The sequence below is a fragment of the Ranitomeya variabilis genome, chromosome 2 (assembly GCF_051348905.1).
Source record: "Ranitomeya variabilis isolate aRanVar5 chromosome 2, aRanVar5.hap1, whole genome shotgun sequence".
Lineage (NCBI taxonomy): Eukaryota > Metazoa > Chordata > Amphibia > Anura > Dendrobatidae > Ranitomeya > Ranitomeya variabilis.
In genome coordinates, this window is record NC_135233.1 from 135,112,921 (window position 1) to 135,401,278 (window position 288,358).

The following is a 288,358-nucleotide window of genomic DNA, read 5'->3' on the forward strand; positions in this document are numbered from 1 at the left end:
GCGGCCCCATAGTGAATGATGTGGCTCATAAAGTATAATGAGGCCCCATGGAGTATAATGCTGACCCATAGAGTATATTGCAGCTCCCATATAGTATAATGCAGCCCCTGAAAGTATAATGCAGCTCCAAATAGTATAATGCAGTCACCTATAGTATATTTCAGCCCCATAGAATATAATGCAGCCCAATAAGGTGTAATGCAACCCCCATAGAGTATAATGCAGCCCCATAGAGTATAATCCAGCCCCCATAGAGTATAATGCAGCCCCATAGTCCTCCAGTATTATTGCCACCACAATAAACACAATACTCACCTCTTCCCATTCCCCTGCTGCTCTGGTGTCTACAGAGTGTCTCCTCAACAGCTTGGAGCATGATGAAGTGCCGTCATCACCCGCTGCATCAGAAGTAGAGGGGAAATGATGGGAGAGGGAACAGCAGCTGACGCTCTCTCCTCCATCATTTCATTCAACTATATTGTCATCTATGATGCACGATGGAAGGGTCGGCACTGGCATCGAGCACCCCTGACTCACAGGCCCCATAGAATCCACTGGCTTGGGGCCCCTGGAGGAGTGGGGGCCCTAGACAAATGCCTTGTTTGCCTGCCCCTAATGCCAGCCCTGTCTGCAGCTGCTTCCTTCCAGCCATCCGAGGCAGTGCAGGAGGATGTTAGTCATTGATCACTACACAGTGATTGTGCTGTAATTACTCCCCAGTGCATTGATTGTGCAGCATGTGTGCAGAGTATAATGTCAATCAACACAATGATATTAGGGTTGAACAATTAATATAAATGTTCAATTCTCTAGTTGCCTACTCCTGGCCTAATGTATATTGATCATGTGCACTAAAGAAATACACCAGACACAGTCAGCTGTAACTCTCCTTGATCAATGTGTGGCTCAGCTCCAAGAAGAAATTTATTAGTCAAACACAATGTTATATATCTCCTGTAAGGGGGCTCGGTTAGCTCTAAAATGGGAGTGATCGGATGTATTCCATTGGTTAGTGGGTTGGGCATGAGCAAGTCCATGGGCGGATCCATGAGGTCATCAGGGTGGGTTGGTCCGTGAGGTCATCAGGGTGGGCGTCACTGTGGGTGGATCCATGAGGTCATCAGGGTGGGCGTCATCTTGGATACCAGACCACACGGCATGCTGAAACAGGAAATGGCGGCCATCTTCAGTGTCTTCATTGTTCATCTTGGATACCAGAGCACACGGCTCTGGAAGAGGAGATGGCAGCCATCTTAAGTGTCTTACTTTGTCTGAGGAAAACTTATGTAAGGTTAAACAATACATGTTATGGGTTGCTTCCCTCAATTACCTTATGTGTTGAGGTTAATTAAGTATTTGATCTTGTGGCTCTCCTCAACAGTCCCCCCTAAATACTTTATTAACCTTTTCTTTTATCTTGATCCCACCGTGGTTCCCTAACCCACCGATGTTAAGTGTTATTATGACATCAGAGGCTTCATGACAATATGGATGCTATAGACACCAGAGAATGTGTGACCAATTATGTGTATACTGCGGAGGTATATCGGAGTGTTACCAGTGTCCTCGGGACTTCCCAACCTGCTGGATCTATTACTCTCCAATCTCCCATCTCCATGGTTACTTAGAGTAAAATACACATGTGCGACTAACCCTGTTGTACACATCCTAGATCTGACCGTCTTGCCCGGGAGGGGGAATTGGAGTTTTCACCAGTTTGAGACAAGTTTTCCCTTGTGGAAAACCTCCCTTTGTAGCTGGACTTTGACAAGCAGGTCAGATCCTACTCTGTCCCTACCTGTCTAAGAAGTTTACAATGTGTGTGATGGATCCAGGAGGCGCTCAGCAACCCTGACCGAAGTAGGCACAAACTTGCATACAGCTGCTCTGACTGCCTAGTTGTGGACTGTAAAAGACTGTAGAGGGCCTAGCTGTTCTATGTCTGCAGAATAACTCACCTCCTGAGCTAGGAAAATGGGCACTGATGTTTTTACTCCTCTCTCGATCATTTTCCTTACACAGGGAAGAACACAACAACAATAATAGCTGCAACGATTAGGACGACGAGGATAACTACGCCTATCTGAGCTAGCCATTTCTGCCACCCTTTCATCCATGAAAAGTATTGGTCCCAGGGATCTTCTACACCTGAATTTTTCTTTAATTCTTTTTGTAGGGAGTTCAGCTTTTTTATGGCTACTGTAACCTTCCCTGTGGGACCTGTATTATCTGGAATATAGGTACAGCATGCAGATTTCACCATTTTGCAAACACCTCCTTTTTCTGCCAATATCATGTCAAGGGCCATTCTGTTTTGAAAAGCCATTATTGATGTGGGGCCTAGTTGGTCTGCCAAACCTTGAAGAGCTTCTCTAGTGTAATTGACAAATCTCTGTTGATTATAATAGATGTAATTGATCCAGTCTACATTTTTATTTATAGTCACTAGTAGTGTTGAGCGATACTTTCCGATATCGGAAAGTATCGGTATCGGAAAGTATCGGCCGATACCGTCACAGTATCGGAATCCAATCCGATACCGATACCCGATCCCAATGCAAGTCAATGGGACGAAAATATCGGAATTAAAATAAACCCTTTATACACTTGTAGGTTCATTCTACATGAAGGAAAACAACTAAAAATATTGTAGGATGTATTGGGGGACGTGGCGGAGATATTAAAGGGACAGAGGTTTAGCCCAATGTAATAGAATAGCAGGATTTTTTTTTTTTTTATGAAGTTCGGCGTTAGAAAGAATTTGACTATGTTTTTTTTTTTTTTTTTATGTCAGATATTGATGTTTCACTACTTCCACGCCCTTCACCTTCTTTTTTACTTCTCCCACGCTTTCTTCTTAATTATCCTCATCATCAGCTTCTTTGACATCAACTTCTTCACCTTATTCATCTTCTTCTTCATCTTCTACCTATTATTTTTTGGGTTACATTGTTCATATTCTTTTTATTTTACTATTATCTTCATCATATTCAACTTCTTCATCATATTCTTATTTGTGACAGGCATTCCCGTAGTTGTTATCTATAAAAGTTTGAAGATTACACCTTCCGTTCTGCCTGTCACAAAACAGTTACATTTGTCCGCGTTCAGTTTGGCCTGCAGCATCAGGCTTTATCCAGGGGCACCACGAGGAGGAACGGACTCACCCCCATACACTGCTTAGTCTTCTTCTGCTTATAATTTACATAATATTTTTTGCTCTGATATTTTGTGTTATGCTTAATGTCCTTCTGCTCTTTGTTCTGCAGCCTCTTGTTCTTCTGCTTCTCGGTCTTCCAGGTCGTCTTCGTCTCCAGGGTCGTCGTCTCCGGGGTCGTCGTCATCGGGGTGGTCTTCAGGGTCGTCGTCTCCGGGGTCGTCGTCATCGGGGTGGTCTTCGGGGTCATCGTCTCCAGGGTCGTCGTCATCACGGTGGTTGTCGTCTCTGGTGTCGTCGTCATCTTAGGGGTGGTCTTCTGGGTCATTGTGTTTAGTCTCTTGAACTTGGAAATGTAGCAGAAGGTACAAGAAGGCTGAGAAAATGCCGAGAACCAGCTGATGGAACTGGAACTCGGATGGCTACCCGAAGGTCCAAGAGCCAATGGAACTACCGAGGACCAGCTGACTTTACTGGAACCCGGTTACTAAGCAGGAGGTACCTGTGCTGAAAGCACTACCAAGGACCACCTGACGTTGGTGGAACTCGGATACCCAGAGGGAGGCACCTAAGCCAAAGGCTCTGCCCGGAACCAGCTGACGGTACTGGAACCAGGATGGGGAGCAGAAGGTACAAGAGCAAAAGACACTGCCGAGAACCAGCTGACGGTGCTGGAACCCGGATGGGTAGCCGAAGGTCCAAGAGCCAATGGAACTACCGAGGACCAGCTGACGTTACTGGAACCCGGTTACTAAGCAGGAGGTACCCGTGCCTGAAAGCACTACCAAGGACCACCTGACGTTGGTGGAACTCGGATACCAAAGGGAGGCACCTAAGCCAAAGGCTCTGCCCGGAACCAGCTGACGGTACTGGAACCAGGATGGGGAGCAGAAGGTACAAGAGCAAGTGTCTGCGTGGCTTTTGCAGGACACGATGCCGGCTGCACAGCAGGGGAACAGCTGGCGGTGCTGGACCCCACTGACACATTGGCGAGGTGTTTTTCTCTGTGCAGCTAGCACATCTGGGCCCCAACTGGCGGTGTGTTAGAGCCCAGGGTCAGCAGGAGGAGGAGCAGGAGGAGGAGGAGCAGGGGGAGGGGAGTGTAGGCCGAAGCCTGCACTGGCGGCAGCTTTGGGTCTGTTGTGTCTGCGTGGCTTTTGCAGGACACGTTGCCGGCTACACAGCAGGGGAACAGCTGGCGGTGCTGGACCCCACTGACACATTGGCGAGGTGTTTGGCTCTGTGCAGCCAGCACTTCCGGACAGCAACTAGCGTTGTTGGAGCCCGGGCTCTGCAGGTGGAGCAGAGTGTAGGCCGAAGCCTAATTGAACCGATTTCAAAAGTCACCTTTAACCCCCCCTCAGGGGTTACAAAGTAGAAGAGCCACAGCTTATGCAGCAGCAGTGCTGCGCAAGTCAAAGGTTGCTCTTGTAATTTTTCTCCTTGCACACGCTGAATGGAACACGTATAACATTCAGCCCTTTATACAGTCAAACTGTGTAATGGAGGCGCGAGTTCCCTTTGTAATGAGACGCAGCACAGGTGTCAAGAATCCCACCTTGGTGCTGGGTGCAGCCTCCCGAGCGTTGTTATTTGCTGTACAGGAGTCTGCGCTGTCATGTTATCCCCTGGCCTAGCGCCGTTAGCGCTGCCCATCTTCTGGCATCATGTAATGTCGGCCGGTGCGGTTCGCGATGACCATGAATCCCAGCCCCGCAGTGTCTTAACATTGTTAAAACACTGCGGGGCTGGGATTCAGGGCCTGGCGCAGCACATATGTTGGCCTCTCACACTCGGGTCCTTACACCCGCTTCAGACTGTGCGGCGTCATCTGATCCCTTATCGCATGCCACGGCCATGAAGCCGCACAGTCCGAAGAAGGCGGAAGGAGAGGAGGGACAGGCGAACTGATGCACTGATCCTGCCCATGAATCACACCCTCGCAGTCCCAATAAATAAGACACCGAGGGGCGTTGTGTGGGTCAGGGCGGCCGCAGAGGCGCAGCCAGCCAAACAATGATGCCAGAAGACGGGCAGCGCTACCAAGGGGGTTGCAGCGTGTCATTACAAAGGAAAGTCACACCACCGGGACGGTTAACTGGTCACACAGAGGACACATTTCAGACGTGTTTTCAGTTCCACATGTGCGAGGAGAATACGTTTCTGAGCCACCTTGCACACATGCAGCATTACCGCTGTACAAGGTGGCTGGATAACGTAAAAACGCCTGGGGGAGGGGGGACAGGTTCCCTTCAATTTCAGTTCTTGTGTCTGCGTGGCTTTTGCAGGACACGATGCCGGCTGCACAGCAGGGGAACAGCTGGCGGTGCTGGACCCCACTGACACATTGGCGAGGTGTTTTTCTCTGTGCAGCTAGCACATCTGGGCCCCAACTGGCGGTGTGTTAGAGCCCAGGGTCAGCAGGAGGAGGAGCAGGAGGAGGAGGAGCAGGGGGAGGGGAGTGTAGGCCGAAGCCTGCACTGGCGGCAGCTTTGGGTCTGTTGTGTCTGCGTGGCTTTTGCAGGACACGTTGCCGGCTACACAGCAGGGGAACAGCTGGCGGTGCTGGACCCCACTGACACATTGGCGAGGTGTTTGGCTCTGTGCAGCCAGCACTTCCGGACAGCAACTAGCGTTGTTGGAGCCCGGGCTCTGCAGGTGGAGCAGAGTGTAGGCCGAAGCCTAATTGAACCGATTTCAAAAGTCACCTTTAACCCCCCCTCAGGGGTTACAAAGTAGAAGAGCCACAGCTTATGCAGCAGCAGTGCTGCGCAAGTCAAAGGTTGCTCTTGTAATTTTTCTCCTTGCACACGCTGAATGGAACACGTATAACATTCAGCCCTTTATACAGTCAAACTGTGTAATGGAGGCGCGAGTTCCCTTTGTAATGAGACGCAGCACAGGTGTCAAGAATCCCACCTTGGTGCTGGGTGCAGCCTCCCGAGCGTTGTTATTTGCTGTACAGGAGTCTGCGCTGTCGTGTTATCCCCTGGCCTAGCGCCGTTAGCGCTGCCCATCTTCTGGCATCATGTAATGTCGGCCGGTGCGGTTCGCGATGACCATGAATCCCAGCCCCGCAGTGTCTTAACATTGTTAAAACACTGCGGGGCTGGGATTCAGGGCCTGGCGCAGCACATATGTTGGCCTCTCACACTCGGGTCCTTACACCCGCTTCAGACTGTGCGGCGTCATCTGATCCCTTATCGCATGCCACGGCCATGAAGCCGCACAGTCCGAAGAAGGCGGAAGGAGAGGAGGGACAGGCGAACTGATGCACTGATCCTGCCCATGAATCACACCCTCGCAGTCCCAATAAATAAGACACCGAGGGGCGTTGTGTGGGTCAGGGCGGCCGCAGAGGCGCAGCCAGCCAAACAATGATGCCAGAAGACGGGCAGCGCTACCAAGGGGGTTGCAGCGTGTCATTACAAAGGAAAGTCACACCACCGGGACGGTTAACTGGTCACACAGAGGACACATTTCAGACGTGTTTTCAGTTCCACATGTGCGAGGAGAATACGTTTCTGAGCCACCTTGCACACATGCAGCATTACCGCTGTACAAGGTGGCTGGATAACGTAAAAACGCCTGGGGGAGGGGGGACAGGTTCCCTTCAATTTCAGTTCTTGTGTCTGCGTGGCTTTTGCAGGACACGATGCCGGCTGCACAGCAGGGGAACAGCTGGCGGTGCTGGACCCCACTGACACATTGGCGAGGTGTTTTTCTCTGTGCAGCTAGCACATCTGGGCCCCAACTGGCGGTGTGTTAGAGCCCAGGGTCAGCAGGAGGAGGAGCAGGAGGAGGAGGAGCAGGGGGAGGGGAGTGTAGGCCGAAGCCTGCACTGGCGGCAGCTTTGGGTCTGTTGTGTCTGCGTGGCTTTTGCAGGACACGTTGCCGGCTACACAGCAGGGGAACAGCTGGCGGTGCTGGACCCCACTGACACATTGGCGAGGTGTTTGGCTCTGTGCAGCCAGCACTTCCGGACAGCAACTAGCGTTGTTGGAGCCCGGGCTCTGCAGGTGGAGCAGAGTGTAGGCCGAAGCCTAATTGAACCGATTTCAAAAGTCACCTTTAACCCCCCCTCAGGGGTTACAAAGTAGAAGAGCCACAGCTTATGCAGCAGCAGTGCTGCGCAAGTCAAAGGTTGCTCTTGTAATTTTTCTCCTTGCACACGCTGAATGGAACACGTATAACATTCAGCCCTTTATACAGTCAAACTGTGTAATGGAGGCGCGAGTTCCCTTTGTAATGAGACGCAGCACAGGTGTCAAGAATCCCACCTTGGTGCTGGGTGCAGCCTCCCGAGCGTTGTTATTTGCTGTACAGGAGTCTGCGCTGTCGTGTTATCCCCTGGCCTAGCGCCGTTAGCGCTGCCCATCTTCTGGCATCATGTAATGTCGGCCGGTGCGGTTCGCGATGACCATGAATCCCAGCCCCGCAGTGTCTTAACATTGTTAAAACACTGCGGGGCTGGGATTCAGGGCCTGGCGCAGCACATATGTTGGCCTCTCACACTCGGGTCCTTACACCCGCTTCAGACTGTGCGGCGTCATCTGATCCCTTATCGCATGCCACGGCCATGAAGCCGCACAGTCCGAAGAAGGCGGAAGGAGAGGAGGGACAGGCGAACTGATGCACTGATCCTGCCCATGAATCACACCCTCGCAGTCCCAATAAATAAGACACCGAGGGGCGTTGTGTGGGTCAGGGCGGCCGCAGAGGCGCAGCCAGCCAAACAATGATGCCAGAAGACGGGCAGCGCTACCTGTTGTGAATTTGGATTCTGGGCTCCCCCGGTGGCCGCTTGTGGAATTGGACTTGTCATCCTCTTTCCTGTTTCACCTGATTCCATCAGTAGTGGGTGTCGCTATTTAAGCTCATTTCTCTGGTGGTTTCTTGCCGGTCAACAATGTTATCTGATGCCTCTCAGTGCTTGTTCCTGCTTCTAGACTACTACTGGATAAGTTGGACTTTTGTCCATGTTTTGTTTTGCCTATTTGTTCCAGTTCACAGCTGAAGTTTTGTTACTGTGTCTGGAAAGCTCTCGTTGATCAGGGATTGCTACTCTGGCGTTATGAGTTAATGCCAGAGTTTAAGGTAATCTCTGGATGGTGTTTTGTTAGTGTTTTTCTGCTGACCATGAAAGTATACTATCTGTCTTCTGCTATCTAGTAAGCGGACCTCAAATTTGCTAAGACTATTTTCCTGCTGCGTTTGTTGTTTCATCTGAACTCACCGTCATTATATGTGGGGGGCTACTGTCTTCTTTGGAATATTTCTCTAGAGGTGAGCCAGGTCTTATATTTCCCTCTGCTAGCTATTTAGGTCTTAGGCCAGAGCTGGGCATCTAGCGATAAATAGGAAATGCTACCTGGCTATTTCTAGTTGCGCGGCAGGCTTAGTTCATGGTCAGTATAGTTCCATCTTCCGAGAGCTTGTCCCTCTATAGGCTTGCTATGATCTCTGCCTGCAGAGATCATGACAGTTTGACCGGCCATTAAAGTGTTAAAGACCCAGGTTGAGAAAGGAGAGTTATAAGAAGTCTGCTGAAATTTTTTTTTTTTTTTTTTTTCCTCCAGTCTGCCTTGCTGCAGTCTTTTCTCTCTCTCTCCTCCTAATCTCTGTATGCTCTGTGTGCACCTGACAATAATGGATCTCCAGAGTGTAACTGCGGGTTTGAATAATCTCATCACGAAAGTACAAAATTTACAAGATTTTGTGGTACATGCTCCGGTATCTGAGCCGAGAATTCCTTTGCCGGAGTTCTTCACAGGGAATAGAGCTAGCTTCCAGAATTTCCGAAATAATTGTAAGCTTTATTTGTCCCTGAAGTCTAGTTCAGCTGGAGACCCTGCTCAGCAGGTTAGGATTGTGATTTCCTTGCTCAGGGGTGACCCTCAAGATTGGGCCTTCTCATTGCCAGCAGGGGATCCTGCGTTACGCGATGTGGATGCGTTTTTTCTGGCCTTGGGCTTGCTTTATGAGGAACCTCATTTGGAACTTCAGGCAGAAAAAACTTTGATGGCACTATCTCAGGGGCAAGACGAAGCTGAAGTTTTCTGCCAAAAATTCCGTAAATGGTCTGTGCTTACTCAGTGGAATGAGTGCGCCTTGGCGGCAACTTTCAGAGAAGGTCTCTCTGATGCCGTTAAGGATGTTATGGTGGGGTTCCCTTTGCCTGCAGGTCTGAATGAGTCCATGACAATGGCTATTCAGATTGATAGGCGTCTGCGGGAGCGCAAACCGGTGCACCATCTGGCGGTGTCTATGGAAAAGACGCCAGAAAGTATGCAGTGTGATAGAATTCTGTCCAGGAGCGAGCGACAGAATTTTAGACGGAAGAATGGATTGTGTTTCTATTGTGGGGATTCTACTCATGTTATATCAGCATGCTCTAGGCGTACAAAGAAGCTTGATAAGTCTGTTTCCATTAGCACCATTCAGTCTAAGTTTATTTTGTCTGTAACCCTGATTTGCTCTTTGTCATCCATTGCCACGGACGCCTATGTTGACTCTGGCGCCGCTCTGAGTCTTATGGATTGGTCCTTTGCCAATCGTTGTGGTTTTGATTTAGAGCCTTTGGAGACTCTTATTCCTCTGAAGGGGATTGACTCCACCCCATTGGCTAATAATAAACCACAATACTGGACACAAGTAACCATGCGTATCAATCCGGATCACCAGGAGATTATTCGTTTCCTGGTGCTGTATAATTTACATGACGATTTGGTACTGGGATTGCCATGGTTGCAGTCTCACAACCCAGTCTTGGACTGGAGAGCAATGTCTGTGTTGAGCTGGGGATGTAAGGGTATTCATGGGGACGTACCTTTGGTTTCTATTTCGTCGTCCATTCCCTCTGAAGTCCCTGAGTTCCTCTCTGATTATCAAGACGTCTTTGACGAACCCAAGCTTGGGTCGTTACCTCCGCACCGTGAGTGCGATTGTGCCATAGATTTGATACCGGGTTGTAAATATCCAAAGGGTCGTTTGTTTAATTTGTCTGTGCCGGAACATGCTGCTATGCGGGAATATATAAAGGAGTCTTTGGAAAAGGGACATATTCGTCCATCCTCTTCTCCCTTGGGAGCTGGGTTTTTCTTTGTCTCAAAAAAAGACGGCTCTTTGAGACCATGTATTGATTATCGGCTTCTGAATAAGATCACTGTTAAGTATCAATACCCATTGCCATTGCTTACTGATTTGTTTGCTCGTATAGAGGGTGCTAAGTGGTTCTCTAAAATTGATCTTCGTGGGGCGTATAATTTGGTGCGGATCAGGCAGGGGGATGAGTGGAAGACCGCATTTAATACGCCCGAGGGCCACTTTGAGTATTTGGTCATGCCTTTTGGTCTTTCTAATGCCCCTTCAGTTTTCCAGTCTTTTATGCATGATATTTTCCGCGATTTTCTGGATAAATTTATGATAATATATCTGGATGATATTCTGATTTTTTCTGATGACTGGGACTCTCATGTCCAGCAGGTCAGGAGAGTTTTTCAGGTTCTGCGGTCTAATTCTTTATGTGTGAAGGGGTCTAAGTGCGTTTTTGGGGTCCAGAAAATTTCCTTTTTGGGGTATATTTTTTCTCCCTCTTCCATTGAGATGGATCCCGTCAAGGTGCAAGCTATTTGTGACTGGACTCAGCCCTCCTCTCTTAAGGGTCTTCAGAGATTTTTGGGCTTTGCCAACTTTTACCGCCGATTTATTGCTGGTTTTTCGGATGTCGTTAAACCACTGACTGATTTGACCAGACAAGGCGCTGATGTTGCTAATTGGTCCCCTCATGCTGTAGAGGCCTTTCAGGAGCTTAAGCGCCGTTTTGCCTCTGCCCCTGTGTTGCGTCAGCCTGATGTGAATCTGCCTTTTCAGGTTGAGGTTGACGCTTCGGAGATCGGAGCTGGGGCAGTGTTGTCGCAGAAAGGTTCCGACTGCTCCGTCATTAGGCCTTGTGCCTTCTTTTCTCGCAAATTTTCGCCCGCAGAGCGGAATTATGATGTTGGGAATCGGGAGCTTTTGGCCATGAAGTGGGCGTTTGAGGAGTGGCGCCATTGGCTCGAGGGGGCTAGACATCAGGTGGTGGTATTGACTGACCACAAAAATTTGATTTATCTTGAGACTGCCAGACGCCTGAATCCTAGACAGGCGCGCTGGTCTTTATTTTTTTCTCGCTTTAATTTTGTGGTGTCATACCTACCGGGTTCTAAGAATGTTAAGGCAGATGCCCTTTCTAGGAGTTTTGACCCGGACTCTCCTGGTAATTCTGAACCCACAGGTATCCTTAGGGAGGGAGTAATTTTGTCGGCCGTTTCTCCTGATCTGCGGCGGTCCTTGCAAGAGTTTCAGGCGGATAGACCGGATCGTTGTCCGCCTGATAGACTGTTTGTTCCGGATGATTGGACCAGCAGAGTCATCTCTGAGGTACATTCTTCTGCATTGGCAGGTCATCCCGGAATTTTTGGTACCAGGGATTTGGTGGCAAGATCCTTCTGGTGGCCTTCTCTGTCACGAGATGTGCGAGTCTTTGTGCAGTCATGTGACGTTTGTGCTCGGGCCAAGTCTTGTAGTTCTCGGGCTAGCGGACTGCTGTTGCCCTTGCCTATTCCTAAGAGGCCTTGGACACACATCTCGATGGATTTTATTTCAGATCTGCCTGTTTCCCAGAAGATGTCTGTCATCTGGGTGGTCTGTGACCGTTTCTCTAAAATGGTCCATTTGGTTCCTCTGCCCAAGTTGCCTTCTTCTTCTGAGTTGGTTCCTCTGTTTTTTCAGAATGTTGTCCGATTGCACGGTATTCCTGAGAATATTGTTTCTGACAGAGGTACCCAATTTGTGTCTAGATTTTGGCGGGCATTCTGTGCTAGGATGGGCATAGATTTGTCTTTTTCGTCTGCTTTTCACCCTCAGACTAATGGCCAGACCGAGCGGACTAATCAGACCCTTGAGACATATCTGAGGTGTTTTGTCTCTGCTGACCAGGATGATTGGGTTGCTTTTTTGCCATTGGCAGAGTTCGCCCTCAATAATCGGGCCAGTTCTTCCACCTTGGTGTCCCCGTTTTTCTGTAATTCGGGGTTTCACCCTCGATTTTCCTCCGGTCAGGTGGAATCCTCGGATTGTCCTGGAGTGGATGCGGTGGTAGAGAGATTGCATCACATTTGGGGGCAGGTTATGGAAAATTTGAAGTTGTCCCAGGAGAAGACTCAGCGTTTTGCCAACCGTCATCGTCGTGTTGGTTCTCGGCTTTGTGTTGGAGATTTGGTGTGGTTGTCTTCTCGTTTTGTCCCTATGAGGGTCTCTTCTCCTAAGTTTAAACCTCGGTTCATCGGCCCTTATAGAATATTGGAGATTCTTAATCCTGTTTCTTTCCGTTTGGACCTCCCTGCGTCCTTTTCCATTCATAACGTTTTTCATCGGTCGTTATTGCGCAGGTATGAGGTACCTGTTGTACCTTCAGTTGAGCCTCCTGCTCCGGTGTTGGTTGAGGGTGAGTTGGAGTACGTTGTGGAGAAGATTTTGGACTCTCGTGTTTCCAGACGGAAACTCCAGTATCTGGTCAACTGGAAGGGTTACGGCCAGGAGGATAATTCTTGGGTCAATGCATCTGATGTTCATGCTTCTGATCTTGTTCGTGCCTTCCATAGGGCTCATCCTGGTCGCCCTGGTGGATCTGGTGAGGGTTCGGTGCCCCCTCCTTGAGGGGGGGGTACTGTTGTGAATTTGGATTCTGGGCTCCCCCGGTGGCCGCTTGTGGAATTGGACTTGTCATCCTCTTTCCTGTTTCACCTGATTCCATCAGTAGTGGGTGTCGCTATTTAAGCTCATTTCTCTGGTGGTTTCTTGCCGGTCAACAATGTTATCTGATGCCTCTCAGTGCTTGTTCCTGCTTCTAGACTACTACTGGATAAGTTGGACTTTTGTCCATGTTTTGTTTTGCCTATTTGTTCCAGTTCACAGCTGAAGTTTTGTTACTGTGTCTGGAAAGCTCTCGTTGATCAGGGATTGCTACTCTGGCGTTATGAGTTAATGCCAGAGTTTAAGGTAATCTCTGGATGGTGTTTTGTTAGTGTTTTTCTGCTGACCATGAAAGTATACTATCTGTCTTCTGCTATCTAGTAAGCGGACCTCAAATTTGCTAAGACTATTTTCCTGCTGCGTTTGTTGTTTCATCTGAACTCACCGTCATTATATGTGGGGGGCTACTGTCTTCTTTGGAATATTTCTCTAGAGGTGAGCCAGGTCTTATATTTCCCTCTGCTAGCTATTTAGGTCTTAGGCCAGAGCTGGGCATCTAGCGATAAATAGGAAATGCTACCTGGCTATTTCTAGTTGCGCGGCAGGCTTAGTTCATGGTCAGTATAGTTCCATCTTCCGAGAGCTTGTCCCTCTATAGGCTTGCTATGATCTCTGCCTGCAGAGATCATGACAGCTACCAAGGGGGTTGCAGCGTGTCATTACAAAGGAAAGTCACACCACCGGGACGGTTAACTGGTCACACAGAGGACACATTTCAGACGTGTTTTCAGTTCCACATGTGCGAGGAGAATACGTTTCTGAGCCACCTTGCACACATGCAGCATTACCGCTGTACAAGGTGGCTGGATAACGTAAAAACGCCTGGGGGAGGGGGGACAGGTTCCCTTCAATTTCAGTTCTTGTGTCTGCGTGGCTTTTGCAGGACACGATGCCGGCTGCACAGCAGGGGAACAGCTGGCGGTGCTGGACCCCACTGACACATTGGCGAGGTGTTTTTCTCTGTGCAGCTAGCACATCTGGGCCCCAACTGGCGGTGTGTTAGAGCCCAGGGTCAGCAGGAGGAGGAGCAGGAGGAGGAGGAGCAGGGGGAGGGGAGTGTAGGCCGAAGCCTGCACTGGCGGCAGCTTTGGGTCTGTTGTGTCTGCGTGGCTTTTGCAGGACACGTTGCCGGCTACACAGCAGGGGAACAGCTGGCGGTGCTGGACCCCACTGACACATTGGCGAGGTGTTTGGCTCTGTGCAGCCAGCACTTCCGGACAGCAACTAGCGTTGTTGGAGCCCGGGCTCTGCAGGTGGAGCAGAGTGTAGGCCGAAGCCTAATTGAACCGATTTCAAAAGTCACCTTTAACCCCCCCTCAGGGGTTACAAAGTAGAAGAGCCACAGCTTATGCAGCAGCAGTGCTGCGCAAGTCAAAGGTTGCTCTTGTAATTTTTCTCCTTGCACACGCTGAATGGAACACGTATAACATTCAGCCCTTTATACAGTCAAACTGTGTAATGGAGGCGCGAGTTCCCTTTGTAATGAGATGCAGCACAGGTGTCAAGAATCCCACCTTGGTGCTGGGTGCAGCCTCCCGAGCGTTGTTATTTGCTGTACAGGAGTCTGCGCTGTCGTGTTATCCCCTGGCCTAGCGCCGTTAGCGCTGCCCATCTTCTGGCATCATGTAATGTCGGCCGGTGCGGTTCGCGATGACCATGAATCCCAGCCCCGCAGTGTCTTAACATTGTTAAAACACTGCGGGGCTGGGATTCAGGGCCTGGCGCAGCACATATGTTGGCCTCTCACACTCGGGTCCTTACACCCGCTTCAGACTGTGCGGCGTCATCTGATCCCTTATCGCATGCCACGGCCATGAAGCCGCACAGTCCGAAGAAGGCGGAAGGAGAGGAGGGACAGGCGAACTGATGCACTGATCCTGCCCATGAATCACACCCTCGCAGTCCCAATAAATAAGACACCGAGGGGCGTTGTGTGGGTCAGGGCGGCCGCAGAGGCGCAGCCAGCCAAACAATGATGCCAGAAGACGGGCAGCGCTACCAAGGGGGTTGCAGCGTGTCATTACAAAGGAAAGTCACACCACCGGGACGGTTAACTGGTCACACAGAGGACACATTTCAGACGTGTTTTCAGTTCCACATGTGCGAGGAGAATACGTTTCTGAGCCACCTTGCACACATGCAGCATTACCGCTGTACAAGGTGGCTGGATAACGTAAAAACGCCTGGGGGAGGGGGGACAGGTTCCCTTCAATTTCAGTTCTTGTGTCTGCGTGGCTTTTGCAGGACACGATGCCGGCTGCACAGCAGGGGAACAGCTGGCGGTGCTGGACCCCACTGACACATTGGCGAGGTGTTTTTCTCTGTGCAGCTAGCACATCTGGGCCCCAACTGGCGGTGTGTTAGAGCCCAGGGACAGCAGGAGGAGGAGCAGGAGGAGGAGGAGCAGGGGGAGGGGAGTGTAGGCCGAAGCCTGCACTGGCGGCAGCTTTGGGTCTGTTGTGTCTGCGTGGCTTTTGCAGGACACGTTGCCGGCTACACAGCAGGGGAACAGCTGGCGGTGCTGGACCCCACTGACACATTGGCGAGGTGTTTTTCTCTGTGCAGCTAGCACATCTGGGCCCCAACTGGCGGTGTGTTAGAGCCCAGGGACAGCAGGAGGAGCAGGGGGAGCGGAGTGTAGGCCGAAGCCTGCACTGGAGCAAGTTGAAAGGAAACCTTTAACCCCCCCCCCCAGGCGTTTGTAGCTGGAAGAGCCATCGTGTACAGCACTAATGCTGGAAAAGGTAAACTTAGCTCTTTTAATTATGGTCCTTGCAGATGCTGAACCTAACACTTATGAAATGTGTCCCCTCACAGCGTTCAACCGTCCGGTCGGTGGAACTTTCCTTTGTCATGTGACGCAGCACAGCCGTCATTTTTACCCCCTTGTCGCCGTGCGCCGCCTCCTCAGCGTTGTTTGAATCTGTCCCGGAGCCTGCGCTGTTAGGTTACCCCTTGGCCATGCACACATTTTGCGCTGCCCGTCTTCTGACATCATTTGCTGTCAGGCTGGCTGCGCCTGTGCGGGTGCGCTGTCCGAGATTCAGCCTCGCGGTGTCGTCTAATGTAATCCCACCGCGGGCCTGGGATCCGTGTCCATGCGCAGTGCATATCCTCGCCTCTCACTCCCCTCCCTACGGCTTCTAAAGACTGTGCGGTGTCACGGCCGTGGCATGCTATTAGGGACCAGCTGACACCGAACAGTCATTAGAAGCCGTAGGGAGGGGAGTGAGAGGCGAGGATATGCACTGCGCATGGACACGGATCCCAGGCCCGCGGTGGGATTACATTAGACGACACCGCGAGGCTGAATCTCGGACAGCGCACCCGCACAGGCGCAGCCAGCCTGACAGCAAATGATGTCAGAAGACGGGCAGCGCAAAATGTGTGCATGGCCAAGGGGTAACCTAACAGCGCAGGCTCCGGGACAGATTCAAACAACGCTGAGGAGGCGGCGCACGGCGACAAGGGGGTAAAAATGACGGCTGTGCTGCGTCACATGACAAAGGAAAGTTCCACCTACCGGACGGTTGAACGCTGTGAGGGGACACATTTCATAAGTGTTAGGTTCAGCATATGCAAGGAGCACCACGAAAAGAGGCACTTTTTCCCTTTGCATCATTACTGCTGCACAAGGTGGCTCCTTCAGTAACAAACGCATGGGGGGGGGGGGACAGGTTCCCTTAAATTTAACTTGTTGTGCCTGCGTGGTGGTCGCAGTACACGTTGCCGTATACACAGCAGGGGAACAGCTGGCGGTGCTGAACCCCACTAACACATAGGCGAGGTGTTTGGCTCTGTGCGTACAGCACTTCTGGACGGCAACTGGCGGTGTTGGAGCCCAGGGACAGGTGGAGGAGGAGGAGGTTGGAGGAGGTTGGAGGAGGTAGGAGGGATTGCCACACACACAGCAGGGGAACAGCTGACGTTACTGAACCCCAATAACAGAGGAGGGACTGTTGACTGTGCGTACAGCACTTCTGGACGGCAACTGGCGGTGTTGGAGCCCAGGGACAGGTGGAGGAGGAGGAGGTTGGAGGAGGTTGGAGGGATTGCCACACACACAGCAGGGGAACAGCTGACGTTACTGAACCCCAATAACAGAGGAGGGACTGTTGACTGTGCGTACAGCACTTCTGGACGGCAACTGGCGGTGTTGGAGCCCAGGGACAGGTGGAGGAGGAGGAGGTTGGAGGAGGTTGGAGGAGGTAGGAGGGATTGCCACACACACAGCAGGGGAACAGCTGACGTTACTGAACCCCAATAACAGAGGAGGGACTGTTGACTGTGCGTACAGCACTTCTGGACGGCAACTGGCGGTGTTGGAGCCCAGGGACAGGTGGAGGAGGAGGAGGTTGGAGGAGGTTGGAGGAGGTAGGAGGGATTGCCACACACACAGCAGGGGAACAGCTGACGTTACTGAACCCCAATAACAGAGGAGGGACTGTTGACTGTGCGTACAGCACTTCTGGACGGCAACTGGCGGTGTTGGAGCCCAGGGACAGGTGGAGGAGGAGGAGGTTGGAGGAGGTTGGAGGAGGTAGGAGGGATTGCCACACACACAGCAGGGGAACAGCTGACGTTACTGAACCCCAATAACAGAGGAGGGACTGTTGACTGTGCGTACAGCACTTCTGGACGGCAACTGGCGGTGTTGGAGCCCAGGGACAGGTGGAGGAGGAGGAGGTTGGAGGAGGTAGGAGGGATTGCCACACACACAGCAGGGGAACAGCTGACGTTACTGAACCCCAATAACAGAGGAGGGACTGTTGACTGTGCGTACAGCACTTCTGGACGGCAACTGGCGGTGTTGGAGCCCAGGGACAGGTGGAGGAGGAGGAGGTTGGAGGAGGTTGGAGGGATTGCCACACACACAGCAGGGGAACAGCTGACGTTACTGAACCCCAATAACAGAGGAGGGACTGTTGACTGTGCGTACAGCACTTCTGGACGGCAACTGGCGGTGTTGGAGCCCAGGGACAGGTGGAGGAGGAGGAGGTTGGAGGAGGTTGGAGGAGGTAGGAGGGATTGCCACACACACAGCAGGGGAACAGCTGACGTTACTGAACCCCAATAACAGAGGAGGGACTGTTGACTGTGCGTACAGCACTTCTGGACGGCAACTGGCGGTGTTGGAGCCCAGGGACAGGTGGAGGAGGAGGAGGTTGGAGGAGGTTGGAGGAGGTAGGAGGGATTGCCACACACACAGCAGGGGAACAGCTGACGTTACTGAACCCCAATAACAGAGGAGGGACTGTTGACTGTGCGTACAGCACTTCTGGACGGCAACTGGCGGTGTTGGAGCCCAGGGACAGGTGGAGGAGGAGGAGGTTGGAGGAGGTTGGAGGAGGTAGGAGGGATTGCCACACACACAGCAGGGGAACAGCTGACGTTACTGAACCCCAATAACAGAGGAGGGACTGTTGACTGTGCGTACAGCACTTCTGGACGGCAACTGGCGGTGTTGGAGCCCAGGGACAGGTGGAGGAGGAGGAGGTTGGAGGAGGTAGGAGGGATTGCCACACACACAGCAGGGGAACAGCTGACGTTACTGAACCCCAATAACAGAGGAGGGACTGTTGACTGTGCGTACAGCACTTCTGGACGGCAACTGGCGGTGTTGGAGCCCAGGGACAGGTGGAGGAGGAGGAGGTTGGAGGAGGTTGGAGGGATTGCCACACACACAGCAGGGGAACAGCTGACGTTACTGAACCCCAATAACAGAGGAGGGACTGTTGACTGTGCGTACAGCACTTCTGGACGGCAACTGGCGGTGTTGGAGCCCAGGGACAGGTGGAGGAGGAGGAGGTTGGAGGAGGTTGGAGGAGGTAGGAGGGATTGCCACACACACAGCAGGGGAACAGCTGACGTTACTGAACCCCAATAACAGAGGAGGGACTGTTGACTGTGCGTACAGCACTTCTGGACGGCAACTGGCGGTGTTGGAGCCCAGGGACAGGTGGAGGAGGAGGAGGTTGGAGGAGGTTGGAGGGATTGCCACACACACAGCAGGGGAACAGCTGACGTTACTGAACCCCAATAACAGAGGAGGGACTGTTGACTGTGCGTACAGCACTTCTGGACGGCAACTGGCGGTGTTGGAGCCCAGGGACAGGTGGAGGAGGAGGAGGTTGGAGGAGGTTGGAGGAGGTAGGAGGGATTGCCACACACACAGCAGGGGAACAGCTGACGTTACTGAACCCCAATAACAGAGGAGGGACTGTTGACTGTGCGTACAGCACTTCTGGACGGCAACTGGCGGTGTTGGAGCCCAGGGACAGGTGGAGGAGGAGGAGGTTGGAGGAGGTTGGAGGGATTGCCACACACACAGCAGGGGAACAGCTGACGTTACTGAACCCCAATAACAGAGGAGGGACTGTTGACTGTGCGTACAGCACTTCTGGACGGCAACTGGCGGTGTTGGAGCCCAGGGACAGGTGGAGGAGGAGGAGGTTGGAGGAGGTTGGAGGAGGTAGGAGGGATTGCCACACACACAGCAGGGGAACAGCTGACGTTACTGAACCCCAATAACAGAGGAGGGACTGTTGACTGTGCGTACAGCACTTCTGGATGGCAACTGGCGGTGTTGGAGCCCAGGGACAGGTGGAGGAGGAGGAGGTTGGAGGAGGTTGGAGGAGGTAGGAGGGATTGCCACACACACAGCAGGGGAACAGCTGACGTTACTGAACCCCAATAACAGAGGAGCGACTGTTGACTGTGCGTACAGCACTTCTGGACGGCAACTAGCGGTGTTGGAGCCCAGGGGCAGGTGGAAAAGCAGAGGAACACAATGTAGGCCGAAGCCTGAGAAAGTCGAAAGGGAACCTTTAACCCCCCCCCCAAGGCGTTTGTAGCTGAAAGAGCCAGCTTGTGCAGCACAAAAGATGCAAAAGGAAAAGGTGGCTCTTTTCATCATGCTCCTTGCAAACACAGAACTAAACACTTATAAAATGTGTCCCCTGAAGCCGTGAAACCGTCCCGGAGGTGGGACTTTCCTTCGTAATATGACGCAGCACAGCCATCATTACTACCCCCACGCCGCCGTGCCCCGGCTCCTCAGCGTTGTTTGATTCCGTCCCGGAGCCTGCGCTGTTATGTTATCCCGTGGCCAGGCACACTTAGCGCTGCCCATCTTCTGACATCATTTGGTGTCAGGCTGGCTGCGCCTGTGCGGCCGCGCTGGCCGAGAGCCCGCCTCGCAGTGTCTTCTGATGTAATCCCACTGGGGGCCTGGGATCCATGGCCATGCGCAGTGCATATCCTCGCCTCTCACTCCCCTCCCTACGGCTTCTTTTTCAGACTGTGCGGTGTCACGGCCGTGGCATGCTATTAGGGACCAGCTGACACCGAACAGTCTGAAGAAGCCATAGGGAGATGAGTGAGAGGTGGAGGTTCAGATATGCACTGCGCATGTCCATAGATCCCAGGCCCCCAGTGGGATTAAATCAGAAGACACTGCGAGGCGGGCTCTCGGCCAGCGTGGCCGCACAGGCGCAGCCAGCCTGACACCAAATGATGCTAGAAGACGGGCAGCGCTAAGTGTGCCTGGCCACGGGATAACATAACAGCGCAGGCTCCGGGACGGAATCAAACAACGCTGAGGAGCCGGGGCGCGGCGCCGGGGGGGTAGGAATGACGGCTGTGCTGCGTCCTATTACGAAGGAAAGTCCCACCTCCGGGACGGTTTTACGGTATCAGTGGACACATTTTATAAGTGTTAAGTTTTGCGTGTGCAAGGAGCAAAACCAAAATAGCTACCTTTTTCCTTGTGCAGCATTACTGCTGCACAAGGTGGCTCTTTCAGTAACAAACGCCTTGGGGGGGGGGGGGACAGATTCCCTTACATTTCAGTTGTTGTGTCAGCGTGGCGGTCGCATGACACATTGCCGGCTACACAGCTGGGGATCAGCTGACGTTACTGAAACCCAATAACACTGGGTCGTATGTTTTGACTGTGCAGACGGCACGTCTGAGCCTCAACTGGCGGTGTTGGAGCCCAGGAATTTAAGTTCAGGTGGTAGAAAGATGAACACAACAGGAGACCTGGATAACGTATACAGTGACCTAATTATTTAATCAGGAGGAGGAGTGGCAAATTCCTGCGAGATCCAGGCCTTGTTCATTTTCAGAAAAGTAAGCCGGTCAACGTTATCGGAGGATAGTCGCATGCGACGGTCAGTTAGTACACCACCTGCAGCACTAAAGACACGTTCCGATAATACACTGGCCGCAGGGCAAGACAGCACCTCCAATGCATACTGGCTTAGCTCTGGCCATGTATCCAGCTTTGAGACCCAAAACTTGAAAGGGGAAGAGCCGTCTGGGAGTACAGCAAGAGGGCAAGACATGTAGTCTGTCACCATCTGACGGAACCGTTGCCTCCTGCTGACTGGAGCCGTCTGTGATGGTGTAGACTTTTGTGGGGGGCACACAAAACTGTGCCACAGTTGGGCCATACTGGTCTTGCCTTGGGCAGAGGCACTGCTTCTGCTCCCTCTTTGTGCAGAGCCTCCACCACTGCCTGGACGCACTGAGCTGCTTTGGAATGCAGTAGCAGCACTTCTCTCAGTTGGAATGGAGAAGATGATGGAACTGACCAGTGTGTCTTGGTACTCCCGCATTTTTCGCTCCCGGTTCAACGGTGTGATGAGGCTTTCTACGTTGTCCCGGTAGCGAGGATCGAGGAGGGTGAACACCCAATAATCAGACATGTTGAGAATGTGGGCGATGCGGCGGTCGTTTCTCAGGCACTGCAGCATGTAATCCACCATGTGCTGCAGACTGCCAACTGCCCAAGAAACGCTGTCCCCAGCTGGAGGCGTGATCTCTGCCCGCTCGTCATCACCCCACCCTCGCTGTACACACTGAGTACTGGACAATTGTGTAACTCCCTCCTCTGGACGGATGTCTTCCTCCTCCATTGACTCCTCCTCATCCTCCTCACAAACTGTCCCCTGCCTACGCGTTTGTGAGGAACCACGTGGCGCTGACTGTCCAGAAGATGATGGAAGTGGTGAATCCTCATCCTCCACCTCTTCCACAACATCATCCCTTAGCGCTTGCAGTGATTTTTCAAGCAGGCAGATAAGGGGGACAGTCATGCTGACTAGTGCATCATCTGCACTCGCCATCCGCGTGGAATAATCGAAGGGACGCAAAACCTGGCAGACATCCTTCATAGTGGCCCACTCTGTGGTTGTGAAGTCTGTACGGCGCTGACTGCGACTTTTTTGCGCCTGATACAGCTGGTACTCCATTACAGCTTGCTGCTGCTCACACAACCGCTCCAACATATGTAACGTGGAATTCCACCTGGTAGGTAGGTCACATATGATGCGATGTTCCGGCAGGCGGTGTCGGCGCTGCAGAGCCGCAATGCGCGCTTTTGCCGTGCTGGAACGCCGCAAGTGAGCACACTCTAGGCGGACCTTGTGCAGCAGTGCATCAAGATCCGGATAGTCCCTCAAAAAACTCTGCACGACCAAATTGAGCACATGTGCCAGACATGGGATGTGAGTGAGGTTGCCGAGGCCCAGGGCTGCCACCAGATTTCGGCCATTATCACACACTACCATGCCTGGCTGGAGATTCGCTGGCTCAAACCACACATCGCTCTCCTGCTTGATGGCATTCCAGAGCTCCTGCGCTGTGTGGCTACGATTCCCCAAAAAAATTAATTTCAAGACGGCCTGTTGACGTTTGGCCACGGCTGTGCTCATGTCGGTCGTAACAGGTACACGTTCATCACGGGTCCATGTGGAGGTGGACTGTGACGGCTCCTGCAGCGATGATTCTGAGGAACTGGTGTAAGAGGAGGAGTCAATGCGTACAGAATGGATTCCTGCAATCCTTGGAGTGGGCAGGACACGTCCTGCGCCACTCGCACGGTCTGTACCCGGCTCAACTACATTAACCCAATGGGCAGTGAGGGAAAGGTATCGCCCCTGTCCATGTTGACTGGTCCACGCATCGGTGGTGAGGTGGACCTTGCTACTGACGGCGTTCAGTAGCACGTGTTTTATGTGTCCCTCCACATGCTTGTGCAGGGCAGGGACGGCTTGCCTGCTGAAGTAAAAGCGGCTGGGCACATTGTACTGTGGGACTGCCAATGACATCAAGTCACGGAAGCTGTCAGTCTCCACCAGCCTGAATGACAGCATTTCCAGTGACAGAAGTTTGGCAATGCCTGCAGTCAGAGCCTGTGCTCGTGGGTGGTTTGACGAGAAAGGCCGCCTTTTCTCCCATGCCTGTACTACCGATGGCTGTAGACTGGGCTGGGAGTGTGTGGATGACTGGGAAAGTGGTGCTGCGGGTGGAATGACAGCGGGTCTCTGGACAACAGGGCCAGAGGTTCTTCCACGGCGATCCTGGGAGGAAGCCGAACCAGCTGCGTGTGAGCTAGAGGAAGAGGCAACACGAGCTGAAGAGGTGGTAGCTGCCGCTGTTGGTTGGCCTAGCTCTTCAGTGTGTTTGTCTAACTCCGCCGGGTGCCTGTTGCGCACATGTTTCCACATGTTGGAGGTATTGAGGTTGGCGACTTTTTGACCTCTTTTGATTTTTTGATGACACACCTTGCATCTGACATAGCAAATGTCATCTGCAACTGGGTCAAAAAAGGACCAGGCACTGCAAGTCTTGGGAGCCCCCCTTTTGACTTTTGGAAGAGACATGCTCCTTACGGGTGCCAAAGCGGAGGCTGCAGGATCCGCAGTCTTCCCCCTCCCTCTTTGGGCCGTACGGGGAATCTCTTCCTCAGAGCTGCTCCCACCACCTTCCTGTCCCTGACGCCAAGATGGGTCAAGGACCTCATCATCTACACTACCCTCTGCCCCCAACTGCTCCTCCTGGGTAGTCTCAGCAGCAGAGCACGCACCAGTAAGTGGCACCTGAGTGTCATCATCAGCTGATGCGGCCTGCGAGGTGGTGACCGGAGCCACTGGCCCACCCGCCTCTTCAGAGGAAGACAGAAAAAGCGGTTGGGCATCACTGCACCCTGCCTCTTCTTCCATTTCTCCAATGCTGCTTGGCTGGCCCCCTGTTTCCAAGCCAAGAGATGATTCAGAGAACAGAAGTAGAGACTGCTCCTGTCCTGGGATCTCTGTCTGCCTGGGCAATTTTGCAGGTGGTGAAGAGACAGATGGCTGCTCTCCAGTGCTCTGTGTCTGAGAGGATGTGGCACTAATGGAAGTTGATGCATTAGCTGCCATCCATCCCACAACGGCTTCAATTTGGTCTTGACGCAGCAGCGGTGTACGGCGCTCGGCGACAAAGCTGCGCATGAACGACTGTTCCCTTGTGAAAGTGGGTGCTGATGACTCACCGGTGCCCGCAGCAGGCACAGAATCCCCACGTCCCCTCCCTGCTCCGCGCCCACGCCCACGCCCACGTGCCTTACTCACTGCCTTCTTCATCTTGGTTGACTGATAAAGATAAGCAGAAAAGTACTAACGGCTTTGTGTGCTTATTCCTGAGCAACTCCTCCTAACAGGTATAAGACACACTAATTTTCTAAAGTGTGGACTAGACTTGAATATGAGCTAATGTGGCCTACACAAATGTAAAGTGGTGTAACTGGTGTGTTTGGTGAACTTTATTATTTATTTTTTTGGGGCTGAACTGACAACGGATAGAGCTGCAGTCACACGGAGACCGTGCAGACAGACGTAAACGGCGCTGCAAGGCCCAAAAACCCTCCTCTACTTTATCCTATGTAGTGTTTTTCCACAAATTAGCTGGAGACGGGTGGAAAGACACTAATAGGATTTTTTTAAATTAATTAGCAGCAGACTACACTACTTGAAAACAAAATGAAAATTGATTTGGCGGTATGACGCAGTGAACAACCCTGAGCTGGAGACAACCAAGCTACGGCTGCTCACAGACTACAGGGCGAGCTGCAGTCACACGGAGACCGTGCAGACAGCCGTAAACGGCGCTGCAAGGCCCAAAAACCCTCCTCTACTTTATCCTATGTAGTGTTTTTCCACAAATTAGCTGGAGACGGGTGGAAAGACACTAATAGGATTTTTTTAAATTAATTAGCAGCAGACTACACTACTTGAAAACAAAATGAAAATTGATTTGGCGGTATGACGCAGTGAACAACCCTGAGCTGGAGACAACCAAGCTACGGCTGCTCACAGACTACAGGGCGAGCTGCAGTCACACGGAGACCGTGCAGACAGCCGTAAACGGCGCTGCAAGGCCCAAAAATCCTCCTCTACTTTATCCTATGTAGTGTTTTTCCACAAATTAGCTGGAGACGGGTGGAAAGACACTAATAGGATTTTTTTGAATAAATTAGCAGCAGACTACACTACTTGGAAAAAAAAAAAAAAAAAAAAGAGAACAGTACTGTATGAGGCAATGAACCACCCTCCCTGAACTGAATACAACCAGCTATGGATGGCCTATGTGGCTGCACTCAGACTAGAGAGTGGGCTGCACTCACACACACACACACACAGAGAGACCTTGCAGATCGCTGTGAAAACAGCGCTACAAGGCAAAAGGAAGGTGAATAGTAGGTGAACACAGCGGTTGCTAAATTAGCCTTTGGAAAGCACAAAGAAGCAAATCGCTATCTCTAAACTGTCCCTCAGTCAGCAAACAGCGTCCTGTCACTAACTGAATTCACAGCAGAGTGATCGCAAAATGGCGCCAGCGACTTTTAAACTGCATCATGACATCATTTCAGCAGCCAATCACAGCCATGCCAGTAGTTTCATGCCCTCCATGCTGAACAGGATGTGCCCACACTTGAAATCATTCTCATTGGCTGAATTTCTGCATTTTGAATCTGGGATCTTCCGATTCCGGTATCCGATACGCGGCAAGTATCGGAATCCCGGTATCGGAATTCCGATACCGCTAGTATCGGCCGATACCCGATACTTGCGGTATCGGAATGCTCAACACTAGTCACTAGGGGTAAGATAAACGATTCAAAACCTGCTTTGACTTGATCCCTGGCTTTAAATTCATCTGCTACCCCCCTTGGGACTCCTATAGCATCGACATAAATGTGGGGGTCAAAACTGCCTCTTGGTTCCAAATTTGTTTCCCGTTTTGTTCTGTGGAGATTTTCTGAAGTTAGGGCTTCCTCACCTTCTGCTGCTATGTAGAAGGGCATTATGGCTTTGGCTAGTGTACATTCTCCTATCCACTCTCCTTCTAAATGAGTTCTGATCTTCATGTCTCCACATATCCAGAAAACATCAGAAATAGACTGGGTTTGGTTAACCAGGTCCCCCCTGCTTGCATTACTGTATCTGCTGCAATATCCCTTTGTGAAATTACCCAAAAATATGCTCCCTTCAGTATTAGTGTAACAGGTGTACTTTCCTGGGTATATGGTGATGCCTTCACCTGGATTAGGTGTTTTTGTGACTATGGGATACTTCTTTTTCCAATTTTCGCAATTTGTTTCATCAAGGGATTTGTTAGTAAACAGACTCAGGAAACATTTTTCCACATCTGGGGGTAAGTCTAGAGGGACAGATCCCAAGTGGGGTCTCGCTCCTGCACAGACAAAGCAATTAGATTTATTATACTGATTGGCTGTATATTTCATCCACTTCAACCATAAGTTGGTCTCAGTGTATCCTGTTTCAATGGCAAGAATATCTTCAAATGTGGGGTTTGCAATGGCTGTCACCTTGTTAAGAGGGTTTGAATGCTTATTTTTATCTTTTGGGGACATTTCTTTTATATCTGCTAATATGAATTGACCTAGATGGGCACAACTGGCACACACACCATTTACATATGTACCCAGCAGATAGGTGCCATTATCGCCAGGTTGAGGGTTCTCCAGGTTGAGGACTAAAGGGTTGCATTGGCCAATGGTATCACAGGGTTTGAGGACTTTTGTACGGGAGAGTGTCATCCTAGTGAGTAGGGATTTGCCCTGTGAGTCCTGTTTTCTTGAGGCTGTGTTTGGTCTATACCCCCAATCTTCACCAGTGTTCCACCCGACCGCCCTCCATGAACTACATGTTCGTCCCCATCCATCACCTGTAACACATATATACTGTTGTCCTGATCTCAGCTGTGCCGGTTGACTCATTGTGGAAGGTGAGGAAACCCACTTAGTGTCGCACTGTACTACATCACAATAATCAAATTTAAAAGAAGCAACGTGTGCAGTAGTATTGTACCAGAATGTGATCACCCCCCCAGTTTGGGTGATTGCGACCTGTTGTGCTCCTACAAAGGAGTATAGAATGGCACAACACACAAAGTAAAGGATATGCAACATTATGTAGAGGGTTCTGATGGAGGCACGAACTTCTTGCAGTGAGAGGCGTGTATCCACGTCGGTCTTCCTTCAAGTTTGACCGAAGTAGGAGTAGTCAGGAGCACTTGGTAGGGACCCTCAAATCTCAACTCCAGGGAAGTCTTTCTGACGAACTTCTTAACCAGCACGTAGTCACCAGGTTGGAAAGTATGGGTACCTTCAATGGAATCTGGATCTGGAATGGATGATAAAACTCGTGCATGTGTTACTGACAGTTCTTTAGTAAGGGCAATGACATATTTTACAAGAGTATCACTTCCTAAGGCTAGCTGTTGTGGAAAATATTGACCCAACCTTGGAGGCCCCCCAAAAAGAATCTCGTATGGTGTGAGTTTAGTGGGACCCCTTGGAGTGTTTCTGACTGAGTATAAGGCAATGGGCAAAATGTCTGTCCAAGGAAGTCTGACCTCCTGACTGGCTTTCAGTATTTTATTTTTCAAGGTGCCATTCAATCTTTCTACTTTCCCACTGCTCTGAGGGTGATATGGAGTATGTAAACCCAAATCCGCTCCCACCAGTGTCCATAGTTCCTTAGTCAGTGCTGCAGTGAACGCAGGCCCTTGGTCACTCTCAATTACCTCTGGGACCCCATATCTGCAGACTACTTCAGTCATCAGTCTCTTAACAGTCACTCTGGCAGTCATGTTTGTTACTGGATAGGCTTCGGGCCATCCTGAGAACATGTCAGTCACTACCAGTACATACTCGTACTTCCCTACTTTTGGCATTTGAATGTGATCAATCTGAATCCTCTGAAAGGGATAAAGTGGTTTAGCCAAATGTTTCTGAGTAACTTTCTGAGGCGGTGCTGGATTGCATGTTGCACACACAAGGCAGGACTTGCAATATTTTTGGGTAACAGTAGAGATTCCAGGTGCCATATAAGTCTTCCAAATTAGGTCATTCATCTGATTCTTGCCTCTGTGGGTGATACCGTGTGCCCATTCTGTCACTGAAGGGTACAGATTACGGGGTAGACAGACCTTTTTGTTCATCCTCCAGACTCCATCGTCATCCTTTTTAGCTCCTCCTTCTTGCCATGACTTCTTTTCATCATCTGATGTCTTGTCTTGATGTAGATGGATGATCCTCATAAGAGAGCCTTTAGTCCCTTCTTCAGTGTCTTGTGACACGTACACCGCTGCTTTTTCTTTCCCAAATGGATCCACAGCATAGGTTTTTGCTGTTTTGTCAGCAAAGAAGTTCCCCCTTGCTTCTGGAGAATCCAATCTCCCGTGAGCTTTGATCTTGATCACTGCAACCTCCAAAGGTAGATCTAGAGCGGCCACAAGTTCTTGTATGATAGCAGCATGTTTTACAGGAGTTCCACTGGACGTTAGGTATCCTCTGGCTGCCCAGATACTGCCGAAGTCATGAGCCACTCCAAAAGCGTATCTTGAATCCGTGTAGATGTTGACCACCTTCTCCGTCGCTTCCTGACAAGCCAACGTCAAAGCTTTAAGTTCCGCTTCTTGTGCAGACATGTGCGGTGGTAGCGATCCAGCTGAGATGACCTGGTCATGTGTAACCACGGCATATCCCGTATGGAATCTTCCTGTTTCATCTGCAAATCTGGAACCATCAGTGAAGAACGTCAGGTCAGCATGTGGGAGTGGGTCTTCAGACACGTTTTTCTTGAAGGCTGCTTCTTCCTGCATTTGTTCGAGACAGTCATGGTCCTCTGAGTGTGTAGAGGCATCTTCTCCAAGACCATCAGTATCATCATCCACATCCCCCCTGGAAAGAGGAAGCAGCGTGGATGGGTTGAGGATGGTGCAGCGGACAAGAGTGACATTATCCGGAATCAAGAGGGAACATTGGAGTCTCATATGACGCTGTAGCGACAGGTGTTTAGGTTGAGTCTGGCCTAGAATAGCTTTTATGTCGTGTGGAGCCATTAAGAGAACCGGATGTCCTAAGATGATATCAGAAGTTTTGTCCAGAAGCATATGTGCAGCATGAACAGCTCTGAGGCAAGTCGGGGGAAGCTTGAGACACAGAGTCCAGGCGGGCAGAGTAGTAGCCGATTGGTCTTGTTCTTCCCCCATGTTTTTGTGCTAGGACTCCGGAAGCATGTCCTGCTACTTCACTGACAAACAAGTAAAAAGGTAGTTGATAATTTGGGATTCCAAGAGCTGGTGCAGACTGTATGGCCTGTTTAAGAGCATAGAAGGCTTCAACAGATTTGGGACATAGTGGAAATGCTGACGTCTTAAGGTCATCGTACAACGGTTGCATCAGCTTGGAGGCGTCTGGAATCCATTGGCGACAATATGTGATAAGTCCCAAAAAAGCTTGTAACTGCTTAGGTCCTTTTGGTAGAGGAACGGTCTTAATAGCAAGCTTCCTTTCATCCGTTAGGTGTTTCAATTTCGGAGAGAGACAGTGGCCTAAAAACACGACTTTAGGCTGACACCACTGGACTTTGTTGAGGGACACCTTACAGTTTTGTTGTGCAAGATGAAGAAGAAGACTGAGACTTGACTCTTCAGCGGTCGCCTGATTAGGACAGCATAGTAGGAGATCATCCACATATTGAAGGAGGACAACTTGATGGTTAAGCTCTCTCCATGGCTGTAGACAAGTGGCAAGGGCCTGAGAGAAATGACTTGGTGAGTTCTGTGCTCCTTGTGGTAAGACCGTCCAGGTATATTGTGATCCTCTGTAAGTGAAAGCAAACAGGTACCAATCTTCTGAATGCAGTGGTATGCTGAAGAAAGCATTGGCCAGGTCTATGACAGTGAAACGTTCTGCATCTGATGGTATTTCCGACAGCAATGTATGTGGATTGGGCACAATTGGACTTTCTAGTACAGTTGCTGCGTTAACAGCCCGGAGATCTTGAACCATACGATACTTTGGAGCTTCTCCTTTTAATGTCCTCTTCTTTACTGGAAACAAAGGTGTGTTACAGGGAGAGTTACATTTGACTAGTGCCCCGTTCTCCAAGAGAGTCTTGATTTGAGTGGCCAAAGACTCTTCTTGGACAGATTTGAGTGGATATTGGGGAACCCTTGGAAGCTGAGCTCCAGGTTTAAGAATGACCCGCACCGGGGGCACAGCAAGACGTCCAATATCTTCAGGGCCAGTAGACCATAGAGTAGATGGAACTTGTGACATCACTTCTGGCGGAACACTCGAGACTGTTTTAGCAGCTTCATCCATCATCATAAGCAGAGGTGCAGCTTGAAGTTGACACTCTTCGCTCGGATCGAGCGGGTCAGTGATGGTAATGGTGAGACCATCTGATGAATAAGCTATAGTTGCTCTCAGCTTTTGGAGAAGGTCTGCTCCCAGAAGGTTGGTAGGACAAGTGGGGGACACTACTAGACGCATAAACATATCTTCGTATGGTCCAACCTGTATCTTACGGGTGAGCTTGTTAGAAGTAGGCTTGCCATCCACTCCCACGCATGTCACAGCTTCAGAGGATATCAGATCGGGAAAAGGCAGGTCCTGTAATCTGATAACACTTCTGGCTGCACCTGTATCCACAAGAAACGGTAAGGGTTTGCCTTGAACGTTGATAGTTACTTTGGCTATAGGACCAGACATGGAAGCCAAAGTAGTGGACACGGGCTTGCCCTTGTCCTATCGGGTGCTTAGATCCATCAGAGCTGTGGTGTGATTGACATCGGGATGCATCTGAGCTTGTAGTGGTCGTTCGTAGTATTGGTCATTGTAACGAGGATAGTTGAATCTGCGATTATCCTCGTTGTAATTCCTGAATCTGCGTCTTGGAAAAGGGACCCTACAATCTCGTTTTTGGTGACCTGGGTTGCCACAATTGAAGCAGACGTTTTTGCTACGAGGTGATAGAAGTTGCTGGTTTTGATATTGCACATCAGTCCATAGAATATGGGTCTTTTTGTTTGAGGGTATCGATTTCTCAGGGAGTGTTTTTTCGAATCCCTTAGCTATTGTTAAAACATCCTTAGGATCCAATGTAGCATATTCAGGTCTGATTGCTTGAAATTGCTTCCTCAGGGCTTCTCGTAGGCCTTCAACAAAAGAGGAGACGAGCAGTGTCCGTTGAACTTTTATTTGGTTACTAAAGCCAAGGTCATTAAACATTTGGGCTAAACGAGCATGATATCTCTCCACTGATTCCCCTGGTTCCTGCGTGACATCCTTGAAAGATGTTGACTGATCCGCCAACTTATCCGAGGCCCATGTCTTAAGTTGTTGGCAAAACAAAATACCAGAGTCCCATGTGGTGTCACTGGCAAGTGAGGCATCATTGAATGCGGCCTCCATAACAGGCCAATATGCATCGCCCGCTTTAAGATTTGCCAGGGAAATGATATCTTGCCACGTGGCTGAGTAATTCCTTTGTATTTGAAGCATGCTCCTGTAGAAAGGCATCGGCTGTTTTTCTGGATCTGGAAGCTGGTTCAACAGAGTAGCAGCTTGCTGGGGTGTAAACTTGACATAGAGGGTGGGCTCTTCAGACATGAGCATCGGCACTGTTGGTGGTGGCACCTGAGGCGGGAGTAGAGATGGCACCGCAAGTACAGATGTAATGCCTTGTTTATGAGGAGCAGGAGGAGGTAACAGTCCTGGAATGAGGGGCTCTATTTGGGCAGCTCCAGTATCATGGTGTGGGGTCCAGGTGATGCAGGCAGTCTTAAAAGCTTTAACAGTCCTGTCCTCATTACTAATTAACCTGATTTCAGAAAGGCAGCAAATGCTTGGGGGGGCTACACTTGTTTATTATAATTTCAACGATTTCCCTTGTACATGCATGAACAGGGAAACCGAAAATGCCAACACCAATGGCGGGAATTGTCAAGGTCTCAATGTGCTCACTAATATTTGCATACTCTAAAATGCGAGTTATTGCTGCACGAAGTTTTTGAGCACTAACGTCTGGATGAATAGGGTCATAAGTAGGGGTCACAGTATGTATGATCATTCTACATGGAAGATTGCCAGCTTTAGTCACCGCTATGTCCCCAACAGCTATCTGACCACGTGACTCAACAATGATTCGACTGTCAGCTTGAATAGTCGCCCCTCCTGCTTCCACTATAGCTCTAGCTACACCTCCATTGTGCTCTAACCGAGAATTGGCAGCATTAACAATAGCGTCTGTCTCCATTGTTGTTATGTCACCCTTTCCCACCACTAACAAGGGTCCCTCAGGAAGTTCTTTTTCAAAAATAGGTTGCCAACATTCCCTCCCCTTTGTGCTTCCTGTGCTATTGGTATCCCCCTCCCACATTGAGCCCCCCCTTGATACAGTCGCCACCGTCCCATACAGGTGTGCGCTTGGCTGCGAGACAGCCTGTGTGGTACTGGGCATAGGGTTATGTAGGCTGCGTGAGAGTGCTGTTGTGGAAGCATTGGGAGGAGAGGCCGCTGCTTGGAGCATCTCATGTGGGTGTGCGGCTAAATTGGCAGTGGAAGTGACAGTAGAAAGGGTAGATGCTGGGGACGATCCAGGTGGGAGGACTGCTGGATTCACAACAGGAGTGATAGGGGAAAGGGTTGGTGCCCCATTGGAAACAACTGAGATAGGAAACATGGGTAAAGCCTGTTCACTTCCCGAAGGAATATAGTATTGGCCGTTAGTGGTCATTACTGGGTAACAAGGATTTGGTGATGTGGTGTGTAGCCTTAATCTGATATGTTCACCACCAGGAGCAGCACATTCGCCATCCACAACATGGCTGCCGTCAGAATTACATTTACCATCCATGAAATGGCCGCCGTCAGCATTAACACCTTTGCCATCAACAAAATGGCCGCCGTCAGAATTATATTTACCACCAACAAAATGGCCGCCATTAGAATTATATTTACCACCAACAAAATGGCCGCCATTAGAATTATATTTAGCACCTGGCTCTGGGCCACCATTTTGGCTGCTATTACATTTAACACATTCGCCATCAACAAAATGGCCACCATTACATTTAGCACATGGCTCTGGGCCACCATTTTGGCTGCTATTACATTTAACACATTCGCCATCAACAAAATGGCCACCATTACATTTAGCACATAGCTCTGGGCCACCATTATAAGGTGGTGGCCGCTCACAGGATATATTTTTGTAATACACATAAGTCAAAACTCTACCTCTTTTTTTCCTTTCCTCCTCTACCCAATTTTCTTTATACAGACTTTCAGAGACTCTTTCCCATGCCCTAGCAGTAGACAACAATCCATTATCTTCTAGGATACCTTTTCTTTCTTTCAAGACAAGCTTCCAGTCCAGGGGCTGCAACCTTCCCCCTTCTGGCATTCCACACAACTTCATAAGCTTTTTACATTGCTTAATATGACTCTTCCCTTCACGAGTTGCTACTAATGTGCATGAGTCTAACTTGCCATCTGAATTTGGCTTAGTGCCTATACGGCAGAACTACATTAATTTCTCCATCTTTCTATAGATATACAGTATATATATCTATCTATCAAGATAACAAACACCAAACAAACAATAAGACGGGGGAGATGACTCAAACCTGAGATTCTAAAGGGAACTGAGTCTGCAGTACTCAGTTCCTATTGCTTCTTGTCACGTGGTCCCTGTCTGACTTCCGTGCTCCGTACTTTACAAACCAATTATTCCCTACTTTGTCAAATTGCTCCCTAACTTACCGGTCCCCGTGCAGAGTCAATTACTCGATGTCACGGGGCAAAAAAAAAAAAAAAGAAAAACTATAAATTTAATTGGCTCAAACTGAGCCAATTTGCTCCAAGTTTCAATGAGCCGCTACACAATTTATTATGCCTGAACTGAGCCAATTGCTCCAAGATTTACCGGGCCCCCCTCGGCCGAGTCAATTACTCCAGGTCCTAGTCTCTCTTGTACAGAACGGAAAATCTTATCACAGGCGACAACCGTATACCACAGACAAAAATTATTTTATTTTTTCTACACTTGCTTGCTTATCCTTCTCTAAAAAAACCTGCTTTTCCTGTTTTAACACACAATGCTTAACTTGCTCATCCTGTTCCAAACACAATGCTTCTCCTTCTGTAAACACTTGCTTCTTTTTCTTTCCTAGAAACCTGCTTTGACTGTCCTCACACAATGCTTCTCTTAACTACCAGTCATCTCCCCTTTTCACAACATGTAACAGGCAGTAGGCAACTAAAACATGTGACGGTTCTTGCAATTAAATGACCAGCAGCGGAGAGACCCTTCTGCCGTCTTACAGATACCAAGGAAACCGGACACGGTCAGGCAATCTGCACAGGATACCCCGAAGGACACAGGTAAAGACTACAGATTATAAAAATCAGCAGACTTACCGTGTTCTGTTAAGGAGTTGATCAGTCTCCATGTTCGGGGTACTCAGTGCATCCAGCCGTTCCACTCGCCGGTTTTCAGGGTTCAGGGCTCTCCTCTGCTGGCCCCAGGTTGGGCGGCCAAATATTAGGGTTGAACAATTAATATAAATGTTCAATTCTCTAGTTGCCTACTCCTGGCCTAATGTATATTGATCATGTGCACTAAAGAAATACACCAGACACAGTCAGCTGTAACTCTCCTTGATCAATGTGTGGCTCAGCTCCAAGAAGAAATTTATTAGTCAAACACAATGTTATATATCTCCTGTAAGGGGGCTCGGTTAGCTCTAAAATGGGAGTGATCGGATGTATTCCATTGGTTAGTGGGTTGGGCATGAGCAAGTCCATGGGCGGATCCATGAGGTCATCAGGGTGGGTTGGTCCGTGAGGTCATCAGGGTGGGCGTCACTGTGGGTGGATCCATGAGGTCATCAGGGTGGGCGTCATCTTGGATACCAGACCACACGGCATGCTGAAACAGGAAATGGCGGCCATCTTCAGTGTCTTCATTGTTCATCTTGGATACCAGAGCACACAGCTCTGGAAGAGGAGATGGCAGCCATCTTAAGTGTCTTACTTTGTCTGAGGAAAACTTATGTAAGGTTAAACAATACATGTTATGGGTTGCTTCCCTCAATTACCTTATGTGTTGAGGTTAATTAAGTATTTGATCTTGTGGCTCTCCTCAACAATGAAAAGTGATCACATCGTGCTCACTGTTTAGTTGGTGGTCCCTGTAACTGCTCAATGCTGCGCCACGATAACTGGAAATGAGCAGTTCCGTGGAAAATATAACTCCATTTTTTCTCTGCAGACACTCTTCCAGTAAACCTGCCAGACATGATTCATTATATACCGTACACTGATATTCAATCATGTAGATCTCTGTAGAAATTAATTGTATATATTAGTTTAGTTGAGGAACAAACTGGTGTATTTTTAGGGCCTGTTGTTGGTTTCCCTGCACCCCTAAATATTTAGTGTGGCATCTGTGGATCTCTGTCCAATCTCAAACTGCAATGCACAAGTGAGCCACCGGTCTCCGACCCGAGCGTGACAGCCTCATAGAAATATATGACTATATCATGCTCTGGTCGGTAGATCCACGGCCAGTCCATGCATTGCGGTCTGAGATACATGAACACTAAAAGTTTGTGAAGCTTTTAAACATTGATGTTCACAGGGGAAACAGTTCATTATTCCATTAGCAGTGAATGCATCATCAAAAATTACTTGCTATTAAAGGGCACCTGTCACCCCGTTTTTTCCGTATGAGATAAAAATACTGTTAAATAGGGCCTGAGCTGTGCATTACAACAGTGTATTTTGTGGACCCCGATTCCCCACCTATGCTGCCGAAATACGTTACCAAAGTAGTCATTTTCGCCTGTCAATCAGGCTGGTCTGGTCAAAAGGGCGTGGTGTCTTCCCCCAGATCTTGATTAGTTTTCCGTTGGTGGCATAGTGGTTTGCGCATGCCCAAGGTCCCGAATCCACTGCACAGGGGAGTGAAAACAGCGCGATGTGCGTTATTTCCCTGTTGATCGGTTGGGGCGGCCATATTCCTTTGGCCGTGCGTGCGCAGATGGAGTGCTCTGCTGCCCGCGGCTTCAGGAAAATGGCCGCGGGATGCCGCGCGTGCGCAGATGGAGATCGCGGCGGCCATTTTCCTGAAGCAGAGTTCGCATCTTGGCTTCAGGAAAATGGCCGCCGCGATCTCCATCTACGCACGCGCGGCATCCCGCGGCCATTTTCCTGAAGCCGCGGGCAGCAGAGCGCTCCATCTGCGCACGCACGGCCAAAGGAATATGGCCGCCCCCACCGATCAACAGGGAAATAACGCACATTGCGCTGTTTTCACTCCCCTGTGCAGTGGATTCGGGACCTTGGGCATGCGCAAACCACTACGCCACCAACGGAAAACTAAGCAAGATCTGGGGGAAAACACCACGCCCTTTTGACCAGACCAGCCTGATTGACAGGCGAAAACGACTACTTTGGTAACGTATTTCGGCAGCATAGGTGGGGAATCGGGGTCCACAAAATACACTGTTGTAATGCACAGCTCAGGCCCTATTTAACAGTATTTTAATCTCATACGGAAAAAACGGGGTGACAGGTGCCCTTTAAAATCAGGTTATGCTAAATGTATTTTAACAATACGTTTGTGATTTGTTTTTTTTATTACAAACTATATGAAAAAAAAGCTAAAAGTTTGAATTTTTCATTCTCGCTCTTGGGGCTATTCTAGACTTAGTGTTTATAATTACTGCCCTTTCAAGAAATTCACAGGCACATTAGCAGCAGAAGACTAATTCTACCCTATCATTTGTATTGAAGCATCTACAGGTCCTTCTCAAAAAATTAGCATATAGTGTTAAATTTCATTATTTACCATAATGTAATGATTACAATTAAACTTTCATATATTATAGATTCATTATCCACCAACTGAAATTTGTCAGGTCTTTTATTGTTTTATTACTGATGATTTTGGCATACAACTCCTGATAACCCAAAAAACCTGTCTCAATAAATTAGCATATTTCACCCGTCCAATCAAATAAAAGTGTTTTTTAATAACAAACAAAAAAACAATCAAATAATAATGTTCAGTTATGCACTCAATACTTGGTCGGGAATCCTTTGGCAGAAATGACTGCTTCAATGCGGCGTGGCATGGAGGCAATCAGCCTGTGACACTGCTGAGATGTTATGGAGGCCCAGGATGCTTCAATAGCGGCCTTAAGCTCATCCAGAGTGTTGGGTCTTGCGTCTCTCAACTTTCTCTTCACAATATCCCACAGATTCTCTATGGGGTTCAGGTCAGGAGAGTTGGCAGGCCAATTGAGCACAGTAATACCATGGTCAGTAAACCATTTACCAGTGGTTTTGGCACTGTGAGCAGGTGCCAGGTCGTGCTGAAAAATGAAATCTTCATCTCCATAAAGCATTTCAGCCGATGGAAGCATGAAGTGCTCCAAAATCTCCTGATAGCTAGCTGCATTGACCCTGCCCTTGATGAAACACAGTGGACCAACACCAGCAGATGACATGGCACCCCACACCATCACTGACTGTGGGTACTTGACACTGGACTTCAGGCATTTTGGCATTTCCTTCTCCCCAGTCTTCCTCCAGACTCTGGCACCTTGATTTCCGAATGACATGCAAAATTTGCTTTCATCAGAAAAAAGTACTTGGGACCACTTAGCAACAGTCCAGTGCTGCTTCTCTGTAGCCCAGGTCAGGCGCTTCTGCCGCTGTTTATGGTTCAAAAGTGGCTTTACCTGGGGAATGCGGCACCTGTAGCCCATTTCCTGCACACGCCTGTGCACGGTGGCTCTGGATGTTTCCACACCAGACTCAGTCCACTGCTTCCTCAGGTTCCCCAAGGTCTGGAATCGGTCCTTCTCCACAATCTTCCTCAGGGTCCGGTCACCTCTTCTCGTTGTACAGCGTTTTCTGCCACATTGTTTCCTTCCAACAGACTTACCATTGAGGTGCCTTGATACAGCACTCTGGGAACAGCCTATTTGTTGAGAAATTTCTTTCTGGGTCTTATCCTCTTGCTTGAGGGTGTCAATGATGGCCTTCTTGACATCTGTCAGGTCGCTAGTCTTACCCATGATGGGGGTTTTGAGTAATGAACCAGGCAGGGAGTTTTTAAAAGCCTCAGGTATCTTTTGCATGTGTTTAGAGTTAATTAGTTGATTCATAAGATTAGGGTAATAGGTCGTTTAGAGAACCTTTTCTTGATATGCTAATTTATTGAGACAGGTTTTTTGGGTTATCAGGAGTTGTATGCCAAAATCATCAGTATTAAAACAATAAAAGACCTGACAAATTTCAGTTGGTGGATAATGAATCTATAATATATGAAAGTTTAATTGTAATCATTACATTATGGTAAATAATGACATTTAACACTATATGCTAATTTTTTGAGAAGGACCTGTATAGAGACTAAGCAAAAGTCATTGTGAATGGAAGTGGAGCAGAGGGACATCAGATATTGTGAACGGTCATTGTAATCCTGGCTGCGATGATAGTGAGTCATGGAAAGTTTTCAGGAAGTGTGAGTCTAAAATAGCCCCAGTGGCTACTGTGAAAATTGCAAGATTAAAAAAAAAAAAAAAAAAAAAAAAAAAAAAGATAATATAGCTTGTGATATGAAAAAACAATGTATATAAAAAAAAATACATTTAACTCCAAGACTATACAAACAGTGGGGGAAAAACGTATTTAGTCAGCCACCAATTGTGCAAGTTCTCCCACTTAAAATGATGAGAGAGGCCTGTAATTGATATCATAGGTTGACCACAACAATGAGAGTCAAAATGAGAAAACAAACCTAGAAAATCACCTTGTCTGATTTGGCAAGATTTATTTGTCAAATTATGGTGGAAAATACGTATTTAGTCATTAACAAAAGTTCATCTCAATATTTTGTTATATATCCTTTGTTGGCAATGACAGTGGTCAAACATTTTCTGTTCACAAGGTTGGCACACACTATTGGTGGTATGTTGGCCCATTCTTCCATGCAGATCTCCTCTAGAGCAGTTATGTTTTGAGCCTGTCATTGGGCAACACAGACTTTCAACTCCCTCCAAAGGTTTTCTATGGGGTTGAGATCTGGAGACTAGCTAGGCCACTCCAGGACCTTCATATGCTTCTTACGAAGCCACGCTTTTGTTGCCCTGTTGGTTTGCTTGGGATCATTATCATGCCTTAAGACCCATCAACGTTTTATGTTCAATGCCCTTGCTGATGGAGGGAGGTTTGCATGCAAAATCTCACGATACATGGCCCCTTTCATTCTTTCATGTACACGGATCAGTCATCCTGGTCCCTTTGCAGAGAAACAGCCCCAAAGCATGATGTTGCCACCCCCATGCTTCACAGTAGGTATGGTGTTCTTTGGATGCAACTCAGCATTCTGTCTTCTCCAAACATGACAAGTTTTGTTTCTACCAAACAGTTCTACTTTGGTTTCATCAGACCATATGACATTCTCCCAATACTCTTCTGTATAATCCAAATGCTCTCTAGTAAACTTCAGACAGCCCTGGACATGTACTGGCTTTAGCAGGGGGACACATCTAGCACTGCAGGATCTGAGTGATCTCTGGTAACGTAGTGTGTTACTGATGGTAGCCTGTGCTACAGTATGCTACAGTTTGCTACCAGCTCCGTGCAGGTCATTCACTAGGTCCCCCTGTGTGGTTCTGGGATTTTTGATGACCGTTCTTGTGATCATTTTGACCATACGGAGTGAGATCTTGTGTGGAGCCCCAGATCGAGGGAGATTATCAGTGGTTTTGTATGTGCAGCGCCCCAGAGTCCTGGTCGTTGCACTACTGTGGCTCTGCCACTAAGGGGAGCTATGGTACGTCTGATGGCACTGAAGGAGTTCACCTGACCAGGTATCACAGACACCAATACATTTCACAGCCAGGCCTCCAGGGGGAGCTAAGGGTTCTATTCATTAGGCCACTCCTCACATACTGGTAAAACTGGGGGTCAGGCAGGAAGTTGGAACAGAAAGCTGACTGGGTTGGAACCAGACAACACCTTGTGGCAGAGGGTGTTGTGGGAGAAGATTCGGTAGGGTCCCTGTCAGGGGTGGGATCCTGACAGAGGCATGGCAACTTGAGAGAACGTAATGGAACCGTGCCTGCTCAGCATAGCGGCGGTGCCCAAGGAGGGATTGGAAGCGAGATAGATTGTGCTGAGTGAGAAACGAGATCAAAGCAAGAAGGAGAATACCAGTAGGAGTCGTGCTGTGAGACCGAGGCAACATCCTACTGAGGCGCACAACCGGCGGCCGGAACGCCGAGGGAGTATTACAATATTCAGCTTCAGGCAATACTCTAAACCAACGGCAGGACAGTCAGTCTAAGGCGGGCTGTCTCACCTAAATCACCTATGCAGTCTTGGGGGGCAACTTGTGGAGAGGGGCGACTCTAGGGTCCCGGAAGAGCTCCAAGCCTACCCGTCATACGGGTGCCGTCCTAACCGTAACATCAGGGAGGGACAGAGGATTAGCAGAACATCATCTAATCGAGTTGTGAGGGAACTTAAGAAACAGACACAACAGTTGTGGGGACTTTCCGTAAGCACAGCAGGGAAGGACCGCAACACCTAGCGCTAGAAGGAAGGCACAGATTTCCACCTGCTAAGAGAACTCTGGAGGTGCCATTGGACCGGCCGGACTTGCGCAGCCTGGTTATCCGGATTCCGGACTGAGGACCCAGAGATCTTCAGTAAAGAGGTGAAGAGACTGCAACCTGGTGTCCTCGTTATTTACTACAACCTACACTGCACCGCAACATCACCATCTACATCTATCATTGTGCGCCCCTCGGCAGGGTCACGGACCGGGTCTAGCCACCGTAACCACCCCAGAGCAGAGACTCAGAGGCCCGGTACCGGGTACCCCTCGGCCCTGCGGCAGTGGGGGCGCTGCATATGTCTTCCATTTTCTTATTATTGCTCCCACAGTTGATTTCATCACATCAAGCTGCTTGCATATTGCAGATTCAGTCTTCCCAGCCTGGTGCAGGACTACAGTTTTGTTTCTGGTGTCCTTCGACGGCTCTTTGGTCTTCACCATATTGTAGTTTGGAGTGTAACCGAGGTTGTGGACAGTTGTCTTTTATACTGATAATAAGTTCAAACAGGTGCCATTACTACAGGTAATGAGTGGAGGACAGAGGAGCCTCTTAAAGAAGAAGTTACAGGTCTGTGAGAGCCAGAAGTCTTGCATGTTTTTAGGTGACCAAATACTTATTTTCCACCATAATTTGCAAACTAAATCTTGCCAAAGCAGACAAGGAGATTTTCTGGATTTGTTTTCTCATTTTGACTCTCATAGTTGTGGTCTAACTATGATGTCAATTACAGACCTTTCTCATCTTTTTAAGTGGGAGAACTTGCACAATTGGTAGCTGACTAAATACTTTTTTCCCCACTGTAATAGGTGATTTTCTGATGATGTAGGAATGTCACATCATAAGTTGCAAACATAAATGCTGCTTATTGTGCACATTGATTATGGGTTTCTAGAAGCTTTCACAATGCAGTAAAGTATGTAATTGTGTACATATTACCAATAGATAATGCGATTACAGTTTTGAGGTTATTATTTTTTTTTATCTTGCTCAGCTCTTTGCAGCACATTTGTTTTTGTGCTGCCAGGCCAGTGCTTGCTATTTATGAGATTATCCATGTGAAGAAGTGCAGTTTCTATGAGTCATCTTTTATTGTGAGGCAGTGACCGGTGTGACAGGTAGGGGTGTTAAATATGCTTATTTTCGCACATTTATTTAATCAGGACTTAACCAGATGCATTACTCTTAAAGAAAAATGTCATGATATTCTCATAAAATATGTAGTGGTTTATTGAATTGTCCACAGAAAAACCACATTGCAACAAAACATAAAAATAGATGAAATAGTTACAGATTGTCCATGTGCAAATATCAGCGCTTGTTACTCATCTTTCCCAAAGTTCTGAATGGTAATAGCCATCTGTTTGTGTGAAGTCTGAAATCATTATGGCTACCAGCTGTTCCTTCCTTCCTTGTGTGACTTGTCTGATGTCCATCGAGAATGATGGTGAAGGCAGGAGGTGACAGCCCCCACGTGACAAAAAGCCCCCACACCCTCCTAAGAGACGTTTATAAATGTGTCCCACAGATCACGTGTTCCCCTTTATATGGTGTTGACTTATACTCTGAGCTACATACACAGAAATAGCTTTTTGTATTGTCAGCGAGAGGCAATGTGCTCAGTACAGAATTGAGAATAAGAAAAATTCAATTAATAATTAATATTTAACAATTCCTTCTTTTGAGGGTGACAGACATTGATTGGAACCCTCAAATAAAATATATTAATAAGATCTTCTTTCTTCTTTTCTTCTTCTTTGGCAAAATAATTTAGTAAATAATAATATAAATAATAATAATAATATTGTTATACGTACTCAATAATATAATGATATGTAAATTCATGTTATGGTAAGCCGTGACTAATATTCATATAAAATATATAATTAATTATACTTCCCTATATCTACTTGAAGCATCTCAGGTCTGATCATCATCTGATGTCATCTGGTCTTCATTTTGATGTCTTCTTCTTGGTTCTTTTAAAACAATCTTTATTATAATTCTTGAAATAGATGATAGCATGTAGATATTGTAGAAACCGTGTGTCATGTGTCAATCAAAGTCCATAAATTCAAATGTTGATAAGAAAACAAAGTTCATAGATGAAATGTAGCTTTAATATCTGTGCAGTGTCACCTTTAGAGACCTGGACTTACATTGGCTCGCCTTGGATCTGGAATCCTTCCATATTATCCGCATTGGTCTTGGAACAGGTGTGACGTCTTTGGTCAGCACAGCAAATCATAATACCATAACCAGTCTTTAGTGCACAGGACACATGTCAGGGTTGTAGCATCCTGACAATTACCTGATTGTTCACCAGCTTTCATGGAAGTCTTATAGGTGATAGGAAACCACTGGAACATGATAAAAACGTAATAACACAGTTCATCTTAGCATCATAGGATCATCGTCCTCTCCGTGATTGGCAGTTTAGATACTGTACTCATAGTTGTCAGTGATGGATGCTGTAGTTGTGAGTGGTGACATGAATTGTATTTGACACAGTCTATTATTATTCAGAAATCATAGCATTGTTACCCTGTGGAACTTCTGGATAACGGCTTTTCTTCTTGCAACTTTTAAGAATGAATTGAATTTAGAAATATGAAAAGTCTTTATTAACGTAACTTCAGTATCTTGATTGAAGTCTTCATTCCCTATTCTATACCAAATCTGGTAATTTTCCTAACTTATAATATCACAGCGTACCATAGCAATCACTAATATCCATATAATTATTATCAAAATATTAATATGGAATTCATATTTGGAAAAATAAAATAATAATAATAATAATAAATGACAATACATGATTAACCATATTCTTCACGTGATAGGACAATTTTATGTCATAGGTGTAATTTCTTTTTTAACCCATAGATGTCAGTGTGTCTTATTTTGTAACAAATATTTTATTACTAAAACTTTATTAATAAACTATATTTATTAGACCAATAATATGTAAGAGTGTGTAGCCATGTACCAAAATAAGAATATATATATGAATAAATGAATGAATGAAAGAATCGTTGTATTCAACCCGGAATTGAAACATTTCTTATATAATGAAACCATATGATTATTATATTCAATAAAGCAATATTTTGTATTAGACATTACTTTATTAAATATTGATTTTTTTTTTCCTTTTAAGATAAAAAATAAAAATTAAGAATAAAAATGAAGAAAAAAATAAAAATGAAAAATAAAAATGAGAATAAAAATAAAAATAAGGCCTTATATGTTGATGATAAATGCAGAGGTTATGTCTCAATAACACATGTCCTTAGTATTTTCATCATTTAAATGTTTTCATACTTGTCATAACCTTGGATTACCAAAATATTAAAATTATGCAGCTTTGCATATAATATCCTTCATTAGAGAAAAAAAATTACTTTTATAATACTTAGTTATTATACCCAATAGTACCTTATTAATATATTTTCTTTATTAAAATGTGTGAAGAAGAGATATTGATGAAATGTGATGATGTAATCAGGATCAAAAACACATTTTTCCCCCTTAATATCAAAAAATATTATTTTATGAAAAAAATATTTTGTAAAAACCAAAATTAAAAATAACTAATTTTCTAACTGTTATATCAGCTTGTGCCATATATTTGTTTGAAGATATGTACCCATCAATGTAACTAAAAAAAAAACACTAGATATCATAAAATTATAATTTGGAAAAATTATTCTAAATGTAGATTTTCTTGATTAAACCATATTGATGTGTGATTGCACTTATTCACTATTAACTAAATCAAGTAATAATAATTACTAAAGAAATATAGAAATATATGTTGAGTAGATAATATTTAAATATATCTTAATATTCTAATAATTTAACTGAATCTTATTTCCCATAAACACAAGTTTTGTTGTTTTTTTTCCAACATACCATAAGTCATGAGGCCTCTTTCATACTGTACATTCCACGCTATAGTCACTCTTACATTAACTTCACTCTTAGCAGCTGCTCATATGCTCATCTGTCATCTGTCACTCAGACTGTGACACACATAGAAGTTGAAACTACATATTTCACATACAAAGAATAAGAATACATGTATATTAACCCAAATTACTGTATCCTAATTATCAATGCGCATTGTAAACTATTAAATGTAATATTGTAATATTTCTTTGAATATTACCCAAATATTATCTAGCACTTTGTAGAACATTCTATATATATATATATATATATATATATATATATATATATATATATATATATATATATATATATATATATATATATATATTCATCCATTAGAAACTTGAGCATTAGTTCTACAGCTTTATTTGGCACAAGCCTGCAACTGAATCCATTGACTTGCAAAGGCTGAGGAGCTTTCTAAATTCTTCCTACACTAAAACAAGGGTATATATCCTTTTTTCTTTTAACTCACAGTTGTCACATGTCATGCACCATGCAGTGGAGAAAAAAAACAAGTTTTAGATTTTGTTACAGAAAAAATTACAGTACACAAATTTTAGATTATTAGTTATATATTATTTTCTCTTAAGTGTTAAATATATAAAAATCATGCAGTTATTATAACTTCCTGTGTAAATAAAGACATAAATTCATGTAAGAGGTTTTTTTTTTTTTTCAATTCCTGCTTTGAAATGAAAACACTAAGAAAAAAATAAAAGATAAAGATTAATTTCATATTTATTCAGAAACAAAATAATTTAAATATGTTATACATATGTATATATTTAATAAATGTATTTAATGTAATTCTAATTATTATTACTGGAGTAAATTTTAATTATTTCACTATACATATAAAAATACAATTAATATAATCTCTACTTATATAAATATGTTACAGTATTTACTGTATACTATATTAATATATAACTGCAGAATTATATTGTATAAAATAATTACATATTAATAAATAATACATTGTATAACTCATTTGCACATCATATAATATTATTACGTTTTTAGCCAATTCCTAAGCCAAATCTCAACTCCCTGTCAATAATTTGTTGAAAAGCGCTATTTAATAAAGTCATTTTTAGTCCTATGGGCTCTTTGAAGAGCTGTGATAATGGAGTGTTCAGTTCACCCCCTATACTCATCTGTTTCCGTCTGTCAATTTCCGCCATCTTTACAGACAGATCTGGCCCGTCAGCTTTTAACCCTTTCAGTGCAGCTTCAGTGGAAGACTCTTGAAACATTTCTTTATAGGGCTTATAACAAATATGTAATTTTCTTCGTACTTCATAGATTTGATTTTGGGTCAGTTTTGGAGATTTTGATTTTGGTTTCTCATAAGATATAATTCTGCCTGTTTTAAAAAACTTAGTATGATTTGTTTTCCTTTCAAGATTCTCATGTTTTCTAGAAAAATCAAGGGATTGCGCACATTCAAATAAAGAATCTTTTGTGATGCAATAACACGAGATGCAGAATTTAGGAATCCAAATTTGTTTACAAAACAATTTATCATTGATTGTTTATTGAAATTTGTACTGACCATTTTGTACAACCTTTCAAATATGGACATGAATGTAAAAGTACATTCTTTCCGGCCAATCTTCAATTTTAGAAGAATATCAATATCTGGATAATTTTCTTTTAATCCACAGAATATCAAAATTTTTAATCTTTCTACATCAGTCATTTCATCATGGAACTCATCACTCTGCATTTTTAATGAGAACCTTCTGGAAAAAATTACTGGAAGCCACTTTAAACAACTGATTTTTCTCCTCATTAGTCAAATCAAACTTATCAGCAAAACTCTCAAATATCTCTGAATTTCTGCACACATGGATTTTGTCATCATATGCAGGAATGATTTTGCTTAATTTTAACAAGATTTTTCTAGATTTAGTTTGGGGTTGGGCCTCTGAGTCGTCTTCTATTTTTAGAGGCAATGGTACATCTGTCCCTTGTACATCATCTTTGTCAGTTGTCATGTCTCCTACGTTTCCTCCATCTTGTTTTTCATCATGAGACACAAGGTCACCTTGGGTGGCCATTACAGACACGGGTGTCACATCTTGTTTATTCTCCACATTACAGTCAATCTTGGGAACATCATTAATTTCCATTTCCTTAGAAATTCTTTCTACACAGTCTTTTTTGGACTTTTCTGTAACAAACTTGTTAAATACATAAACCATATGTAATATATTTTTCAGTTGCTCTCTTTCTTTTTTGTAAATAAACTTAGAATCTATCTTTAGATTTGCTATCTTGCATTCTGCAAATAAAGAAAGCCAAAATATTTCTAAGCTAGATTTGTACAAACTTACAAATTCCATCTGACTTGATTTAGCATACGTATTAATTAAATCCATTTTTCTTACCTTGAAATATCTCAGCTCGTAGTTCCTTTACTATACAACACTGGGCTCCGATAGTCTATTTTCAGCACTTTCAATGCTAGTGCTTTTCAATCCGTCTGACACCTGTTACGTCTCCTTACTCATAGGTTCTTGTGAGATCTTTGTGACTTGAAGTTTTGAAGTGGAATTCCTGAAAACTTGCACAACATCTAGTGCAACTCTTCTCTCTTCCCCCGTGTGCAAGATGAAGGAAATTCACGCAAAAATAGCACAAAAAATCAAAACTGGCTGGCTTGGCCAATGTTAAATATGCTTATTTTCGCACATTTATTTAATCAGGACTTAACCAGGTGCATTACTCTTAAAGAAAAATGTCATGATATTCTCAAAAAATATGTAGTGGTTTATTGAATTGTCCACAGAAAAACCACATTGCAACGAAACATAAAAATAGATGAAATAGTTACGAACAGATTGTCCATGTGTAAATATCAGCGCTTGTTACTCATCTTTCCCAAAGTTCTGAATGGTAAAAGCCATCTGTTTGTGTGAAGTCTGAAATTATTATGGCTACCAGCTGTTCCTTCCTTGTGTGACTTGTCTGATGTCCATCGAGAATGATGGTGAAGGCAGGAGGTGACAGCCCCCACGTGACAAAAAGCCCCCACACCCTCCTAAGAGACGTTTATAAATGTGTCCCACAGATCACGTGTTCCCCTTCATATGGTGATGACTTATACTCTGAGCTACATACACAGAAATAGCTTTTTGTAATGTCAGCAAGAGGCAATGTGCTCAGTACAGAATTGAGAGCAAGAAAAATTCAATTAGTAATTAATATTTAACAAGGGGTCGCTGTATGTTCTCCCCAGGATGCGTACGGAGGCGTATTGAGGCCATGGGGGTACATTGCAGTAACAGGCATAGCTGTGATTGCAATTGTGAGGTAGTGACTGATGTCACAGGTTGGGGTCGCTGTATGTTCTCCTCAGGATGTGCACGTAGGCGTGTGGAGGCCATGAGAGTGCATTGCAGTCACAGGCATAGATGTGATTGCAATGCAGACTAAAAATAAGTATTAGTCAAGCAAATACTTTTCAAATGTATTAAAAATAAGTATTAGTCTTGGGCATGTTAGTGTTAGTTTTTGTATTTTGTGTATTTTGAAACAGACTGCAGGATGGTAGTCGTATTATACCATGGAGAACAAAGAGTCAATGCTAATAAATAGAAATATGAAAAAGCTTTATTAGAATCAATAAATCACACATATAAAATCTTTAAGAAAGAGCACAATTTACAAAGCAGCTCATGTACAAGTGTATTTATGCGAGGTTAGTAAGAAAAGATCCAAACTAAGTGCCAATCCGAAATACCAGGGTAACGGGGTACTAAAAAGCACATGCTATAATATATATAATGTCTCATGCCAACCAAAGCTGTCAGGCTCAAGTAACAGTAACTCTGTTGTGGTCCTAAACATAGTACATGCCCTGGTGCACACAGAACGTCATCAGTAGGGAATAGCCACACTAAATATACAGATAACACTAGAAAGGGCCTTAACAATTTAGCTCTGTAACAAGCATGGTAACGTGAACAATAACAACAGCACTTCTATATAGATGTTAATTACCCGTCATGTCGCCTGGTAGCCGTCTCAGCAATCACTCCCCAACGCACGTTTTGGTAAAAAACTTCCTTCCTCGGGGCGTGACTTAAAAGGTAAAGTGTCCCACCCTATATACCTGGCGTCCGAGACCATCTGATCAGGGAAAACCAATAACAGTGAGACCGTCACACAGTTGCAGTACCACCCAGCCGTGACCTGCTGCACAGGTGAGTCCACCCACTAACGCAAGATCATGTGGGATGGCCGGTGCCTAGCCGTCACCACGCAACCAAAGCATGTGAGAGGACAAACAGCCACACTAGCGGGAGACGGAGATGGAGAAATAATGCGCATGCGCAAACGGACTACACCATTCAGTTATATATAACGGAACTATCCTGATATTTACCTAACGATCTCGCAGACCATATAATCATTCCAAGCATACAAAGTATATATATATTACTAGCTGTTTCCAGCCAGCTAACGCTCGGCACGCTCATTGCTATCTAATTAACGCTGCTGGTGATTATGCAATTAAATGTACGTTTACCTTGGCTGAAGTGGTTGAATTACATAGAAAGGAAGTGCTGCGTGTGGTAATGTGGGGGGAGGAGCCTCGTGTGGTAATGTGTGGGGATGGAGCCTCGTGTGGTAATGTGTGGGGATGGAGCCTCGTGTGGTAATATGGGGGGACAAAGCCTCGTGTGGTAATGTGTGGGGACGGAGCCTCGTGTGGTAATGTGTGGGGACGGAGCCTCGTGTGGTAATGTGTGGGGACAGAGCCTCGTGTGGTAATGTAGGGGGACGGAGCCTCGTGTGGTAATGTGTGGTGATGGCGCCTCATGTGGTAATGTGGGGGCGGAGCCCCATGTGGTAATGTTTGGGGACGCAGCCTCGTGTGGTAATGTGTGGGGACTGAGCCTCGTGTGGTAATGTGTGGGGACGGAGCCTCGTGTGGTAATGTGTGTGGACGGAGCATCGTGTGGTAATGTGGGGAGACAGAGCCTCGTGTGGTAATGTGTGGGGACGGAGCCTCGCGTGGTAATGTGGGGGGGTGGGATTATGTGTGGTAATGTGGCGGGGGGCGGGATTATGTGTGGTAATGTGGTGGGGGGCGGGATTATCTGTGGTAATGTGGTGGGGGGTGGGATTATCTGTGGTGATGTGGTGGAGGGGCGGGATTATCTGTGGTGATGTGGTGGAGGCACGGGATTATGTGTGGTAATGTGGTGGGGGGTGGGATTATGTGTGGTAATGTGGTGGGGGGCGGGATTATGTGTGGTAATGTGGTGGGGGGCGGGATTATCTGTGGTAATGTGGTGGGGGGTGGGATTATCTGTGGTGATGTGGTGGAGGGGCGGGATTATCTGTGGTGATGTGGTGGAGGCACGGGATTATGTGTGGTAATGTGGTGGGGGGTGGGATTATGTGTGGTAATGTGGTGGGGGGCGGGATTATGTGTGGTAATGTGTGGGGCGGGATTATGTGTGGTGATGTGGTGGAGGGGCGGGATTATGTGTGGTGATGTGGTGGAGGGGCAGGATTATGTGTGGTAATGTGGTGGGGGGCGGGATTATGTGTGATAATGTGGGGGCGGGATTATGTGTGGTAATGTGATGTGGGGGCGGGATTATGTGTGGTAATGTGGTGAGGGGGTGGGATTATGTGTGGTAATGTGGTGGGGGGCGGGATTATGTGTGGTGATTAGGTGGGGGGCGGGATTATGTGTAGTGATGTAGTGGGGGTGGGATTATGTGTGATGATGTGGTGGGGGGGCGGGATTATGTGTGGTGATGTGGTGGGGGGCTGGATTATGTGTGATGATGTGGTGGGGGCGGGATTATGTGTGGTGATGTGGTGGGGAGCGGAATTATGTGTGGTAATGTGGTGGGGGGCGAGATTATGAGTGTTGATGTGGTGGGGGTTCGGGATTATGTGTGGTGATGTGGTGGGGGTGGGATTATGTGTGGTAATGTGGTGTGGTGGCGGGATTATGTGTGGTAATGTGGGGGGCAGGATTATGTGTGGTGATGTGGTGGGGGGCGGGATTATGTTTGGTGATGTGGTAGGGGTGATATTATGTGTTGTGGTGTGGGGTGGGATTATGTGTGGTGATGTGGGGGGTGGGATTATGTGTGGTGATGTGGTGGGGGGCGGGATTATCTGTGGTAATGTCGTGGGGGGGTGGGATTATGTGTGGTAATGTGATGTGGGGGCGGGATTATGTGTGGTAATGTGGTGAGGGGGCGGGATTATGTGTGGTAATGTGGTGGGGGGCGGGATTATGGGTGGTGATTAGGTGGGGGGTGGGATTATGTGTAGTGATGTAGTGGGGGTGGGATTATGTGTGATTATGTGGTGGGGGGGCGGGATTATGTGTGGTGATGTGGTGGGGGGCTGGATTATGTGTGATGATGTGGTGGGGGCGGGATTATGTGTGGTGATGTGGTGGGGAGCGGAATTATGTGTGGTAATGTGGTGGGGGGCGAGATTATGTGTGTTGATGTGGTGGGGGGGCGGGATTATGTGTGGTGATGTGGTGGGGGTGGGATTATGTGTGGTAATGTGGTGTGGTGGCGGGATTATGTGTGGTAATGTGGGGGGCAGGATTATGTGTGGTGATGTGGTGGGGGGCGGGATTATGTTTGGTGATGTGGTAGGGGTGATATTATGTGTTGTGGTGTGGGGTGGGATTATGTGTGGTGATGTGGGGGGTGGGATTATGTGTGGTGATGTGGTGGGGGGCGGGATTATCTGTGGTAATGTCGTGGGGGGGTGGGATTAAGGGTGGTAATGTGGTGGGGGGGCGAGTTTATGTGTGGTGATGTGGTGGGGGGCGGGATTATGTGTGGTAATGTGGTGGGGGGACGGGATTATCTGTAGTGATGTGGGGGGCGGGATTATGTGTGGTGATGGGTGGGATTATGCATGGTGATGTGTTTGGTGGCGGGATTATGTGTGGTGATGTGGTGGGGGGCGGGATTATGCGTGGTGATGTGTTTGGTGGCGGGATTATGTGTGGTGATGTGGTGGGGGTGGGATTATGTGTGGTGATGTGTTGGGGGGCGGGATTATGTGTGGTGATGTGGTGGGCGGACGGGATTATGTGTGGTGATGTGGTGGGGGGGATTATGCGTGGTGATGTGTTTGGTGGCGGGATTATGTGTGGTGATATGGTGGGCGGGCAGGATTATGTGTGGTGATGTGTTGGGGGGCAGGATTATGCGTGGTGATGTGTTTGGTGGCAGGATTATGTGTGGTGATGTGGGGGGGCGGGATTATGTGTGGTGATGTGGTGGGGGGCAGGATTATGTGTGGTTATGTGGTGGGCCGGCGGGATTATGTGTGGTGATGTAGTGGGGGGGCAGGATTGTGTGTGGTGATGTGATGCGGATTGTGTGTGGTAATGTGGTGGGGGGGCGGGATTGTGTGTGGTAATGTGGTGGGGCCTGATTGTGTGTAGTGATGTGATGGGGTGGAGCTACTGTGCAGGGGGCGGTATTAGCAAGTGTGATGTGGTGGGGGGCGGGATTATGTGTGGTGATGTGGGGGGGCGGGATTATGTGTGGTAATGGGGTGGGGGGCGGGATTATGTGTGGTGATGTGGTGGGGGCGGGATTATGTGTGGTAATATGGTGGGGGGCGGGATTGTGTGTGGTAATGTGGTGGGGGATTGTGTGTGGTAATGTGGTTGGGGCGGGATTGTGTGGTAATGGGTGGGGGGCAGGATTCTGTGTGATGATGGGGTGGGGGTAGAGCTACTGTGCAGGGGGCGGGATTAGCGAGTAATCACGATGCCTCATATATATAGATTATAATTAGAAATATGTCAATCATATGGTCCACATAATGGAATAATAATACTTTGCAAACATCAAACAGGAAGACTCAGAGTCCATAAAGAGATTATGTAACAACACGAACTTCTTGTCAGCGATCATCCACACTGGATCCATAATCCATTTATTGTTATGTTGAAAAATAAGCATAGATGGAGAAGTCCTCGTGCTGTTTACAGAATAGTTCACACACATAAAGGGCACATCACGAAGAACTCTCATAGATGTTAATGTAGATGCAGTTAGTCACTATGAGAGCAAAGGAAAAGAGAAAACATGATGAATAATAAAAACATTTAAAAGCCAAACTAAGACATCAGATAACAGGAAGGCTTGCAGAAGACATGGGGCAAATAGAGTAAGGTAGAGGTTGTCTAATGAGTCAGAGGAATGAAGCAAATCCCTGGGACTCATTTAGTCCATGGGGAGACATTGTACCCAAGATAGTTATCCATCTACATTATTTTTGGGTCAATAAAAGTTTAATGTCGCCACCCCGGATTCCACTCTGGACATGCTGAATACCCCTGACCATAAAAGACTTCGGGTTACTTTGGTGGAAAAGTTTGTAATGCCTAGGTATTGTTTTCAACAAAGTCAAATCAGTAATTTTGGCTGATGCAAGGATGTCGCGTACATGCTCACGAGTCCGTACTCTTAGTTGACGTGACATCAGACCTATATAAATTTTATTACAGCCACATATAGCACAATAGATCACCTGTGTGGCAACACAAGTGATATATTGATTAATAGAGAACTCACGCATACCATCAGCCGAAGTGAAGGTAGGTGTTCGTAGAATATTTTTACAGGCCATAAAGCCTCCACAAGGAAAACAACCTTGCGGTGTTCCGCTAGTATTGAAAAAGATTTTCTTGACAGGAACATAGTGGCTCAGAACTAGGATATCTCCCAAATTTTGACCTCTCCTTGCTGTCATTAGGGGATCTTTTGGCAAAAAAATAAGAAGAACAGGATCAGTTTGTAGTACATTCCAATGTATTTTGAGACATTCTCTCATTTGTGCCCACTGACCATTAAACGTAGATATAAATCTTATTGGTTCTTGATCTTTCTTGATCTTTGTCTGACAATGTAGCAAGGCAGCACGACTGCTTCTTTTCGCCCTCATATACCCTTGCTTGATGCATCTGTTGCTGTACCCATGCATTCGAAACCTGTCCCTCAAGTCACTGGCCTGATTTTACAAAGGTCTCCTTAGATGAACAAATGCGCCTCATCCTTAAAAATTGGCCCACTGGGATGGCCCTAATGGTGGCGTCCGGATGGCCTGAGCTAGCGTGCAGCAAAGAATTGACCGAGGTGGGTTTCCAATAGACATCTATCTGTAGTTGTAGATGTTTATCCACCAATATTTTGATGTCAAGAAAGTCCACCTCGGTCCTACTATACTTATATATCAATCTGATGTTAAGTGCATTGGAGTTCAAATTCTCCATAAAGCACTGTAATTGCTGCTCGCTGCCCTGCCAAATGATAATTAAATCGTCAATATAGCGCAGCCAGCACTGCACATGGTCCGCGGCCTGGGCGCCCTCCCCCCAAAAAAACCCCCTCTCCCAAACCCCAAGGAAGAGGTTTACAAAAGAGGGCACACAGGCTGCCCCCATTGCAGTGCCACACTGCTGTAAACAAAAAACATCTCGAAAAACAAAAAAATTATGTGTTAGAATATATTGAAGCAATTCCAAAATGAACTCACATAAAGGACCATCCCAGTTGCTATTGGCGAGGAAGAAGCGACAGGCCTCAAGCCCATCTTGGTGTCGAATGCATGTATACAGCGATTCGATGTCAGCCATAACGAGTATCATTTCTCTCTCAAGAACCATACCATCAATTCTAGCCAAGACATCCATCGTGTCCCACGCATAGGAGGGCAGAGCTTCAACAAGGATGGTAGTCGTGCAGTCCGTTTCATTCCAGGCCCGGGTTTTTCATGTGACTGAAGGCCACAGATCCCAGTTGAAATCCCTGCAGTGGAGGGTTTGGGTGTGTCAGAGTCAGAGTCAGTATCCGTCTGGTGTATACTAAAGCGCAAAGCTGTCGGCTCTGCAGAGCTCCTGTGTGAGGCAACAAAGGCAAGTGGAGCTGTAGCGCCCCCACTGCCGCAGGGCCGAGGGGTACCCGGTACCGGGCCTCTGAGTCTCTGCTCTGGGGTTGTCACGGTGGCTAGGCCTGATCCGTGACCCTGCCGAGGGGCGCACAGTGAATGATGTGACGGATGTAGGTGGTGCAGTGCAGTAAATAACGAGGACACCAAGTTGCAGTCTCTTTACCTCTTTACTGAAGATCTCTGGGTCCTCAGTCCGGAATCCGGATAACCAGGCTGCGCAAGTCCGGCCGGTCCAATGGCACCTCCAGAGTTCTCTTAGCAGGTGGAAATCTGTGCCTTCCTTCTAGCGCTATGTGTTGCGGTCCTTCCCTGCTGTGCTTACGGAAAGTCCCCACAACTGTTGTGTCTGTTTCTTAAGTTCCCTCACAACTCGATTAGATGATGTTCTGCTAATCCTCCGTCCCTCCCTGATGTTACGGTTGGGACGGCACCCGTTTGACGGGTAGGCTCGGAGCTCTTCCGGGACCCTAGAGTCGCCCCTCTCCACAAGTTGCCCCCCAAGACTGCATAGGTGATTTAAGTGAGACAGCCCGCCTTAGACTGACTGTCCTGCCGCTGTTTAGAGTATTGCTTGAAGCTGAATGTTATGATACTCCCTCGGCATTCCGGCCACCGGTTGTGCGCCTCAGTAGGATGTTGCCTCGGTCTTACAGCACGACTCCTACTGGTGTTCTCCTTATTGCTTTGATCTCGTTTCTCACTCAGCACAATCTATCTCGCTTCTGATCCTTCCTTGGGCACCGCCGCTATCCTGAGCAGGCACGGTCCCATTACGTTCTTTCACGTTGCCAAGCCTCTGCCAGGATCCCACCCCTGGCAGAGACCCTACTGTATCTTCCCCCACAACACCCTCTGCCACAAGGTGTTGCCTGGTTCCAACCCAGTCAGCTTTCTTCCTAACTTCCTGCCTGACCCCCAGTTTTACCAGTGTGTGAGGAGTGGCCTAATGAATAGAACCCTTAGCTCCCCCTGGAGGCCCGGCTGTGAAATGTATTGGTGTCTGTGATACCTGATCAGATGAACTCCTTCAGTGCCATCAGACGTACCATAGCTCCCCTTAGTGGCGGAGCCACAGTACTGCAACGACCAGGACTCTGGGGCGCTGCAGAGCCAAGCAGCCAGGGGAGCTCAGACGCCTGGCACCCACAGCGTGCACAGCGGTGCAGGTGCAGTCACCCACGATAACTGGTCAGAGGAGGACTGGCGTGTTTAGTGACTGTAAACCGAAAGATATCTTTTGCTGTGTAAAGCTGTGAGTAGAACATTAACACGGTGGTGCAGTTGCCCACAGCAACCAGTCAGAGGTGGACTGGCATGTCTAGCGACTGTAATCCGGAGGATATGGTTCCCGGCAGCGATCCGGAGGATACTGGATACTATGTAGTGCTGTGAATTGGTTATTAATGCTACATACTTGTGTGATTTGGACATTAATGCTGTGAAGTAACCGCATTAAAGAGACTTTGTGTTGGAACTTTGTTGGGTCACTGCCTCCTCACTTCATAAGTGTGCTACTGCGGCACTACACTTTCCTAAAAACACAATGCATCAGTTTACTGTTGCCTACATGCCCCTCTATTAGGCGGTTGGATGGTTTGGGCCGATAATATTAAAAAATAACAAATCAATCTGAACTCATTGCTTAAATTACCTGTCGTTTCATTGTAGTTTGCTTTGGTGACATTTCCCTCCCACCATTTGGTGACATTTTTCTGACATTTCCCTCTCCGTGGGTGGCACCATAATAACGCCTAGGCAGCAGGCACGCTGTCTGGGTATCATGTTTGACTCCGATCTCTCCTTCACCTCCCACATACAATCTCTGGCCCGCTCGTGCCGCTTACACCTAAAGAACATCTCTAGAATCCGCCCTTTTCTCACCATGGAGACAACAAAAACTCTCACTGTCGCCCTAATCCACTCCCGTCTGGACTACTGTAACGCTCTATTAATTGGCCTCCCCCTCACTCGACTTTCCCCTCTCCAGTCTATCCTTAATGCAGCAGCCAGGGTCGTCCATCTGGCTAATCGTTACTCGGACGTGTCAGCTCTTCGCCAGTCATTACACTGGCTGCCCATCCATTACAGGATACAATTCAAAGTACTTGTTCTCACCCACAAAGCTCTTCACAGTGCAGCACCCCCTTACATCTCCTCCCTCATTTCTGTCTATCGGCCTAACCTACTGCTGCGCTCTGCAAACGACTTTCGACTAACCTCTGCACTAATCCGTACCTCCCACTCCCGACTCCAAGACTTCTCCCGTGCTGCGCCAATCCTCTGGGATGCTCTACCCCAAGATATTAGAACCATCCACAATTTGCATAGTTTTAGGCGCTCCCTCAAAACACATTTGTTCAGAGCGGCCTATCACGTTCCCTAATCAGTCATTTTATGTTTGTGTGTGTCTGTAGCCCATTCACTATCTCCATCTACCCCCCACTCCCTGAAGATGGCTGGACCATCATTGTAAATACATCATTGTAAATACACAACTGTACTTTGTATCTCCCCCACCTCATTGTAGATTGTAAGCTCTCACGAGCAGGGTCGTCTTATTTTGCTTTATTACTGTATTGTTAACATTGTTACCTATGACTGTTGTGTTTGAAACTGTTAAACTGTAAAGCGCTGCGGAATATGTTGGCGCTATATAAATAAAGATTATTATTATTATTATTGGTGGTCTTTGTTATGACTTGAAGTGATTATCTATTCTGCAGTCATCTGACTGTAGTAGCCATAGATTAGCTGCAGCAGTCTGGTGATTGGAGCAAGACATCATCCAGTATTAATGTTAATGTATATATGCAATTTATACATAATTTTTGAACATGTATCAGAGGCACTTTAAATATCCTCATGCTGTATATACTGTATATAGAATCTACTTATATTTTAATACTAAACATATTAAAAAGCCTCCAAATATTAAGTTTGGGAGTGATATAATAGGAACATCCAGTGTGTTACCCCTTAGTTTATAGATACCCTTACTTATAAAAACTTCAGCACTGTAATATGTCAGAGTGAACATGTCTTAATGATTAATGACACTTACAGACCCCGCAGCAGGACTTCTTCCATTCTGCCTGTAGAATGGAGGGAGGGGTGTAAAAATGAATTCCAAAGCAGGGAAGCTGATAAAAAATACAGGAAGCTATTTCTATAACAGGAAATTTGGAACTATATTGGGAGCAATCTTCTTATTATATTGCCAATCGTCTTAATATATAGTAAAGGACCCTTGTCCTGAGAACTTCTCACGCTGAAAATCACACTGTTAACAATATTGAGAAACTTACCCAGGATGACGTCACTCTCAACAGGTGGAACTCTTGGAATTTTACTAATTTTGCATATCCCTTTTGTGCTTTTTTCATGTGGATAGGCTTTAACTTTGAACTCCAAGGTCAATCATTCAATAAACAATATGAAGCCTGTACATTGTCTAATAGCTGGCAGGAAGCAAATCTGCATTTCAAAAAATGCCTTCTGGGAAAATGTATCTAGAAAAATCATAGTTTTGCAAAATAGAAAGATACAATATATTGGTTTCTTCACTGGCAGACACTGACAGAAAAGGACCCCTGTGCAAGAACAATACATGGGCCATTTGCAGCCCAAGATCTCCTAAGAATGCAAAATTGTGTTTGTTTGATGAGTTTGAACTATAGGTGTTTACTCATATTGTTACATGTTTGTCTTCAATATTTCTATATTTTGTTGTATACTATTTGGTATGATCTTTACCTTTGTACACCATTAGCACTACTTGCACCTTATCAATGTTTAGGTACAATAGGTCCACATATGTTGTTTTGCTTAGGTATTTTGTGGCAATTGCAATAGTATACACCTTATGCTTTATTCATCAGTTTCATTTCAGTTCAGTTCAGTTCATTCATTTAGTTCAGTTCTTACAGATGCGCCATTTCTGGGGCGGCTGTGGACTGGTATTTGTAGCCGGAAGGGGGGGGGGCAATATCCATGGCCCCTCTGTAGGCTATGAATATCAGCCCGCAGCTGTCTGCGTAGCCTTTCTGGCTATAAAATATAGGGGGACCCCACGTAATTTTTTTTTTTTTGGGGTCCCCCTATTTTAATAGCCAGTAAAGGCTACGCAGACAGCTGCGGGCTGATATTCATAGCAGGCTACAGATATTGGCCCCCGGCCGTCGGCTTTCCCCCTCTGGCGCTGAAAATTGCACGGGTGCCCACGCCGTTTTTTTTCTTTTTTTAATCTTTTTTTTAATTCAACGCTCATAAAGGCCTCTTTCACACTTGCATCGGTACGGGTCCGTCGCTATGCGTCGGGCCGACCTACCGACGCACGTTGTGAAATTTGTGCCCGACGTGGGCAGCGGATGCAGTTTTTCAACACATCCGCTGCCCATTCTGAAGTCTGGAAGGAGGGGGCGGAGTTTTGGCAGCGCATGCGCGGTAGAAAATGGCGGATGCGATGGACAAAAAAGTTCACTTGAACGTTTTTTCGTGCCGACGGTCCGCCAAAACACGACGGATCCGTTGCATGACGGACGCGACGTGTGGCCATCTGTCACGATCCATCGCTAATACAAGTCTATGGATAAAAAACGCATCCTGCGAGCACATTTGCAGGATGGTTTTTTATCCGCCAGATCCGTTTTTTTCTGCCAGATCCGTTTTTTTCTGCCGGATCCATTTTTTCCCGCCAGATCCGTTTTTTTTCAGCCAGATCCGTTTTTTCCGCCGGATCCATTTTTTTCCGCCGGATCCGTTTTTTTTCGCCAGATCCGTTTCCACCGGATCCGTTTTTCCACCGGATCCGTTTTTTTCCCACCGGATCCGTTTTTTTCCACCGGATCTTTTTTTTCCCACCGGATCTTTTTTTTCCGCCAGATCCGTTTTTTTCCACCGGATCCGTTTTTTTCCGCCGGATCCGGGTTTTTTTCACCGGATGCGTTTTTTCCCGCCGGATCTGTTTTTTTTCTGCCGGATCCATTTTTTCCACCGGATCCATTTTTCCACCGGATCCGTTTTTCCCCGCCGGATCCGTTTTTTTCCCACCGGATCCGTTTTTTTCCACCGGATCCGTTTTTTCCGCCGGATCCGTTTTTTTCCGCCAGATCTGTTTTTCCACCGGATCTGTTTTTTTCCTGCCGGATCTGTTTTTTTCCCGCCGGATCCATTTTTTTCCTGCCGGATCCGTTTTTTTCCGCCAGATCCGTTTTTTTTTCGTCGGATCCGTTTTTTTCCGCCAGATCTGGTTTTTTCCCGCCGGATCCATTTTTTCCTGCCGGATCCGTTTTTTTTTTCCGCCAGATCCGTTTTTTTTCGTCGGATCCGTTTTTTTCCGCCAGATCTGTTTTTCCACCGGATCTGTTTTTTTTCCTGCCAGATCCATTTTTTTTCCTCCGAATCCATTTTTTCCTGCCGGATCCAGTTTTTTCCGCCAGATCCGTTTTTTTTTCGTCGGATCCGTTTTTTTCCGCCGGATCCGGTTTTTTATCTGATGCTGCTGCTCTCCACAGGAGATATATATACTAGATATATACTATGTGGGCTGTGCAATATACTACGTGACTGGGCAATATACTACGTGGCTGGGCATTATACTACATGGCTGGGCAATATACTACGTGGCTGGGCAATATACTACGTGGCTGGGCAATATACTACGTGGCTGTGCTATATACTACGTGGGCTATACTACGTGGGCTGTGCTATATACTACGTGGGCTGTGCTATATACTACGTGGGCTGTGCAATATACTACGTGACTGGCCAATATACTACGTCACTGGGCAATATACTATGTGGCTGGGCAATATACTACGTGGCTGGGCAATATACTACGTGGGTTGTGCAATATACTACGTGGGCTGTGCTATATCCTACGTGGGCTGTGCAATATACTACGTGGCTGGGCAATATACTACGTGGCTGGGCAATATACTACATGGCTGTGCAATATACTACGTGGCTGGGCAATATACTATGTGGCTGGGCAATATACTATGTGGCTGGGCAATATACTACGTGGGCTGTGCTATATACTACGTGGGCTGTGCTATATACTACGTGGGCTGTGCAATATACTACGTGGCTGGGCAATATACTACGTGGCTGGGCAATATACTACGTGGCTGGGCAATATACTACGTGGCTGGGCAATATACTACGTCACTGGGCAATATACTACGTCACTGGGCAATATACTACGTGGGCTGTGCAATATACTACGTGACTGAGCAATATACTACGTGGACATGCATATTCTAGAATACCTGATGCGTTAGAATCGGGCCACCATCTAGTACCATATATGTATATATGCCATGGATGAGGCCACAGTAAAGTGTATCTTTATTTGGGACAAACGGTAACTCACAGGTCATTGCAGATGATGATGATGATGAACATACAATTTGTCATTCCTCCTACACAGTCACATACCAGGGAGGAAGCCACTCAAGCCAGTGTAATATTGCCCCTTTATTTGGGTCACATGGTAACTCACATGCATTTATTTACAGTCCACAGACTCCACTCTCCCTCTCTGCTGTCTGCTCCTCCCACATGAGTCACAGTCGCACTTCACTGGCTGAATCCGAGAAGCTGCCAGGCCCAGACAAGAAAGAAAAAAAAAAAAGACTCGGCTCACTCACGCTGCAGAGCCGACTCCTTTAATTCACAGCAGGGAGCCGGCTCTTTGTATCGGCTCGTTCACGAACGACACATCACTAACACACACACCACTTCACTCTTCCTCCAGTCCACCATGCTGCTGAGCCCACTCTCTTCTGCTCTTCTGTAAACTCTATAGCTGTGTTTCTGATGCATTAACTGCTGGTGATAGCAGGTCACAGGGCAGTCACACACAAAATGGCGCTGCCCTGAGATGCTGCTCTTCATTCTGCCCCAGGGATATTAGACCACCCAAAAGGGGAGGGAAATGCTGATGTCAGCAGTTACTGCCCCAATTTTCCAGCTATCAGTAAAGCTGGTAAGTCTCACTATAGCTGCTTGAGGTCTAAAACGGAAAATGCTCCCCCTAGTGATAAATATATATATGTAAGAAAATATATAATATTTTTCATATAGAAATGTTTGCAAACAGTGCAAACATTGCATTAATACATTTTATTTACTATTTTAAGCTTAATTTCACACAAAAAAAAATACAAGAAAACTGGTGGCACCTTCCCTTTAAGGATTTTTCTTTATTTATATTTAGTTTTTTAGTGTGCTGAGTCGCTGATAGTATACACAGGTTTTTTACAGATTGCCTATGTTTGCATGTAGACAAATTTTGTATTTGATATCATTTATACAGTATATTGTGTGTAAACTATGCCGGGTTCAGCTCTATTGTAGGGTGGGTTGGTCATATATGATAACATTTTGGCTTTTTAAGTGTTTTAATTGTTTGGCTTTTTTCAGTTTCAACAAATCAATTCATTTCAATTTTATCAGTTTCTTTTCGTTATGTCTTTATACAACCAAAGATAAACAACAACACATGACCCTTTAAACCACTTATGTCAAACTCTGTCCCGCGAGCCAAATCTTGGTGAGTATATTTGGCCTGTGATGCTGGGAGGATCCCTGAAGTATATATGGCCCGCAACAATGGGCAGGTCCCTTGCCCATCGTCGCACTTTCACCCGGCATAGCACTTTAAACTATATTAGCCTCCTGGAGATCAATACATTTGAAAGCAATGATTGGAGAAGGGAGCATCAGACGCTCCCACTCCCATCATTCCCCCTGTGTGTATGATGTCTCATTGCAGCAGCGCAATGATGTCATTACAATGCACCCGATGTATCAAGTTGTGCAGAGGATTTAAATACACCATTTTTTAGAGCACTAAGGAGGGTCATTATACTGTATGAAGCACTATGTGAGGCCATTATACTGTATGGAGCAATATGTGAGGCAAGTATACTGTATGGAACACTATGCGAGGCCATTACACTGTATGGAGCACTATGTGAGGCTAAGCAACCTTATTCACCCAACAATCCCACATAAGATTTTAAATGCAAGCAATGCCTGGTCTCCTTTTCCAGATGAGACTGGTTTGGCACATGGAGATGTAGGACATTTAGTGGCTAGGGACTAGTGATGAATGAATTTGTTTGGAAAACGATCATCAAACATAAATTCGGCATGAATATGGCACATTTGGATTCGTGATCAGAAACACAAGCAAAATTTTATGAAATCGGAAAAAATCGGTAACATTTGGTAAAAAGTGTGGGAAAATATTTGCGTTGCCACAAAAGTATTTTCAGCAATTTAGCAACGATAATGGCGATGTATCATGAGCGTTTGGCATGTGTTTGATGAGGGGAGAGGGTTTTTAGGGCTCAGAGGCATGTCGTTCTTGTAAACAGTATTTTTTTTCCTAACTTTATGTGTGCACATTGTGGCTAGCCAATCAGTGCGCAGGAAACATCCACAATGTTCTCACACAATGGCTTGTGTCATTGGCTTCTGAAATCACATGTTCCTCACCATATAAAGAGCGGACATCTTGTTTTAGTGCCATTTTGATACTGTAGTAGTGCAGAGAGGCTGTTCTTGATGCTGGCACTGTTAGCAGCAAGATTTTAGTTAGTTAGCTAGGCCGTTGCATATCAGTAAGATAGTGTAGCTAGGTAGTGTGCAGTATGGCTGTTAAATTTACCTTCCAGCCTTTTTTTGTCATTACTGAGGTTCACAGACAAAGCCAGCAGGGGACACATGTCATACAAGTGTGTTGTGCACTGCTTCTGTTGTGCTCCATACACATCATACAGCCCGTCATATTCCACTTAGGCATTTTGTGGTGGTGATATGAAGCTGTCTGCAGACCTAACTCACAATAAAAAAATTATAATTTTTTCTGTTGCTAAATGTGATACAGCCCGCCATATCCCATGTTGTCATTTTGTGGCAATGATATGAAGCTGTCTGCAAGCATAATGCACATTATAAAATATATTATTTTTTCTGCTGCTAAGTGTGATGTAGCCCGCCGTATCCTACGTTGTCATTTTGTGTTGGTGATATGATGCTGTTAAGAGACTAACGCACTTTAAAAAAACATAATTATAATTTTTTTCTGTTGCAAAACAGGATAAAGCCCACCGTATCCCACGTTGTCATTTTGTGGCAGTGATATGAAGCTGTCTGCAGACCAAATGCACCTTAAATAAACAAAAATTCTATTTTTTCTGTTGCTGAATGTGATACTTTCCGCTGTAGCCCACGTTGTAATTCTGTGACAGTGATATGATACTGTCTACAGATCTCATGCACATTAAAATATTTTTTCTGTTGATAAACGTGATATAGCCCACTATATCCAATCTTTTCATGTAGTGACGTTGACATTGTTCGGTGTGCAGAGCTGTTGTACATTATAATTTTTTTATTTTTTTTTACAAACGTGATACAGCAGCCGAGATCTGAGTTTGAAATTGTTTTGAGCCAATCATCTAGATTATCTGCATCTTTGGCATCCAACTTCTCATGGGCATCTTTTATGCCTAGCTTTGAGATGTGCATCTGTTACACCGATCTTCTGATGAGCATCAAACGCTCTCTGGCAATTGGCGTGGGGTAAACAAGTAATCATTGTAGTCTGGTTCCTGGATCTCGTACCTCCTATAGCTGCCCTGTTATTAATCCTGTTGTACGATCCCATTCCTGCCATTGTCATGCTTCTTTTTATGATCAGTTCATGTAAAGACACGTCGCCCGTATTTTTCTGGCAAAACTGCACCTTACCAGCAGCAACTGTAGGAAAGAGGGCATTCCAAGGCCACGGACAATCTTCTAGATTATACAGGCCTCATCCACCCTAAAAATTAATTTTTTTAAAGTTACTAACATGATACAGAAGAGGAGATATCAGTTTGAACTTGTTTTGAGCATCTAGTCTATTTTTTACAGACCTCATCGACAGGCCCTCAAAAATTCTTCAGTTACTGATGTAATACAGTTGGGAACATCTCACGTAGAAATTGTTTAAACATTTAGTCAATGTTATACAAGCCTCATCCACACATAAAAAAACAAAAAAAATCTGTTGCTATCGTCATACAGTAGGGGACATCTCACTTTGAAATTTTTTGGAGTAGATCTTCTTTGTCATACAGGCCTCATCGACACTCAAACAATTCTTTCTCCTATGAGTAACGTAATTCATCACACCATATTTCACCTTTTAATTTTGTGCCTCTGAAATTCAGCTGTGTGCAGAGGTTGTGCAGAGTAAAAAATCTAATTTTCAGTTGCTAATAGTGTGCTTCTAGCACACTATCTAAGCAACATGACTGAGAAAAAGTGAGGTCGCGGTGGGAGGGGGATTAGACTTAGTGTTTGTGGTGTATGTGGGCTAGGTGATAAGGTTTCTGAAAGCACTAGTGAACCAACATCCTATCCAAAGACAACTGAAAACTTCTGTTACTGGATGTTGTAGTTTTCAGTATGCTGTATTGTTTTTGCATAATTGCAGAATCTGATATCTTTAATGGGGTATATGTGCCTGCTTTTGGTGCTGCTGGAGATGTTAACAGTAATTTGTGGAAATGTGAACAGTCCTGCTTGGGTGTCCATCTGCTGGGTTGGTATAGTGGAAGACCTGTGGGTCACTATTATACTATTTCTACTGTGGTAAAATTGATGCCACTTTGTTGGTGTCTGCCACTAATTTTTTTAAATGTGAATACTCCTGGTTGGGTGTCCATCTGCTGGATTGGGTGCAGTGGAAGACCTCTCGGTCCCTATTGGACTATTTCTACTATGGTGAAATTGATGCCACTTTGTTGGTGTGTGCAAATAAATTTTTGTAAATGTGTAGATTCCGCGTTGGGTCTCCTCCATGTCTGTTGCCTGTAGCAGTAGGCCTCCAATGTCGGCAGTCCTCCACTTTTTTTGAGTCAACTACCTGTGTAATATTTGTAGATTGTGAGACCTCGCGGGCAGGGTCCTCTCTCCTCCTGTACCAGTTGTGACTTGTATTGTTCAAGATTATTGTACCTGTTTTTATTATGTATACCCCTCCTCACATGTAAAGCGCCATGGAATAAATGGCGCTATAATAATAAATAATAATAATAACTATCCTTATATTTTTCTGACAACAGTAATCTACGAAACTGATATGTGTGTCACCTGAGTGTGGCTGAGCATCACTTTCAATAATTGTTTGATTTTATCACATACATAGCGCCAATATTTCAACATTCCCTTTACAGACATTTACAGACATCACTGTCACCATTGGGACTCACAATCTAAATTTACTATCTGTACGTCTTTGAAAAATACATAAAGACCACAGAGAGTCTTCATAGATCCATATCAGTAAATGTAATACCAAGTAAATCTGATTTCTAAATTAGTTATCACTGACAATTTTTGTAAACTTACAAAATGTCTTTATTAGTACCAAACTCATTACTACATCACATCACAATTGTCAAATACAATACATATCACAAATCCATTTTACATTAAAAGAGAACAAGCGGGCAGCAGTATGAAACCGTGAAAGGCAAAGGAGGGCACATAATGCGAACAAATGGGGGCATCCCAGACACACACATAACCAAGCCGCTCTTTAATAACGTGCATAGTGCAAAACATGTAAGGCGGCCCTAAATGAATGTGCTGAGGCTCCCCCATAGATCACAGTGAAGCAGGGCAAAAAATCATAGAAAATCACTACAAAAATGTTAGGCTAAGTCAATTTATCACGTTAGTAAAATCTCAAAATGGCAATTGCCAATTTAGTAATAAGATCTATAAACCGCCATAGCTGTATTATGAGCGATTCCTCCCAATCTGCTTACCCATACTGATGTCCAACCAATGCACTAGTGCCCCGATGTGCATTTTCCTGTAGCTTCTTCGGTGAAGAAGCTACAGCGAAACGCGCGTCGGGGCACGAGTATTTCATTGGTTCCGATATGCTTCTATATCTGTACTTCTTTGTAGCGTGGGTAGAAAAATAATTACTGGGAGTAAACCCTTGCAAACATGGGTAGAACATACAAACTCTTCGCAGATGCTGTCCTTAGTGGGGTTGGCACACAGGACTTCAGCGCTGCAAGGCTGGTAATGTTTTTGCGTTGACAACTGAACATTTCTGTGGTTGGAAGGCTATCACTGCGATGCAAACTGTGCACCTCACTGCTGTCTTGGGGAAAACCACTGTCAAGATTGTCTTCCAGCATGTTTTGATATTGCAGCATGGGCACATCCCATTCCAGGGTGGAAAGCAACTGTCAAAATTTACTTTAGAACACACTGCCACCCAGTAGTCAGCACTATTTGGAATCATAATTATACGGGCAACAATCATGTTGCAGACAGTGCTGCAACAAGGCAATCATGGGTCGATCTCTTTCATGAGGTCCAACTCCACAGTGTGTTGGTGGTGGGATAACACTCAAGCTTTCTTCCTCCTTCCCCTCCTGACAACCACGGACAACATAGAGGGAATCATTATTTTCTTCATCTCCTCCTAACTGTTGCGCATCCATCACTTCTTCCTTCTCGTCCTTTTCACTGCCTGTGACACAACAGACCTGAACTTATAGATATTGTTAACTCTAAAGGTATCCTCGTATGCTTCCTCCTCTTCCCCCGGGACCACCACCACCAACGCCTCACCCACACTATTTAAAGTGTGCTCCATCACGTTTATGATGGTAATAGGGATGCTGATGATGTCATCATCACCACTAACCATCTTAGTAGCCATTAAGAAAACGTGCGGACATCCTTCATCTGTGTCCACTCTGCAAACGTGATTTGCACCACATCCGTACTGCATTGTGCCAGGCTATGAAAAATGTCATACTGCACCAGGTTTTTGCGCTGCTGTCAGAGTCACTGCAACATATGCAGAGTTTAATTCCATGGTGTAGTCATATCGTATGTCAACCGGTTAACCAGTAGTCCGAAAGATCTCTATACCAATTGAAGTGGAATGGTGGAAGTCAGCACACAATGACAGTGGTTTCTGCAGCAGTGCATCCAGACTGGGACAGTGGTGGAGAAATTGCTGTACCATCAGGTTGAGGATGCGAGCCATGCAAGGCATGTATGTAAGGTTGGCCCGGCATAGGGCCGCCACCAGGTTTTCACCGTTATTGCACATGGCCTTCCCATCAAACTCAACATACCCAAAAGGATCATGCAGCCTTTATCTACCCCATTTCTTCAAGATGGTTGACCCATCGTTGTAAATAAGCAGAATCTTTTACGTGAAAGAATCTTTTATGTGAGCACAACTGCACAAATGAGGGTTTGCTGCTGTGCTGACAAAAGGTGGAGTAGGGTAAATACGACAAGCTGCTGGACTGAGAAAAGTAGAGGAGGAGGTATTATGGTGGATTGAGAAAGATAGGGTGTGCTTGGTATGTAAGATCAGTCAAAAACAGCAGGAATGTCCAATTCCATATCAGCTGACAGGCTCTCAGTCACCCCAACTGTAGGGGTAAACAAGTGGAGGTTGTTAGGCCGGAGACCCATGTGACAACACTTGCCACTGTAAGGGAGGAGGAATAATCAGAAGATGCAGTTGATGGGGTGGATGGTAGTTGGCAAGGCATCCTTTTCTGCATTTTAGCACAGTGACATTCCCAGATTAACGCATGTTGATCTCGCATGTGCCAGTTCAAGTATGTAGTACTGAAATTATTTCATTTTTTTACGCTACTAGGTCATTTTTTCAAAATGTTGACAGATAATGTGATTTTTTAGATTTTTGCCGATCTGAAAACCCATCTGCAGAACCGCGAATGCTGCTGTCCACTGCCAGAATTGATGCTCAGGATGCATTGGTTGTCATGGTTGCATAACTCTGTGTCTACGTACCTCCTCGTCTTCCTCCTCTGCTGAGCTACTCAGCTGCATGCCTCTGGGTTTACACCAAGTGTGATCTACTACCTCATCGTCATCCTCTCTGTTTTCCCACTCCTCGCCCTGAAAGTCACCCCTCCTCCACTTCTTGGCTTGACAGTACAGTACAGTCCACAGGCGCCACAAGTAACTGAGTCTCGTCATGAATGGATCACATTCACCCAACAGGGTTAACATCTGTTGACAAGGGTTTGGATTATGCTAGGACCCAACTTCGTTCCACCATGGGTCAAACTGAGAAAAAAATTGGCCATCGGTGCAGATGATTTCCTCCTCTTGACTCTGTGAACCTTTAGAGTACACTTCCTATACTCATGGCATACAATGTGTAAAGAGATCTGCAGACTCAGCCATCTGTGGTTCCCAACAGTCAGTTGGGCGGTTGGAGAATTGTGATATGGGGGAAAACAAGGGTAATTGGGGTGCCACTGAGGACTGTACTGTGCGTGATGTTATGGTGGAGGAAGAGAAGCAGAGGTCACTTGATGCAGAGCTTGCCATCTACTAGAGCACATGTTCTTTCTGGCACTCCTCTACAAAGGGTACCGCTGTACGGCTGCCAAAGAAAGGGAGTGGAGTAGCACGTCCAGTAACAGAAGTTGTAAAAATGCTGCACAATTACTCACTGCAGCAAAACAATCCTACTTCTCATCCCTCATATCATACCTGTCTCACAACTCTAAACAGATATTCAGTACTTTCAATTCTTTCCTGTGTCCACCAGCTGCCCCTCCCTCTCCTCTCATCTCAGCTTAATATTTTGCCTCACCACCTGTGAACTTAACACAATAATGTCCCATCTTATTTCAAACTTTACCAGTCTTCATCACAAGTTTAAGCCACCTCTTCAATCTGTCACTAACAAATGGTGTCTTGCCTCCTGATTGAAACATACCTCTATCACACCCATCCTCAAAAAACCCACCCTTGACCCAACCTCTGTGTCTAGCTATAGCCCCATATCATTTTCTCCCCTATGCCTTCAAACAACTGGAACAACACATCCATTTTGAGCTGTCCTCCCACCTCTCCTATTGATCCCTCTTTGACCGCTTAGAATCTGGCTTCAGACCGCACCATTCCACTGAAACTGCCCTGACTAAAGTCACGAACGATCTACTAACCGCCAAATGAAAGCGATGCCAGTTTGTCCTCCTGCTTCTCCTGGATCTGGCATCTGCCTTTTACACAGTGGACCATTCCTTGTTACTACAGACTTTCTGATCTGTTGATATTACAGACTTGGTCCTTTGTTTGATCGCCTCATACCTAACAGACAGGACATACAGTGTCTCCCACTCACAAACCACCTTTCATCTCACCACCTATGTGTCGGTGTCCACCAAGGTTTAGTTGTAAGACTGGCCACAATGCTGAAGGCGCACGCACACTCTCTCCCTCTTAAAGGGACTGCCCGCATCAACCTGAGGTCTTCCCAGCCAATAGCTTGACTACACCTATTTAAGGCTTCTCCTCCAATATGGAGGTGTCTGAGCTACGTTGTTAGTTTGCCTTGCATGCTTGCTAGTTGTCAGGTTCTCCAGGTCCACCCGTCTGCTTGTCTATCCTGTACCCATCTGCTCTTACCTGTCTGTGCTCATCTGCTCCCACCTGTCTGTTCTCTTCTGTCCATCAGCCGGTCCAGATCACACCTGCCAGCGCTCATCTGTTTAACACCCGGTCCAGCCTGCACCTGCTATTGCATTTCTGTTCCTTAGCCGGTCCCATCTGCACCCATGGTTCCAGAGTCCTTACAGTGCCTGCTTGCATTCTTCATCCCTCCTTTGGGTTGTAGCAACTTACCCACAGTAGGGGTCAGCTGCCACCTTCTGTAGGTGAGTCATGGAGTAGCACTTAGTGCCATCTCTTTGTCCCTCCTTGGGTTGCAGTTTTCGCCTGCTGCCACTTGTCCGATTAGGAATTTGGTAGGCCACCTAGTTACGCCCCTCCAGGTTTTCAAAGCGATACAGCACAATGGTTCCACCATGATATGGTATTTGTGCCACCTGAGTGTGGCTGAGCATGAAAACAGGTTGAGCTGTTGCATGTTTTATCAGGGCTCCCAGCACAGGAGCCCTACACCGATCCCTCACCCACCTCGTCTTAATGTGACGTTCAATTGAAAACTGTAAATGCTGGCTCAGACGCCGATACCTCATGCATGGCTGATTGCTGCAGTGCCATGCTACAATTTGTACTGTGGGTAAATTGAGTACACTTTTCTGTTGTTTGTCCCTCATTTGATGTGTTTTAACAGCATTTGGGGTCATTATAAGGTGCTGTTTATGCCTTTATTTTTGCCTCCCATTGACATGAATGGCGTTCGGTTATGTTCGGCGAATATTCGACAAATTAATCGGCGAATATTGCAAAGTCGGCGATCGTAATCCGAACATTGAAATATTCTCACATCTCTACTAGGGACCATCCATATGAAAATGTCACCCTGATGTAGTTGGATGGTATTGCGCTCTTTGATCAAAAAACTTTAATTAAGTACCTTTTTCTACATCATGTCATTATTTAATTAGGAAAAACTAGGCTAAAATGCTGAAGCAGAAAAATTAAGTACACTTTTCCTGATGCCATAGTAATGAAGACGGTAAGTAGAAGCCAGGTGCTGCTAGCCAAAAGAGATTTGTTAGTTGACCATTGGCAAATATGTCCACCTCTATAAAAGCTCTATAAAAGTGGAAGTTTGCTGGTCTAAAGCAATCAAGCATGTGTCATATGGCATCAATACTGATGTGGATTATTCCATGATTGATACAACTCATTAAATGAAATGTATAATCTTAAAATAACATACTGTAAATTTAGTTGTTTCAAATCCGCAGCATGTCAATTTCTCTTGCAGGTACACTGAGTTTTCTGTGCAGATTTTCCCCATAGACTTACATTAGATGTGGAAAATCCGCACATTGTTTATAAAATTGCCACCAACATCACTTTATTAATCCCATTTGCTAAATCTCCAAGAATTTTCAAATCTGCAATGTGAATTTACATGCATGAAATATCCACAACATCACAGCATGTAGATCAGATTCTGTAAGTCTACCTGCATTGTTGTTACACAGAAAATCTGTGTGGCAAACTTGTAATGTGCAAGTTACTCCTAAGGCTGAGATCCCACAAATGAGCATTTGGCGAGTTTTTAAAGGGAATCTGTCACCCCATTTTAGGCCTATAAGCTAAGGCCACCGCCATCAGGGGCTTATCTATAGCATTCTGTATTGCTGTAGATAAGCCCCGGATGTAACCTGAAAGAGAAAAACAAGTGATATTATACTCACCAAGGGGCGATCCGGGTGTGGTCCGGTCCGATGGGTGTCGCAGTCTGGGTCCAGCGCCTCCCATCTTCATACAATGACGTCCTTTTCCCTGCGTCCTGTCGCAGCTCCGGTGCAGGCGTACTTTGTCTTCCCTGTTGAGGGCAGAGCAAAGTACTGCAGTGCGCAGGCACCGGGAAAGGTCAGAGAGGCCCAGCGCCTGCGCACTGCAGTACTTTGCTCTGCCCTCAACAGGGAAGACAAAGTACGCCTGTCCTGGAGCTGCGGCAGGAGGCAAAGAAGAGGATGACATCATATGAAGATGGGGGGCGCCGGACCAGACCGCAGCGGGATCACCCCTGGGTGAGTATAATATAACTTGTTTTTCTTCTCTTTCAGGTTACATCCGGGGCTTATCTACAGCAATACAGAATGCTGTAGTTAAGCCCCTGATGGCGGTGGCCTTAGCTTATAGGCCTAAAATGGGGTGACAGATTCCCTTTAATGTTGCAGATTTTTTACATCATTTTTGCACTGATTGGCTGAACTAAGCTAATTGCTTTTATTTATTGCATCTTTGTGTTTTTTAAATGCATTTTTGTGGCTTTATGATCAGTCTAACTTTAAATAAAGCTGCTTTATTTTGAATACTTCCTGTTACAAAACTTTGAAAAAACTTTATTGATAAAGTCATGCGCATATTACATTAGCTTTAAAAAAAACACACATCTATGTTGTTTATATGCAGATTTTCTGCATCTCATTCAAGTCTATGGCAAAAATCCACAAATAAAACGCATAATTAAAGCAAGAGAAATTGACATGCTACAAATTTCAAAATCGGATCACAGATCAGTTTACACAGCACAAAAAAGCCCTGTGGGCATGAGATCTATGTAAACCTTATCCACTTTGCTAAAATTGTAATATGTAGCATTTTTGTGCATAAAAATGGACAGCAGGAAAAATGCACCAAATACTCATCATGGGAAATTAACCTTAAAGGAGTTGTTCACTACAAGGACAACACCTTCTTGATCTAAATGTTTGGCACAGATAAAATTAAAAAAGGTATACATTTCCAATCCGGCGCCATTCCAGCAGTGTCAGCACTCGCATTCCTGAGTCACTCCTGGGTCCTCTAAGCCTTAGGTCCGTATAGGAAAATGAACCCTGGGAGTTGATGCAGCAAGCAGAAAGGCACATGAACAGCAAGGACAGTAATAGCTCCCAAGAAATTTCAGGAGCAGCAGGGCAGATGAAGTGGAATCCAGCAAGGATTAATGCAAGCAAAAACACAAAAAACACAGATGGTAGAGCACAACAAACATAGGACTAAGAGTCTTTATCCCAAAATACATGTGTGTGTCTAAATGGGCTTATATAGATCTGGGACAGTATTTCCCAAACTCCAGTCCTCACGACTCCCAACAGGTCATGTTTTCAGAATTTCCATAGTGCTGCACAAGTGGGAGAACTCCTGATACTTCCATCATCTGTGCAATACTAAGGAAATCCTGAAAACATGACCTGTTGGGGTCCGGGAGGACTGGAGTTTGGGAAACACTGGTCTAGGGAGATGATGTCATTGATCCACTGCAGAAAACCTGCAAAACCCAACATGGAGCTCAGCAGACAGCAGTGGACCCAAGAAAAGGAAATGAGGCCTAGGATACCTGGAACGGGTGTGCAACGCCATGTGTATTTTGTTACAGCGTATGACGACGGAGATGTGTTTTGTTAAGGAAGCTGTCCATTTTTTTTACTTTACGACTATTCTGCAAGAGTGAATGAGAACGTTTCACTCTATCTTTTGGGTAGTCCAGGATTTTTGCTTTATAATGATCCCATTAGCCTTCAGCTAATTCCAATCCAACATCTTGCTTGAAGAGCACGTGACTCTAGCCTACAGGAACCATCAAGCTTTCTGGTATGAACAGAAAGTGTGTATTATGGTGCTAGGCCGTAGACCTTACACCAGTACAGCTGAGTATCTGAAAAGTTTAGTTAGTGGCCCGATGAGCAGAATACCCAGCTTGAAAATTCTCCAATAAAAGTATCTCATGTATCATTGCCATTTTTGAACACCATCCCAAAGAAAACCTTGATGGCCCATAGCAACCAAGCATCACAGTGCAACTTTCATTTTATAAAAGCAAGTTAAGAAACGAGCTATGATTGGTTGCTTTGGGCAACAGGTCTTCCTTTTCTATGGTTTTTCAAATCTTACTTAAATAATTTGTTCCACAAACATATATAATCTACAATAGGCAATGATCACTGAAGAGCCAGCAGCTGGGACCCTCGCCAATCAAGGGAATGCATGTCCCAAAGTCCAATGTATAAATGGAGTGATAGTGAGAATATGCGACCACTACCCCACTTACTGTGTATATAGTAGTGGCTTCACATGCTCATTTTCACTGCATCAATGCAGTGGGCTTGGGGAATCCTATTTCTTTGATTGGTGGGAGTCACAGCTGGAACCCCACCTACTCCCCAATCATATATTGTGAAACACAGGGAGAGGAAGTGCAGCCATCGTAAGGGCAGGAACATAGTAACATAGTTAGCAAGGTGGAAAAAAGACATTTGTCCGTCCAGTTCAGCCTATATTCCGTCAGAATAAATCCCCAGATCTACGTCCTTCTAAAGAACCTAATAACTGTAAGATACAATATTGTTACACTCCAGGAAGACATCCAGGCCTCTCTTGAACCCCTCGACTGAGTTCGCCTTCACCACCTCCTCAGGCAAGGAATTCCAGATTCTCAATGCCCTAACAGTAAGGAATCCTCCTCTATGCTGGTGGAAAAACCTTCTCTCCTCCAGAAGCAGAGAATGCCCCCTTGTGACCATCACATTCCTTGGTATAAACAGATCATTGGAGAGATATTTGTATTGTCCCCTTATATTCTTCCCCTTATACATGGTTATTAGATCGCCCCTCAGTTGTCTTTTCATTAGACTAAATAATCTTAATTTTGCTAATCTCTCTGGGTATTGTAGTTCCCCCATCCCCTTTATTAATTTTTGTTGCCCTCCTTTGTACTCCCTCTAGTTCCATTATATCCTTCCTGAGCACCGATGCCCAAAACTTTACACAGTACTCCATGTGCGGTCTAACCAGGGATTTGTACAGAGGCAGTATAATGCTCTCATCATGTGTATTCAGACCTCTTTTAATGCACCCTATGATCCTGTTTGCCTTGGCAGCCGCTGCCTGGCACTGGCTGCTCCAGGTAAGTTTATCATTAACTAGGATCCTCAAGTCCTTCTCCATGTCAGATTTACCCAGTGGTTTTCTGTTCAGTGTATAATGGTAATATTGATTCCTTCTTCCTATGTGTATAACCTTACATTTATCATTGTTAAACCGCATCTGCCACCTCTCGGTCCAAGTTTCCAACTTATTCAGATCCATCTGTAGTAGAATACTATCTTCTTTTGTATTGACTCTTTACATAGTTTTGTATCATCTGCAAATATTGATATTTTAATGTGTAAACCTACTACCAGATCGCTAATAAATATTTTGAAGAGAATAGGTCCCAACACCAACCCCTGCGGTACCCCACTGGTCACAGCAACCCAGTTAGAGAATATACCATTTATAACCACCCTGTGCTTTCTATTACTAAGCCAGTTACTTCCCCATTTGCACACATTTTCCCCCAGACCCAGCATTCTCATTTTGTGTTCCAACCTCTTGTGTGGCACGATATCAAACACTTTGGAAAAATCAAGATGTACCACATCCAATGACTCACCATGGTCCAGTCTATAGCTTACCTCTTCATAAAAACTAATTAGATTGGTTTGACGGGAGCGATTCCTCGTAAACCCATGCTGATATGGAGTTAAACAGATATTCTCATTGAGATAATCCAGAATAACATCCCTCAGAAACCCTTCAAATATTTTACCAACAATAGAGGTTAGACTTACTGGCCTATAATTTCCAGGTTCACTTTTAGAGCCCTTTTTGAATATTGGTACCATATTTGCTATGCGCCAGTCCTGTGGAACAGACCCTGTCGCTATAGAGTCCCTAAATATAAGAAATAATGGCTTGTCTATTACATTACTAAACTCTCTTAGTACTCGTGGGTGTATGCCATCCAGACCCAGAGATTTATCTATTTTAATCTTATTTAGCCGGTTTCACACCTCTTCGTTGGTTAAAGTGTTGACTCTTAAAGGGAACCTATCACCCCGTTTTTTTCGGTATGAGATAAAAATACTGTTAAATATGGCCTGAGCTGTGCATTACAATAGTGTAGTTTGTGGACCCCGATTCCCCACCTATGCTGCCGAAATACGTTACCAAAGTAGTCATTTTCGCCTGTCAATCAGGCTGGTCAGGTCGGATGGGCGTGGCTTCTTCCCCCAGATATTGCGTAGTTTTCCGTTGGTGGCGTAGTGGTGTGCGCATGTCCAACGTCCCCAATCCTGCACGGGGGGGTGAAAATAGCAGCGATGTCCGTTATTCCATTGGTGGTCGGTGGGCGCGGCCATCTTCCTTTGGCCGCGCGTGCGCAGAAGCGGCGCTCTGCTGGCCGCGGCTTCAGGAAAATGGCCGCGGGATGCCGCGCGTGCGCAGATGGAGATCGCGGCGGCCATTTTCCTGAAGCCGCGGCCAGCAGAGCGCCGCTTCTGCGCACGCGCGGCCAAAGGAAGATGGCCGCGCCCACCGACCACCAATGGAATAACGGACATCGCTGCTATTTTCACCCCCCCGTGCAGGATTGGGGACGTTGGACATGCGCACACCACTACGCCACCAACGGAAAACTACGCAATATCTGGGGGAAGAAGCCACGCCCATCCGACCTGACCAGCCTGATTGACAGGCGAAAATGACTACTTTGGTAACATATTTCGGCAGCATAGGTGGGGAATCGGGGTCCACAAACTACACTATTGTAATGCACAGCTCAGGCCCTATTTAACAGTATTTTTATCTCATACCGAAAAAAACGGGGTGATAGGTTCCCTTTAATATAGGGTTTTCTTTCAGTCTGCAGTTATTGAGAACAGGTAGAGGACATGCCAGAGGGGAATACCATGACATCCTCTCATCGAAGCATCCCACCGAGACCAGAGCAGAAGCAGAGTAGAGTTGATCATGTCCGTAACTAGAACCTGTCCAGATGTGAGGAGGAGATTTCTGCCAGGAATGCAGCTGAGAGACAGAAAAGGCTGGCTTGTTGGTGTTGGATGCTGATGAGGAGTTAAGTCACAGTCATCAATGGTATCATTGACCTGCTCAAGGGAACCCTCATCCATCCATATACCCTTGTTGGTAAGAAAACTAAAGCCCACTGCACCGTTGCAGTGTGTAAACGTGCACTTACCTCACTACATTCTGGTGCCAAAGTACTCAAGACTGAGATAGAGTCTATAGTTAGTTAGCTAGACATATTGACTGTTTCAGACCATGTTTTTTGTCAAAATCAGAGTCCGGAACTTCCGGATTTGCTGCCACGTTTTGTTTTTGCACCGTAATTAAGAATCCTAATCCTTCTTTTTGTTACAGGAGATAGTTTCTGAGAAACATTATACACTACTCAAAAAAATGAAAGGAACAGTTAAACATTACAATGTAACTCCAAGTCAATCACACATCTGTCAACCTCTCCAGGTATGAAGCAACACCAATTGTGAATCAATTTCTCCTGCTGTTGTGAAAATGGAACAGACAACAGCTAGAAATGATAAGCAATTATCAGGACAACTCCTATAAAGTAGTGGTTCAGCAGGGGGTGACCACAGACCATTTATCTGTTCTCATTCTTTTTGGCTGCTGTTTTGGTAACTTTTGCATTTTGTCATTGCTCTCACCCCTAGAGGTACTGTACACTAGCATGAGGCGGTGTCTACAAACCATAGAAGTTGCTCAGGTAGTGCTGCTCATCCAGGATCATAAGAGGGCAACAACCCAGCAGCAGGACTGCTACCTCCTCCTTTGTGCAAGGAAGAACAGGAGGAGCAGTGCCAAGTCCTGCAAAATGACCTCCAGCTGGCCACTGACATCCATGTGTCTGCTCAAACTGTCAGATACAGATTCTATGAGAGTGGTATGAGGGCCCGACGTCCACAAGTGGGTGTTGGGCGATTGGCATTTGCCAAAGAACACCAATATTGACAGATTCAACATTGGCGCCCTGTGCTCTTCACAGATGAGAGCAGGTTCACACTGAGCACATGTGACAGACACGTGACAGAGTCTGGAGCTGCAATGGAGAATGTTCTGCTGCCTGCAACATCCTCCAGCATGACCATTTGGCAGTGGGTCAGTAATGGTGTGGAGAGGCATTTCTTTGGAGGGCCACACAGTCCTCCATGTGCTAGCCGGAGGTACCCTGACTGCCATTACGTACCGGGATGAGATCCTCAGACCCATTGTGAGACCATATGCAGGTGCAGTGGGCCCTGGGTTCCTTCTGATGCATTACAATGCTAGGCCTCATGTGGCTGAAGTGTGTCAGCAGTTCCTGAATGATGAGGGCACGATGCAATGGACTGGCCTGCCCGTTCCCCAGACCTGAACCCAATCAAGCATATCTGGGACATCATGTCTCGTTCCATCCTCCAAAGCGATGTTGCAACACAGACTATCCAGGAGTTGACTGATGCTTTAATCTGGGTTTGGGATTAGAGATCCCTCAGGAGAACATCCGTTGCCTCATCAGGAGCAAGAGCAGGCATTGTAGGGAGGTCATACAGGCACAAGGAAGCCTCACACACTACTGAGCATCATTTCCTTGCCTTGAGGCATTTCTACTGATGTTGGATCAGCCTGCAATTTGATTTTCCACTTTGATTTTGAGTATCATTCCAAATCCAGACCTTCATGGGATATTAATTTTCATTTATATTGATCATTTTTTATGTTTTATTGTTCTCAACATATTCCACTATGTAATGAATAAAGATTTGCAACTGGAATTTTTCATTCATTGATATCTAGGATGTGGAATTTTAGTTTTCCCTTTATTTTTTGAGCAGTGTAGGAGAGGATAATTGTCTTCGATAGACTTGATTTACGGCTAAATAGCTGTCGCAGTTGGTTAACTGTTGGGCATTTTCAGTATAGTTGACGATGAACTATTCCTCTGCTTTCACTGAAGTCACATCGGGTCGGGATAGGGATATTTGGTTGGGAGATAGAGGTAATTGATTGTAAGATTATAAACTGTTGTGCTGTACCACAGGCAAGCCTGTACATTACACTCATATAATGTTCCAGTTCACAGGGTGTTAACAGGTAACAGGTGGCCAGTTTACACAGGAACGCCAGTAGGTGGAATTATAGAAAGTATAGTAGGTACTGATTGTATAGGTGCCCCACGGTACAGCACAAGGGTCTCAGCCTCCCAGTTGAATGTCTGTCTGTTTTGGATGTTTTCTATTTTCTGGTTGAGTCATCCACATAACTAAGTAAAATAACTATGGAGAGTGAACTGTGTAGGAGTCGTTTTTCTCGCCTGTGACTTCGCTGTATCCTGAGGAACTCACCCCGGTACACGACTTACACATATGCTCTGTAGACAATACCACCTGAATCCTCACTGATATTAACTTTCAATGCACACAAAGCATTTTTACACAGTTTTAATTAAACCATAAAGCTTTAAAAAGAAAATGGTTTGTCCTCTGCGAATACAAGTTTTTTTTAAATAACATTGCAGAACAGTAAACACAGTTTAACATCAGTATCCAGTGATTTAAGAAAACTTTGAAATAAATACAAGTAGTGTGAGCATTGTTGATCAATTTACATATGATGTAACTGTTTTAAGTTTAGTTTGTACTATTTCTGTACAGTATACTGTAGTTCATATATTCAGGATTTTTGTATTCTGACGCAAATAGGAGTGCGTTTCAAAAGATAAGTTAAATCAGTTTCTGCAGCATCCCTATGAGTAGGTTGATTCTTTAAGTCTCATCGAGCTATTTGCTGTATAAATGTCCTGTATAGGAAAAAATGAAGGGACTGTTTTGGGCAAAATTAACAAAAAAATCTCTACAAACTACATTATTAACAGTTTGTCTTGCCCCAAAAAACATTCCAACTAGTTATTAGGTGTGTCTCTTCTGTATAAGTTGCTGCGTATTGCCTGTTGTAAAGTGTAATCCATCCATTGCAGCAGAGACACTGAACACTGAAACAATTACATTTAGTGAGAGCAGTGAAAAGAAAAAGAGAAAAGGCACTCCAAATGTGTTACTCCCAATATACAACATAGCAGGCAAGGGATTGTATATGCTTACCTGCCTGAGTTGTGACCCGGCACAACTCCGTAATTGTAAGAATGAAGATATGCTGCTCCGCATTCAAACCAAACAAGTAAAAAAGAGCAGTGATTCTAGGGCACTTCCACAAAATGAAGACAAAGGTGTGTGTTCTCCAGATCTTTATTCATACAATGTGTTTCGAAGACAAATTGACTCCTTCATCAGGTAAAGCCTATAAGTGATAAAGGAGTCAACTTTACTTTGGAACGCATTGTATAAATAAAGATCTAGAGGACATACACCCTTGTCTTCACTCTGTGACAGGGCCTGAGAATCACCGCTTATTTTCTGTTCCGTTTGAACAGGAAATGTGAGCAGGTCTTTGTCTTTCTGATCACGCTCTCCTGACAGTTACATAAAGGCACAATACAGTGTTGGACTTTTAGTTCAGGTCATGCAAGCCATTGGACAAAAACAATAGCAATGAATGCTGAAAAGTAAGGGAAAAAACTTCAAGTACCTATAGTGCTTGTAAAAGACTCAAGAAGAGAAACTACCCACTCAAAAAGGGTGGATGGCAGGTAAATATGTTCATCTGTTTCAGAAGAAGATCGTAATGTTGCTGGGAACTGGAGAATACTGCCATCGATATTTAAACACATCCACACTACACTACAGATATACTGATAGGGGATTGTGGAATAGCATTTTTCCTAGGAATTCTTCTTTATACATTGTGAGTGTCTACTAATCATCATTCAACTTGACAGTGGGTGATCTCATAACACAATAAATTCCACCATGCTTCAGGTTTTGAAATGACTTCTCAAAGAAACTAGACATGTTCTAGATATTCGCTACACATCACAATTTTGATTTTCGGTTGAGTAGTCTCTGTTTTAGATTTACGTTTCTCTAACTGCACATTTATCGACGTCACAATTATAGGAATATTTTCATCTCTATGTGAGAATAATATGATGTCTGAATATCACCAGCAGGAATCACATAAAAAAATCAGCTACCAGTAGTGTGACACTGCGGACTAAATCCTTGGGTGTGATAATTATTAAATAATATTGCTTGACTCGTCATTTGCTCGATTAAAATAAATACCAATCAAGTAGTAATACACAGTCTCTACAAACCTAAAGCTGTTATGTACAAAAAATGCTGGATTTTAGTGGAGTCAAACACTCAACGTGACCAACTGTAGAAGTGACCAAGGTCAACTGTAAAAGTCAAGTTGTTTGTGCCTTCCTTCCAACTGTTGCCATACTTCATTTTTCAGTGACAAAAGTTAATTTGTAACTCATGGAGTCCAATAGTGCATTTCACCAAACATCTGTTCTAGGACTTTCTTCTCATTGCCAGGTAGTCCAGGCCACTTTCTCGCCCCATTAAAGAAATTTCAGTTCTCTGCCAGTTTCTTTCATCTTTAGAAGAAACCAAAGATTCAACGGTCCTGTCAACATATAGAATGTAATCATGATAAAACATAGTATGGCATATAATATGAAAAAGAGATACTGTAGGACTCTGATTCCAATGAATCAAAACAGAGAAATCTTTTATCGATCACTAGCTAAATCATTTAGTGTATCGGGACGTGAACTGTTGAGAATTTTAATGTATAGAGCTACTCTTAGATGTGGTTTTGCACAATGGTGCTTGAAAGTTGCTGAAACTTTTCAGAGTTTTTTATATTTCTGCATAAATTTACTGTATTTTTCAGATTATAAAATGCACTTTTTTTCCTCAAAATTTTAATGGAAAATGGGAGTGCATCTTATAATCCAAATGTAGCTTACTGCATTCTCAAGTCTTAACAGTTGATTTTCACGAGTCTCAATAATAGATAAAGAGAATTAAACCAAACAAATGAGAAAAAATGATCCAATTCAGTGACTGTGAGTGGCAAAAGTATTTGAACCTTTAGGATTAGAAGATAACTTGCAGTTGAAATTACAGAAGCTATTATTTTCAATCAGTTGGATAACTACCAGGTTTGAGAGGGTGAACTGTTATTTCAAGAACAGGGATGTATCAAGTCTGATTTTCACATGTTTGTGGAAGTGTATCATGGCATGAGCAAAGAAGATTTCTGAGGACCTAACAAGAACAGTTGTTGATTCTTATCAGAAGTAAAAAGGTTACAAAACTATCTCTAACAGTTTTGACTCTAATAATCCACATTCAGGGAGATTGTGTACAAATTAAGGAAATTCAAGATCAATAATACCCTTCTCAGGAATGGTCAACTATCAAATATCACTCCAAGAGCAAAGCATATAATAGTCTGTGAGCTAACAAAGGAACCCAATGTAACCTCTAAGCAACAAAAGGCCTCTATCACATGATTCCATCATCAACCTTGAACAACAAGGCTGTTCATGGCCGGATTGTAATCAGAAACCCACTGCCCTCCAAAAAGAACATTGCTGCCTGCCTGTAGTTTGTTAACGATCACCTGGACAAGCCAAAAGGCACAGTATTTTGTGGATGGATGTGCCAACATAGAGATTTTTGGTTTATGCTTTGAGAAAGAAAAATACTTCATTACAGCATAAAAACTTCATAACATCTTTGAAACATGGTGGTGGTATATCATTGTTTGGGCCTGTTTTTCTGCATGTAGGCCAGAGTAGCTTGCCATTATTAAAGGGGTTCTCGCAGAACTTGAATAAAATAAATAAAATACATTTAAATATTACAAATTTTACTAAATATCTTTATTTAGCAAAACATTTGCAAAAAAAGGTTATCTTTATTTAGTGGACTGTCTTCGCATTTTCACTCAGGATACTCACAATAACTTGAGGATTCTGTCACGTACTGAACGGAAATGCTTGGGCCGACCCAAGAGAGTTTGTATTATTTTTCCTGCAGCTCCGTCCTCCTGTCCTCCAATAAGCCTGTCAGAATGACTGAGATAAATGTTCTCAGTCAGGCAAAAAAAGATTATCTTTTTCTGACTTAGTTGCACTGCTGCTGCTCAGCTGGTCCTGTCCTGTCAGGTTCAGTGAACAGAGAAATATGAGTTCATCATACCTGAAGGACACTGCTCTCATCCAACATCTGTCTCAAACGGATGTCTTTATCTTTACGCAACCCATCCTACTATGTCACATGTGGGACGGCTTGGAAACTGCTATGGCAGCTGGCATATTTAAAATCTTGACAGTTCACTAAATAAAGATCACCTTTTTGCTAAATAAAGGTATTTAAGGGTATTTAGTAAAATTAGCAACAATTAAATGTATTATATTTATTTTTTTTATTCAATTTCTTGGAGAACCCTTATAATGGAACAAAGAATACTGAATAATACCAGCAAAGAAGAATGTCAGGACATCTGTCCATGAGAGCATGTGGGTCATGCAACAAGACAACAACCCAAAGCACATGTGTTGTTATGCCAAAAATATAGTTAAAGAAGAAGGAAGTTAAAGTCTTGGACTGACCACGTCAAATCCCTGACCTTAATCCTATAGAAATGTTGTGGAAGGACCAGAAGGGAGCAGTTCATGGGAGAAAACCCACCAGTATAACAGAGTTGTAGAAGTTTTGTAGGAAGGAATGGAGTAAAATTTCTCAAAGCAACTGTGCAGGACTAATCAACAATTACGTATAGGTGGAGTTACAGTGGGAAAAAAAGTATTTAGTCAGTCACCAATTGTGCAAGTTCTCCCACTTAAAAAGATGAGAGAAGCTTGTAATTAGCATCATAGGTAGACCACAACTATGAGAGTCAAAATGAGAAAACAAATCCAGAAAATCACCTCGCCTGATTTGGCAAGATTTATTTAGCAAATTATGGTGGAAAATAAGTATGTGGTCACCTAAAAACATGCAAGATTTCTGTGTCTCTCACAGACCTGTAATTTATTCTTTTAGAGACTCCTCTGTCCTCCAAAACTTACCTGTAGTAATGGCACCTGTTTGAACTTGTTATCATTATAAAAGACACCTGTCCACATCATCAAACATTCACACTCCAAACTCCACTATGGTGAAGACCAAAAAGCCGTCGAAGGACACCAGAAACAAAACTGTAGCCCTGCTCCAGGCTGGGAAGATTTAATCTGCAATAGGCAAGCAGCTTGGTGAAATCAACTGTGGGAGCAATAATAAGAAAATGGAAGACATACAAGATCACTGATAATCTCCCTCGATCTGGGGCTCCGCGCAAGCTCTCACCCCGTGGGTGTCACGGGGAGACTAGGTAGGCTAAGGCTGGTTACCCGGGCCCCTGCGATATCCCTCAGACTAGGGAAAACCCTGTCTGTCCCTCTCCCAGAATTTACACTAATGGTGTGCTTGTCTGGGCCACCAGGCCTGGCCCTGACTCCTGTTCCAGCCCTATGCTGAAATCACCACCCGCCACCCAGTGAATAGACCACACACCAACCCCCCACAGAAAGCACAGACAGGGAAAACTAAAAAACGCACCACGCCGCAGACACACAGGAAAACACAATAATGTGCCCAGGGCAAAACAAATACAAATATAGGAAGGAGAAATATAACAAAGGATAATACACCACCAGATACGATATTTCTTCTCCAAGACCACCACTACAGACTGGAATCACTAGGCACAAGCTATAATCGGCGACGCCCAAAGTCCAGCAATACTATTTAAAGGCCGTGGGCGTGACCCAGCCTCCAACCCGAGTACCAGCTAGATTAACCCTGGGCAACCTGGATAAAAATCTAGCTGGCGCCACTGAGCGTATAGTGGATGAATGTGGAATTACCGCTGTCTGTCGGACGCCCTAGTGTGAATAGCGTCCGACATGACAGTGGGGTCAATATGATCACTAGAACGATGATCAAAAATCCCAGAACCACACAGGGGGACATAGTGAATGACCTGCATAGAGCTGGGACCACCATAACAAAGGCTACCATCAGTAACACACTATGCCCCCAGGGACTCAGATCCTGGAGTGCCAGATGTGTCCCCATGCTTAAGCCAGTACACATCTGGACCCATCTGAGGTTTGCTAGAGAGTATTTGGATTATCCGGAAGAGTATTGGGAGAATGTCATATAGTCTGATGAAACCAAAGTAGAACTGTTTGGTAGAAACAGAACTCGTCGTGTTTGGAGGAGACAGAATGCTGAGTTGCATCCAAAGAACACCATACTTACTGTGAAGCATGGGGGTGGCAATATCATGCTTTTGGGCTGTTTCTCTTCAAAGGAACCAGGATGACTGATCCGTGTACATGAAAGAATGAATGGGGCCATGTATTGTTAGATTTTGCGTGCAAACCTCCTACCATCAGCAAGGGCATTGAAGATGAAACGTGGATGGGTCTATCAGCATGATAATGATCTCAAACACACCACAAGGGCAACGAAGGAGTGGCTTCGTAAGAAGCATATGAAGGTCCTGGAGTGGCCTAGCCCGTCTCCAGATCTCAACTCCATAGAAAACCTTTGGGGGGAGTTGAAAGGCCATGTTGCCCAGCGACAAGCCCAAAACATCACTGCTCTAGACGAGATCTGCATGGAGGAATGGGCCAACATAACACCAACAGTGTGGGCCAAGCTTGTGAAGACTTACAGAAAACGTTTGATCTCTGTCATTGCAAACAAAGGATATATAACAAAATATTGAGATGAACTTTTGTTAATGACCAAATACTTATTTTCCACCATAATTTGCAAAATATATCTTGTCAAATCAGATAAGGTGATTTTCTGGATTTATTTTCTCATTTTGACTCTCATAGTTGTGGTCTACCTATGATATCAATTACAGGCCTCTCTCATCTTTTTAAGTGGGAGAACTTGCACAATTGGTGGCTGACTAAATACTTTTTTTCCCCACTGTATTCCTGCACAAACGGGTCACAACCAATACTGAAAGAAAAGGTTCACATACTTTTATCACTCACAGACATGTGATATTGAATTATTTTCCTCATTTATAAACTACAAAGACTGATATTTGTAACTCATTTGTTTGATTTGTTTCTATTTATCTTTTAGGTCTTGTGTGAAAATTTATTGTAATTTTAGGTAAAATTTATTCAGAAATATGGAAAGCACTGAAGGGTTCACAAACTTTCAAGCACTACTGTAACTGCTCAATGTGACATCAAACAGAATATTTGTATTTATTAATGAAAATTATTAATAGGTGACTTTTTCTACTTTCTACAGCTTCCAACAGCTCATTCAATATGTATGCCATCTCGAAATAATCCTTGTATTAACCCCTTTCTGACCTCGGACGGGATAGTACGTCCGAGGTCAGAAGCCCCTCTTTGATGCGGGCTCCGGCGGTGAGCCCGCATCAAAGCCAGGACATGTCAACTGTTTTGAACAGCTGACATGTGCCCGCAATAGGCGCGGGCAGATCGCGATTAAATAGTTAAATGCCGCTGTCAAACGCAGACAGCGGCATTTAACTACGGCATCCGGCCGGGCGGCCGGAAATGACGGCATCGCCGACCCCTGTCACATGATCGGAGGTCGGCGATGCTTCAGAATGGTAACCATAGAGGTCCTTGAGACCTCTGTGATTACAGATCCCCGGCAGCTGTGAGCGCCACCCTGTGGTCGGCGCTCACAGCACACCTGATTTTCTGCTGCATAGCAGCGAACAGCAGATCGCTGCTATGTAGCAGAGGCGATCGTGCTGTGCCTTCTTCTAGCCTCCCATGGAGGCTATTGAAGCATGGCAAAAGTAAAAAAAAAAAGTTAAAAAAAATGTGAAAAAAAATAAAAAAAATATAAAAGTTTAAATCACCCCCCTTTCGCCCCAATCAAAATAAATCAATAAAAAAAAAATCAAACTTACACATATTTGGTATCACCGCGTTCAGGATCGCCCGATCTATCAATAAAAAAAAAGCATTAACCTGATCGCTAAACAGCGTAGCGAGAAAAAAATTCGAAACGCCAGAATTATGTTTTTTTGGTCGCCGCGACATTGAATTAAAATGCAATAACGGGCGATCAAAAGAACATATCTGCACCAAAATGCTATCATTAAAAACGCCAGCTCGGCACGCAAAAAATAAGCCCTCAACCAACCCCAGATCATGAAAAATGGAGACGCTACGAGTATCGGAAAATGGTGCAATTTTTTTTTTTTTTTTTTTTTTTTTAGCAGATTTATATATTGTTATACCTCAGTACTGCTCAATTCTTCCTTGGTTTCTATGCCATTGTGGTCTTGAAGCTGCTCCATTATCTGTACTTCCATGATATCCATATTTGGATGCATGTTAGTCTTTTCATTCTCCCATTTAGCGAAACCTTTGTTCTTTGTTGACTTACTATAAAATTTGCATTTCATCTTAGGAAAGGTATGAGAACCTGTGTCACTCCAGCCAGAATCGGGCCACACTGGATCTGTTTGTGTCGCCTGGCTGGTTGTTGCCCTCTGTAATCGTACTGAAATTTTCCTAGAAGATCCAGTCACCAAAGTGATTGCTCGTCCGTCTAGATCTTGATTGTCTCTTCCAAAGGGAGGGAATTCAAATACTTCATCTTGTGCTGCAGAAATTAAAAGTGTTATATTTAGAATCCAAAAGACTTCAAACTTAAGGTGTAAATGTCATTATTTTTACTTTTATACTCACAAAGGAGGATTGTTGGAATAGGGACAAGAGAAAACCTATCCTGTTGATTTACTTTATACACAGCTTAAAGAAGCATTTCTCCTCCCATAAAAGTATTTATCCTCTTAATATATTGAAATCACCAAATTATATAGCACTGTGTACTTACAACTGCTCATTTTGCATTCTACCCAGTTAATTCTCCTCTTTTCCATTAGGTCTGTGATATCACGTGAAAAACAAACTAGCTGAATCCTTCTAATCTCCTTCTAATTATCGCAGTCAGCCAGCACAAACAGTAAGGGTACCGTCACACAGTGCCATTTTCATCGCTACGACGGCACGATCCGTGACGTCGCAGCGTCGTATGATTATCGCTCCAGTGTCGTAGACTGCGGTCACACTTTGCAATCACGGCGCTGGAGCGATGCCGAAGTCCCCGGGTAACCAGGGTAAACATCGGGTTACTAAGCGCAGGGCCGCGCTTAGTAACCCGATGTTTACCCTGGTTACCAGCGTAAACGTAAAAAAAAAAACAAACAGTACATACTCACATTCCGGTGTCTGTCCCCGGCGTCTCAGCTTCTCTGCACTGTGTAAGCACCATAGCCGGAAAGCAGAGCGGTGACGTCACCGCGTCACCGCTGTGCTCGCTTTCCGGCCGGCAGGCGCTCACAGTGCAGAGAAGCTGAGATGCCGGAGGACAGACACCTGAATGTAAGTATGTACTGTTTGTTTTTTTTACGTTTACGCTGGTAACCAGGGTAAACATCGGGTTACTAAGCGCGGCCCTGCGCTTAGTTACCCGATGTTTACCCTGGTTACAAGCGAACACATTGCTGGATCGCTGTCACACACAACGATCCAGCGATGTCAGCGGGTGATCAAGCGACGAAAGAAAGTTCCAAACTATCTGCTACGACGTACGATTCTCAGCGTGATGTCTGATCGCAGTAGCGTGTCAGACACAGCGATATCGTAACGATATCGCTAGAACATCACGAATCGTGCCGTCGTAGCGATGAAAATTTCACTGTGTGACGGTACCCTAAATTCTTTGAACACAGTGTGCCAGCACAAAGCATGAACACAGTCCTCAGGCAAAAAGAGTGAATGCAGTCAGCCAGCACATTTGTATGGTTTAATCTTTGAATTAGAGCAGACACAGCTAGTACTTAGCATGGGGAGCAGTCCATCTTGGACTCTAAGGTCTGGCACAGCTCCCTTAGCCCTACTACCCAGGGACAGCTCTGACAGTTTTACCCAAATATACAAATAATCCTAGTATGTCCAACAAGCTAAAAATTGATTCAGAAGGAAGGCAATTTAATGAAGAATGGGAAAGTGAATAGATGTTTGGGCTTCAAGGAGAAAAACCTGTATGTCTTTTGTATTATGAAGCTGTGTCAGTGGTAAAGGAGTACAACATATGTCGACATTTTGACACCAAACACGGAACTAAGTATGCTAAATTTAGCCTTCAAGTAAAACAATAAATTGTCCAAGAATTAAAAGTCAGAATGCAATTGAAGCAGAATATGTTCATAAAAGCTACAGCCAAAAATGAGGCATCGGTGAGGTGAAAGCTAGCTTCATTGTGCTGAAGAAATAGCTCAAACTTCAAAGTGTTTTTCCGAGGGTTCATTTTTGAAGCAGTGAATGTTAAAAGTGTATGAGCAGGGCTGCCCCGATCCGATTTAGGCTTTTAAAAATGTCAATCAAGCAAAGCGGTCTTCGGCACCATGCCACTTTTTAGTGAATAAATTATTCACCCTGCTGTGAACATCAACGGTCTAAAAACTAGGAATACGGTGGTGCTCAGCTAATGAATGATATGCAAATCATATCTGAGAAAAAGAAATGCGGCACTTACTGTTTCCTAAAATAAGTCCTGTCTGAGACATGAGAGCGGTGTGCAGGGGATGCGGGGAGATTCAGAGAACGACAGCCATTTCGAGTTTAGCACAATACTTTTAAGGGACCTGAATCTGTAGATACGTTGTGTTAAACGCGAAACGGCCATCATTGGAATAAAGGACTTATTTTGGGAAACAGTGAGTGCTGCTTAGCTTTTTCTCATATATGATTTTTAAAAATATAAATTTGTCAAGAAACACCAAACAAATAATCACGCAGATACCTGACATGATCACAGATTTCCAGCGTAGAATTCACCTATGGAAGTCCCAACTGGACCAGAACAACCCTTGCCCACTTTCCAGTTTGTCAGAGCATCTCAGTCTCAGTTCCCAGTGCTTTTTCATGCATTTGCTTGATTACCAAAGTGAGCCTGTTAATTAATGAGTTTGATCAGCATTTCTCAGATATTAGAACATGACACTCAAGCTTTGCAATCTTTGCCATTCATTTTAACGATGATGTTCACAGTGCACCGCATCACCTTCAGATGGAGTTAGCAGATATTCAGAGCAATAATGTCCGAGAACAAAGTTCAGGGATGCTAAAATCGAGGACTTTTACCATCTACTGCCCCCTGACTTGATGGCACAGCTCCAACTTCACGCCGCCCGTATTCTGTCCATGTTTGGGAGTACCTATCTGTGAGTACAGATGTTTTCAGTAATGAATCTAAACAATACTAAGCACAGTTCACACATCACTGATGACAACTTCCATTCTGTTTTAAGGATTGCTACAGCACAAGACCTAAAACCACACATAGACACACTGACCACGGGAAAACGGTGTCAGCAATCTGGCCAGAAAACAAAACAGGTAAGCATTTTTTAAAAACCTGAGTTAAAAATATAATAAAATTTATTTCTGCCAAGAAATCTAGTTGGTGTTTGTTTGATGTTTGGTTTGTTGATATTTTCAGAACATGATCAACAGATGTGGATGGTGTGTGATGTGGTGTCTCCGGTTATTTAACTATATGGTAAAGAGTAGTTACATTTATACATTCTTATCGCTCTTGAAGATATTCATGCAACATGGCTTGAGGATGGACCGCAATGCACTGACTGTGGGTCTCCTGACCGTGACAGCTTTATAGAAATATATGACACTATCATACTGAGGTCAGAAGACCAGTGACCAATCCGTGTACTGCAGTTCTTGCTCAGACTGTTTTTCACAAACGTCTGAATGAGCCCTTACAATTTCAAGCGTCCCTTTGAAGGCAGCCATAATGCTGATGTGGCCTTGGTGAAAATGAGTTTTACACTGCCCAGTACTTAAATGTTGAAGGTATCAAAACTTTAAAAATTATTTTTCATATTTCATACCATTTAAAAATATATACATATTTTCTAATTAATACCTTAATACTGTACATACATTTTTTTAGAACACATTCTCTTTCAATATACAGTATTACATCTCTTTCATGTGCAGACAGTTGTGATGTTAGATGACTGAGGGCCGTTCCATGGCATTCACTCATTTAGCAAATGTTACCATGAAGATTTAAGTGAAAATTATTGTATCATAATGACAACCTCGGGACGGGGCTGATGCACAGAAGATGCATGGCTGACAGTTCCTCCACCTCAACTGTTTGCTAGAGGTGCACGGAGAAGGTCTCAGGGCAAGCTGTTCTACTTAGTGGCTATAATTTAAAAGTGGTTGTCTCTGATGAGGAAAACCCTTTAACCTTCAACTGTATAGTTACTTTACTTCAGTTTTGACTTCTAAAACTGTTGAAGATCCTCATTATGATATTTATAATGCCTTTAGGTACATATGGTCATTAAGTTGAAGTTGGAGATGGAATCATAAGGGTGGAATGTCTATGAGGTGATATCGCAGCCTATGGCTGAAGCACTGCGAACATATTTATATCCTCCAAAAAAAAAACAGGAAGGACCTCCATCAGTAACCTGAGAACTGAAACGAGAAACATTATGCACTGTTTCATTGAGTGAAGGGCAAAGAAGGAGGAAAGGGCGTTGAACAAACTGACCAGCGCTCCATTTTACATAAAAGTAATTCTGCGCTCCTCTTTTTATTGTCTTTCACATATTTTACCATATCTTCTGTAAGACTAGATGTCAGCATTAGGCCTTGTTTGCTTTAATAAGGCTGGGTTCACACTGTGTTAGGGCTGTCCCACACGTCCAGATAATTCCGGTACCGGAAACAATCGGTACCGGAATTATCCGTGTCCGTGTGCCCCTGCGTTTCTGGTGAACATCAGTGTGGCACACGTGTGCCGCCCGTGTGCCCACTGGGTACCACACGCACCGTGCTGGGTACCACACGTACTACCAGCATCTGGTGCTGAATCCGCAATTCATATGTTCCCTGCAGCAGCGTTTTCTGCAGAGAAAATATGAATAATAGTGTTTAAAATAAAGATCTATGTGTCCGCCGCCCCCCCACCCCCTGTGCGCCCCCCCGCTGTTCTGAAAATACTCACCCGCTCCCTCGTTGGCTGTCGCTGCTTCCTGGTCTGGCCCCATCTTCTCCTGTATGCGGTCACGTGGGGCCGCTCATTTACAGTCATGAATAGGCGGCTCCACCCCTATGGGAGGTGGAGCCACATATTCATGACTCTAATCGTCGGCCCCACATGACCGCATACAGTAGAAGGGGCGGCCAGCACAGAACACTGCGAGGGAGGCGGGTGAGTATTTTCAGAACAGCGGGGGGGCGCACAGGGGGTGGGAGGGCGTCGGACACATAGATCTTTATTTTAAACAATATTATTCATATTTTCTCTGCAGCAAACGCTGCTGCAGGGAACATATGAATCGCGGATTCAGCACCAGTGGGGGGGACAGCGCTTACTGTAGCGCTGTCTCCTGCACACCACACGGACTGCAAACGGAGAAGGTCCGTGTGTGGTCCGTGTTTTACACGGACCCATTGACTTTAATGGGTCCGTGTAATACGTGCGCTCCCACGAACACTGACATGTCTCCGTGTTTGGCACACGGAGACACGGTCCGCAAAAAATCAATGACATCTGCACAGATGCATTGATTTTTATGGGTCTACGTGTGTCAGTGTCTCCGGTACGTGAGGAAACTGTCACCTCACGTACCGGAGCCACTGACGTGTGAAACCGGCCTTAGTGTGACCCGTTTAACGGACTACGTTACACCGCGGCATAACGCGGTGTAACGTAGTCCATTAACGCTGCCATTGAATGCAATGGTGGACGCATCGCTAGCGCACGCCCACAATGGGCGTGCGCTAGCGATGTGCCGTCATTGAGTGATGGACCCTGAGACGTGGGCTGCAGCGTTTCCGGGTCCGTCACTGCTAGTGGAGCGCCCCCACACCGCCGCAGGGCCGAGGGGTACCCGGAGCCGGGCCTCTGGGATCTCAGTCCTGGGGTTGTCACGGTGGCTAGACCCGGTCCGTGGCCCTGTCTGTCAGTGGGGGACGTCCGTTGCAAATAGGTGCTGTTAACGGTGGTATAGCGGTGCAGTTGTGGGGTGCAGGTCGCGGTAAATAACGAGGACACCAGGTTGCAGTCTCTTTACCTCTTTACTGGAGATCTCTCGGTCCTCAGTCCAGAATCCGGTCCACCAGGCTGCGCAAGTCCGGCCGGTTCAATGGCACCTCCAGAGTTCTCCTCACAGGTGGAAATCAGTGCCTTCCTTCTTAGCGCTTTGTGTTGTAGTCCTTCCCTGCTGTGCTTACGGAAAGTACCCCACAACTGTTGTGTCTGTTTCTTAAGTTCCCTCACAACTCGATTAACTGATCTTCTGCTAATCTTCCGTCCCTTCCTGATGTTACAGTAAGAACGGCACCCGTTTGTCAGGTAGGCCTGGAGTTCTTCCGGGACCCTAGAGACGCCCCTCTCCCGCAATTGCCCCCCAAGACTTCATAGGTGATATGTGGTAGACAGCCCGCCTGAGACTGACTGTCCTGCCGCTGTTTGGAGTATGGCTTAAAGCTGTATATTATTCCACTCCCTCGGCGTTCCGGCCACCGGTAATGCGCCTCAGCAAGGTGCTGCCTCTTTCAACAAAACCCCTGCTGGTATTCTCCTTCTGCTCGATTTCGTTTCTCACTCAGCACAATCTATCTCGCTTCTAATCCTTTCTTAGGGCACTGCCGCTATTCTGAGCAGGCACGGTCCCGTTACGTTCTTTCAATGCCAAGCCTCTGCCAGGATCCCACCCCTGGCAGAGACCCTACTGTCTCTTCCTCCACAACACCCTCTCTCACTAGGTGTTGCTTCGTTCGATCCAGTCAGCTTTCTCCTCTAACTTCCTGCCTGACCCCCAGTTTACCCACTATGGTGGGGAGTGGCCTAATGAATAGCACCCTTAGCTCCCCCCGGAGGCCCAGCTGTGAAACATATTGGTGTCTGTGATACCTGATTGGAGGAACTCCTTCAGTGCCATCGAACGCACCATGGCTCCCCTTAGTGGCGGAGCCACAGTACTGCAACGACCAGGACTCTGGGGCGCTGCACTAGCGCAGATAGAGCTAGCAGAGCTCTATCTGCGCTAGTGGGATGCAAACGCCGGCACTTGCGCTAGCAGCAGCCCATTAGCGTATGTGCTGAACGGGCTGCTGCTAACGCAGTGTGAACTTAGCCTAACGGATATCACCAAAACCACTATGTTGGCAGAAAAAGGATGCATTGCAGGCATTTTTTTTGCTGCTTTTCATTACTTTTCCCAGAAAATTGAACTGAAGCCTACAACTGTTTTCTACAAAATATTCATGTGCCTTACTGATCATGAAATTTAAGGTATACTGCTGTCTGAAAAAGTGCAATGCTGGGATGTGAACCTCTCGTTAAGGAATTTTCAGAATGCCACCGCTGTCCCATATAGCAGTAGACTTACCTGTAGCTATAGATGGGCTGTTGGGAAGGGAACCATGGCTGCTGCTGATAGATGCTGCCCTGGAATGTTTTCTGCATGCTAACACAAGGAGATCTTTACACTGCTTATGGCAATTGGCTCCACAGTCTGAAAAGAAATGCATTAATATTTTAAGAATGTATCTAGTTATTAACCACAACTCTGTGTGTATTTCTAGACTAAGCACAATAAGTTTTGGGTGAGTTTTTGATGCTGCGTATTTTTGTCGAACAGAAAACGCAACATCTTACAATTCCAGCAAAGTGGATGGGATTTATAGAAATCTCCTGCCCACAGTGCTTAGTCAGTGGAAACTGACCGGCGGTGCATGTTTCAAATCCGCAACATGTCAATTTTTCTTCTGGATGCTCTGAGTCTTTTGTGCCGAATTTCTCCATAGAATTGAATTAGATTTGGAAAATCCTCAGGCAAAAAACGTATTTGTGTTTTTAATGCATTTCTGCTGTGGAAACTCCCTAAAAACATGTCATCCACTCATGTATCAATAAAGTTTTAACAAAGCCAAATACCACAAAGTATCAAAAACAAACAGCTACATTTAAAATATGCCATACCAAAAAGAGACAAAAAAGTAAAATCAATGACGCAATAGGAAAGCATGTAAAATGCGCATCTAATTTAGCTGGTACCTACAGGAATGCTGCAGAAAATCTGCGACATCAAAAACCTACAGATCGTGGGAATGCTGCCTAATTCATTCCTAGAAATCATGTTATCTGCAGCTTGTCCTGTCATTTGCAATTAAGCTGAACTTTCTATACATGGTGCCCATTGTACCATTGACCTGCTATCTGGATATGTCTAGCTTGCTCGCTCTTCATATTAGAATACATTTCCTATATTTTGGATGTCATATTGTTTACTTTAGCCATAATAGGCATGATTGTACGTACATGGTAAATCTTAGGTGTTTTCTTCCACCTTAGCTATAAATATCAACTTTTTTTTAGTTTTTCCAGGTAGGTGTTCTACATTATGGTGATTACTTGCTAGGGCAGTCCACCTAAATTGTTACAATATCCGACAGTATATATAGAAATGTATGAAGCTGTCACACTTGCGTCATGGTCAATCTGTGATTTAGCGAAGCAATCATGTACACTCTTCAGGCAGGGACTCCCCTTGATGAAGGGACGCCGCCGAAACGCGTGTAGGGGAAGTGGCACCACCATCTGAGTTTAGGTAAGGCAACTTTTCACTATCATTTAAGGTTCTTTCAATCCTTTTTCTGGCAGCATTGGCGTCTTTTTGCACTATCTAATCCTGAAACCTTCATCCTCATGTCATATGACTGTAATTATGTATTGCCATTGATATGGATTACCAATTGTTTCAGGAATCAGGATGCATTTATTTGTCTATGTCACAGACACTTAGTATAACATCGCCATTCCTTGCCATTTAGTTGTACTTGTACCTGCCTTGCTTGTTTTCCCAAGGTGATGCCACTGAGATCTATATTGGCTCCTTTCAGGCACTCATGGCTACTTTTTAAATAATTTTTGTTTTGCTTTGTTGCGATTATTAATAAATTTTCTACTTTGTTCAATATACGTTTTTTGTCTATGTGTTCCTACTTTACAATAAAAGTCAATGGAAAGCTAGAAAAAAGTCAGGAAGATGCCTGGGCTTTTCGCTTCAAATCACAAGTGTTTTATTCATTGCATAATTGTTGACAAAAACATTCAAAAATAACCCCAAAAAAAGCTTACAAAAAAAGAGTAAAAGAAACTACCACGGAAAAACATTAGCAAACTGCATCAGAAAACATTAACAAAATATTAACAATAATGCTAAACGAGTAACCATCATTTTAATTTTTATTTCATAAATCAATACTACACAAAATGAGCAACCTTATAACATCTTATCAGAAAAAATTGCTTCTTTTTCTGCCAAAATTCTGAGATAAAATCTGTATTCACTGAATACAGACTTTCCATTACTTATATAGGAGATGTTGTAACAAGGCTCAGGGTGGTAACCGTGGGCAAAGTACTTATTTCTGGCACCCCGGCACATTCCATGGAAATAGGAGTCCTGGCTGGGTGTGTGAACTTGTGGTGTAGGGGCGTTATACCCTTGTAGGCCGCTTGTAACCAATTTTATTGGTTGGTCAGGACCACATGTTGGATAGCTCAATAAAGGAGACCAACAGGTCACAATAAACTTTTTACTAAACATTAACATTAACTTGGGGAGGTTTAAATACAGGAGATAGCAGATACACATCTTCTTAGTTATGTCCTTTACAAAGCGCAACATTTTCCTCACACAAATTCAGTCATTTTCTCTTGTCTTTCTATCTCTACTGGTTCTCTGTCTTTACTATTTCACTCTACTTCACCACAACTACAGCTCAGTTAGCAAGAGTCCTTTATGCAACCCGCGGTTCCGTGTGTTTTTTTACCCTCTAGGGAACTACGGTGCTAGTATGGCCGGTACTTATCTTCACTGATTCTGGCGCCTCTGAAACTCCCTCCCGGGGCAGTCTCCTCGTATTGCATACTCTGTCCTGTCTAGGCTGGTTACCTTCATGAGTTGTAAACTCTGGGCCGTACTGCTAGGCATCCTCTCCCAGGACCTGCCTCTAGTAAATCACTCTGTCTCTTGGTCATTTTTCCTCAATTCCTCTCCATATCACGCTATGTCCCCTCAGTCTCCATTCACAACTAAGGACACCTACAAACTGCAGCACTGCTCAAACAGGACCTTAGATCCCCTCACTACAGACAATGGCCCCCCTCTGCCTTTCTGACAGAAAACTGTCTTCCTTCTGTCACTCAAGGCCTCGCCCTCTCTGGGCTAGCCCCAGCTATTAATGCTAACTGTACCTTTTGTCGGGCAACACACATTATTAACAATAATAACGCAGGTCACAGTTCACATTACATAACACATTGTATGTAGACAGGAAGAGGGAGGAGCTAGAGGTAAATCTCCTCCTTCCTCCCCTTCCTATCTAGATACCCCTCCTTCCCCTGTTTAATACCACCTTTTTCCTTTCTGTTCCGCGCCCAGGCTCACTAAGTTTGTACCCCATATATAAAACGAATGTTGATATACTTAATGTACACACTTGATTTTTCTCTTTTTGTGTACGACTATGCTGTTTGTTATTGATTCCAACACTCTTAAATAAAGAATTTACAAAAAAATTTTTTGATAATGACTGATCAATTCTGGCATAGAAAGAAGCAAATTTCTCTGATAAAATATATTACAAAGTTATTTTCATGGGTACTATTGATTTACAAAATAAAAATTACGGTTCCCTTTAAGGATTGAAAAAAAAAGGTTGAGAAAATGCCAGAGACAAGGAGCAATTGCTATTGTGTCAGCCACTTGCTAATCTAATGTTTTTGACTGTCGGAAAAAAGAAACACAGTGTGAATATGCCTTTAGAATATTTTATAGGGCTCAAAGTTCCCTTTTATTCATTTTAATTATTGTTCTTGTAGCAGTGCGTGTCATGTGGTCAATATGATATTGTTTTTCTACTTTGTGGTATATATGCCAACAATGTGGACCTATGAAAGTTACCTTTGCACTTGTATCCTTGTTTGATGATACCCCATAGCTGAAATGGAAGATATAGAAGGTTAATGGAGGCAGTAAGGAAAGCCGGGTCATAAAGAAGGAAGCAGTAATTGCTATGCTAACAAAACAGGATAAACCAACACCCTTCCTGACATCAACAGCTCTGGCCGCTGTGACTTCTTACTTAAGTCTTTCCAGATTTCTCACTAAGAAAGGCTTAATGCGTATATAGAACAAGTGTATGCTTATAAATCACATGTACAAGTGTTCAGTCTGACTGATGCGGTCATTATATTATAACTATTTTGTGTAGCATAATAATTTTATTAGCTACTAGTTATAACAGTCAGATAATGATTACAAATCAGTGGTGGATCCACAGTGACCATATTAAAATCTGTAGCATCAGTACCATTGGTAATCTCAGAGGGTATGGGCTTGGAAGAGTGGGTGGGGTGGTTCATACGGCATGAAAAGAGGCAAGAGAATTTGCTGGTTTGTTGGAGAGCAGAGGAGTATGTAGGGTTCAGCTTTCAGCTTAGGGGTATGTGAAACATTTGAGTGGGCTCATCCTACTGACACCCCAATATTGAGCTGCTGCTGCCATAAGTGTCCCTATTATGGCACCTGCTGTTTGGCACAATAAAAGCACTCCTTTGCTCCACAAAGTAATGCCCACCACTGTGCCCATTACCTAGTAATAATGCCTCGATTGTAAATGGTAAAATTGCCCCCTAGAAAATATTAATTCCCTGTGCGAATGCCCTTGAAAAAAGTGTCCACATTTTGTCCCTTTGAGGGATACAATACTCTGAGTACAAAATATATACAATACACACCAAAAGTTTGGACACACCTTCTCATTTAAAGATTTTTCTGTATTTTCATGACTATGAAAATTGTACATTCACACTGAAGGCATCAAAACTATGAATTAACACATGTGGAATTATATACTTAACAAAAAAGTGTGAAACAACTGAAATTATGTCTTATATTCTAGGTTCTTCAAAGTAGCCACCTTTTGCTTTGATGACTGCTTAGCACACTCTTGGCATTCTCTTGATGAGCTTCAAGAGGCAGTCCCCGGGAATGGTTTTCAATTCACAGGTGTGCCCTGTCAGGTTTAATAAGTGGGATTTCTTTCCTTATAAATGGGGTTGGGACCATCAGTTGTGTTGTGCAGAGTCTCGTGGATACACAGCTGATAGCCCTACTGAATAGACTGTTAGAATTTGTATTATGGCTAGTGTTGAGCATTCCGATACTGCAAGTATCGGGTATCGGCCGATACTTGCTGTATCGGAATTCCGATACCGAGATCCGATATTTTTGTGATATCGGGTATCGGTATCGAAACAACATTAATGTAAAAATGTGTAAAAGAGAGAATTAAAATAAAAAATATTGCTATACTCACCTCTCCGACGCAGCCTGCACCTTACCGAGGGAAGCGGCAGCGTTCTTTGTTTAAAATTCGCGCTTTTCTTTCCTTTACGTGAGTCCCGGCTTGTGATTGGTTGCGTGCCGCCCATGTGACCGGCACGCAACCAATCACAGCAAGCCGTGACGTAATTTCAGGTCCTTCAGGATTTTAAAATTACGTTCCGGCGTTGTGATTGGTTGCGTCGCAGTCACATGGGAGATGCAACCAATCACAGCAAGCCGTGACGTAATTTCAGGTCCTTAAGGATTTTAAAATTACGTCCCGGCTTTGTGATTGGTTGCGTCGCAGTCACATGGGAGACGCAACCAATCACAAGCCGTGACGTCACGGGAGGCTGGACACGCGCGCATTTTAAAATGGGCGCGTGTCCAGCCTCCTGTGACGTCCCGGCTTGTGATTGGTTGCGCCGCGGTCAACCAATCACAAGCCGGGAGGCTGGACACGCGCCCATTTTAAAATTTTAAAATGCGCGCGTGTCCAGCCTCCCGGCTTGTGATTGGTTGACCGCGGCGCAACCAATCACAAGCCGGGACGTCACGGGAGGCTGGACACGCGCCCATTTTAAAAAGCGCGCGTGTCCAGCCTCCCGTGACGTCACGGCTTGTGATTGGTTAATGGCGGCCATGTTGCCGGGACGCGGACCAATCACAGCAAGCCGTGACGTAATTTCGTCACGGCTTGCTGTGATTGGTCCGCGTCCCGGCAACATGGCCGCCATTAACCAATCACAAGCCGTGACGTCACGGGAGGCTGGACACGCGCGCATTTTAAAATGGGCGCGTGTCCAGCCTCCCGTGACGTCCCGGCTTGTGATTGGTTGCGCCGCGGTCAACCAATCACAAGCCGGGAGGCTGGACATGCGCGCATTTTAAAATTTTAAAATGCGCGCGTGTCCAGCCTCCCGGCTTGTGATTGGTTGACCGCGGCGCAACCAATCACAAGCCGGGACGTCACGGGAGGCTGGACACGCGCCCATTTTAAAAAGCGCGCGTGTCCAGCCTCCCGTGACGTCACGGCTTGTGATTGGTTAATGGCGGCCATGTTGCCGGGACGCGGACCAATCACAGCAAGCCGTGACGTAATTTCGTCACGGCTTGCTGTGATTGGTCCACGTCCCGGCAACATGGCGCCGTGACCAATCATAAGCCGGGACGTCACTGGAGGCTGGACACGCGCGCTTTTTAAAATGGGCGCGTGTCCAGCCTCCCGTGACGTCCCGGCTTGTGATTGGTTAATGGCGGCCATGTTGCCGGGACGCGGACCAATCACAGCAAGCCGTGACGTAATTTCGTCACGGCTTGCTGTGATTGGTCCGCGTCCCGGCAACATGGCCGCCCTGACCAATCACAAGCCGGGACTTCACGTAACCAAGTAAAAGCGCGAATTTTAAACAAACAACGCTGCCGGTTCCCTCGCTGAGGTCCAGGCTGCGTCGGAGGGTGAGTATAGCGATATTTTTTATTTTAATTCTTTCTTTTACACATTTATATGGATCCCAGGGCCTGAAGGAGAGTTTCCTCTCCTTCAGACCCTGGGAACCATCAGGAATACCGTCCGATACTTGAGTCCCATTGACTTGTATTGGTATCGGGTATCGGTATCGGATTGGATCCGATACTTTGCCGGTATCGGCCGATACTTTCCGATACCGATACTTTCAAGTATCGGACGGTATCGCTCAACACTAATTATGGCAAGAAAAAAGCAGCTAAGTAAAGAAAAACGAGTGGCCATCATTACTTTAAGAAATGAAGGTCAGTCAGTCCGAAAAATTGGGAAAACTTTGAAAGTGTCCCCAAGTGCAGTGGTAAAAACCATCAAACGCTACAAAGAAACTGGCTCAAATGAGGACTGCCCAAGGAAAGGAAGACCTAGAGTCACCTCTGCTTCTGAGGATAAGTTTATCTGAGTCACCAGCCTCAGAAATTGCAGGTTAACAGCAGCTCAGATTAGAGACCAGGTCAATGCCACACACAGAGTTCTAGCAGCAGACACATCTCTACAACAACTGTTAAGAGGAGACTTTGTACAGCAGGCATTCATGGTAAAATAACTGCTAGGAAACCACTGCCAAGGACAGGCAACAAGCAGAAGAGACTTGTTTGGGCTAAAGAACACAAGGAATGGACATTAGACCAGTGGAAGTCTATGCTTTGGTCTGATGAGTCCAAATTTGAGATCTTTGGTTCCAACACCTGTGTCTTTGTGCGAAGCAGAAAAGGTGAATGGATGGACTCTACATGCCTGGTTCCCACCGTGAAGCATGGAGGAGGAAGTGTGATGGTGTGGGGGTGCTTTGCTGGTGACACTGTTGGGGATATATTCAAAATTGAAGGTATACTGAACCAGCATGGCTACCACAGCATCTTGCAGCGGCATGCTATTCCATCCGGTTTGCGTTTAGTTGGACCATCATTTATTTTTCAACAGGACAATGACTCCACACAACCTCCAGGCTGTGTAAGGGTAATTTGACCAAGAAGGAGAGTGATGGGGTGCTACGCCAGATGACCTGGCCTCCACAGTCACCAGACCTGAACCCAATTGAGATGGTTTGGGGTGAGCTGGACCGCAGAGTGAAAGCAAAAGGGCCAACAAGTGCTAAGCATCTCTGGGAACGCCTTCAAGATTGTTGGAAGACCATTCCCGGTGACTACCTCTTGAAGCTCATGAAGAGAATGCCAAGAGTGTGCAAAGCAGTCATCAAAGCAAGCAAAAGGTGGCTACTTTGAAGAACCTAGATTATAAGACATAATTTCAGTTGTTTCACACTTTTTTGTTAAGTGTATAATTCCACATGTGTTAATTCATAGTTTTGATGCCTTCAGTGTGAATGTACAATTTTCATAGCCATGAAAATACAGAAAAATCTTTAAATGAGAAGGTGTGTCCAAACTTTTGGTCTGTACTGTACATATGCACTGGCACTTAATATTCAGATCTATCCCCAGCCGTAAGTTTGGATAGCAACCTCCACACTTTGGTGTGAATTAAAAACCTTTAGATAAAAATTATATACCAAAGACTGGGGAGACTACACAAGGGAGGATTTCTTTATATCAATACTTATGAATATTATCCATGACGTATTCCACTATAATAGAATTTGCATATACTGATGCATGTTCACGGACTGAACAATTAGCGCAATAACTGTGTTAGCCATATACCAACTGTTGGAAAATGCTGGATTGCACTAACTCAATTTGAATCCTCATAGATAGATTAATCTACTATATTGATAAAACACACAAGGGGGATTTTTACACAAGCTTGAGTCAATGTATAAATTTCATATTTCCAGGTATATAGAAGTTCACTATGAAAACCTCTGATTCCTGTGTCAGTAACCACAGAGAGTGATCGCCTATTAGATATTGTGAAGTCAGAAAGATGTCTGACTATCCACCAACGACAAGTATCCAAAGGGCTGTAGGTAAAAATAGCAGTCAGAGAGTGGCACAACAGTTTGGATCTGACCATGTTAGCCATAATCATCCTGTTATGGGAAACCTGGGTGTCCTGATGTTGACTAATACTTGATCCAGCCTGCAGTATGTGGTAGAAGTCTTCTGAGATCAATAATTCAAAATACAGGCTGTGACCTAGCCGGTGGTTTATGTCTGAGAAGTTCAGTGCTCGGCGACATCCACGTCCGGCTGTGCTGAAGACTGCGTAGAACTGATTGCCTTGGTGAACTTCAGTGACCTAATACAGATGCTCCGTGATGTCACAAAGTTTGCAGCTGAAAGGACCAAAGCCAACGCGTTTCAATAGCAACCGGCTTTATTCCTCAGGGATGGTCCACAATGTCAATTATACCGGTATACCTTCAATCAAACTTATTGAAGTATATATCACTCTCATTAAGGAAATGCCAACACTTCTATTTCACTATTGAAGTCATTTGGTCTCAAAGCGTTTAATACAAAAATCCATTGACTTTCTATACGTAAATTACAATTCTAATGTTCGCGCTAAGATACTCCCACTCAGATTGATAAAATAGGTGAAAAGATTATTAGAAGGACTGTTCTGTCATAAAATAGTCACCAGAGGAATAGTTCTGACACATAGGTAGGAACTTAAATGTTTACCTCATTGCAGTACTTTTGCTGATGTTGTGAGGTATATTTATATGCTTGAGTCTTCTAGTGCGTTGAATTCCAGATAGCAATGATGAATTCTCTGTGAGATTCTTCTGGAGTGCTGTCCCGGCCGGTGACAGCTACTCCACAGCTCCCCCGTCACGGCGGTGCGCTAGCGTGGGGTCACGCTGATTTAACTTCGGAGAGCGTGACGCGTACTGCAATGAGGTAAAGTTCCTACGTATGTGTCAGAACTATTCCTCTGGTGACTATTTTATGACAGAACAGTCCTTTTAATAATCTTTTCACCTATTTTATCAATCTGAGTGGGAGTATCTTAGCGTGAACATTAGAATTGTAATTTAACCACTGACTGTCCTTAGTGGTGTGCGGTTTTTGTTTGCAGCAGATACCCTTCTCTTCTTTCTTTATACTAGCACCCCCTTTTATTAATTTAATCTTATTGACTTTCTATACGTGACATCTATTTTACAAATCCCCCCACCAATCTTTTTTAACTGTTTGGATTCCCCATATCTGTGTGCCTAACAGGGAACCGCCATGCTTATCCACATAGTGTTTGGATAAGGGGTGTCCATCAAATTTATTTATAATGTTATATGCATGTTCACCCATTCTTTTTGTATGTGTTCTCTTAGTGCGACCAATATACTTTTTTTTGGCAAGGACACTTAATGTAATCTTGAATCGTAAATTGCTCATTCCCATTATTAAATTCTTTATGTTTTTTAGTGGAAAGGATACCACATACCTTACATTTTTTCCAAGGAAAAAAACCTTAAGTATTCACAAATGAGGTGATCAGTGAATTATTGTGATCTGGCTGCTGAATAGTAGGAGCAACCAGATTCCCAATATTGCGAGCATTTCGGCGTGACCTGGTAGTAGTTCTCCAATTACCTTGTCCTCCATCAAAATGTTCCAATATTTGTTCACAATATTGCCTAGAAAGTTGTTTTGAGAGTTATAGTAGTTATTGGTATATCAAATTCAATGCACATATCCTTAGTGTTAGGTCTTGCACTAAGATTCAAGATTTTAAAAGTGGAGTAAAAATTTTAACAGCTAAATTTGAATGAAAAGGCTATAATAGGGATTTTGTACAAAAAATCTAGACTACACTAAGAGACATTCCAGGACAAAAAATAATTACTGATGCTAAACCTGAAAGTTAAAGGTGTTTTTCTTGCATAAAATGTAAGGTATGTTGTATGCTATCCATTAAAAAACGTAAAGAATTTAATAATAGGAATGAGCAATTTACGATTCAATATTACGTCAAATGCCAAACAAAGGAGGATATCTACTGTATTGAGTGTCCTTGCCAAAAAAGTATATTGGTCATACTAAGAGAACACATACTTTGCAAAAAGAATGGGTGAACATGCACATAACATCATAAATACATTTGACAGACACCCCTTATCCAGACCCTATGTGGATAAGCATGTACGTTCTCTGTTAGGCACACAGATATGGGGAATCCAAACAGTTAAAAAAGATTGGCGGGGGAATTTCTAAAAAAGATGTCACATACAGAAAGTTAATGGATTTTTGAGTTAAACACTTTAAGGACAAGCGGCCTCAATAGTGAAATAGAAATGTTGGCATTTCAATAATGTAAGTGATACATACGTCAATAAGATTGATTGCCGGTATAATTAACAATGTGACCTTCCAGCTCTATAAAGATTACTTTGTCTTATGTGGACCATCCCTGAGGAATAAAGGTGGTAGCTTCTAAACACGTTGGTTTTTGTCCTTTCAGCTGCAATCTTTGTGACGTCACGGAGTATCAGGTCACTGGAGTTCACCAAGGCATTTCGTTCTACGCAGTCTTCACCACAGCCGGATCTGGATCTCACCGAGCAGTGAACTTCTCAGACGCGCACCACCGGCCGAGGCATCGACTGTGTTTTATATTTACGTTTTATATCGGAACACTTCTAATACATAATGTGGGCTGGAGCAAGTATCAGTTGCAGTCAGGGCACTCAGGTTTCCCAGGTACCAGGACTAATACGGCTAACATAGTCAGATCTAAACTGTTGTGCCACTCTCTGACTGCTATTTTTACCTACCGCTCCTGTAGGAAACTTGTCAGCGGTGGATAGTCTGACATCCCTCTGACTTCACATTATCTAATAGGCTATCATTCTCTATGGTTCCTGACACAGGAATCAGAAGTTTTCATAATGAACTTCTATATACATGGCAATAAGGAATTTATACATTGACTCAAGTTTGTGTAAAAAAAGGCCCTTGTGTGTTTTATGCCAGTAAACCTTTTATTAATATAGTAGATTAATCTAGCTACGAGGATTAACATTGTGTTTAGTGCAATCCAGCCTTTTCCAACAGTTAGTACATGGTTAACACAATTATTGCGCTAATTGTTCAGTCCATGAACATACAGTGGGTGCGGAAAGTATTCAGACCCCTTTAAATTGTTCACTCTTTGTTGCATTGCAGCCATTTGGAAAATTCAAAAAAGTTCTTTTTTTCATATTGATGTACATCTCTGCACCCCATCTTGACTGAAAAAACAGAAATGTGGAAATGTTTGCCAATTTAATAAAAAAGAAAAACTGAAATATCACATGGTCATAAGTATTCAGACCCTTTGCTCAGACACTCATATTTAAGTCACATGCTGTCCATTTCCTTGTGATCCTCCTTGAGATGGTTCTACTCCTTCATTGTAGTTCAGCTGTGTTTAATTAAACTGATAGGACTTGATTTGGAAAGGCACACACCTGTGTATATAAGACCTCACAGCTCACAGTGCATGTCAGACCAAAGGAGAATTATGAGGTCAAAGGAACTGGCCAAGGAGCTCAGCTCAGACAGAATTGTGGCAAGACACAGATCTGTCCAAGATTACAACAGAATTTCTGCAGTACTCGAGGTTCCTAAGAGCACAGTGACCTCCATAATCCTTAAATGCAAGAAATTTGGGACCACCAGAAGTTTTCCTAGACCTGGCTGTCCAGCCAAACTGAGCAATCGTGGGAGAAGAGCCTTGGTGGGAGAGGTACAGAAGAACCCCAAGATCACTGTGGCTGAGCTCCAGAGATGCAGTAGGGAGATGGGAGAAAGTTCCCCAAAGTCAACTATCACTGCAGCCCGACACCAGTCCGGCCTTTATGGCAGAGTGGCCCGTCGAAAGACTCTCTTCAGTGCAAGACATATGAAAGCCCGCATAAATTTTGTTAAAAAACACATGAAAGAGTCCCAGACTAAGAGAAATAAGATTCTCTGGTCTGATGAGACGAAGATAGACCTTTTTGGTGATAATTCTAAGCGGTTTGTGTGGAGAAAGCCAGGCACTGCTCCTCACCTGTCCAATACAGTCCCAACAGTGAAACATGGTGGTGGCAGCATCATGCTATGGGGGTGTTTTTCAGCTGCAGGGACAGGACGACTGGTTATCATTGACGGAAACATGAATGTAGCCAAGTATAGAGATATCCTGGATGAAAACCTATTCCAGAGTGCTCTGGACCTCAGACTTGGCCGAAGGTTCACCTTCCAACAAGACAATGACCCTAAGCACACAGCTAAAATAACAAAGGAGTGGCTTCATAGCAACTCTGTTACCATTCTTGACTGGCCAAGCCAGAGCCCTGACCTAAACCCAATTGAGCATCTCTGGAGAGACCTGAAAATGGCTGTCCATCAATGTTCACCATCCAACTTGACGGAACTGGGAGGCTCTGCAAGGAAGAATGGCAGAGGATCCCCAAATCCAGGTGTGATACATCATTCCCAAGAAGACTCAGGGCTGTACTTGCTCAAAAGGGTGCTTCTACTCAATACTGAGCAAAGGGTCTGAATACTTATGACCATGTGATATTTCAGTTTTTCCTTTTTAATACATTTGCAAAAGTTACTACATTTCTCCTTTTTTCAGTCTAGATGGGGTGCAGAGTGTACATTAACGAGAAAAAAAATGAACTTTTTTGAATTTACCAAATGGCTGCAATGAAACAAAGAGTAAAAAGTTTAAAGGGGTCTGAATACTTTCTGTACCCACTGTATAATAGAGGTTCCCCCAACAGTATATGCATTGCATGTGTCTATGCAAATTCTATTATAGGGGAATATGATGTGGAAAATATTCATAAGTATACAGTATTTGATTCACTGCCAAACTTGCCAACTACAAAGAATAGTGAGGTCTGTAATTTTTATCGTAGGGGCACTTCAACTGCGAAAGACAGTATCTAAAAAAAAATCCAGAAAATAACATTATATGATTTTTCATGATGTAAGTATTTGATTCAATAGCAAAACAGAACTTAATATTTGGTACAGAAACCTTTGTTTGCAATTACAGAGGTCAAGCGTTTCCTGTAGTTCTTGACCAAGTTTGCACACATTGCAGCAGGGATTTTGACCCACTCCTCCATACAGTTCTTCTCCATATCTTTGAGGTTTTGAAGTCTCTGAGCTGTTGCTGGGCAACATTGAGTTTCAGCTCCCTCCAAAGATTGGGTACAGGTCTGGAGACTGCCTAGGCCACTCCAGGACCTTGAAATGCTTCTTACAGAGCCACTCCTTAGTTGCCCTGGTTGTGTGTTTCAGGTCATTGTCATGCTGGAAGACTCAACCACGACTAGTGTTGAGCGATACCTTCCGATACTTGAAAGTATCGGTATCGGATAGTATCGGCCGATATCCGAAAAATATCGGATATCGCCGATACCGATACCCGATACCAATACAAGTCAATGGGACACAAGTATCGGAAGCTATCCTGGATGGTTCCCAGGGTCTGAAGGAGAGGAAACTCTCCTTCAGGCCCTGGGATCCATATTCATGTAAAAAATAAAGAATAAAAATGAAAAATATGGATATACTCACCCCTCCGGCGGACCCTGGACCTAGCGGTGTTAACCGGCAGCCTCCTTTCCTAAGAATGAGCGAGTGAAGGACCTTCGATGACGTGGCGGCTTGTGATTGGTCACGTGACCGCTCATGTGACCGCTCACGCGACCAATCACAAAACCGCGACGTCATCGCAGGTCCTTCACTCGCTCATTCTTAGGAACGGAGGCTGCCGGTTGCAGCGTTTACAACCAGGGCGCGTCAGAGGGTGAGTATATCCCTATTTTTTATTTTTATTCTTTATTCTACACATGAATATGCATTCCGATCCCGATTCCCGATATCGCAAAAATATCAGAACTCGGTATCGGAATTCCAATACCGCAAATATCGGCCGATACCCGATACTTGCGGTATCGGAATGCTCAACACTAGCCACGACCTATCTTGAATGCTCCTACTGAGGGAAGGAGGTTGTTTGCCAAAATCTTGCGATACATGACCCTATCTATCCTCCTATCAATACGGTGCTGTCGTTCTGTCCCCTTTTCAGAAAAGTATCTCCAAAGTATGATATTTTCCTCACCATGGTTGGGACGAAGTTCTTAGCATTGTACTCATCCTTCTTCTTCCTCCTTCTTCCTCCAGATATGGTGAGTGGAGTTGATACCACAAAGTTCTATTCAGAATTGAGCCAACAGTTGTTTCCTTCTCAACAAGCTGCTTGCCTATTGTCCTGAAGCATGTCCCAGCCTTGTGCAGGTTAACAATTTTGGCCCTCGTGTCCTTAGACAGCTCTTTAGTCTTGGCCATGGTGGAGAAGTTGGCATGTGATTGAGTGTATGGACAAGTGTCTTTTATACAGGTAGCTAATTCAAACAGGTGCAATTAATACAGGTAATGAGTGCAGAGTAGGAGGGCTTCTTGAAGAAAAACTAGCAAGTCTGTGAGAGCCAGAATTCTTGCTGGTTGGTAGGTGATCAAATACTTATTTCATGCACTAAAATACAAATTATGGAAAAATCATACAATGTGGTTTTCTGGAGTTTTTTATGATTCTCTGTCTCTCACAGTTGAAGTGTACCTACGATAAAAATTACAGAACTCTCCATTCTTTGTAGGTGGCAAAACTTGCAAAATCGCCCGTGTATCAAATGCTTATTTTCCCCACTGTATACAGCATATAAAAAATCCTCCCTTGTGTATTCTTCCCATAGCGCTATTTGGTATATAATTTTTATCTAAAAGTTTTAATGCTCTGATTGCCCCTATAACAGTAATGCTTCTTAAATGCCATGTGATGCAGTGACCCATGTTGCAACCAGGGAGTGCTGTGTGTGCGCTTCAGGATGTGCTTGGAGGCATAATTATGATGGTGACTTAGGGACTGACATTGTTGTAAATGGCTGGTATGTGTCGCAGAGGTGCTCTGCGCTGTAAGCCCAAAATTATATGGCTATGCTGGGACTTAAAGTTCCACAAGTGTTTGTTGTGTTTACTTATAAGGGAGGGCTTATAGGGCTAGTTTGAAGAGCTGTGCGGGTCGAACTAGCCACACACACCTCCCACCTATAGGAGTGGTTACAGCTACATAATGTGACCAGTGTTTGGTCACATGGTGAAGAGTGTATGGACCTGGAAGGTTCAGAGTGTGAGTCCTGGTATAGCCTGTGTGTTGGAATGTCCTGGGATGGACTGGATTCCTGAAAGCACCTGCTGAGGCTATGGACTGAATGGTCAGTGTGTTGGAATGTCTTGGGATTGACTGGATTCCTGAAAGCACCTGCTGAGAGTGTGAGTCCTGGAATGGTCAGTGTGTTAGATTATCCTGGAGTGGACTGGAGTCCTGGAAGCACCTGGTGAGACCATGGACTGATGGCCTGTGTGTTGGAAGTGCCTGGAACTGGACCACCTGAAAAGCGCACGGAGGGGCTGCATCTACAGAGCCTGTGACGGCTATTGTGTTGGGGAAGCTACAGTTCCTACTGCGGGTCTGGACTATGGGAGGTGCCCTGGTCACAAGGGCAGTGACCCCAGTGAGACAGCTTTTCCCCCCTGGGAACCAGCACTGACAGGAGTCAGTGTGTGGAGCCGGAGCTCCTGTAAGGTAACTCCAGATATCAGGGGGTTACGGGCAGAGATGTATCTTCCATTGGAACAGACTGTTGGTGGTTAATGTGTTCAGTTGATGTATATAATGAAGTGTTTATGATGCGGTTTATGACGTCTAAATTAACCGGTATAGACTGTTTATATGGAGAAACCGTGCCTGAGTGCTTTAATCCCGTGCCAAGCGAGTGTCCCCAACACACTCAGGTAGCGCTATCACCACAGCCCACAAACAATAATGTCCATCGAGTCCCCCATTGTACAGCTCCTCTATACACAGTATGATATCTCCACATCTCCTCTATACATAGTATGGTGTCCCAACTGCTCCCACAAAATACAGTGTAATGTCCTCCACAGAAACTCTAACACTGTATAATGCCCCCATATTATAATGGCCCCAACACCCACACTGTATAATGGCCTCCACAGTAGCCTTCTAACTAGCCCCCAAACTGCATAATGGCCCCCCGCACTAGCTACCACACTGTACAAGGGGCCCCACAATAGCTCATATACTGTATAATGAGCCCCCCATTAGCTCCTACACTGTTTCAGGGTCCCACGTTGTTTATGATGCCCCCACAAGTTTTTATTAAAATTAAAAAAATAAATAAATTCACATAAAACAGGATCCTAATGACTATGCTCGGGCGACCGCTTCCTCTGCTCCCCTCTTCCCCAATAAATAGTGTTTGTATGGAGGAGATAGGTCCCACACGAGGTTGGTGAATGATTTTGTCATGACTCGGTTTTCACACTTCAATGTATGCACCGCCTGTACTTTAGCAATTATAACAGGTTTGTATGTATTATAATAAGTTTATTATTCTGAACATTATGCATCACAGTAGTTTTTGATACGTTCAGACATATTAATAATTTAATATAATAATAATAGTTTTTATGCAATATTCAAAGTAAACTGACCATATCTCCATCTGCAATGTCTAAAGATATGCATCATGTGGTGACCCTGAACAATTGTAGGTTCAAAGGGAAGGGAGGGAAAAAATGAAGTATAGAATGTATATAAAATATAACCTTTGTATGAATTATATGTGTTGAAATTTTAAGAGATTGCAAGATTTTATTTAATTATTTCTGAAAAAATTGACACCAGCAACTTGTCAATCTGAGCATAAAAGTTGTGATATTAGCTGCTAATATCACTTGTGAAGATGATAATGTGTTGCAGATCATAATGTCGGTCACTGATCACATATGTTCAGTGGGTGACATAAAGATTTATTAGTGAGCTGCGTATATTGCAGGACAGTGCTATCAATCAAAGGCTCTGATACCAGCACTAAGCTCAGCTTACCACGCAGTAATGAAATTGTGCATGGAACTATTATCCCTCCATAGACTATCCCTGTCTTGAGTCTGGTCAGTTTTATCAAGCAATTAGGAAAACACCGCACTTCTGGAATTCTGGTGGTGCACAAGTAGGATAATCAAATCCGTCAGCTGTGATGTAAAAAAAGCGTGGCACTCGTATAGGTGTGTTGAAGAACTTATTTATTGAGTGAAGAATTTCCAGAAATAAATAAGACATTTCGGTCAATACCTGACATTCATCAGTCTATAACAAAAAACACTTCCTGTACACCAGCACTTCCTGTCTTAGCAGTGAACACTGCAGACTCCCACACAGTGCGCTGACACACAGATCTCCTCTATCCAGATGGTATGTGTTCTGGGGACTGCTTATGTTGCAGGACACTGCTCCTCTACTTTGCCTCCCACCTTTCATTCGTTTTCCTAACTTTTCTCAGTATTTTCATTTTTCCTTCTCCTTTTTAGCTTGTCCTAGGAATAGCATTATAGCTATACTAATTCGGAGTTTGCATCCTTTCCTTCACCATGATGTACTGATGCCATTGATGTAATTCTGTGAAGTTATAATTTGGCTTTTTTTATTGTTTTTTTCTTCTGTTTATTTAATGACATGATTTGAATTATGGTGTTTTTCCACAATTTCTTTTTGTTTATGGCTTTCTGCATTTTTTGTTATTCAAACTGATGAAGGTCAGGTATTGACCGAAACGTCTCATTTATTTCTGTAAATTCTTCACTCAATAAAGAAGTTCTTCAACACACCTATACGAGTGCCAAGTTTTTCTACATCACACTGTTATCATGCAAGGCGTAGGATGGGCTGACCCTCAATGGAACTGTCCCTATAATATCAGGAGACATGAACATAATGGGTAAACCTTTACCTGGGAATGTTTCCTGTCTGTTTTAGAGCTTGTGCACATGACTGTATTTTCGGTTCCGAGTGTAATACGTCAAAACATCGGATCACAATGAGACCTTTGTTACTATATGGGGCCGTGCACACGTCACATTTTTTCCTCGGATCAGCTTGTGGCGTGGCCAAGTTTGATGCGATACTTGACCACGCAAATAAATGAGTCCGTGAAAACCATTGGACTTTACTCGGATGACGTCTGATTTCCACGGACTGACAGAATGGAGAAGATGGAGAAATGTTTTTCTCCACCTTCTCCTTATCTTAGAGAACCTTATCATATTCTGATCACACTATGATCACTGACAAGGGTGTGATTAGCATAATTGGCCCGATTCTCTTGAGTGATGTGAACCCAGCCTAAGAAAAATACATTTTATCGTGATTCCATGGGTTATACCAATAGGAATGATCACAGTGTAATTTTCATAATTGACCCAATACTCTCAGATGAGAGAATACATGGTCCTCTGCACCTTGCCTTAATATCACATATCTGCCCCATAGCTGCCGTATAGGTCCAGATAGTCTGACATTTGCCGATGCTTACTCTTAACGCAGTGGCCAAATGTGATATGAATGTAGCTTTATCTCTTACTAAAATACGTTTGTATCATTGCTTTTGCTTCTTCTTAGAATCTAACACAATGTAATGCCTGATATAAGACATATGTACAGTACAAGAAAATGAACGTACAAATCCCGCACAGTGCTCGCAGAAGGTGGGTTTCAGGTAGTTCATCTCTTGGAAGTTGTGAATAAATCCTGGTCCCATTTTACAATGAAACTGAGATTTTGCTCTCAAAAAATAGGCCATCATTTCTTCTTTACTGATTAAACCATCTCTAAAGGAACAAGATAGAAAGATGAGAATAACAATAACTATATTAACAAACAGGGAATTGTATGATATTTCCATAACATTAAGTCTTATTTATATGTATGCTTTGAACATAAACCTTTTTTTCTAACTTTTCTAAAATTTTAGGCAAAATACTTTTAGATAAATAAACAGATCCAATTCTGCATAGATTTCTCCCTTTATAATCTTTTATTAACAATCGCAAAATCATTCCAGACTTCTCATCCAACTACCATGGGTGAAGCTGCTAACTAAAAGGAGTTCTTGGGGATAATGATATAGGGATAGGATAGTGAAAACTACAAACTACACCTTACAAAAATATTTTCTGTTGAGATCCAGCTAACGAAAGTTGTTTTTTGAGACCTTTGCTACAGAGAGACATATTATGTTTCCATGCGCTTCACTCAAGACATGTGGAACAGACAATGTTTCTCCAGAAGTCATGTTCGCTAGAGGATTTACATTATTTGATTGGTTTTCAAATTAAAATTTCTAAGGCGGTATTCGTAAGTTACACTTGAGCAGCTAAGAGCTATGCAGTCTCCGTAGGGTATGTTCAGGAATTGCTGCGGTTTTGACGCTGTGTATTTATGGAGCATCAAAACCCCAACGGACAGATATTACAGCATAGTAGATGATATTTTTAGAAATCCCATGTCCACTATGCGTGTAAGTTCGCCTGCGGATCACCAGCGGAAACTCACACGTGTTTACAAGCCACAACATGTCAATTTCTCTTGTGGAGACGCTAGTCTCTGCAACAGAAATTTCAACAATAGCACCAAAAGAAATATGCAAAAACAGAGGGATCACCATACACAAAAGCCTGAACAAATTTAAAAACATTTAAAAATATCAAAAAAGTAAAATACCCTGCTACCACCAACACATGCTAAATATACAATATACTAATACACAACAATGCAACAAAATTCAATGTATTAGTGAGCAATGATACAGCAAGCTATCAAAATGAAACACCACAGTAGTTAGCATTCAGTATAGAGACTAGCTGACAAGATATTCCTTGTAGCTGTGATATCAGGGTGAAAATCTCATATGTTAACGCTATTATGCGGGTTGAAATATACTGCAATGTAGATTATAAATCTCCATAGTCCCTATAACATACATAGAGATTTCATCCAGATGGAAATGCAAACAAACTATTAAACGCTATATGTATATAGCGTCAACTCAGTAAGTACCCAAACAGATTATAACCAAAGCTCCGCATGCAGCAGACCCTAACTGGCCAAACTCACTATGACGAATCAATACAAGTGCTGATAAGTAGCTCAGATGGCCTTTGAATAACGACTAAGGGTACCGTCTCACATAACGATTTACCAACGATCACAACCAGCGATACGGCCTGGCCGTGATCGTTGGTAAGTGGTTGTGTGGTCGCTGGGGAGTGGTCACACAGACAGCTCTCCAGCGACCAACGATGCCGAAGGCCCCGGGTAACCAGGGTAAACATCGGGTTACTAAGCGCAGGGCCGCGTTTAGTAACCCGATGTTTACCGTGGTTACCAGCGTAAAAGTAAAAAAAAAAAAACGTACATTCTCACATTCCGGTGTCTGTCCCCCGGCGTTCTGCTTCTCTCCACTGTGTCTGTGCCAGCCGGAAAGCACAGCGGTGACGTCACCGCTGTGCTCGCTTTCCGGCCGGCCGGCGCTCACAGTGCAGAGAAGCAGAACGCCGGGGGACAGACACCGGAATGTGAGTATGTACTGTTTATTTTTTTTTACTTTTACGCTGGTAACCACGGTAAACATCGGGTTACTAAGCGCGGCCCTGTTTACCCTGGTTACAAGCGAACACATCGCTGGATCGCTGTCACACACAACGATCCAGCGATGACAGCGGGAGATCCAGCGACGAAAGAAAGTTCCAAACGATCTGCTACGACGTACGATTCTCAGCAGGGTCCCTGATCGCTGCTGCGTGTCAGACACAGCGATATCGTATGGATATCGCTGGAACGTCACGGATCGTACCGTCGTAGCGACAAAAGTGCCACTGTGAGACGGTACCCTAAGGCTCACAAAGTGTAAGGATATGGCTGGACACAAGAATGCCCCTGTTGGCAAATTTCAACAATTTGTACTTGGATGCGGTAAAGCCGCATGATTCAGTGAACACATACAGATTTACCTGCTTGATTAGAACACAGCATTTTAGACCCAGTGAAAATACGCTCCGTCCAAAGTACTGCTACTTTGTGATTGTTGCATCATAGCCTTATAGTCTCCTTACTTCCTGGTTGTTGGAAATGTGGGCTTTGTTCCTTGAGTGACAGTTCTAGTAACTACCAGAGCTGTAGTATTAGTAGAACTATAAAGCTCAGCATAAGTTTTTGTGTGACACATTCAGCTATCAGTGCTTTGTATTGGAGTCTTGTTATCACTGTTTTACATGTAGGGATAACAGTGCATTTTAAAGAACCCGCAGCTAAGGACGATGAGAACCAAGAGTTGCGATTAGGAGTACTGCTGTAGGAGAAGCCAAATCTGCCAGCGGGTGATTTTGCAACATTTATAGCAGCAGCATGTCAGGAGCTGAGAGGGAGTGGGAGGGAGGTGAGCAACTAAGCGCCATGTCATAAATAGTACAAAGAGAAAGCTTTCTCTTTGTACTATTTATGATGTTTTTGTACTGACCTCAGGTGCATCCCCATACATATTGTGTGGTGCCCTCCAAAAAACTTTCTAGGTTCATAGGTTCACTAAGTGCCATATCGAAATCAATGAGCAGGAGAGAGGTGTTTGGGAGGTTACGAGTTAACTTCTCTCCTGGAATGTCACTACTACATTTTGCAGTTTTTGGGAAGCCACTAGTGGCCGAGCTACATGAAAACCAGATGCACACTATGAAAGTTAAAAGCTGTGACTGCAGGAGAATAACTGCAGATAGAACAAGCAAATCAATTGCAAACGTGCTCATTTTTATGATGTCTTATTAGCTGAAACAATTTAATAACTTGACAATACCCCTTTAAGATTGTTTTCTTTGGTGTTCCAAAAATGTAAGCTGATTATTGTCTTAAGGTGCATTGACAATGCACTATTATTGGAAATGAGTGTTCCTAGGGAATGCTGATAACTGTGCAGTCTAAACAAGCTGCCAATCGCCCGACGAATAAACAAAACCCTTGTTCAATAGATAAAATTCTGTTTTGGTTTGCCTAAAAGATCATCAGCAATGCATTATGTTTTTTAAACGGGAATTAGGCTACTGACAACAATGGCAGGCAATGGGCACAAAACAATATATGCATCTATTATACAATTTATATTATAAAATATATAAATGATAAATTTTATAATGTTGTCAGGATCTGAAGAGCTCTCTCCATGTCTGAATAGGTTATTTTATTTAATGACCAATGATGGTTTAATGGCTGGTGTAAATGCTTCTTTAATAAATATACTACTTATCACCTATCCAGCAAACAGATGATAAAAGTCTGATCTCAGAGGGCGCACCTGCTGGGACCCCAATGATCTGAAGAACAGGGCACTGGAGTCCCCTTTATGAATGTAGCAATGGTTACACATGCACGCTGTTACTCTGTTACAGTATATATGGAACTGTTGGAAATAGCTGAGCACTGTACTCATCTATCTCCTTCAGATTACGAATAGAGCGGTGGCCGCATGCAGAATCAGCGCTACATACAAACAGGGGCCACTAGAGTTCTGGAGTCAGGATTGGTCAGGGTCCTATGAGTCGGACCCCCCAGTGATCCACACCTACAAAATGGTGATCTACCAGGAAAATAAGCAGACTTTTTTCCTAATCTAATACAAACCATCTAAGTCTTTGGATTATTGGAGAATCGAAAAATTGATTCACAATTTATTTGCTGTGCTGTGTCCCATAGAACACAGTTGGGGTCCGTAAGGGTCAACCAATGTGCAGAGACTCAACTAATATACAGTATATACATTGGAAAATATAATTTACTGAATTACTGTTTGCTTCAGTTACATGATCTTTTATTTTTTTGTAACCAATCAATCCTGATGGACCTATCGATCTGCACAAGATCGATTTTCCTATAGATGTTCATCCATAAAGTCGCCATGGCTCAAGATCAAGCCGAAGTCCATTAACAAAAAAACAATCAACAGAACCATTGCTTTGATCAGTGTGCTACTATACTAAAAGTATCCTTTGGTAATGTGTTTTTATACTTTGGCTTAATTTTATTTGCACCATTATTCAAATTATTACAAATGATTTTTAGTAAATTTGTAATAACGCTCCGTCTATTGTTTTTCTACCTCTTGCCAAATACAATCATATAATGTTCCTTTGCCAAAAATGACATCAGAACAGAAATAAACATATCATGAGCCAACTTACTGATCTTTGTCTAAAACACAGAAGGAGTCCAGAAACGGGAAGTTAGCAGCGATGCTTTCAAAGTCCTCTTGAGAAATATAGCCATCGTGATCATGGTCATAATTTCTAAAAACAGACTTTAAAGAAAACAGATTACATTTTAAATGAATGTTTAACAACACCACCTTAAAGGGAATCTGTCACCACGTTTTGGCTACTTCATCTGAGAGCAGTAAGATGTAGGAGCAGGGAACCTGATTCTAGTGATATATCACTTACTGGGCTGTTTCCTTTAGTTTTTATAAAATCACTGTTAATCTACTGCAGATCTAGCAGTTCTCTGAATACTGAGCTCTTTATAACCCCGCCCACACCCCTGTTTAACAGCTGTGTACACTGTGCATAGGCAGAAAGCTGCCAATCAGTGGTGTGGGCGGGGTTATAAAGCACATGGATATGCAAGACTACATGCCAGCAGGTTTACTAGTCCTCTGGTGATGATTTCCTGTGGCTAAAACAGTGATTTTATAAAAACTGCAGCAAGTGGGCCAGTAAGCGACACATCGCTGGCATCAGGGACTCGGTCTCTACATTCTGCTGCTCTCAGGTTAGGTGGCAAAAACCTGGTGACATATTCCCTTTAAGATATTCATCATGGTCATATATAGTATGTATGCAGCTCCAATGCAGACCTATGTGTATCCATGATGACACACATCTCATAGCTATGTATTACTCCTTTTTGTTAGCAAGAGCAGGATGAAACTTTACATGCTTTGCTTATAGTTCATATCCATGGAGACACATAAGCTTGTATAAGAGCTGTAAGCACAAGATGGCAGCATATTATATAAGTAGAAATATTTGCAAAAGTTTCACATGTTAGTCTTATTAGCATACTTGTTATACAGCACACTATACAATATCTAGGGGACAAGGCAAGAGGGAAGGCCTGGCACCATTCTGCTCGTACCATGATGACCTTTTTGTGGAATCAACATTTTACCCAGACTCTGCCTCTTGTTTCTGTAATGTCAGTAATACTACAGTCTGGATAATGCACTGGCATTCAGCAATGCCAGAAAGAGAGATGCCGGGAGACTTACGGGACAGCCAGGTAAGAATAACTGCTGGGGAAGAAGAGTCGTTGACTGTTCGTAAAGAAGGGTGAGTAGATTTTGCTAGGTGGCCTTCATTTCCCTTTACGCTCCTGTAAAGCCTAATACCTTACTAATATAGTAAACAGAGGTTATCCAATATATCTGAGTTGGCAGGAGCTTATATGAGTAATAATAAATTATTATTTCTTCATCTTATAATATTTCTTGTTGTTGGGAAGAATTTGAGGTGGCACTTCATCCCTGAACAGCTGCTGGTGCTGTAATCGCACCAAAAGAGATGTGACTGCCATGCCAGTAACTGCCCATCTTCCCCTCAGCACTGAAAATCTTGCTCATCTTGTGCTTGAAGGAGGGGACCATGGAGTTTCTGAAACATCATTCACGATTTTTTGATTATGATTAGAGCAGGTTTGGCAAAACTGTTCTGGTTGAGACCCTTCCTCATGAAGTGTGTGCCACCGGAAAGCAATGATTTAGGCTTGATTGCAAGGAAAGTCTACTATTAGAACATGCTAAGAAGGCTTACCAGATGGCTGACACTGCTTAGGTCGTGGAAAAATGGGGTAAACCCTGCAGGCAGGTTTCTTCAAAGGGAGCCTGCTAATGTAAGGAGACGGACTTTCTGCTCACGGTTCCCTCTTGAAGAAGCAAGTTTATTGTTGTAATGTTGTCTTATGCAATGTAAATAATGATGTGCATTAAAGGTGTTAGCAGTATTAATAAGATGTGTAGTTTGACCATAGGGACAGTTGGAGTCAATGTTTGCAACTAGCCCAGAGTGTGAGGAGCTGAGTTGCAGGGAAAGTGACAATTTCCTGTCAGACAGTCTGACGGGCCTGGAGTGCACAGCAAGTGGACCTAAGGGTCCAAAGTGAGCAGTGCCACATTCTGGGGTGTCCCTAAGTAATAGGAGTTCAAGGTAAAGGGATAGTGAGATCCAAAGCAGAAATGACTAAGAGACAGAGTGACCTTCCGTACACAGGTCCTGGGAGAGGATGCCAAGCCACATGGTCCGGGTCTATTACTCTTGAAAGTAACAGGCCTAGACAGGACTGAGTACTTGAGACGAGTAAGGCTACTTTCACACTAGCGTCGGGCTCGGCCCGTCGCAGTGCGTCGGGCCGAGGTTACTGACGCTAGCAGTGAATGCGCCGCACAACGGGGGCAGCGGATGCATTTTTCCAGCGCATCCGCTGCCCCATTGTGAGGTGCGGGGAAGTGCGGGGAGGTGGGGGTGGAGTTCCGGCCGCGCATGCGCGGTTGGAAAAAGCGGACCGTCGGCGGCAAAAAACTTTACATGCAGCGTTTTTTTGTGCCAACGGTCCGATACAACACGGAGCAACCGTCGCACGACGGTTGCGACGTGTGTCAATCCGTCGCAATACGTCGCTTAATGTTAGTCTATGGGGAAAAAACGCATCCTACAAGCACTTTTGCAGGATGCGTTTTTTCGGCCAAATGACGCATTGCGACGGATTGCAAAAAACGCTAGTGTGAAAGTAGCCTAAAGTGTCCCAGGTGGGAGTTCCATAGCATCTGTCGTACCGGTCATACTGGCACCCTAAAGGGAAAAGGAGACATGGAACCACAGGACTGACTAAGCTGGACTGTAGGGTAAAAGCTTGGTTGTGGTGAAGTAGTGAGAAACAGGAGATTCAGAGGACCAGTGGAAAGAGTTGTAGAAGAAAGGAAACTGTGTGGAAAATGCTTTGCGTTGTAAATGACTGTGTATCTGCTATCTTCCCTAAGAAGTTCCGGTTCAGTAAAAAGTTTATTTTTGATTGGAAGTCTCCTTCATTGAACTATAAAACATCTGGTACTGGCAAACCAGTAGCGTATTTTAGATACGGCCTACACAGGCGTAACGCCCCAACAGCACAAGTCCACACAGCCATCCAGGACCCCCACCTTCATGTAACGTGCTGGGGAGCAACAGATGAGTCCTCACCCTCCTAGCGCCCAATTACATTAGTACAAAATTACTGTTCAAATCAAGCATCCATGTTCAAAGCACCCTAGGTGTGGTCAAACATTTACGTGCACCTTCCCACCTACTTGTTTTAATTCTATCCCCACACCTTCCTCCCTTAACTGACAGCTCTGTCTCTCCATAAGCCGAGAGCAGAGCTAGATGGAAAACAGGTAGGTGGGAGGGTGCACTGAACTGGTTGCATGAAGGGTGCCATGGGCGCCTGTGCTTGATTTGAGCAGTCATATTGTGCTGACAAACCTCCTTTAATATCTGTATTGGTTAATACAATACTTTCATTTTCTAGTAAGTTTTTAATGAACCATGAGACCAATTCTTACAAACGTTTAAGTTGTGTTGTGCAACAATTGTGCGACTTTGGACGTCAGTCAGTTTGAATCACGTTGGTACTGGGGTGGTGCCAGATCGGGACTGGGTCCTGGCCACACCTGCCCATCAAATTCATCACAAATGTCAGTGTTTTGTATGCTAGAAGTGTTACTTCAATCTCCGGAGTACTATTTCTGGTATGGTGTATGGATGTGCATGTCACAGAGGGCAAATTAATTAAGTGGCATGCAACTCTTAAAGGAAACCTGTCACTAGTTTTCTAGCTTATAAACCCTGCCCATCACTTTTAAAATCGTGTAAATCTGGTTCCTACAACCCCTTTATATACTCATCCCTACATTCCTCTGAAAAATGCCACCTTGTCTATGTAAGTGGAAGTGGATGACGTGTCCATGTGAAGTCTGCGCCTGCCCATTACATGACATTGTGCTGCCAGCCTCTGATTCCACGACGCAAGACTTTGAGCACTGTGTGAATGGTGTAAAGATGTCATCTGTTTCCATCCAGATAGAAGAAGTGGCATGTGAAGGGACCCAGGAGGCGCTGATCGCAATTTTGATTCACCCATCAGACCGTACCACACATTTTAAATGCTTTGCCATGCATTTTTAAAGTAATTTTTCAGCTGTATATACAGTAGCTTCTGAAAGTATTCATCACTCCCTTTTATCTATTTTGTTACATTACAACCTGTTTTTAAATATTTTTGTAATCTGATTTGTGTGTGATACATCAGCACTAAATAGTCTAAGTTGGTGAAGTGAAGTGAGGAAAATATAAGCATAAATTAAATTTATGAGATAAAATAACTAACAATTGACATGTGTATATGTTTTCACTCCTTTTGCAATGAAGCCCCTATAAATTTCTGGAGCAAGCATAAGTCACATGCTTAGCGAAAGGAAGTTCACCTGTGTGCAATCTAAGTGTTACATGGTCTGTCAGTATATACATACCTTTTCTGAAAGGCTACTGCAACACCATTAAGCAAGAGGCACCAGTAACCAAACAACACCATGAAGACCAAGGAAATCTCCAAACAAGTCAGGGAAAGTTGTTGAGAAGTACAAGTCAGGGTTGGGTTATAAAAAAAATCCCAATCTCTGATGATCCCTCAGAGCTCCATCAAATACATTATCATCAAATGGAAAGAACATGGTACCACAACAAACCTGCCAAGAGAGGGCTGTTCACCAAATCTGTCAGCCCGGGCATGGAGGGCATTATTCAGAGAGGAAGCACAGAGACTAAAGGTAACCCTAAAGGAGCTGCAGAGTTCCCAAGCATAGACTGGAGTATCTGTCCATGCGATGACAATAAGCCGTATACTCCATAGAGGTGGCCTTTATGGAAAAATGAGCAGAAAAAAGACTTTACTTACATAAAAAAAATTGTAAGACTTGTTTTGAGTTTCCAAAATACATCTCGGACACTCCCCAAATGTATGGAGGAAGCTGCTGTGGTCATATGAGATCAAAATTGAACTTTTTTGGCCACCAATGTAAAATCTATGTCTGGCACCAAACCAACACAACTCATTCCTCCAAGAACAGCATCCCCACAGTGATATACAGTGGTGGCATCATCATGCTGTGGGGATGTTTTATGGCAGAAGGGACAGGGAAAATGGTCCTAGTCAAGGGGGAAGATGGATGGTAATACAGTGATATTCTTGAGCAAAACCTGTTTCAGTCTGTCAGTGATTTGAGACTCGGTCAGAGGTTCACTTTCCACCAAGACAATGACCTAAAGCATAGTGCTAAAACAACACTCGAGTGGTTTAAGGGGAAACGTGTAACTGTTCTGAAGTGGCCTAGTCAAAGCCCAGACCTTAATCCAATTGAGAATCTGTGGTCAGACTTGAAGATTTCTGTTCACCAGAGAAAACCAATCATTTGACTTGAAGGAGCTGGAGCAGTTTTGTCTTGAGGAATGGGCAAAAATCCCCGTGGCAAAATTTGGAAAGCTCATAAAGACTTATCCAAAGCAGCTTGCAGCTGTAATTGTTGCAAAAGGAGGCTCTACAAAGCACTGACTTTAGGGGGATAATTGTTATGCACTCTGAAGTTTTCAGTTATTTTCTCCTATTTGAAAGAAAAACAAATGTTCACAGTTGTAGGTATGTACTTTACATTAACTGATTCAAACCCTCAAAAAAAATAAATTTGAAATTCCAGGTTGTGAGGTAGCAAAGCAAAACAAATGCCAAGGGGGTAAATACATTCGCAAACCACTGTATGAGGATATAAAGGGGTTGCAGGAACCCCATTCACATGATCTTAAAGATGATGAGCATGGTTTATAAGCCATAGAACTAGTGACAGGTTAAATTCATTTGTTGTCATGTACTGCAGCAAGACTGGCATAGTGTGATGAATATGCCCCTTTTAGTTTTGCCATTCCTTTTATTCTTCTGGGAATGCACAGTCGGTGCCGACAGTGTCAGGATTTGCAGGGATGCACCTTATTGACTTGGAAATGGATAGCACTCACTTGCCAATTTTATCTTACACTTATAAGAGATATAACAGAGGAACAGAACAATTCAGTCTCCAAGAAAATCTACTCCGAGGTTACACTAAATCCGACGTGTCAGGAGAGCTGACCTGTCCTCTTAGCATAGAAGGAATTGTGTTAAAGGTACAGAAGAAGTTTAGTTGTTGAATAAATATTTGTTTCCTCTGCCAAATGTAATGCATTTAGTGCGCTTCAAATATTCATGTAATAGAATTAAACATGGAAATTATAATAATATACTGTCAACCCTTAATTGTGAACATTTTCCGTCAGCTACGGGAAAATAAATGATTAGAATATTTTCATAGATTTATTTTAAGCATTAAAACATAATGTTCTCCGCCATGCTTTAAAGCAGTGTGACTTTCAGGAACTCCTAGGTTGGTAACATTAAGGCATTATTTTATAGACTAGAAAGCACTATGGTTAATTGCTAATTAATTAGTAGATGCTGGAGCTGAGAAATGGAACATTTATAATGCTTAAAAATATTCTTTTATAGTGAGTACTAGAACAAAGAACCAATGTATGTGGAGGTATTATTATTGCTAAGACTGACTGAACAATAGTAAGCTTTATATCTTGGTGTGAGGAGTTGACCATAAAACATTACAGACCATCCTGAACCTTGAACATATTGTACATTGCATTTTTATCTTTTTATTGGGTGATGTTCTTTTATAACTGATTGCAAAAGAAAACATTTAAAAAGTTTTATTTCTACAAATAAGTATTAGTTAAGTTATTTGTGTAAGGCCTCCTTCACAAGTCAGTGTCTCCAGTACGTGTGGCGACAGTTTTCACACGTACCGGAGACACTTAAACACGTAGACCCATTCACATCTATGGGTCTTCGCTCATGTCAGTGTGTTTCCACAGACACGTTGACATGTCCATTTTTTGCCAGCAGCACGGTCCGTATTATGTCCCACACAAATGCACACTGATGACACACAGATGACGTCCATGTATCATCAGTGTGACATGTACCGGTGTCTGAGAAAAGCAGTACAGTTAGTGCTGTTCCCAGGCGCCGGGTGCTGAATCCAGCTCCTATGATAGTCGCCTTGCCTCCCTGTGATCAGCAAGACCAGACGACTCTGATGATAGTTGTAGTCAGCACACACTGCCTGAGAATAGCGCTAACTACAAGACCAGACGACTCTGATGATAGTTGTAGTCAGCACACACTGCCTGAGAATAGCGCTAACTACAAGACCAGACGACTCTGATGATAGTTGTAGTCAGCACACACTGCCTGAGAATAGCGCTAACTACAAGTCTCATCATTGTTGCCTGGTCTCCCTGCAATGTGCGGCAAAGGCGACGCTGATGAGACTTGCAGTCTGTTTATCCAATGTATTAAATAAATAAGAAATTTCTCATGCTGTGAGGGGTGACATTAGTAAGGTCACCACAGTTCGTAGGTCATTTCACACAGAGCTTAACGGAAACCGCTGCCTGTGACCCACGCTAACTTTATTTATGTCACCGCTCATCACTGCAGCTGCGTTCTAATGCTAAGCTCATGTGTTCCGGCTGGCGTGCTGAGCGGTCACATTACTGATGTTACTGCTCACCAAACCATCCTGATGTAGCAGAGTTGGGGATCGTCTTGGGACCTCATCATTATGGATTAACGGCAGATAGGTGAGGATTACTTTGATTTTTTTTTTATTTAGGTTAATAAATGAGTAAAAAAAGGCAATTGTTGGTGAGTGTTTATTTCAATTAAAAGACTTTTCTCTGTGTGTATATTATTGATTTTAACTATGGGGTTAGTAATGTAGGTGTCTGATAGACATCCCTCTATTACTAAACTCTGGACTTGATGTCAGCGGACATAAAATAGCTGTCAACAACCACAAAACTATTACCCCACTTGCCAATGCACCAGGGCAAGTGGGAAGAGCTGAGGCAGAGACCAGGTTTGGCCCATCTAATGTATGTGCCATTTCTGGGGCGGCTGAGGGCTGATGTTCTTAGTCTGGGAGGGGCCAATATACATGGCTCCTTCCCAGCCTATTAATATCAGCTCGCAGCAGTCTGTTAGGCCTTTGCTGGTTAGTAAAATTAGGGGGGCCTCACATCATTTTTCTCGGACCCTCCTTTTGACTAACCAGTAAAGGTTAAGCAGACAGTTATGAGCTGTTATTAATAAGCTGGGAACCCTTATGGCTTTTAGCTCCTTTCCAGAGTAATAACAACAGCCCTCAGCTGTCGGCTTTCCTTTGCTGGTTAGGAAAATTAAGGGGGACCCATGACTTTTTTTATTTTATTTATTTATTTAATACAAGTGATACACAGACAGCGGTTGCTGACTACAAGTCTGGTTGTGCTGATCACAGGGAGACCAGGCAACGATGATGTGCGCTATTCCCAGGTGGCATGTGCTGACTACAAGTGTGATCAGCGTTGCCTCATCTCATCGTTCGAAGGGAGAACAAGCTGCAATGATGAGAGTATGACCCAGCACCTGAGAACAGAACTAACTGTACTGCTTTTTCCCAGACACCGGTACGTGTCACAGAGGCCTATGGGGAGTGCATTATACTATATAGAGACTGCCTATGGGGAATGCATTATACTATATAGAGGCCTATGGGGAGTGCATTATACTATATAGAGTCTGTCTATGGGAATTGCATTATACTATAGAGGTCTATAGAGGCCTATGAGGAGTGTGTTATACTATATGGAAGCCTATGGGGAGTATATTATACTATATAGAGGTCTATATAGTATAATGTATATAGGCCTATGGGAAGTGCATTATACTTTATTGAGGACTATGGGGAGTGCATTATACTATATGGAGGCTATTTAGGGGGCCATCATACAGTGTGGGGATTACAGTGAGGGAGCCATTATACAGTGTGGGAGATAATGGGGGTCTTTGTACAGTGTGGGGGCCATCATACAGTGTTGGAGCCATTAAACAGTTTGTGGCTACTAATGGGTTAGTATACTGTGGGGGGTACAATACTGTGAGGGGGCATTATACTATGTATAAGAGAGCATTATACTGTGTAGAGGGGAGCTATGCAGGGGGAGACTCAGGACATTATTAAATGTAAAGTGGGCACTTATTGCTATAGGGGAACTCAGGTTATTATGACTGTCAAAGGGGCACAGAGAGGGCATTATTACTTTCTAGGAGGCAAAATGAGGGCACTGTTCTGCGACACTTGCACATGGCATTGCTATATTCTAGAGGTTTGTTTTGCCATTTAGAGGGCAAACAGTTCCACACGGCAGCGCAGTAATAGAGACACGAAGGCAGCGGCTCAGTATTGGGGTATTAGCAGGATGAGAAGTTTGTGCAGGTTGGGAATAGATGAAGATGGTACTGGAAATGTGAAGGAATGTGTCTTTATTGTAATCTCTACTGGCTGAAGAAGTTGTCATGTCAGTCTGGCCAAGAAGGAAAAGACGGGAAAAGTGAACAATTCCATCAGAAAGAACGTCAGGTGTAAGTCACCATCTATAACTGTGCTGTAATCTCTTACATGGTCTGTAGGACTGGTATCTACCACTGACTACATGGTGGTAATAACAATGTTGGTCTTTGTATAGAGATTATATTCAGCAACAGTGCCGTCATCTGATGAGATTCTCCTACATCCACTATTAGGATGCGTCACCCAGTTGTAATCAAGGTTACCTGGTTAGGGGCCCACTCAGAAGCTTTGCTCCCCCTGAACCAAAACCCTAGCTACGCCTCTGCGTTTGAACCTATGTTTAGTGGCTCTATCGGGGCAAATGCAAAATGGGATTCAGGCGTTTATGCTGGTAGGCCTACTGACTATAATGATACAGACAGAGTCACAGTGTGCTTTGAGCAACATCATTTTCAGCCGTACACACCTGTTGAGGTGACCTATGTCTTCCCGTCCTCCATATACGGCCAAAAATGGTGTTCAACAGAGCACACTGTGACTCTGTCTGCATTATTATAGTCAATGGCTGAGTCAGCACATGCTCCCAAAACCCATTTTGTGGGAGGTTTGGACATAAGATCCGAAAAAGCCAATGAACATAGAGTCAAACGTGATGTAAACCCTGCCTTACTGTTTTTCTATAATTATGTACTTCCCCTTTGGCTAAAACACACCTGAATACAGAAAGATTCTGAGGTAGAAATTTATTTTAGGGGAATAGAGATACAAACCAATTATTTTCTTCTATCCCCCATCCTCTGGAATTCTTTGTCCCAACACATCTGACGATCAACCACATTCGAATCCTTCAGACGGAACCTGAGAACCCACCTCTTCAGGAAAGTCTACAGCCTGCACTGACCCTGCTGCCTCCTCACCACTACCGGAGCTACCGCCTCATCAACACCGGAGCTCCTGCAACCCTCAACCTACAGTGTCCTTCCCCACCATCCTGTAGAATGTAAGCCCGCAAGGGCAGGGTCCTCGCCCCTCTGTATCAGTCTGTTATTGCTAATTTGTTTATTGTAAGTGACATCTGTAAATTGTATGTAACCCTTCTCATGTACAGCACCATGAAATCAATGGTGCTATATAAATAAATTAATAATAATAATAATAATAATAATAATAATAATAATTTTCTAATTTCCATTCCATGAAAGAAAAATAATGTATTCCTTTTTTCCACGTTAAAATATTGGACTGACATGTCCCAAAGGGGATAATTACACTATGTTTTTGACCAACAGTTGTGGTATTACAGTTTTTATAAAAGTTATGTTTATTACAGATGCAATCCAGATACAGTCCTTGATCTGTCCGTTATTAACACTGCAATGCATTGGAAAAGCTTTTTTTTTTGTATATGAGAAAATCACTTATGAATCACTGATAGCAAAAACTGAAACACTGACCAAATAATCTGCCTGAAAATCTAATCCTGAACACTGATGAAAATTGGTTGTAAGAAAAATCACTAATGTCTGAATGATGCCTAAGACCTCATGTGCACATGAAAATTGCCGACAGCTCCATAAAATGGAATCGAAGGGAGCCTGATTGCTAACACAAGGCCTTGTCATGTCAAGTTGGTATAAAGCAATGTGGTCTGGGTCTCTGTCTCCCCTACAAAATAACCTACATTTGCCATGTGACTGAGTTGTGAATGAAGGTGTAAAGGATGGATTCCGAGAAGGACTGTTGGGACTAAAGGGGATACTAGTACTCTCAGCAAGAGCAAGTATTGAAACCTTAATCACAATAGTTATGGGAAGACATATTATTTTGGCAATAGACTGAATTTATATAATAGAGGAGCTTGAGTAACACTATATTATGGGCATTGCACTAACAAAATAGTATGGGTACTGTTGTATCAGCTATGTGTGATGAATAAATTGGTTCATTTTGCGTGACTCCTGCTGCCAAGTTTGGACTTGTAGAAAAAAGACCACTCTAAAAAACCTTTAGCTTTCAGTGGTATCTTCTAGAAGTAAAGTGGTCCTGCTAACTCTCAACACTGCAGAATATTCTGATCCCCATTATAATATCTTGGGAAGCTTGGGACTCTCAATTTATAAATGTGAAATAAACAGTTTTCAAAATGAGACTTGTAAGGAAAAGAACTGTGCAATGACAAGTGATCTTACCTCCACTAATTTCCTTATATGTTTGTTGATAATTGTAGGGTCAGGTTTTGACGTCACACCAGAAGCCCAGTCAAGTGGTACATCAGGTTTATTAGGAGTTGTAGGTGAAGTTGGCTGTGATGATATAAATAGCCACAGATATTATTAGTGTTTGAAAGCAGAAATTGCAGATGAATTAAGGGTTAAATAAATCCTTTAAAGCGAACCTGTCATCAGAATTTTGCAAAGTAAACTACAGTATCAGGTTGGCGCCGTTATACTGATTAAAATGATACCTGGGTTGAAGAAATCTGTCTTGTGGTTCTTGTTTAATTTGTGTTTGCAGTTTTGAGTTAATGAAATGCTTGTGCTCCGGGTTGGGTCTTTTTTTCATCAACATTCTGAGCTTAAGTAACAGGTCACTGAACTTTCAGTGACCTGCCTCCTATTTTAAATACCACTCCTACGCATTTAATATGGTGGTGTTAAAACAATAATGTTTTGCTTAAAAAAATTGCGCCGGCGCATGCACAGTAGCATTTATCAGCAAGCGGGTCTATAAGCAAGCGATGCTCTCAATCTGCGCATGCGCAGCCCATTGTGTCCCAAAAACCAGTGTGGAAGCACACAAAAGAAGAGGAAATCGTTGCCACTGAACATAGCACTGGTCCTCAGAACACAGTGGGCAGCGCATGCGCAGATTGAGAGCATGGCTTGCCAATAGATGCTACTGCACATCTGCCAGCGCCATTATGTTGAAGCAAATGTTTTTTTGAAGACCATAATATTTAAGGCGTAAGCGTAGTATTTATATAGTATAGTAAAGATCAGTGACCTGTCATTAACACCCAGAATAATGATGATGAGGCCAGAACATCAAACAAGACCTCGCTCACAGGCCGCACCGGAGCATGAGCATCTCATTAACTCAAAACTGCAATCACAGATTAAACAAGAACCACAAGACGGATTTCTTCACCCCAGGTATCATTTTAATCAGTATAACAGCACCAAACTGACAATGCCTTTAGTTTACTTAGCAAAATCCTGGTGACAGGTTCACTTTAAGGGTATGAAGGACTAGTATAATGAAAACATTTTAATCTATCCACCACATATGTCATTATCAGTATATCCCAGCAGTCAGACTGGTACAAAAGTACAGGAGACCAAATGTCCCCTATGTTCGACTTTTATTGGCAAACCCCATAGACAGTGAATGGAGGAGATCTGTGGGGGGGCCAAAGGGTCGAAGTCATCACAAACATACCAGGCACCATCTATCCTGTGGTCTTATTTTCAAGATATTTTGTTTTTGTCAGCATAGGTAGCACTTCAATTTAAATTCATATGCAGAAAATCTAAAGGCAATGAACACATATGATATATGTATGTTGATGAAATATAAGCACTCTGAAATTGCATGCCACTCACCTATAGACTTGTAAAGCATCAGACTGCAGTCGGATGAGATCTGTGTGCAGTCTGATTTCCGTGGACTCACAGTATGGAGAAGATGGAGAAATTTTGTTCTCCATCTTCTCCTCACAGTCATATCCGAGATAATCGAATCACACTATGCTGACACTCGGATCCAAACTCTGTTTAGTGTTTGATCAGAGTGTCATTTGCATAATTGGCCCAATTATCTCAGATGAGAAAATCTACGGCAGTTTGACTATAGCCTGAAAAGAAGTTTCTTACCGATTTTGGATTCCGAGGCTCAAGCACCAATGAAAGTTTATAAATATCATCTTCTGTATGATATAAATCAAGGGATAACTGAAAAAAAAGAAAAAAGATGTCAAACATTGTGTTGGACCCTCACTGATCCAATATTATTGCTTCAGAGAACCTTTTTGAAACTAAAAAAACAAATTCTGAAAGTGATGATATTCATTACACAAAGCAAAATATTCAGAGCAAAAGCCAGAAGTTTACGAAGGGTAAGAATGAGGGCCAGTATTTGTTCAGACATCGGGTTTAAAGATGGAGTATATTTTACAAGATTCAAGGTAGAAATCTCATGCTTGGAATTCTTCCCTGGATGTGTCAAGGATAAACTCCATTCTATCCTTGTGCTGGTTCCATTGTTGATCTGTGTGACCTTTTCATAACATGCAAATAGAAAAAGCACGATAGGGTTTTTTAAGAATATTTTTCACAGCGCACATATTTTTTGGAAGCATGTGAATGGGGCAAGAAAAAATCCAATTAATTTGCATTGGGTGAAAAAGTTTCCAGATACAGATTATGAATCCATAACCTAAAATCTCATGCACATTGCAATATTATGGCTATGTTTTGTATAAAGCCTTTGTAGTAATCCTTTAAAGAGGTTTAAGGTGGTGTGTGCACTGAAGTCGTAAACTTAGCCAAACCTACACGCTAAGAAAAGCTCCAAGCGTTCAATTTAAAGTTGCCATAAACTCACATTCAACAGGCAGAAGTCAATATTGTATCCTTTTGGCATCCATCTGGCATGTATACACCCATACACCATTTATGTATAGTCATGGCTGAATGGAAGTAGACAAACCTTACATCACCAAGCACAATACCAAAGCATTTAAAGTATTTTGTTACTAGAATCTAAGGAGTCTGTTCTATGAGTCTTGTTTTGTCGAATGATAGGAGAGTGTCACCTTGTGCTAATTGCAAAGTTTGGCAGAGGAGGGGTAATTCTATTGGGTTTCAGAAGTTGTCCTAAGCCCCATGGTTCTAGTGAGGGTAAATCTTATTGCTTTAGTACAGACCTGGGCAAAGTGCGGCCCGTGGGCCACATCCGGCTCTCTGGGTGTCTCAGTCCAGCCCGCGGACCGACGCAGCCAAGGGGCTGGAAACCAGAGACCCACGGTCCGCACTATGCCCGCCCTCTCGCTCGTTGTCTCCGGCATCTGCGCTGACTTCTTTGGTGGAGGAGGAAAGCAGAGCGCCGGGGAACGGGACCGAGGTGAGTATGTGGTGTTCTCTTTTTTCATGTGTATGGGTTGTTTGGGTGAGCATGGGGATGTCATGCTGCACATGGCGAGGCTATTGGGGTGACATGCTGCTCATGAGGAGGCTATGTGGGTGTTGTGCTGCACATGGGGAGGCTATGGGGGCCTCATGCAACATATGAGAAGATTATGGGGCATCATGCTGCACATGGGGAGGTTATGGCGGTGTTATGCTGCGCATGAGGAGGCTATGGGGGTGCCATGCAGCACATGAGGATGCTATGGGGGTGTCATGCAGCATATGAAGAGGTTATGGGGTGTCACACTGTACATGGGGAGACTATTGGGGTGTCATGCAGCATATGAGGAGGTTATGGGGGGTCATACTGCACATGGGGAGGCTATGGGGGCATCCTGCTGCACATGTGGAGGCTATGGGGGCATCCTGCTGCACATGGGGAGGCTATGGGGGTGTCATGCAGCACATGGGGACGCTCTGTGGGAGTCATACTGCACATGGGGAGGCTATGGGGTTGTCATGCTGCGCATGAGAAGGCTATGGGGGCATCGTGCTGCACATGGGGAGGCTATGGGAGTGTCATGTTGCACATGAGGAGGCTATGGGGGTGTCATACAGCACATGAGGAGGCTATCGAGGCATCATACTGCATATGGGGAGGCTATGGGGGTGTCATGCAGTGCACGAGGAGGCTATGAGGGCATAGTGCTGCAGATGGGGAGGCTATGGGGGTGTCGTGCAGCATATGAGAATGCTATGGGGGTGTCATGCAGCACATGAGGAGGCTATGAGGGTGTCATGCTGTGCATGAGGAGGCTATGGAGATGACATGCTGCTCATAGGGAGTCTATGGGGGCATCATGCTGCACATGGGGAGGCTATGGGGTGACATGCAGCACATGAGGAAGCTATGGGGTGATCATACTGCACATGGGGAGGCTATGAGGGTGTCATGCTGCACATGGGGATGCTATGGGGGTGACATGCAATATATAGGGAGGCTGTGTCAGGCTCATGCAGTATATAGCAGGCTGTGTGGGGCTCATGCCGCATATGGGGGAGGCTGTGTGGGGGCTCCTACAGTATATAGGGGGCTTTGGGAGGGCTCATGTCATACTCGGGTTCAAACGATATATAGGGGATGTCAGCATACTTAATTCTGCTCAATATTCAGTGATACAATTAATATTAATATAATTATCATTAATATAATTATTATAATATATTGATATTAATATTTAGTATAATTAATTTCGGCCTTTTTGTTTGGCCCTCCACAACAGTAACGGTATCTCATGTGGCCCCTAGGGAAAATTAATTGCCCACCCCTGCCTTAGTATATACTAAGACATTTTGAACATTTGTAAGCTGTCAACCTTCTGGGAGCAGTTCCAATATGACTCTGCCCCAGTGCATAAAGGCATGGTCGGGTGAGTTTGATGTAGAAGAACTTGGCTGAGCCACACTGAGCACTGACCTCAACCCCATCCATCAGGTTTTTAATTAAATAAAATGGAAATTGCATGCCAGGCAATCTCATTTAACATCAGGGGGGGTTTTTTACCTCAAAAATGCTCTTCTTGGTAAATGTGCAAAAATGCTTATGGACACATCTGAAAATCTTGTAGAAAGCTTCCCATGAAAAGTTGGAGCAGTTATAGCGGCAAAGTGGGGACCAACCCCATAACTCCATGCCTATAGGTTTCGAATGGGATTTCATAAAAAGTAATGTGTAGTTGACCCCAATCCTTTTGTTCATATAGTATATCCCCAGGTCACAGCAGTGGAACTTCCTACTGCACCTGCTCTCAGGCTTTAGTCATATTAACATTCTAGGTCAGGTTTCTCTTAACGTAGCAAGGCAGCCATTTTAATGTAATACCTGTGATTACTTTCCTAGACAGAATATGATTTGGCAATTAGAAATGTGTGAATTGATAAGTAATTAATCAAATTTGTCACAAATTTCTTGAACTTTTGGATTCACAAAAATCCCAATTTTTCAGGATTCTATTCTTTTAAATACAGCAAAAGACCGGGTAACTCTTTTGAGAGCCGGGTAGGGGTTAAAAGATTATAAAGGTATCAACCACTAAGGACTCTCAAATTGTAATATTTTTTCTATCTAATGGTTGACACAGTACAAAGATATATTTTTCCAGTATTAAAAGATTATGCTCACCTGCCGTTGTCCAGCTCATAGGATGTCCTGCCACTCACTCCCTCTGGTCTTTGGATTTTTTGGTGCTGAGTAGGACTCATGTAGGGGTGCAATGCACTTAATTGACTTAATCCAATTTACTCTGCCAGGGTTTTTTTTTTTTTTTTAGAAAAAACTCTCGAAAAGAGCTTTTTTTACACTTATTTACAGTACCAGTCAATAGTTTATACACACCTGTTTATGTAATGGTTTTCCTTGTTCTTATTGGATTACCATAAGTGTGACATCATGGTTTTGCTGCCTTCAGTCTGAATTTTCAATGTGCACATTAAAATAAGAATAAGGAAACTCATTGCACAGATAGGTGTCTTTAAACTTTTAAGCAGGACTGTACTATGACATTTTTCTTTATTTTTTCTATTCCCAGAGAACCCTTTAAGATTTAGATTGATTGGATTCTCATACTAACTATTAAAAAGACGTGTTTTCTACAACTACTAAATAATGATTCTTCAAGCCCAAATAATAATAACCTCTCTCAATGTCAGGCAGCAGAGTCTCAGCGCTGGGATCGTAAGAGTGAGTAAAGCCCAGTTTGATTTTTTTTAAACAAACTTCAGACATGGGAGAAAGGTTTTTCCGAAAATGGAAAACACCTTTAAAAGGAAATCTCTCAATAAGATCACCCCTCCCTAAACAGCATATACTGTATAGGTATGCTGATTTTTGAAATGTAAATCCATTAACACCTTTATATCTTCTATCTGTTGCTGCATTCCCAGGTAATTAGCATTTTAATTGGTTGTGGCACAGCATTTAGGCTACTTTTACACTTCCGTCGGTACGGGGCCACCGCAAACCGTCGGCCCGACGTACTGACGGATGTTGTGCTAAATTTAGCACAACGTGGGCAGCGGATGCTGTTTTACAACGCATCCGCTGCCCATTGTGATGAGCGGGGAGGAGGGGGCGGAGTTCCGGCCGCACATGCGTGGTCGGAAATGGCGGTTCTGACGGACAAAAAAACGTTACATTGACCGTTTTTTTGTCACGACGGACTGCGAAAACATGACGCATCCATCGCACGACGGATGCGACGTGTGGCCAATCCATCGCAATCCGTCGTCCATTAAAGTGTATGGCAAAAAAACAGATCCTGCGGGCACATTTGCAGGATCCGTTTTTTTTCCCATAACAACGGATTGCGACGGAGGCAAAAAGACGGAAGTGTGAAAGTAGCCTTATGGAGCAACTGCCTCCCAAGGTTATTTACCTGACCAGCACAAGCCTCTTTAGCTTGATTTATAGCTCACAGGGAGTGATCAGTCTAGCTAAAGAGGCTGGTGCTATGTTGGGAAACAACCTCAGGTGGCAAAGACTTGTTAAGTGCTCTGTCATGTACATAGCACTTAACATGCATTATGTGCATGTACATGAAAGCGTTAATTATTACAAGATATAAAGATGAAATTTCAAATATCTACATGCCTATATAGGTGGCTTGGGAGGTTGATCTCACTGAAAGATTCCCTTTAAAGAAAACTTATCAGCTGATTTCTGGTCACCAAACCACACTAGCACGAATCAGTGCCTGACTGACTGATTGGACGACTGCATGCTGGAGCAGTCCAGAGAAAACACAGTTAGGGTATGTGTCCACGTTCAGGATTGCATCAGGATTTGGTCAGGATTTTTCATCAGTACTTGTAAGCCAAAACCAGGAGTGGAACAATTAGAGGAAAAGTATAATAGAAACATATGCTCTACTTCTGCATTTATCACTCACTCCTGGTTTTGGCTTACAAATACTGATGTAAAATCCTGACCAAATCCTGATGCAATCCTGAACGTGGACACATACCCTTAGACGATCTGGCTAAGGAATCATACTCACTTGCGCGAGACTCGGACGAGTCTCGCACGGCAATACCCGGCCCTGCACCTGGCACAGAGGAGCGGAGCGTGCGGCTGCATGTATTCCTTTGCGGCCGCACGCTCCGATCTGAGTGCCGGCAGCAGCTCCGGGTATTGCAGTGCGAGACTCATCCGAGTCTCGCGCAAGTGAGTATGAGCCCTAAGGAACATAGACGGAGACAAGACTAGACCTGTGCCAGCGCTGCTAGAGGTGATTGATAGGTTTTCCTTTATAGCAGAAACCTGCTAATCACTTGTGTGGTTCTGCAGAGAGGCCGGCCTGAGGTGGTACTGGACTTGTCTTGTCTCTGGATATTGTCCATGACCAGATCTTTTAACCATATTAACGCCGGAGCATTTCAAAGAAAAATATACTTGGCTGCCTCAGGCTGTGATTTATGCTGCTAGTGGTTTGGGTAGTATGATTCAGCTGACAGGTTCACTTTAAAGGGAACCTATCAACATGAAAATGCAGTTCAATCTGCAGGCACCAACTTATAAAGCAGGGAGAGGTGAGTAATTTGATATAAACCTTAGTAAGAAAAGATTCAGTATAACCTGTGTTTTAATCATTTACTCATCTGCGCTTTGTGGGATTTTGGGCCCAGTGGGCGTCCTATCAGTGATGGACAGCTTTCCTTGTATAAGTGTGCATACAGAGATAGCTGTCAGTCACTGATAAGACCGCCCACTGCACCCAAAACCCCACAAAGAGCAGATGATTAAATGATGCAAACACAGATTATACTGAATCTTTTCTCTTAAAGCAATATATCATTCTCCTCGGCTCCCTCCGCTCTAGCTCTATAACATGGTGCCTACAGACTGAACTACATTTTCATGGTGACAGATTCCCTTTAAAGCGAACCTGTCATCAGAATTTTGGTAGAGGCATTGTCAAGTTGGCGCCATTACACTGAGATTCTCGTGCTCCAGGGCAGCCTGCGGGCGGGTCTTTATTTGGTGCTCTGTTCTTATATTCATACTTATGGGCTTTAATGACCGGTGACTGAACCTTCAGTGACCCGCCTCCTATTTTAAGTACTGCACTTACGCAGTTCATGGTGTGGTCTTTGTAAAAAAAAATGCAACTACAGCAAAATAACACTGGCGCTGGCGTATGCGCAGTAGCATTTATGGCTTGCCGATAGATGATACTGCACAAGCGCCGCCACCGGCACCATGTTATTGGAGGGAAAAAAAATTTGGATGCAGGAAAAAGGAGCTTGAGTGACCTGTTATTTAAGCCCATAAGGATGAGTTTGAGAACAGAGTCCCCAGAAAAGACCCCCCACACAGGCCGTTCCGAAGCACGAGCATATCATTAACTGAAAGCTGAAAATAAAGATTAAATCATTTTAATCAGTATAACGAGGCCGACCTGACACTGTCTGTAGTTTACCGAGCACAATCCTGCTGACAGGTTCCCTTTAAGTCTAATCCTTTTGGCAGGGGTTACTACTACTATATTTAGCTTGCTAAATGGACATAATGTAACAATGCTGAATAAAATACATACTGTTAGGAGGTTAATTAAATCCATACTGGTTTCTAGATGATGTGAGGCACTCTGCAGTGAAACCAGTTCATTGAGGGTGACATATAACTGCTGCATTTTCACTGTATTTACTTTGTTGTCATCAATCCAGTCAGGGAAAATAACATGCACGGCTATTAAGTCTTTTAAATGAACACCTAGGATGGGAATCTTGAATCCTTCACACTCTGCAAAGGCTTTACGATAATTACAGTAGTTTCCATTTGATGAGACCAGCTCAGTCATTTCATTCCACACCTGCAAGACAAGTGAGAAAATACTTTATTGATAAACCAGACTGGGTTTTTCACTTATTCTGTTGAACGTGAAATGTGTCTTATCATTTGATTTCACAAACTATAAGAAAAAGTATACAGCATTTCCACAAGCCTTGTTGAGCATCCCGCTTCTAAGAAAACTTACATGGGTGTAATCAAAGTAGCCCAATTGCAGGTGCATTTTTATTAACGTTCTTCATTTTAGAATGCTTATTAGGAATTACTTTAATTTTCTTCATTCTCCTATGCACAGTTGAATGACAGCTTGTGGAGTTCCTACAGGTCCATATAATTTGCCTAGGCACCCAATATCTCATCATTTGGTGTTGCCAAAATACATTTTTTAGTGCCAAATCCATGATACAGCCTGCCATATTACACATAATAGTTTTTCTCCAGTAGAAAGTCAATGCGTGACCCTTTATTATAATTTTTAACAGCCTGAGTTTCAAGATTATGCTCTTGACCCAAGTGCACTTAAAAAAGTGAATGGTGCCATAAAAAGTGCACAAGGATGTGGTCTATCGCTGTCTGCACCAAAAGGAGAGGAGCCCGACCAATAGACCTTTCCAAATTCCTCGGTTCCAGAAAGGTACATTGTCAGGGATTGATGGACACCCTTCATTGCCAAAGTTTAGGCAGAGCCAGTTGTGGTCAAAAGAACCACCTGGGCTGACTGCCACCCCAACAGAACTGAGAGCCCAGTGTACATTGTCCTCCCTTATTGGAGAAGAGCCAGGATCAAGCAGAAGGGCTGCAAACTCCTGTCCTCGACCAATTAGGTGGCAACCCATAAAGGAACCACACCCCAAAAAGTATTTGTGATGACGACAGACAGTGAAAACAATTAAAATAAATAGTGAAAATGTTCTAAATGTAATAGTGGCAGGAACCTTCAGCCAGGAAATGTACACATTCCCCATCCTAGCCAAAAGGCTTGGAATAAGGGTATGTGCTTAGAAGTACGAAAGAGAAGTGTCTGATCCTTTAAGTTGATCTGCAAATTATCCCTCCTTTAGATGAAAGCCATTTCTTACAGCCACCAGATTCTCCATAAAACAGCTAATGATGAAGCATTCCTCAAAGATAGGTGTGTAAATTTGGAGCCACACAGAGGTACTGTATATGTTCAAAGAAGTCTATAAGTGAAATATCACAGATCTGTACAATCAAATTAATAATTCAGCACTATACAATCTCTTCTTGGGCTAGTCATTATTTTGACCCAAAAAAACAGTTATAGTTTCAGTCATTATTCAATGTTAAAATATTTTCTATGTCATTGCAGATTTCAGAATATATATCTATGTATATACCTTTGTTACATCAGAACTGAGGTGTGCATGAGTATCCTTAAGGCGAGATATAGAGCTATGGCTTAATCCACCAACCACAGACATCAGCGTGTTGAAGTTCTGGAGATCCAGTAATTTCTGCAATAAAGTAAAAGGAATGACAAATAAACTAGTACCTGGGATTACATGCAGTATAAAATCCCTTGGTAGTTTTTTGCTACTATAGCACTCTATTTTCATTGATACATTGCCATTATAATTTAAACTTTAAAAACTTTAAATATCATGGTTTAGTATTACAATAAAAACAGGAAACCCACTCAGCAAAAATCACCCTCTAGATGTACATATTGCCAAAACAACATTGAAGGAAGGATAAAAGCAGACCCATTTAATTAAATTTCAAAATATACAGAGGGTGAAATAAGTTTTGAACACGTCACCAATTTTCTAAGTAAATATATTTCTAAAAGTGCTATCGACATGAAATTCTCACCATATGTTAATGACAACCCATCCAATCCACACAGGCAAATAAATCAAACTATAGATGTCCATAACTTAAAGGGAACCTGTCCTGTGGTCGGCGCTCATAGCAATGCTGTAATTCTGCTACATAGGAGCGATCTGAGCATCGCCACTATGTAGCAGAGCCAATCAAGTTGTGCCAGCTTCTAGCCTCCCATGGAGGCTATTGAAGCATGGCAAAAGTAAAAAAAATGTTTTTAAATATATGAAAAATATAAAAAATATAAAAGTTCAAATTACCCCCCTTTCGCCACATTCAAAATAAACCAATAAAAAAACCATACACATATTTGGTATCACCGCGTTCTGAATCGACCGACCTATCAATAAAAAAAGGATTAACCTGATCGCTAAACGGCGTAGCTAGAAAAAAATTAAAAACGCCAGAATTAAGTTTTTTTGGTCGCCATGACATTGCATTAAAATGCAATAACGGCCGATCAAAAGGACATATCTGCACCAAAATGGTATCAATAAATACATCAGCTCGGCACGCAAAAAATAAGCCCTGCCCCAATCCCAGATCACAAAAATGGAGACGCTACGGGTATCGGAAAATTTCACATTTTTTTAACAAAGTTTGGATATTTTGTTCACCATATAAATAAAAAATAACATATTTGATGTCTATGAACTCCTAATGACCTGGAGAATCATAATAGCAGGTCAGTTTTAGCATTTAGCGAACCTAGCAAAAGAGCCAAACTAAAAACAAGTGTAGGATTGCACATTTTTTGCAATTTCACCGCACTTGGAATTTTTTTCCTGTTTTCTAGTACACGACATGGTAAAACCAATGATATCGTTCAAAAGGACAACTCGTTCCGCAAAAAATAAGCCCTCACATGGCCATATTGACGGAAAAATAAAAAGTTATGGCTCTGAGAAGGAGGGGAGCGAAAAACGAAAATGCAAAACCGAAAAAAAGTCCGGGGTTTAAGGGATTAATTCACATCAATTTTGGGTACATAAAACATTTTGATTGCTTTTTCCTGATATTTCAGAAAGGTGTTCTGACAAAAAAAAATTCTGGCATTACACTCTTGTACTGATTAATTGATTTTGTATTTTCATAGATTGTATTTTTACAGACATAGTGTTACCAAATATGTAATATATATTTTATTTACTTTTAATTTATTTATTTCTATCTATATTTAAAAGGAAGGTGATTTGAATTTTATATTTGTTATTTTTTATACTTTGAAAAACTTTCTTTTCTTTTTTTTTGCTATATAATTATGTCCTCTTAGGTGACTTGAACCTTCAATTGTTTGTTCTATATACTTCAGTATATAACAGTATTGCAGTATATACATTCATTGCCAAAAGTTTTGTGACTGACTCAAATTTTGGTTCTCACAAAGTTTGCTGCTTCATTGTTTTTAGATGCTTTAGCCAGAAGTTTATTTTAGTGATAACTAAGTGGACGGTTAACAAAACATTGAAATTTTAAGTTCATGGATGAGGAACCCTCCAGATCATAATCTCATTGGGCAGCTGTGGTAAATCCGCAAAAAGCAGGTGGACAAGCAAAAACACAGAAATTGTGATAATCTCCAAGAACTGGTTAGGCAAGAATGTGTTGCCATCAGTCAGGATTTTGCCCAAAGGCCGATATCCAGCCAGGGCAAATTGCAGAAGTCTTAAATAATATGGTTCAACTCTTTAAATATTAAGTCTCTGCATAAACTTGATGTCTTTGTCAATAAAAGTGTAACTACCTATATAGTGCTTATAATTGTACTTCAGTAACCATAGAAACCTCAGACTAAAAGATCTAAAAACAATGAAGATGGAGGTCTCCAATGAAGACCAGCCAGTGGCTGGGCTTCATAGGAGTCTCAAGATGGCAGACATGGGGCACTTCAGCCGGACTCGGCTGCCAACTCAACTGCTTGATAATTCATTGCTTCATGGGCGACTTCCCTGTGTCACATGGTGAGTATGTCTAGTATCAAGATACCCTCATAGCAGAATATATATAAATGTAAGAAAATAAATTTTACCTCAGCCACATTGATGTACTTTGTAATGACTTCTGCTCTTTGCTGTGGGCTTGGCTTACTTAGAACCATAAGCTGAACCCACTTTGAGATTCCATTAAATAGAGCTATAGATCTCTCCAAAGTTGGGTTATCCACTAAACTTCCATGGATTACATAGCTTTGGTAGTCTGTAAACTGGTGAACAACAAAAGTATACAGATACAATTTAGTCTGTGCAATATATGAAATGAAACTCCTTGGGGGCAATTCATCAAATTTTTTGTGCCTGATTTCTGGCGAAAAAAGCGTAAAAAAGACGCATTTTTCTACACAAACACGAGGTTCTAAAAAATGTGAAGTTGTCAAAGCTGGGGTAGGATGGGGTGTGACAGGGTATGGCGACCACCGATACGCTACAAATCTTACGCCAGCATTGCACACCTCACCTTATTCATTAAAAGGCGAATTAGGAGCACCTGCACCAACACACCCCATCATCAAGACCGGCAAGAGAAATTGCCTTGTTGACCACACTTGCGTTCAGGAATTTCTTTGTCTGATCCGTACTAGGGACAAGCAAACAGAATTCTTGCCCAAAATGGATTAATTTCATAATTGATGGAAATTGAAGTAGAAAATGCTCCAAAAGCTATTATTAGGTCCATCTGGATTTCTTTTTGACAAATTAGAGCGGGTATTGTAACGGAAAAGGGGACATCATGCAGAATATTTTTTTCTGGTGTTAAAGCTGACACAAAAACCCAGATGGACCAGATAATAATCAATAGGGTCCCTCTGCTTTTGTCAGTTATATCATATATTTCAACATGAATTCCATTTAATTGCCCCTAAAACATAATCTCATGGAACACAAGTGTAAACGGAACCTACATTTTTTTGGAAAAACAAAAAAATAATGCACAACCAAGGCATTGGCAAATCTGTAAGCTGAAATTAATATGTTGACTTGTCACCCATTAATACTACTGTGTAGGCCCTGTACCATGCCATCCTGCTATAGATGATGAGCTGTTACTGGCTGGGCTATTATTTTTATTGGACTTGTACTCCCAGGATTAACATATTGGGCATTGTATTTTGCATTTGATGAGTGCTTTTTCATGTATTTATCATGTATGTATTTATTGAGACTTTTTTTAAATTGACAAGAGAAAGTGCAGCCATATTGGTTGTTACTTTTTAAGAGACTTCCCAAAATGTAATGGTAAAAGTGTCACGTTTTTATTGAGAGAATAATATGACAAAATGAGAGTTAATTGGCAGCTCCTGAAAACTGAATTCAAGAATATCAATCAATATTTTTATATTTTCTAATTGAAATCTTCTCTAATAATTGTCCTATTTATTATGAGTGCATAAGCCGCAAATCAATCATATAGATTATGTTTAATATTCAGGCTTGGACTGACCCACAGGAGAACAGGTAAATTCCCAGGTGGGCCCTGTACAGGTCCCATTACATGAGCAGTAGTTGGCAAAATACACTTAATTCGCTATGTACAAAGATAGCATCTCATCCTTCATGTAACAAACCGTTATGTTTATTACTATATAGAAGCATAGGTAAATTTGTTAATGAGTGATGTAATTTTGCAAGTAAATTAACAGTGGGCCCACCAGTGCCAATGATATTGGTGGACACTGGGCAGCCCAGTCTGACACTCTGTATACAGTATTATAGTAAGAATTATGGATGACTAGGCTTATCAGGCTTTAGTATTTAGGTTATTATGCTACCTCTCAAACATATGAAATGAAAAGCAATTTCCCATAGTAAATTCGGTAACATTATCAAATACAAAACTCATGGAGCAGAATAAAGTCTGTGTTAACAGATGGGTCCCATATTGTAAAGAGTGCCGGCAGTCATGGTAGTTGTGCTTGTTTGGCCCTTTATAGGGAGTATTACAATTATTAGGGGATTAGTATCTATTATTTGGAAAGAAAATCTAGTTTGATGATTTCTGCTATTTTTTAAAGCAAATAAAACAACATCTATCCTTACAGATATTCTTCTGAACGCTTTATATTCAAGAAATGTTAGGTGCTCCGCCAGTTCCACAGGCTCCAGATGGTCGAACAGAAGGCAAACCTTTCCCTTCTTTGATGTTTTTTTCCTCTGTGTGACTCTTCGCATCCAGTCATAAGATGGGCTGAAAACAATAGTGACAACACAGACTGTCACCACAAAATGCTGGAATCAATAAACAATTAACAATGATCTTACTGTGGTGCCTCCATTTCAATGTGTCCCTCTGAGCACATCACCTTACTTACCATACTACAAAAATACATGAGACATACATTTTTGTTGATATAGGCTTTTAGATAATGACTGTCTTAATATTTAATAGAGAAAGTTAAAATCACAATAGCAAGCTGATATCACATACACATCATAATAGCTATTTTACCGAGTCTACTAACCCCAAATATACCGTACATCGTAGCCCAATCCAAAAGGGCAATTGCAAATGAATATTAATAATAAAAATTAGAAGGATAATGTAGCGGCGCTAATGAAAAAGAAGCATGAAAAAGCAGCTGGTATAGCCCCTAAACCACACAGGGCAAAGAGAAAACTCCGATAAATACAATTTAAATAAATACCTGCGCTAAAAAATGCACATGCGTTAAATAGTATCTATTTATCTATCAAAGAAGGAGGACAATGCAGTAAACGAGAGGATTACCCACAAGGACCTTCAAAGTCTAAGAACAAGGATAAAAATTTAACGTGGATATATGCAAATACTACTAGATTCCACAATTTAATAATAAAGATAATATGACAGCTATGCTTTTAAAACAATATGTCGAGGATTGCGGAGCTGTGTTCCTACAGTTGGACACGTGATAGTGATCCAAAAAGAAGGTTATACATACTATTCGGCGTGCAGACACCTGAATCTGAAGAGAGCCAGCGGAGGAGACGTAAGTACTCTTGTAAAGTTGCAGTATGATTGTTAGTTTCCTTCTGATGATCAGCGACGTGCGGAGATGATAATCCCTCGGCGTACTGTCCCGGCCGGTGACAGCCGCCCGTGCAGCAGGGAGTAAGTACGAGATGAGCGCTCCGTAGCGTTGCAGCTGACAGGACCTGCGGAGAATTCGGGTCACGTGTCCAATACGTCACGTGGTGCCCCAGTTGAAAGTACGAAGCACTGTAGGAGCCAAGATTAACCAACGCGTTTCGGAATAAACACGGATTCCTTCTTCAGGGTTGGCTCCCGTTGTGCTTTGTTGGCTATATATAGCCTTGGCTCCCATGTTACATGTCAATCAAATGCGAAGAGTTCGACTCCAGTATTTAGTCCCTTCGGTTTTAGTGTATCTAATTCAAAGATAAATCTAGTCTCCTCCCTAGACATTTGTTTAATGTAGTCACCGTTACGCCAATCTTTATGGATCACCTTAATCCCCGACACTTTTATCCCTTGTAGGGAACCCCCGTGATGGATTGAAAAATGTTTTGAGAGTGGGTGGTCACTATATTTTTTCTTTATATTACGGAGATGTTCACAGATTCTCCTACACAGGGGGCGTTTCGTTCGTCCTATATAGAGCTTTTTACAGGGACATTCAATCGCATAGATCACTCCACTGGTGGTGCATGTAATAAAGTAAAAAATTTCTAGACATTTCGGGACAGTACGCCGAGGGATTATCACCTCCGCACGTCGCTGATCATCAGAAGGAAACTAACAATCATACTGCAACTTTACAAGAGTACTTACGTCTCCTCCGCTGGCTCTCTTCAGATTCAGGTGTCTGCACGCCGAATAGTATGAATAACCTTCTTTTTGGATCACTATCACGTGTCCAACTGTAGGAATACAGCTCCGCAATCCTCGACATATTGTTTTAAAAGCATAGCTGTCATATTATCTTTATTATTAAATTGTGGAATCTAGTAGTATTTGCATATATCCACGTTAAATTTTTATCCTTGTTCTTAGACTTTGAAGGTCCTTGTGGGTAATCCTCTCGTTTACAGCATTGTCCTCCTTCTTTGATAGATAAATAGATACTATTTAACGCATGTGCATTTTTTAGCGCAGGTATTTATTTAAATTGTAAAGAATATTAATAATAATAATAATAATAATAATAATAATTTAAACAACATTTCCCAGCATTGTGTAAGCCATCTATCCCAGATAGAACAAATTTTATTTTATTATGGATCGATATATTAGTATTGAAAGTTTTTGAAAGACGAGCCATAGATGAAGTGTTGTTTCATCATATGAAGTCCATACCTAAAATATTGTCTTCCTAGCAGCACATAAAAATCTACTGATATTGACCTTGTTATTTACTGTGCATTCACTGACAGTGAGTGACCCATAAGGACCCATAAGGACCCATAAGAACCCTTGACCTACTGTCTCCTTCCCCATAATCCTGTAGATTGTAAGCCCGCAAGGGCAGGGTCCTCTTCCCGCTGTACCAGTCTGTCATTGTTAGTTTTGTTTACTGTAAGTGATATTTGTATTTTGATGTAACCCCTTCTCATGTACAGCACCATGAAATTAATGATGCTATATAAATAAACAATAATAATAATAATAATAATAAGGACCTATATAAACAAGCCAACCACAGACTTTAAACGCTATTCGGCTATATACAAGCTGATTGGCAGGCATTAATGGCCTTTTTAGACTAAGTCATCATAATTCGATGCATACAGATCAATAAATGATACAATCGTCCTGTGCGCATAGAACAGGGATGGGGAATTTCTGTCCCATGGGCCGTATATGGTATATGATACAATTTGATTTTGCCCTTGGGCAGACAAGACAAGGTGTGAGCTACAATACTTAACTGCCTATTCTTCCCCTTTTTCCAGCCGCCATCCCTTTTATTTTTTTCTGCAGAATACGCACACATGCAAGCAACATTCAATATAGCACACCATTGCAGTGTATCCTATGTGATATATAGAACCATCCCAGTGTGATGAATACAGCAGTCTCAGTCTATCCTCTGTGATATATGTACAGCAGTCACAGTGTCTCCTATGTGATGTACATACAGCAGTCTCACGGTATCTTATATGATTTATATACAGCGGTCTCTGTGTATCCTATGTGATACATACAGCAAAGTCTCAGTGTACCTGTATAATGTATAGCAAAACCAAAGAAATGAGACGAAGAACAATTTGCATATGTTCCATGTACAGTATACTAACTTGTGTATACATGTGGCTCATTTCTTTAGTTTTGCAATAGCTAATGTACTTTGTACAAACAACTTCCCATGACCAAGAGTCCGAACAGTTGGACCCCGGCCCTGCTTCTGCCCCATCTACATTGAGGTCGCCAGACACAAGGTGAGGTTTTAATACTAGAGGATAAGACCATCCCAATTGGGGTACAATTTGTCATGGTGGGATGGATTTTACAAAAATATTGTTTACTAAGTACCCTGTGGTATTTATATGTACTAATACAATTTATTTACTTCCCTACAGCAGATTTTGCCTGTGTAATATAATCAGCAGTCTCAGTATATCCTGTGTGATGTATACAGCAGCGTCTCAGTGAGTCCAATTTGACTACATACAGCAGTTTCAGAGTATCCTATTTGATGTTTATACTCATTCTCAGTGTATCCTGTGTGATGTATATACAGCATAGTCTTAGTGTATCCAATATAAAGCATTGTAAAGAATGTAAAGCAGTTTCAGTGTATACTATGTGGTGTATATACAGCAGTCTCAGTGTATCCTATATGATTTATACAGAAATTTCAGCATATTCTATGTGATATCTACAGCAAACTTAATGTACCCTATGTGATGTATACAGCAGTCTCGGTGTATCATATGTGATGTACAGTTGTGCTCAAAAGTTTACATACTCCGGCAGAATTTTTGCTTTTTTGGCCTTTTTTCAGAGAATATGAATGATAACACCAAAACTTTTTCTCCACTCATGGTTAGTGGTTGGGTGAAACCATTTATTGTCAAACTTCTGTGTTTTCTCTTTTAAAATCATAATGACAACCCAAAACATCCAAATGACCCTGATCAAAAGTTCACATACCCTGGTGATTTTGGCCTGATAACAAGCACAGAAGTTGCCTCCAGAAATAAGAGGATACATTTTGGACAGCTTAATAACAAACCTTTGTAATTGCTAATGATTTTGTGATTAGAAAGTCAGTTGCAAACCACAAAAAGTAATATTCTTTTTTAATTGTGGTTGAAATTTCATAACTGCTTCACACTCAAAACTGCACAATACACATATTTTGTCTTCATATTAAAGGGATAATTTTTGGATGACTTATAAAAAAGCCATGGCTTCTTTATTTAGCAAAATGAAAAGCTCTTTATACCCTCCCAAACAGGTACAATTGTTGCATCCAACTGTGTGAATATGCTATGGCTTCTTCCATTTATATCATCTGTAAACAACAATGCATGCATCTGCATTCCCCAAAATAGATAATTTTTAGACCATTTGTACAATTTACATAGCCTAAAAAGTCTGAAACCGCAGTTGTCAAATATGCTGTTGACTATCTCTGGTTACCATTTATTTTCCCATAGCCAGATAGGTTGAAGTCATTTGGACATTAAAAAGTGTGTGTTTGCATTTCAAAGCTCAAAACATGTTCAATTGACTCCAAGGCGTACTCACAGTGTTATACACATATTTTCCAGTCAAATAGGGACTTTTTATTTCTGAAAATCGTGTGAATTTATTCACCATGAATCCATTTCGGGGGTAAATTCGGCAATCTCAAATTGCAATGTCAAAACACCTTGTGCAATGTCAAAACTATGTTTAACTTCTTTTACAGGGAATCTGTCACGGGGTTTTTGCTATGTCATCTGAGAGCAGCATGATATAGGAAAAAAGATCCTGATTCCAACAATTTATCAGTTTACACAAACAACACAAGGGCACATGTACCAAGGATTGTACATGCAACATCTGGCTTTAGAAGTTAGATCACCAGTTTCCGACTTAGAGTTTCTAAATATAAAACAACGCTTGCAGGAAGTGTGTATTGTGTGCTCGATCCCACAACAGACTCACTGATATAAGTCATGGCAAACATACAGTGCAAAAGTGAAATCTACAGATAACAGAGGGCGGCTGCTTTGGTCGAGAGACATTTTAAGAAATCAGAGATATACATGAATTTGTTACTTTCTACATACCAATAGAGTAATCCTACAATGCAATTCATTAGCCAGGTACTATGTCTTAAGGCATAAATCAAAATTATGAAACAATGATGAGACACTAATGTAAAGTACAAACAAAACCAGGAATGATATTGAAGAAGAAAGGATCCCGAGGAGACCAATAAAGTGACCAATACAACTCCAAATAAAATCACAAAGTTAATTCAAGGATAATATTAAAATACATTTTCCATATATTGAAAGTAAGAAGCAAATAATCCCTCAAGCATGAAAGCACATCAGAGCTAAAGAGCAATAAATGTAAACTTAAACTCCAGAATACCATTACATATGTCTATGCCAATCATAGATGCATAATATGCAATGTAAGGCAAACTATATAGTAGTTGTCATACATACGTATGTATATAGTAAATGCTAAAATATACAAATGGGTATTCCAAAGCAAGAAGTATAGTCATAAATACATCATCAAAAAGTTATATACAAATTAGCATCATAGGCAAAGAAGCATAGAAGAATATAAATAAAAACTCACTCAAAAAAAAAAAATATATATACTGTATATATACAATACAGACCAAAAGTTTGGACACACCTTCTCATTTAAAGATTTTTCTGTATTTTCATGACTATGAAAATTGTACATTCACACTGAAGGCATCAAAACTATGAATTAACACATGTGGAATTATATACTTAACAAAAAAGTGTGAAACAACTGAAAATATTCTTATATTATAGGTTCTTCAAAGTAGCCACCTTTTACTTTGATGACTGCTATGCACACTCTTGGCATTGTTGAGCGATACCTTCCGATATCCAGAAGTATCGGTATCGGATTGGATCGGCCGATATTCAAAAAATATCGAATATCGCCGATACCGATACCCGATACCAATGCAAGTCAATGGGACAAAAATATCGGAATTAACCCCTTTCTGACATCTGACGTACTATCCCGTCGAGGTGGGGTGGGCCCGTATGACCACCGACGGGATAGTACGTCATACGCGATCGGCCGCGCTCATGGGGGGAGCGAAGCCGATCGCGGCCGGGTGTCAGGTGCATATCGCAGCTGACATCCGGCACTATGTGCCAGGAGCGGTCACGGACCGCCCCCGGCACATTAACCCCCGGCACACCGCGATCAAACATGATCGCGGTGTACCGGCGGTATAGGGAAGCATCGCGCAGGGAGGGGGCTCCCTGCGGGCTTCCCTGAGACCCCCGGAGCAACGCGATGTGATCGCGTTGCTCCGAGGGTCTCCTACCTCCCTCCTCGCCGCAGGTCCCGGATCCAAGATGGCCGCGGCATCCGGGTCCTGCAGGGAGGGAGGTGGCTTACCGAGTGCCTGCTCAGAGCAGGCGCTGGTAAGCCTGCAGCCCTGCACAGCAGATCGTCGATCTGACAGAGTGCTGTGCACACTGTCAGATCAATGATCTGTAATGTCCCCCCCTGGGACAAAGTAAAAAAGTTAAAAAAAAATCCCCACATGTGTGTAAAAAAAAAATAAAAAAAATATCCTAAATAAAGAAAAAATATATATATATTATTCCCATAAATACATTTCTTTAGCTAAATAAAATAAAAAAAACAATAAAAGTACACATATTTAGTATCGTCGCGTCCGTAACGACCCAACCTATAAAACTGCTCCATTAGTTAACCCCTTCAGTAAACACCGTAAAAAAAAAAAAAAAACGAGGCAAAAAACAACGCTTTATTATCATACCGCCGAACAAAAAGTGGAATAACACGCGATCAAAAAGACTGATATAAATAACCATGGTACCGCTGAAAACGTCATCTTGTCCCGCAAAAAACGAGCCGCCATACAGCATCATCAGCAAAAAAATAAAAAAGTTATAGTCCTGAGAATAAAGCGATACCAAAATAATTATTTTTTCTATAAAATAGTTTTTATTGTATAAAAGCGCCAAAACATAAAAAAATGATATAAATGAGATATCGCTGTAATCGTACTGACCCGACGAATAAAACTGCTTTATCCATTTTACCAAACGCGGAACAGTATAAACGCCTCCCCCAAAAGAAATTCATGAATAGCTGGTTTTTGATCACTCTGCCTCACAAAAATCAGAATAAAAAGCGATCAAAAAATGTCACGTGTCCGAAAATGTTAACAATAAAAACGTCAACTCGTCCCGCAAAAAACAAGATCTCATATGACTCTGTGGACTCAAATGTGGAAAAATTACAGCTCTCAAAATGTGGTAACGCAAAAAATATTTTTTGCAATGAAAGCGTCTTTCAGTGTGTGACGGCTGCCAATCATAAAAATCCGCTAAAAAACCCGCTATAAAAGTAAATCAAACCCCCCTTCATCACCCCCTTAGTTAGGGAAAAATAAAAAAATTAAAAAATGTATTTATTTCCATTTTCCCATTAGGGTTAGGGTTAGGGCTAGAGTTAGGACTAGACTTAGGGCTAGGGTTAGGGTTAGGGTTAGGGCAAGGGTTAGGGCTAGGGTTAGGGCTAGGGTTAGGGCTAGGGTTAGGGCTAGGGTTAGGGCTAGGGTTAGGGCTAGGGTTGGGGCTAGGGTTAGGGCTAGGGTTAGGGCTAGGGTTGGGGCTAGGGTTAGGGCTAGGGTTAGGGCTAGGGTTAGGGTCAGTGTTATGGCTAGTGTTAGGGCTAGTGATAGGGCTAGTGATAGGGCTAGGGTTATTGCTAGGGTTAGGGCTAGGGTTAGGGCTAGGGTTGGGGCTAGGGTTGGGGCTACAGTTAGGGTTGGGGCTAAAGATAGGGTTAGGGTTTGGATTACATTTACGGTTGGGAATAGGGTTGGGTGTGTCTGGGTTAGAGGAGTGGTTAGGGTTACTGTTGGGATTAGGGTAAGGGGTGTGTTTGGATTAGGGTTTCAGTTATAATTGGGGGGTTTCCACTGTTTAGGCACATCAGGGGCTCTCCAAACGGGACATGGCATCCGATCTGAATTCCAGCCAATTCTGCGTTGAAAAAGGAAAACAGTGCTCCTTCCCTTCAGAGCTCTCCCGTGTGCCCAAACAGGGGTTTACCCCAACATATGGGGTATCAGCGTACTCAGGACAAATTGGACATCATCTGTTGGGGTCCAATTTCTCCTGCTACCCTTGGGAAAATACAAAACTGGGGGCCAAAAAATAAGTTTTGTGGGAAAAAAAGATTTTTTTATTTTCACGGCTCTGCGTTGTAAACTGTAGTGAGACACTTGGGGGTTCAAAGTTCTCACAAAACATCTAGATAAGTTCCTTGGGGGGTCTAGTTTCCGATATGGGGTCACTTGTGGGGGGGTTGTACTGTTTGGGTACATCAGGGGCTCTGCAAATGCAACGTGTTGCCTGCAGACTAATCCATTTAAGTCTGCATTCCAAATGGCGCTCCTTCCCTTCCGAGCTCTGTCATGCGCCCAAACAGTGGTTCCCCCCCACTTATGGGGTATCAGCGTACTCAGGACAAATTGGACAACAACTTTTGGGGTCCAATTTATCCTGATACCCTTGTGAAAATACAAAACTGGGGGTTAAAAAATCATTTTTGTGAAAAAAAAAAGAATTTTTATTTTCATGGCTCTGCGTTATAAACTGTAGTGAAACACTTGGGGGTTCAAAGCTCTCAAAACACATCTAGATAAGTTCCTTAGGGGGTCTACTTTCCAAAATGGTGTCACTTGTGGGGGTTTTTAATGTTTAGGCACATCAGGGGCTCTCCAAAAGCAACATGGCATCCCATCTTAATTCCAGTCAATTTTGCATTGAAAAGTAAAATAGCGCTCCTTCCCTTCCGAGCTCTGCTATGCGCCCAAACAGTGGTTTACCCCCACATATGGGGTATCGTCGTACTCAGGACAAATTGCACAACAACTTTTGTGGTCTAATTTCTTCTCTTACCCTTGGGGAAATAAAAAAATGGGGGCAAAAAGATCATTTTTGTGAAAAAATATGATTTTTTATTTTTACGGCTCTGCATTATAAACTTCTGTGAAGCACTTGTTGGGTCAAAGTGCTCAACACACATCTAGATAAGTTCCTTAAGGGGTCTACTTTCCAAAATGGTGTCACTTGTGGGGGGTTTCAATGTTTAGGCACATCAGGGGCTCTCCAAATGCAACATGGTGTCCATCTCAATTCCAGTCAATTTTGCATTGAAAAGTCAAATGGCGCTCCTTCCCTTCCGAGCTCTGCCCTGCGCCCAAACAATGGTTTACACCCACATATGGGGTATCAGCGTACTCAGGACAAATTGCACAACAATTTTTGGGGTCCAATTTCTTCTCTTACCCTTGGGAAAATAAAAAATTGGGTGCGAAAAGATCATTTTTGTGAAAAAATATGATTTTTTATTTTTACGGCTCTGCATTATAAACTTCTGTGAAGCACTTGTTGGGTCAAAGTGCTCACCACACATCTAGATAAGTTCCTTAGGGGGTCTACTTTCCAAAATGGTGTCACTTGTGGGGGGTTTCAATGTTTAGGCACATCAGGGGCTCTCCAAATGCAACATGGCGTCCCATCTCAATTCCAGTCAATTTTGCATTGAAAAGTTAAATGGCGCTCCTTTCCTTCCGAGCTCTGTCATGCGCCCAAACAGTGGTTTACCCCCACATATGGGGTATCAGCGTACTCAGGACAAATTGTACAACAAATTTTGGGGTCTATTTTCTCCTGTTACCCTTGGTAAAATAAAACAAATTGGAGCTGAAATAAATTTTGTGTGAAAAAAAGTTAAATGTTCATTTTTATTTAAACATTCCAAAAATTCCTGTGAAACACCTGAAGGGTTAATAAACTTCTTGAAAGTGGTTTTGAGTACCTTGAGGGGTGCAGTTTTTAGAATGGTGTCACACTTGGGTATTTTCTATCATATAGACCCCTCAAAATGACTTCAAATGAGATGTGGTCCCTAAAAAAAATGGTGTTGTAAAAATGAGAAATTGCTGGTCAACTTTTAACCCTTATAACTCCGTCACAAAAAAAAATTTTGGTTCCAAAATTGTGCTGATGTAAAGTAGACATGTGGGAAATGTTACTTATTAAGTATTTTGCGTGACATATGTCTGTGATTTAAGGGCATAAAAATTCAAATTTGGAAAATTGCGAAATTTTCAAAATTTTCGCCAAATATTCGTTTTTTTCACAAATAAACGCAAGTTATATCGAAGAAATTTTACCACTATCATGAAGTACAATATGTCACGAGAAAAGAATGTCAGAATCGCCAAGATCCGTTGAAGCGTTCCAGAGTTATAACCTCATAAAGAGACAGTAGTCAGAATTACAAAAATTGGCCCGGTCATTAACGTGCAAACCACCCTTGGGGGTGAAGGGGTTAAAATAAACCCTTTCTTTCCTTGTAGGTTAATTCTACATGAATGAAAACAACTAAGAATAATGTAGAATGTATTGGGGGAGGTGGAGGAGACATTAAAGGCATACAGAGACACAGAGACCGTGCAGACAGCCGTGAACGGCGCTGCAAGGCCAAAAAAAGCTCCTCTATGTAATCCTATATAGTGTTTTTCCACAATCTAGCTGGATACCGATGGAAAGCCACTAATAGGATAAATTTGAAAAAATGTGCAGCAGGCTGCACTAATTGAAAAAAGCACAATGGAACGGTATGAGGCAGTGACGCACCCTGAGCTGACTACAACCAGCGGTGGCTGCAGAACAGGCTACAGCATGAGCTGCACTCACACACAGACCTTGCAGACAGCTGTGAACAGCGCTTCAAGGCCAAAAACAAGGTTTTCACACAGCGGTTGCTATATTAGCCTGGGTAAAGCACAATGAAGCAAATCGATATCTCTAAACTGGCCCTCAGTCAGAACACAGCATCCTGTCCCTAACTGAATTCACAGCAGAGTGAACCCAAAATGGCGGTGGCGACTTGTATAGTGCATGATGACATCATTTCAGCAGCCAATCACAGCCATGCCAGTAGTTGCATGCCTAACATGCAGAACAGGATGTGCCCACACTTCTAATGATTCCTCATTGTCTGAATTCTGGCTCTTTGAATTATGAGAACTTCCAATTCCGGTATCCGATATACTGAAAGTATTGGAACTCGGTATCGGAATTCCGATACCGCGAATATCGGCCGATACCTGATACTTGCGGTATCGGAATGCTCAACACTACTTGTGACTATCCATCTTCCTCTTGATTACATTCCAGAGGTTTTCAATGGGGTCTGGAGATTGGGCTGGCCATGACAGGGATTTGATGTGGTGATCCTTCATCCACACCTTGATTGATCTAGCTTTGTGGCATGGTGCATTGTCCTACTGGAAAAACCAGTCCTCAGAGTTGGGGAACATTGCCTGAGCAGAAGGAATCAACTGTTTTTCCAGGATAACCTTGTATGTGGCTTGATTCATCCGTCCTTCGCAAAGATTAACCTGCCCAATCTGTTTCCTTTTAGACTTTTGCAACATTATCAGACTTTTTATGTGTTTTAGAGACCTTTTGCTGCTCATCTGTGGTTTAACACTGTCTGAGATGGAAAGGTGCACCATGAACTCATAGGGTAGCTACAGTAGCTGAAGTAGTTGGCATTAGCAAGATAGTTTTTAGCTCTAGGAGACACCTAATTTGTATTCTTTTGTTCTATTGCACATTGCCAACAAGATTCCACATATAACCAGTCTCCTTGCTGAAAGCCAGATTGTCATTCAATACTTTACACAAGGGTCCAGTTTGTCTAAAAAGACATTCAGCTGAATTTGGGACTGACTAGCTGATAAAGGACTTGTTTTGATTTCTTGGCGTTCTCTGGGGAAAACCCAGCTGTCATGGTACACATCAGTACCAATGACAAAGTTAAAAGGAAGTGGAGGGTCGTTAAGTATGATAATAGAGAACTAGCAGAGAAGCTGAAGGCCAAGACCTCTAAGGTTGTATTTACAGAAATACTGCCAGTGCCATGAGCGTCACTAGAAAGATGGCGGGAGCTTAGAAAGATAAATAAGTGGCTTGAAATTGGTGCAGGAAGGAAGGGTTTGGGTTCCTGGGAACTGGCCGACTTCTCTGTTGGCTACCGGCTTTACGGTAGAGAAGGGTTGCACCTCAATGGGGATGGTAGCTGTGCTTGGGGAAAAAATGTTAAGACGGATGGAGGAGCTTTGCTAGGATCTGGGGGGTGGCAGTTTAGTTGTACTAATAAGGGGATAGATAGAATACACAATGGGAGTGGGACACTAGAGGTTAATGAGGAATTATGGGGGGCTGGGACATCCATAGAAAGCAGGGAACTGAGTAGCAGTAACAAATGTGATCATAATATTAAATGCTGGCAAATGCAAGAAGTCTCGCAATTAAAATGAATGTACTGGAGGCTCTTATGTCGGTCACAGAATACGATGTGGTGGGCATTATTGAAACCTGGCTTGACGAAAGCCATGACTGGGTAACAAACATAGAAAGTTACACTACATTTAGAAAGGACAGGAAAGATAAAAAATGTGGAGGGGTGTGCAGCTTTGTAAAATCCAACTTAAAACCTGTGCTCAATGAAGACATTGGGGGAAGTTACAGTAATGTAGAGTCACTATGGGTAAATATACATGGAGATGGCAATAATGGAAGCCTGCTAATTGGAGTTTGCTAAAAGCCTCCTAATATACCGTATTTTTCGGGATCTTGGTGATGAGATCTCCATCTGCGCTTGCTCTGCCCCGGCATTCATTTTCCCAGAGTCCACCTCATAGGAAACTGTGTAAGTGCGGACACTCTTGGCTTTCACAAAATGTTGACAGAGCCCCCGTAGCACCGAACACCCGCAGCTGCGCGCCGCACATCCGAACACCCCCTCATGCCAGCCTGTGGTCTGCAGCAATGCTCCACTCTTGCCTCCTCCAGCAGCGACCCTGGGACCCAGCTTCACTGCAGCCACCACCCCCAGTAAGTAATAAGATGCATGGATTATAAGAAGTACCACCATTTTATTTAAAAGGCTTTTTTCCTATTTTTCTCCTCAAAATTCATGGTGCGTCTTCTAGTCTGCAAAATACGGTAGCTAAACAGGTAGTGGATGAAATGCTGCAACCAATTAAAAATCAGGTAATCTGTTGGATCTGGTTCCGTCAAATAGACCACATATAATTACAGATCTACAGGTCAGGGAACATTTGGGAAGCAGTGACCATAATATGGAAAGTTTCAATGTAATTTTCAATCAAAACTTTCAAAAGCAGAAATGCCAAAACCTGGAACTTTATGAAAGCTGATTTCAACAAAATTAAGGGAAGAGCTTAATCGTGTAGACTGAGAACATGTCATGATAACTTGGGATACCGAGCATAAATGGGGCATTTTTAAGGAAATACTACTAGAATCCTGCAGAAAATTATACCCTCTCGTAATAAAATGTTGAGGAATAAAAAGAAACCATTATGGATAAATAAAACAGTACTAAGTTTAATAAGACAAAAACAAAGGGCATTCAAAATCTTGACAGCCGAGAATACTTAAAAAGCATTTCATGAGTACAAAGATCAAAATAAGAAATGTAAAAATTAAATCAAGCTGGCAAAGTTATCTAGAGAAACAAATCACCAACGACTTTAAAATAAATCCCCCAAATTTTTATAAATAAATCAATGCGAAAAAGAAAAAAGCAGATGGTGTCAGCCCCTTAAAAAGACGACAATCACAAGGTAATAAAGAACAAAGAATAGGCTGAGACATTAAACAGGTACTTGTCATCCATGTTCACCAAGAACTGTCTGTTAAAGGGATCATTCAACAAGACAAAAATCAAAGTTTACGACCTGATATAACTAGTTTAACACAAAAAGAAGTACACCTACGTCTGAGCAATTTAAACATTGACAAACCCCCAGCCCAGATGGCATTCATTCACGGATACTGAGGAAATTGAGCTCAGTAATTGACAGACCACTGTATCTCATATTCTTAGACTTTCTTGTAACAGGGGTTGTGCCACAAGATTGGAGGATGGCTGATGAGGTACCGATATTTAAGAAAGGAAAGAAGGTGGATCCAAGCAACTACCGTCCAGTAAGTCTGATATCAGTAGTGTGCAAAGTTTCGAGGGCATTAGAAGAGATGATCTACAGAAATATATTGCAGAGAATAATATAATAAGTGATAAGAAGGATTCATGAAGCATAAGTCGTGTCTAACTAACATGTTGGGTTTCTATGAGGAGGTATGTACAAATCTGGATGTAGGTAATGCAGCTGCTATGATTTATCTAGACTTTGCAAAGGCATTTGATACTGTACTACATAATAGCCTTATACTGAAGCTCCGGAAGCAGGGACTAGGGGAAACTATATGCAGATGGGTAAGGAATTGGCTAAATGACAGGAAACAAAGAGTTGTCATAAATGGCATGTTCTCTAAATGGGATATAGTCAACAGTGGGGTTCCACAGGGATCTGTGCTAGGACCAATTCTTCTTGAGAGTAAAGTGTCAATCTTTGCTGATGACACCAAATTATGTAGGATATTAAAGTCTGACCTTGACATTACACTATTGTAAAACGTTCTGAATAAGATGTCTGAATGGGAAAAAGAGATTTGATGTAGATAAATGTAGAGTAATGCACATAGGAAGGAGTAATCCTATTACTGCTGCATATACATTAAATGGGAGTATATTCAGGACTACAGAACAGGAGAAGGACTTGGGTATTCTGGTTACAAGGTAGCTGAGCAGTAGTGCTCAATGTCAGGCAGCTGCTGCAAAAGTAAACAGGATTTTAGGATGTATAAAAAGAGAGATAAAATCCTGCAATCCCAACGTATTATTACCCCTTTGTAAATCACTGGTGATGCGACATCTAGAATATGAGATCCAGGTTTGGGCTCCACATGTTAAAAAGGATATTCACAAGTTAGAATCAGTTCAAAGACGGGTAAATTAGATACAGTGGATGGAGGGGCTTTCATATGATGAGAGGTTGGAAAAGTTGGGCTTGTTTATCTTAGAAAAAGACGCCTCAGATGAGATCTCATTTACATGTATAAATATATGTGTGGTGGTCAGTACAAAACACTGGCACATGACTTATTCCTTCCAAAGACCAAACTAAGGACCAGGGGGCAATCACTATGTGTGGAAGAAGGGCGATTCTGGCAGCTAAATAGGAAAGGATTCTTTACAGTTACAGATCAGTCAGAATTCTAAATCCTCAACCACAAGAGGTAGTAATGGCAGACACTATAACAGCTTTTAAAAAAGGGCAGGACGATTTCCTTGATACAAGTAACATTGGGGGTTATTGTTAATTTAGTGACAAAATGTACAATTGGTGGAGAAAGGTTGAACTTGATGGAACAAGGTCCTTTATTCAACCTATGTAACTATGTAACCAACCAAGTTTATTGGTTCAGTTTATTGATTCATTTGATTACTCTACCCCAACTTATTTGTATGCAGACATAAGGTAGCACAGTGTTCTCTTGGACCCCTTGAGCATAGCTGTATCTACATTTGTTTTGTTGAGCCTCAGAGGTGCTGATATCTGATGAAGAGAAGCTGACATAGACTACCACACAATTTCTTTTGAAACACTGCATTAAGATATTATCATCCTGCTCTATCACACAATTTATTTCTCTCTTACACCATCGCTGCTAAACATCAAACAATTGTGGCCAAATAACCATCCTCTCTTGATGTGCTTTTCTTGCCAACATGAACCAATCCTTAAATTCTTCTAGTTGATTCACTATTTTTATTTTTAAGAAGAATACATCCATGCAAACGTATAATGATTTACAATCAATGTCTATTGCTCCAGCCACTACATACAACTGCCCTGTATTCATTATTTCTACTGAGAAATGCAACCACCTTCTTATGCTTCATCGTCTTCCACTTGCCATCTTGATGCTTGATTTTTTTCCATGCTGTCATATTACTCTTATTAGATTGGATTCCTATGGCAGTGTTTTTTATAATGCACAACCAGTTTCCCATGTATCTTCTTACTTGAAATCATGCTGCCTCAAGTCATTTTCCTATAGGTTTCAAAAATGTCATCAGCCTGTTACACCACAGAATTTTCCTGTGTGACCCCAATGTTAAGATGCTGAATCCAGGCAACATTTTTCAGATTGTTTCCTATAGATGGCACATGTAAAATCTGTCTTCCGAGTCCTCACCAGAAAAAGTCAGGAGAGCCACAGAAAAGTATCCTGTTGTCAGTAGTTAGCAAACACTGGTTATGCTGTTAAAGCAGAGGTCTGGTTAAAGGGCAAAACTTTAAGGGAATCTAAGAGCTAAAACGTTCTTCACGATCAACGGCAGCATTTATCAGACACTGGCTACATGATTTCAGCCAGGTGTGGAGTTTCAGAGAAAACATACTTTAAAAGATGCAGAGGACTGAGCCACATGGGAAACTAGTCTGACTGGTGGATTCCCGATGGCTTCTCCCTGTCCACTGCCTTGGAGTGACAGGTCTCTCCCCACACACACGCAGGGTTAGACCCACCACTGAAAAGTTGCGAGAGGGGAGAATCCAATATGGACCCACCTATCTGACAAGTCTCCTGTGCGTTATGGTCTTGATGACTTTTAAAGTATTTTTTCTCTGAGACACCACACCATTCCATAGTCAAAAGTACCTAGAAGAAATCATATAGCCAGTGTCTGATACATGCTGCCTATGTTTCGAACAGCATGTATCAGATGTCAGGTTCACTTTATTCGTGTCACCAGAGTTCATACGTAAAGTTAACCTGTTATGTCAGAAAGAACTATTTACCTCCAAATATAGGGTTGATATGCAGGTAAATGGTGTTACAATGCTGCCCGGCCGCCATAATGGAAGTGCGGCTACTGAAAGAAAATGATTTTGTTTCCTCCTGGGAGTCATCAGTGTTCAATCATGGTGCTTAGGGGGCGTGGCCTAACTGCTGATGGAGTAGGTCGCACAGAGCGGGAGCTCCTCAGCCAGGAACCCTAAAGCGGCTCTTATCTACCTCCTCTGCGATAATCTTCACCTCCACGATATTGGCGCTGGTCCCCGCTGCGGTGGTGAGTGCATGGGGAAAGCGAAAGCAGGCGCCCGTGACCCCTCGAGGAGAATTCCCCCGCAGCTCTCGCCGAAAGCCAAGATGGCGCCGTCCTCCCCCAGGTCTTCCCGCTCGGCGCATCATAACGCTCAGGCGTCGCAGTCGGGAGGTGCGGCGCTGAAGTCCAACGCAGCAGCATTCCATTTTGGCGGTGAGGCGTCGCGTTCAGGCGCTGCGGCGTCGGATTCGGTCGATGGCCCAGTGACTGCTGCTCTCCTCAAAGGCCTTCTTGGAGACCTCAGAGCTTCCATCCAAGAGGATATGCGTTCTATGCTGGCTGAACTTAAAGGGGAAGTGGTGGAACTGGGTAATCGTACAGACCGCCTAGAGCGTAAGATGGCGGAGCTGGTCTCTTCGCATAATGAACTCTGGGATGCTCATGAGGCCCTGCAAACCATGGCTACTAAAACCCACTCTAAAGCCCTGGACCTTGAAGATAGGTCCAGGAGAAACAACGTCAAACTCAGGGGCATTGATGAATCTATCCTTTCAGGAGATTTGAAGTTATTCCTGCAAGACTTTGTGGCTGCAGCTCTCCCTCATCTTGCTCCAAAGGAGGTCATAATCGACCGTATACACAGGATCCCTAAACCGTCCGGCTTGGGTCCCTCCGTTCCAAGAGATGTGCTGGCTCACATACACTTCTACGAGATGAAGGAAGATTTTCTCCAGGCTCTACGGAAAGATCCAGCGCTCCCTGATAGGTTCACACGCATAGCTGTTTTTCCGGATCTCTCCCCAGGTACTTTGGCGCTTCGGAGGGCCTTTGGCCCCTACACCACTATCCTTAGAGAGAAGGGTATCCAGTACCGCTGGGGATTTCCTACCAAGCTTCTCATTCGCAAAGATGGTTCGATCACCACCTGCCTAATTCCGGCTCACGCAGCCTCCGCTCTCTCCAAATGGGGACTCGCGACTCCTGAATCTCCGGTTTCTGCATCCCTTTCTAAGATTGGAGGTAACAGAGGCCCCAGGGCCCGCATTGTTCCTGATTGGGAGGAGGTCTGACTCCACGGCCTTTGCGGCTCCTGGCTATTTTCCCGCACGGTTATACTCTGGGTTTTTTTCTTTTATTTTTTCTTGGTTTTTGTTGCTGTGCTGAGCCCTCTTTTGAGGTTCTCTGCAGCCTTCTTTTGCCCCATAGGTGAATTGTTTTTCTGACTCTCACCTTTTTGGACTCAGGGTATTCCTGAATGGACTCCGGTCCGCTAGTTTACTTGTTATTTGTCGTATGTCCTGTTTGTGTCCTCCCATCTCCTTCTCCTCTCCCCCCGGTCTGCACACATGTATGCTCTAGTCCATTGATTACATGGCATCTTTTCTTATTCACAGGTTGTCAGTGTTTGATGATTGCTAAACTGTTTTTATGTTCTCATTATGAGTATCTCGCTATATTCAATTAATGTTAATGGTCTTAACTCCCCGGGCAAGAGGTCTGTTGTGTGGCGCCAATTAGGTAAATCCCGCCATGACATTTTGTGCCTTCAGGAAACGCATTTGCTGGAATGTGATAATCGGAGAATGCATTCAGGTTTATACCCGCACCAGTTTTTTGCTAACGGCCCGTCTAAAAAGGCGGGAGTAGCTATTTTCTTTAGCAGGTCCAACTCCTTTCAGTTGGTTCGTTCCATTGCAGACCCGCTGGGTAGGTTTATTGTGGTGTTATGCCTCATTAACAATGCACCCTATACCATTGCCTCGATCTATGCCCCTAATGTGGGGCAGCTCAGGTTTCTGGAGGGGGTTTTTCAAACTCTTCACGACATTCAACATGGTCATCAATTGATTGCTGGCGACTTCAATGTTCCAATGTCTAAAGATTTAGATTGTTCTACCTCCTCACTATCAAGATGTGAAGCGGGCCCCCTAATTAATTCTTTCAACCTTCATGATATTTGGAGATATCTGCATTGCGGCGAGAGAGACTACACGTTCTTGTCTTCCAGACATGGTTCCTATAGCAGGATTGACTTTGTGCTGGTGAATGACGTGGCTCTCCCTCACTGTACCTCAGCAGATATTGGCGGCATTGCCTGGTCGGACCATGCTCCGGTGTCCCTCACCCTGGAGGACCCCTTGGCCATTAGACCCCCCAGGCACTGGCGTCTCAACGCCCATCTCCTTGCTGACCAAACCAACTCCCAATGTATAGAGGCGGCTTTGGGTGATTTTTTCGCCTACAATGATACTCCTGACACAGCGGATGACACTCTTTGGTTTGCTCACAAGGCGGTAGTTAGGGGCCACTTCATTAAACTGGCAGCTAAGGCCAAAAGGAAGTATAATGCAGTCCTTCGCTCAGCTCTGGAGGACTTATCTCGACTGGAGTCTGCCCACAAATTATCTCCTACTCCAGCCCTTCTTTCTGATCTTTCTAAGGCCCGTATGCATGTTCGCAACCTTCTCCTCCATAGAGCTGAGAAGAACCTGAGGAAAACTAGAGCGAAGTTCTACACAATGGGGGACCGAGCGGGTGCTGTCCTGGCCAGACGTGTTAGGAAGAGAGAGGCTCAGTCCAAGATCCCATTCTTGCTCAGGCCTGACGGCTCCCGGGTGTGCAACCCGATTCAGATTGCTGAGGAGTTTGCTTCCTATTACTCCTCGCTCTATGATCTCGGGTCTGACCTAGGGATTCCCCAGCCTTCGCGGGAGTCAATTTTGGCATTCTTGGATGGGGCTAATCTCCCCTCGGTTACCCAGGAACAGCTCGCCTTCTTAAACTCCCCCATTGTTGAGTCTGAACTCTCACAAATTGTCAGAGATGCTAATAAAGGTTCCTCCCCTGGGCCAGATGGTTTTTCTTTTCTCTACTACGCGCAGTTCTTTTCTGTTCTCTCCCCTTACCTCCTGCAGCTTTTTAATAGTTGGTTGTCGGCAGGTAGTATTAGGGCTGAGGGATTGGAGGCTTCCATTGCGACTCTCCCCAAACAAGGGAAACCCCCAACATCCCCGGGGAATTTCCGCCCGATAGCACTGCTAAACTGCGATGTGAAGATCTATGCAAAGGTCTGGGCCAACAGACTATTCGCAGTTCTCCCTAGTCTTATTCACCCAGATCAAGTTGGGTTCGTCCCGGGTAGGCAGACCAGGGATGGCACCAGGCGCCTGATAGACCTTTTGGATGTGGTGGAGGGGAGGGGCCTCCCCAGTGTATTTCTGTCGCTCGACGCCGAAAAAGCGTTCGACAGGGTACACTGGGACTATATTGAACTCACTCTGGGGAAATTTGGGCTTACTGGCCAAATTGGTAGAGCAGTTATGGCATTGTACTCCAACCCCTGTGCGTCGGTTCGTTCGGCGGGTTTTAATTCTCGGACATTCCCTATTCGTAATGGTACGCGTCAGGGCTGCCCCCTCTCTCCGATTATCTTCGCTCTGGTCATGGAGCCCCTGGCTGCAAGGGTTAGACAGTCGACGGATATAAAGGGAATTGTGGTGGGGGATCGGAACACAAAATCGGTCTCTATGCCGACGACGTAGTATTAACTTGCACTTCACCCTTAACCTCGTTGAACGCCATCACCTCCATTCTAACTGAATTTTCAGCGGTTTCGTATTATAAGCTTAATTTGACTAAATCCACAATCTTTCCCCTGTTTCTCCCGGCTTCCCTTCAGGTCCAAATCCAATCGAAATATGCGTTCATCTGGGCTCCCCTGGGATTCACGTACCTGGGCATCAAGATAACTAGGTTAGACAACATAGTCCGTGCAAACTGTGAGGGAACTCTTACAGAGGTCAGAAGAGGTATGGATCATTTATCGAATACGACTCTATCATGGATGGCACGTATACAAACTGCTAAAATGTTATTCCTGCCTAAAATTATGTACCTCTTCCGTTGTCTTCCCCTCTTTATCCCCTCGAAGTTTATCTCTGCTTTCCAATCGCTTATAGATCGGTTCATCTGGAACAAGAAACCTCATAGGGTCAGGCGTCGGATTATGTGCCTACCATACTCAATGGGGGGTCTGGGCGTCCCGGCGGTCCAATCTTATTATAGAGCGGCGATCCTTGAGCCTCTTAAAATATGGTGGGAAGGGGACTCGTGTCTACCCTGGTTCCTTATCGAATCTCACTTTGCTCCCCAAAACTCGCTAAAATTGCTCTTAGAACTTCAGTTTCTCCGGGTTCCCCTTGTGGGCAGGTGTCTCCGCTCTGTTAGGACTGCTACGAAACTTTGGGCGTTGCTTATTCCCTCTATTCTGGGGTTCATGCATGATTATGTCTCGCTACGGGCCTTGGAGTATGCCATCGGGCACATCTCTCTCTCCTCCTGGAGGAGGTGCGGGGTGCTCCGGGTGGCGGATCTATTCGGCTCAGATGGCCTTCTGTCATTTGAGGAGCTCTCCGGGAATTCTCCCTGACCGCCTCTGACTTTTTCCAATATTTCCAACTCCGTAGTTTCCTCAGATCTCGTCGCTCATTCGGGGCCCCCCCGCCTTTGACAGAGGACCCGGTTCATAGGTTCTTCAGACCTTCCACTGTATTGCCCCATGGCATCTCCATTATTTACAAAGCCCTCCTATCCTGTGGCGTCACTGACAAATTTCAATTTATGACTTCCTGGGAGTCCTCATTGGGTTTTGAGGCTTCCTTGGAGGATTGGCAGTTCGCAATGATTCATCCCTCTAAATTTTCTTCATGTATCGGTCACTTGGAACAGGTGAAAAAGATACAATTACATTGGTATATTACTCCGTCCCGTCTGGCGAGGTTCTCTCCATCTTCCTCCCCCCTCTGCTGGAAGGGATGTGGCTCTGTGGGGTCTGCTTCTCATGTCTGGTGGTTATGTCCGCAGATCCTGGCTTTTTGGCGTGAGGTGGAGGCACTGATTACTGATCTGACCCGTCTCCCCCTGCTGCTGAGTGGTCAGCTCGCTATTCTGGGTATTTCCCTCATCGACCTCCCCTCTCCTCTCCGGCCCGTGATTTCTAATGTCCTTGTTGCCGCCAGACAATGTATTGCAAAATATTGGAAGTCCCCGGCCCTCCCCTCCAGAGCCGAGCTGATTGCGAAAATTGACTTACATTTTTGCTACGAGGTTATTATGGCGCAGGATTTGTCAAGGAAATCTAGGGTCCTCTCGTGGTGGGATCCATGGGTTTCCTCCGCACACATATCTCAGTCTGCACTCGCCCTCATTTAAAGTTTTTTAAGCCTTTGCTTCTGTTACTGCCTTTCTCGCCATGACTGACCCTGTGATTGTGGAATTTATGTGTTTTGCTTTGACTACATTGTGGTCCTCTTGTATTATGTACTGGGTTCCTTGTTGTCCTCCTTTCCCTGTCCTCCCCCCCTTCCTTCCTCCCTCTCCCCCTCCTGATGTTTTTTTTTGATATGTTGTTTAATATGCAATCTTTCAATAAAAATGTATTGGTTAAAAAAAAAAAAAAAAATCATGGTGCTTATAAGGAGCGGTTACAGTCACCGCTAACAGCATTGCTGATGATACTGTGATTGACTTGATTGACAGCTCGCACTGCAGAACATCTGTGACAGTGACAGGTAAGTTCCTTTTCCAAATACATAGGTATTAATGTGGAGCTGATCACCCCTGGGGAAATAAAACTGCTGCTCTTTCCCTCAAGTTCAAGCAGCAACAGCCTTGGATTGAGGGGTATGTGACTACTCCTGTCCGTGATCTCTCCTTATTGAACTTCACTGTACGTGCACTAGTTTCTACTGGTGCACACAATATTGTTGGATGTTTCTGATGGACAAATCTATTCAAAAATTTCTCCATAAGCAGCCATGTTCCAGACCAAAGAGCTGTACTGTGATGATGTAGCTCTTTAGAAATTACATTGACACTGCTCTGGTAAATTAATTATAGGAGTGACTTTATTAAATAGATGTTTTCTGTAAATTTATAATAAAAAAAAGTTAGAAAGTAGTCAACTCCTTAAGGTTAGGGTCACACGAGCGTGTATTCTCTAAACCGAGAAAATCCGGTCAATTATGCAAATCACACTCTGGTCAAACTTTTAAAAAACGATTAAAAAGTTTTCTGCATATAAAACATATAAAAAACTCACATGCTGGAGATGTCTATAAGATTGATGTGTTCTTCATAACCTAGCTGGCTTGCCAGTTCTCTAAATTCTTCTGTCATCTGTATCAATCCCAAATCCAAATTAAACTCCGCAGGAAATTCCACAATCCAGTACCTAGAACAGAAATAAGGGTCACCATGACTGTTTGACCTCATAAACTGGCACATCTTTGATGATAATGTTTTCATTGGTCCAACATTCCTTATAGTCAAAATCAGCCTGATTATAATATAAAATGATAACCAAATTTTTAGAATCGTATGTTGAAGATTGTTACATAGAGAATGGCAGTATTGAACATTGCTAAGTTTTTATATTTTAATTTAAATTAAAAAAAAATTCCAGCTATAAAACGTATCAATTTTTCAATCAATTTAAGCAAAATTGGAAATGGAATAGTATAATTTTTGTGTCCATATCCTTACCACTTTAACAATCTCAGTTTGTTGTCAATTAATATAATTTATATGTATATATTATATTATAATGAAAAAGAGAAAACCTGTAATAGTCAAATTCTGTAAAATCATGTACCCATTTGAGTTTGGCATGATCCTGTTCTGATACTTACACAGTCCTCGTTGGTCACTACTTCCACCAGTAAAGGTCATAAATCCCTCTCCAGCCATATAAGTAAGATAAGCACCGGAACAGGAGATCAGTAAGAGTTAATTAACCACTCATCCACCACTCAACCAATCATCCAATGCCCACTCAACCAATTATGGATAAGTGTTAAAGGGGTATTCACATCTCCAAGATCCTATCACAAAATGTTGTAGGTGTAATAATAATAATAATAATAATAGAAAATATCTACAATTAGAAATGCAGTATAGTTCTTCTGATTTGCTATGTCACTTACCCCATGTGCAGGGCATTGCAGTAGGTTAGGTATCCATGGTTATGACCACTAACAACTACCTGTCACCATATCAGTGACCGTAACCATGGATACTTAAAAACTTTTACAATGTCCTGCACATGGGTAAAGCAGCATAGCGAATCAGAAGAACTTTACTACATTTCTAATGGGAGGTATTTGCTAATATTATTATTATTATTATTACACGGACCATATTGTGGGATAGGATCTTGGAGATGCGAATAATTTCTTAAGTTACGGAGACCAGTCAAAAGCCTTATGAAAATCAGTTTCATCTTCTATACACCCTATTAAGTTATTGTGGATCAGTAACAGTAACAATTTTATGCAAATTACATTACCTCATAAAATGACATGTCTTCAAACGCAAGTCAATGCCGTTTTCACCACTGGCATTTCGATAAGTGGATAGGTTAAAGAATATTATTGACCATGATTAACAATGACTGAAAATTTGAATGTTTTTAATACGAAGACATGTGATTACGGAAAACTCGTTATATCTGTGACGACTATAAGAAGCAAGGAGGAAAAAGTGCTTGTTATAGATCAAGGGAGTAATTTACTGTATATAAAGTGGGGAAATGGGCCATTGTTCACTGAAAAGGACTTCAACTCTCCGCCAAAAATCATCACAGAAAAAGTCCTACTGACCAACACCCATTTACAATACCAAAATATTGTGGGATGTAGACAGACCCCAGTAAGAAAATATGGAGGCAGCACAGGCACAAAATACTGATGAATGACCACTCACGCACTTATCCGAAATTGATGGGGGGGAGATGCTTAGTATTATAGATACACACGCGTAAGGCTTGTATAAGGTGCCAGTCACACATATACATGTAATAGACCATACCAGCTAGCAGCCTACTGATAGTGTCCATACTACTAAATCAGGCAGGGTGCCAAGCACTATATGAGTGCACCCCACAAGGACAAATTAATTTTATAGTAGTGAGTCACAGAACGATGAGGACCTGCAGGTTGCTAGCTTACACATTTAAGCCACAATAGCAACTAATACCTCATGTATTCTTTTTGATCTTTGCAGGATGAAACCAGGCCTTGTAATGTTGGTGGAGTATATAGGATGTTTGTACTTGTGACTTGTGGGGTGTACTTATATAGTGTTGAGCAGCTCGTCTGATCTAATAATATGAGCATGACCAATAGGCTGTAAGTCGCCAAGGTTCACTACACATATGCGTAACTGTTACCGTATTCAAGCCTTCTGTGTGGGGATTTTTAGAACTAAACAACCGCCCTCTCATGAGTCATTGTTTCATCGGTATTTTGCACCTACGCTGTCTACATATTTTACCAAGGGGGCCTGCTGCATCCTGCAGTATATTGGTATTGTGATTGATAGTGAATCGTCTTTTTTCCTGTTTCTTTTAAATGAGTTAGTATGAAGCAAATCTAGTTACCCTTCAAGCCAAGTCATTCGAAAGCGTCGTCTGGTCTTTTCAAGAGGTCTGCCAATAAAATGAGGCTGTCAAATAGATCTGCAGAAACTTAAAAAAGACATTCAAATTTTTTAACTAAGTTTTTTCATTGTACAGCACTGGTGAAAAGTTTGGACACACCTGTTCATTCAATTGTTTTCCTTGTTGGAATGTGCATATTGTAGATAGACATGGACTGAAAGTGACAAAACCATGGAGGAAACAAAGAGTGAAAAAACATGTGTAAAACAAACTAGAATAATTGCTAAACCTTGTTTTTTTCAAAATACCGTATATACTCGAGTATAAGCCGACCTGAGTATAAGCCGACCCCCCTAATTTTGCCACAAAAAACTGGGAAAACTTAATGACTCGAGTATAAGCCTAGGGTGGAAAATGCAGCAGCTACCGGTAAATTTCAAAAGTAAAAATAGATACCAATAAAAGTAAAATTAATTGAGACATCAGTAGGTTAAGTGTTTTTGAATATCCATATTGAAATCAGGAGCCCCATATAATGCTCCATAAAGTTTGATGGGCCCCATTAGATGCTCCATATTAAAATATGCCCCATATAATCCTGCATAAAGGGTAATTATGGCCTCATAAGATGCTCCGTACAGTCACTGCCCCTTATAATGCTGCACAAGCGTTGTGGCCCAGTAAGATGCTCCGTACAGTCACTGCCCCTTATAATGCTGCACAATCGTTATGGTCCCATACAGATGCTCCGTACAGTCACTGCCCCTTATAGTGCTGCACAATCGTTATGGCCCCATACAGATGCTCCGTACAGTCACTGCCCCTTATAGTGCTGCACAATCATTATGGCCCCATACAGATGCTCCGTACAGTCACTGCCCCTTATAGTGCTGCACAATCGTTATGGCCCCATACAGATGCTCCGTATAGTCACTGCCCCTTATAGTGCTGCACAATCGTTATGGCCCCATACAGATGCTCCGTACAGTCACTGCCCCTTATAGTGCTGCACAAGCGTTATGGCCCCATACAGATGCTCCGTACAGTCACTACCCCTTATAGTGCTGCACAATCGTTATGGCCCCATAAGATGCTCCATACAGTCACTGCCCCTTATAATGCTGCACAATCGTTATGGCCCCATACAGATGATCCGTACAGTCACTGCCCCATATGCTTTTGCTGCGATAAAAAAAAAAAATCACATACTCACCTCTCTTCGCTCAGGACCCCCGGCACTTTCAATATTTACCTGCTCCTCGTGCGGCTCCATCTTCAGCACTGACGTTCAGCAGAGGGCGCGCACTGACTACGTCACCGTGCCCTCTGACCTGAGCGTCACAGCCAGAGGACGCTGATGATGGAGCCGCACTGGAACGAGGAGCGGTAAATATCGCGCAGCGCTGCGCAGCACTGTATACTCACCTACGGCTGGCACTGTGCAGTCCCTGCTTCTTCCAGTGCTGCATCTTCTTCCTGTATTGAGTGGTCACAGTTACCGCTCATTACTGAAATGAATATGCGGCTCGACCTCTATGGGAGGTGGAGCCGCATATTCATTACGGTAATGAGCGGGACCATGTGACCGCTCAGTACAGGAAGAATATGCAGCGCTGGAAGAAGCAGGGACGTGCAGGGACCGCGCCGGCAGTAGGTGAGTATAATTAGACAGCCCCCGCCCCCCCTCCCCTGCCGACCCCCGGGTATGACTCGAGTATAAGCCGAGAGGGGGACTTTCAGCCCAAAAAAATGGGCTGAAAATCTCGGCTTATACTCGAGTATATACGGTACTTCCCTGCGCACTTCAGTACTTTGCTCTGCCCTCAACAGGACAGATAAGGTACGCCTGCGCAGGAGCTGCGACAGGAAGCAAAGAAAAAAATGTCATTGTATGAAGATGGGAGGCGCCGGACCGCGACACCCATTGGACCCGGACCGCAGTGGGACCGCCCCTGGGTGAGTATAATATAACCTTTATTTCTCATCTTTCAGGATACTTCGGGGGCTTATCTACAGCAGTGCAGAATGCTGTAGATGAGCCCCACGGTGGCCTTAGCTTATAAGCGAAAAATGGGGTGACAGATTCCCTTTAATTAAAAGGTTAGTGATTACAGCACATAAAAAAGTATTCTGCCATTTCTGTGGTGAATTATAACTCCCAGCATGCCATAGAATCTGCAGGACATGCTGGGAGTTATAGTTCTCTCATTGAATCTTAAAGCAGCACACCAGTGTTATGTTTCAGCGCTGGAGTGGTGCTTTAAATATAAGCCCTGGGCCCCCATTCTTAGGGCTCATACTCACATGCGAGAAACTCAGATGAGTCTCACACGTCAATACCGGGCGCTGCTGCCGGCACTCAGGAGCGGAGCGTGCGGTATGTATTGCTACGCGGCCACACGCTCCGATCCGAGTGCAGTGCTGGGTATTTACGTGCAAGACTCATCCGAGTTTCTCACATGTGAGAGTGAGCCCTTATACTCAACCTTCAGCGTCTACTCTTCACATAGTACTTTACAGAAACCACACTGGTCTGGGAGCACCATCTTCTACCCATAGCTTCCAACATAATAACATACTATTATATATAATAACACCACATATAATAGTATGTTATTTATGTTATTAAATATTTTACCACATTTTTTGCTTCAAATATATTTTTCCCTATTTTCCACCTCTAAAACCTGGGTCCGTCTGTTAGGGCTGGTGGAACGCACCGAGTAAATATTGAGATAATATAGGTGCGTTCACAGCCCGGGGTCCACCGTGCAGGAGTGGAACCTGCTGCTAGTATATGGCGGCACTATATGGCGGTACAACGCCTGAATAGACACGGGTTCAGTCACCCGGTCTATATAGGAGCGAGCTCTGTTGCTTCACAGTCGCCGGGATTAGGATAACACTGTGTTCTGTTAGCATTCACAGAGGATCACAGCTAACTAACAGAGCAGGTAGCATACAGTGGTCATACAGTCAGCATAGCACACAAACAACTCCTCTGTGGAGGTGCTGGAATTCTAGTGGCTATACACCAGCCCTAAATTCACATGCACAAACTCCTCTCCAGAGGTGCCGAAATTCTAGTGGCTATACAGCCGACCCTGAACACACGCAGACACAGACCACCAGGTATCTAAGCTCATAAACATAAGTAGATACTAGCGCATGGCCGTGCGGCCATGCAAACCTTTTATAGAGAACGCTCTCCAGGACCTTCCTAGTGGTCCAATAGGAACCGCTTCAGGACCTGAGCATGTGACCCCTGACCTCCAATGAGAAGTCGTCCCCTGGGCATGCTCAGTAGCAGAAAAGCAGGACTTATTCCCAGGAGCATCTGTTCGCCGCAGAACAGTGTTCGCTACAATGGCTGAGCCTGGAAGATCAGTAGTAACCAAGCGCACAGTATCTGCCCGAGCCAGACGCTGGGACCGATGTCTCCGCTGAACAGGCTCCACTGCGGCTGGAGAAGAATGGGAGACCGCAGAGGAGGTGGCTCGAGATTCCCCTTATGCAGCGGCGGGAACCTGACACTTAACACCGTCTTATTGTTCGGTGCGTCTTATAGTCCAAAAAATACGGTGATCTGTGTGTGCCACTGGAGCAGGTGTTTCATAACTTTAGAAAGGATATATAGAGAGAAGTTTTCCTGCAAGTTCAGTAGAAGACAGATACCAACGATGCATTAATAACACATTTCTTGGGAGTAGGTTGTTGTCATTCAAATCTCCTTTCTCATCTGTAAAATAAAGAAATGATTATTTTATTAATATTGTTATTATTACTAATATTAGCTATTCTATATTATCAATTATGATTTGGTTGCCCATATTTTTTATTATATTCTGTCTGCACTGAGTTATTTAGAACAGATGAAGGGCAGCATAAAAGAAGGGGAAAAAAATTCCCTCGCCTACTGAAATAGAGCTGTGAATGGCACATGCGTGACTTACTGCTCTCTTCAGAGGATTAGGTGTGAAGCACAAGTCCCAAATAAAACTAATTGTAGATTCTGTGTTCACAGTTTTATTGTTAAATATCAGCTTCCATGACATGCTTTGTAACTTTATAGATATTACTGGAAAAGTGATGCCCATTTAACAGAAAACGTAAAGGAACACTGAGCAAAACTGAAACACTGTTATGCTTATGCAACACCTGAGCCGTGGGGTACTCGGAACCGAGTCGGACAGCTCTTTAAGGGGTGGTCACGGCAGCAGTGACCCGATCCGTGGCAATAATAGGGATTAGGGGTCTGTTTGTAGGGGATAAGGGGAAATTGTTCATGACGCTACTTGTGGTACTTGGCTATAGATGACCGACGCTGTTAAGGAGTCCACTGAGGCCGATGGTAGTGCAGCTGAGATGGTTCTGCTCCCCACAAGTGGAGAGGAGCCCCAGGGCAGCCGAAAGGGTGAAGTAAAGCTCTGATGATGGTAGTGGTGCAGGGCAGACATCACAGGAAAAGAATTGAGAGGACACAGCAAGATGCAGTTTTCATGTTTTACTTACAGTTCAGGTGTTACTCCTCCAGCCGGGGTGCTGTGTCCTCCAGGTGAGTGGTCCAGGAAACTCTCCAGCAACTTGGGGGTCCTATCCATAACCCCATTTTTACAGTTAGGTCCATATATATTTGGACAGAGACAACATTTTTCTTATTTTGGTTATAGACATTACCACAATGAATTTTAAACAAAATTCAGATGCAGTTAAAGTTCAGACTTTCAGCTTTCATTTGAGGGTATCCACATTACAATTGGATGAAGGGTTTAGGAGTTTCAGCTCCTTAACATGTGCCACCCTGTTTTTAAAGGGACCAAAAGTAATTGGACAATTGACTCCAAGGCTATTTCATGGACAGGTGTGGGTAATCCCTTCGTTATGCCATTCTCAATTAAGCAGATAAAAGGTCTGGAGTTGATTTGAAGTGTGGTGTTTGCATTTGGAAGGTTTTGCTGTGAAGTAAACATGCGGTCAAAGGAGCTCTCCATGCAGGTGAAACAAGCCATCCTTAAGCTGCGAAAACAGAAAAAACCCATCCGAGAAATTGCTACAATATTAGGAGTGGCAAAATATACAGTTTGGTACATCCTGAGAAAGAAAGAAAGCACTGGTGAACTCATCAATGCAAAAAGACCTGGGCGCCCACGAAAGACAACAGTGGTGGATGATCGCAGAATAATCTCCATGGTGAAGAGAAACCCCTTCACAACAGCCAACCAAGTGAACAACACTCTCCAGGAGGTAGGCGTATCAATATCCAAATCTACCATAAAGAGAAGACTGCATGAGAGTAACTACAGAGGGTTCACTGCACGGAGCAAGCCACTCATAAGCATCAAGAATAAAAAGGCTAGACTGGAATTTGCTAAAAAACATCTAAAAAAGCCAGCACAGTTCTGGAAGAACATTTTTTGGACAGATGAAACCAAGATCAACCTCTACCAGAATGATGGAAAGAGAAAAATATGGCGAAGGCGTGGTACAGCTCATGATCCAAAGCATACCACATCATCTGTAAAACACGGCGGAGGCAGTGTGATGGCTTGGGCATGCATGGCTGCCAGTGGCACTGGGTCACTAGTGTTTATTGATGATGTGACACAGGACAAAAGCAGCCGAATGAATTCTGAGGTATTCAGAGCCATACTGTGTGCTCAGATCCAGCCAAATGCAGCCAAACTGATTGGTCGTCGTTTCATACTACAGTTGGACAATGACCCAAAACATAAAGCCAAAGAAACCCAGGAGTTTATTAAAGCAAAGAAGTGGAATATTCCTGAATGGCCAAGTCAGTCACCTGATCTCAACCCAATTGAGCATGCATTTCACTTGTTAAAGACTAAACTTCAGACAGAAAGGCCCACAAACAAACAGCAACTGAAAACCACTGCAGTGAAGGCCTGGCAGAGCATCAAAAAGGAGGAAACACAGCGTCTGGTGATGTCCATGAGTTCAAGACTTCAGTCAGTCATTGCCAACAAAGGGTTTTCAACCAAGCACTAAAAATAAACATTTTATTTAAAATTATTGAATCTGTCCAATTACTTTTGGTCCCTTTAAAAACAGGGTGGCACATGTTAAGAAGCTGAAACTTCTAAACCCTTCATCCAATTTTAATGTGGATACCCTTAAATGAAAGCTGAAAGTCTGAACTTCAACTGCATCTGAATTGTTTTGTTTAAAATTCATTGTGGTAATGTCTATAACCAAAATAAGAAAAATGTTGTCTCTGTCCAAATATATATGGACCTAACTGTATATGCCTTTCCTGGCCTTCGCACTATGCTGGTTTCCACTTCTCCTGCCCAGCTTCTCACCCACAATTTCCTAAGCCAGCAACCACGAAACTGGTTGGGCGAGTTCCTCTGAGTCCCCTGGATTCTATACGGCTGCCTGTTTAACCAGTTATGGGTGGATGTGGCTGTGACTCTTACATACGCCATAGCCTCCAGGTCCCTAGTTGAACTTGAAGGTTTCCTCTAGATCAGGGGCTGGTTCCCCTTACTGTGACCTGGTCCCTCCAACTGACGCTGGTCAGCCTGGATGCGAGCCCCATGGGTGGCTTCTGCATTTCCTGTGCCCCTAGGACCCTTTCTTCTGCTTCCTGGGAGCTTCTTTCCTTTCCTTCTCTCCATTGACTGTCAGGAGCTACAGACCCACACATCTGCTCTCCTCTCTTCCTTCCTACAGACTGCTCACTTCCTATCTCTCTCCTCCCCTCTTCTCCACCCACGCCTTCTACCTAAATCCCTCCCTGGCCTGAGAAGGTCTAGTGTTGAATGTAAGTGTTAGGGTCTTGTAGAGTGTCCCGTCCTTACCAGAGAGTTGGGGTACCACACCTCTGGATGAGGTGCAGTACCGCTGTGGCGACTGGACCTTCAGGGGTACCACACTTATCACAGAGAATGGAGGGAGAAGAGCATGATAATGGGATTTAACCCCTTCAAGCCTCGGACAATTTCCATTTTTCCATTTTTGTTTATTGCTCCCCTTCTTCCAACTTTTTTACCTTTCTGTCCACATAACTGTATGAGGGCTATTTTTTGTGAAACAAGTTTTACTTTTAAATGACTCCATTCTTTTTATCTTGTGATGCACATGAAAGCAGGAAAAAAAATTCCAAGTGCGTTGCTTAATTTTTCACCAAACTGATACTTTTACTGATGTCATTTTGACGTGGAAATATAATTCTGGCATTTTGACTTTTTTTATTGTTACGCCATTTACAGATCGGATTAATTTATTTTATATTTTGATAGAAGATACTTTTATGAAGGCAGCAATACCAAATATGTGATTTTTTAAATCTTTTTTAATTGTTTTATTTTTAATGGGAAGGGGTGATTTGCAAAAAAACTTTAAACGGTTCTCTTCAGTTTTCCAATAGCCATGTGGATGTGGTCGTGTTTGCATTAAAGAGCCCAAAAGAGGTTGGGTACAGTTCTAGGAGACCTTATACATGTTTTTTTCCAGGGAAACTGGAGTACCTGGCAAATTCAAAGTTGGAGAGACTCGAATATCTCTTGTGATAACTGGATGATCAGTGGAGACGCCCATTGTTCCTGAGAAAAATGTTCTGAAATGCCCCATCTGAATGGATTTGTGGGCATTATCAAGTTTCTCTTATAACCACAAAAATGTTAGTGGTGCTCCATTTTACAGGGCGGCTTTGTTAACATACCTCACTACAATTTTCAGATCAGAGCTGTAGTAAGTTGAATGAGACTGTCTACTACTTTTAAAAATCGTGTCAATGGCACAGGGAGTTTCAAAATAGAAGTAGAAAAAAAACAGACTTCAAGAATTAGCACTGATCCGCTAGTTGTGTGTTTGATTTTTTCTTTAAACACTGTGAAACAACCAACCTTTGAAGCTTTTAACGGTAGTGGACAATCCTCTTTGAGTGATAGCAATTTCACTTTATTGTGCGATGCATACTTTAATACAATTCGAGTGATTTGATTTCTTCATGTTAGTCAGTGGAAAATTTGTGAAAATGACATCTCATTTCCTAGAATCTGATATTTTACATCACTGTCAAGTCTCTGTGTGGCATAAAACAGCAATTAAGCATGGCCTGTACACAGAATTAAACTACCCCGAAAGAAAAAAGGAGTTACAAATTACTAGCATATTTTGTGCACCAATCCATTGTGGCTTTCAAAAATCTCTGCTTAATTTTACGGGAGCAATTCTTCACATCAATTCAATAGTATTGAAGCTGTATCTTGGTAATTGCATGTTTGGAATTTTTGGACTTTCACCAAATTTTTCTTGTTGAACCGAAGACACAATGTAATATCAGCTGTAGAGTGGATTACAACATTTTTTTTTTTGCTTCTTTTGACAATCAAAGTATTTGGCATTTAATGAGTTATTTTTTTTTTAAGTCCAAGTGGATGTTATCAAATTGTTTTCACTGGGGGCGTGTACTTCTTCTCCCTGTATGACCCTGACCAATCATAAGCAGGCAGCAATAACCACAGGAAAGAAGAACACGCCCTCACCATAGCTTACAGCAGATTTCTCAGTGCATGAGATGTAATGATATAATTCTGATCTCCCAGTGATTAGAAAGAACAGATAACTAACACCTTTCAGATAAGGTCCCTGTGGGAAGGGGCAGCACAGCATAGTTTAGCTGTGACATTACAAACCCTTCTATCAGCTCTCCTCCTCTCCTACTACTGTTGCTGCCTGTTTATGATTGGTCAGCATCATACAAGGAGAAGAAATTCCTGCCCCCAAGGAAAACAGTCTGATAACACCCACTTGGCTTTGAAGGAAAGTTAACTCATTAGATGTCAAATACTTTAATTGCTTATCTCTGCAGCGGGCAGGCAAAATAAAAAAAAGTTTTATTTAGTTCTTCTGCCACTTTTACATCCGAGCAAAGTTCAACATGAAAAATTTGGTGAAAAGTCCTCTTTAAGTACTATATATTGGTATTTACTGGTACCACCATTAAGGGTGCATTATGATTTGCAGAAGATAGCAATACTGTATTATATTACTATTTAAAAAAGAGAATAGAAGTTTTATTTTGCCAACAAATGGAACGTACTAAACTTGTACAAAACAACTACAATGAACAAAAAAAAGGTCAAATGCCTGATCAAATATCATAAAAAATTGTATTTAATCATAAAAATTACAATATGACAGCACAAATAACTTCAATATGAGATAAAAATGGAGACAACTACATGGCCATAGATGTTAAATCCTTTACAAAAAAATGAATCCCATCCATCTACTAACTCGACTTTAGAAATATGTTTCATGTATAAAAGAGGATAACAACAACACTTTTGGATATTTTATGAACTATCCCAAGAAATAAGCATATCATGTAAATAAACAGCAATACAAATATAGTACTAATGCATAAATGAGGACTAGAAATTAAAGAACATACTGTATAGTCCCCTAAGACATAGTGGTGCAATGGGGGAATATCAAGAGAAAATAAGTATCTTGTGTTTCACCTGTCCAAGCTTTGTCAGGAGATGAGGAAGTATATTTTACATATCATTTCAGAACTCAATTGATACACAGCCACAGTGACAGGTCTGCACCACGGGAAGAGGGCATATGTGCCAATTTAACACTATATAGGAGTTCAATTCACTTTGTTAGGATCTGTTGTCTCCTGGAGGTGAAGAAGCTTAGAAAAGTAAAATGTATATTAAGAACCTTCTTTTCTCCTGAAGAGTCTGTTCTTTAATTTTGATGACTTTTATTTATACTCTGGCCATTTGAGTTTTTTTCACATGGGAATATATTCATACATGCTACTACCTATAATACGGACTTGATCCTATATTATCCCTTTTCTTGTATTCATCAGCATTCTTAGAAAACGGACTGTGGGAGATAATGGATTTTGATTCACATTTGTGACTATATTTGCAGTGCTATGCAATTATATTACGGTGTCTATTTTTTGAGATAGTTTAAAATGCAGTAGCATTTTTGCAATTATCTTATAATGATTGAGCATATGACCTGTTTTTTTGTTCTGTATGGTTCTTATTAGTCCTCAATATGCTCCTTCGAAGGAATAGTATAGATTATGATATAATTAAGCATCCTTGATGTGCTCATTTTTCCAGCTTTTAAGTAATATCACTGTATTACAAAAACCATACTGAGGAGAGAACCAAACTAAGGGCTTATTCACACGTCCGATTTTTTTTTATACAAGTGCTATCCATAGTTTTCACTGATGGCACTTATCCTATAATATTTTATTGGGCTGTGCATATGTTTGATTTTTTCCTCAGACTAAGCGGTCCATTGATAAAATTCGAGATATGTCTGATTTAGATCCAAAGGTCGTATGATAATAGGCAGTGGAAGGCTATGGGTCTGTGAAAAAAATCGGACCTCACTCGGATGACAACTGAGTGTGATCCGATTTTCATGTGCGTTTTTATACTCTCCACGTATGAGAAAAACTGATGACACTCAGACCAGACTCTGATCCAACTCTGATCAGAATAATCGGTTCATTTTTCTCATATGTAGAAAACAATGACGTCTGAATGAGCCCTGAGGCTGACTCTGTTAGGCATGGTCTGTTTATTATCTTTCCTACAATAGAAAAAAAGTCAAACTATTATTTTCATAGTATTTATTACTACTAAAACAAAATAAAAGTCCATTTTGACACGTGAATGAGGCTTGTTTTTATATACGAACATTATATCTTTGCCATTTTCTTGATATCAGACTAGATGGACACAGAGCTGTATCAAACATACCAAACATCCCAATGCAAGTATACAGAAGCTCATCCAGTGTTGCAGCCTTTCGAAATGTACTGGATCCCATTGTTTAGTCCTCAAAATTCATACTTGTCCAAATACTGTATTTCAGACGAAGTTGTTCTTAATTTAGGAGACCTATAAAATATGGCAAGAAATATTTTAATACATAACTCAAAAAAGATCAAACGTTCAAAGAAAAATTACATATTAAATTGGTTAAATAAGAAACATCAATGTATACATGATGTGTCATGAAAATGTGGTATTTCAATGAAATATTTCTCGAGCACGTTTAGGCTGTGTTCACACACTAAAAGCACAAAAGCAGATCAACTGTTAATAGTGGCCTAAATGGTGAGTCAACATTGTCAGCATATGTAAAAAATGGATTTAACCCTGTAATATGTCACGTGTGAAAGGTTGTTAATGTTCCCTGACCTACTATTATACTGTATAAAGGCAATAGTACAGACGCAGGAGCTGTTGCAAAATCCTCACCAATGGGCTCCAACTCCAAATAACATAGTTTACTTTGCTGTCCTGGAACTGAGATAACTCTGATATCAGTCATTTAAACCCTTAGAAATGTTTATCCCCTGGACTAAAAATAAATGGAAGAAAAAAGATCAAGAAAATTTTTGGAGAGAAAAAAATTGCTGCATCAATAACAACTCAAACTAAAATTATCCTGTTAGCCTGTTAGTGTTCTTATAACAGAGTAAAACATTATTAAAAAGTGAGTATGTATGATGAAATGGTACCACGAAAAGTGCAAAAAAAAGAAGATTCTTAGAGCTGTATCAAATTAAAATTAATAATGCTATTAGCTTTGGAATTGGGCAAGATTTTCATTACTATTTTTTAAAGAGCATTTTTAGTGTTCCGAAGTAGGAAAATCTAAACAAAAGGTGCATAAATTTGGTATTCCCATAATTCTACTGATCCACAGAAAAAAGACATCAAAGTTATATTTTATAATAATGATTGCAATTAAATAAAGAAGCTCTCATATGGCTTTAATTACAGAAAAGTATACAGATATAGATTTAAGAATATGGAAAAGCCATCAATACTACATCTGCATAGCTCCTACTTTTGGCATGCCCACCAATCTGCTTGGTACGGTTATTAGCAGCTCTATGCTACAAGGAAAGAGCTGCAAATCGGTGCAAACAATAAAGAGGCTCGCACTGAGCACTCCAATTCCTACAAAAAGCTGAGGTGCCAATAATCAGACCCCCCACTAATTTAATATTGACAAGCCATCAATTTTAACTACTTTTGGACTGCCCATAGAATATCAATGTCAAGGCAGTCCTAGCTTATTTCTGTAATGATGTTCGAAAACATCTATGCAGTGTAATCAGATTGCAGAAGATTATGCATCTATGGGTGTGGGAAGCTGCTATCAAACCACAACCACAATCACTGGGTGCAAGGAGAGAGCAAGAGCTACTGGGTCTTAGGAGACCCATTGAGCCCTGCCACCTGCCATGCAGTCAGAAATCTGAAATTCTCCTTTGAATGGGGATGATATCCCAGCCCCAGTTAGGCTGGTTTTACACTTGCGCTGGGCTGAGCTGCGGAGGGCTGCGTAATTCCTCCATTAATTCCCGCCCACTGCAGCACCTCTTCCATTCAGCTCCGCCTACATCGGCATGCATCCTGTGTACTTATCTTTAACATTGGGTACGCAGGTCATGTGAATGTATGTGAATGCCTCCGCATGCGTCGTTTTGACACTGCACCGAACTGTGTAGAACACAACATGTTGCATTTTATTGCGGTTGGCACAGCGTCAAAATGACGCATGCGGAGGCATCCGCATACATTCGCATGGCCTGCCTACCCAATGTTAAAGATAGGTACACAGGACGCATGCTGACGTAGGCGGAGCTGAATGGAACAGGAGCTGCAGTGGGCGGGGCTTAACAAAGGAATTACGCAGCCCTCCGCAGCTCAGCCCAACGCAAGTGTGAAATCAGCCTTATAGGGGAAATCAGCAATAAAAACGTACTGATATGTTAAAATGTCCCCCAAATGTCTTTATTGACCTTATGGGGAATGCAGTGTGTAAAATAAATGAAAAAAGACATAAATAAAAAATGAAAAATTAAAATAAAAAAATCATAAATAAGGAGAAAAAAACAAAACTAAAAAAAAGACGATGCTACTATAAATCGCCATTTAAAGTACCATCCCCCATTGAAAAAAATAGGTACAATATATAAAAATAATATCTATGGAAATGGGAGCACAATTTTTTTAGTAGTCCTTTTTAGTTGTGAAACAAAATTAAAAATAAAAACATATGAATTTTTTTTTCATATTTTTTCTTACATTTTCCCCCAATGTCAGCAAAAAAGGGAATATGCAAAGACCCAAAATGTATCTGAATATCCAAATGAGAACTTTTTTTTTAGAACCATTAAACATACATGTACTATAAACTTAAAACTTAAAAAAAGGGCTTGGCCAGGAAGAAGGGGGGAGGGATGACCTAGTCCTGAACTGATTAAACAGGAGAAACCCTTAAAAGGGGAAAGCAGGATCTTGCTTGATTTAGGCTCATATAGTATTTATACACCAAGGAAATAGAAAATAGTAATATCCAAATGTAAAGTCCCTAGAAACAAAGCAAAGGTGGAACCATTTATAAGTCCGATCATGGCCCAATGTATGCATTTGTAGACCTACACTGTGTTCTAAATTATTATGCACAAAGAGTTTAGGAGTGATAAGGTTAGAATTTTTTTGTTTGTCATTTAAACTCATTGATGGTGATGTGTGTCAGGGCTCTTTATATCACTGAAAGCAATTGCAGATACCTGTGCAAATTAGTTTGGCAGGTGTGTCCAAATAAAGGCAAGACTACTTAAGAAGGCTGTTCCACATTATTAACCCCTTCATGACCCAGCCTATTTTGGCCTTAATGACCTTGCCGTTTTTTGCAATTCTGACCAGTGTTCCTTTATGAGGTAATAACTCAGGAACCCTTCAACGGATCCTAGCGATTCTGAGATTGTTTTTTCGTGACATATTGAACTTCATGTTAGTGGTAAATTTAGGTCGATAATTTCTGAGTTTATTTGTGAAAAAAATGGAAATTTGGCAAAAATTTTGAAAATTTCGCAATTTTCACATTTTGAATTTTTATTCTGTTAAACCAGAGAGCTATGTGATACAAAATAGTTAATAAATAACATTTCCCACTTGTCTACTTTACATCAGCACAATTTTGGAAACAAATTTTTTTTTTGCTAGGAAGTTATAAGGGTTAAAATTTGACCAGTGATTTCTCATTTTTACAACAAAATTTACAAAACCATTTTTTTTAGGGACCACATCACATTTGAAGTCAGTTTGAGGGTTCTATATGGCTGAAAATACCCAAAAGTGACACCATTCTAAAAACTGCACCCCTCAAGGTGCTCAAAACCACATTCAAGAAGTTTATTAACCCTTCAGATGTTTCACAGCAGCAGAAGCAACATGGAAGTAAAAAATGAACATTTAACTTTTTAGTCACAAAAATGATCTTTTAGCGAAATTTTTTTTATTTTCCCAAAGGTAAAAGGAGAAACTGGACCACGAACGTTGTTGTCCAATTTGTCCTGAGTACGCTGATACCTGATATGTGGGGGTAAACCACTGTTTGGGCGCACGGCAGTGCTCGGAGGGGAAGGAGCGCCATTTGACTTTTTCAATGAAAAATTGGCTCCAATCTTTAGCGGACACCATGTCGCGTTTGGAGAGCCCCCGTGTGCCTAAACATTGGAGCTCCCCCACAAGTGACCACATTTTGGAAACTAGACCCCCCAAGGAACTTATCTAGAAGCATAGTGAGCACTTTAAACCCCCAGGTGCTTCACAAATTGATCCGTAAAAATGAAAAAGTACTTTTTTTTCACACAATTTCTTTTAGCCTCAATTTTTTCATTTTCACATGGGCAACAGGATAAAATGGATCCTAAAATTTGTTGGGCAATTTCTCCTGAGTACGCCGATACCTCATATGTGGGGGTAAACTACTGTTTGGGTGCACGGCAAGGCTCAGAAGGGGAGGCGTGCCATTTGACTTTTTGAATGGAAAATTAGCTCCAATCGTTAGCGGACACCATGTCGCGTTTGGAGAGCCCCTGTGTGCCTAAACATTGGAGCTCCCCTACAAGTGACCCCATTTTGGAAACTAGACCCCCCAAGGAACTTATCTAGATGCATAGTGAGCACTTATAACCCCCAGGTGCTTCACAGAAGTTTATAACGCAGAGCCGTCAAAATAAAAAATAATTTTTCTTTCCTCAAAAATGATTTTTAGCCCAGAATTTTTTATTTTTCCAAGGGTAATAGGAGAAATTGGACCCCAAATGTTGTTGTCCAGTTTGTCCTGAGTACGATGATACCCCATATGTGGGGGTAAACCACTGTTTGGGCGCACCGCAGGGCTCGGAAGGGAAGACACGCCATTTGGCTTTTTGAATGGAAAATTAGCTCCAATCATTAGCGGACACCATGTCGCGTTTGGAGAGCCCCTGTGTGCCTAAACATTGGAGCTCCCGCACAAGTGACCCCATTTTGGAAACTAGACCCCCCAAGGAACTTATCTAGAAGCATAGTGAGCACTTTGAACCCCCAAGTGCTTCACAGAAGTTTATAACGCAGAGCCATGAAAATAAAAAATAATTTTTCTTTTCTCAAAAATGATTTTTTAGCCGACAATTTTTTATTTTCCCAAGGGTAACAGGAGAAATTGGACCCTAAAAGTTGTTGTCCAGTTTCTCCTGAGTACGCTGATACCCCATATGTGGGGGTAAACCATTGTTTTGGCACACGTCGGGGTTTGGAAGGGAAGTAGTGATGTTTTGAAATGCAGACTTTGATGGAATGCTCTGCGGGCGTCAGGTTGCGTTTGCAGAGCCCCTGATGTGCCTAAACAGTAGGAACTCCCCACAAGTGACTCCATTTTGGAAACTAGACCCCCAAGGGAACTTATCTAGATGTGTGGTGAGCACTTTGAACCCCCAAGTGCTTCACAGAAGTTTATAACGCAGAGCCATGAAAATAATAAATGTGTTTCCTTTCCTCAAAAATATTTTTTTAGCCCAGAATTTTTTATTTTTGCAAGGGTAACAGGAGAAATTTGACCCCAAACGTTGTTGTCCAGTTTCTCCTGAGTACGCTGATACCCCATATGTGGGGGTAAACCACTGTTTGGGCACATGCCGGGGCTCGGAAGGGAAGTAGTGACGTTTTGGAATGCAGACTTTGATGGAATGGTCTGCGGGCATCATGTTAAGTCTGCAGAGCCTCTGATATGCCTAAACAGTAGAAACCCCCACAAGTGACCCCATTTTGGAAACTAGACCCCCCAAGGAACTTATCTAGATGTGTGGTGAGCACGTTCAACCCCCAAGAGCTTCACAGAAGTTTACAACGCAGGGCCGTGAAAATAAAAAATCATTTTTCTTTCCTCAAAAAAGATGTTTTAGCAAGCAATTTTTTATTTTCACAAGGGTAACAGGAGAAATTGGGCCCCAATATTTGTTGCCCAGTTTGTTGTGAGTGTGCTGGTACCCCATATGTGGGGGTAAACCACTGTTTGGGCGCACGTCAGGGCTCGGAAGGGAAGTAGTGACATTTGAAATGCAGACTTTGATGGAATGGTCTGCGGCATCACGTTGCATTTGCAGAGCCCCTGATGTGCCTAAATAGTAGAAACACCCCACAAGTGACCCCATTTTGGAAACTAGACCCCCGAAGGAACTTATCTAGATGTGTGGTGAGCACTATTAACCCCCAAGTGCTTCACAGAAGTTAATAACGCAGAGCCGTGAAAATAAAAAATAATTGTTCTTTCCTCAAAAATTATGTTTTAGCAAGTAATTTTTTATTTTTGCAAGGGTAACTGTTGTGGATTCTGTTTGTGGGCTCCCTCTGGTGGTTACTGCTGGTACTGGGTGACTTTGGTGGGTTGCGGCCTTTGGTTTCCACCTGTTCATCAGTGGCTGGGTGTTTCCTATTTTACCTGGCCTTTCTGTCATTTCCCTTGCCGGCTATCAATGTATTCAGATGTGCTCTGTTTGGTTCCTGCCTACCTGCTCCCAGATCTTTCAGGATAAGCTAAGTGCTGATTTTCAGTTGTTTGGTTTTTTGTCCAGCTTGCTTATTATGTCTCTATGCTAGCTGGTAGCTCTAGTGGACTGAGGTTCTCCCCATGTGCCATGAGTTGGCACATGGGTTCTTGTAATCTCAGGATGGTTTTTTTGATTAGGGTTTTTTGCTGACCGCTCAGTCCCCTTTTGTATCGTTCTGCTTTCTAGTTTACAGCGGGCCTCTATTTGCTAAAACTATATATATATCATCTCTATGTGTGTGCCTTCCTCTCATTTCACCGTCAATACATGTGGGGGGCAACTATATCTTTTGGGGTTCATTCCGCTGGAGGCAAGTGAGGTCTTTGTTTTCTCTGCAGTGCTAGTTAGCTCTTAGGCTGGTGCGTGGCGTCTAGAACCAACGTAGGCACGCTCCCTGGCTATCTCTAGTTGCGTTTGTCAGGCGTAGGGCAGCGGTCAGCCCAGGTTCCATCACCCTAGAGCTCGTCCGTAATATATTTGTACTTTGCTTGTCCTGTGCTATCCCTAGCCATTGGGATTCATGACTGTATAGCCGGCCCACAAAGTGTTAATTGTTTGGGCTGAAGCAGGAGAAAGAGAAGTGTTTAAGGGAAATTTTTTTTTTTTTTTTTTTTTCCTTCAGAGTTTTGCTGCCTAGCCCTTAATTGCTGTCTAGCTGCTTCTTACCTCCTCTTAACCCTTGAATGGCTCTGATCTTAGCTGTTTAACATGGATGTCCAGAGTTTGGCTTCCAGCCTGAGTAATCTCGCGGCAAAAGTTCAAAACATACAGGATTTTGTTGTTCACACTCCCATGTCTGAACCTAGAATTCCTATTCCAGAGTTCTTTTCTGGAGATAGATCTACCTTCCTGAATTTCAGGAACAATTGTAAATTGTTTCTTTCTTTAAAATCTCGCTCCTCTGGAGACCCTGCTCAACAGGTCAAGATTGTAATATCTTTCCTGCGGGGCGACCCTCAGAATTGGGCATTTGCATTGGCACCAGGGGATCCTGCATTGCTCAGTGTGGATGCGTTTTTTCTGGCATTGGAATTGACTCTACACCATTGGCTATGAATAAACCGCAGTATTGGACACAAGTGACCATGCGCATGACTCCCGTTCATCAGAAGGTGATTCGCTTCCTTGTACTTTATAATTTACATGATGTACTAGTGCTTGGTCTGCCATGGTTACAAACTCATAATCCTGTCCTGGACTGGAAAACAATGTCTGTGTTAAGCTGGGGATGTCAGGGGGTTCATGATGATGCACCTCCGATTTCTATCGCTTCATCAACTCCTTCTGAGATCCCTGGCGTTTTTGTCTGACTATAGGGATGTTTTTGAGGAGCCTAAGCTCAATTCGCTCCCTCCGCATAGAGATTGTGACTGTGCTATAGAATTGATTCCTGGCAGTAAGTTCCCTAAGGGTCGTTTATTTAATCTGTCACTGCCAGAGCATACTGCTATGCGGAATTATATTAAGGAGTCCTTGGAAAAGGGACATATTCGTCCATCTTCGTCCCCTCTGGGAGCAGGTTTTTTTTTTGTGGCAAAAAAAGATGGTTCCCTGAGGCCTTGTATAGATTATCGCCTTCTGAATAAGATTACAGTCAAGTATCAGTATCCATTGCCATTATTGACTGATTTGTTTGCTCGCATTAAGGGGGCTAGGTGGTTCACTAAGATAGATCTTCGCGGTGCGTATAATCTGGTGCGGATAAAACAGGGTGATGAGTGGAAAACCGCATTTAATACGCCTGAGGGCCATTTTGAGTATTTGGTAATGCCTTTTGGACTCTCCAATGCTCCGTCAGTCTTTCAGTCCTTTATGCACAATATTTTCCGTGAATATCTGGATAAGTTTATGATTGTGTATTTGGATGATATTTTGGTGTTTTCTGATGACTGGGAGTCTCATGTTCTACAGGTCAGGAAGGTGTTTCAGGTTCTGCGGGCCAATTCTCTGTTTGTGAAGGGCTCAAAGTGTCTCTTCGGAGTCCAGAAGATTTCTTTTTTGGGGTACATTTTTTCTCCTTCTACTATTGAGATGGATCCCGTCAAGGTTCAGGCGATTTGTGACTGGACACAACCTACATCTGTTAAGAGCCTTCAGAAGTTCTTGGGGTTTGCTAATTTTTATCGTCGGTTCATTGCTAATTTTTCCAGTATTGTTAAACCTTTGACTGATTTGACTAAAAAGGGTGCTGATGTTGCTGATTGGTCTCCTGCGGCCGTGGAGGCCTTTCAGGAACTTAAGCGCCGGTTTTCTTCTGCTCCTGTGTTGTGTCAACCAGATGTTTCACTTCCTTTTCAGGTTGAGGTTGATGCTTCCGAGATTGGAGCGGGGGCGGTTTTGTCACAGAGAAGTTCTAATGGCTCGGTGATGAAGCCATGTGCATTCTTCTCTAGAAAATTCTCGCCCGCCGAGCGCAATTATGATGTGGGTAATCGGGAGCTTTTGGCCATGAAGTGGGCATTTGAGGAGTGGCGTCATTGGCTTGAGGGTGCTAAACATCGTGTGGTGGTCTTGACTGATCACAAGAATCTCATTTACCTTGAGTCTGCCAGGCGTTTGAATCCTAGACAGGCTCGTTGGTCGTTGTTTTTTTCTCGTTTCAATTTCGTGGTTTCATACCTGCCAGGTTCAAAGAATGTGAAGGCAGATGCTCTTTCCAGGAGTTTTGTGCCTGACTCTCCTGGAGACTCTGGGCCTACTGGTATCCTTAGGGATGGGGTAATATTGTCCGCCATATCCCCAGACTTGCGACGTGCATTGCAGGAGTTTCAGGTGGATAAACCGGATCGTTGTCCACCAGAAAGACTGTTTGTTCCGGATGATTGGACCAGTAGAGTCATCTCCGAGGTCCATTCTTCTGTGTTGGCTGGTCATCCTGGAATATTTGGTACTAGAGACTTGGTGGCCAGGTCTTTTTGGTGGCCTTCCTTGTCTAGGGATGTGCATACCTTTGTGCAGTCTTGTGAAGTGTGTGCTCGAGCTAAGCCTTGCTGTTCTCGGGCCAGTGGGTTGTTGTTATCCTTGCCCATCCCGAAGAGGCCTTGGACGCACATTTCCATGGATTTTATTTCTGATCTCCCGGTTTCACAGAAAATGTCCGTTATCTGGGTTGTGTGTGACCGCTTTTCTAAGATGGTTCATTTGGTGCCCTTGCCTAAGTTGCCTTCCTCCTCTGAGTTGGTCCCTTTAATTTTTCAGAACGTGGTTCGTTTGCATGGGATTCCGGAGAATATCGTTTCTGACAGGGGATCCCAGTTTGTGTCTAGATTTTGGCGGACGTTTTGTGCCAAGATGGGCATTGATTTGTCTTTCTCGTCTGCATTCCATCCTCAGACGAATGGCCAGACGGAGCGAACTAATCAGACCTTGGAAACTTATTTGAGGTGTTTTGTTTCTGCTGATCAAGATGACTGGGTTGCTTTTTTGCCACTGGCCAAATTTGCTCTTAATAATCGGGCTAGTTCGGCCACGTTGGTCTCTCCTTTTTTTTGTAATTCGGGGTTTCATCCTCGTTTTTCCTCTGGTCAGGTGGAGCCTTCGGATTGTCCTGGAGTGGACGTGGTGGTGGACAGGCTACATCAGATTTGGAATCAGGTGGTGGACAATTTGAAGTTATCTCAGGAGAAGACTCAGCAGTTTGCTAATCGCCGTCGCCGCGTGGGTCCCCGTCTTCTTGTTGGGGATTTGGTGTGGTTGTCTTCTCGTTTTGTCCCTATGAAGGTCTCTTCTCCTAAGTTCAAGCCTCGGTTCATCGGTCCTTATAGGATCTCGGAGATTCTTAACCCTGTATCTATTCGTTTGGATCTCCCAGCATCGTTTGCTATTCATAATGTGTTCCATCGGTCGTTGTTGCGGAGGTATGAGGTGCCCGTTGTTCCTTCGGTTGAGCCTCCTGCTCCGGTGCTGGTGGAGGGAGAATTGGAGTATGTTGTTGAGAAGATCTTGGATTCTCGTGTTTCCAGACGCAAACTCCAGTATTTGGTTAAGTGGAAGGGTTATGGTCAGGAGGATAATTCCTGGGTGGTCGCCTCCGATGTTCATGCGACTGATTTGGTCCGCGCCTTCCATAGAGCTCACCCTGATCGCCCTGGGGGTTCTCGTGAGGGTTCGGTGACCCCTCCTCAAGGGGGGGGTACTGTTGTGGATTCTGTTTGTGGGCTCCCTCTGGTGGTTACTGCTGGTACTGGGTGACTTTGGTGGGTTGCGGCCTTTGGTTTCCACCTGTCCATCAGTGGCTGGGTGTTTCCTATTTTACCTGGCCTTTCTGTCATTTCCCTTGCCGGCTATCAATGTATTCAGATGTGCTCTGTTTGGTTCCTGCCTACCTGCTCCCAGATCTTTCAGGATAAGCTAAGTGCTGATTTTCAGTTGTTTGGTTTTTTGTCCAGCTTGCTTATTATGTCTCTATGCTAGCTGGTAGCTCTAGTGGACTGAGGTTCTCCCCATGTGCCATGAGTTGGCACATGGGTTCTTGTAATCTCAGGATGGTTTTTTTGATTAGGGTTTTTTGCTGACCGCTCAGTCCCCTTTTGTATCGTTCTGCTTTCTAGTTTACAGCGGGCCTCTATTTGCTAAAACTATATATATATCATCTCTATGTGTGTGCCTTCCTCTCATTTCACCATCAATACATGTGGGGGGCAACTATATCTTTTGGGGTTCATTCCGCTGGAGGCAAGTGAGGTCTTTGTTTTCTCTGCAGTGCTAGTTAGCTCTTAGGCTGGTGCGTGGCGTCTAGAACCAATGTAGGCACGCTCCCTGGCTATCTCTAGTTGCGTTTGTCAGGCGTAGGGCAGCGGTCAGCCCAGGTTCCATCACCCTAGAGCTCGTCCGTAATATATTTGTACTTTGCTTGTCCTGTGCTATCCCTAGCCATTGGGATTCATGACAGGTAACAGGAGAAATTGGACCCCAACAGTTGTTGCCCAGTTTGTCCTGAGTACGCTGGTACCCCAAATGTGGGGGTACACCACTGTTTGGGTGCACGTCGGGGCTTGGAAGGGAGGGAGCACCATTTGACTTTTTGAACGCAAGATTGGCTGGAATCAATGGTGGCGCCATGTTGCGTTTGGAGACCCCTGATGTGCCTAAACAGTGGAAACCCCTCAATTCTAACTTCAACACTAACCCCAACACACCCCTAATCCTAATCCCAACTGTAGCCATAACCCTATTCACAACCCTAACCCCAACACACCCCTAACCACAACCCTAACCCCAACACACCCGTAACCCTAATTCCAACCCTAACCCTAATCCTAACCCTAATCCCAACCCTAACCCTAATCCCAACCCTAACCACAACTGTAACCCCAACACACCCCTAACCCTATCCGTAACCCTAACCACAAGCCTAATCTTAACCCTATTTCCAACCCTAGCCCTAATTCCAACCCTAACTCTAATTCCAACCCTAACCCTAAGGCTATGTGCCCACGTTGCGGATTCGTGTGAGATTTTTCCGCACGATTTTTGAAAAATCTGCAGGTAAAAGGCACTGCGTTTTACCTGCGGATTTACAGCAGATTTCCAGTGTTTTTTTGTGCGGATTTCACCTGCGGATTCCTATTGAGGAACAGGTGTAAAACCCTGCGGAATCCTCACAAAGAATTGACATCCTGTGGAAAATACAACGCAGCGTTTCTGCATGGAATTTTCCGCACCATGGGCACAGCGGATTTGGTTTTCCATAGGTGTACATGGTACTGTAAACCTGATGGAAAACTGCTACGAATTTGCAGCGGCCAATCCGCTGCGGATCCGCGGCCAATCCGCGGCCAATCCGCTGCGGATCCGCGGCCAATCCGCTGTGGATCCGCGGCCAATCCGCTGCGGATCCGCAGCCAAATCCGCACTGTGTGCACATGCCATAACCCTAACCCTACCCCTAACCCTACCCCTAACCCTAACCCTAACCCTACCCCTAGTTGTAACCCTAGTTCTAACCCTAACCCTAGTGGAAAAAGAAAAAAAATATATATATATATTTTTTTATTATTGTCCCTACCTATGGGGGTGATAAAGGGGGGGGGTTATTTATTATTTTTTTATTTTGATCGCTGTGATAGAACCTACCACAGCGATCAAAATGTACTTTGTAATGAATCTGCCGGCCGGCAGATTCGGCGGGCGCACTGTGCATGCGCCCGCCATTTTGGAAGATGGCAGCGCCCAGGGAGAAGACGGACCGACTTCAGGAGGCTCGGTAAGTATGAGGGGGTGGTGGGGGGGTGGATCGGAGCACAGGGGGGGGGATCGGAGGACGGGGGAGCGGACAGGAGCACGGGGGAGCAGACAGGGAGACGGAGGGGGTACCGGACAGAACGGAGGACTGGGGAGGAGATCGGGGGCGGTGGGGGGGCAGAACATGATTTCCAGCCATGGCAGATGCTATTGCAGCATCGGCCATGGCTGGGTTGCAATATTTCACCATTTTCATAGGTGAAATATTGCAAATTGCTCTGATTGACTGTTGCACTTTCAACAGCCAATCAGAGCGATCGTAGCCACGTGGGGGCAAAGCCACCCCCCCTGGGCTGAAGTACAACTCCCCCTGTCCCTGCAGATCGGGTGAAATAGGAGTTAACCCTTTCACCCGATCTGCAGGGACGCGATCATTCCATGACGCCACATAGGCGTCATGGGTCAGATTGGCACCGACTTTCATGACGCCTACGTGGCGTCAAAGGTCGGGAAGGGGTTAAGCAGCCTACATTTTTTGCCAAAATGGGAAAGAAAAAGGATGTGTCGGCTGCTGAGAAGCAACAAATTGTGGAGTATTTAGGTCAAGGCATGACTACAATCAACATTGCCAAGACACTTCATCGTGATCATCGCATCAAGAAGTATGTAGCTGATTCCCAGCACACACGTGTGCGTGCTGATAAGGAAAAATTGAGGACTCTTTCCAACAGGCAATGCGTAAGGTTAAAAGAGCAGCTGCAAAAATGCCTTGTCATAGCAGCAGACAAGTTTTTGAAGCTGCTGGTGCCTCCAATGTCCCCAGAACAACAAGATGCAGGGTCCTTCAGAGGTTTGCAGCTGTGCGTAAGCCATCCTGTCGACCACCTCTATCCACTGCACACAAGCAGAAACGGCTCCAGTGGGCCAAACGATACATGAAGACTGACTTCCAAACTGTTTTGTTCACCGATGAGTGCCGTGCAACGCTCGATGGTCCAGATGGATGGAGTGGAGGATGGCTGGTTGATGGACACCCCATGAAAACACGGCTAAGGCGCCAACAAGGAGGAGGTGGAGTAATGTTTTTGGCTGGAATCATGGGGAGAGAGATTGTCGGCCCCTTTGTGATCCCTGAAGGGGTAAAGATGAACCCCTTTAATCTATGTGGAGTTTCTAAAACAACACTTCCTGCCATGGTTCAAGAGGAAGAACCGTGCTTTCCACAGCAAGATCAATTTCATGCATGATAATGCACCGTCTCATGCTGCAAAAAACACATCTGCATCTCTGGCTGCTACGGGCATAAAAGAGGACAAACTTATGGTGTGGCCACCATCTTCCCCTGATCTCAACCCCATTGAGAACCTCTGGAGCATCATCAAAAGGAGTGTCTATGATGGCGGGAGGTAGTTCACATCTAAGCAACAGCTCTGGGAGGGTATTCTGTCCACATGCAAAACAATTGAAGCAGAAACTATCCAAAAACTGACAAATTCAATGGACGAGAGAGCTCAGAAGCTTTTTTTGAACAAGGGGTCCTATGTGCAAATGTAACATCACCTAGAATAAAGTTTTCACTTGAAAACTGTTTGATTTCATTTTGTAATAAGCTGATAATGCTTATAACTTCACAACTGACCATTTTTTTGTTCAAAATAAAAAAAAAAGGTTGAAAACTCTGCTGTGCATAATAATTTGGAACATGCATTTTGAGTGTTTATTTTTTTTTTTTTTAAAGATACTGTTTTCATAGGCAGTTTGTTCCAAAACATTGCAATTATACTAGAATAGTAGATGACTGGAAAATAAAAATGACTGCAATTCAGATAGGTAATTTAGAGAAAATATGAGGAAATATCATTTGCATAATAATTTGGAACACAGTGTATACGAGGGTACGGAAACGTTTAGTTAACTGTGCTTGTCAATACATTCCAGCCATAAACCCTTTGGTATAGTTTTTCAAAATCAAGTCTGTACATATGTCAGTATAAACTTTAGGAAATTACTGTGCCATATACAAAGACATTAGATCACAAGTGTGTTGTGAACATAACCTAAGAATCCCAAAAACTCATGTCTGCAAAGTCATATTTCTTTAACCCATTTCTAGATTGTTGAGATCTGTGGAGAGTTGCTATCAACAGACAAAACCGGATTATAATCTCAGGCAGTAAATGAGCTTATAATTGTGATCTCCCAGTGTAAGGGCCATAAGTGAGGTGGTGCCAATTCAGAAAGATTGGCTTTGCACATCAATCTTAGCAAGTAGACTCTCTGGACTACAATGCACGCGCTACTTAATGATTTAGGCGCATCTTACAAGTACAAATAAGGACTGTAGTATATTCCTGGAACAAGGCCACTAAAGTGGCGTAACCTTTCATGAGATTGATAATTAGGCATTGCCTTGCCCCATCCGGCCATGCTCAGCCCCTGCTGATATTGGTGTAGCTGTCTGGGACTGGAGTGAAAATGTCAAAACTTGGAATATTTTTGTGCAACTTCTTATTTGTGAAACAATATTGCGACTTAAACACTTTATTAAATTGGCCCCATAGTGTTTCCTTGGCAGAGTAACAATGGGGTTAATTTATGAAGCAAAAATACATTACAAATAAGGCACAACTGAACTGTAATGTATACAATATTGCAAATCGGAGCATAAAAATATTATACTTCATATTGTTTGTGGGGTTTTTTTTAAGTTCCACCACAAGTCTTAAAGCAATGTCCAGAGAAAGAGAATATAATGCATTTTCTATTCTCTTTATGAATTTATTCACAACATGCTGTTTTTCAATGCAAATATCGATCCATTTTCCCTGATCTACTAGCAAACTATACTTAGTCTTCCTTTGCCCCTTTGAACTCCTCCTCCATCAAAGCAGAAGGAAATAAAGTCTGTCTAGAATGATCAGCGAGAAATACATTATTTCTGCCAATTTGTAAATTCATGCATCTTTCATCACTATTCATAATCTATTTATCCCCCACTGTTCTGTTGCTGTGTCAATTATGATATGCTCATTAATCAGAGTTACTTTACTATGATGTCACAATCCACCATGAAGGACATGAATGGTTGTGAAGCAGTTCCCAGTTGGATAATTGATTATTGAGGGTTTGTTTCCACGTTCAGGAAACGCTGCGTGTTTGACGCTGCGTAGAGCCGCAGCGTCAAACATGCAGCGTCCAGATGTTACAGCATAGTGGAGGGGATTTTATCAAATCCCGTCTCCACTATGCGTGGTAACACGCACCCGGCGGCCCTGCAATTCCAGACATGCAGTGCGTCTTTTAAGATTGCAGCATGTCCGTTTACCTTGTGGCGACGCCGCAAGGCAAAACACAGGGCCCTATGTGTGGGGTGCGATGATGCCGGATGTGTGCAATGAACACATCCGGCATCATCGTGTCACAGAAGGGGGCGGAGCTTAGGGCGGAGCGGGTTTGTTGCTTCGCCCAAACCGCCGGCCATCCTGAAGGTGGACACGTACCCTGAAAGGATAAAACTTTTAGCATATAAACTTACTGCAACAAATCAGGATCATGTGTAATCAATGTAAAATGAACATGTCATAAATAATAATAATAGATTTTGGGTATTTCCATTTCATAGCTTTGACAGGATTCAAGAAGGGTGACTAGTATAAACTCATCAAAAACATCAATGATTCAGATGTTCACAATTATAAAATTGTCATGGTTCTCAATGGCAAGAGACCGTAGTAAAGCATACAAAAGGACTAGCTCTTGGAAGATGGGAACTAGAGCTGACTGTGAGCTAAACCTACCGCACAACTAACAGTGGCCGGGTAGCGTGCCTACGTTTTATCCCTAGACGCCCAGCGCCAGCCGGAGAACTGACTGACCCTAGCAGAGGAAAATACAGACCTGGCTTACCTCTAGAGAAATTTTCCCCAAAAGGCAGACAGTAGCCCCCACATATAATGTCGGTGATTTTAGAGGAAATTGACATACGAAGTATGAAGATAGGTTTAGCAAATTGAGGTCCGCTTACTAGATAGTAGGAAGACAGAAAAGGGAACTACACAGTCAGCTGAAAACCCTCTCAAAACACCATCCTGAAATTACTTTAAGACTCTAATATCAACTCATGACACCAGAGTGGCAATTTCAGCTCACAAGAGCTTCCAGCCTCAGAAATATTCAAACACAGAGAACTGGAACAAAAATGCAAAACAAACTTAGGACTACAAGTCCAACTTAGCTGATAGTAGTCTAGGAGCAGGAACATGCAGCAGAAAGGCTTCTGGTAACATTGTTGGCCGGCATAGAAATGACTGAGGAGCAAGGCTAAATAGACAACTCCCACATCCTGATGGAAACAGGTGAACAGAGGAGATGAAGCACATAAGTGCAGTACCACGAGAAACCACCGGGGGAGCCCAGAAACCAAATTCACAACATAAAATGCAATAAAAAGTAATGAATTCATAGAATAATTAAAGAAACATAAAGTTGAATGTGAACAAAGCGATTTCCTCAAGCAGATGTCCTAAGGAAATAATATTTTTCAACAATATTCATGCAGATGGTGATGCAGATGATCTCAGACTGCAATGCATGGACTGGTTGTGGCTCTCCCAACCTGAAAATGACAAATTGATGTATTTCTATGAGGCTTGTCAGGAGAGCCGCGGCCAATCCTTGCATTGTGGTCTGAGATCAGACCAATTCGCATGAGCGCTAAGAGAGAGCACTCAATGGTTATGGCTTTGTTTCCCAGGAGAGAATGGTCTGGTGTTATGCCTATTTCATGGTCATTTTCCCACCATTTATTTCCTAGCAGTGCAGTTCCTCCATTGAAGTGGGTAGGTTTTTCCCACCCAGTGATCAAACGGATGTAATCGCCCTGGATTGGCGCACCTTTTTCCACAGGGGCTGCCAGTATGGTAGGCATGCCCTTGAAAATACAAATATTCAAGTGTACTTTTCATTAAAAAAAATAAATACTTTTAAAAATAGAGTAAAAATAAAACAGTAAAGGGAAACTGTCATCTGTGAACCTCAAATCAGTGACCATCTCAATATGAAATGTTGCAGCGTTTCAGAAAAAAATATTTTAAATCGACAGCTGGAGGAGAATGAAAACTAGTCCAAAAGGCAGATGCCCAGAGGCTCTCTTCCCTCACTAAGACCTGCCAGTATAGAGGAGCGGGAGAAGGGAGAAGTCTAGTCACATCGTACCCAGCCACTGCTGAAACGCCGCACCAATTCAGAGTGGAACATACATGGCTGCAAGAGCAGGACGAATCTCTGACGCGCGCTGCCCATAGTTCTGGCTGCATGAATCAGATGACAGGTCCCTTTAACTCCTCGCTAAAACACAGAGAGGCAATTTATACATTGCTATGTTCACATGCCACATTTGGTTCAACTTAAAACTATTTTTTTTTTTTAAATTGGATTTTTCAAACACCAGGTTTTTCAATTGTCTAGTATTTCATAGAAATTAACATTACAATATTCATAGTTTTGATTATTTTCTTCATTTTATACTTTCCTCCATCATGAATATTGCATACCCCCTGAGACAAAATGCTTTCATGTCACCTTAACAATTATTAATTATAGTTTCTTAGTAATAAAAAAAAAGAAAAACAGCAGAAAGAAATGCTGAATGCTGCCACATGTTATTAGTCAGTTGCATGCCGAGAAGAGACATAATGGAGCCGTAATATAATTATGGCAGCTTATGCAATCATACCTTTGATTGGACATATTTTTTAATAGGTTATCAACATTTTTGTTTGTTTAAAAGCAAGGTGCTCCTCAGATGTGATGTACAGGACACTATGTTCCTCTTGTACCAGTTTTCCAAGAACTGAGGTTTTTATGTTATGATAGAGTCTTAATGGGCGAGCAGAATACAACATGGTGTACGTCAACAAAATGTGTATATCAATGTCAAGAAGAGATATTATTATTTTTATTTATAGCTTCTGGTTTTGCAAATTGTGAAACAAAAAGTCTCTCAAGACTGCTGGATTCTGTCACTAAGAAATGGCCACAGCGCTGGATCATTTTAGAGTCCATATTACAGATGTAACACTAGAGCTCCTATGGATCATTTAATGATCACATAACAATCAGTTTAACTTATCCATGGCTGCTTCATCGGGGTAGTCCACTTTCGGTATTTTTTTTTTTTTGCCCAAATGCATGTATTTGTGACTAAAAACATTTTTGCATTTGGGTTTCACTCAACATTTTGCACCAATGGGCTTTCACAGGCTCTTTCTTTCCATGTACATCCATCTTTGGTGTGGTCTGTGAATATAAATAAATTTAGAGAGCTCAGAAAAAATCTAAATCCAGATCTACTTAGTGCCGAAATCCAAATTAATTTTGAATATATTTTCATCGAAAATTCCATACCGTTCCCTAACTACACTATATGACAGTATAACTATATTGTATTTTTTTCCCTTAGTTCCTTTATGACACTTTGTTTGAGAATCCCAGTTCATCCTGAGATACTCAAATGAAGCATTAGCAGGGGACAGTGGCTGCAGTCACTGCCACAGCCTCTGCCCCTTCCCTGAATTAAAGCATCATCAATTCAGGGGTGGAGCTGGTCTCTGCTCAGTTCCTGTATGTTGTGCACTGTGTGGTGTGCACAATTACAGCGTGCTCTTTGTTGCCGGCTCTGATCAGCAGTACCGAGCCGGCAACACAGAGAAGAACACACTGTCAGTGAGCAGGGTAAGGGTATTGGTCATTCAGAGACCAGCGACCACTGTTCTCTGCATGTCGCCGGGTATTCTCATACCGCTCACTGACAGTGCACTCTCCTCTATGTTGCTGACTCAGTACTGCTGAGCTGATCTGAGCTGGCAATGGAGCGCGCTGTGATTGTGCACATCACAATGATAGCACACAGGGACACAGCGGGGACTAGCTCAGCCTCTGAAATGAGCACCACTGATGGACCACAGCCCCCTTTCCCCGATGACACTTTGGTTGAGTATTCCAGAATGCAATGGGATTTTCAAATGAAGAGTCGTAAAAGGAACTAATGAAAAAAGTACAATAGGTGTTATATAATGTAGTTAAGAAACAGTAGGGAATTTTCAGCGCAAGTATATTAGAAATGAGGTTAGATTATGGCACAAATAGGTATTTAGATGAAAATTTCTTTGACCTTTGAACCACCCCTTTTTGTTAGCTACTCAGTGCAACACAGAGAATACAGAAGGCAAATAGTTTAAAATGTTTAATGAAACCCTATTGTTAACATGATTCTTAGTCCAAAACACATGCATTTAATTAAAATAAAAATTGCCCCCAAGGGTGCAAAGTCCCTTTAAGTTTGAAAAACTACACAAGGCCTGCAGGTTTACCTGATAATCCTAAAGTGTGGTGGTTTAACTTTATAAGGGAGCAATGTGGCGGTCATAATATATTAAAGTGGACAGTGTGGTGGGAATATTTTGTAGGAGAAGATAATGTAGGCAATGTAAAAAGAAAGGGCCAATGTTGGGTTAATTTTTGTGTAGGGAATTTTATGCTCAAAATAGGGCTTTAGGGTACAGGACGGGTGTTTATTTTTATTCAGGCAGCATTATAATGATGCTATTATTTTCAACAGAGACCATATATATCAGCTGAACAAGTGCTTGCCTAAAGCCTCCAGATGCTTTAAATCGAACCTGCAACCAGGTTTGACCAATATGAGATACTGCCACCACCTTTCATGCCTGATATACAGCACTCTGTACTGTAGTGCGTATGCACCAAGGCTCTTTGACCTTTCCCGATGCCTGCGAACTGCAGTACTTAACTCTACGTGAAGAACAAATGCCAAGGAGACTGTGTGGATGACGTAGGGATGCATCATCCACTCGAGGCAAGGAGGACAGTGATCTGAAGAAGAAGGGAGGCACCAGATGAAGACCAGCGACACTGCTTTGACCAGACCCCCCTGCAGGTGAGTATAATAAAAGCTCTATTTCATATTTTTCAGATCGGGTTGGGGCAGATATATAGCATTATAGAATACTGTATATCAGGCATGAAAGGTGATGGCCGTATCTTACATTTGTCAAACCTATTGACAGATTCGCTTTAAATAGTTGTCCAATCATTCAGCCGGCAGATATCTCGCTCTACCACATCATACACAGAAGTGCTTGCTTTGTCAAGAGCTCCTGTGTTCTTTCTGAGAAATCTGCTGCTAGACATCTCTAGCGGTGTCTTACCTCTTAGAGAAGAAAAAGATCTGCAGTCTGAAATTGAACTTGCCAAATCCTTATATCTCTGGCAATTATCAGTCAGAGGCATTAAACTGTCAGCCAAACCCATTGATATCGGCGTGTTTGGCTGACATTAGTAGTTAAGTCCTTGATACACATTAGACATTCAAAAGGTTTGGGGCTTTTTTAGACTTTGTGCACATGACGCCTGCAAACCCGATGAGTTTTTCAGGCAGAAGATGCTTGAAGTCATGCTGTCATCTTTTGTCCTGAAGCGTCTTTCTTTACGTGTTTTTGGTCGTTTTTTCAACACATTTAGTCTGCGACTCTTAATTGAAATTGTATTGAACAAATTAATGGGGAGCTTCCAAGCAAAAACAACCAGAAGAATGATCAGGTCACTCCTTTAAGTCTTTGGAAACCTGAAGCAATTAAAAGAAGCTCAACTGACTGAACATATGCAATGTCAGACTTACTAGTATGGGGCATGACCACTTAAAGTGCTCTGGGCAGCATGATCGCGCAATACGTCCCTGAGCAAAATCAGAACACCACACACCACCTATGTGCCCACCAGCAGCTTCCATGGCCAAAATCAGCTGATCATCATGTTTCTGAGCTGCCGGACCAGTGGCAATCAGCTGATCACTGGCATGAAGTTATTTAGACAAGGAGTTGTCTTGATCCAACAACCCTTTTAATCTTCGGAATATGGGAAAGTCTTTGAAAAATACACAATAGGAATTCTACATGAGATTGGAGAAGTGTAATCACACAGGTTTTTACAACAGAGAAATTCACAAAAAAAGGAACAATTCTAGTTCCCCATGTAAACAATGCTCTTCTATTTCTAAAAAACTTCTCATTTCTCTGTATAAATAGTAAGAGTGATAATGTATTTATGTTAAGATTTATAATTGCTGTGTTTCCACTTGATTTTAGCTGGGTCATTACATAAGGACGCCACCTTTTCAGACACATGGCACAATAACTTTATTTAAAATCGTTGGCTTATGTCATTTGGCTGGATTTGGCCGGTTGCCTAGGCTTTTCCGTGTGCAATGACTCTTATTAATGCGTAAGTTGCTGTGCTGTTTTTGTTTTTGTCCTAGTGAAACTTCCAAATTTGAGATTTCCTGTTTTTAGAGCATTATGCAGATTACATTTATTTTTAGCCCAGTATTATCCCAGTTGGAGGTTTCTGAATTAGTTTGTCTATTTTATTTCTGGGATCATAGTAGTTGGGGTTTACATATGCTGAAAAGTTAAAATAGAAGCTATAGGCCCTGATTCATTAACCCCTTCATGACATCCATCATATATGTACGGCGCAAGTCGGAAGCTGGTGAATGGAGCAGGTTCAAACCATGACCACATACCCGGTAGGACATGGCTGTGGGTTACAGCCAGGACCGGCCTCTAACGGAGCTTCTTTGAAATACTGACTGTGGTCAGTCTTCTAAGGAAACCGTGATTTTTACTATATGCAGCTATGCACAAGCAAACAGACAATCGCAGCTTCAAGTCCCCTAAGGGGACAAACAAGTACAGTGAAAAGTTTAAAAAGTCTTGAAAAAAAAAACATAAAAGTTCAAATCACCCCTCTTTTCCCCCATTAAAAATAAAGATATTAAAAAAAATATCAAAATATAAAAATAATTACCCCATTCGGTAAACATTGTTAAAAAAAAATCAAGAACACCAAATTGCGTTTTTTTGGTCGCTGCAAATCCACAAAAAATGCTGTAACAAGAGATCAAAACTTGACATCTATCCCAAAATGGTATCAATAATAACTTTGTCTTGTCCCACAAAAAAATGAGCTATTACACAGCTCCATGGGCCGAAAAATAAAAATGTTACGCAACTCCCCAAAAACTTTTTTGCAAACTTCAGATTTTTTTTCACCACTAAAATAATGAAAAAAGTACGGTACTGATGAGCAAAATCATATAGCAAGGTCATTTTTATCACAAAATGTACACAGTAAAAACAATTTCCAAAAAGTCAGAATTGCTCTTTTATTTCACAATTTCTCCCCACTTTGCGTGTTTCCCGTTTTACCTATGTGGTAAAATGAATAGTGTAATTAAAAAGTACATCTCAGCACACAAAACACAAGCCTTCATATGTCTATGTGGACAGAAAAATAAAAAAATGATGGCTCTGAGAAGAAGGGGAGGAAAAATGCAAAAACAGAAATTAGCCCCACAGTGAAGGGGTTCAGGACCATTATGGACTCAGAGTCCCCTAATTCATTAAAAGGCACACAAATGAATCAGGGGCATCTTAACAGTGACAAACTCATCCGTGCACGTTACCACAAATCTTACTGCAGTCAGGGACTGGAGTAAGATTTGTGGTATAGGACACATCACAGCTCGTTATGAACTGGACGAGTGGCCATCTGTTATGAACTGGTGGTTTAGGAGCAACATGGGACGTGCTCTGGAGGAGGTGGTACCTGTACTGACCGCAGTTCCTGAGCTTAACACAACACTAGAAGTAGCCATGGGATGTTCCTGTCACACCCTAGACACCTCGTCACAGCCGGAGGACTAACTACCCCTAAGGATAGAAACAGGAAAGCTATCTTGCCTCAGAGAAAATCCCCAAAGGATAGGACAGCCCCCCACAAATATTGACTGTGAGTGGAGAGGGAAATGACATACACAGAATGAAACCAGGATGTAGCAAAAGAGGCCAGTCTAACTAGATAAATAGAACAGGAAAGAATACTGTGCAGTCAGTATTAAAAACTAGAAAAATCCACCACAGAGTTTACAAAAATCTCCACACCTGACTAAAGGTGTGGAGGATAAATCTGCTTCCCAGAGTTTCCAGCTTAACTGAATAAATCCATACTGGCAAGCTGGACTAGAAAAAACATAGAAAGTGCAGAAAGATTAAGTCCACAACAAGTGGACTGCAAAAGAACATAGCAAGGACCTATCTTTGCTGAACTGGTCAGAATATCAGGGAAATCCAAGCAGAGATGTGAATCCAACCAGGAACCATTGACAACTGGCACAGGCTGAAGGATAGAACCAGGCTAAATAGTCGAGCCAGAAAGACAATCAGTGGAAGCAGCTGCTGACTACTAAATCCAAGGAGCAGCAGTACCACTTAAAACCACCGGAGGGAGCCCAAGAGCAGAACTCGCAAAAATGCCACTTACAACCAACGGAGGGAGCCCATCATCACATTCCACCCTGTCCCAGCTTCACCTCAGCTCCGTCTATTTTTGTGGAGCTGACAAAAAGTAGTTACATTTTTGCCCAACCTCAAGTTGCGCAAAAAATGTACCAACCTTTTATACTGTGCTAAGCTGGATTTCAACTTTTAATTAATCAGGGTCATAGTATCTTAAAAAAAGAGTCATCAATAATATTAAAGGGGTTTTCCACTATGTCTATATTAATGACCTACACATAGGATAAGTCATCGATATCCTATAGGTGGGATTCAACACTTGATGCCCCCTCCGATCTTCAGTTTATTTCCAGCAGCAGCCAAATATAAGCAGGGTATGGAATCAGAAATGCATGAAATGAAACACTTCATATCTGCCAGAATCCATTAAGTCTGGGAACTCTCCGGATGTGTAATCCCGGGCCCTGGCACAAAGTTATTATTATACCATGACACATGCATCACGTCATGCTGGGCCCACTAATTGAAAAGTAGGTTAGCACGGCATTCGTACAGCAGCCAAGGACTACTGACGAATCAATTCACTCATCTCTACTGATTTCCTAACTGGCTCTGTTGTTATTAGGTCCTGTCCGTACACTTGGCTCTGCTATTTCATGATACCTTATTGTCTATCCAGCTCAGCTGTTCCAAGGCATTGTCTGCACACTCTGCTCTTCTATATCAAGGTGCCTGTCTGCCTACACGGTAAGGCTACGTTCACATTTGCGTTGTGCGCCGCAGCATCGGCGCCGCAGCGCACAACGCAAACAAAAACGCGGCAAAACGCACGCTAAAACGCTGCGTTTTGCGCCGCATGCGTCGTTTTTGGCCGAAAGTTGGATGCAAAAAAAATGCAACTTGATGCGTTTCTTGCGTCCAACGCTTGCGGCCATGCGGCGCAAAACGCAGCACAACGCATGTCCATGTGCCCCCATGTTAAATATAGGGGCGCATGACGCATGCGGCGCCGCTGCGGCGCTGACCGCAAATGTGAACGTAGCCTAATACTGTTCCAGGTTGCTATCTGCACACTAGGCTCTGCTATAAAGGTGCATGGCTGTCTCTCCAGCTCCACCATTTCAAGGTGCTGAAAGCACACTCGACTCTGCTATGCCAAGGTGTTGTTCACACACTCAACTCTGATGTAGCAAGGTGACTGACTATATACATGGTTCTACTGCTCCAAGATGCCTATACGACTATGCATCTCTGTTCTACTAAGATGCCTGACTAGATACACATCTCTGCTGCTACAAGATGCCTGTCCGCATATTCACCTTTACTGTTTTATACTGTTACATGTGCTGTCCAGCATATCCAACTCTGCTGTTCCTTGCCATCCCAGTTGGCGACTGCAGCTCTTTCCACGTGCTGTCTGTTTACCTTGTTCCACTGTATCTCACTGCACCGACACCTTCTGTCCGAGCTGTTCATCCAGACTAGAGATGGGAGATCCTACTCACAGGACATTAGCCAGGACAGTAATCTGGAACAACTACAAGTGACCTCAGTGCAGCTTCTTACCCCCTAGCATACCCGCCTCTCCTTTTTATCAGCAGGTCTTGCATGACGTTGTGTGTGGCTCACGCCTCAATGGTGACATTGCACCAACCCAAAAAATGGAAAAAATGAAAAAAAAACCCCAGAATGGCCTTTTCTTTTGTTCTGTGCAACACTCCGGCAGTTCTTGAGTAAATCTTTCCATGACGTCCTTTATCGGTTCGATCCTTACCTACCTGGATAACATCCGAATTTTATCCAAACAATTGGACTTACACTAACAGCATGCCCACTCTGTGTTAAAAAGATTGCACCTATACATCAAACTAAAAAAAATCCTCTTTAAAAGTTATTTATTACCATATGTCTCTTTTCGACATCTGCAGGTGGATCCAGAGAAATTTTCAGTGCTTGATCAAAACTAAGTAAGAACTATTCTCAAATTGTAGCTCATCTAGGGGCCTAAACTGGGCCGTATTTGCCACTAGGCACTTGAGGCACTTGTCTAGGGGCGCCAGGATGTGTGGGGCGGCACCTGAGCAAGGTTTTTGTTTGTTTTGGTTTTTTTTAGTCCAGCAGGTTGCAGGGGCAGGCCAAGTTTTTTTAAGGGGGGGTATTTCGATATGCGAGCGCACGGCGGGGGAAGGGGAGCATTAATCAGCTCCCTGCCTAAACGGAAGAAGTAACATCTGAATGGTACAGGACCTGCGATTGCGTCACGATCATGTGAATCAAGGGGGAGGAGCCACAGAGTTTTGCCGGCTGGAAGCTGCAGGAGAAGCTGAAGGAGATGGGGAAACTTGTGAGAGCTAACTTTGAAGTGTGCAATTCTGGGAACTATTATTCAAGCCATCATTTTCATTGAAGCATAATAGCATAGTAGCTCCACTGGTCTACACTGCTCATTGCGCCATCCAGCAAGTCTACCTGTGCGGTTACTCGCTATTTCAGATGTCAACTAGCTAATCTAGCTCTGTTGTTCCTAATCCACCTCACCAAGAAAAGCAATAACAATAGCATTCCAACCTGCTCACTCCTTTTTTCTTATGGGAGATAGGCCATCAGAGGTGCCAGCAGCCTCCTCCTCTCTCCCTATTGAGTACAGGTCCACAACCATGTGTTCTGGAGGTCAGAGTGACTGCAGACTTATCTATTTGGACCGGACAACCCCTTTCATGATTGCATAACTAGTGCAGAGCAGGTCATAGTAGGTTGTGGGCTTTTGTAATGCCTAGAGGGTAAATAGTCTTTGATTGGTGGTAAAACAAACAAGGAGAGAAGAACTCCTGTAAATAGCGGAGATCACATGTCCAGTGATATTTGGAGATGTGTGTAGGTGTCAGGTTGTATAGTACTTTGTGTGGCATTGTACAAATGTATAACTATATAGCGCTATGGGTGGCCAATTAACGAATCTGTATTAAAGGGGTTGTGCCATGAACAAAGGACATTTTAATCAATAGATCTTGGAATAATAATAAGGTCCACAGTTGGATGTGTTAAAAAGGCTCCTGTGCTGAGGTAATCTTAACCCTTTAACGACCAGAGGTATTTTTGATTTTGCATTTTCATTTTTTGCTCCCCTTCTTCCCAGAGTCATAGCTTTTTTATTTTTTGGTCAAAATGGCCATATAAGGCCTTGTTTTTCGCGGGACGAATTGTGCTTCTTATTGACACTATTGGCTTTAACATATCATGCACTGTAAAATGGGAAAAAAATTCCAAGTGCTGTGAAATTGCATAAAAAGGGCGATCCCACAGTTGTTTTTTCTAACCATGTTCACTAAATGCTAAAACTGATGATTGTTTACAAGTTCATAGACACCAAACATGTCTAGGTTCTTTTTTATCTAAGTGGTGAAAAAAATCCAAATTTTGCTAAAAAAAAAAAAATTGCGTCATTTTCCGATACCCATAGCTTTTCCATTTTTCGTGATCTCAGATTGGGTGAGGGTTTATTATTTGTGTATAACCTGTGTTTATTTTTTGCATGCCAAGATGATGTTTTTAATGACACCATTTTGGTGCAGATACAGTCATGTGCCAGAAACAGACCTAAGGTCTGACGAGTGAGCAGAGCCGCATGACGTTGGTGTCCCTGCCGTGAGTGGAGACGTAGACAACGGATCGTGTGATCCAGAGTATAGAAAGGAGATGTGACTAAAGGATAGAGTGACACATCAGAGAATGGAGGTAACAGGCCAGGACAGAGCTGGTAAAGTGAGACAAAGAGAGTGCCCCGGGAGAGAGTTCCAAGGCATCAACAAGCAGAGCAGCTAAGTACTGGCCATATTGGCAAACTATTTCCCCTAAGAGGAAAAGAGGACGCAGAACCATTGGTTGAGAATAGGACTCTCACTAACTGGACTGTAGTGCTGTGTTGGGCTGTGGTGAAGACTGAGGACCTTGAGGCGGAAACAAGTAAGCTTGGAAAAGATAGAGAGATTGTGTGTAAAGATGCTCCTTGTTATAAAAGAAACATTTGTGAAGTTATGCACCCTCTAATGTATATGATTCCCACTAAATTAATATTCAATAAACAGTTGTTTATTTTTGAGTGGAGGTCTCTCATTTGGCCCTGGCAAAGTCACCGGCATCATGAGGCCTGCAAGGGTGTAGCGCGCCAATATACAAAGTTCACACATTCAGCCAGGACCCCCATCTTCATGTAGCGTGCCAGGACGTGGACGATGAGTATCTCACTCATGGCTACCGCCCCTCGACACTAGATCTATTAACTAAAATGTATTTTGTTTCTGCGACAAGCCCTTTAACAATTTTAAAGAGGTGGGAGTTCATTTTAAGGCAGGACACAAAGGGAGTTTTTCAGCTGTTTAATGGTTTATCATCATTTTGGTTGACTTTTGAGTGGAAAAGGAGCAGATTTGAGAAATGTTTTTGAGTCAGAAGTGGGTAAGCGGTGGCCTAACCGAGAGACAGGGCATTGAGATCCTCTAGATTTGCAAAGCCATCACATACATTTATATATGATTTGATACTATTTGAATCACTGGACAGGTTTTAGCAACTACATATCTTTGGAATCATAAAGGTATCCTGTAATTACATTTATTTAACTGTTCCTAACCATTGCACACCCAGATAGCAATCAGACAGCATAATTGTTGTCTGCTTCCTGCAGGTCATTGCTAGAAAGGATGCTATTTAAGGTAAATTTGGGTTGGCATATAAAAGTATTATAGAGAAAAAGAGCAGAGTGAAATTCTCATTTGTTACACTATACCTCAAAAAATACAGTCATGAGAAATACTACTACACCTTTGACTTTTATGGTATCTGGGCATATTTAAAAAAAATATTGTCCTTAAAAGGTCTTAAAATTACATAAATAAAAATTCAGATTAACAAAAACAGATGACAAAGTACATTGTGTCATTATGTATTTACCAAAAACTAGACCAAAATTCAGAAAGTGTGTGAAAAATTAAGTACACCCCATGAATCGATAACTTGTAGAACCATCTTTAGCATCAATAGCTCAAAGTAATCGTTTTATGTATGATTTAATCAATCTCTCACATCTAAAACAATTTTGGCTCACTCTTGTTTATTATATTGCTTAAAGGGAACCTGTCACCCCCCCAGGGCCTATTAAAATAAAACAGCCACCTTCAGCAGCACTAAGGCTGCATTCTGTGAAGGTGGCTCTTATGTTTACTATCCCTAGGAATGCTGAAATAATGACTTTTATAAATTGCCCGCCATACCTCTATTGAGTCAGGGAGGTATGTTTTCTCCCCCTGACTCAACCACCTCGCAGCCGTCCATTATCCAGCTCTGTTCTCCGTGCGCCGCCTCTTCTCTTTCTTGTGACGTCACCAGCGCCTGCGCTCTGCAATCAGTTCTTGGGCATGTGCCTTGCTCGCTGCCCGTGAACTTACATCAGATGCCTGCGCCTTCGTGTAGCGGAGACCCCAGATCCTGCCACGCAGTGTGTTATGATGTATTCACACTGCAGGGCTGGGCATATGGCGCCTGCGCAGTGGAGCGGGTCACCGTGCTCCATTCAAGATAGTGCCGATGTCTCGCGAGAGTTGTGAAGTCTCGTGAGACGTCGCACTTCTTGTACTTCTTGTACTGTTTTTGTTGTGGGCATTTTATGCAATATCACTTTTTTTTTAATTGATGCTATATATGTAATATGCATTATCTGTTAGTTTTCATTTTAATCTGAAAACCGATTTTATCAAGTTCAATTAAAAGTTATGTTTTAGGGTACTCTTTGCTTGATATTCAATTTGATTACCAAGAGTATATAGGATGACTATTATTATTGTTGTATGGCTTGCCAATATACTATGGCTGAGACAGATCTGGTCCACCCAAGTATTACTGTATTATTGGTCAGTTATTCTAAATTCTACATCTCTCCTGCAAATTAAATGTATAACCTACCAGAGCTTTTCTGGACAATATCAGCCGATCACCAGGGGTTCCTTGAGCTGGTCCTGCAGCAAGCTGATTGCCTGTGGTTATCTCCTAAACCTATTACAATGGAAGATACATTAGAAAAAGCTAAGCTAGCAGGAGGTTTTTAGAATACACTGTATACTTCCTGTCAATTTATCCCAATAGAAATATCCTGTGTTTAGCATCTTCGTAGGGTAGCTGATAACACAGAAAACCTACTTTGTACCTTTACCCATTAGTGTCCAAGCCAATTTTGACCTTAATGACCAAACCAAAGGTGTCACTTTATGTGGTAAAAACTCTGGAACCCTTTAACACTTTAACATCTCAGTGATTCTGAGAAAGTCTTTCCGTGACACATTGTACTTTATGATAATGATAAATTTAGGTAGATATGTTTTGTATTTATTTGTGAAAATATCAGAATTTTAGTGAAAATTTGGAAATATTTACAAATTTCAAACTTTACATTTTTATATCCTTAAACCAATTAGTCATGCTATAAAATATAATAAAAAAAACATTTACCAAATGTCTACTTTACATATGCATCATTTTTCAAACATAATTTTATTTTGTTAGAATGTTAGAAGGGTTAAATGTTTAGCAGCAATATTTCATTTTTTTAAAGAAATTAAAAAAAAACTGATTCTTTAGGGACCTATTTACATTTAAATGGATTTTGAGGGGCCTATATATTGGATACTCCCAAAAGTGATACCATTTTAAAAATCACAACCCTCTAATACTTCAAACCTGTTACCATAATTTTTTTTAACTCTTCAGGTGATACACAGGAATTAATGCAAAATTAAATTTAAAAAATGTAGTATTTCCTCTAGAATGTTGCCTTATCCTCAATTTTTTCACTTTCACAAAGGAAAGCACAACAAAATGGACACCATAATTTGTTTCCCAGTTTCTTCTGAATGCGCTTATACCCTACAAGTGGTCAGAAAGTTCCGATTGGACAAATGACAGGTTTCAGAAAGGAAGAAGCACATTTGAACACAAATTTGGCTGAGATAGATTGCGGGTACCTTCTTGCATTTCCAGGGCCCCTAAGGTGACTAACCAGCAGAAACCCCCCACAAGTGATCCCATTTTAGAAACTAAATCCCTCGTGGATTTTATCCAGTATAGGGAGCATTTTGTACCCACAGGTTCTACCCAAAATTTGATAACAATAGGTCGTCATTAGTGTTGAGCATTCCGATACCGCAAGTATCGGGTATCGGCCGATACTTGCGGGTATCGGAATTCCGATACCGAGATCCGATACTTTTGTGGTATCGGGTATCGGTATCGAAACAACATTAATGTGTAAAATTAAGAATTAAAATAAAAAATATTGCTATACTCACCTCTCCGACGCAGCCTGGACCTCACCGAGGGAACCGGGAGCCTTCTTTGCTTAAAATGCGCGCTTTTACTTCCTTCCATGACGTCACGGCTTGTGATTGGTCGCGTGCCGCCCATGTGGCCGCGACGCGACCAATCACAGCAAGCCGTGACGTAATTTTCAGGTCCTCAATGCCTAATTCTAGGCATTCAGGAATTTAAAATTACATTCCGGCTTGTGATTGGTCGCGTCACGGTCACATGGGCGACGCGACCAATCACAAGCCGTGACGTCACGGGAGGCAGGAGACGCGCGCATTTTTAAAATTACGTCACGGCTTGTGATTGGTTGCGTGCCGCCCATGTGACCGCGACGCGACCAATCACAGCAAGCCGTGACGTAATTTCAGGTCCTCAATGCAGAAATAGGCATCAGGACCTGAAATTACCAATCACAAGCCGTGACGTCACGGAAGGAAGTAAAAGCGCGCATTTTAAGCAAAGAACGCTCCCGGTTCCCTCGGTAAGGTCCAGGCTGCGTCGGAGAGGTGAGTATAGCAATATTTTTTATTTTAATTCTTTATTTTACACATTAATATGGATCCCAGGGCCTGAAGGAGAGTTTCCTCTCCTTCAGACCCTGGGAACCATCAGGGATACCGTCCGATACTTGAGTCCCATTGACTTGTATTGGTATCGGGTATCGGTATCGGATTAGATCCGATACTTTGCCGGTATCGGCCGATACTTTCCGATACCGATACTTTCAAGTATCGGACGGTATCGCTCAACACTAGTCGTCATATTGAAATTTTTCATTTTATTTTTCCTGAAAATGTTGCTTTAGCCCCAAATTTTTCACTTTTGCAAAAGGTAAGATGAAAAAGTGAAGCGTACCATTTTTTACCCACTTTCTTCTGAGCTTGGTGATATTCCACATGTAGTCAAAACTTCTTTTTGGACACATGGCAGGGCTCGGAAGGGAAGAAGCAACATTTGGTATTTGAAATGTTAATTTGGCTAGAACAGATTGCAGACACCCAGAGGTGCTTCAGGCAATTTTTTAAAATGTGTATGTGAAAACAGAAATTACAATTTTTTCGCTAAAATGTTATTTTAGTCCCAAATTTGTATTTTCATAATGAATAATAGAAGAAAATGGACCTCATAATTTGTTACACAATTTCTCCCAAATTACTTACTACTCTATATGTTGACAAAAACTTTTATATTTTTTTGCCGAATGAACCATTTTAAGGTTTGTTTTTTTGTGTGACAATTTGGCATTTTCAGTTGTTCCATTCTTTTTTACATATGACTTTTTGAACGATTTTCATTAAATTTTTTGTCTTTCAGTATGATGAAAAAGCGACATGTTTGCCATGTTTTTTCTTATTTGTTAGCGATGTTCGCCATACATAATAAATAACATAACAGTTGCATAGATAGGGTCGTTCCAGATGCAGTAATACTAATCATCTGTACTTTTTTGTTTATTTTTCTTTTAATACAAAGGCTGCATTTTTAGTGGCGAAACAGCTTTATGTGTGTGTTTATTTACACATTTTATTTAACTTTTTTAACTTTGCCACTTAGTCCCACTGTGGGACATGAATATTTTTTACTTTGATCACTGGTCTCATGCACTGCAATACTCGTGTACAACAGTGCATGAGACCTGTCAATATCTCACTGACTTTGCCTGTTAGACACTGCTTATGGCAGGATCTAACAGGCCACAATACTCTGTGATCATCAGATGACCTCAGGGTACCATGGCAACCAACAGTACACGTTGGGGGCTAGGCGATGGTGTACATATCTAAAAAGCGTTCTTATCCCCCTGTGATAGGGTGTGATGTTCTTATATGCTCTGTTCCAAGTCTAAAGGACTTGGGAGCTAGTGAAATACTGTGCTCAGCTCTTGCCACCGTGCCACAGAGATTAAATAGAGCAGCTCACCTTATGTGCAACCACCATATTGGCAATCGGTGCAGGTATCTGTCGTTAACCCTTTCTCCGATCTAATACATCCTGTGCATAGGTGATCACTGATAACTTGTTATAATCAAAACCCCTTTAAGCAAAAATCTAATTTGTGCATCTCATATATTAACAAATTCTTGATCTATTTTTGCATCATTTCTTTTTCTTGAGGGAAAAAAAGATGTTGTCTGTAAGTCAACGGAGAAATATTAATATAACTTTTGTGAAGCTATTTTTTTTTACTGTATTTTTTTTCAAAATGCATGATGCTGTGGGTCTTCATTTTGTTCCCATTGGTCTTTCTATAGTTCTATGAATTGTTTTTTTTATTCCATTTTAACCACACTTTAGAGCTGTGGTCCCCAACCTTTCTGACTTTGATAGCCACATTCAGCTCTGCGAGAAGGTCGCGAGCCACATCCAGCTCCTGTCCCACTCTCAGTAGAGTCACTCATAGCACCCATTACAGGTATAATGACAGCCAAAGCTTGTCCACTGAAATCACACCAAGGCAGTGCTGTTTTTTAATCCTTTTGCTAGGGATCACATAGGTGAGTGCAATACATTTAGACTCATAATCACCGATAGGCGTCTTCACCCGTTTTTAGCAGTGACTGCAGTTGTGACCTGCCAAATCACACAGTTGTTACTGTGTGAAGTGAAGGTACATTTTTTAAATATTCTCATGCAAGTCTATGGGAATTCAAAACAAGGCTCTGTAGCCCTAATGAGAAAAGTGACTTCTGGAACACACAGTGACCCGGCTGCTTGCAAAAGCCATTATGTGGTGCCGGAGCGACCGAAGCAGGGTTAAAAACAGATAAAGATGCCGATCGGTGAGTTTGTAACTACATGCATTACACTCCCGTACATGATCTCTAGCAAAGGGATTGGAAAAAAAAGGCCGGAGTGCTGCTTTAAGCTTAGAGTGAATTCCACAATAAACCCTCCTCAAGGAAGAGACAAGTCACTCCTATTTTCAGGTTTTCAATTTATGCTCAGAAAAAGCTCCAAATGTTTATGGTATTAATAACAATGAGGATTTTCCAATTAATTGACTACTAACAGTATTCAAAGAGTATATAATGTGAGTTTTGAGGAGGATTTGGAGCACATTTGCCTCAATGATATCTTAAAAAAAAACTCTGTATGAACCTTACCTTGATCTATCTATGCAAAAAATAAAAAAAAGCTCTAGTGACAATATCTACTGTTATCCTCATGAGCTACCTCAGTAAAATGTGCAATCACATGAAATACGCGCAGCTGAACCAATAAAGCCTGGGCTACACCTAGACTTTTTGTAGTAATCTTTTTTTTTTCTACAGATTAATCAAACATTAATAAGGGATTTCCAAGAGTTATAAAATCACTCACAATTGCCAGCGTGTGTAGTATTTAAAAATGAAATTGCCGGTCTGGAGATGACTCAGTGTATTCTTTGGACAGCAAATGTTTTTTTTATGTGGTGAGAACTCTAGGTGCAGCCCTAGACAAAATGGTTCATGAGAAATGCAACGCTTACAATGGTCCACTGTGTAATGGTTTTCTTCAGGCGTATCTACCTACAGAGTGGAAGATTTACTAAGGCAAATGTACAAGAATTCTGGTGCAAATCACCCCCCAAAACTGATATACAATACATATCATGCACCAGATTTAATGTTTTATAAACCTCTTATTTCCGTACAGACAGAGGCATATCTATAAGGGGAGGGCAGGCAGGAAATGATTTCAGCGAGGTTGGACACATCTCGTCAGAATGTGACCAGAAGTATACAAATTGCATACTTTTGCCGACATGACCGCAAGGGAGAATCCACATCAAGTCACTGCAGACTTCCATCTCAAACCTGGACATGCCCTTTAATTATAAAATGAAGCTTTTTAGCCAATCCTAACAGCGTGTAATATACTCTCTGTCAGGATTCAGCTCTGCTTGCAGGTTCCAGTAGTCATCAGATGGCCACTTCACTCATATGCGATTTCCAATCTTACTGTCATGTGACATCTAGCTTTTCTTCTTGGTTTTCTCAGTTTTCACTGAACATTGAGAGAATTGAGGGAAGCAGCTAGTTGGCATGTGACTAAATTCTTGCCCTGGGTGCCGGAAGACCTAAATACACCTCTGCCTACGAAGGTTGTTCAAAACATGTCAAAAATGAAACGTGACTAAGTAGTACCCTAAAATTTTGTTCAAGTAAAGAGAAAAATTAAATGGTAATCAAAATTAGACCTAAATAAAAGAAAATATATATAACATGTCTTAAGCCCCATCCCACCTGGGCGATTTTTTGTTCAAATACTTCTTTGGAGTGTTACTCTACAGACACTCAACCCTGATGCCTTTGGAGGCCTTCCACTTAAGCCCCAGACCACACCCTGCAGTGGAGATAAGGCGGACATCCTCCAACCCGCTCCATGGATGTCCACATGAAAGCCTGCCCATTATGCAAATTAGCTTAACCCCTCACAACACTTAGTGGGCTGGAGGAAAAAGTATGGGTTTGATATCACTGATGCCATTATGCACATACACACATGTGACCATTTCTCTGCATGATGTCTTTGTTTATGTGTATGTGTAAATAATATAAATGTATTTTATGTATAAACATATGTATAAAAACTATACGCTCACATTATACAACGTCGAGAGGTTATTTCATACTGGGAATAAAAGCCACGCTTTGTGGAATGGCAATGTTTTTGCAAGCACAATCATAAGACAGCCTCAAGCTCTTGGTATCCAGCATGATTAGCAGACAAAAAACTCATATGACTTGTTAAGAATGTCCACAGTGTTGTGAGCAGCCCAGAGGTATTGTGAGCCGAGCTAAGCCTGCTCCACACATCATACAGCATAGATCCCGCCATCCAGATGGAAGCCTGACATTAGCAGCAGTTACACTTTTTTTTACAGCCATTGCCTGCGCAAGCAAAGATAAGGAAAAGTAAAAGTTTCTATAGCAAAGTTGTCAAACTGTGCTGGGATCTAAAATTAGCCCGAAATTCGGCTAAAGATAGGTTGTGGTTGTGATCTGGAGAATTGCATCCTTTGTCACATTAACCAGTTCACGACAAAAACGTACACACAGCAATTATGTAAAGCGCTTATCTGCTTTTTCAGATTTCTTTCATTGTGGCTGCAATGTTCTGGGTGATCGTAGGGACACAATAGGGAACTGACAGAAAAGCATGCCACTATCACAGGACAGAACAACAGGAAAATGCCGGGGCTACTTACTGTAATTGTCAGTGCAGAGGTATTCCACAAACATCCCTGCTTCTTGTGCACTTGCCAAGTGCTAATGTATGAACTGAGCAGCTGTTTCCTTTGAGCTTGTGCTGTGTCTTACCAAGTCACATGCTCCTCCTCTGGTAACGCTAGCTGCAGACTTTGCTAGGAGGTCAACATTTTCAGATTTTTTTTTTTCTTTAAAGATTGTTTTATTTTTAGATGAGTATGACCTGAACGATGGCACAGCACATTAAATCCGCAACCACCGAAGAAAAGTGAGAAAGAGGTTTACACTTACCGATGTATCAGGAGCCCTGATGTGTGAAGGCATGTGACTATTGCATTGGCAATATATCATATAGAGGGACTTCTCATTTTATTAGCTTAATGTTGAAATGATGCAGTTTACGTCATTGTGAAAACCCTGAATTATGTCGCAATAATGCAATGCATTCTCAAATCTGTTGTTTGCTAAAAGGATAACATATAGTACATGCTAATTCTATTAGACCGAAGGAGTGGGTAAAGATAAACTGGATAAACAGGATAAATACGTTTAAATTAAGGAATTAAACGTGTTGTCGTGTCCTGATTTTTTTTACAAGTCTTGAATTACTGCATCACTAGCAAAGTGGAGTCTAAAATTACTGTATCACAGTTACAACAGATAGATAGGTAGATCATAGATTTCTAGATAGACAAACAGACAGGCAGAGAGATAGATAGATAGATAGATAGATAGATAGATAGATAGATAGATAGATAGATAGATAGATAGATAGATAGATAGATAGATAATTTAGTTCTAGATATAGATAATATATCAATAAATTCAGTGGTGTAACTGGAGTCTGATGGACCCCTGTGCAAAATTTGGGCCTGCCCACCCCCCTCCACCCCTGCATGTTGGTCAGATGTGTTGGCCCTTGTAGCATTCTAAATCCTATACGTCCCCCATTATGTAGTACTGTCCCTTATCCTTTACTAATTTATCCCATCCTGGGCCCTTCTAGGTATATTTGTCCCCAATACTGGGCCCCATCTGGGTATATATGTCTCCCCATATCCATACGAGCATTCTGCCACCAAAAGGACCTAGTAAGAGACCTCCAAGTGGCAGATGAACCCAGATGCCCAGCTATAATGTCCTTCATTAAGAAAATCTTCAGGTAAAGAGGGTGGTACATAAAGCTCGTTCATAGGTAAACCTTCCGGCACACAGTCCTGAGCATCCTGAATGCCTGAGATATTCCTCTAGAGCACCAACCACTACCCCCTCACTAAGAATCTTGACTGGATTTTCATCCCTCAATTCTGGGACAAAGCTACCAGACAGCTTTGACATTCTTAGATCTGGGGATATAAGTAACAACAGAAGCAAACCAAGCAAAAAAGGGCCCACTAAGCCTGTCTGGTATTTAAGCACTTAGCAGCGTCACTATACAACAGATTCTTATATTGGTAAAGACAGTCACCTTATGTCTTGCCCCCTCAAACAAAAGTCTCCATTCCTTAAAGGCTTTTTTAACTACTAAAAGTTCTTGGTCACCTATGTCATAATTGCATTCCACTTGAGTGAACTTGTATGGGGTTGCAAAGTTGCTAACCCCTTAAGTGACGTCCGGGTTTTATTTATTGCTGTTGTATGTATCTACATTGTACATCTATGTAATATTATATGTAATGTCATTGTGCTGGTAGGGTGAGTGTAGTACCCAAAGTTAGCCACAAGATGGGGTACATTATAGGTGTAGTTATAGCGTTGTAATAGTTAATATAGGAAGAGCATGGTGGTTAAGGCACGAATGAGTTCCTGAATCTTTATAGATCTCAGTTGGGGCCAGGGCGCCCGTGCAGCTCACTTGGGCTAACCAGCCCTGGGCAGCACCGTGCCACACAATATTGGAGAAGTATAAGGCCCAGCCATACAGCATCCCTGGCCAGGACCACTTCAGAAGGAGCAACAGCATCAGTGATAGTGGTGCAGTAATAGTGGGACTGCAGTTGCTAGAAAAGGCTAAGCAGTACACGTAGGTCGCTCATCATGTCTCAGCTTATTGCACGAGCTAACGCCCTCAGAACCAGGGCGAAATGGCTGACTGAGTCCCCAAATGGAGTAAGGCTCAGCAGAGAGGATGCTGAGGGATCGAAAGGTACAGTCCGTTCTGGAAGCGAGCTTAGTGACAGAGAGAGAAGGACAGGGACAGAAGAAGCATTGCACGTTGTAAAACCTGATGTTGATACTGGAAAGAATGTGGATATGCTGCATACAAAACCAAGTAAAGCTGTTGTTGGTAAAGTCGACCTGGACTGTGTCTCCCTTTGTGCAGTGCCCTCTACAAAGAGCCTCTGGTGGCCCAGAGTGGACCCTGGAGGAGCCAAGACCCAGAACACAGGTATGCAGAAGGATAGACATTATTGTGATACAAGGTTTGCTCTCAGCCATGACTACCGCCCTGGCTGTTGTGAATTTGGTTTCTGGGCTCCCCCGGTGGTTTCTGGTGGTACTGCACTTGTGTGCTTCATCTCCTCTGTTCACCTGTTTCCATCAGGATGTGGGAGTTTTCTATTTAACCTTGCTCCTCAGTCATTTCTATGCCGGCCAACAATGTTACCAGAAGCCTTTCTGTTGCATGTTCCTGCTCCTAGACTACTATCAGCTAAGTCGGACTTGTAGTCCTAAGTTTGTTTTGCATTTTTGTTCCAGTTCTCTGTGATTGATTATTTCTGAGGCTGGAAGCTCTTGTGAGCTGAAATTGCCACTCTGGTGTCATGAGTTGATATTAGAGTCTTAAAGTAATTTCAGGATGGTGTTTTGAAAGGGTTTTCAGCTGACTGTGAAGTTCCCTTTTCTGTCTTCCTACTATCTAGTAAGCGGACCTCAATTTGCTAAACCTATCTTCATACTTCGTATGTCAATTTCCTCTGAAATCACCGACAATATACACTCACTGGCCACTTTATTAGGTACACCATGCTAGTAACGGGTTGGACCCCCTTTTGCCTTCAGAACTGCCTCAATTCTTCGTGGCATAGATTCAACAAGGTGCTGGAAGCATTCCTCAGAGATTTTGGTCCATATTGACATGATGGCATCACACAGTTGCCGCAGATTTGTCGGCTGCACATCCCTGATGCGAATCTCCCGTTCCACCACATCCCAAAGATTTCATGTTGTTTACGCCAAATTCTGACCCTACCATCCGAATGTCGCAGCAGAAATCGAGACTCATCAGACCAAGCAACGTTTTTCCAATCTTCTACTGTCCAATTTCGATGAGCTTGTGCAAATTGTAGCCTCAGTTTCCTGTTCTTAGCTGAAAGGAGTGGTACCCGGTGTGGTCTTCTGCTGCTGTAGCCCATCTGCCTCAAAGTTCGACGCACTGTGCGTTCAGAGATGCTCTTAGGCCTACCTTGGTTGTAACGGGTGGCGATTTGAGTCACTGTTGCCTTTCTATCAGCTCGAACCAGTCTGCCCATTCTCCTCTGGCATCAACAAGGCATTTCCGCCCACAGAACTGCCGCTCACTGGATTTTTTTTCTTTTTAGGACCATTCTCTGTAAACCCTAGAGATGGTTGTGCGTGAAAATCCCAGTAGATCAGCAGTTTCTGAAATACTCAGACCAGCCCTTCTGGCACCAACAACCATGCCACGTTCAAAGGCACTCAAATCACCTTTCTTCCCCATACTGATGCTCGGTTTGAACTGCAGGAGATTGTCTTGACCATGTCTACATGCCTAAATGCACTGAGTTGCCGCCATGTGATTGGCTGATTAGAAATTAAGTGTTAACAAGAAGTTGGACAGGTGTACCTAATAAAGTGGCCAGTGAGTGTATGTGGGGGCTACTGTCTGCCTTTTGGGGAAAATTTCTCTAGAGGTAAGCCAGGTCTGTATTTTCCTCTGCTAGGGTCAGTCAGTTCTCCGGCTGGCGCTGGGCGTCTAGGGATAAAACGTAGGCACGCTACCCGGCCACTGTTAGTTGTGCGGTAGGTTTAGCTCACAGTCAGCTCGAGTTCCCATCTTCCAAGAGCTAGTCCTTTTTGTATGCTTTACTATGTTCTCTTGCCATTGAGAACCATGACAGTTTGGCCGGCCAAGGGTTAAAATAATTGGCAGAAGAAAGGAGAGAAAAGAACTCTGCAGAGAATTTTTTTTTTTTTCCTGAGTTTGCTCATTAGTTGATTCACTTGCATCTCTGCTTACTGCAGCCTTCGTCTCTCTCTCCTTCTAATCCTTGAATGGTTCTGATTTCGCCTGATTAATATGGATCCTCAGAGTTTAGCTACAGGTTTGGATAATCTCGCTGTGAAGGTTCAAAGGTTACAGGATTTTGTTATTCATGCTCCTATATCTGAACCTAGAATTCCTTTACCTGAATTTTTCTCCGGGGATAGATCTCGCTTCCAGAATTTCAAACATAATTGTAAATTATTTTTGTCTCTGAGATCTCGCTCCGCTGGAGATCCTGCACAGCAGGTCAGGATTGTAATTTCCTTGCTCCGGGGCGACCCTCAGGACTGGGCATTTGCTTTGGCACCAGGGGATCCTGCGTTGCTCAATGTGGATGCGTTTTTCCTGGCTTTGGGGTTGCTTTATGAGGAACCTCATTTAGAGATTCAGGCTGAAAAAGCCTTAATGGCCCTGTCTCAAGGGCAAGATGAGGCTGAAATATACTGCCAAAAATTTCGTAAGTGGTCTGTGCTTACTCAGTGGAATGAGTGCGCCCTGGCGGCGAATTTCAGAGAGGGTCTCTCTGATGCCATTAAGGATGTTATGGTGGGGTTCCCTGTGCCTACAGGTCTGAATGAGTCCATGACAATGGCTATTCAGATTGATCGGCGTTTGCGGGAGCGCAAACCTGTGCACCATTTGGCGGTGTCTACTGAGAAGGCGCCAGAGATTATGCAATGTGATAGAATTCTGTCCAGAAGCGAACGACAGAATTTTAGGCGAAAAAATGGGTTATGCTTCTATTGTGGTGATTCAACTCATGTTATATCAGCATGCTCTAAACGTACTAAGAAGGTTGATAAGTCTGTTTCAATTGGCACTTTACAGTCTAAGTTTATTCTATCTGTGACCCTGATTTGCTCTTTATCGTCTATTACCGCGGACGCCTATGTCGACTCTGGCGCCGCTTTGAGTCTTATGGATTGGTCCTTTGCCAAACGCTGTGGGTTTGATTTAGAGCCTCTGGAAGTTCCTATACCTCTGAAGGGTATTGACTCCACGCCATTGGCTAGTAATAAACCACAATACTGGACACAAGTAAATATGCGTATTAATCCGGATCACCAGGAGATTATTCGCTTCCTTGTGTTTTATAATCTACATGATGTGTTGGTGCTTGGATTGCCATGGCTGCAATCTCATAACCCAGTCCTCGACTGGAAAGCAATGTCTGTGTTAAGCTGGGGATGTCAGGGGACTCATGGGGACGTGCCTTTGGTTTCCATTTCGTCATCTATTCCCTCTGAGATTCCGGAATTTTTATCTGATTATCGTGACGTTTTTGAGGAGCCTAAAATTGGTTCACTACCTCCGCACAGAGAGTGCGATTGTACTATAGATCTGATTCCGGGCAGTAAGTTTCCAAAGGGTCGTTTATTTAATCTATCTGTGCCTGAACATGCTGCTATGCGGGAATATATTAAGGAGTCCTTGGAAAAGGGACATATTCGTCCTTCGTCATCTCCCTTTGGAGCCGGTTTTTTCTTTGTATCTAAAAAAGATGGCTCTTTGAGGCCGTGTATTGATTATCGGCTTTTGAATAAAATCACGGTTAAATATCAGTATCCTTTGCCACTGCTTACTGATTTGTTTGCTCGAATAAAGGGGGCCAAGTGGTTCTCTAAGATTGATCTTCGTGGGGCGTATAATTTAGTGCGAATTAAGCAGGGGGATGAGTGGAAAACCGCATTTAATACGCCTGAGGGCCATTTTGAGTATTTAGTAATGCCTTTTGGTCTTTCAAATGCCCCTTCAGTCTTTCAGTCCTTTATGCATGACATTTTCCGTGAATATTTGGATAAATTTTTGATTGTGTATCTGGATGATATTTTGATTTTTTCGGATGACTGGGACTCTCATGTCCAACAGGTCAGGAGGGTTTTTCAGGTTTTGCGCTCTAATTCCTTGTGTGTAAAGGGTTCTAAGTGCGTTTTTGGGGTTCAGAAGATTTCGTTTTTGGGGTACATTTTTTCCCCCTCTTCCATTGAGATGGACCCTGTCAAGATTCAGGCTATTTGTGATTGGACGCAACCCTCTTCTCTTAAGAGCCTTCAGAAGTTTTTGGGCTTTGCTAATTTTTATCGTCGATTTATAACTGGTTTTTCTGATGTCGCTAAACCGTTGACTGATTTGACTAAGAAGGGTGCTGATGTTGCTGAGTGGTCCCCTGCTGCTGTGGAGGCCTTTCGGGAGCTTAAGCGCCGCTTTTCTTCCGCCCCTGTATTGCGTCAGCCTGATGTTACTCTTCCTTTTCAGGTTGAGGTCGACGCTTCAGAAATCGGAGCTGGGGCGGTTTTGTCGCAGAAAAGTTCCGACTGCTCCGTGATGAGACCTTGTGCGTTCTTTTCTCGTAAGTTTTCGCCCGCTGAGCGAAATTATGATATTGGTAATCGGGAGCTCTTGGCTATGAAGTGGGCTTTTGAGGAGTGGCGTCATTGGCTTGAGGGGGCTAGACATCAGGTGGTGGTATTGACCGACCACAAGAATTTGATTTATCTTGAGTCCGCAAGGCGCCTGAATCCTAGACAGGCGCGCTGGTCGTTATTTTTCTCTCGGTTTAATTTTGTGGTTTCTTACCTACCGGGTTCTAAAAATGTGAAGGCGGATGCCCTTTCTAGGAGTTTTGAGCCTGATTCCCCTGGTAATTCTGAACCTACAGGTATCCTTAAGGATGGAGTGATATTATCTGCTGTTTCCCCAGATTTGCGACGGGTCTTGCAGGAGTTTCAGGCGGATAGACCTGATCGTTGCCCGCCTGGTAGATTGTTTGTTCCTGATGATTGGACCAGTAGAGTCATCTCGGAGGTCCATTCTTCTGCGTTAGCAGGTCATCCTGGAATCTTTGGTACCAGGGATTTGGTGGCTAGGTCCTTCTGGTGGCCTTCCCTGTCGCGAGATGTGCGAGGTTTTGTGCAGTCTTGTGATGTTTGTGCTCGGGCCAAGCCTTGTTGTTCTCGGGCTAGTGGATTGTTGTTATCCTTGCCTATTCCGAAGAGGCCTTGGACTCACATCTCCATGGATTTTATTTCTGATCTCCCTGTTTCTCAGAAGATGTCTGTCATCTGGGTGGTGTGTGACCGTTTCTCTAAGATGGTCCATTTGGTTCCCTTGCCTAAATTGCCTTCCTCATCCGAGCTGGTTCCTCTGTTTTTTCAAAATGTGGTGCGCTTGCATGGTATTCCGGAGAATATCGTTTCTGACAGGGGAACCCAATTCGTGTCTAGATTTTGGCGAGCGTTCTGTGCTAGGATGGGCATTGATTTGTCTTTTTCGTCTGCTTTCCACCCTCAGACTAATGGCCAGACCGAGCGAACTAATCAGACCTTGGAGACTTATTTGAGGTGTTTTGTGTCTGCGGATCAGGATGATTGGGTTGCCTTTTTGCCCTTGGCGGAGTTTGCCCTCAATAATTGGGCTAGTTCTGCCTCCTTGGTTTCTCCTTTCTTCTGTAATTCGGGGTTTCATCCTCGTTTCTCTTCCGGTCAGGTGGAGTCTTCGGATTGTCCTGGAGTGGATGCTGTGGTGGAGAGGTTGCATCAGATTTGGGGGCATGTGGTGGACAATTTGAAGTTGTCCCAGTAGAAGATTACTTAGCATTTTGCCTACCGCCGTCGTCGTGTTGGTCCTCGTCTTTGTGTTGGGGACTTGGTGTGGTTATCTTCTCGTTTTGTCCCTATGAAGGTTTCTTCTCCTAAGTTTAAGCCTCGGTTCATCGGCCCGTACAAGATATTGGAGATTCTTAACCCTGTGTCCTTTCGTTTGGACCTCCCTGCATCTTTTTCTATTCATAATGTCTTCCATCGGTCATTGTTGCGCAGGTATGAGGTACCGGTTGTGCCTTCCGTTGAGCCTCCTGCTCCGGTGTTGGTTGAGGGTGAGTTGGAGTACGTTGTCGAGAAGATCTTGGACTCCCGTGTTTCCAGACGGAGACTTCAGTATCTGGTCAAGTGGAAGGGCTACGGTCAGGAGGATAACTCTTGGGTGACAGCCTCTGATGTTCATGCCTCCGATTTGGTCCGTGCCTTTCATAGGGCTCATCCTGATCGCCCTGGTGGTTCTGGTGAGGGTTCGGTGCCCCCTCCTTGAGGGGGGGGTACTGTTGTGAATTTGGTTTCTGGGCTCCCCCGGTGGTTTCTGGTGGTACTGCACTTGTGTGCTTCATCTCCTCTGTTCACCTGTTTCCATCAGGATGTGGGAGTTTTCTATTTAACCTTGCTCCTCAGTCATTTCTATGCCGGCCAACAATGTTACCAGAAGCCTTTCTGTTGCATGTTCCTGCTCCTAGACTACTATCAGCTAAGTCGGACTTGTAGTCCTAAGTTTGTTTTGCATTTTTGTTCCAGTTCTCTGTGATTGATTATTTCTGAGGCTGGAAGCTCTTGTGAGCTGAAATTGCCACTCTGGTGTCATGAGTTGATATTAGAGTCTTAAAGTAATTTCAGGATGGTGTTTTGAAAGGGTTTTCAGCTGACTGTGAAGTTCCCTTTTCTGTCTTCCTACTATCTAGTAAGCGGACCTCAATTTGCTAAACCTATCTTCATACTTCGTATGTCAATTTCCTCTGAAATCACCGACAATATATGTGGGGGCTACTGTCTGCCTTTTGGGGAAAATTTCTCTAGAGGTAAGCCAGGTCTGTATTTTCCTCTGCTAGGGTCAGTCAGTTCTCCGGCTGGCGCTGGGCGTCTAGGGATAAAACGTAGGCACGCTACCCGGCCACTGTTAGTTGTGCGGTAGGTTTAGCTCACAGTCAGCTCGAGTTCCCATCTTCCAAGAGCTAGTCCTTTTTGTATGCTTTACTATGTTCTCTTGCCATTGAGAACCATGACACCTGGCCCACCCTAACAAACTCTTGGGAGTAAAAAGCACAAGGATGTAGATACCCATTTTTTCTGCAAAAGAACAGCTCCTATCCCAATTGATGAAGTGTCTACCTTGACAAAGAATGGAAGATCGACCTCAGGTTGACTGAGAAGAGGAACCTTAAGGAAAGCTGTTTTAAGAGCAGAAAAAGCATTTACAGTGTTAGCTGACCAAGAAAAAAAATCTGTGCTTCTTGGCCATGTCAGTTAAAGGCTTGGTTATGACCAAAACGTTCTTAATGAATGTCCTATGAAAATTTGCAAAGCCAAAAAATCTCTGCAATGCTTTCAAGTTACTTGACTGAAACCAATCAAGGACCGCTTGCACCTTAATAAGATCCATCCGAAACCCAGAAGCCAAATGCCCTAAGAACTGGATCTGCTGTACACCTAGTTGACCTTTCTCTAATTTAGCAAATAAGTAGTTGTCAAGTAGAAACTGGAGAACCTGTCTGACACATTCACTATGCTCCTCCTGAATACATGAGTAAATCAATATGTCATCCAGATAAATTACCACAAATATACTCACCAGAGGGAAAAAAAATGTCATTTATGAAATTTTAAAAAAATGCTGCTGGAGCACTGGATAACCTGAACAGCATCAATATATTTTCAAAATGACCTTAAGGAGTATTGAATGCGGTCTTCCATTTGTCACCTTGACTTACGTATTATATGCCCTTCTTAACTCAAGTTTGGAAAACTGTTTATCTCCAGATAATTGGTCAGGTATAAGGGGCAAAGGGTAAGGATTGTGAATCGTGATTTTGTTAATCTCTCTAAAGTCCAAGAACAAATGCAACCCTCCATCTTTTTTCTTAACACAAAAGAACCCCACTGTGACTTGAGAGCTGGATGGCCATATATGATATTTAGCCAGATTTTGTTTAATATATTCTTTCAAAGTCTCCCTCTCTGAAAAAGAAAGGTTAAATACTGTAAATAAGTTTTAGGCATTTTAGCTCCTGGTATAAAGGCAATACTACAATCATATATATATGACCTATGCAGAAGAAAAACATCACACTCAGTCTCAGAAAAAAAATAGACGTCCTGAATGAATTCTGGAAGGCGAGTCCTCACTGAAGCAACTCAACAGACATCCGGAAAAGCAGGAGTCACCCCATGACCTGATCTCTTGAGTCTACCAATTGATTACAGGATTGTGCTTAGTCAACCATGGTAGGACTAACACTAACTTTTGTAGAGAAGTAAAAATGATGAATGAAATGGATTCAACATGCAACACTCCAGCTTTCATATATACTATAACACTGGTGGGTGTGAACCCACTGCGCCACTGGCCGGATTTACCCTGGAGAAGCATTACTAAGTTGCTATCTGGTCTTCACTAGCGCATTAGTGGTGAGGATAGACTTGAGCCACAGGATAGCTACCCAAAGGTCAGAGCAGCTGTATGAGGTACAAAGGGGCGAGACAGTAGCGTAGTCAGAAGGTCTGGGGTCAGGTTAGTCAACAAAGGTACTTGGCAGAGGTCAGGAGAGGAGAGATCAGAACAGACAAGTAGACAAGCTGGGTCAATAACTGAGAATACAATGACCTGTGATGATGTAGCAGTCTCGCAAGACCGCTACGTCATCTGGGGTCGTTGCCACGAGGCATTACTGGGAACGGGAGCTGCCGGGAGCATCGTGAGGAGCAGGAGGGCTGTGGGGGACGCTGGAAGGTGAGAATATCACGATTTTTTTTTTCATTATTTTTAATATTACAGAGCATTGCAAAAGTATTCGGCCCCCTGGAACTTTTCAACCTTTTCCCACATATCATGCTTCAAACATAAAGATAACACATGTAAATTTTTGGTGAAGAATCAACAACAAATGGAACACAATTGTGAAGTTGATCGAAATGTATTGCTTATTGAAAATTTTTGTGGAAATTCAAAAACTGAAAAGTGGGGCGTGCAATATTATTCTGCCCCTTTAACTTAATACTTTATTGCGCCACCTTTTGCTGTGATTACAGCTGCAAGTCGCTTGAGGTATGTCTCTATCAGTTTTCTACATTGAGAGACTGAAATTCTTGCGCATTCTTTCTTGGCAAAGAGCTCGAGCTCAGTTAGGTTTGATGGAGATCGTTTGTGAACAGCAGTTTTGAGCTCTTTTCCACGGATTCTCGATTGGATTGAGGTCTGGACTTTGACTTGGCCATTCTAACACCTGGATACTTTTATTTGTGAACCATTCCATTGTAGATTTTGTTTTATATTTGGGATGATTGTCTTGTTGGAAGACAAATCTCCGTCCCAGTCTCAAGTCTTTTGCAGACTCCTACAGGTTTTCTTCAAGATTGGTCCTGTATTTGGCTCCATCCATCTTCCCATCAATTTTAACCATCTTCCCTGTCCCTGCTGAAGAAAAGCAGGCCCAAACCATGATGCTGCCACCACCATGTTTGACAGTGGGGATGGTGTGTTCAGGGTGATGAGCTGTGTTACTTTTACGTCAAACATATCATTTGGCATTGCTGCCAAAAAGTTCGATTTTGGTTTCATCTGACCAGAGCACCTTCTTCCACATGTTTGGTGTGTCTCCCAGGTGGCTTGTTGAAAACTTTAAATTACACTTTTTATGGATATCTTTGAGAAATGGCTTTCTTCTTACCACTCTTCCATAAAGGCCAGATTTGTGCAGTGTACCACTGATTGTTGTCCTATGGACAGACTGTCCCACCTCAGCTGTAGATCTTTGCAGTTCATCCAGAGTGATCATGGGCCTCTTGGCTGCATCTCTGATCAGTCTTCTCCTTGTTTGAGATGAAAGTTTAGAGGGACGGCCGGGTCTTGGTAGATTTGCAGTGGTATGATACTCCTTCCATTTCAATATGATCGCTTGCACAGTGCTCCTTGGGATGTTTAAAGTTTTGGAAATCATTTTGCATCCAAATCCGGCTTTAAACTTCTCCACAACAGTATCACGGACCTGACTGTTGTGTTCCTTGGTCTTCATGATGCTCTCTGTGCTTCAAACAGAACCCTGAGACTATCACAGAGCAGGTGCATTTATATGGAGACTTGATTACACACAGGTGGATAATATATTTATCATCATTAGGCATTTAAGGACAACATTGGATCATTCAGAGATCCACAATGAACTTCTGGAGTGAGTTTGCTGCACTGAAAGTAAAGGGGCCGAATAATATTGCACGCCCCACTTTTTAGTTTTTGAATTTCCACTAAAATTTAAAATAATCAATAAATTTCGTTAAACTTCACAATTGTGTTCCACTTGTTGTTGATTCTTCACCAAAAATTTACATTTGGTATCTTTATGTTTGAAGCATGATATGTGGGAAAAGGTTGAAAAGTTCCAGGGAGCCGAATACTTTCGCAAGGCACTGTATATCTTTTTACTATTGATGCTGCATAGGCAGCATCAATAGTAAAAAGTTGGTTACACTTGTCAAACACTATGCTTGACAAGTGTGACCATCCTGTCAATTAGTTTTCCAAGAGATGCTACAGATCGCTTTTAAAACACTAGCATTCTGCAAGCTAATTATGCTTGCAAAATGCTAGTGTTTAGCGGGAATACGCATGCCAATTCTGCATGCGTATTTTTCCGCAGCAGGGAGCTGCAGAATTGCCACTGAAATTTCCACAGCAATTTTGCAACGTGTGCACATAGCCTAAAAGCTAATTTCTCTGCAACGCAGAGGATACATTAAAAAAAAAACTACACTTTAGGCCTCCTTCACACGTCCTGGTGATTCCTGTACTGGAAAAAGCAGTACTGGTGAGATTTGTGGTCCGTGTGCCATCTGTGTGTTCGTATGTGACATCCGTGTAACATCCGTGTGACATTTGTGTGCCCGCGTGCTGTCAGTGTGACACGTATGAATGAAATCCAGCATAGAAATTAAATCGTTTTATTTATTAAAGATGTTCAAATATAAATATAGATAGCAATGAGGAACAAGATAGATAGGATATGTCAGTGCGATTTCTAATCAGTGCTTTGCGTGATTATTTTTTTAAACTTGTATTTATTCATGTCTATAGTTGCGGTCCTGAAAAAAGAATGTGTGAAGGGGACCCTGCATGCTCAAATGTCCTGTTTAAAAACTAACATTTTTTTAACTCACTTTTCTTTTTTTGTCTTGTGTCTGGTATTCACAGAAAGTTTTTTTGCTACATTCATCAAAATTAAATAAATGGTCCTTGAATTTTGCAGACAATCAAAAATGCTCTCTATTTTGGTCTTTAACCCCTTTCTGCCAGCTGACAGGATAGTACGTCAACTGGCAGACTCCCCAGCTTTGAGGTGGGCTCCGGCGGTGAGCCCACCTCAAAGCCACGACATGTCAGCTGTTATCAACAGCTGACATGTGGCCACAATGGGCGCGAGCAGAATCGCAATCCACCCGCGCCCATTAACTAGTTAAATGCCGCTGTCAAACTCTGACAGCAACATTTAACAAGCATGGCTGGAAGCGCTCGCACCGCTGACCCCTGTCACATGATCGGGGGTCAGTGGTGCATTACCATAACAGCCTGAGGTCTCCTTGAGACCTCTATGGTTGTTGATGACAGATTGCTTTAAGCGCCACCCTGTGGTCGGCGCTTAAAGCGATGCTGCTTTTCTGATACATATAGGTGAACTGTGCTTCACCTCTATGTAGCAGAGGCGATCATGTAGTGGCAGCTTCTAGTCTCCTATGAAGGCTATTTAAGCATGCCAAAAAAAAAATGTGTTTAAAAATATAAAAAAATATAAAAGTTCAAATTGCCCCTCTTTTGCCCCAATCAAAATAAAACAATTAAAAAAAAATCAAACCTACACATATTTGGTATTGACGCATTCAGAATCGCCCGATCTATCAATAAAAAAAGGATCAACCTGATCGCTAAACGGCGTAGCAAGAAAAAAATAAAAACGCCAAAATTACTTTTTTCTTGTCGCCGCGATGTTGCATTAAAATGCAATAACGGGAGATCAAAAAACGTATCTGCACAAAGGTGGTATCATTAAAAACATCAGCTTGGCATGCAAAACACAAGCCCTAACCCAATCCCAGATCAAGAAAAATGGAGACACTATGGGTATCGGAAAATGGCGCAATTTAAAAAAGATAAAAAAGAACCTAGACATGTTTGGTGTCTTTGAACTCATAATGACCTGGAGTATCATAATGACAGGTCAGTTTTAGCATTTAGTGAACCTAGCAAAAAAGCCAAACAAAAAACTAGTGTGGGATTGCAATTTTTTGCAATTTCATCGCACTTGGAATTTTTTCCCATTTTCTGTTACACGACATGGTAAAACCAATGGTATCGTTCTAAAGTACAATTCATCCTGCAAAAAAAAAAAGCCCTCACATGGCCATATTGACTGAAATATAAAAAAGTTATGGCTCTGGAAAGAAGGGGAGCGAAAAAACAAAAACGAGAAAACGAAAAAAGCTTTGGGGGTTAAGGGGTTAAAATGTTTTTAACCTTTTTTGTGACATTTATGTCTAAAAAAGTTGCATGTTTCACTAAAATGTTGCAAAACTTGTGCTACAATTTCAGATATACATAAAATCTCTCCAGGCAGCTGTTGGAGTACATTTGCAACAAATTTTCAAAGCATTCAAACAAAATGGGATTTTAAAAAGGCACAAATGGAAGAGATGAATATGGCACAAACAAAAAATAATTGGAAAACAATAGAATATTTGACAAAAAGCAGGCGCAAATTCATAATCAATTCAGACAGCTGTGTTGCACATACGTGTTCTATCCGTTTTCTTCGAGGACAGAACATGTACTCAGTATAATCAATAGTGTTATGCACAAGTGCATCTGTTTCACGGATTGTGTGTCTGTGCAAATCTCACAGAGACATGTCCGTTTTTTTCTGGCAGCACAGATGTAAAGGCCAATACAAAACTATGGTTCCTTTAAAACCACGGTCTGCACGCAAATGGTATCCGTGTTCTTTTCGTGTTTAACTTTGCAAAGAATAGGAGAAATTTTGTAATTTATTAATTTATTCACCCATGAAGAATACTGATGACACACTGATGGTTAAAACGGACACACTGATGATACCAGTACCATTTTTCACATACGAGAGAATGAAGCCATAATCAGTATGTTTTCCCTTACAAAGGCATACACACAATGTTTATTACATATAAGTACTTATATAAATCAACTTTAACCCCTTAATGATCGAGCCACTTTGAACATTAATGACTGAGCCTCATTTTTCAAATCTGACATGCATCACTATGTGTGGTGATAACTCTGGAATGTTTCAATATACTCCAGTGATGCTGAGATTTTTTTTTCATGACACATTGTACTTCATGTTAGTGGTAAATTTTGGTCAATATGATTTGCATATGTTTATAAAAATCTAGAAAATTTGACAAAAATTTTAAAATGGTTGCAATTTTCAAACTTTTAATTTTTATGCATTTAAGCCAGATACACGAAATACAGTGGCTTGCAAAATTATTCACCCACTTGGCATTTTTCATGTTTTGCTACCTCACAACCTGGAATTTCACAGGTTTCTTTGAGAGTTTGCTTTGATGTAAAGAACATGCCTACAACTGTACACATTCAGTGTGCTTAACTAACTAGTCACCCCCTGAAGTCAGTACTTTGTAGAGCCTCCTTTTGCAGCAATTACAGCTGCAAGTCGCTTTGGATAAGTCTCTATGAGCTTTCCACTTCTTGCCACTGGGCCACTATGATTTTTGCCCATTTCTCTAGGCAAAACTGTGTGAGAAGAGAAACCGAGCTGGGGGTGCCTTTCTTGTGCCAGGTCCGGAACTGTCGGGGCTGTCTCCTCTGCTATCTGGGGGAAAGTTTAGGGAACCGGATCGATCTTTGTACAGGCTGACAGGGGGCATGGCTAAGTGTGACCAAGGAGAGCACAGCGCGCGGGTACAGGAGGGTTTGGTGAGAAGGTGGAGCATGTGGCTGAGGAGAGAGAGAGTTTCGGCTTCAGGGACCATTGACATGAGAGCTGCACACACAGCCGTGAGAGAGACCTTCCCAGGGACTCTGACAAGAAACCCATCGTGTGTGGGTTGACTCCTAGACATCGAGGGGTCAATCGCTTGATAACAGTGAGTGCTGCACATGTGCCGCTGGACAGAGACTGAGACCAGGACTGGGTACCGCTCCCTGACTCCCTGGTGCATATTCGACGAGCTTAACTTTGACAGGACTGTGGCATATACATTGCCAGTCACCGGAGTCTCCTTACTGTGGACTTTTCAAAGACTTAGCATTGCCAGCCGGGAACGGATCATCATCTTCTTCAGGACCACACTGGATCCACATTGTGTCGATGGCTGTTGGCGCCATTATCCACTCCTGATGGATAAGTGTCTTCATTGAGAACGACTTTCTTTGTTTTACCTGCGTTGATTATTCCCCAACCAAACCACTGTTTTCCCTATTCTGCCTGCATTTTACCTCATGTTTTCCCTATCTCCCTGCATGGAGTAAGTCCTTGTTTTATTAAAACCTGTTAACCCTTGATCTGCCTCCTATTGGTCACTTTATCTGCCAGCCTGCTCACAACTGCTCCAGCTTTTTCAAGTTAGATGGTTTCCTCTGGTGAACAGCAATCTCTACGTCTGACCACAGATTCTCAATTGGATTAAGGTCTGGGCTTTGACTAGGCCACTCCAAAACATTTACACGTTTCCCCTTAAACCAATTGAGTGTTGCTTTAGCAGTATCCTTTGGGTTATTGTCTTGTTGGAAGGTGAACCTCTGTTCCAGTCTCAAATCACTGAAATCTAAAACAGGCTTTGCTCGATAATATCTCTGTTTTTTGCACCATTCATCTTCCCCTCATCTCTGACCATTTTCCCTGCCCCTGCTGCCAAAAAAACATTCCCACGGTATAATGATGCTGCCACCACCATGTTTCACTGTGGGGATGGTGTTCTTGCGATAATGAGCTGTGTTGGTTTGGCGCCAGACATTGACATTTATCTTGGTGGCCAAAAGGTTCAATTTTGTTTTCATCTGATTACAGCACCTTCCTCCATACATTTGGGAAGATTTATTTTCGCAAATTCAAACCAAGCCTTACAATTTGTGTGTAGTTTTCCACCACATAATGGGTACTCAGGAGAAATTGTGCAACAAATTGTGTTTTCCATTTCTCATGTTACCCTTGTGAAAATGAAAACTTTGGGGCACAAGCAAAATGTTTGTGGAAAAAGTAACATTTTAATTTGTTAATTCCACATTTCACAATAATTCCTTTAAAGCACCTAAAGGATTCATAAACTATTGAATGTGGTTTAGGCACTATAAGGGATGCAGTTTTTAAAATTGTGCCACTTTTGTGCATTTTCTGTTACATTGACCCCTCAAAGTCACTTCAAATGTGATGTCGCACTAAAAAAATTACTTTGTAAATTTTGTTGGAAAAATAAAAAAATTAAAATTAAAAAAGTAAAAATTGCTGATTAACTTTTAACCCTTCTAACTTCATAACAAACAAAAATAAGTTTCAAGCATTATGGTGATGTAAAGTTGACATGTAGTAAATGTTATTTATTATCTATTTTGTGTGGTAACGGTTTGGTTTAAGGGCATACAAATGGAAAATGTGAAACATTTTCACAATATTTCCATTTTTTCATAAATAACTGCAAATCATATCGACCAAAGTTTACCACTAACATGAAATACAATGTGACACGAAAAAAACGTTCTCAAAATCACTGGGCTATGTTGAAGTGTTCCAGAGGTATTAACACATAGTGACACTGGTCCGAATTGTAAAATATGGTCTCTTCAGGAAGGTAAAAACAGGCTTAGGGATGAAGGGGTTAATGTATTCCATCCATACAGCGCTCTTATAAAATACAATAGTCTATGCATTGACAAAAGTCATATCCAAGATTGACTCGCCTTGTCTCTCCAGAATTCCCCATAGTTGTTCGATTGGGTTGAGATTAGGAGACATACTTGGTCACTGAATCACTTTCACCATGCTCTACTTCAGAAGTTCAACAGATATGTGTTTTGGATCATTATCTTGCTTTGGATCATGGTCTTGCTGTCAGAGTGATGGTAACACCTTATCTTTCAATTTAGAGCAGTACATCTGTGAATTCATGATACCGTCAATGAAATGTAGATCCCGGACACCAGGAATGCTCATGCAGCCCCACATAAGGACACTACCATCAAAATATTTCAGTGTATGCACCATGCATTTTCCTAAATGCATGGAGCCTATAGTAATGGTGGTGGCAGTGTCCTTATGTGGGGCTTCAGGAGGGCTCTTCTTTTCAATGTGATATTGATTAAAATCTTACTTTTCAAAGGGATCTATGCAGAGCACTGTATAGACACACTCACATATAGAGCTTCCCCATTTCTCTGCCCCGCTGGCCGCTAACCTTGTCCCCTGCCGGTGTCCTCACTTCCTTTTCTGGCTGGAAAGGTCCCATGACTGTAGCAGCCAGGGGCCACGGAATGTTACAGTGGGAACGTTCCATTTGAGTTGTAGGAGCAAGCTAAGTGACTGTGGTTGAAAGAAATGGGTCCAATGGGTTTGCTTTTTTCTGTAAGACCACCATGAGCCTATTTGTAAAATAAAATGCAGTAGTGAACAATCCCATTAGTTATATACTATAATTAATTTTGTCAATTATCTATTATTAGGAAAGAATGCAGTTAGATATGAATGCACTTAGACATATGATTCTACGTTCTTGGTATTATAGGCATATCAGGTTCTTTTGTGGAATGAGAAAAATGTTACTTTCTATTAATATATTATCTAGACTTAAGAGTTACTTAGTTTTAATAGGGAAAAGTGACTGTGCTTAAAGCAGCTGACGTATGTTCGAATACTGTCGGTAATCACATGTGGGTCACTAAGGATCATGGGGAAAGTAAACAAAACAGCACCATTCAGAAAATAATTGGAGCAATTCATCTGTAATACGAATTCTCATTTGTGGCCCCTGGCAGTAAATATATACAGCAAGCTGTTTAGACATTGCTGTCTAGGTCTTCGAGCTATATAGGAATATAATATATATTATTGTACCACTGCCGTCATAGACAGAAAGTCTCCATATACAATATTGTCTGCAATTCAGTAAGCCTTTAATACCAACGTTGGCTCCTTATAGATGCAGGTCCTGGTAGTAATTGACAGGATTTGTATAAAATGTTAAAGCTAAGTGTGTGATACTCTATATGGACAAAATTATTGAAACGCCTACACATTACACCTAAGGGAACTTTTATGCCCTCCATTCTAAATTCAAGGGCATAAAAGGGGTTGTCCAGGCTTATCACAAAAGTCTGCAGTTACTCTATGTGTCTACAGACTTGTGAATACTCACATCACGTACACAGCACACTGTGATTATTCTTTGGTGCCGGCAGAGAGACCAAGCATTAAAATATGCAATATGAATGCTCCCAGCCACATTCCGACTAGACATGCGCAGTCTTACTCAATTCACTTGTCAAAATTAGGGAAAGCTTGATGGTGGTAGCAACAGAAATGTTGCAATTGTTGCTGGTGGTAACTATGTGAGGAAAATACTGTAGTGTGCAGGCTCTGCAGGAAGAGAACAAGTTGTGGACATCGAGACCCCAGTGTAGTAACCACGACTCTCCATCAGCACATATAGTAACATTACCTGAGCACATGGGAAAAATAAACAGCCCGGCAACATAAGCAAGACTGTCCTCTTCCTATGTGTTGTCCTTCAAGTAGCAAGGATATGTGACCAGGTTGCAAGATGCAGTAATGGGTCAGAGGCAGAGCAAGGGATAACATGGGGTTTACTTTAACAGGTATACTCCTCGCAGGGAGAAAATGAGGAAAACAGTATAATTGAACAAGAAGTTTGTAACTCAGGGAAAACAGCCGTAGTGAATAGGATAGGAAGTTCAAGAATAGCAAACTTATCAGTCCGGCGACATCAGAATGCGGTTTTCGGGATGTGAGCGTTGGCACCAAGGCCGTGGCGCGTATGGGGTACGGTGTGGTCCTGGAGAAGATGGCATCCTGGCGGCGGCGGTGATTCCTTGTGGTCCAGTGGATTATCGGTGGGACTAGAGATGACGAGCAGGGTAGAACACAGTCGTTTTCCTTGTTTGAGCCCAGTGGCAAAGTATGATGGAAAGCAGGTATAATGGGAAACCCCTCATGGTGGGTGACCCAGATTCCCCATTGGTGCATGCGCGCATCTATGTCCTGACTGCGTGACTTGTCACTCACAGCGATGTCAGCGGGGACCAGATGCATCTTTGTCAGCAGTCTCTAGTCGCGGCTCCCATACCCTCCTGGCTTGGGCCTGCTCTGTCTGGATGCTCTACAGTAGGAGTCCTGACACTGCCCTCCTGTGCAATGCACGTTCCCGCTAAGACTGACTAATTTCACGTGTGCTGCAGCTTTTATCTTAGCTGCGCCCCCTACTCCAGAGTGCAAAGGTCGGTCCGGGGCATTATGCTTTCCCCCATGCAATCTGGGTGACATTCCCGACAGTTCCGGATCCGTCATGGAGTAGGTTTGCCTGATCCAGGTCTTCTTCTTACAGCTGCCGGGTGCTCACAATCCAGAACTAGCAGTGCTTTGGATGCAACATATGTTCGCAGGGTCCAAAGCAGTGCCGTCTATTGAGCCCAGGTAAATCTGCATGTGTTCACTGATACATGCAGATTCACTGCGTCCAATACATTTTATTGGTGAAATTTCTCTTGCAGAGACTTGCATCTCTGCAAGAGAAATTGACATGCTGTGGTCTTGAAAGACGCACTGCATGTCAGTCTCTGCGGGTGACCCGCAGACGACTATGGACGCATAGTGGACATGGGATTTCTTGAGATCCCATCCACTATGCCGTAACATCTGATCTCTCCGGGTTTGATGCTGCATAAATCCGCAACATCATCACCGTCAATATCATTATCATCTACTGTTTGACGTATTCTGACTACTTCTCCTCCTTTGTTATAATATCAGTAATGCAACTGATGGCATGTGTTCACCCTCGATAAAGACTCTTTATTATTATTATTATTATTATTACTATTATTTCTTCCAGAAAGTCATGTCTGTCATGAGCTCTCATGTAGCAGAGAATCTTGGCTTCTCCTTGAAATTGTCATGGTTTGGCAAGGTGCACTATGTCTTTCATGGCCCACTGGGTTAAAGTTTTGTATTGTTGAGGCTATGAAACACCAATACAACATTACTAGGTGCTAGTGCTAGTCACTTAGGTTGGGCAGCTCTAGTTTCATCACCACATCCTCTGGAATGGACATTTTCTCGCTTCCATCAGCAACTGCACATAACATTTCTTCCATTCCCTTTCATGTGTAAGCTCAAATGCTCCAATGCTGGTTGGCAAAAGAAGCCATAAACAAAGAAGTTGTTCCTCTGCATTCAGCAGCAAATTTATAGCTAAGTGTCTCCCTGCCAGTTATAAACTGACAACATATTCATTCAGTGACAATGGCAGGTCCATTGCAGCTACAGTATACTGCAGTTGGGTAATATAACACATTCTCCCTACATAGTGTACAGTCCTAAATTATAAATTAAAAACATAAACATGTTTGATGATGATTTTGCCCCACGGAAGTAGTGTGCTCATTTCAGCCATTCTTAATGGTGTGCCCACCTGGACTTGTAGTGACAAAATGAACTTCCTTTGCACTACTTGATTTAAAGTGTTCCACTGGAATTGTATGATGTATGTACTGATCTGTGTCGATAAACAGTGAAAAGCAGTCAGTGATTACTAGTCACCAGACCACAAAGAGGGTCTGTTATTTTGAAATCAGGCATAGGCATCACAGGCCTTTGGAATAGTAGTGACAACTGTGACATCAGTGATGGCATCGTCCTGATATTTATATCAGAATAAAAAGGATTGCTCTCAGTTGGAAAAACAAAAGAATAATCTTGTAGTTATGATATCTTTTATTGGCTAACGAAAAAATAAAATGTTGTTACAAACCAAGTTTTCGAGACTTCTTAGTTCTCCTCATCAGGCATGGTATACAAAATATCTGAAGAAGCACAAATATATGCAAAAAAAAGAGCAGAGACATGGCATAATACATGGACATTTAAATTAACTGAACTTAGAGAGTGAAAGTATTAAAGTCCCAATATCCATGTAAGATCCATGTAAGATCATAGACCTGGTGCCCTCACTGCCGCGCCGAACGCTAATGTGAACGTAGCCTTAGTCCTGTGTGGAGGGAATCAAAAATTGTAATAAGTTTGTATTCCCAGACCCTTTGATGTTTTTGTGATTTGAAATTACCTTCTAATATGACAACTTTCATCTTGTTTATGTTGTGTCTCCTGGACCACAGAAATGTCTCTAAGACCTCATCCTTGTTCTCAGTTTCTCTCCTGTTTCTCCAAAATAGAGACCCCCAGAAGTGGATTAATAGAGAAATCCATTGAATGAGTATAAGTCAGTGGAAGAGGGACATGTGAATTTCCCAGGTATCTTATACTCCTGCTGTGTGTTGGGGATCTGTATCCTGTCTTTGGTCTCTATATGAATGCAGGTTTTGCAGCTCTTCACATTGCAAGAATAAGTTCCTCTTGGTGTATCTGAGGGCATTGACCTTGGATCATGATGTTTCTTAAATTAGGAGGTTGCCTGTAGCATAGCAAGAGAAGGTCTTTGAATATTGATTTAGCCTGTCATCTTTGTGTAGAATATGGTGAAGATTTTTAGCAATTTTTCTCAGTACCCCAAGCTGAGGGTTGTAGGCCACCGCCAGAGGTACGCGATTACTTTCGTCTTTTTCTCTGTATTTAAGCAATTAACTTGTAGGGATCCTTGTGGCTATAATGATCTGATCATCAATGGAGATGGGGTGGTAGCCTTGGTTTAAAAATGTATTTTTAAGATGGGTTAAAGGGAATCTGTCACCTACTTTTTCGTATATAAGCTTCGGCCACAGCCATCAGGGGCTTAGCTACAGCATTCTGTAATGCTGTAGATAAGCCCCCGATGTAACCTGAAAGAGAAGAAAAACAAGTTAGATTTTGCTCACCCAGCGGCGGTCCGGTGTGGTCCGGTCCGATGGGCATCGCGGTCCGGGTCCGGCATCACCCATCTTCATGCGATGACGTCCTCTTCCTTGGGTCCTGTTGTGCCTCCTGCGCAGGCGTACTTTGTCTGTCCTGTTGAGGGCAGCGCAAAGTACTGCAGTGCGCAGGCGCTGGGCTTCTCGGACCGTTCCTGGCGCGTGCGTACTGCAATACTTTGCTCTGCCCTCAACAGGGCAGATAAAGTATGCCTGCGCAGGAGCCGCGACAGAAAGCAAGGAAGAGGATGTCATTGCATGAAGATGGGAGGCGCCGGATCTGGACCGTGACCCCAATCGGACCGGACCGCCCCCCCAGGTGAGTATAATCTAACTTGTTTTTTTTTGTTTGTCATCTTTCAGGTTACATCGGGGGCTTATCTACAGCATTATAGAATGCTGTAGATAAGCCCCTGATGGCGGTGGCCGAAGCTTATATACGAAAAAGTAGGTGACAGATTCCCATTAAGGGTACCGTCACACAGTGCAATTTTGATCGCTACGACGGTACGATTCGTGACGTTCTAGCGATATCGTTACGATATCGCAGTGTCTGACACGCAGCAGCGATCAGGGATCCTGCTGAGAATCGTACGTCGTAGCAGATCGTTTGGAACTTTCTTTCGTCGCTTGATCACCCGCTGACATCGCTGGATCGTTGTGTGTGACAGCGATCCAGCGATGCGTTCGCTGGTAACCAGGGTAAACATCGGGTAACTAAGCGCAGGGCCGCGCTTAGTAACCCGATGTTTACCGTGGTTACCAGCGTAAAAGTAAAAAAAAAAAAACCGTACATGCTCACCATCTGATGTCCGTCCGGTCCCTTGCCGTCCGCTTCCCGCTCTGACTGTCTGCCGGCCGGAAAGTGAGAGCAGATCACAGCGGTGACGTCACCGCTGCACTCTGCTCTCACTGTACGGCCGGATCTGTCAGAGCAGGAAGCGGACGGCAAGGGACCGGACGGACATCAGATGGTGAGCATGTACGGTTTGTTTTTTTTTACTTTTACGCTGGTAACCACGGTAAACATCGGGTTACTAAGCGCGGCCCTGCGCTTAGTAACCCGATGTTTAACCTGGTTACCCGGGGACTTCGGCATCGGTCCAGCGCCGTGATTGCAACGTGTGACCGCAGTCTACGACGCTGGAGCGATAATCATACGATCGCTGCGACGTCACGGATCGTGCCATCGTAGCGATCAAAATTGCACTGTGTGACGGTACCCTTAGTGTTCATCCCTTTCCCTATTAGAGTAAACACACTGATGTAGCAAGGCACAGAGAGAATGAAACAACTGGGTACGCAGTCACAATGGCAAGTTCTATCCTTGTTTGCTTATGAGATAACAGGTGTATAATTACTATCAAACAAATGGATGACTCTTGGATAGCCAGACTGTTAGTGTACTGTCACACAGTGGCACTTTGATCGCTCCGACGGCACGATCCGTGACGTTGCAGCGTCGCTTGATTATCGCTCCAGCGTCGTAGACTGCGGTCACACTTTGCAATGCACGGCACTGGAGCGATAATTTCATGAAGTAGTTGCGATGTAGAAGTCATACGGGACATTGGGAATATCGTGCACACCTTTGTTACACGCTGCGATCATGCCGCCACAGCGGGACACTTGACGACGAAATAAAGTTTCAAACGATCTGCTACGACGTACGATTCTCAGCGGGGTCCCTGATCGCAGTAGCGTGTCAGACACAGCGATATTGTAACTATATCGCTGGAACGTCACGGATCGTGCCGTTGTAGCGACCAAAGTGCCACTGTGTGACAGTACCCTTAGACTCTTTCTATAAAAGCAAGATGGAGGATTTTTTACTGTTTATGAAAGGAAGGAAATATTGCTGAATTATAGGATAAGGTCTGTAACCAGCTTGTGTTTACTGAGCACACGAATGCTGCCCACTTGTCTTCCTGGGAAGACTGTCTTTGCACCCTGCTAAGTCACCGCTCCATTGCCTCTGACAGTACTACCAGCCGAAGCAAAAGCACCAACCAATAAGATTTATGGAATACAATAGATCATTTGTTTTTTCCACTGACCCACATCAGAAAATAAAGAGCAATTGCTTGACGGACAAGGTACAATCATCCCTGAACTGTGCCCATACTCTGGCAGAAACAATGAGCCTCACCCCATGGATTTATGAGTCTGTAGGATGTACTAGAGTCAGAATCTGGCCCATTTGGCAATAAGTGTACCGACGTGTCCAGCATCCTGTTTCATGTACAAACTGTTCAGTTTACAAAACGGTGTCAACACAGAAGTGTGGAAGATAGTCATCCACAAGTGTAATAAAATATTACTTTCATGATAATGTATCACACAGGGGTTGGATATGCATTGCTGACAGTAAGTACTGGATATTTATCACATTTTCAATTATGTCAATTCCACCACCAGTATATCATGTTTCATACTATACTGTTGCTGCTAGTTCCTGTCCAGGGTAAATGTAACAAGCCTGAAACTGCTCCGGATTCTTTGAATGCTCAAAGAAGCCATTGCTTCTTTACTTTCTAAACACCAAACCTATTACTATTCCCCAAAAAGGATAATAAATGTAACAAGCTTGAAACTGCTCCGGATTCTTTGAATGCTCAAAGAAGCCATTGCTTCTTTACTTTCTAAACACCAAACCTATTACTATTCCCCAAAAAGGATAATTTTTAGATGGTTAAAGGAAGCTAAAGCTGTCAGTGCATTATAGAGCTTGACATTAATTGGATACAGTACTAGAAGACCTCAAAGTGTCAAACATTCGGTGCAACTGGATGATTTGGAGCACTTTCAATTCACGATGAATTGATTAGTCTGAATTAAATGTTTTGGCCTATTTGGATAAATAAAACCCAAAACAAATTTCAGAAAATCCACTCATCTATACCTGGCTCGCAATCCCCAAAATCAGTTGTTTTATCAGGTTGAGGTGAAGGTTCTGTGAGGACCTGTTCTTCCATATAAACCCAATCACTTTGAGCATTGGGATATGGTCATGCTGGAATAGAAAAGGGTTTTCCCCAAACTGCTCTTGCACATTTGAAAACATATAATTGTCCATAAGGTCTTGGTGTGATAAAGCATTCATTTTTCTTTTTATTATAATTAAATGGCCTAGGCTATCCCGTAAAAAAACTGTAATCACGGCCCACTCACTGTGTAGTGAGTAGTGAGTAGAACAGCTTTCTATACTAGCCAGCTGACTGAAAGCAAGCACCTGCAGGTAGAATATAATTTAACTTTCTCCTTGTAGCTGCTTTTCCAGTAAACCAGCCAGACATTATTTAAATCGGATTTACCTGCAGATTTGCAGGTAAATAGCAATTTTTGAAAGTGACATGTTCCCTTTAAGATGTGTGTCCCTATATTTTTATCCATATATTGTATATAGTAATAAAGCTTTATTACTGTGAAGACAAGGGGTCAGCTGGTGCCCTAGTCTGCTAGCTGAAACTGCATGGATCATCCCACAGAATGCCTGCTCTCCTTTTACCATAGGCGTAATACTACTCAGACAACACAGACTGAGTGTACCATCTGTACACGGAACAAGATCCTGGACACGTCAGTACACTTATTGTCAAATGGGCCAGTTTCTGACTGTGAGAGTAAAACAGTGTGGCAATACTTTATTGAACTACAAAACAGGCAAATAACACATAGAACAGTCCCAGCAAAATACCAAAGATGGTGAAAAATTACAGAGTCTCACCCTTCCGCTGACTTGCCAGGATAAGAGCAGCTTTGACTTCAGAGCTTCCAGGGCTGACTACCCCCACCTGTGGCAAGCACAAAGAGGAGGTAATGACAAGCTTAGGAAGCTGACAGTCCATTAAGATACAAGGCCAGGTGACAGAAGGATTACAATCTGGCTTCTCCGAACATCTCCATGGAGTCAGGTGACCAGTGGGTCTCAGTCCTGGCTTTCCTAAATGTATCCAAGGGACTCAGGTGACCAGTGGGTCCAAATCCTGACTACTCCAAACATATCCATGGGTTCAGTGATGGTCAATGGAGCAGATCTGTATTCTTTCAGGTGGGCAGTGGTCCCCTAAGCTGGCATCCTGTAGAATGACGAATCTGTGTCCCTTGTGATGGAGGCATGATGTCTTGGCTGCTGTCCTGTACATTGTTCCTGGGTTTAGTTTTGTAAAGAGTCTCTGGTTCTATCGATCTTTGTATCTCTTTGATGTCTTGAATATACAGTTATAGAGGCATATGTCCCCTTTTTATAGTTCACAGCTGTTCTTCAAGTCATCGTTCACAGGTAAAGGGGAAGGGGTGATGAGATTAACTGGCATTGTTTGATTATTTAATATTACAGGCTCAGGCTGCCGTCACACTAGCAGTATTTGGTCAGTATTTTACATCAGTATTTGTAAGCCAAAACCAGGAGTGGAACAATTAGAGGAAAAGTATAATAGAAACATATGCACCACTTCTGCATTTATCACCCACTCCTGGTTTTGGCTTACAAATACTGATGTAAAATACTGACCAAATACTGCTAGTGTGACGGCAGCCTTATACAAACAAAAGTCTGAGTATTCTAGACCAACCAAAGCACAAACACATAAATTCAAAAGTCTACATGTAGATAACAGTCTATTCCTCCTGACTTAAGGTACCTTCACACTAAGCGACTTTGCAGCGAGAACGACGACGATCCGTGACGTTGCAGCATCCTGGATAGCGATCTCGTTGTGTTTCACACGCAGCAGCGATCTGGATCCCGCTGTGATATCGCTGGTCGGAGCTAGAAGTCCAGAACTTTATTTGTCGCTTGATCACCCGCTGTCATCGCTGTATCGGCGTGTGTGACGCCGATACAGCGATGTGTTCACTTGTAACCAGGGTAAACATCGGGTTACTAAGTGCAGGGCCGCGCTTAGTAACCTGATATTTACCCTGGTTACCATTGTAAAAGTTAAAAAAAAAAACACTACATACTCACCTTCTGATGTCTGTCACGTCCCCTGGCGTCCACAGGGTTACGCGCTGCTGCCGAGAGCTTCCTGCACTGACTGTGTCAGCGCCGGCCATAAAGCAGAGCACAGCGCTGACACAGTCAGTGCAGGAAGCTCTGAGCAGCAGCGCGTAACCCTGTGGACGCCGGGGGACATGACAGACATCAGAAGGTGAGTATGTAGTGGTTTTTTTTCAACTTTTACAATGGTAACCAGGGTAAATATCGGGTTACTAAGCGAGGCCCTGCACTTAGTAACACGATATTTACCCTGGTTACCCGGGTGCTGCAGGGGGACTTAAACGATGCCGAAGTCGTTCCCCTGATCGTTGGTCGCTGGAGAGAGCTGTCTGTGTGACAGCTCCCCAGCGACCTAAACAGCGACGCTGCAACGATCGGCTCGTTGTCTATATCGCTGCAGCGTCGCTGAGTGTGACGGTACCTTTACTGAAAATAGACCTCTGGTTAATAAAGATAAAATGCTGTGTTATCACAATTACTATTTATTTCAGTTTGAATCCTCTGCCCCAGTAGCAAAGCAAAGTTATCTACCCCTTTTCAAAACTGGATAGCCCCTTTAACCCCTACACTCCGAAGCCTGTTTTCACCTTCCTGACCAGGCCAATTTTTTCAATTCTGACTACAGTCACTTTATGAGGCCATAACTCTGTAACACTTCAATGGATCCCATTGATTCCGAGAATGTTTTTTTCGTGACATATTGTACTTCATGACACTGGTAAAATTTATTTGATATGACTTACACTTATTTGTAAAAAATCGGAAAATTCAGAAAAGTTTGCAAATTAATTTTTTTAAATTTTTATGCCTTTAAGTCTGTCATGTCATACAAATTAGTTAATAAATAACATTTTCCCCAAGTCTACTTTACATCAGCACAATTTTTGAAATATAAGTTATTTTTGTTAGGAAGTTATAAGGGTTAAAAGTTGACCAGTGATTTCTCATTTTTACAACAAAATATACAAAACCATTTTTTAAAGACCACATAACATTTGAAGTTACTTTGAGTGTCCTATATGACAGAAAATACCAAAAAGTGACCCCTTAAGGTGCTCAAAACCACACTCAAGAAGTTTATTAACATTTCAGGTGCTTCACAGGAATTAATGGAATGTGGCAGGAAAAAATAAACATGTAACTTTTTTTCACAAAAAAATTTCTTTTACACCTATTTTTTTCTACTTTCACAAGTGTAACAGTAGAAAACAGACCATACAATTTCTCCTGAGCATGCCAATACCCCATAAAAGAAGTAAAACCACTGTTTAGGGGCACGGCAGGGCTCAAAAGGGAAGGAGCACCATTTGACTTTTTGAATGCAAAACTTGCTGAAATAATTACGCCATGTTTGGAGAGCCCCTGATGTGCCTAAACAGTGGAAATCCCCCCACAAGTGACACTGTTTGGAAACTAGATCCCTCAGGGAATTTATCTATATCTGTACTGAGCACCTTGAAACCCCAGGTGCTTCACAGAAGTTTATGACGTTGAGCCGTGAAAATAAAAAATCACATCTTCCCCACAAAAAAAGCTTTTAGCTCCAAATTTCGCATTTTCATGAGGGTAACAGGAAAAATTGTACCATACAATTTGTTGAGTAATTTTTCCTGAGCATGCCAATATGTGGGGTAAAATCACTGTTTGGCCAGATGGCAGGGCTCGGAAGGGAAGGGGCGCCATTTGATTTTTTGAATATAAAATTTGCTGGATTAATTAGTGGATACCATGTCACGTTTGGAGTGGCCCTGGTGTGCCTAAACAGTGGAATTCCCCCCCCCCCCCCCAATTGACATCATTTTGGAAACTAGATCCTCAGGAAACTTATCTAGATGTGTATTGAGCACCTTGAACCCCAAGGTGCTTCATAGAAGTTTATAATGTTGAGCCGTAAAAATAAAATATCGACTTTTTCTCACAAAAAATATTTTTTAGCTCCAAACTTTGCATTTTCATAAGGGTAACAGGAGAAATTGCATCATACAGTTTGTTGAGCAATTTCTTCTGAGCATGCTGAAAACCAACATGCGGTGGAAAACCACTGTTTAGGTGCATTGCAGAGCTTGGAAGGGAAGTAGCAACATTTGACTTTCTGAATGTAAAATTTGCTGGAATAATTAGCGGACGCCATGTTGCGTTTGGAGAGCCCCTGATGTGCCTAAACAGTGGAAACCCCCAACAAGTGACACCATTTAGAAAACTAGACCCCTCAGGAAACTTATCTAGATGTGTGGTGAGCACCTTGGATAAAACCTTATCCAATCACGTTCGCTCATCATTAGTTGTGACTAATTAGTAACTATCATTTGTAAACCACACAACAATGTATATGGGCATAATTTTCGTTCGCACGATAGCTGCAGCAATGCAAGACAGTATCCTGATTTTTTCACAGTATTCCATATTATAGAATTGTTGAAGTAGCCAACCAATTTTTCCGTACACCATTTAATGACCTTTACTGCACAACATTTATGTAGCCTGTAAATGGCACAAGGCATGCTTATTGATAATATTTATAGCGTGGCTATGCCTTCACATCGATAGCACATGACATAAAGTAGTATGATTACAACTGATTTCAGAAAAGAAAGCATACATTGTGGTTTCCACATAGACAAAGCTTTCTTTCCATTACCTTTAATTAGTAATATATTAAATAGCTTTCAAGCTCCATGTGCACGATTCCCTGAGAAAGCACAGCATGTGAGATTACATGATATGCACACTTTTGAACAGAAAATAAACTATTTTGCAAACACAAAATATTTGTTATGTTTATACAGTTCATATGCAGAGCTACATATCTGCATTTATACAGACTATGAAAGCCTGTGTGATCTAATCTACCAAACATTAGGAAGTAATAATAATAAATAATAATAATTTTATTCCTATTGCGCCAACATATTCCGCAGCACTTTACATTTTAGAGGGGACTTTACAGACAATAGATATTACAGCATAACAATAAACAAATAGATCAAAACAGATACCAAGAGGAATGAAGGCCCTGCTCGCAAGCTTACAATCTATGAGGAAAAAGGGGAGACACGAGAGGTGGATGGTAACAATTGCTTTCATTGTTCGGACCAGCCATAGCGTAAGAATCAGGTGTTCATGTAATGCTGCATGAACCGGTTATTGGCCTAAATATGTAACAGTACAGACACAGAGGGCTATTAAATGTATAAAGCGTGTGAGAACATGATATGAGGAACCTGGTTATGGTAAAAATTTTGAATGGGCAACACAGGGATAGTTAGATTAATGTATTGAGGCGGTAGGCCAGTCTGAAGGAATGCGTTTATAGGGCACACTTAAAACTGTGGGTATTGGGATTAATCGAATTAACCTGGATAGTGCATTCCAAAACATTGGCGCAGCACGTGAAAATTCTTGGAGACGGGAGTGAAAGGTGCTGATTATTGAGGATGTTAACCTCAGGTCATTAGCAGAACGGAGGGCACGGGTAGGGTGGTAGACTGAGATGAGGAAGGAGATGTAGGGTGGTGCTGAGCCGTGGAGTGCTTTGTGGGTGAAGGTAATAAGTTTGTACTGGATTCTGGAGTGGACGGGTAACCAGTGTAATGATTGGTACAAGGTAGAGGCATCGGTGTAATGATTGGTGAGGAATATGATCTTGGCTGCAGCATTCAAGACAGATTGGAGAGGGGAGAGTTTGTTAAGAGGGAGACTGATTAGTAAAGAGTTACAATAGTCCAGACGAGAATGAATAAGAGAAAGTTTTGCAGAGACGAAAGTAAGAAAGGTCTAATTCTAGAAATGTTTTTGAGGCACAGATAACAAGAGTGAGCCAGTGATCGGATGTGGGGGTGAATGAAAGCTCTGAGTCAAGTATGACCCCAAGACAGCAGGCATGTTGCTGGGAAGTAATGGCAGAACCACACACGGTAATGGCAATGTCAGGCATAGGTAGGTTAGTAAAGGGAGGAAACACAAGGAGTTCAGTTTTTGACAGGTTCAGTTTCAGATAGAGGGAGGACATGATGTTGGAGACAGGGGTAAGACAGTCATTGGTGTTTTCTAAAAAGGCAGGCATGATGTCAGGAGAGGGGGTGTATAATTGGGTGTCATCAACCAACCCCGGTTCCCTCACTCACATTTCCTTCTTTTGAAGTCCACGCCGTCAGACTCTTTAAGCCCTTCTCCTTGTGAGTGGCGGTTGTTTATCACCCTCCGGGCTCCTCCCGCCAGTTTCTAGACCACTTTGCCACCTGGCTTACTCACTTCCTATCCTGTGACATCCCCCCTCATTATGGGAGACTTTAACATCCCCATCAATGATCCCCTCTCCCAATCTGCCTCTCATCTTCTTTCTCTAACTTCTTCATTCGGCCTCTCACGGTTTACTAATTCTCCTATGCATGAGGACAGGAATACTCTGGACCTGGTTTTCTCCCGTCCCGGCTCGCTGCATGACTTTACTAACTCCCCTCTCCCGCTCTCGGACCACAACCTTCTTTCCTTCTCTGTCAAGAATTGTCTCCTCACCCGGGACACCCCCACTTACCACACTTATCGGAATACACGTACCATTAATATCCAGCAGCTTGTGGACAATCTCCACACATCTCTAGCCCCCATCTCCTCCCTCTCCTGTCCAGACTTAGCATTGTCACACTTCAATAATACACTGAAGAATGCCCCAGATGAAGCAGCGCCTTCTACATGCAGAAAGACACAGACAACGGCAGCCCTGGCACACCATGCAAACACGCTTTCTTCAGCGTTGCTCAAGGTGTGCATAGCGGCAGTGGAGAAAATTTCTCTTAGCAGAAGACTATATCCACTATAAGTTCATGCTCAAAACCTATAACTCTGCCCTTTATCTGGCCAAACAATCCTACTTCACCACCCTCATCACCTCACTATCCAACAACCCAAAACGACTTTTTGAAACCTTAAACTCCCTCCTGAAACCTAAAGTACAGGCCCCCATCACCAACATCAGCGGTGAGGATCTGGCCACTTATTTCTTAGAAAAAATCAACCACATCCATCAGGATATCTCAGCGCAATCTCCTCAGTGCCTGGATCCCCTTCCCTGCTGCACCTCAAGCTCACTAGACATCTTTGAGCCTGTTTCAGAAGAAGAAGTTTCCAAGCTCCTTGCTTCTGCTCGGCCTACAACCTGCAACAGTGACCCCATTCCTTCACATATCCTGCAGTCTCTCTCACCAGTGGTCACTACTCACCTGACTAAAATATTTAACCTCTCTCTTTCTCTTCAGGTATCTTTCCCTCCTCATTTAAACATGCCATCATAACCCCTTTACTTAAAAAGCCATCCCTGGACCAGAACTGCACTGCTAACTACAGACTTGTCTCTAACCTTTCCTTCATCTCTAAACTCCTGGAACGCTTTGTCCACTCCCGTCTAATCTGCTATCTCTCGGATAACTCTCTTCTAGACCCCTTACAATCTTGTTTGCACTCTTTACACTCCACTGAAACTGCCCTTACTAAAGTCTCTAATGATCTAATAACAGCTAAATCCAAAGGTCATTGCTCTCTGCTGATTCTCCTGGATCTTTCTGCCGCATTTGACACTGTGGATCACCAGCTCCTCCTCACTATGCTCCGCTCTATAGGCCTCAAGGACACAGCCCTCTCCTGGTTCTCTTCCTACCTCTCTGACCACTCCTTCACTGTATCTTTCGCCGGCTCCTCTTCCTCTCCTCGTCCCCTTACTATCGGGGTTCCGAAAGGCTCAGTCCTAGGCCCCCTCCTCTTCCCTCTTTACACGGCCCCTTTTGGACAAACAATCAGCAGATTTGGGTTCCAGTGTCATCTCTATGCTGATGACACCCAGTTATACACTTCTTCCCCCGACATCACCCCTACCCTAATTCAAAATACCAAGGATTGTCTGTCTGCTGTCACTAACATCATGTCCTCCCTCTACCTGAAACTAAATCTCTCCAAAACTGAACTTCTTGTGTTTCTTCCTTCTACTAACCTCACTCTACCCAACATCGAAATTACCCTGGAGGGTTCAACCATAACTCCCAAGCAGCATGCCCGCTGTCTTGGGGTCATATTCAACACCGAACTTTCCTTTACTCACTATATCCGATCACTCACTCACTCTTGTCACCTGCATCTTAAAAACATCTCCAGAATCTGACCTTTTCTCACCGTTGAAACTGCTAAGACTCTTACTGCCGCTCTTATTCATTCTCGTCTGGACTGCTGCAACTCTATTCTAATCAGTCTCCCTCTTACCAAACTTTCTCCTCTCCAATCCATCTTGAATGCTGCAGCCAGAGTCATATTTCTGTCCAGCCACTTCACCGATGCCTCCATCTTGTGCCAGTCATTACACTGGCTACCCATTCGCTACAGGGTCCAGTATAAACTCATCTCTCTCATCCACAAAGCTCTCCACAGTTCTGCACCGCCTTATATCTCCTCTCTCATCTCTGTCTATCGCCCTACACGTGTCCTCCGTTCTACAAACGACCTAAGACTAACATCCCCTGTAATCCGAACCTCACACCTTCATCTCCAAGACTTCTCTCGTGCTGCGCCAGCTCTCTGGAATGCACTTCCCCAGACGATTAGACTGATACCTAGCCCCGACCCATTCAAGCGTGCTTTGAAAACCCATCTCTTCAAACAAACCTACCACATTAACTACTCAGTAAACTAACTTTGCCCGGTTCCCTCCTTCCAAATATTATTTTGAATCTGCACCCTACTATTCATCTGTCTCCACACCCTCCATGCACATGATAACTGCACTTGATACTTGACTATTGCACTTAAACACACGGGCTGATGACCGGATCATGCAGCTTTGTATGAAAATCCCTATTTATTATAATTGCCAGACCTGAAATAACAATCACTTTTCACCTATTGTGTCCCCCCATTTCCTTGTAGATTGTAAGCTTGCGAGCAGGGACCTCACTCCTAATGTCACTGTTTAAATTGTCTTAACTCGTACCGAATTTATTGTTTGTACATGTCCCCGCTTAATTGTAAAGTGCTGCAGAATATGTTGGCGCTATATAAATAAAAATTATTATAAAATTATTATTATCATCAACATAGAGATGGTACTGGAAACCAAATTTACTGATTGTTTGTCCAATAGGGGCAGTATGCAAAGAGAAGAGGAGGGGTCTAGGGCTAATCCTTGAGGAAGCCTAACAGTAAGGGGAAGATGAGAGAAGGAGGAGTCAGCAAAAGATACAGTGAAGGAGCCGTCAGAGAGATAGGAGGAGAACCAGGAGAGAACGGTGTCCTTGAGGCCAATGGAGCGGAGCATAGTGAAGAGGAGCTGATGATCCATAGTGTTGAATGCTGCAGAGAGATCCAGGAAAATTAGCATGGAGTAGTGACCATTAGATTTTGCTGTTAGTAGGTCATTAGAGACTTTAGTGATTGCAGTTTCAGTAGAGTGTAAAGAGCATAAACCGGATTGAAGAGGGTCAAGAAGAGAGTAATCTGAGAGGTAGCAGAAAAGACGGGCATGGACCAGGCGTTCCAAGAGTTTAGAGATGACGGGAAGATTAGAGACAGGTCTATAGTTAGCAGCACAGTTTTGGTCAAGGGATGGTTTTTTAAGTAATGGATGTATGATGGCATGCTTAAATGAGGAGGGAAGGATACCATGAGAAAGAGAGAGGTTGAATACTCTTTTAATGTCACTGCTTCGAAGGCAATGATTTTTAATTTGTTTTTATATACGTTATGTTTCCTAGACTTGTACTATTGCTTATTTCCACTGTAACTGAAGTCACTTTGTGGGATATGCTGGGTCTAGTGAGAACCAGACATGGGCAGATCTTGTGGATTGTCACCCAACAAAATTTGTGAGTGCTTGTGTAGATCGATCGGAATGGGAGAAATTGTAAAATACTGTTTCTGTCTTCTACTGTAAGGGTATGGCTGAGCTTAACAGCCAGGTTCCTACAGCTGCAAGTGTTGCTCTAGTAGTAAAAACAAAAGTGTATCAGCAATCATTAAGAGGGGTTATAGCGTTATAAGAAGGGGTATAAGTTAGTGGTTTATTACATTTGGTCCAACATAATTTTGTTCAGTTGCTTATGCTTTATCTTAAGTGGCCTTTATCTAATAGATTTTTCTTTTTCTAGCAAGTATTATCTTAGTTCTAAATCTTGTTTAGCAGATAAGGAATGGCTTGAATTTTCCCCACTGAGATAAAAATGTAACAATGTGTTAAAGTTGTTTTTGTTGGAGAGTGTTGATGTCAGGACTCATTATTTTTAATTGAATGCAGTTACTGCATCAGGAGGAGGCTTATCACATAAAATGTAACTAGGAACAAAATCTAATTGTTTAATTAAATTTAAAATACCACCCTAGATATCACATTTATTCTAAATGTACACTTTTTATCCCAATTCTTTAAAGTCGTGATAAAATAAGATCTGCTGAACTTTTTAAGTTAAGTGCTTTGTAACTTAAATACAAATTTGATTAAAGACAGTTAAAAAATAAAGTAAAGCTATGATACAAGTTACTCTAAGAACATACTACATATACTGTACTTTCAATAAGTATTTACACATATATTCAAATACATATAGAGTGGCTTGCAAAAGTATTTACCCACTTGGCATTTTTTTTTTGTGCTTTGCTACGTCAGTTTTTTTAGGGTTTTCATCAGTTCACGTAAAGAACATGCCTACAACTGTGAACATTTCCTTTTTTTATTGTGAAGTAACCACCAATTAGAACAAAATAACTAAAAACCGCAGTGTGCATAACTAATTAGTCTGCTAAAGTCAGTGCTTTGTAGAGCCTCCTTTTGCTGCAATTACAGCTGCAAGTCACTTTGGATAAGTATCTATACGCTGTTCACATCTTGCCACTGGGATTTTTGCCCACTCCTCAATGCAAAACTCCTCCAACTCCTTCAAGTTAGATGGTTTCCTCTGGAAAACAGTAATCTTCAAGTCTCACCACAGATACTCAATTGGATTAAGGTAGGGGCTTTTACTAGGGCACGCCAAAACAGTTACACTTTTCCAAATCCAGGAATAGAGAATAGAAGTGGCACTCACCCCGATGTTGCTGTGAATCAAAGTCCTTTATTCATATTACGAAGGAACAAACATAATATGGAGAGGCGGCTGGTAAGAGTAACGGTGCAGAAAGGAGGAGGAAAGGATGACGGCCGTTTCGCGCTTGTGCGCTTCCACGGGTCCAGGACCCGTGGAAGCACACAAGAGCGAAACGGCCGTCGTCCTTTCCTCCTTTCTGCACCGTTACTCTTACCAGCCGCCTCTCCATATTATGTTTGTTCCTTCGTAATATGAATAAAGGACTTTGATTCACAGCAACATCGGGGTGAGTGCCACTTCTATTCTCTATTCCTGGATTTGTACAAATATCTCATGTTGAGCACCACTCATGAATTGCGGTTACACATGTGCCATATGTGTCTTAATTAGGATCCTATGTCTACTACTGAATCAGTTGTTCTCTCAACCTGCCTAGTGCCATTCTCATTTTTTTTTTTTGAGTTACACTTTTCCCCTTAAACCATTTGAGTGTTGATTTTGCACTATGCTTTAGGTCATTGTCTTGTTAGAAGGAGAACTTCTGCCCCATCTCAAATCACTGAAAGACTGAATCAGGTTTTGCTCAAGAATATCACTGTATTTCACACCATCCATCTTCCACTCAACTCAAACCATTTCCCTGTCCATGCTGCTGAAAAACATTTCCAGAGAACGATGCCTCCAGCACCATGTTTCACTGTAATTATGGTGTTCTTGGGGTGATGAACTGTGTTGGTTTGGCGCCAGACATAGAGTTTACCTCAGGATAGGTCCTCAATGCCCAACACCCGGCACCCTCACGGAGCAGCTGTTATCAGTGTCAGTGGCGGTAGCCTACCGGGAGTACTTACTTGCGGAGCTGTCCGTCTTCTGATAGTGGCTGCCGAAGGGTACTATACATCCGCCTCCTATTGATTTGAATAAGAGATGGATGTGTAGTACCAAGCCTCAGCTACTAAAAGAAGACAGCCAGCTCCGCAAGTGAGTTAACAGCTTGTAATAATTATAGGGGATAACTCAGGAGACTCTTTGCATGGAACAAGACAACTACAGGACACAGTTTTATAAGTGGTAAAGTCTATATTATTACACGGTGATTCAAACAGGTGCAGAGAGAAACTCAAGTCCACAACACTTGGTGTAAATATTAAACGCAGCTTAGCAGTCTATAGGAAACTTCAGAGGAAAATTCAATCACGCAGAAAGTCTATGAAGCACAGTTATTCTTGAGGATACTTGACACGAATAAATCTTTGCCTTAGTCCAAACACAGATAGATAAGCTTATAAGGCAGTTCAAATCATATCTTAGCTCAACCAGGGAGGCCTGGTTAATAGTCTCAGATTTTTGCAGAGCAGAAACAGCTTACATGTCCAGCAAATGCAGATGGAAGTAAAACACGAGCAGCAGATGAAGGAGGATTACTGGGAACTGGTGTATGCAGCAGGAACTCAGAGCAGAGTAGCAGGATCACCACACAGGTTCACAGGAGCAGGTATATAGCCAGGGAGTAACCAGAGATCAGGAGCTGAATGCAAGGCAGAATACTCTGAATACAGACTGAAGGCTGGGTGGAATTTTATAGCAGGAAGACACAGTGCACATGAGACCAAAGACGCTATCTGGAAAAGGGCAGTAATGCACAAAAGGTAAAAAATGTTCAGAGTCCTGACATTACTCCCTCCTTAGAAGCGGCCTCAGGATGATCCTGGACCTGGTTTCTCAGGGAATCTCTGATGAAAACGAGAAATCTCCTGTTGGGCATTGATGTTTTCCACAGGTTCCCAAGAGTCTTCCTCAGGGGGATATCCCTGCCATCTTATCAGATATTGGAGCTGATTCCTGCGAATCCTGGAATCAATAATTTCCTCCACCACAAATTGTTCTTGCCCATCAATCACCACAGGCTGCGGAGGTGGCACAACATGTCCCTGGAAGGTATTAGGAGATACAGGCTTTAGTAAAGATACGTGAAAAACTGGGTGTACCTTCATAGTCCTAGGCAGCTTCAGCCGGCAGGCCACAGAGCTCACAATACTGTTGATCTTGAAAGGGCCAATGAATTTCTGTCCAAGTTTTTGTGAAGGAACATTTAACTTCAGATTCTTAGTAGCTAACCACATGGAATCTCCTACCTTGAAGACAGGTGCAGGTTTACGGAATCTATCAGCCAATCTCTTACAACGTTCTTGAGCTGTGGTCAGGGATTCCTTCAGAACCTCCAGATTTTGTCTCATCGCAGTCAGCCTTTCTTCCACTGCCAGAACTGGAGAATTAATTGGAGACCTAGGTAAGATACACGGATGATAACCCAGATTGGCAAAGAAAGGTGTAAATTTAGTGGAGGCACTCTGAGAATTATTATATGGAAATTCAGCTAACGGCAGCAACTCCAACCAATCATCCTGGAGATGGCTGACATAGCATCTTAGATATTGCTCCAGCGTCTGGTTGGTACGCTCAGTCTGACCATTTGTCTGGGGATGGTAAGCGGATGAGAGACTGACATTAATATTGAGTGCAGAGCAAAACCCCTTCCAGAATCTTGAAGTGAACTGTACTCCACGGTCAGAGATGATCTCATCCGGAACCCCATGCAACCGAAAGACATTCTGTATAACCAAGTTCACTGTATCTTTAGCTGAGGGGAGGCCAGTGCATGGAACAAAATGAGCAGCTTTAGTGAGGCAATCAACTACCACCATGATTGTATTCATGCCCCCCGATGTAGGCAGCTCCACAATAAAGTCCATTGATATAGACCCCCAAGGGCGGGACAGAACAGGTAATGGTTGTAGAAGACCCGTAGGTGCCACATGAGTCTTGTAACGGGCACATACCTCGCAAGAGAGAACATAGTCCTTGGTATCCTTCAGGCAAGTTGGCCTCCAGAAGAATCGGCTCAGGAACTCTTGTGTCTTCTGTACCCCCCTGTCACCAGCCAGCTTGGAGTCATGTACCAACTTGAGGATCTGCAGACGGACGACCTCAGGGACGTAGATACGTCGATCTCTGAACCACATGCCACCCTTAAAGACAAGATTAATATCCACAGGTAGGTTGGCCAGAAATATATCACCGTCATAGGCCTCCCTGCACTCCTTCCACAATTCCTGATCGTGGATAACTCCGATGAAATTAGCATCAGATAGAATGGTCTTGGATGAGGCTCCAGGTACGGAATCCGCAGCATGGATTTGGGATAAAGCATCAGCCTTCCCATTACGAGAACCTGGACGGTACGAGATAACAAAGTTAAATTGATTTAAAAATAAGTTGCAATGAGCCTGACAAGGAGAAAGACATCTAGCGGATCTAAGGAACTCTAAATTATGATGGCCAGTTAGCACTATGATCTGATGTGCAGCTCCTTGCAGATGATGCCTCCATTCTTTGAAAGCCGCAATAATAGCCAGCAATTCCTTGTCTCCCACGTCGTAATTCTTCTCTGCTGAGGTTAGTCTACGGGAAAAGAAAGCACAAGGATGTAGCAGACCCTTCTCTCCAGTTCTTTGGGAGAGAATAGCCCCCAAAGCATTATCAGAAGCGTCCACCTCCACAATGAATGAAAGTGTTGGATCTGGGTGTATCAACAGCGGTGCTGATGTGAAACAGATCTTAAGCCGATCAAAAGCTTCTTGAGCCTGTGATGACCACTTAAAGGGCTTTTCCTTCTTTGTCAAGGAAGTAATGGGACGGACAATATCAGAAAAATTTCGAATTCAGCGTCTGTAGAAATTTGCAAAACCAATAAAACGTTGGACCTCCTTAATGTTCTTGGATACCGGCCAGTCAAGGATAGCCTGAATCTTACCAGATTCCATGTTCAGCCCCTGGGGAGAGATGATATAACCTAAGAACTGTATCTCAGAACGATGCAACTCGCATTTCTCCGGCTTCATATACAGATGGTTCTCTTTCAGACGTCTTAAAACAGCTTTGACATGTTCTTCATGTTCCTGTAGAGAGTCAGAAAAGATTAGAATATCGTCCAAATAGATCACCACAAACTGGTCCAACAAATCTCTGAAAATGTCATTAGCAAGGTGTTGAAACATTGCAGGGGCATTACAAAGCCAGAAGGGCATCACGAGATATTCAAAGTGTACATACCAGCATCGGAATGCTGTCTTCCACTCATCCCCTGGACGAATATGCACCAAATTATAAGCCCCACGAAGATCCAGTTTAGAGAACATCTTAGCATGGCGGACTCTTTCCAGTAATTCGGGAATCAGAGGCAAAGGGTAACGGTTTTGTACGGTTACCTTATTGAGTTCCCGATAGTCAACACAGGGTCTCAGGGTCCCATCCTTCTTTTTTACAAAAAATATAGGTGCCCCTGCTGGTGAGGAAGAAGGACATATGAAGCCTTTGGCCAGATTTTCATCAATATACTTCTTTAAAGCTTGAAGCTCAGGTGTCGCCAAAGGGTATACGTTACCAAAAGGAATAGCTGCCCCAGGAAGCAGCTCAATGGGACAGTCATAATGCCTGTGTGGAGGAAGCTGATCTGCATTCTTCTTGTCACAGATGTCAGAGAAGTCTTTATATGCTCGAGGTAAAGAAAATACCTGTACATGTGGTTCCATAGCCGTGGACTCAAGGACAGCTTCTGTTAACGCTGAGTTGCTCCTTGTTGGAAAGATAATCTCCTTGGTCTCCCAGTTGATAATTGGGTTCTGAGAACACAACCAAGGAATGCCTAAAATCACAGGAAAATGAGGAGAAGAAATTAGCAAGAAGGAAAGTTGCTCCTGATGATTAGGCTCCAACAAAATTTCAAGGGGTACGGTCTCCTGATCCACAGGCCCAGAGATTAAAGGTGACCCATCCACTGTTTCCATGGTAATTGGAGAGGCTCTTTGCTGAATTTCAATACCATGTTCCTTGGCAAATGCGATATCCATGAAATTGCCACCTGTACCTGAGTCAATCATAGCTGCACTGGAAATCCACTGTCCTGAACACAGGATCTTAATTGGGAGAGAACAGTGAGAGTTCTTCTCCTTCAGCTCCTTGGGGGGTGAAGTCATAGAAAGTGAATGGAATACAGCGTTTAAAGGCAGGCTACATTCAGAGATGTCAGATTCATCATCACAGTTGTCATACTCCCCTACTGCTGCTAGCACTTTGTTAGGCCGTCTAGGACACTTAGGACAATTGATCAAGAAGTGGTCGGACTGGCTGCAGTAGAAACATAGACTTTCACGAAGGCGATGCTCCCGGCGCTCATTGATCTCGTGCCTCTGAACGGAATCAATTTGCATGGGCACCTCCTCCACCTCCCGAGAGGTTTTACCTGCAGGCTCTTTGGAAGGAAGGGAAAAGTTAGAAATACCGTTATATGCAGCAAATTTCTCCTGCCTACGCTCAGTAAGGCGAATGTCTATGCGCACACAATGCTGTATAAATGTCTCTAGCTCTTGTGGTGACTCAGAGGGAGCTAGTTCATCTTTTATAATACTAGACAGACCCCTTTTAAAAATAGGCAATTGTGCATAACTGTCCCAATTGGTATCTACCGCTAATCTCCAGAATTCAGTGGCATACTGTTATGGTTTCCAATGCAAGGAAACATCAGAAGCATAGAATAAACGGACAAGCTCTCGGGTGATGGAAACTAGAGCTGACCGCGATGCTAAACCTACACACCACACTAGAAGTAGCCAGGGGGCATTCCTGCGTTGTCTCTAGATGCCGCGCGCCAGCCGGAGAACTAACTACCCCTGGTAGAAGAAAACACAGTCCTGGCTTGCCTCCAGAGAATGTCCCCACAGGAGATAGCAGCCCCCCACATATAATAACGGTGAGAGCAGATGAAAAGACACACGTAGTATGAAAGCAGATTTAGCACAGAGAGGCCCGCTAACTAAATAGCAGAAAGATACAACAGAGGACTTCGCGGTCAGCTGCAAAACCCTTCAAAACACCATCCTGAAATTACCTTAACTCATGTGACAACTCATGCCACTGGAGTGGTAATTTCAGCCCAACAAGAGCTTCCAGCTGCAGAGATTCACATAAGTGCAAACTGGACAAACATACAAAAATAGACTTAAGGACTAAAGTGTCCAACTTAGCTGAGCAGAAAACTGGGAGCAGGAACATGCAACAGAATCACTCTGGATACATTGATGGCCAGCATTAGAATGACTGAGGAGCAAGGTTAAATAGGATACTCCCACATCCTGATAGGAACAGATGAACTGAAGGCAAGGCTTGCAGGACACCAGTACCACAAGAGACCACCGGGGGAGCCCACGAACCGAATCACAACACATACTCAATAACAGAACGTTTAGCCTGGCGTAAAGACAACAAAGCAGATTCAGTGGTTGCACGGCGATTAGGGTCATCAAACATTAATGCCATAGCGGCCAAGAAATCATCCAAGTTATTTAACTGTGGGTCACGAGACTCAATCATTGGATTCGCCCAGGCGAGCGCTCGTGCGGTCAGCAGCATTATTACACACAATACTTTGGATCTATCATTAGGAAAACGGTCAGCACGCACATCAAAATATAGCATACAATGATTCACAAAGCCACAAAATTTGTCGCGATCACCATTAAATCTGAATGGGGGCAACTTAGGTGGGCCAGCTGGTGGCGGTTGCCCAGAGGGTAAAGTCACTTGTGTAGCTATTTGCGTGCTTATGTCCTGAAAAGCCCATCCATACTGGGACTCTTTGCCAGCAAGTTTGTTTTCCTGGGTTGCCATGCAGGTGCTTAAATCCTGCAAAGTCTGTCCAAACACTTGTTGATTGTGTTCAAAGCTTCCAAACTTCTTTTGCAGACCTTCCACATCTTTCTGCAGTGATCTAATTATGGAAAACACCTGCTCTAGTCTGCTTTCTGCAGTCATTGTTCCAGCAGTCTCCTTTTTTTTTTAGGCTAGAATATCCTGTAATAATTATAGGGGATAACTCAGGAGACTCTTTGCGTGGAACAAGACAACTACAGGACACAGTTTTATAAGTGGTAAAGTCTATATTATCACACGGTGATTCAAACAGGTGCAGAGAGAAACTCAAGTCCACAACACTTGGTGCAAATATCAAATGCAGCTCAGCAGTCTATAGGAAACTTCAGAGGAAAATGCAATTACGCAGAAAGTCTATGAAGCACAGTTATTCTTGAGGATACTTGACACGAATAAATCCTTGTCTTAGTCCAAACACAGATAGATAAGCTTATAAGGCAGTTCAAATCATATCTTAGCGCAACCAGGGAGGCCTGGTTAATAGTCTCAGGTTTTTGCAGAGCAGAAACAGTTTACATGTCCAGCAAATGCAGATGGAAGTAAAACACGAGCAGCAGATGAAGGAGCATTACTGGGAACTGATGTATGCAGCAGGAACTCAGAGCAGAGTAGCAGGATCACCACACAGGTTCACAGGATCAGGTATATATCCAGGGAGTAATCAGAGGTCAGGAGCTGGATGCAAGGCAGAATACTCTAGCACAGACTGAAGGCTGGGGTGAAGTTTTATAGCAGGAAGACACAGTGCACATGAGACCAAAGACGCCATCTTGGAAGAGGGCAGTAATGCACAAAAGGTAAAAAATGTTCAGAGTCCTGACACAGCTGATCGGCGGGAGTGCCGTTTGTTGGACCCCAGCCAATCAGACATTCATGACCTATCCTAAGGATGGCTCATCATTGAAAAAGTAGTGGACAACCTTTTTAACCCCTTAACCCCCGGAGCTTTTTTCATTTTTTCCTTTTCGTTTTTCGCTGCCCTTCTTTCCAAAGCCATAGCTTTTTTATTTTTCCGTCAATATGACCATGTGAGGGCTTATTTTTTGTGGGATGAGTTGTACTTTTGAACGATAGCATTGATTTTACCATGTTTGTAACAGAAAACAGGAAAAAAAATCCAAGTGCGATGAAATTGCAAAAAAAGTGCAATACCACACTTGATTTTTGCTTGGCTTTTTTGCTAGGTTCACTAAATGCTAAAACTGACCTGCCATTATGATTCTCATTATGAGTTCATAGACACCAACCATGTCTAGATTCATTTTTATCTAAGTGGTGAAAAAAAATTCCCAAATTTGCTAAAAAAAGGAACAAAAATTGCTCCAATTTCCGATACTCATAGTGTCTCCATTTTTGTGATCTGGGGTCAGGTGAGGGCTTATTTTCTGCGTGTCAAACTGACATTTTTATTTATACCACTTTTGTTCCGATACGTTTTTTTGATCGCCCGTTATTGCATTTCAATGCAATGTCGCGGCAACCAAAAAAACATAATTTTGGCGTTTTGATTTTTTTTCTCGCTATGCCGTTTAGCAATCAGGTTAATCCTTTTTTATAAAGGCACAGATGATTGGCCTCGGGGAGAACAAAACATCTGAACACCGCGGAGACACCATCACGTGTTTCTCAACGCAGTGATCCAGAACACTGCCCCCATCCCTTATGGGAAATATGCAAATGCATGTAGGATAGCTGCGGAGACACCATCACGTGTTTCTCAACGCAAGCAGTGAATAGCCAGACCTTTCCCCGGGAAGGAACAACCACGGGAAGGGCAGCATCCAATAAAGGAAAACATCCAATACAGGAAAACCACATATGCCAAGCATGGTATCCATCCACAGACAGCTGTTTCGGGGTGTTTGCCCCTCATCAGTGTGGAGTAGGAATCTGGCTATTAGGAGCAGTGCCTAGTAAAAGGCTGTAAAGGCACAGATGATTGGCCTCGGGGAGACCAAAACATCTGAACACCGTGGAGACACCATCACGTGTTTCTCAACGCAGTGATCCAGAACACTGCCCCCATCCCTTATGGGAAATATGCAAAGGTCTGGCTATTCACTGCTTGCATTGAGAAACACGTGATGGTGTCTCTGCAGCTATCCTACATGCATTTGCATATTTCCCATAAGGGATGGGGGCAGTGTTCTGGATCACTGCCTTGAGAAACGTCTATTTTTTTTTTATAGGTACAGGGTGGCGCTCACAGCAATCTGTCATCAACAACCATAGAGGTCTCAAAGAGACCTTAGGTTGTTATGGCAGTGCACCGCTGACCCCGGTTCCGGCCGCGTGGCCTGTGGCGCTTGTTAAATGCCGCTGTCAGTTTGACAGCAGCATTTAACTATTTAATGGGCATGGGTGGATCACGATTCCGCTCGCGCCCACTGCGGCCACATGTCAGCTGTTGATAACAGCTTACATGTCGCGGCTTTGAGGTAGGCTCACCGCCGGAGCCCACCTCAAAGCGGAGGGAGTCTGGTAGCTGAAGTACTATCCCGTCAGCTGGCAGAAAGGGGTTAAACAAGTTGTCTGTGATGAAATAAGACCTTTGATAAAGTTTTCCAAGCCTATAAGACAAATAAGTCAAGTAATATAAGTACAAAAATAAAGCAATGATTTATTTCCCTCTACAGTAGTTTTGTTGGAGAAATTTTCATGCCAATCTTATGTGGGCTTCATAGTGGTTCAGTGTTTAGAACTGTTTCCTTGCAGCACTGGGGTCCTGGGTTCAAATTCCACCAAGAACAACATCTGCAATGAGTTTATATGTTCTCCCTGTGTTTGCGTAGGTTTCCTCCGGGTTCTCTGGTTTCCTCCCACACTTCAAAAACAGACTGCTAGGGAATTTATATTGTGAGCCCTGATGCATTGCATCGCCCAATATGGGCTACTACGATACATGATTAAAGAAGAGACGGAGGCCGAAGTGGACGGAGCACCATGATTACATGAGTACTGTATGAGGGGCAATGATGACCATTATAATTTATGGGAGGCTGTGTAAACCATATTATCTAGGGGACTGTGGTGACCATTATGTGTGGGGGGCTGTGGCAGACATCATACTGTTTAGGAGTATCATACTATATGGGGGCCCTGTTGAGGACATCATAATTTATGGGGCTGTAGGGGCATCATACTGTATATCAGGGGACTCCCTAACAAACAGGCAACCCCCACATGTATTCAGGCTGGCTAGCAGTTGCAAATCATGCAGCTGCGGTGACGAAAACTAAATCTCAGAGCACATCCAAATACTCGGAGACCTCAGGCAGTGTAATATTTGAAATACAGACCCAAATCTGGGGAAAGGGGGACAGAATGGGTCTATGTGCTTTCAAATGTCAGGTCTAACATTCAGTCCCAATCCAGCCCTGGACCGCAAAATGTGTTGTTCAACTTCTTCTAAGAATGGCGATACCTTTGTGTGGCTGGAAACTATTGGTAGGAACACGGCAGGGCTCAGAAGTGCAGGAACATGATTTGACTTTTGAATGCCATGTCACGTTTGCCTACACCCCCCCTACATGTGACCATTCTGGAAACGTAGCCCCTCAAGAAATTCAAGAAAAGTTGTAATGAGCATCTTAAACCCACAGGTGCATAACCGAATTATATAACATTTGCCATTGAAATATTGTGTTTCTTAGAAGAAAATGTTGTGTTAGCCCCAAATGTCTTATTTTCACAACAATAATAGGAGAAAGTTGACCCCTTAATTTGTTACGAATTACGACAGCGATGAAAATTACGACAGCTGAGAAATATGATAGTGCTATTCATGCAGTGCATAATAAATATGCGAACCTGGCAAACAATGTTCAATTTACACATTTAAATCAATAGTCTAATGCATTAGCTTGTTATATCCTCGAGACTCTACATATGCCATTTCACGTCCTCTAAATACTTCCCACCAATAATTCAGATCTTCATGAAAGGGTACTTGACAATTATTTTTCAAACTACTTTAATTTTGTAGGTCACGTATTATATGTATTCTTTGCTGCTTCTTTGGACATTTGACTTTAGGATATTTAAGGATATCTTTCTTCCTGTAGCTGCAAAAGGAGGAGGCAAATGTGCATCTGTCAAATGCTATCCAGCAGCGACAAGGAAGTAGAATCCAGGAAGTAGATTAAAGCAGATAGGAAATCCAGGTTTGGCAGTGAACACGCCTCAGATATTAAACTAGCAAATCAAAAGAGACTGAACAAACAACCCCAAATGAAGCATTTAAATCTTAAAAACTTTGTCCAGTACTTTTATATTATTGACCCATCCTTAATGATTAATATTTTAGCAATATAGGTTTGGCAGTGGATTGACATCAGGCACCTGCAGTGATCAGTTGTTATCACATCCGGTGGAAGTCAGATGTAAAGAATGTGCTGTCACACTGTTTGGTATCGTCTGACTGATACTGCCTATCTAGGTAGCAGCCCCCATTAAACAGAGTGCCAGGCCATTCCTATACCATTTACATCCTTTTGTAGCTGCAAGTGATAACCGCTGCTTGGTGGAGGTGTTGAATATTAGACACCCTAATGATCTTATACCAATGACCCATCCTTAGGATACGACATTAGTATAAAAGTAGTGGCCAACTCCTTTAATAACTATCTGCACTTGATTATTCTCTGCAGTGGGGTCTAAGGGGTCCAGAGCCTCTCACCTAGCCAAATTGGTTCTCATGCTTCGCACTGACAAGGGCCAACAGCCCGAAACACTGTGTCTGCGATTTGAGATACTGATTTGGCTTTTATCCTAAGTCATATTGCACGACTCGTTAAAGGGTTGATTGTGACTTGTAGGATCGCTACTTCCAACAGGTGGCGCTATAGAGTTCAAGTCCTCTTTTTCTCTGAAGAGGCAATTTGCATATTCTCTGTAGGACACTTCCATTTTTGTGTTTTCATTTCTTACTCCCTTTTTTCCAAGAGCCATAACTTTTTCATTTTTCTGTCACAGACACGTGAAAGCTTGTTTTTTGCGAGTCGAGTTGTATTTTTCAGTGACTCCATTCTTTTTACCAATAAGTGTACTGGAAATATGGTAAATAAATTCCAACTGTGATGAAATTGAGAAAAAAAACAATTCAGAAATTGTTTTTTTAGGAATTGTGTTTGGGAATCGTATGATATAATAATGACCTGGCAATATTATTCTCCTGCTCAGTAAGCTTACAAAAAGATTCATACTTGCCCAGAATTTTTCTATTATTTTAGTGGTGGAAAAAAATTATAAATTTGTAAAAAATATTTTTTTTTTATTGTGTTGTCATTTTCCGTGACCTGTAACATTTCCATTTTTTGGTTGGTAGAGCAGTGTAAGGACATTTTTTTTTTGAGGGGCAAGACAATGTTTTTATTGATACCATTTTGGGACAGATATGACATTTTGATCTCTTCCTGCATAACAGATGCATATAAAAATGTTACCCCATTCCAATGTGTTACCCTCTATGGAGATTGAGCCTTTCTTTCTAGAGATGCAGGAAGTGCCCTTTTATCTTTTGAGTGGAATTTACATGAAACAGCTTTTGACCATATTTTTTTGATAGACCAGTTATTTACAAGTAAGCCCCCCACCCTTATTCCTCTGTTCTTAAGACTACATACATTTCTGGTAAATTATTTTCATATTTCTCATAACTAAGATTCTCCGGCCCCTTATCAGTTTCCTAGCTTATCTTTGTACTGTTTCCATCTTCAGTGCATCCTTTTTATGAAATGATGTCCAGAAGCGAATTGTATGTTCCAGATTAGGTCGCACTAATGTTGTATGCTGTTATTAAGTTTGTAATCTACAGGTACACACAGAACCTTCTTTAAGTGACTCTCCTAGTTTTACACCCCCTAGAGCACATGGTACCCAGGGGCGGAAATACAGCCGCACTGGGGCCCAGAGGTGGAGGGGGGCCCCTGCAGACAGGGAGGGCCAGTGTCACCACCAAGTCAGGGACCTCCGCTCGCTATGGGGCCCCGTGAGTCGGGCGCTAATACCGGGTACCCCCCATCCTGAAATTATTTGAAATACTTACCTCTCCCTCTGAGGGCAATGTAGGGAGTCAGAAGATGCTGAGGAGACTGCAGCAGCAGGGTAAGAGGGCGAGGTAAGTGTTTAATTACTTTTTTATATATGAGCATTATATGGGCCACATTCTGTAAGGAGCATTATATGGGGCCCATTCAGTATGAAGCATTATATGGGGGGCCCATTCTTTATGGAGCATTATCTGGGGTTCATTATTATGTGTGCAGCATTATATGGGGCCCATTACTCTGTATGGAGCATTATATGAGGCCCATTATTCTGTATGAAGCACTACATGGGGTCCATTATTCTGTATGGGACATTATATGGGGCCCATTATTCTGTATGGAGCATTATATGGGGCCCATTATACTGTATGGAGCAATATATGGGGCTCATTATACTGTATGGAGAACTGTATGAAGCCCATTATACTGAATGAAGCAATATATGGGGTACATTATACTGTATGGAGGACTATGTGGTGCCTATAATACTGTATGGAGCACTATGTGATGCCCATGTATGTAGGACTTATATGTTTTTTTGGTTGGCGCCTGTTCACACTAGCTTGGATGTGCTGGTCTTGTTCTCTATGGACATATATGGACTCCCACTCCCAATAGCCACAGGTGATTTTAAGTAGTTACCTGGTTCACTCCTGACCCATAAATTGTAGGCTTTTTTGCCCAGGAGAGGTGACAAAACAGGACAGGGACCCAATTATGAAGGACGCCTTGATGTGGCAATTGGGCACACATACCTTGGCCAATTTATGCGCGAAGTACCTTCCTTTTTTCATAACAATTTTTGCAGATAAATATTTCATGTGTACATTATATAGCGCTTTTTTCCTATTTTCTATGGCAGTAATGCATTTTCAATGTTCTAGAGTAATCATTCTTGGCAAATAATGGTGCAACCTTTTTTCTTTTTTCTACTTGTATGTTTTTTTGCTTGGTGCCTGTTCACACTAGCTTCGATGTGCTGGTCTTGTTCTCTATTTACAGTATATAGGAGGAAATTCACTTTTGTAAGGGTGCACTGCTGAGGACAGTTTCTACTGGTAGGGTACATTTATCAATATCCCGTTTACCTCTAATACTACAGGTACTGAAACCTTGAAACATGTGGACACTCAATCACCTGAATCCCCTCTGCTGTACAGTATTGTAGAAATTACAAAAGATATCACTCATGCAATGTAAGAAGTAAGTGAAATCTATGACATTGTACTATACCTATATTTCTCTGCCATATCTGTACATCATAAATTGTGATATGTGTTAAAGGGGCCACATAGACTCTTTCGCCTGGGGCCCACGAAAACCTGGAGCCGGCCCTGTGTGTCTGTCTGTGCATGCGTGTATGTATGTTTATACCTGTGTGTGTGCAAGTGTTTATGAATGTGTGTACATGTATGTGTGTATGTGTGTGTATGAGTGTATATATGTGTGTGGATATGTTTATGCATATGTGTGTATGTGTGTGTGTATCCAAGAGCGTGTGTGTGTGTAAACATATTTGGTTTTGGTTCATGTTTGATGCAGTAATTGTAAAGAATAGAAAAATTAACCAGGCACTTTAAAGGGTTATTCACCAAATAATCAAGTTATCTCCAATCCACAGGATCTGACCACTGCCCCTCCCCCCCAAAGATTCTAAGAACAGGGGCCTTCAGTCTTGTGCTGAATATAGCAGAGCTGTGCACGTTCAGCCTCCGCTCTCTTCATTATCTATAGAGCGGCTGAGCGCTGCACTCAGTTATTTCCATCAGTTCCATAGACAATGAATAGAGCAGAAGTCAAGCATGCGCCGCTCTAATCCATTCATGGCTGAGCTGCAGAGCCCTGATCTCAGGATTGCTAGTGGTCCCAGTGGTCAGTCCCCCATCAATGAGTAAGTTATGCCTTATCATCAGGACTGGGGATATCTTGATTTATTTGCGGAATAGCCCTTTATCAGATACCAGACATATAATTTAATACAATATATACATGGTTGGGCTCAGCAGAACCAAATCCCAATGGATATGTATATCTCTATCTGAGTAAAAAAATATAAATATATATTTTTAGAGATGTGGGGGGCCAAAATAGAACTTTTACTATGGTGCCCTGTGAACTGTATGTACACCCCTGCTTGTCGGGCGGTGATAGTGAAGGGAATCTGGCATGTTGCTCAGAGCCCAAGGCTCCGGGGGTCCCATGGCCAGATTGCCAGATTGTCCTCATTATAATGGCATGTCAGGCTGGAAGGGGGGCCCAGACATGCAGCTCTGGCAAAAATTAAGAAACCACGGCAAAATTTTCAGTTTGTCTGATTTTTCTCTTTATAGGTATATTTTTTGAGTAAAATGTAAATTGTTCTTTTATTCTATAAACTACTGACAACATGTCTCCGAAGTTCCAAGCAATACATTTTGTATTTATTTTCTGAAAATGAGAACTGGTCAAAATAACAAAAAAATGCATTGCTTGCAGACCTCAAATAATGCAAAAAAAACAAGTTCATAATCATTTAGAAACAACAATACTAATGTTTTCACTCAGGAAGACTTCAGAAATCAATATTTTGTGGAATAACCATGATTTTAATCACAGCTTTCATGCATCTTGGCATGCTTTCCACCAGTCTTTTACACTGCTTTTGGGTGACCTTATGCCACACCTGGTACAAAAATTAAAGCAGTTCTTCTTTGTTCGATGGCTTGTGACTATCCATCATCCTCTTGATTACATTCCAGAGGTTTTCAATGGAATTCAGGTCTGGAGATTGGGCTGGTCATGGCAGGGTTTTGATGTGGCGATCCTTCATCCACACCTTGATTGACCTTGCTGTGTGGCATGGCGCATTGTCATGCTGGAAAAAACAGTCCTCAGAGTTGGGGAGCATTGCCTGAGCAGAAGGAATCAACTGTTTTTCCAGGATAACCTTGTACGCGGCTTGATTCATACGTCCTTCGCAAAGAGCAACCTGCCCAATTCCAGCCTTGCTGAAGCATCCCCAGATCATCATCGATCCTCCACCAAATTTCACAGTGGGTGCAAGACACTATGGCTTGTACGCCTCTCCAGGTCTCTGTCCAGCCATTAGACGACCAGGTGTTGATCTGGGGATGCTTCAGCAAGGCTAGAATTGGGCAGATTAATCTTTGGGAAGGAGGTATGAATCAAGCCGCATACAAGGTTATCCTAGAAAAACAGTTGATTCCTTCTGCTCAGGCAACATTCCGCAACTCTGAGGACTGTTTTTTTCAGCAGGACAATGCACCATGCCCCACAGCAAGGTCGATCAAGGTGTGAATGAAGGACCACCACATCAAATTCCTGTCATGGCCAGCCCAATCTCCAGACCTGAACCCCATTGAAAACCTCTGGAATGTAATCAAGAGGAAGATGGATAGTCACAAGCCATCGAACAAAGAAGAACTGCTTTAATTTTTGTACCAGGAGTGACATAAGGTCACCCAAAAGCAGTGTGAAAGACTGGTGGAAAGCATGCCAAGATGCATGAAAGCTGTGATTAAAAATCATGGTTATTCCACAAAATATTGATTTCTGAACTCTTCCTGAGTGAAAACATTAGTATTGTTGTTTCTAAATGATTATAAACTTGTTTTTTTGCATTATTTGAGGTCTGCAAGCAATCCATTTTTTGTTATTTTGACCATTTCTCATTTTCAGAAAATAAATACAAAATGTATTGCTTGGAACTTCGGAGACCTTGTTGTCAGTAGTTTATAGAATAAAAGAATAATTTACATTTTACTCAAAAATATACCTATAAAGAGAAAAATCAGACAAACTGAACATTTTGCAGTGGTCTCTTAATTTTTGCCAGAGCTGTATTTCTTGCACAGGGGCCTCAAGCTGTTAGTGTTTGCCCCTGATGGTACCCACAGGTTATCAGTGCCCACGGGTTATCAGTGCCCACATGCATAACTTTATATTTATCCACACTGCTCCTCATTGGCCAAGTGGATCCTTAAATACTTAGTTTGTCCAAGTCAGTTTACAACCTATGAACATCTTCCATAGACTGCACTATACTACGTAGCTTAATGTCATCTACAAAAATGCAAACAACATTGCTAATTCCATCTTCCATATCACTAATAAATAAGTTGAATAATAGCGGACCCAGCACTGACCCTTGGGGTACACCACTTATAACCGGAGACCATTCACAGTAGCAAGTATTCTCCACAATGCTCTTTGCGCGATCTTTGAGACAGTTTTCGTTCCAATTACAAACATTACTTTCTAAGCCTTCAGATCTTAATTTACCCAGTAGGTGTTTTTGTTGGACAATGTGATATGCCTTTGCAAGGTCTAAAACACTATATTCACAGCTAGCCCACTGTTCATGTCTCTACTCATATCTTCTTGAATCCTCCTCAAGGTTAGTTACATTTTTGCAGATGACTCAAACAGTCCAATCCCTGTACTTCCTGCAGAATGTCAGTCTATAGGAAATACAGGGAATGGACTGCAGTGCAGAGGATAGATAGAATAATGGTCCAAAGAAGGAAATGTGAGTGCTACCATGAGTCATGTGTCATGCCAACAGTTATTCATCCAGAGACCATTCAGGTGTGGGATCCTTACATCCAAGCGCGTGATCTCACTCACAATTTTGTCTAAGAACATGCCCATGAATAAAGAATTGTATCAAGACATCTTCCAAGAGCATTTTCTCTCAATGATCCAGAAGCAAATTGTTGACGGACGCTGCTTTTTCCTTCAGGATGGAGACCATATCACAAGGCAAAAGTGACACTAAGTGGCTTGGTTAACAATAATAATAATAATTTTGGGTCTCCGGCCAGGAAACTTCTCAGGTCTCAATCCCATTGAGAAGCTGTGGTCATTCCTGAAAAATTAGATGAATAAGCAAAATCACAAATGGTGACAAACCCTAAGCACTGATTAGGCAAGAATGGGATGTCATCAATCAGGATTTGGCCCAGTAGATGTTACCCAGCAGCCAGGGTGAATCTTAAATCTACAGAAACTCAATGTATTTGTCAATAAAAGTTTAAAAACGTATAAAATTCTCATAATTGTATTTCGGTAACCAAAGAAACATCTTATTAAAAACTTATTAAAAGACTTAAAACACTGAAGAAACAAACTCTGTGAAAACCAACATATGTAAGTCTCAAAACTTTTGAATTCAATTGTAAATATTTTTTTTCATGGTTTTGCACAAAAAATACAGTTTGCAACAAAAATCACTTGTTTCTGTGTCACCATATTCTCAGCGTCATACATTTTACAATTTTCTGTCAGCAAAGCAGCATGAAGGCTTTAGTTTCCAATGGTACCATTCGGTGGTACAAGCAGCTTTTGACCAATTTTTATTGAGACAACATTAACAAAAAACATCAATTCAAAATACATTTTATTTTTTAAACTCCTTCCCAGCTAAGCCTGTTTTAACCTTCCTGACCAGGCCAAACTTTTCAAATCTTACATGCAGGGTCGGACTGGGGTGTCTGGGGCCCACCAGGGGAATATACTCTAGGGGCCCACCCTACAGCTATATGCAAATATCTGTCAGTCGTTATCCTTATTATAGTGGAGCATTGGCTGTAAAACACAGATGGCTCCTGCACATCTACTGTGCCCCCCCATAACTGGGATGTATAATTACAGTAACATTAACATTAATGGGATTCTTTGGTTAAAACAAGTTATCACCGATCCATGGGCTCCACCGGATATGTGATCGCTTAGGTCTGACTATTAGAAACTACACTAAAAGGAAGAATGAGGACGTTTTATCATTGCTAGGACACTTATCCCCATTTTAAAATGCAGCGGCAGGTGGGATATCTGACCGCAGCTCCATTCATTCTCTTTGGGGATTCTATAAAAAAACAAGTGCAGCCACTGAGGGAATGAATGAATCAGTGATCAAGTCGGACATGCCACTCCAGTCTAATGGGGATAAAAAGTTCCACATTCTGCTGAATGGGTCCAAGTAGCCAGACTCTCACCAGTCAATACGTTATTATCACTTATCCTGTGGGTAGGTGATTACTTTTTTCCACAGGAAACCCCTGTAAATGCATCTCTGCTGCTGTGTACATAGTATTTAATCTCTAATGGAAATAAAGAATCTTCTCCTAATTAATATCAGAGAGAATAAATGACACCATGCACAACACAATCCCTTATACCAAGACCAATAATACCCCATACAGGGAAGAAATATCACCACACCATGACCAGACCACATAGTGACCAAATAATAATACATACAAGGGAGAAATACCACCACATCATGACCAGACCACATATTACCACCACATAGTGACCGAATAATATAATAAATAATAATAATAATTTTTAATTTATATAGTGCCAACATATTCCGCAGCGCTTTACGACTTATATAACTTGTACAGACAATAGACATTACAGCATAATAGAAATCACAGTTCAAAACAGATACCAGGAGGAATGAGGGCCCTGCTCGCAAGCTTACAAACTATGAGGAAAAGGGGAGACACGAGAGGTGGATGGTAACAATTGCTTTAGTTATTCGGACCAGCCATAGTGTAAGGATTGGGTGTTCATGTAAAGCTGCATGAACCAGTTAACTGCCTAAGCATGTAACAGTACAGACACAGAGTGCTATTAACTGCATAAAGTGTATGAGAACATGATGCGAGAAACCTTTATTATGTTTTTTTTTAATAGGCCAATATAACATATAATAATATGTAATATAATAATAATATAACATATTGCCAGCATATAGGGACCAAATAATACCACATACAAGGAGAAATACTGCCAAACCATGACCAGACCACAAATTACCAGCACATAGTGACCGAATACTACAATTCTGATTATAAATACAAACCACAATAGTAACAACACTGTTATTACCACCAGTGACATTATACACATTACCTCTGTATATAGTGTGAGTGTACAGGTAATACAGTGATTACCGGTGACAGTATACATGGGAGCTCTGTATATCTGTATATAGTGTCTGTGTACAGGTAATACAGTGATCACCGGGGACATTATGCACAGGAGCTCTATATATAGTGTCAGTGTACAGGTAATACAGTGATCACCAGTGACATTATACACAGGAGCTCTGTGTATAGTGTCTGTGTACAGGTAATACAGTGATCACTGGCGACATTATACACAGGAGCTCTGTATATAGTGTCAGTGTACAGATAATACAGTGATTACCAGTGACTTTACATACAGGAGCTCTGTATATAGCATATAGTGTACAGGTAATACAGGGATCACAAGTGACATTATGCACAGGAGATCTGTATATAGTGTCAGGGTACAGATAATACAGGGATCACCAGTGACATTATACACAGGAGCTCTGTATATAGTGTATAGTGTAGAGGTAAGACAATGATCACCAGTGACATTATAGACAGAAGCTCTGTATATAGTGTCAGTGTACAGGTAATACAGGGATTACCAGTGACATTATATACAGGAGCTCTGTATTTAGCATATAGTGTACCAGTAATACAGGGATCACCAGTGACATTATACCCAGAAGCTCTGTATATAGTGTCAGGGTACAGATAATACAGTGATCACCAGTGACATTATACCCAGGAGCTCTGTATATAGTGTCAGTGTACAGGTAATACAGGGATCACCAGTGACATTATACACAGGAGATCTGTATATAGTGTCTGGGTACAGTTAATACAACGAGCACTAATGACATTATACACAGGAGCTCTGTACACAGTATACAGTATATAGTGTAAGTGTGCAAGTAACACACTGACTCACTGATGACATTTGTAGTTGAAGTCTTCATCCAGTGCAGACCGTCATCACTTCTTTCAGCAAGAACTCATCTCTGCAGAAAATAACAGTTATCTATAGCTGATCGCTTACAGAGCACATTCCCCACTATTTTCTCCAACTTCTACACTATGTCAGATGAAGAAAAAAAGACATAGTGCCACCCTGCACAGTAGCAGGATCGCATTTTGTTCTCCCCCATGGAAGACAGTAACACGAAAAGTAAATTACAGCAGTAATAATATCCCCTGATTGGCCCCTACAGTAATTATGCCCCCACTTGCCACCATAAACCAATAATGTATGTTCCTCATCCTGACCTCCATACAGTAATTAGGTCACCCCTTTATTTAATGTCCCCATCCTGAACCCCAATGTCCACTTTAATAAGTAAGGTCCCTATCCTGTGCCCCTTCCAGTAATAATGTCCTCATCCTGAGTCCCTGTGTCCACTTTAATCACGCCCCTTCCCTGGGCCCCAATGTCTGCCCCTATGGCCACTACCTTGCCCAATCACAGGGGGGATTCTTCACACCTTCTTGTGCTCCCCAGCGTCCTCTTTTTGCTTCATATTTAGCGTGGTCGTTAAAATGACTGCCGACTGCCATTTTGACAGGGCGCTCTGCTCCGACAGGCCACATGCTGACGTCACAGCACATTATGGGCCCCCCTGCTCCTCCATGCAGCACATTACGGGCCCCCCTGCTCCTCTATGCAGCACATTATTGGCCCCCCTGCTCCTCCATGCAGCATATTATGGGCCCCCTGCTCCTCCATGCAGCATATTATGGGGCCCATGTAATGCTGCATACATAAAGAAAAAAAAATCAAGTACTCACCTTTCCCGTTCCCACCGCAGGTCCCGTACACTTAGGATCTCTCCAGACTCTGCAACACTCAGGACAGAGAGACTGAGCGTGCAGTGATGACTTCATCGCACCCTCTGTCCTGAGACGTCACAGAGTCAGAGGGCGCTGAAGACACTGCAGCTGCAGGAATGAGGAGAGGTGAGTATTAGAAGGGGGGCCTCAATGCCAGCACTGGCACCGGGCTCCCCCAACTTACAGACCCCACGCTGTGCCCCCTGTTTGCCCAGGGCACCCTGTGCTTACCTGGGTTTGCCAGGTGGTGCCGTGAGCCCTGGTCCTGGCGGTTGGTCGGGACTGCGTGCATGCGCCCGCGGGCAACTCTGCCTCCTTTTGTTTTAAAGGGCCCGCGTCCCTAATTTTTTTTTCTTCTTCCTCCTCTCTGGGGCCCAGGGGCCCACCGGGCATTTTACTGGTGTGTCTCGGTGGGCCATTCTGACCCTGCTTACGTGTCACTTTATGTAGAAATAACATCAGAATGCTTATAAATATCCAAGCCATTCTGAAATTGTTTTTTCCTGATACATTGGACCCAATTCATAAATATGTGTTTGCTTTTTTCTGGTGTAAAACACTGCTGAATGTTCAATGCTCAATGTCAAGTTGCACAAAAATGTTGCAACCTTTGCTGTTTTATTGTGGTATTATTATATCTTATATACCTTATTATTTTAAATATAGGTCTTGTAGTAAATCTTGACCCAAACAGAGACCCAAATCTAAGAAAATGGGGAACAGCATGGGTCTATGAGCTTTCAAATGTCAGGTCTAAAATTCAGTCCCAGTCCAGCCCTGGACCACACAATTTGTTGTGCAATTTCTTCTGAGAATGGCGACACCTATGTGTGGTTGGAAACTATTGGTTACACAGCAGGGCTCAAAACTGCAGGATCAGAATTTAACTTTAGGAGAGCAAATTTGGCTGTTACACATTGTGGATGCCAAGTCACATTTGCTTAGCTACCAAGGGACCAACACAGAAACCCCACACATTTGACCATTCCGGAAACTTCAACCCTCATGAAATTCAACTAGTGTTGTAATGAGCATCTTGAACCTAACACAATTTCATAATATCTGCCCTTGTAATATTGTGTTTTTTTCGAAGAAAATGTTGAATGTTGAAAATGTCGAATTACGGCTAGGATCGAATGGAAGATGCACTATATGACTTTTGGAATGCAAATTTAGGTCAAATAGATTGTGAGCACCAGTTCAACTTTTTAAGCATGATAGTACACCAATGCTAGATTAAAGCCTGAGAACAACTTGTCGAATATTGTAAGTCAATGCAAATTTTTCTTTAGGCAAAGTGTGATTTAATAACATAGCTACACTTGCCATTGTAAGAAAAGAGCAAGAGATCAATGTGTCAAATGTCTCAAGTTTATGTAGAATATTGCACAAATTACCACTTGTTAAACTTAATATCTGTATTTTAAAGACAGCTTTAACCTGTCTTGAATGGACAAATTTTATGAAGAAATGTAATGACTAGTGTTGAGCGATACCGTCCGATATTTGAAAGTATCGGTATCGGATTGGATCGGTCGATATCCAAAAAATATCGAATATCGCCGATACTGATACCCGATACCAATACAAGTCAATGGGACACAAATATCGCAAGGTATCCTGGATGGTTCCCAGGGTCTGAAGGAGAGGAAACTGACGTCGCGGTCACGTGAGCGGTCACATGAGTGGTCAAGCGACCAATCACAAGCCGCGACGTCATCGCAGGTCCTAAACTCCTCATTCTTAGGAACGGAGGCTGCCGGTTACATCGGTAAGGTCCAGGGGCCGCCGGACGGGTGAGTATATCCAAATTTTTTATTTTAATTCTTTATTTTTTACATGAATATGGATCCCAGGGCCTGAAGGAGAGTCTCCTCTCCTCCAGACCCTGGGAACTATACACTGGGAACTTCCGATTCCGATTTCCGATATCACAAAAATATCGGAACTTGGTATCGGAATTCTGATACAGCGAATATCGGCCGATACCCGATATTTGCAGTATCGGAATGCTCAACACTAGTAATGACAAATATTTTGATCTTCAAGCAAAAAAGGTTTACCGCACCACTATACAAATAGAGTCAAACATTGATAAATTTGGTCTAGGCAATTAAGACAATGAAATGTTGCCAATTATGCGAAGAAATTGGCATAATTGTAATTGTTAATGTCCCCTTGTGTTTCTCTCAGCTGTACTTGTCTTAGTTCAAAACCAAACCACTGTCAAGTCTGGCAAACTACATGGCACCAAAACCCATCTATTTGTAGAAGCTGTCCTCCTACATCAAACTAGACCTGCCGATTTACTGATGTGATCACAGGTTCATCACTACATGCTGTGAACACTGTCACTGAAAAGAGTCCCAGCCTGCCATCTCTGTGCAAATACAACCAGTAATTATCAGTATTGTGCCTGCAAATATTGGTGGCCTGGCTTCTCTTTTATTGATGTGTCATCAACGTCCTCCTTACATACATAGGACACATGACCTGACCAACACTCAGAAAAATTCAAAGTAGAAGGAGCAGACAGTCCTGAACCCATTACTATCCACTACAGCCATCATAACTTTGGTTTGGATTCATAAATTGCATTTTAGAAGCTTTTATCACTTGCATTTTTTTCATGACCTGCACAAGTCCTAAGTGGTAATGGGCCCTTGAGCACTGCCCTAATTCCTACATGACTGTAAATAAATGACAAGCAGATGTCAATGATTGTGCGAACACACAAAGGTAAAAAGAAAAATAGTATATCATTTCATTGCCTCAGCTATTACCGTAGACAGTTATCAGGAAAGAATTTGTTTCCCTGACATAAAAAAGGAAATACATAATAATGCTTCAAAAAGCAATATAAAGGTGGACATCTTAAAAGAACACAAGTTACTGAGTACAACAACAAAATAGTCGGTTCATGCCAAATTAAACTAAAATTTAAAAAAATATCTTTACACATTTAGTCCCATTCGGAGCTTTTCTCATGAGGTGTGAACTATGTGTTCCCGTTTGTAGCACTGTGCTATATAAATACGTGTTAAACAATGTAGCACATTTGCCTGAATTCACTTGGCATGAAAATAACTTTTCTTTTAAGACATTACGTCTAATGTGCAGATATAAAACAGTATCTAAAAAGGTGCATCATTCCTGACCTTGTCCTAGGCTCAGTCCTCTTCCTTCTCCGCACCAGGTCACACGTCTTTTCCGAGAAACTCCTTATGGTTTTATATTAAGATTTGGTTCATTTTGCCAGGTCTGGACGGTGTCCTGCTCCCTCCCAGTAGGTCTACATAAAAAGCCTGTATGAAGGTCTTTGCTGTAAAATTGTAGATGACTTTACTGAGCAGCAAACACATTTCCTTCTATTCTTTCCTAAGTTCATTTTCCTGCTTCCAGTTAGGCTTTATTCTTTTAATTTGACTATAAATAGGTTTGACAACCACAGCGCAGAGCAGCGGCCCAGGCAGGAAGTGTGCGACAAACAAGGTAGAATTATTTTATTTATATATATTCCTTGCTCAATATGATCAAACAGGGATGGCATTGTTCAAACATAAGTCATTTTTTTGCTTTCTAATTATGTTTTATGCTATTTTTCATGCTCACAATTTAGTTTTGTAGAAAAACTTTCACTACTTGACAAAGTGAGAATAATTCAGACACACATAATATCTCTGTATTTTATTGTCCATATAACAGCTACAAGATACAGGTTCACCATGGTCTAAGTACACTTACCTTAGATCACTGTAATCAACTATGGTGATTCCCTTGAAGGGAACCTGTCACCAGGAAAATATGCTATTAACCTGCATTATAACACTAATATCCTGCAGATTAATATATGCAGGCTGCATATATTAATCTGCAGGATATTAGTGTTATAATGCACTTACTCTAATGCTGTGGGGAGAAAATTAATTTTATTCTCCCCAGCAGAGTTCTTGTTTCAGTGACAAGGGTGGTGCCAGTGCAGCGCCCCAGAGTCCTGGTCGTTGCAGTGCTGTGGCTCCGCCGCTAAGGGGGGCTATGGTACGTCTGATGGCACTGAAGGAGTTCACCTGACCAGGTATCACAGACACCAATACACCTCACAGTCTGGCCTCCAGGGGGAGCTAAGGGTGCTATGTATTAGGCCACTCCTCACAATCTGGTAAAACTGGGGGTTAGATAGGAAGTTAGGGAGAAGCTGACTGGGTTGGAACCAGGCAACATCCTGTGGCAGAGGGTGTTGCAGGGGAAGATTCAGGGGGGTCCCTGTCAGGGGTGGGATCCTGACAGAGGCCTAGCGAACAGAAAGAACGTTACGGGACCGCGCCTGCACTTCATCGCGGCGGTACCCCAAGAAAGGACAAGAAGCGAGGTTTATTGTGCTGAGTGAGAAACGAGATCAATGCAACAAGGAGAAACACCAGTAGGAGTCGTGCTGTAAGACGAGGCAACATCCTACTGAGGCGCGCAGCCGGTGGCCGGAAACGCCGAGGAAGTATTGAGCTCCAGGCCTTACTTCAAACCTATGGCAGGACAGTCAGTTCTAGGCGGGCTGTCTCACCCAAAATCACCTAAGCAGACACAGGGGGCAACATTTGGAGAGGGGCGACTCTAGGGTCCCGGAAGACCTCCGAGCCTACCCGTCATACGGGTGCGTCCTAGCCATATCATCTGGGAGGACGAAGAAGAACATCATAATCGAGTTGTGAGGGAACTTCAGAAACAGACACAACAGTTGTGGAGACTATCCCGTAAGCACAGCAGGGAAGGACGACAACACACAAGCGCTAGAAGGTAGGCACAGATTTCCACCTGCAAAGGGAACTCTGGAGGTGCCATCGGACCGGCCGAACTCAGGTAGCCCGGTTGACCGTATTCCGGACTGAGGATCCTGAAGCCTTCAGTAAAGAGGTAAAGAAACTGCAACCTGGTGTCCTCATTATTCACCGCGACCTGCACCGCACCATAACATCATCACCTTCTCAACTTTCACTGGACGCCCCTCAGCAGGGTCACGGACAGGGCCTAGCCTCCGTGATAACCCCAGGACTGAGACACAGAGGCCCGGTACCGGGTACCCCTCGGCCCTGCGGCAGTGGGGGCGCTCCACCAGCACAGGTTCAGTCACCGAGTGGCAGCTGTAACCGCACCCCCAGCCCTGACTGACAACTGAGCCCCAATGCAGAGGAAATGTCAGTAAGGCCAGGGCACGGTTACAGCACCGCCACCTCCCCCCAAACTTTTGATCAGGGTCATTTGGATGTTTTGGCTTATCATCATGACATTATGTCATCTGTACTGTCTCTTGCAGTGACACAACGTCCTCCTTATTCACACTCACTGCACATGGGGGAACCCTCAGCCGTTTCACCCTGGATATGAGGGTATCGGCCCATGCGATGAGCTGCCACATTCTGGAGCCACTTGTGTGCCCGCACTGTCACTGCTTCTATCTTAAGCTTCTTTTCCTGCTGCTGTTCTGGCCTACTACTTTTCAGGCCGGTGCTGTGGATGGCTGGGCTTCTCCCTTGATCAACGTTGTGTGGTCACTGCTAACATTCCGGGCACTTAAGCCCGTGCAGGCAGTTTGGGCACCCTGGCTCGACTGACTGAAATAAGTAAATCCTGATAATATTGCACACCCCACTTTCAGTTTTTTAATTTCCACAAAAATGTAAAATAACCAATAAATTTCATTCAACTTCACAATTGTGTTCCACTTGTTGTTGATTCTTCACCAAAAAATTACATTTGGTATCTTTATGTTTGAAGCATGATATGTGGGAAAAGGTTGAAAAGTTCCAGGGGCCGAATACTTTCGCAAGGCACTGCATGTATTACACTATACTCATAGCAGCGGTTAAATATTCACAGTAGGGAAAGCAAAGTACACATACGTCACATAAATTATAACAGTACCAACACAAGGGAAGGGAGTGGAGTATTACACAGCCCTGGTTCACCCCCTACACAGCCACTAACCATAAGTGGAAAAAAAGTTTTGGTGTTATCATTCAGATTCTCTGAAAAGGCCAAAAAAGCAAAAATTCGGCCGGGGTGTGTAAGCGTTTTAGCACAATTGTATATCTAGGAACATTCAATGCCTTTTCTACCCTTTTGTATCATTGTTTATGCAAGGCAATCATCTCTTTTCTTATTTTTTTGGATCACTCTCTTGACTTATTTTTATACTAGTTGTGTTGAGCTATTTAAAATTATTTTTGTTTGATAGGTTTATTGCAAACAGTAGAAAGTTTGCACATTTTGGTAATAAATCTCAGTTGCCAAGAGGGTTGAATATTTTGTGTAAATGCACATAGAGTATCCCTTTGAGATTTAGCTAAAAATATTAATCAAAACCTGCACTGTGCAAAGAAGGTCTATTGTTTTTGCAACTGTATTTATTTATATAAAAAGACAATTGTTTTCTTTTCTGTCCTGCACCTATGAATGAACAGTTTGTATATTTGAACAATGTCCTCACGTTCCTCTGAAGCCTGACAACCTTTCAGCCATCTACTTCCCTAAAAAGAATACAAACATCTACTTTTAAAAAATTATTTAAAGTAAAAAAGTAAAGTGAAAATATGAAATTGAGTAAAAAGTTATAAGACTATTCGTCTTTCCCTGTTGAGGAATGTGGAGCTAAAACATCTAACCCTCTGATGGTAAGCGCTTCGAGGTTTTGTATTTCTGATCTGTTTTGAGCGTATCCTACCGTATGTATTGTTTCTTCCAGACATGAGGGATGATCTATTCAGCAATGTCCTGCAGTTATGTTTTGTCTATCCTTGTTAACTGATTTATTATCAAGTGTTCTAAGATAAAAACAGATTTCTGACATTCAGATGAGACAACTAGCCAAGCAGAATGGTGAAGTATGGGCAAACGTCATTAGCTCCTGATGAAATGGTCATGAGTAAAGTGATAAAAGCAACAGCGACATGGCTTGTAGTGAACACAATCCTAAAATAGAAGAATATTGGTTATTGCAAAATAGCCTGTTATTCTTTCCCTTGAAGTTACAAAATGGGTATGAATATATGATGTAAAATGTAAAGCGAAAGGAGGTCAGATTTTAGGCATAGCCCTTTTATATCTGAAATACAGCACCCCACACAAACGATGGTGCACTGAAGGACAGAGACGTGGCAGAATTAAATGGAAACTGATTGACCCAATTAAATGCAAGAAAGTATACCAGTCTTTCAATGAAGGCCCAAGTTTGAGGGTTACACACTGACTCAGTAAAAACCTTATTTGATACACTTCATTACAGAAGCAATAAGCCTGAAAGGCAATCTGCTAGAAGGATCAACCTTCCAAACTGTCTATATGGGTATACAGCAGGTGAAATAACTATTGAACACATCACCAATTTTCTAAGTAAATATATTTCTATAGGTGCCATGACATGAAATTCTCACATGTTGGCAACAACCCATCCAATCCACACAGGCAACGCTATTAAGCTATAGCTATCCATAAATCTATATACACTGTGTTCCAAATTATTATGCAAATGACATTTTTCTCTGATTTTCCTAAATGGTTGGTGCAAATGACAGTCAGTCTAATAAAAGTCATCACCCGATAGAGTATACATTGAATTTTATTGAATAAACCTCCTAATGATAACTGTATAATCTCCAAAATGAATAAAAACTTAAAATGCACTGTTCCAAAATATTAGGCACAGTAGAATTTCTAAACATTTGATATGTTTTAAAGAACTGAAAATGCTCATTTGTGGAATTTGCAGCATTAGGAGGTCACATTCACTGAACAAAAAAGCTATTTAACTCCAAAACATCCTAACAGGCCAAGTTACATGTTACCATAGGAACCCTTCTTTGATATCACCTTCACAATTCCTGCATCCATTGAGTTTCTGCTTGTATTTCTTTGCATGAAGTCAGAATAGCCTCCCAGAGCTGCTGTTTTGATGTGAACTGCCTCACACCCTCATAGATCTTTTGCTTGATGATCCTCCAAAGGTTCTCTATAGGGTTGAGGTCAGGGGAAGATGGTGGCCACACCATGAGTTTATCTCCTTTTATGCCCATAGCAGCCAATGACTCAGAGGTTTTCTTTGCAGCATGAGATGGTGCATTGTCATGCATGAAGATGATTTTGCTCCTGAAGGCACTTTTCTGCTTTTCATACCATGGAGGAAAGTTGTCAGTCAGAAACTTTATATACTTTGCAGAGGTCATTTTCACACCTTCAGGAACCTTAAAGGGCCCCATCAGCTGTTTCTCCATGATTCCGGCCCAAAACATGACTCCTCCACCTCCTTGCTGACGTTGCAGCCTTGTTGGGACATGGTGGCCATCCACCAACCATCCACTACTCCATCCATCTGGACCATCCAGGGTTGCTCAACACTTATCAGTAAACAAGAATGTTTGGAAATTAGTCTTCATGTATGTGTGGGCCCAATGCAACCATTTCTGCTTGTGAACACTGTTAAAGGGTGGCCGAATAGTAGGTTTATGCACCACAGCAACCCTTTGAAGGTGCCTACACCTTGAGGTTCGAGGGACTCCAGAGGCATCAGCAGCTTCAAATATCTGTTTGCTGCTTTGTAATGGCTTTTTAGCAGCTGCTCTCTTAATCCAATAAACTTGCCTGGCAGAAATCTTCCTCATTATGCCTTTATGAGCACGAACACCTCTGTGTTCAGATTCAGCCACAAATCTCTTAACAGTACGATGATCACGCTTAAGTTTTCGGGAAATTTCTAATGTTTTCATCCCTTCACCAAGGCATTGCACTATTTGATGCTTTTCAGCAGCAGAGAGATCCTTTTTCTTTCCCATGTTACTTGAAAACTGTGACCTGCTTAATAATGTGGAACATCATTTTTAAGTAGTTTTCCTTTAATTAGAATCACCTGGAAAACTAATTATCACATGTGTTTAAGATTGATTTCAGTGATCCATTGAGCCCTGAGACACAATACCATCCACGAGTTTATTTGAAAAACAAAACAATTAAATCTTTATCACACTTAAATCCAATTTGCATAATAATTTGGAACACAGTGTACATATATAAAGTTGAGTGTATGTATGTGTGTGTGTGTATCGATCCACGCCCACTCCACATAGCCACGGCCACTCCGCATAGCAGGCACAGGCCACATCTAGCTCCATCTTGTCTAGAATGAGATGTCAGGGGGAAAATGAGAGGAGTGAGGTACTGCTGCAGTAGGCTGTGTATAGAGAAGAGTGAAGCGCTGCAGGTGGAGGCTGTGTATAAGGCCACATTCACACGTTCAGTATTTGGTCAGTATTTTACCTCAGCATTTATAAGCCAAAATTATGTGTGGGAGCAAAATACAGAAGTGGTGATGTGTTTCTAACATACTTTTCCTCTGATTGTTTCACTCCAAGTTTTAGAGGTAAAATACTGACCAAATAACATCTGAACGAGGTCTAATACAGGAGGAAATGACATACAGGTATATACTATATACAGGAGGGGATGACATAGAGGTATATACTAAATACATGAGGAGATGACATACAGGTGCATACTATACACAGGGGAGATGACATATTTTACCTTAGCATTTATAAGCCAAAACCTAATATCGTTTTCCTCTGATTCTTTTACTCCAAGTTTAAGCTTACAAATATTGAGGTAAAAATACTGACAAATAATGTGTGAACAAGGTCTAATACAGGAGGAGATGACACACAGGTATATACTATATACAGGAGGAGATGACATACAGACATACACTATATACAGGATATGACATGCAGGTATATACTATATACAGGGGAGATGACATACAGGTATTTAGTGAGGGGAAAATGAGAGGTGTGAGGTGAAAATGAGAGGTGTGAGTGCAAAATGAAGAGGTGTGAGTGCGGAATGAGAGGAGTGAGGGGAAAATAGTGGAGTGATCGGAAAATGATAGGTGTGAGGTCAAAATGACAGGTGTTGAGGGGGTAAATGAGAGGTGTGATGGGGAAAATGAGAGGAGTGAGGTGGAAAATGAGGTATGTGAGGGGGAAAATGAGAGGCGTGATGGGAAAATAAGAGAAATGAGGTGCTATAACTAACCACAGTTAGTTACTATGCCCGGGCAATGCCGGGCTCTTCAACTAGTTATGTATAATAATGAGAAATGAGACAGGGAAAAAGTATTGAACATTTGAAGAAAGAAAGGTGCAAAAAGTCATGGAAAGTCATTACATTGGCTGAAATCTATCAGTAACTAGAAAGGAATCCTGCCACTTAGTGAAGAAAAATATTGGCTGATTCAATTCATGGCCTGTGAAAAGGTTTCTCATTATCAAAGTGCAACAAAATAAACATCTTATGATTGGTAAAACCAGTGAGCCGTCTCAAGACCTTTGCAACCTTATTATTGCAAAACAAACTGATGGCATTGGTTGCAAAAGAATTTCTAAACTACTGAAGGTTCCAGTGAGGGCTGTTGGGGCCATAATCCAGAAGTAGAAAGAACATCATTTCACCATAAACCGGCCATGACCAGGTGCATTGTGCAAGATTTCAGACAGAGGAGTGATAAGAACTATCAGAAGAGTTGTCTAAGAGCCAATGACCACGTGTGGAGAGCTACAGAAGGACCTGGAATTTGATGATCCAATTGTTTCAAAGAAAACTATAAGTAATGCACTCAATGAAAGAAAAAAAAGAAGTGTGGTCTCCCCTCTTTTTAATAACCATCCAAGGGAAATCAGACACCTTTGAGCTAGTCTTATTATGCTTGGAAAGGACCTATATCCATGGATTTTTCCAGACTATAAATATCAGCCCCAAGCTGTCTGCTTTGCCATTGCTAGTTACTAAAAAAGGGGGGTCCAAAAAAATATGCAGGGTCAACCTCATTTTTAATAACCAGTGAAGGCAAAGCAGACAGCTGGAGGCTGATATTAATAGGCTGGGAAGGTCTGTGGATATAGGTCCTTTCCAAGTAAAACAAGATCAGCCCTCAGAAGCCCCAGAAATTGCGCATCAATCAGATGTACCAATTCTGGAGCTTAGCCTCGGCTCTTCCCCATTACCCTGGTGCGGTGGTAATCAGGGTAATAGTTTTTGGAGTTAGTGTCAGCTGGCATCAAGCCCAAGGGTTAATAATGGAGAGGCATCTATCAGACACATCCATTACTAACCCCATATTTAAAAATATAAAGACCCACACAGGAAAGGAAAGTTTATTTGAATAAAGACTCCTGTTGTGAATTCCGTTCTCGAGCTCTCTCCTGTGGTCATGAGTGGTACTGTGTGAGTTTGTTCTTGGGCTCCCTCTGGTGGCCTTTAGAGATATGGCTGGGCTCAGCTGTTTCATCTCCTGCTAGGCTGGGCCTATTTAACTCACCTGGACCTTTACTTGTGGCCTGCTGTCGGTGTATTCAGTCCTGATCCTGTGCTCTCCTGAATATTCCTTGTGACCAGTCTCCTGCTATGAGAAGCTAAGTTTGCTTGTTCAGTTTCTCATTATTTCCTTGAACACGTTTCTCATTATATGATGAGTTCAGCCCAGCTTGCTTTCATGTGATTTTTTGCTTGCTGGTTAGTTCTGGGGTGCAGAGTGCGCCCCTCACATCGTGAGTCGGTGTGGGGGTTCTTGAATTCTCTGCGTGGTTTACTTTTGATAGTTTTTGTACTGACCGCACAGACACCTATCTTTATCTGCCTATCTAGTATTAGCGGGCCTCATTTGCTAAACCTGTTTCATCTCTACGTTTGTGTTTTCCCCTTAACTCACCGTTATTATTTGTGGGGGGCTATCTAAAACTTTGGGGATATTTCTCTGAGGCAAGTGAGGTCTTTGCTTTCTCTCTAGGGGTAGTCAGTTTCTCAGGCTGTGACGAGACGTCTAGGTTTTCAGGTAACGCTCCACAGCTGCCTTTAGTGTGTTTGGATAGGATCAGGATTGCGGTCAGTATAGCTTCCACATCCCCAGAACTTGTCCTATATATTCAGGGTATATGTGTCAGGTCAGTTTGAGATCCTACCACCAGGATCATAACAGTTACTGTTGTGAATTCCGTTCTCGGGCTCTCTCCTGTGGTCATGAGTGGTACTGTGTGAGTTTGTTCTTGGGCTCCCTCTGGTGGCCTTTAGCGATATGGCTGGGCTCAGCTGTTTCATCTCCTGCTAGGCTGGGCCTATTTAACTCACCTGGACCTTTACTTGTGGCCTGCTGTACTGTTATGATCCTGGTGGTAGGATCTCAAACTGACCTGACACATATACCCTGAATATATAGGACAAGTTCTGGGGATGTGGAAGCTATACTGACCGCAATCCTGATCCTATCCAAACACACTAAAGGCAGCTGTGGAGCGTTACCTGAAAACCTAGACGCCTCGTCACAGCCTGAGAAACTGACTACCCCTAGAGAGAAAGCAAAGACCTCACTTGCCTCAGAGAAATATCCCCAAAGTTTTAGCCCCCCACAAATAATAATGGTGAGTTAAGGGGAAAACACAAACGTAGAGATGAAACAGGTTTAGCAAATGAGGCCCGCTAATACTAGATAGGCAGATAAAGATAGGTGTCTGTGCGGTCAGTACAAAAACTATCAAAAGTAAACCACGCAGAGAATACAAGAACCCCCACACCGACTCACGATGTGAGGGGCGCACTCTGCACCCCAGAACTAAGCAAGCAAAAAATCACATGAAAGCAAGCTGGGCTGAACTCATCATATAATGAGAAACGTTTTCAAGGAAATAATGAGAAACTGAACAAGCAAACTTAGCTTCTCATAGCAGGAGACTGGTCACAAGGAATATTCAGGAGAGCACAGGATCAGGACTGAATACACCGACAGCAGG

The 288,358-nt window shown here is 43.1% G+C and overlaps 1 protein-coding gene across 2 annotated transcripts; it reads right to left on the minus strand.

The window, feature by feature from the left end:
- Positions 1-79,444: 79,444 nt before the first annotated feature.
- On the minus strand, positions 79,445-216,942 carry RASGRP3 (RAS guanyl releasing protein 3). Of its 2 annotated transcripts, XM_077283011.1 has the most exons (18): positions 216,807-216,881; positions 210,218-210,307; positions 180,562-180,702; positions 173,426-173,531; positions 168,701-168,763; positions 167,456-167,587; positions 144,195-144,342; positions 142,190-142,363; positions 139,674-139,790; positions 138,062-138,337; positions 131,214-131,291; positions 129,531-129,644; positions 118,004-118,119; positions 113,461-113,608; positions 98,015-98,051; positions 94,433-94,558; positions 87,227-87,594; positions 79,445-81,541 (listed from the first exon to the last, which is right to left on the minus strand). In XM_077283011.1, exons 3-18 carry the CDS (start codon positions 180,629-180,631, stop codon positions 81,533-81,535), a joined length of 2,082 nt encoding a protein of 693 aa, XP_077139126.1. In that variant the 5' UTR covers positions 180,632-180,702; positions 210,218-210,307; positions 216,807-216,881; the 3' UTR covers positions 79,445-81,532. The 2 variants fall into 2 exon arrangements, with proteins under 2 accessions (XP_077139126.1, XP_077139127.1); XM_077283012.1 differs by lacking the exon at positions 210,218-210,307 and having other exon boundaries at positions 216,807-216,942.
- Positions 216,943-288,358: the final 71,416 nt, after the last annotated feature.

What these genes read in the sequence shown, in the direction of transcription:
- RASGRP3 (XM_077283012.1), bottom strand. Translation starts at nt 180,631, where the DNA reads ATGGGATCCAGTACATTTCGAAAGGCTGCAACACTGGATGAGCTTCTG. An exon ending in CTTATAGACATCTCCAGCAT is followed by an intron (nt 144,343 to 167,455) that starts GTGAGTTTTTTA and finishes TATTGTTTTCAG; the next exon opens with CCCATCTTATGACTGGATGC. An exon ending in ATTTAATTAACCTCCTAACA is followed by an intron (nt 131,292 to 138,061) that starts GTATGTATTTTA and finishes CTTTTTTTTCAG; the next exon opens with TTATCCCTTGATTTATATCA.